Consider the following 271375-nt stretch of genomic DNA (forward strand, 5'->3'; position numbering starts at 1 on the left):
GAGCTGTCTCGATTAGAACACTCTGTTCGTGTTTATTCTGATTCGCTCTAAAGTTTAACTGCTCTAAGCAACGTCTAACAAATAGACAGCATTTTGCACGAAACACATTTTGATTGCTGGACGCATAACGTTTACAAGAATGCATTCAGCAGTATAATTAATGCGTCCATAGTGGACACAATTTATGTCATTTGTAAGCGAATTGGAGACGCAGACGGCAGATGGACAACAAGCTGAAACTGCAACTCCAAGTCGACTCGTCTGTCAATTTGATTTATCAGTTGCAACATGTGGCATGTGCATGCTAAACTATATATGTGCCACAAAACACACAGACAGCATGGCCAGGCATTGCATAACTGGGCAATAACAATATATACCGTTAATGAGCATACTAACACGTATGAGGTCGAAAGAGAGAGATGGAAAGAGAAAGAGAAAGAGAGAGATAGAGAGACGGAGAAAGAGAAGAAGCGACACAGAAGAAGAGAGCAGACAAGACCCAGAAGCACGAAGAAATGTGCATATTAAGATAAGAATGTAATTTTCAGACTCCATCTACGTCCCCAACTCCGTCTCAAACTCACCATCTCCATCTCCGTCTCCAACTGCAACGCAGCACCAAGCTCGACAGTGGCCGTCAAAAGTTGGCGGCCAAGGAATGCCAACAGTTTCAGTTTCGGGCATGTAGCACCATGTTACATGCAACATACATGGTACAACATGCACTCGACTTGCAACTGGTTCGTACACCGGGGGGAGGCAATGGATTCTAGGCTTTGTCTGAGTCGTCAGTCTGGTTATTTTGATTTTTTCTCTTTTTTTTCGCCTTAAGCTCTGAAATGGGTCAATTTAGTGACAAGCGATACAATGTCGCCTCACAGTTGCAACTACCTCTTAGATGGCACATAACAATCTTGGTTAATGATCGATTTTCTTTTAGATGGGATGGCTGCGTAGTTTTTAACAAGAGAATCTTAAATATTTAATTTTGTGCTTTCAGTAAAAGATTAGCAGTGAATCATTAACAGTGAATCACTAAAATTTGCAGAACTAACTATTGGATAAAATCACGGAAATATAGCTTTAATCTAAAAATATAATGTAAACATATTGCGAGATTCAAATGCGCATTTTTTACATGTCGTTACTCATTTTATCAAAATAATACACCCACAAAATACAAAAATAAATAAACCGGATATAGCATTGCACTTGGATCACTTGGCTGTAATCAAGTGGCATTTTCGAGGGCAATATCAGTTGGCATTGAAGTGCTCTGCTCTGATCCGGTTGCACTGGGCGTGGGTGCATACAACAATGTTGCGGCAACGTTCTATGCCATAAAGGAAAAATGGAAATTCGGGGGAAAAGTAAGAGGCGGAAACTTCAAGGCGTCAATAAATTAGAGCAAAATGGTCGAGCCCAGAAATTCAGTGTCTCACTTATCAATCGAACAATTATTGTTAGCTGAAAAGGTTTTCAAGCGACCCACTCGCAATTGGCCAACACGCAAACTGAACTAGTCACGAAACCCTGACTAGACCTGGCCCACAAATTTTGGGCCAACTTCGCAATCGCCAAAGTAGAAGAAAAAAACGCCTTTGCTTATTAACACAACCCACTTAAATGCTCGTGCCGCAATTCAATAATAAATGCAACAAAGTAACCGAAAAGAAAGGTTAGCCAAGCGAATAAATGCAAAACGATTTTTGACAAATTGAGAGTCAAAATGTTAATAATACTAATATATTAGCAACGGTACATTGCAGCAACTTTCAATCTAAACTTTCGACTTAAACGAATGCCAAACCGATCATGTAAATACGTTACTAGATGTAAAAAATAAAAAATAAAAATAAAAATATAAAAAAAAACTTTATCATTACCAGTGTTTATTAGCACTGTTCAAGGTGAAAAAGAAGAATATGTTTGGCATACTTTGCATTGATTTTGTTGGCTAGGTCAGGTTCATTTCTGTACAGTGTGACAAAGTCAACAGAACAAGTTAAGATTCCATATGAAAAATAAAATTAACTTCCATATGTATATATATATATATATACACATAAGTATTAAACTTACCAATCGTAAATCCTGCACAGCGTCGATATCTTAACTAAAATCCAAATAACTAACTTTCTTCGCACTCTGGCAAAAATGCACTTTAGCAAAAAGCGTCAATAACCAATTTTTATTTTGCTATAGGCCACCTTTTATGGAGCTTGTTGATGGGCAATTGAAATGTTGCTTATTTATAAAAATAACACACACACACAGCTAAAGTTAGCGCAATTTTTAATAGACCATAAATATTTTTTATAGATTTGCAAAGAGCTTCAAAGTCACACCAGAAAACGATATAAAAAACGTAGTGCAGAAAAACATGCCACGACGGAAAGCGCGTCAAAAACGAACGAGCCTAAAACGGCGACTGAACCTGAACCGGAGCTCAGCTTCGAACTTTGAGAGCCTCACACATACACACACACATATTTATATATATGTAAATATATATATATATATTTATACATATATACATATACGCTCTCTTGCTCTCCCGCTCTCTCTTGTGTATGTGTGGGAGTGCAAAACCAGTTTGTTTGAGTTTAACTGCCTGCCACATGTGGCAAATGTGTGTTTGCTTGTTGCGTTTGTTCGATCGGTCACTCCACCACCCCTTTCCCCTCCCCCTCCCCTACTCTATCTTCTCTCTTTCGCTTGGCTTGCGATCACTTGATCCGTCTCTGCCACTCTCTCTCTCTCTCTCTCTCGCTGCACGTTTTATGCTGCGTTGCCAGCAACTTTTAAATTAAAAGCCAACGGCTTCGTCGTCGTCGTCGTCGTTGATATTGTTTTTTATTTTTTTTTTTTTTTAATTTTTTCTCTTTTTTTGTTATTCTCTTTCTTCTGCTGCTTTGTTTGTCACATAATCAAAACAAACGCGCTTTTCGATCACGATGCGTTCTTTGTTTTTGTTATTGTTTTGACTTCTGGTTGGTTTTTCTTCTAGCTCTGCTCTCGCTCTCTCTCTCTCTCTCTCTCTCTCTCTCTCTGTCTCTCTCTCGTGTTTCTTCGTTACTCGCACATTGCACATTGTGCTTGGCTCCGCCGCAGCTCATTAACTTTTTACAGCTACCGTTTCTTCTACATACTACTTTGTATTTATGTGTGTGTGTGTCTGTAATTAATTTGATGGCACCGGAATTGTAAGAAGCCGCCAAGAAAAACCCACAAAGCAAACTCCAGCTAAAAAGTTACCGGTTAATTCCGAGGCTGTCGTAAATTGCCTCGCGTCAAATCAAATTAGTTTCAGAGTTCAATCTGTTCAAACATCCCCGAGAGCCTTCGGAGCCGAATTGAATCTTTATTAGTTATCTCTTTTGTTTTTTATTCCCCCAAGTTGACCTTTTGAAAAGCTATGCTCAACTTAATGATTTTCACAATTAGATCTGTGCACTAAGATAACAGCTAACAAATTATTGCTTTTATGTAAACATACAGTTTGTCAATGTTAAAGTTAGTGAGTCTTCTTATATTATTTTTTAATTAGTCTTAAGAACTCAACTTAAAGTAGAAAAATAAGAAGAATGAAATAAAAGTGAATAATAATAATATATGTACATTTTTTTTGCAAAGAAATGAGAAAAGTTGAATTGTTTTGCAGTGTTTGAATACTTTCTTGAAAAACAATTTGAATGTGTGTACAATAAAAGGAAATTATTTATGATGATATAACTGAAAAGATGCTAAACGTTTTAGCAGAGAGACTAGAACTATAAATAAATATAATTATAAATAGTAATAATATACAAATAAATGTTTGCTTCGCTACACAGCACTAATGCCAGGAAGTTCTTTCGAAACGTATTGCGTGCTGCTCACGTGACACGAGTTCGAGCACGAAAACAACGCCAGCACAAAGCAAATGCAGGATCCTAACTGCATCTACCCATAACACACCCAGCTCAAAAAGCAGAAAGCAGTTAAATTAAAGCACAAGCGTTGCTTGCGACCCACGTCAAAAGGGACATGGCAAACAGACAGACAGACAGACAGACGTATAAATGCAATTGAGAGGCATGGATGCCTATTGCATACATACACATACACATACACAAACACATATGTATACAAATACACACATGTTTGCATGCACGTATGTGCGTGTATATATTCAAGATGTCAGCAGCGACAGACGGCAGACGTGGCAAAGCTTTTGGCTGAGCCAGACGAGTCAGAGACGCATCTTGACAACCTGCAATCAAGCGCCAGCAGGCAGGCGAGGCAGCAGCATGTTGCATGCTACAAGCAGTCGCGTAGGCAACAAACGTCATGGCGACATTTGTGGCGAGGCTTTAACTTAAATTATGCAGCAAACATATAAGGTCTCGCCAGTGTGCCATAATGATGCCAATGCATGGTCCATAATCAAGTTGCCTCAACAATTGCAACTGCAACATGGCCATGGTCGTTGCTGTCATTGTAATTACATGTGTGTATGTATATACATATATATATATATATATGTGTGTGTGTGTATGCCCCCGAAAGCAACAGTCAAACGAACTGTCGAAAAAAAAACAATGAAAAACGGACATCAACCACAAGAAACAATTAAGCTTTGCTGCAGCAATAAGCTAAGGAGCACACACACACTCGCATTAGTTTTGATAGGTAAATTGGAACTAAAAACTACCAATTTGAGTCAACAGCTGGATTCAAATAAACCACGTGCCGAGGCACGAAGCACTTTGCACCTGTGGCTGGCCACACATAAAATTTAATTATCGATTAAGCGACAATTTAAGTGCCAAAGTTTTTGGCCAGAACCCTGCGAAGCACGAGCCAAAACTACAACCTTTGCAGCCGGCTTTTATCCAGAGGGGGAATATACAACAGCAAACAGAGTCAAAGATCAGGGGCTCTTCGTAAAGAAAAAAAAAGAAAGAAAAAAACCGGTTGCAGAGTGCTGCTCCCACAGGCAATGCATAATTTAGCTTGCATGTCGACGACGTCGGAGAAGACTTGAGAAGTTGTTCAAATAAAAAAAATACAAGCGAGCCATGGGGCTCAGCTTTTCAATTTTGTGTAAGATGGCACAGCGCTCCCATTAGACGTAATCGTGCCGCAATTGTCGTTGATTGTTGTCGTTTCTTCCCCTCCCCCTTCACAGCTGTCTCAAAATGCAGCTGATTAGATAAAATGCGTGCGAATCTTCAATTGTAGATCTCGTCAATTTATTTAGATCAACACAACTAGATATGTTTGTAGTTGCTTGACTTGCTTCACATTTGCAAACAAAATTCTCTTTCTCTACAAATTGAAAAGTGAGTTTTGAAATTTAAATCTCGCGCCAAACAATGTATATCGAACCAGAACCAGTATGGCTTCTCAAATGTTATCGAAGCACTGTGCGCACTGTGCTGTAAAGTAAGAAACGAGAGCAAGCAGCTGTTTGCTTTTTAATAAATAAACATAAATAATAATGAAACCAACCAAGGGACAAAAATCAGCCCAATGCTATCGCATTAGCAATGGCAATAAGAAACTAATGGTGACCGGCAAAGGACGACTCTCCGTCTCACACAACCCGATACACAAACGATGCATTCAAACAAAATTGTCGAAACGCGTTCAGCGAAAGAATTCGCCGCCAGAAACTATGGATGAATGCCCCGAAGATGATCTGTCCCCATTCCATGACATGGAGTTCACTGCGAACGCAGATGAGGTATGCTAACCATACACACATATATATCATATATCAATTTCAATGGTAAGCTCTCATTACAGCCGGAGCAGGATGACAGTCAGAATCGTGTTCTGAATTCATTGAAATCCAAATTGCGACCGCTTTTCCAATTGTTCTCGGAGGATTCGTGTTCACCCACAAAGCCGACAGGAACTCTCGAACCGCTCCAACCTGACAAACCACAAATTATATACAAAAATATTTGTCTATCCTCGTCGGATGAATCATCGTCACTGCATGAAGAATGCAATTTATCCTCCACGGATATCGATGTTCGTCGTAGTCGTATTAAGTCCATGGATGCCGCGGAAGTAGCATCCAATTGCCCAGGACTAAATAGATTCGAATGGTCGCCAAAATCAACCAATATATTGCTGGATTTGTGGGAAAAGAATTTGAGAGATATTCGCGGCACGAGAAAAAATTCGCAAATTCACAAAGAAATGGCGCAAGAAATGATTGATTATGGGCCAAGCCACCGGGAAATTAAACATAAAATGGACAACATGTCCAGAAAATACAGGCAAGTAAGAACAAACAGAAAAAAATGATATATATTTATTAAATATTTTGTAGGTTGGAAGCACAAAAGATTAAAAGTGGAACTGCGACGAATTGGCGATATTTCAAAAGAGTCCAGTTGCTTTTAATTGGAACACCTTCTGTTGACTTTGAAGAGATAATATTTGAAAATACGGGTTTGTATTCGTTTCGCTTGCATTCAAACACATAGAAATTCATTTTCATAATTGCCCAATGCAGATTCGACGACATTTTTCAATGCGGACACCAGTGATGAAAGCAGACAGTTCAACGAGAATAATCTGCCAAAGTTGCCACAAAGAGAACCAACGCCCATAGAAGAAGTGACACAAGCAGAAGAAGACGAGGAGGAACAGGAGGAGGAAGTATTGGAGGAACCCGGACAACATATTGAGGAAATGAAAGATCATCCGTCTCCGCACCGAGTGAAATACAAAACGCATGTGAAAACGGAGCCAAAAGTTGATCAAATGCTACAAATTGAGGAGGAAAAATTGCTGGTGGAAAAGCAAAAACTTCGGGTCATGCAACACATATCCAGAGAACTAGCATCGATTGGCAAAACGCTAGTTGAACTACTGCGAAATGCAAAGAAAAAATAAAATACCCTTCCAGTTTTCATCCAAGTCGAAAAGGGTCGATTTCTTTAATGTTGCTTAAGCCAATGACAGTGTCAAATAAATACCAATGATGCTCATTATTTCCATTTAAATTAAAAAAAAAAGTGCTTGAAATGTCCTGCGTCCTTGAGTTGGCGCCAATGCAAATTCAGGTCTGTTGGTATTTTTCGTAAATTTATTGATTTTGGGTATTTTTGCGTTACGCAAATGCGGTCACACTGCCTCGCACGCTATGGCAAATGCAGGAAAACAAATGATGTATATTTTAAATGTGCCCGAAGAGGAGGCCAAATGCACCGAATCCCAGTTGGATATATTACTGAAAATCCACGATGGCCAATATCGCCTCGTGAAGAAGAACAAACGCAGCTCCGTGTGGAATGTGTACCGTGAAATTGCACGACCCGATGGCACCAAGCTCAAGTGGAGATATTACTGCCTGGGCTGTAAGCGGGTAATGCAATCCACTGGAGGTACCACGTCCAATCTGCGCATCCACAAGTGCCATGTACGCTACCTGAAGCAGCACGGCAAGGACGATGAGTTGCCCAAATACCAACGGATAGCCAGTCGCCACACAATGCAACGAATGCCAGCAACAAATACAGCGAACAGAAGACAAACTCAAACCTACGACGAGGATAGCGATGAACCAGAGGCGGAAGCGGCAGAAGAGGAGGAAGACTATGAGGAGAGTGAGTTGAGTGGCCGAGCCGGCCAAACGGCATATGTGTCAATTCAGCAGTTGGAGCATATGGATGCATCAGCGGAAATCTCATTCAATGCAGCTCCCAATGAGCCGAGGCCACTTTTAAAGCTCTTCTCCGAGGACGAATCGTGGTCACCCGAAACAATCGAGGAGCAACAGACGCTAACTCAGCAACAGCCACATTCGCATCAGCAACAACAGTCACATCAGCAGCAGGCGGCTATTGTGGAAATCGATCCTGCGACGGAGGATAGCTCGCAGGACTTTAGCAAGGAGACAATTCACCCCAATCCCACGCACACCATGCAAATCGATGCAAGCGCCTTGTCGGAGGCGGAGAGCTATGCACGCGCGTGGGCCCACACATTTCTCAAGCTGAGCGAGGATCAGAAATTCTATGCAAAGCGTTCGATTGATGAGCTCCTCGTTTTGGGCCGTTTGGAGCGATTGAATATCTCAACAGTTACATCACTGACGACCAATTTATAGAAAGTCGCCAGCGATTGATATTAATTTTAATAATTTATATATCACATAATCAGCCCCACAATTAAAAATGTAATGTATTAAAGTTTGATCTAAGCTCGCTTTTCAACACTGAATTAGACATTAAAAAAAAACCTAACCTTAGTCGAAAAACAACTGATAAAATCCAAGTGTTTCGTTATCGTCAAAACATAGTTTCTTATCAGCATTTCTGTCAATATTTGTTTAAGAAATCTGTAATTGGAAAAAACATTCGCTAATAAATTAAAAGTAAGCAATGCTCAAAATATCAGAAAGGTTTCTTATTTGTCTGAAAAATGTAGACTGTTATATGAAATGTATATGTATAATAAACTGCATTTTTTTGTATATTTTTCAATTTTTTTATTTTTTCCAATATATTTTTTTTTTTAGTTTTTTTTTTGTTTGTAATGTTTTCTTTGTTGCATTTTGCATTTTGTATATACTTTCTTTGCTGTGAATTACAAGGTGTTCTTTTGTCATCTGCTTTTTTTCTTGTTGCTTGATGTTCGCGAACGTTTACATTTTTCTTTGCTGTGGGGCGGGGGCGGGGCCATTCTTATTATTATTATTATTATTCTCGCGCCTGTTCTTCTGTTGATTTTTTGTTTTTTGCTTGTTTTCTCTGCTCGGTTTGTGTTTATTACGGGTTAACTGTGACTTTCAGTATTTGAGAGCTTACGTATTTTAGATGCAGCTTTCGAGGGCCTATCAATGAGTGTATATTCTGTCTGTCTGACCGTATGTGTGTGTGTGTGTGTTTTTGTAGCATAAATTAAAATGCATGTTTAATGTTATGTTATTTGGATCAACATCGTCGAATACGAAACTCTTAAAATTGAAATCTGCTAAAAAAGCACAACAAAACTTTTGTGTAAAATTACAAATTCATAAATAATAATCAAGCTAATTGTATCGTATATAATATATACATATATATATAATATAATTTTTTCCATTTTGTGAGTGTCTTAGGCTTGTATTATTATATTCAAGTTTATTATTTGCATTTACTGAATTTATGGTACAATTTCAAATTTTCTGTTGCCATGCACTAAATATATATATATATATATATATATATATATATATACAAATATAAATTTAATGTGAATTTGAACAATCTCTATACTTTTAATATTCTTTTTTTTTATAGTTCATAAATTTTACATTTTCGTTTTCCTGTCGCTTTTTCCCAGACGAAAAAACCAAACAAAACAAAAAAACAACAAAAAAACACGGCGACCCCATTTACAAATTTTACATGGACGTATTTTCCATTTTCTTCTGATTGTTGTAGTTGTTGTTGATGATGATGATGTTGTTGTTGTTTTTGCTACGGCATCTGTTACTGTTGATTCTGATGCTGCTCTGCTTGTTGTAGTTACTGATGTTTAACTGTTTTGTTTAAATGATTGTTTTTCTATGCGGTGCTTTCAGTTGTTGTATTTTGCAGTTCTTGAGCGCCATTCTATGAGGGATTGAATTGGACATTTTGTCAAAAAACAAAAAAAAATTGAAATAATAATGAAAAGAAAAACAAAACGAATTAAACACAAATTAAAAATCAAATCTGTTTGCTTAAGTGGTGGTGGTGGTTAAGGGTTAGGTGTTAATGACAAATGCAATTCGTTGCACGCTGTATGTTGCATGTTCGTTAAATGTTACGTGTAACAGTTAAATTAGCGCAGGGCTTCTACATGCGTATGTATAAGAATTGTTAACAACCAAAGCCTCTCAATGTTAACTAATTATGTGTGTATGAATTTGGGTGTGTTGAGTGTGTTTTTTTTTCCTTTTGTTAGTTTGTTGTGGTTAATTATTGTGGGGAGCATACTCTTCAATGCGTTTTTTCGTTAGTTTTTGTGTTGTTTGCCGCCACCGAAAGCCAAGTTGTTATTATTGTTGTTGTTGCAGGGCTGCTAGTTGTTGTTGATGATGTATTGGTTGTTGTTTTTGTTGTTAACGGGTTGGTGATTTGTTTTTGGTTTGGCTTCTAGTTGATTACCTGCTGTGGCTGCTGCTCCATGCCACCTCCAGGTCCATTGGGCTTACGATTCTGACGACGCGGACGGAACGGCTGACGTGGCGGTCCCTGGCCGCCCTGAACTAAACAGCAGCGGGAAGAAACGAAATTATTATTAATATTTTATTATTTTTCAAGTTTTTCTATTTTTGAATCCATTTGATGATGACTTACTGTACTCGCCGCCATCACGACGCGGCGGTGGGCCGTTGCGTCGGAAGAATCGTCGCTGGGGTCCACCAACACCGCCACCGCGACGTGGCTGTCCATCGCCGCCACGCTGACCACCGTCCGAGTTGGGATCATGGACGCCGGGCTCGGCGCTTCCATCGCCACCACCCAGGACACGACGTGTCTGGCGCGGATAGTAATTGTTGTAGCGACGCTGGCCAGGACCAGCACCGGGTGGACCGCCTGGGCCGCCGCCGCCGCCACGTGGTGCACCACCGCGTGGACCGCCGGGAGGACCACCAGGGCCGCCGCCGCCGGGTCCGCGACGATAATTTTGACGTGGCTGGCGTTGTCCCGACTGCTGCATCTGCTGTCCATCGAGCTGCTGCTGTCCATCGAGCTGCTGTTGTTGCTGCTGATGCTGAGGCGCCATTTCATCAACATCATCGCCCTCCTGCTTGCGACGATTCTTCTTCATCCAGGGTCGGAAGTTGCGACGCTTATCAGCGGCGAATTGACTGCCACGCACCGGCTCACCGGACGGGCCAGTCACATTGGCCGCTTCGTTGCCCTTCTCGCCGATGACCACATCAAACTCGACCAGTTCACCATCGCCTACTGAGCGCACCGCTTTCTTGGGATTGTTGCGCGCTATGGCGCTCTGGTGCACAAAGACATCCTCTTTAGTGTCGTTGCGATTGATGAAGCCGTAGCCGCTCTTCACGTTGAACCATTTAACGGTACCGGTGACTTTAGTAGCTGCAACAATTAAATTAAAATCAAATCAAATATCAATATGTGAGGTTAGAAACGAATAACAAACATATTGTAATCGATATCGATAAATTACAATTACAAGAAACAAAATCTGGTAACACCTCAACACTCAAACCAAATAGAGCAAATGTGCAACGAGCACTTATGTTATGAAATATAACTTGTATTTACTAATGAAATATTACGAAATTTATTCAATTCAAACGTAGCTGTCTCACATGACTTAAAAGTTCTGCTGGATGCTGGTCGCTGTTGCCTAAGGAGTGTATACAAATAAAGTTATCAAAACAATGAACACACACACACATGCACACGCTTACAAGTCACTCTCTCTTTTAGGTAAATGAGAGTGCGCGCAGAGAGAGCGAGCAATAGAGAGACAGAGTTAGTGTCTAACAAATTGGGTTGCCAGCATTTTGTTCGTATATCAGCTCATATTGTGGGGGCCGCGACGGTGGGGGTTGTCTGTGCCACCGGCAAAAAAAAAGTAGAATTTTCATCGTTTTCGTTTCCTACGCCGCTTTTCTCATGCGGCAGCCGGCGAATGTGTTAATATGTATGTATGCGGCATACAAAATGGCGTCGCGCGTATATTTTAAGACACGCACACACACACACATAAGCACGCACATTTTTTCATGTACACACACACGTACATACATACGTATGTATATCGTTTGCCGTTCCTTTCTCATTGCTATTTTGGTAGCCAGCAATCGGCGCCATGTGTTTTGCATGAATGAAAATGCAAATTGATTTGACAGCTTACCAATCAGTTCCTTTGGTGGCTGCGCCAACTTGCCCTGCGCCTGAAGCACCTCATCCTCGAGTTCTTCCTGGGACAGCGATTGCTGCTGCTGCTGTTCAATGGGTAGCTGCTGCTGGTTTTCCGAGTCTGCCATCTTTTTTAGTTGCATTCGTTGTTCTTCCACTTCAACTTCCTCAAAACGCGCACACACACACCACCTACAACACACACACACACTGCTGCTGCTACCGACGAGCTTCCAAAAATAAAAGCAAGAATAAATAAAGTACGCTCTTCTCCTTCGGATCTTTTTTCTTTTGTGGTCGAAGGGCTTGTGTTTTTGGTTGCTTGGTGTTGGTAATTAGTGCGGTTTGAGTTGTGGCACTCTTTCAACTACCACTTTGATGTTATTTTTTGAGTGTGATGTTAAAACACTCACTCGCAGGGATTTTTTGGCGATTCTATTTTGTTCGCAAGCACAGGAAGTGAAACATGGCAGATATGGCAAGTGTTGTACAATTTTCAATTGATCTGACACACGGTTGCTTCGGTCATCGCAATATATTTCACATCGACCTTAATTATGGTATTTTTCATGCTGTCCCCCGCTGGTCCCATTCAACGCGCATTAATCGATATGTCGTATATATCGATACATTGAGTCAGTGCTTAATTACTGTTGCTTCATATGAGTGTTTATCTCACTAAGAAGCCCGTTTAAAATTTGATTGATTTAGAAAAACCAACCATACGAAACGTTTGCAAGATGCGACGGTGTTAGTGTGCGTGTGTGTGTGATGAACTGCAATACATTTGTGGCCGTTAACAATTATGGCCGATCACAAGTTAGAAACAACAACAAAATAGTGCTTATTAAAAAGGTGGGTGCTCTAAACAAATAAAATTTACAAATTATATTGTAACACGTGCATATTCAAATTAATTGCCTGCTACCGAGCTATAAAATAGTAGGAAAGCGCAGGTGAAAACGACGCCGTCACATCGTATGATTCTCGCGCGCATTCTGATTGGTCGAACGCCGCTTTTCATGACTGCATGCATGAGTGTATGTGTACGTGTGTGTGTATATGTGTGTGCATGCGCTCGCTTCTGCGTATACATGTGTGCGTGCGTGTTTGTTATTTTGTTTTTGTTTGCTGCTTGCCTGTTATTGCGCCGCGTTCAAATTGAAATTTCATAAACAAAACAAATGATTACAGCATAACAAATACCCTGCAATAAAAAAATACAGAAATTGGGTACAATGGCTACAGCTCCTAATAGCAAATAATAACAAGTTTTTCAAGAAAAAATATTAGAAATGTATTAATTTTTATAAATCAATTAAATTTGAGCTTTATAAATTCTCTGTATATATTCCAATAAGAATTTATATCGCTCTAATAATAATAAAATGCAGTGCATTTAATATCATCACTAATATTAATTCCTGTTTTCGCAAATAATGCTAAACTTTGCATATATTATAAAAAAAAAACAAATAATTATGTTAAAAATGAATTAAATTTTATGCTCCAATTAAATATGCGCTTTATAAACTATAAATATATATTCCAATAATAATTTATAATGCACCTAAAATTGTAAAAAGGGTATTTAATTGTTGATCAATCATTAAGATTTATTCTCATTTTAATCAGCAGAAGTCAAAAGAAGTCAATTCAACACGCCAGCTAAAAATTATAGACAATGGACATTGATCCTGCATCATTGGACATGGAATTCATCTCCAGCACAATGGGCGACACGCTGGAGATGTGGAAGGAGGAGGAGGATGCGCTCAATATAATCAAGGAGATGATACCATCGGATATGTTAAATAATTTCCTCAATGAAATGGATTTGGATCTGGATATGAATAGTTCGCCGCCACTGCTCGAATGTGCCATGGACATGCAACAGCAGCAGCAGCAACAGCAACAGCAACAATTGCAACCACAACAACAACAGCTTGTTAAAAGTGAGCATGCTTCGCCGGTGCACATCAAGGAGGAGCTGCATCAACAACAACAACAGCAGCAGCAGCCAAATCTCTTCGATTCCCCATTGTACAAACCGGATCCGCTGATTGCCTCCAATGCGACTGGTGGTGGCTTCAATGCTCAGGCATTGCCAACCACAACCATTCACCACATGGACACCAGTCAGCGGCTGCCCACCGCTTCACCAGCAGCAGCCACTCTCTATGCGCTGGCGACGAACAACAATGATTTTGTGTATCAGCTGCCAACAGCAGCTGAAACATCCTCAACGCCACCAACAGCCACAGCTCCAACTCCAAGTAATACCAAAGCGACGCCTCATTACGCTAGCAAGAAGATGCCCGCAATGATGCAGAGTTTCATACTACAGGCACCAGTTAATCCGACGGCAACCACAACGCTCATGTATACCACAAATAATGCCACCATACTGACAGCTACGCCCATGCCGGTGCTGCTCGAGACAATAACAACGGCGACGACGGCGCCGGCGGCGAGTGTGAGGGTTAGTCCGAGTCCCAAGTCAACGCCCAAGACAACGCCCGTGGAGCTGGCACCGACACCAGCTCCGATAGCTGCTGGTCCACAATCTGCACCAACAGCTGTTGCCCCGGCGGCCAAAGTGGCCATTCAGCGAGTGCAACCCAAGGTGAAGGAAGTAAAGCGTTCGGCACACAATGCCATCGAGCGTCGCTATCGCACCTCGATCAATGACAAGATCACTGAGCTCAAGAATCTCGTCGTTGGAGATGCAGCCAAGCTGAATAAGTCGGCCGTGTTGCGCAAGTCGATTGACAAGATACGCGATTTGCAGCGCCAGAACTATGAGCTCAAATCGGAGCTGCAGCGGCTGCAAAGCGAGTTTATGACACGCGACGGTTCCAAGGTTAAGGATCTACTCCAACTGGGTAGCAACGCAGTAACAATGACAACAACGAGTGTTGCGTCGTCCAAGAAGCGTCGTCATCAATCGATCCTTTGCGATACGGATGCAGCTTTAACGCCGCCACGCAGCGATGTCTCGGATCCGTCGTTGTCGCCGCTGCACTCGGATATATCGTTGCCACCGTCGCCATACGGTGGCTCCAATACCAGCTGCAGCAGTCACGGCAGCAGCAGCAAGGACGAATTGTTGGTGGTGCCCAGCTCGAGACGTGGCATGGCCACCCATTCCCGTTTGGCACTGTGCATGTTCATGTTTGCCGTGCTCGCCGTTAATCCCTTCAAGATGCTGCTCCAGCGCAGTCACTTTGGCAGCGATCTGAGCGATTTTGGTGATGCTGATACGCTAGGCGGCGAGATGAGTCGTCAACGGCGCAGCATCCTGGCCTACGATGGTAGTAACTATAAATGGCATTAATATATATAGATTGTAAATTCATTTTCATATTCCACTTCCAGATGATACGGAATACACGGGCTGGCAGCACAGCTCGGGGCTGTGGTTATTGAATTTATCACTGATGCTGGGCTGTTTGATTAAGCTGCTGGTGTACGGTGATCCCCAGTTGGATACCCAAACGGATGCCTACTATCAGCACAAGCAGCGAGCCGAATCGCATTTCGCTCAGGGTCAATCGTCGCTAGCCTACGCCGGCTATCTGAATTGTCTGCACATGTACGGCTTGAGTTTGCCCGCCTCCCGCTTGGAGTGTCATCTGCAAACGTTTTGGCAATTCCTGCGCTTTCTCTTCCATCGCCTCTGGCTGGGTCGTGTGCTCTCCCGCCGGGCCGGCGGACTCTTTTGCAGCGCCGAGACACGCAAGCGGGCCCTTGCCTCGGCCCGTGAGCTCGCCTTGCTCTACAATCGGTTGAATCAATTGCATCTGACTGGGGATCGAAGCAATGATCGCAATGGGATTATGCTCGTGCTCTGTGCCAGCAACATGGCTGAGGTAGCTCATAATTTGTTGACGCCACGCGAGACGATCTGTGTGAATGTAATGGCCGCGTTGCGCATGAAACGCAGTGCACCGAAATGGCTGCAACAGCTCTGTGCCCGCTACTATATGAGTCGAGCTCGCCAGGAATGCGGACGCACTCGAGCCGCCGAGCAGACGCAGGATCTGCGCTGGGCCTTCACTAGTTATGGGTATGGTTATTTTGCTGCGCATGTTTTCAACTATGCTGAGCAGAGTGCCGGCGAACAGGATGGTTTCTTTACACGACTACGCAATCCCTGCGATCCGGCGGCGCATGCCATTAAGGTAATTGGAGAGAGTTTAAATCTCTAGAGGAATAAAACAAATAACTCATTCTCTCATTCCCCTCTTTCTAGCAATATCGCGAGCATCTGCTTCACAAGGCGATTCAGTGTCTGGTTGGCGCCGGTTCACACAAGTCCAGTAACAATAACAAATCTGCACCCAGCCACAACAGCAACAAAAATAGCAACAGCAACAACAATAATAGCAACAGTTCTGGCAGCGAATCGGAACAATTGCAAAATCAGCACAGCGGCACAATTGTTAGCAATGTGCTGAAATATACGTCTCTGTTGCGCGATACGCTGTGGGCCGATGAGGATAAGGAGCGCGACATAAACGTGGTGTGGTGGGCAAATGTCCTGGAGATAGCCGTACATTGGCTGCTCGGCGAGGATACGCTGGCGGAGAAATTGTACGACAGCATCAAACAGCTGCCGGCTCAATTGCAGCACAGCAGCGACAACGATCATCTGCCCAAGGCATTGCACGCGGTGCTGCGCGCCAAGATGATATTGCTCATGTAGGTGGCCAATAATTGCAATCTTATATCTAATGCCTAATATAATCAACCACTTATTGCAGGAGCAATGGCAACACAACGCTGGACAAACGTCTGAAGCATTCAATTAATCGTCTGTGCGATGAGTCCAGTGGCCAGTTGCAGGAATGCCTCACTGTCAATCGCATAACCAATGCCAAGGGCATTAAACTGGTAAGCAGCTCGATGGATGGCTGATAGATTCCTCTGCACAGTTAGGGCAGACATCTCCAGGAGCTGTCACGAAGGTGCATTGTAGTCGCATTGTCTGTCCAAAAATTGCATGCGGCAATACAACTGCAGTGCAAGCTCCGTGCAGTTCACTAGCAACAACTCTTTGATCGCTGATCGATCTGATCTCTCCCTTCGCTCCTCAAAAGTCGCACTTGTCTAATTATACACTATTTGATTTAGCTGTTCCAGTTGCTCACCTGCGATTGGTTGCTGGAGACGCGCACCGCCTTGTGGGAGCTGGAGCACATGGGCATAGAGGATGATGGTTACTATCAGGTGGCCGGCGATGTGCTCGAAAAGTTCCAAACCGATTTAAATTCATTGCGCAGCATTGTCGAAAATATTCCGGTAAGCAGTTCTGCTGAAAACTAAATGAAATCATTCTCCAATTCTACATTCTATGTTAATTTGTAGAACGCACAATCGCGCATCTATTTGTATGAGGCCGTTTGTCGTTTGATGGCCGGCGCCTCGCCGTGTCCCACGCAGCAGCTGCTGGACAGGAGTCTGCGCTCGCCCAACGCCCATTCGTCAATCTTCTGCGGCAGCAAGGATCGACGCCATCAGAATTACGAGGGTGGCGAACGGGAGCGTGCGGCTGCCATGTATGTGGCATGTAAATATTTGCCGCCGGCTCTATTGAGTTCGCCCGGTGAACGGGCTGGTCTCCTGGCGGAGGCAGCCAAAACGCTGGAGAAAGTGGGCGATAAGCGTAAGCTGAAGGAATGCTATCAGCTGATGAAGTCTCTGGGCAGCGGCGGGCTTGCCACCGTCAAGGCTTGATTCAAATATAAATAAGTTAATCTAACCAGAAGAACATGTTCCCACGCTTGGAGTGCACGCATAAATTGATTAAATAGACGCGGCACGCATCCAAGGCACTTGGCACCCCCAAACAGACCGCCTACGCTTTATACCTGCTATATAATTTCTGTTTAGTTTGTAATTTATTGTAATGCACATTTAATGCATCTGGAAAATTGTTTAAACAAGTTGTTTACATACACAATGATTGTGGTTACCATACATATATTTATTTCAATAAATATTTCAAAAGTTCAAAGTCCTTAAAAAATGGCTATGCATGCAGTTAATATCTCAAATAATCGTTTGGCTAGGGATGGCTAATAAAATGTCGCTTATATCAAATTAGCTTGACTAGGGATTTTGAAATAAATGTTACTTATAAGCGGAAGTCACAAAATTGCATATAATTTGGTATCGGTAACAATATAGAAAATATTTTAAGTGTTTTTCATTTAACACGTAATTTGTCTCTATATATAGTTGAAAGACTACCTTGCTACTTAACGTTGCGTTATACTTAATTACCTTTATAAAATGCGACCGACAAAAATTCTTTAAAATGTTAATTAATGCAACCCTGGCCCAATTTGCTCCTTTGGTGGGTATATAAAGCTGCTCTTTGGCATAAAATAACACAGAGGTAATTGAGACGTTAGCCATGTTCGTGGATACAAATTACTGGTCAACAGTTTTAAGTTTTCTGGGTGAGCTTTTCAAGACAAGACACAGAGTTACATTTCTTCTAAAATACATTTATAAAAAGCACAACAATACTTTACGGACTCGCATGCCACTTGCATTTTATGGCACTCCTCGTTTGATATTCTACTAGAGACGAGCTCACCGTTGGCCGTGCTCATTCTGGACCCACTCAACTGGTCCAGTTTCGAGGCCGAGGAGAATGACGTCTATGATCTGAAGCGTGAAGAGTTTGTGGAGCGTGGCCTAGCTTACAATGATTGGATACTCCATCTGACCATTGCCATTGAGAAGGTGCATTGCGAGGTGAGTTCCAAAGAACTAATCAAAATTACATATGGCATGTCTGGTGAAGTGATCTGGCTTACACAGGCAGCATGAAGTGCCCTCGCAATCCAATTTCACATATTGTGGATTTAATTTCCGCCTTAGCTGAAAAATACATAAAAGGAATTTGGTTAAAAATTGTAAAGTTGATTTTTAGTGGATTTGAAGACACCTCTTTTTGTAGTTCGTTTTCTATTTGAAAGTCCACCGTTAGCAGCAATTTGTAGCGAACAACTCCAGTTGCTGATTGCTTTTGCACCTTCTCCTGCAAGGCACACGAAAAGTATTCCAAGTCCAGTTTCTGCCAGAGAATGCCCAATTTTATATGCTGCAGCTGTGAGCAGTTCCCAATCATAGCGAGCAGCTGCATCATACGATCCGTGGACTGTTTGCAATTCAAATGCAGACACTCGAGTTGTCTCAATTGGCTCAAACTTAACAGGGAGTCCTCGCTGCACCACATGTTGCAGACCAGCGACTTGAGTTCCTTGAACTCAACAATGTGCACCACATGCTCCCTAGCCAGCATAGTCATCTGCAATTGCTCCAAGCAATCGCGATACTGTTGGACCAGTGTTCGAAAGAGATTGTGATTCAAGCGAGTGCTCAAACGCCAAAAAATACACAGAGATTTCAGATGAGGAAAATATCCCACATCATCTAGCGCTCCATCAAAGTTATTCAGCGACAAGTGCTCCAACTGCGGGCAATGAACGGACAACGGCGGAAATTCTCGCCTGTAATCGAATCGTATCGAAAGTCGACGCAATAATTTCAGCGACTGAAGCACCTGGCCAAAATCCTTATTATTCAACTCCTTATCTAATCCATCAATGTGTAGCGCCTCCAGTTCCATAAAATGTTTCACCTGCAATACTGCAACATTTTGTACATTTTTATTTATTTTTTTTCAGTATATTTTGATGAATTTTATATTCTGTAACGGTTAAATATTTTCCAACGAACTTTAAAATAATTTAATTATTTATTTTCCGTTATTTCTGAAATAGTAACTTTAAGTTCTTACCGTCGGCAGCACTCGCATCGATGAGGCTTAGGCTTTTCAGATCTTTTCGCTGCAGCATTTTTAAAATAATCAGACCACTACCCTCCGACTCCGACGACTTTTGAACGGAGCGTGTAAACAACAAATACAAGTGTTGCAAATTCTTGCAATGTGCATTCAAGTTAGTCAAGAAAGGTTTCGTGATATTATCGTCAAAGCGTCCATGACGTATTTCGCACTCCACAACACTTACGCCAAACAGGCTCAGTAGATAATCCCAATCCGAACTGGAGCGCAGCATTCGCATATTGATTTTGGCATAATGACGACATTCCTGCCTGGCAAATACGTTACGAAATCGCCAATGTGCTCGGCACAAATTTAATTTGTCTTCGAGCGCTGTCAAATACAAGAATATCTCCACATAGCAATCGTAATTTAGATCCAATATATTTGTTTCAAACTGTTGCGATTTGCCCGCAAGGAATCCCAGTGAACAATCGAGACCAAGTTTCTGCATCGTTTTCTTTCAGTTTATCCCTGTGTTGTGTTGTGTAAACAAAATCTTAAACCAAATACCATTGAAAACTTTTACATTAGAATGGGTATTAGTCGAGCGAAAGTCAGAGGACAGTCGAAGCTGGAAGTCAAAAGTTCATGCGGTCTAAATGTATTTTGTTCGATTTCAAGTTTTCAATTCAAGTTCGGCAAATATATTTAAAATAAATAACTGAGCACTGGCTGGCCTGCGCTGCCACGTTGAGACAAAGCGATTCGTAACAAAATTATTTAAATTTACTTACAGAGTTTCATAGTATTTCAAGAGCAAATACCAAAGTTTACACGTTATTTCTACAATGCCAGCACTTATTCAATTTGGCGATCATTGGAGAACCGATTTATTTTTGTGTACACCGATGAGCTGCTAGTACAGTCTATTGGTTCATCTTATTTTGAAGGTTATCTGATTTATGGTAAGTTTTTTCTTTGTCGTTTATTTTCCACGAAATTTGATTACGCTTTGGTCCTTTAAGATCAACCAAACATTTTGTTGGTCAACGCTCAATATCTAAATGCGAGCATTTTTGAGATTAAAACCAATCGATTTGTTGGAAGGCGATATGATGGATCGGGAACAGTACCGGCAATATTTGATAGGATGCAGCTTTACGATGCCCACGTGAAGAAAGTAATATGGGATAGTGGTTTGGATATGTTTAGTAAATTGTATGATCTAAAAGGCCGTGAAATCGTTTTCGGTGTATTCAATTACAAACCATATATGCTATTAGATTATGTATGTATATAAATGGAAAAATGTATTTATATATTTTCATGTATTATTTTCCTCAGTTAAAAAAACCCGCAGCTTTCGACCGTTTTTTAAATAAATCTGAGGCGGCTGTTGATGGTACCGAAGTTCGGGTTTTACGAACATTCTGCGAACTGTACAATTGTACGGTGCAAATAGATACAAGTGGGTATTTCAAACTTAATATTAGTCAATATTAATGTTAGGCAAAAATCACACCAAAACGCAGAAAAACTCCGTACGATCAGCTGGCCATAAGCTTAGGGCTGACACTAAGCTGATTGAAGTACAATTCCGCGTTATCGAAAGTTCAAATGTATCGATAGATAACCATCTGTTGAAGCATTAAATTTCAAATATGAAACGGTGTTTAAAAAATGTTCCTTTGATTATTTTCAGTTTCTTTAAATATTAAGAACCCTTTGATTGTCTGCAGGTGAAAATTCGGATTGGGGTGATGTCTTTGCAAATGTTACAGGCGTTGGACTGATGGGGATGTTGTTGAACAGAACCGTTGAATATGGCATTGGCGGATTTTTTATGTTATATGGAGGCTATCAGAACATGGAAATGACAACTTTTCTGGGACGTTCCGGTATCACCTGTCTAGTGCCTGCACCGCAGCGAATGATTAACTGGATCCTACCACTACGTCCCTTCCAAGGCACCCTCTGGCTATGCATAATATTTTGTTTAGTTATCGAATGCATTTCGCTGGCCGTCACACGTTTCAAGGAGCGATTGTCGGATGGAATTGGTGCCCCACAGCACAATAGCTGGCAGCAGAGTCTGTACTTTGGTGTTGTTAGCACATTGAAGCTATTCGTTAACCAGAGCACCAGTTATGTGGCAACATCGTATGCTCTACGCACCATTCTGCTGGCTAGCTACATATTGGACATAATTCTGACTACCGTTTATGGCGGAGGATTGGCGGCCATATTGACGCTACCTAAACTTGAGGAGGTCGCCGATTCGCGACAGCGTCTCTACGAACATAAGCTCATCTGGACGGGAACATCTATCGCCTGGGTATTAGCATTGGATATGGACAATACGGATGTTAGTGAATGTCACCATATATCACTTATCATATTCAATTGTTCAATTTTAGTTACCTTTCAGCCCGTCTTACAAGGCCTCTTGGAGCATTATCAAATAAATGATGGTGCAGCCATTGCCAAAAAATCACGCAGTGAACAAATGGGATTTGTCTTGGAGCGATTGCAATTTGGACACTTGGCCAACGCTGATCTGATACCGGACGATGCCTTGCACAGACTTAAGCTAATGGTGGACGATATATACTACAGCTATAGTGCAGCTTACGTGCCTCGCTTATGGCCATATTTGAAAGTGCACAATGATTTCATACTGATGTGGCACTCGTCGGGCCTGGACAAGTACTGGGAGTGGAAGATTTCTGGCGAGTATATGAGTCCGCACAGACATAATCGCATTGCGTCCTCGCAAAGGCCCAATCTTTATATTGGACCCGTTCCCTTGGGGATCGATAATTTTATTGGCCTAATCATGCTGTGGTGCTTTGGTATGGGATGCAGCCTGCTGGCTTTTGTGGGCGAATTGTGGTACTTTTCGATGAAATAGTTTGGAATAGGTTTTATTGACGGGCGACGATATATACTTATTATACAACAAATATATTTAATGCACGCTTGTTACAGTCAAACACTGCTTGCTTACAAATAATAAATGAAAGCCTAAGCTTAACCTTGCAACAGGACGACTTGATCAATGACACGCGTTATCAAGGGATCCAATTCGTTGTCTGGAATTTGCTGCCACAGTTCGTGCAGCATTTGATAGGCCAGTTGCGTTGGTGTTGCGCCAGCGATTTCATGATGTGTGCGCAGCGTTAGAAAGATGACCACATCCGGAGCAATTGGACTGTACGTGTCGCAAATCGTGTGCAGAGCACGTGCCGCTTTTGGGGGTATCTATTAAAGATAAGTGAGAGATGGAGACGGAGATGGTAAGTTGGAGATATGGTCTACTCACATCGTTAAGATTGACTATGAGAAAAACGTTGCCTTCTTTAATTTTCTTTTTGTACTGTTCAATGGGATAACCGTAGTCATCGCCATGTTTCGTTTCGAAATCCTGCAGGCCCATTTCAATAGGTCGCTGGCCATCTGTGTTGAACATAAAAAAGACTATTATTTTGGGACAAATGCATCATTAACCATCACATCACTAACCAAAACATTTGGACGTCTCCAAGGCAATGTCCTGAACTAGTCCCTGTATCCGATGTTCGCTGCTCTTGTTCGAGTGCAGCAACAGGTAGACATTGGGCGACTTGGTCTTCTTATTCAGCAGCAATTCAATGTTGATCGTGAGTGTCTTCCACACATCCGACGACTGTAATGGCTCCCGTTGGCGCAGCTTCTCAAATTCACAGCGTTTCATTTGTGGCTCCTGTTTCAGCAATCGAGTGCAAGCAATTAATGGTAGTATAATCAGAATTGCATATGCAATTAATTTGATATTTAAGCCAGATTTTTGAACGTTCTCTGATTTTGCCAACTGCTGCCTAGGTTTTTCTTTTGCCTCTGACCTCTGTGGTATGGGGGCAACCGGTCGATTGTGTGTTTTTTCTGGAGTGGAGCCACTGTCAAGCCGCACCACGTCTGCTTGTGTATCTGTATTGGTCTCGTCTGTGGACGCGGATCCATCTCCCGACTCCACAAATTCATTTTCCTCATCGCTACTTGAACTGTTTTCATCCTCAGCATTTAACAGGCGTGAAGTTTTGTCAACTTTTGAATATATAGGTATAGGAGATCTAGAGGCGCTGACTTCGCTCGGCGAATGTAAGGGCCTCCTGCTAGTCATCTAAACAATATTGGATTACAATTAACACAAAAAAAAAGAAGAAATACGACAAAAATGTTTTTGCCAACAGACAATCTTATATTTTGTCAACCAATTTAACAGTGAGGGGAAATGCTTCAATATTGTCATCAATGTGGCAACACTGCACGAAATTATATCGATAGCATTTATCGTGCACCCGACAGAAGTTTCAAATGTGCTTTTTGGCGATTGCTTTATTTATTTGTATATTCCATATACTTAAACTTCGACACAAATTTAAAACGAAATTTTTGAAGCATTTACATTTATATTTAATGATTTTGTAAGGTGGGAAGTGGTTGTCTTTCCAAGACTACTTTGCTACATATTTAAGATTAAGTTCTTAACAACCGAGACCAGAGAATTTATCTAATAAATTATATACATTTGTATGTTACATATTTTGTAAGAGTAAAGTCTAATTATATTTAGTCTACGCATACAAAATTATTGGAGTATTTCACTCGGTTACCGCTGGTACCGTATTTAACGTTAAACGTCTTAATCTCCCCAGAACAAAGATCTCATCAATAGCCCTCTTCGCATAGAATTTTTGATCTTCTGTCAGTTTGCGGTATTCCAAGGACCATGTTTGTGCATATATCGCCGATTCTTCGGCCTCGCTAACATCGTGGGACACAAAAACGTCAGAGCGACGTGAATTTAAGTTCGTAATGCATGCGGTACCAACGTTGAGTGGATCACCGTTGCCTTTAGACTGCTGGACGAGAGTCGCACTGTTACCGGCAGCGTCACCACCAGCTCCTCGAAGCGCCATAAATGCAGCAACGTCCGTCGAAGTGGGCTTTTTCTCCACCTCGTCCATCATTGAGGAGGCAGACTCCGAGCATTCATCATTATCCACTTTAAGCTGCGACTCCGCCTCCATTAGAATGTCTTCCACAGACATTTCTGCTTCGTCATCCTTGAACCATTCCTTTGTGCTGTTTGCGTCTGCATATCCATTGCAATACGCCTGTTTCTTCAAATATTGCAAATGACACTTGTGTCTTCGCAAATTTGTCGTGGACTTGTGCGTGAAAGACATCAGATTTTTGCAACCCGTACAATACAAGACGTGCTCCAATATTTTGCCGTCATCTTTTTCAATCTTTCGATAAACGCGCCACACCGTGCTGCGTGTGCTTTTGACATTTGTTGCGAGCTTATAGATGCCATTTTCGATTTTATCACGAATATCTTCGTGCTTGGTGGCCATGTGTGAAGGTTTCCTTGTTTGTTATTTGGATAAATTTGTTATTGTTTCTTCCATTGGCTGACCTATGTAGAGATGGTAAATATCTATTGCATTGCACGATACACGATACTATCGATTGCTGAGATGTATGTAATTTTTGGCAGTCGGGCTTTCTATTAAGTTTGTCATTTCTTCGAAATTTATCAAATGAATTATTACTTTCCAGTAAAAAAATAACGGTATATTAGCAAAGAGTTCGACGTAAATAATTCGAGGCGGCAAGAAAACATTGGCTTTTCTAATTAACCAATCTGAATAATGTGGCAACGCTTTTGAAGGCACATTGCGCCGGCAAAATACATATGTACATGTGTTTTTTTGTTTTGTTTTCCTTTTAATTTTTATAAAATTTACTTAGCTCTTCCGATGGCTACTACTTGCTTTGATTTTCTGGGTTTCCAAGTGAGTCACATTGCATAAATAATATACACACATTAATTCAAAAGACACACGTTTTTTTTTGTTCATATTTGATAGGAGGCACTGAAGAAGATGCGAGATGTAGACGATAAAATTATATATGCGTTAAACGCACTACCAACGGAATCGTTTAAAGGCCAAGTAAATAGTGAGAGCACATGCCGTGATTTATACGCCAAGCTGCAGCAGTCGCATCTCTCACGGGTAAACTTATATTTATAATTGCTGTATTTTAACACTAACACTTTTTTTTAACTCGGCAGCAAAACAACATACGCAATTGCATAACTTTGTCGGCGACCACATTAAAGCAGCTACGCGAGCAGCGGGAAAAACAACCGGATGATGTCGATGTCGACAGTAAATTCAAGGCAGAGCAACGCAAGGTTTGCCTTTTTGTATCAAACTTTACTATATTTAAATCTAATATCTTTTAATTTGTTGTTTAGCTGAGAGTGTTGCAATCGGAGCTAAATGTAGAGGATATAATCAAGGAGCGGACTTACAAGGCATTTAATGAACGTTGCAGAGCCTATTTTCATGCCGGTCAATGAATTTAAGTAGGTTAGCTGCAGCAATAGCAACAATATTTATATATGCGATTTGTTGTTGGCATGCAATGGAGGGAAGGCAGTGCAGTGAATTGTTTAGTTGTAAGTGAAATTTTTAGTTATAAACAGACAGCGACTGCCCAGTAAATTTGTTATCAACCAGTGCGGTTTACAAGCACATGGCTTTTTTTATTTTGAAAAGAAATACATTTAACTAAATGAATCTTATATTTGTATTTGTTTTGCCCTCAATCATGGCTAGGCAGATTGTACATCTTGTGTATGTCTTTAACTGTTAATCCTTTTGCCTGCGCCAAGGCTCCGAGCACCGTTTGTGTGGCATCTTTAAGATTGTTGTACTTGTGTAAAAGTTGTAAGTGTTTTTGCTTCTGCTTTTGCAAATCAGCTTCGTTGATTATTTCCTGTGTTGTATTCTGTTGATATTTGGAATTGTTCATTGTTGGCGCTATTTTGTGTTATTACAAATGATTGATATCGTTATCGAAATTAATTTTGTTGCACAATCAGCTGTAATGCAATGAAATAAGTCTGGCAACCCTCTACGCCCAACTAAAAACGTGTGGCGTATCGTGACTAAAATTTGCATTTGTGTGTTGAACTATTAATAGACGCTTCAAATTGGCAGAAACACAGGTATAGTGATGCAAAATTTCAGCTACAACTTCGAACAAAAACCAAACTTCCTTTTTCAAAAATAGTGAAGAGCAAGCAGGAAAAAAGCGAGAGTGCAGTATTTGCTGACGCTGACCTAAGCCCATCATACACGCACACGTTCACGAGCGTGTGCTTGTATGCATGCATGTGCGTATGTGTGTATACATGTGCATACATATGTAATTACAATTAGAATGTGAAAGTGTTGTTGCTGTGCAAATAGAAAAGTACTCGTAAAATGCATAGGAAATATTAAATCTAAGCACTTAATAGGGACCAGCTCATCGTACGCATTCAAGCTCAACCTAACTGCTCAAGCTGACAACCCTGAATATACAAAAAAAAAACTGAATAGTAAAAGTAAAATGCAAAGGTTGTCGACGTGACGATACTCTGCAAAACTTAATTTAAGATAATATATATATATATATGTAGAATATACATCGATGTAGGCACTTATTTTGATGTGTTGTGCTGTGTGTAGTTTATCGAAAAGATTCGAGCACAAAAATGAATATACATTACATATTTACTAAATTGTTAAGCATATGCTTTAATTAAGCGACTCTTGCAGAACTGCTAATATCAACAGACAGACAATGTCCGCCACACACAAACAGCGCTATAAAAATGCCGCACTCGACTCCACAGAGATGCGACGCAGACGCGAGGAGGTTGGCATTCAGCTGCGTAAAACGAAACGTGAACAGCAGCTCTCCAAGCGACGCAATGTGGTGTTGGATCCAACACCGACATCCACGCCAGGCATCGCCGGAGGCATCGAGAACAGTGCCAGCAGTGGCGACAACCAACACCACGCGGGCGACATGCATATGGCTGATAGTAGTGGCCAAGGAATGGGTGTCGGTGGAATAGTGCAATCGCATGGAGTTGGCGGCATCGGTGGACAGTCGGCGGAGGTGGCTGTCGCTCAATCGATAATTAATGCGGAGATGATACAAATGTTATATAGCGACAAGGAGCGAGATCAGCTGGAGGCAACACAGAAGTTTCGCAAACTGCTGTCCCGCGATCCCAATCCGCCCATTGAAGAGGTCATACAGAAAGACATTGTGCCACAATTCGTAAAGTTCTTGCGCAACAACACAAATGCAACGCTACAATTTGAGGCAGCCTGGACGCTGACAAACATTGCGTCGGGCACATCGCATCAAACGAAAATTGTCATCGAGGCTGGTGCCGTGCCCATTTTTATTGAGCTGCTCTCCAGCCCCCATGATGATGTGCAGGAGCAGGCTGTCTGGGCGCTAGGCAATATAGCTGGCGATTCACCCACGTGTCGCGATCATTTGCTCAGCTCGTGCATTTTGATGCCGCTTTTGAAGTGAGTAGAAGAGTCTTAAAATCACCACATTTTATGATTAACTTTTGCGAACCTTTTTTGCAAATTTACCACAGCGTGCTGAGCACATCGGATCGTATCACAATGATTCGGAATGCTGTGTGGACGCTGTCCAATTTGTGCCGTGGCAAAAATCCGCCTGCCGATTTTTCAAAAATCGTACACGGTCTCCCAATACTAGCGCGACTTCTGGACTACACTGATGTGGATGTGCTCAGCGACACATGTTGGGCCATTAGCTATCTATCGGATGGACCCAACGACAAAATTCAGGCCGTTATTGATGCGGGCGTCTGCCGTCGTCTTGTTGAACTCCTTTTGTAAGTGTCCACTGATAATTGGGGATAACAATGGAATGATAACTCCCTTCATATTAACAGGCATCCGCAGCAGAATGTTAGCACTGCGGCCCTTCGCGCTGTGGGCAATATTGTCACCGGCGATGATCAGCAGACCCAAGTGATATTGAGCTATAATGCCCTGCCGTGCATCAGCCTTTTGCTGTGCTCCACGGCCGAAACGATTAAGAAGGAATCTTGCTGGACCATATCAAATATTGCGGCCGGCAATCGTGACCAAATCCAGGCAATTATCAATGCCAATATATTTCCGCAGTTGATGAGCATAATGCAAACGGCTGATTTTAAAACACGCAAAGAAGCCGCTTGGGCCATAACAAATGCCACCAGTAGTGGTTCCTCGGAGCAGATACACTATTTAGTCCAGGTGGGCTGTGTGCCGCCCATGTGCGATTTTCTCACTGTCGTCGATTCGGATATTGTTCAGGTTGCGTTGAATGCTCTCGAGAATATACTGAAAGCAGGCGAAAAGTTTCAAGTACGGCCCAATCCCTATGCAATGACCATTGAAGAGTGTGGTGGTAAGTCGAAGTTATTTTGTGTTATAGTAATTTATCATAGTAATATCATATATTACACAGGTTTAGATAAAATTGAATATCTGCAGTCGCATGAGAATCGCGACATTTATCACAAGTCATTCTACATTATCGAACAGTACTTTGGCAACGAGGAGGAGGACACGCGTGTGGCGCCCGTTGCTGGGACTCAGCAGTACGAGTTTAATCCGCAGAATATGCCCGATAGCGGATTCAATTTCTAGCATGACTACAGAAATAACACTACAAAACAAGCGGTAAAGCAACACAACCAGCGGAGCAAAACCGGAATGTGTGTATCCTATGCACGGCTAGAAAGACAGGCACTGACAACGCCGCAGTGTGCAGTCATTAGCATTTAAGTCGAGTCGAGCCAGGGAAGTGTTTCACGTTTTCTTTGTTTGTTTTTTTTTACTCTTTTGTTACATACTCCTTATCATTATCATTATTAATTGCGAAAGCGTACCGAAAATTAAATGTGTGCATAAGGTCCAGGACCACAACTTGAATAATCCGTACTTGAATCCAAATAGGTTGCAAACACACCAGCATATACATATGTACACATCATGCATGTGTATGTTAGCCAAACAGAATTGAATTGAAATAGTTGATCCATATATATTTGATTGATGATGTACACTCAATGCTTTCCTAATGACTGTAAATATTTTCATTATGCATATAAGTACATATACATATATCTCCATATTTCTGTACATACATATGTACTCTGTGCGTTTGAGAAGCCGGCTTTGGTGTTGTTATTTATACATATTTATGTATGTATACCTACATCTACATTATATAATTATAACGAATAACTTGAAAAGTTTTGATTTTGTTACACAAATTGCAAATCGTAATAGTTCGTTTAAGTTTAAATCGTAAAATTATAATTTAATTTAAATTGTCATTCAATAAAGAACAAGAATCAGACCAGAACGAATTGAAAACCAGTTCTCCTTGATACATTTTCTTTAAAATATTTAAAGTTGGTAATAATGTGATGTTATAATATGCTCGACACCCGCGATCAAATGGATGTATCCAAAGAGTTCCCGAAATAAACAACTATAGCTAACTCAAATTATACAAAGAGGTGTACAACAAATTTATAAAATAAATAAAATGTTAACAAGCACGTTTCATTAAATTGTACATTTTTTTTAATGGAAATATTGCTTTAAAATTTTTAATCTCTAAATTTAAATCGAATAATATTTGAACCAAATTCAACCTACTGTTAATTTGAAAGCACCAGCTTTCAGTGCTATCGATTCTCGATTTTTATTTATTTCGACTAAACAGTCGAAACGTTATTTGTACCAATATGAATAGTTATGTATCGATATCGATTGCACATGTACAGCATTCCTGCGGCAATACGGCTATTAGTGTATTTATACCAGGTTAATGAGTAATCAGTGGAGTTTTACTATTATTCATTCAACATGTTGCGGAGGGAAAGAAGTCAAGCATCTGCCGGTGTTAATCACAGTTATAAAATTATCAGTAGATGGATGCATAAAACTCTAACGGAATGGCAAAGTATTCTCAATCTGAATGGCGCCGAAGTTCTGATCTACGAGGAATACATTGACTCATCGACCAATATTGAGCACTTTGCGAAGTTTATTTTGCTGCTGAGCAGGCATTGCCCAAACTTGACACATGTTCGTTTATTGTTTTCTGGAGAGAAGAGCGATTATTTAGAACAAGGTTTTATCAAATCTCTTTGGCAGTTGCCACACCTAAAGTGCTTAAGTCTATTTGATACCCCCGACACTGAATGTAAGTGTTTTATCTTTAATAATTGTGAATTACTCTTGTCATTTATTTATTGTATTACATAACAACTTTTTATTAAAATCTCCTATATTACGAACACACAACAAATTCTTATCAATGTTTGTTTTATATGTGAAATCATAAAAAATATAATCATATTTCTGATATCAATTCGCAGTCTTTGCTCTGAAGGATGACTCAAATAAACTAACAACTTTAAAAATAGATACTGTCGACGAAAATGTGACAGCTAGTGATTTTTCAAATATATGTGGTTCTCTGATAAATTTGCAAAATATGGTCTGTGAATATGTCTACAGTAGAGAAATAAAAATGGTTGCTGGCTTGTCCAGTTTATCAACATTAAAATCGCTAACTTTATTCTATCCGCCGGAAAATGAATGTAAGTCTTTGAACGATGGTGAGCTGAAACGAATGATATTGATCATCAAATTGATATAAACCTTTTTCTCTTTCAGTAAAACAATTGAAGAATTGTAACCAACTTGAAGCACTTAATCTTTACAAAATTAATAGTAACCTGAGTTCGGATGATTTTCTAGATATATTTAAAGAAAAGCGCAATCTACATTCTCTTTCGATCTGCCTCATAGATAGTAAACTTAGCATTTATCTATCCGAATTAGCTACATATTGTCCAAAGCTAATTAGTCTAACGATTAACCTGCCAATCAAAGATATTGGTAGTTTCGTAAATCTGAAATATGTAGGATTAGACATGGATGGTGAACCATGCTTATCAATCTTGGAAACAAAAGAATTCTTTGAAAACTTGACGCAATTGCAGCATCTCCAGTTTCTCTCTTTGGATACGACACCAGAAAACCTAAATGAAAACGAAGCTCTGCTCAAAATTATACTTAACTGTACAAACTTAAGATACCTCCGTTTGCCATACAAAACGCAAGGATTCAATGAACTCATTCTAAATCTACCCAATTATCTAAGTAAGCGTAACTTCCAACCGAAGTCGCCATTTGTGCTGTCTGTGCAGGGCAGCGATGCACTGACCGATGTGGAAGATAAGGTAAAATCCAAATTGTACAATATCTGTGTAATTTCTTATTAATTTCTCATTTTATTTTCAAAGTTAAAGGCACATCCCCGCGGTGAATTGCTGCATTTGGATTGGAATGGCAAAATGTTTGCATCCGAACTTAAAAGCCTAAGCGAATCTTTAGGCCATTCCGATGCATATACGGACGACAGAAATATATTCAAATTTCCTGGAAAGGTGGCCGGTGATTCATTTGGTCCAGTGGATAGATGGTCATCTAACGCGAATTACAAATTGGCTCTTAAATCATGCACCAACAAATTTAATCTGGACTACGACGAGGAGCTAATAAAAAGATGCCGAGATTTCACCATTAATAATGCTGAATATGAAATATCGAACATGGAATTCGCATTCAATTTAAAATATGATTCAATAGATGAGGACAATAAATTTCCAGAGGCGGAGAGTTAATCAATTGCATTTTATTAATATAATATAATTATAAATTTTATAGATGTATTATACGACTTAAATATATATTTCTTGTAAATTTAATATCATTATTTTGGTCAAGTAAAAAGATGTTGGGGATTCACTTTGCTTTGCTTACCGGGTGGCAATAACTATAGAATTACATATATATGCAGTCGATAAATTGTGTTGGTCGACCATCTGACTGTCATCGATGCTATCGATATTATCAATATAAACAGGACTGTTTCCATAAACTCTTTTTCAAATTTTAAGCAAACTGTATTACCAAGAAATTGCAATAGAAATTATAGCAAAATCGTTTTGAAATTTCTTTTATTATATCAAATTGAATTGTGGATTGAAAATTGTAATTGAATGTGTGTAAAGACCAGTGTAAATAACTTGTTGCCCACAGCATTTTTCAATTAAATTCACTTGCGCTTTACGAAACGCACTTTGTATGGCTTGGGCGTCAGTGTGATGCCCGGTTGAAGGATCAATGATGGTGTTTCACCCTCGGGCAGTACCACGCGAAACTGCTGCATGCTGCTGTTGCTGCTGCTATGCATATTGGCGGCCACTTCGGCATATACCTGCTCTTGCACATCCTGCCGCATGGCTAGCATCATGAGCGCCAGATTGATTGTGTTACTGATCGTTTGTGAGCCCAGCAGCAATACGAGTTTAATCCGCAGAATATGCCCGATAGCGGATTCAATTTCTAGCATGACTACAGAAATAACACTACAAAACAAGCGGTATGCAAACCCAACCAGCGGAGCAAAACCGGAATGTGTGTATCCTATGCACGGCTAGAAAGACAGGCACTGACAACGCCGCAGTGTGCAGTCATTAGCATTTAAGTCGAGTCGAGCCAGGGAAGTGTTTCACGTTTTCTTTGTTTGTTTTTTTTTACTCTTTTGTTACATACTCCTTATCAATATCATTATTAATTGCGAAAGCGTACCGAAAATTAAATGTGTGAATAAGGTCCAGGACCACAACTTGAATAATCCGTACTTGAATCCAAATAGGTTGCAAACACACCAGCATATACATATGTACACATCATGCATGTGTATGTTAGCCAAACAGAATTGAATTGAAATAGTTGATCCATATATATTTGATTGATGATGTACACTCAATGCTTTCCTAATGACTGTAAATATTTTCATTATGCATATAAGTACATTTACATATATCTCCATATTTCTGTACATACATATGTACTCTGTGCGTTTGAGAAGCCGGCTTTGGTGTTGTTATTTATACATATTTATGTATGTATAGCTACATCTACATTATATAATTATAACGAATAACTTGAAAAGTTTTGATTTTGTTACACAAATTGCAAATCGTAATAGTTCGTTTAAGTTTAAATCGTAAAATTATAATTTAATTTAAATTGTCATTCAATAAAGAACAAGAATCAGACCAGAACGAATTGAAAACCAGTTCTCCTTGATACCTTTTCTTTAAAATATTTAAAGTTGGTAATAATGTGATGTTATAATATGCTCGACACCCGCGATCAAATGGATGTATCCAAAGAGTTCCCGAAATAAACAACTATAGCTAACTCAAATTATACAAAGAGGTGTACAACAAATTTATAAAATAAATAAAATGTTAACAAGCACGTTTCATTAAATTGTACATTTTTTTTAATGGAAATATTGCTTTAAAATTTTTAATCTCTAAATTTAAATCGAATAATATTTGAACCAAATTCAACCTACTGTTAATTTGAAAGCACCAGCTTTCAGTGCTATCGATTCTCGATTTTTATTTATTTCGACTAAACAGTCGAAACGTTATTGTGTACCACATGTACAGCATTCTTGCGGCAATACGGCTATTAATGTATTTATACCAGGTTAATGAGTAATCAGTAGAGTTTTACTATTATTCATTCAACATGTTGCGGAGGGGAAGAAGTCAAGCATCTGCCGGTGTTAATCACAGTTATAAAATTATCAGTAGATGGATGCATAAAACTCTAACAGAATGGCAAAGTATTCTCAATCTGAATGGCGCCGAAGTTCTGATCTACGAGGAATACATTGACTCATCGACCAATATTGAGCACTTTGCGAAGTTTATTTTGCTGCTGAGCAGGCATTGCCCAAACTTGACACATGTCCGTTTATTCTTTTCTGTAGAGAAGAGCGATTATTTAGAAGTAGGTTTTATCAAACATCTTTGGCAATTGCCACACCTAAAGTGCTTAAGTCTGATTGATACCCCCGACACTGAATGTAAGTGTTTTATCTTTAATAATTGTGAATTACTCTTGTCATTTATTTATTGTATTACATAACAACTTTTTATTAAAATCTCCTATATTACGAACACACAACAAATTCTTATCAATGTTTGTTTTATATGTGAAATCATAAAAAATATAATCATATTTCTGATATCAATTCGCAGACTTTGCTCTGAAGGATGACTCAAATAAACTAACAACTTTAAAAATAGATACTGTCGACGCAAATGTGACATATATCTGTTCAAATATATGTTGTTCTCTGATAAATTTGCAAAATTTGGTCTGTGAATATGTCTACAATAGTAAAATAAAAATTGTTGCTGGCTTGTCCAGTTTATCAACATTAAAATCGCTAACTTTATTCTATGCGCCGGAAAATGAATGTAAGTCTTAGAACGATGGTGAGCTGAAACGAATGATATTGATCATCAAATTGATATAAACCTTTTTCTCTTTCAGTAAAACAATTGAAGAATTGTAACCAACTTGAAGCGCTTAATCTTTACAAAATTAATAGTAACCTGAGTTCGGATGATTTTCTAGATATATTTAAAGAAAAGCGCAATCTACATTCTCTTTCGATCTGCTTCTGCCTCACAGATAGTAAACTTAGCACTTATCTATCCGAATTAGCTACATATTGTCCAAAGCTAATTTGTCTAACGATTAGCCTGCCAATCAAAGATATTGGTAGTTTCGTAAATCTGAAATATGTAGGATTAGACATGGATGGTGAACCATGCTTATCAATCTTGGAAACAAAAGAATTCTTTGAAAACTTGACGCAATTGCAGCATCTCCAGTTTCTCTCTTTGGATACGACACCAGAAAACCTAAATGAAAACGAAGCTCTGCTCAAAATTATACTTAACTGTACAAACTTAAGATACCTCCGTTTGCCATACAAAACGCAAGGATTCAATGAACTCATTCTAAATCTACCCAATTATCTAAGTAAGCGTAACTTCCAACCGAAGTCGCCATTTGTGCTGTCTGTGCAGGGCAGCGATGCACTGACCGATGTGGAAGATAAGGTAAAATCCAAATTGTACAATATCTGTGTAATTTCTTATTAATTTCTCATTTTATTTTCAAAGTTAAAGGCACATCCCCGCGGTGAATTGCTGCATTTGGATTGGAATGGCAAAATGTTTGCATCCGAACTTAAAAGCCTAAGCGAATCTTTAGGCCATTCCGATGCATATACGGACGACAGAAATGTGTTTAAATTTCCTGGAAAGATGGCCGGTGATTCATTAGGTCCAGTGGATAGATGGTCATCTAACGCGTATTATAAATTGTCTCTTAAATCGTGCACCAACAAATTTAATCTGGACTACGACGAGGAGCTAATAAAAAGATGCCGAGATTTCACCATCAGTAATGCTGAATATGAATTATCGAACATGAAATTCGCATTCAATTTAAAATATGATTCAATAGATGAGGACAATAAATTTCCAGAGGCGGAGAGTTAATCAATTGCATTTTATTAATATAATATAATTATAAATTTTATAGATGTATTATACGACTTAAATATATATTTCTTGTAAATTTAATATCATTATTTTGGTCAAGTAAAAAGATGTTGGGGATTCACCATTCCATATCCCACCTGCTTTGCTTACCGGGTGGCAATAACTATAGAATTACATATATATGCAGTCGATAAATTGTGTTGGTCGACCATCTGACTGTCATCGATGCTATCGATATTATCAATATAAACAGGACTGTTTCCATAAACTCTTTTTCAAATTTTAAGCAAACTGTATTACAAAGAAATTGCAATAGAAATTATAGCAAAATCGTTTTGAAATTTCTTTTATTATATCAAATTGAATTGTGGATTGAAAATTGTAATTGAATGTGTGTAAAGACCAGTGTAAATAACTTGTTGCCCACAGCATTTTTCAACTAAATTCACTTGCGCTTTACGAAACGCACTTTGTATGGCTTGGGCGTCAGTGTGATGCCCGGTTGAAGGATCAATGATGGTGTTTCACCCTCGGGCAGTACCACGCGAAAGTGCTGGACAATCCTCACGAGAAACGAGAAAATACATGCGCGAGCCAATGCATCGCCCAAGCATCGACGGCGCCCCAATCCGAAGGGCATAAGATAATCGTCCTTGGAGCATTTGCCGGACGCATCGATAAAACGCTCTGGCCGAAACTCGTGCGGCTCTGTCCAATGCTGCTTATCCATGTGCACCGAGTGCAGGCTAATGAGTATTGTGGAATTCTTCGGTATATCGTAGCCACCCAGCTTGGTCGGCCACAGAGCACGACGCGGCCCCGTTATGGGTGTGATGTGAAAGAAACGCTGCACCTCCATAATGAACGCGTCCATATAGTGGAAGTATTCGCGCCGACTGAGATGTGGAAATGCAACCGTATCCATGCTGCTGTTGCTGCTACTATGCATATTGGCGGCCACTTCGGCATGTACCTGCTCTTGCACATCCTGCCGCATGGCTAGCATCATGAGCGCCAGATTGATTGTGTTACTGGTCGTTTGTGAGCCCGCTATGAAAAAGTCGAGTATTGTCATCACCAGCTGCGTCTCGTTGAAGCTGTCGGTATCCTTGCCCCGACTGCGCATCTCCAGCAGATAGGCAAAGATCAGATCATCACTCTCGTGCTGCTCAACACCGCGCGCCTCGCACTCATCAAGACGACGCCGATGCTCCGCAATTGTCTCCATGAAGAAGCTGTGCATCTCGGCATTCAGTTGTCGTATTAGGTTGTAGCCCGTCCAATTGGGCGCCACATGACGCAGCCAGGGAAATTGTGCCAGTATTCCGCCGCATATGTCAAACAACTTCGAGCGACGATTCATCAGCTCGAGGAGGCGACGCAGTGTGCCATCCTCAGTGCTGGTGATTCTCTCACCGGCAATCAAACACCAGAGCACATTGAGCACACTTTGGGCCAGCCAGTTAACGGGTTCAACGGCCGCCGCATCCGTTTTTGTGAGTTGTTGCATCAGCTGCTCCGCCTCATGCTCGATTTGCTGCTCCATCTGGCTGCGTCCGTAGCCCACGTGGCGCATTTGTTTCATCGCAAAATTGCGATGTTCATACCATAGCTGGCCATCCGTGCACGTGATGCCCTTGCGTGTGCCCATGGTGCGCAGGCGCAGAAAGAAGTTGTCCGGCCTGCCCTCGAACACCTCCTGCAGTTGCACCTCGCGCACCAGCTCATGGCCCAGCGCCACCACTACATACTCCTGGCCCAGCTTCAGGCCCAGTAGCTGGCTGTCATATTTCTTCGCCCACTGCTTGAAGAGCAGATGCTGACCGCCAGCGTCGCGTGCTTCTCTACGGAACTGCAGAGTATTGCCTAGCCAAGGAATAAATCCAGGACCTGTCATCGAAATCGAAATAAATAAATATATCAAATATAATATAAATAATGAAATTAAGAACATATTCACAACCAAAGTTATATTCCCATCTTTAGCTATTGTATACCTAATCTTATCGTCGATAGTATTTGGCACCACCGAAAAATCAGGTAATCAGTTTATAATTAAATCGGTAACTCAAATCTCAATTTTTCGAGTCTGTTCAATACTTATCAGCCATGTGCTTTTACATTTGTGTGTGCTTAACACATGGAGACCTTTTTGTTAGCTTGATTTTGCTTTAATTAATATACAATAATTCTAATTAAACATTTTAAATATACAATAATTCTGATTATACCTTGCAAATAAGAATAATTGTATATTAATTAAATAAATGCATGATTTTAAATTTGATTTGGATAGTGCATATGTAAATCAATTAAGACAACTACGGGTTAATGTGATGGATGTCAAACCATAACTATTTTATCAATTAAATCTATTTGAAATGCTAGACATACGCCGACAACCTTGGGATAAAACGTGTTCCAGTTGGACAATGTATTCCAGCTACCCCTTTCCAATTGGATTGTTGTGGCTAAACTTATCTAGTTGAATTGAAAGTGTCTGTTTGCCATAAATAAACAAAATTGAATAAACAAGTTGATTCCAGAGATGTCCACGCCAAAAAGGCTTTGTTGTTTCTTTTCATTAGCTTTTCCACAGAGCAAAGTTGGAAAAGATTTGCTAACTTGCATTTTCTGTAAGCATTGAATGAATTTGATCAATTGAATTATTTAATGAAAGCACCGACGTCTTTGGCAAAAGTAATGTCACTTTGAAACTAAAAAAAATGAAACTCCGAAGGTCGTAAAGGCGGCTGTATTTATTTTATATATTTGCTTAACTGTCATAACAAAAGCAATACTATAATAATAATATTTCTTTCCTTATGTGTTGGATTCATTTTTGGATAGAGCTCACCTGGCGGAAAATTGCTGGGACGTCGAATTGATTTGAACAGCGAATATATTAGAAATACAATGAGAATGGTTACCAGAAAGATGAGGGAACTCATCTTGCCGATATAATTTTCAACTTATCGACAACAAATCACAACAATTACAACGCGTCCGCATGCCTTGCACACACGATGGCAACTAAAACCAAATCCAATCGGATATGCGCACTGCATGCGCAAAGAGAGAGCGGCACAAGCAAGCCACACATATACACACACACATCCATATGACATACACACACATACATATGTACTTTAACGCTCGTGTATTTTTGCCGGCTTTCGTGTGTGGATGAGGGCCCATTGAATGATTCTACTGAGAACGGCAACATTGATAAAAGCAAATGGGAGAACTAGGCACTATAATAATAATAACTATTCGTTAAATTATATTAAAAAGCGTACAAAATAAAGAGAAACTTTCACTTAAGCGTTGACCATAAAAGGATTTTCTTAAACGAGTTTATTTAATTCAAAAAATGAATTATTGATTACAGCTATCTATATATAGAGCTTCTTTGTTTAAATCTACGAACAGATGATACTTCAAAGGCGGTACGCGTTCGCAGCTCCGCCCTTCACCCTAAAGTTGAACCTGAACCTGATACTGGTTGAAGGTCGAAAGTCATTCTCCTCCACACAATACAAAAGGCTGGCGGAGAAGGTCAGTCTGTGATGAAGACTAACGAGACAATAAAACGTTACTTTTCAAAATTGAACCAGTGTGTAGATATATTAAAAATGTAATGAAGTTGTATAAGAATCGCTTTAGAAAATCAATACAAAATCGTTATTCAGAATATAAACTGCATATTTATTGTGGTTAGTTCTTGAATCATCGAAAAACAGTTGAAACCATTTAGAAAAGGGGCTACGACGACGACCTTCCTACAGGAACACCGAATTCTTGGCAATTATAAAATCAATGTCGTTTGTCCATGGATTCTTGAAGGCGCGCCATTCACTCTGCAGCTGGATGTAGCCATTGTCCTTGCAGCGAAAGCGATACACCTGAGTGGTGATATTCTCGGGCACCTGCATAACCATCTTATGGCACTCGACCAGCGCTGAAATGTCCTCTTTGTGGAAATAATCGTAGAAACTGGTGCCCAGTATTTCCTGTGGCAAGAAGCCAATCACCAATGTGGCACTGTAAATTAAAAATAATAAATTACAGATTTGTATATGCTTCATTAGTGCAACAATTGCAGAAACCAACCGCTGATCGATGAAAAGGAACTTGCCCTCGGCCGAGTGACGGGATATGAAGAGAACATGCCTAATGTGGGGATTATTGTCCAGCGAGGTGGGCGGACAGGAATTGAGCACATTAGGTGGTATCCGTCCAATGGCCACGAGGCAGGATAGATTCGTTGTTTGCTCATCACTGTCGCCATCCTGATCCTCGTCCTTGATGGGCGTCCATGATTTTAAATATCCAGTGCATTGTATAACCTGATATTTATGATCCATATTCAGCTTTGATTTGCGTTTGGTGGAGCTACGCGAACTAGACGATGTGTCCGATTCGTCCTTGATCTGATTGTTGTTTGCCGCACGCAGTTTCATGCGACAGAAGAAGGAACGTCGAGCTCCGGGACAAAGGCGACACAAGCTCTGCGGCACATCCGTCTTAACCGGCAACATGGCTATAAAACACAAATATCTCTAGCAATTAACGTGTATGCATATATAATTTATAGGATTATCACTCACTCTTGGCATCGATGAGACGCTCGCGTGGACACTGCTCCAGCGAGGACAACTGCTCCTTCACCTTGACAATATCCTTGGGATGCAGTACATCGAACCAGCTCTGGCCGAGAAGATCAGCCTGCGTGCAATTCAACACGTTCGACACGGAATTGGAGACAAATAAAATGCGTCCACGGTCACAACCCACAACGAAGAGAAACCCCTCCGACGCCTGCAATATGATCATCTTTAGCTCCTGGTCGGACAGAAAACTTGGCCTATAATCGCCCCCATTATAGGGATGCAGGCTGCCGCGTATCCCCCGCAAATGCTGCACAGCCATGCGCAGCACAGTCAGCTTGTCCAGCTTACGCTGCATCGCATAGCACATGGGTATCATTGAGGATAGCTCGTTGATGTATGTGTTCATCTTATCGCGTCGCCTTTTCTCAATCTCACTGTGATTCTGTCTATCGAGCAATATGCGAGAGAACATTTTGTTATTACACTGAATGCTCGAAAATTACATTTTCAGAAGATAGTTCAAGTAAAATGTATAATTTAAATATAACGAAGATTCAATTTGGAACAAAAAACTACTAAATTCCGAGCGAGCACTGTATTATTAAGTGCAATTTTATCCATAATCAAGATTGGAAAAGTTATCTTCGGAGAGCCGAAGATTAATTACCCTTACAGACATATGGCCATACGTATATGGGCAAAGTATTTGTATAAAAAAGTAACGTTTTTAGTTTTTAGTAAGAACTCGACTTTCCGACCAATAGTTCCTGGGGCAGCTATATGTCTACTGAAAAGAGATCTCACTTGAAAACAGACAGACGGACGAACAAACATAATAAATGGGGTCTCCTTTTTGTGTGACAAAATTATAATACCCTCTGCAAGGGTATAAAAGTTTGATATTAATATGTGATTGATTAGCCATTGGCTGCATAGATTGATGCTTACTTGCGATTCTCATCCATTGTGCGCGTCGACTTCTCATCACCGGGTATTTCGTCCTCCAGATCCTCCAGGTTTTCACTGTAAGAGGCGCAATTATTATTACCAGGAATTGACATTGGTAATCAATCAAACAATCAGTTAACAGCTTTTATTGCGCGTTAACATTAACATTGACGTTTTTTTAAGTGGTTGTCAAAAGCATCATCAAAATCAACCCCATTGAATTCCAAAAATAATCCGGCAACTGTTGCTCGCCGTTCATCTGACATCCCCCAGAAGAACACATGTAAACCAAAAAACGTTTCATAGACATGTGTGTGTGTGTGTGTAAGTCACCCATACTTAGAGAAATTTATAATTTGCAATGCACACGCAATAGAACATACCAAAACTCTTGCATGGCTCCGCTTATGCAAATTAACAATAAATTTTTGTTTAATTGACTGTGATTTTGAATACGCTTCCTGGTTGCCAGCAATTCTTTTGTTTACAAACAATTTAAGGAACCGTCGGCGAGCGAGCAGCGAACACGGCAATTGGAGAAGTATCTGCAATTTGTCAAATGCAAGCTTTCCCATGGCTTAAGCTTTTTCGCGCGTCTGGCAACTCTGCATGGGAAGCTCGATGCATTTGCAGATGCAAGTCTATCGAGCTTAAAATTTTTTTAAATGTTATATTAAAAATTCAATAAATCATTAATGAATTTTTGACATTCTAATAAAATACTGAATATCAAATGTTTATAGTTTAATTCTAAAATAAATCCAATACTTATATCAAAAGAAAAACATAACTTATTTATATATGATACATTTTATCTAAACATATTGTTATAACTTGCATATAGCGATCCCAAAGGCAACGCGTCTCTTGATCTCTGCAAGGCAAATCATTTAATTAGACACACACATATTTATAATACAAAATTAATACAATCTCACCTAGATATTTCCAAATCCAGAACGCTCTGTGTTATTGAAGAGAGAAATTTATTGACTTGCTCTCGATTCCAGCCATTCTGACGCCAAGGCTCAACCAATTTCTCGCACAGATCGACAAATAAATCTCTCAACTCACGATTCCTATGCAGATTGCAGGCAATGGTGATAAGTGCCCGCCAATACGAACGAAAATTTCCATCTAGCTCGTGAAAAGCGCGCTCCAGCAAAACAGGCTTCAAACGCAGGCAGACAAGACTGCAAAATAAAAATGAATTTGAGCAAAAAATTATAAATCGACTATGTATTTAGATGACACACTGTTTAATCTCCTTTTCCTTGTCCAATAAGCAGCGCAACTCACGCAAATCTAAAAGGAATTCCTTGTCCATTTCGGTGTCATAATACTCGGGTCCGGTGTGCTGAAGAAATTAAAAAATGTAGTGGTTTTTAAAGAACATTTTGAGATTGTAGGCTATTTACCTGATATGTATATGTCCAGTAGATCATGATGGAGTGCGAACAGGTGAGCAAATCGCTAAAGCTCAAATATTGCAATTTCTTTTTGGATGTTTCGAAGCGCAAACAAGCCAAAAACACAATGCAGGCATATCTTCTGTAAATATCGATAGACTTAAATATATAAATAGTACGTGCTTATGTATATCTAATGCTTACTTGGCCAGTTCGTTGGATATAAAGAAATGCTGCTTAATATTATTGGTCAGAGTTCCTGGCATCTCCTCAACAGTTCGAAAAATGCGTTTCACATTGTCAAATTGGCGACTGTACATAGAAATGGTAATATGATATGATATTAATATAATGCACAATTTACTTACCAACACGATTTAAGTTTGACGCAAGTCTTTTCGCCCACTTCGTCCAGATCCTTGCGATAGCGTGATGTCAACTTCTTGCCAAGTATTTCACGTGCCACAACATCATCAATTGAATAATATTTCTCAATGATTAGGTCACGCGTTTCGGGCTCCAATTGGAAACAGGATTGTTCCATCAATTTGGTAGGCGCATGCAAGTAGAGCTCAATCAGTGAATAGGTGCGATAATGGTCCAGAACATCAGATGCAATCAATTCCAGTGGCGCACCCATAGAATGGCCAAATCCCTTCTGCTTTATGTAGCACACCGCTTCGCTGGCTTTGAGAGGGAATAACAATAATAAAAAATAAAAATGAGCATTTTTCGAAATCTGTGCATAACAGACGCGAGAGATACTTACCGGAAAACCCCTCGATCCATAGTTGATAAATTTCTGGATCCACAAGTGTGTAATTGCTTATGAAAACGTCAACATCCCCCTGTAAAAAAGGCATATCCAAAATATTAATGCTTATTTGCTAAGCAGATAACACAAACACACCATGTTTGTTGTTGTTAAATGGTTGTCGATTCATTTCGAATAAGTTCGATTACACGACCCACAAATTCAATTGAGCGAACTAAGTTCGTGATTGTCGCTGCATTTAAATGATATATTTTTGGCATGCAAAAGCTTAAAATTTAGCTGAGCCGAATAACATTTCTTTGGTTAACTGTCATGCGAAATGCTTTCAACAGATCACTAAATGATTTTTTTATACTCAAAAATAATTTTTCATACAGAATTAATTTTATTTTCATATACATTAATATGAAAAAAGCATGATCCGTTTGCTAAAGTATTTTTGTGAAACGTGTCACTGAAACCAGCAAGTAGCAGCTACGAAACTATTCGATAATATATGCTTGACTGCGCATGTCTAAGAATTGGTTTCAAGTGAGAGAAATATGTGTTGGGTATGAAGTTGAAATAATGTGCCAAAATTACATTAGATATAATTTGGTTGCTTACAATTTAAAATCATGTGTTTAATAAATGTGGTTTGTAATTTGTGTAAATACAAATCATCGAATTAATATCGAATATGAGAACTATCGATGATATCGATACATCGTTGTGTTTCTTATATCGCAGCGGATATCAACTTTTAAGAAATGTAAAAATGTAAATTGCAACATATAAAAATAATTGTAAATAGCCAAAGGCAACGTACGCAATACAAATTCTATGTGAATGGTGTGCGCGCAAACCGAATGTAAGCGCTACAATAGCTGAAACCAACAAACAACAACAACAAACAAACAAGCGAACGACAACAGACGTCCGTAGCCCACAATTGCAATTGCAACAATTCGATGAACAACTTTACATTCATATTCAACAATCAGCAAATAGCAAAGGAAACCCATAGAAGTAGTTGTCGAAGAAGAGGAAGTGCATTTGCTGTGTCGCGTTGTTGTTGTGCAGAATGGAACAGGATTCCACAACGGAGCTGCATCTGAGCAGAATACGTGAAGTGAAAGATTTGGCCGCATTACCCGACGACGTGCGCGATGTTGTGAAAGAAGAGGTCATATTAGAGAATCACCATCATCATCAGGTAAATCAACACACCAATATCTCTGACCGACTGGCGTTGGCGGCAAGGGTGGTTCGTTCGTTCGCTCCTTCGTTCGTTTCGTTTCGTTTAATCGTTCGTTCGTTTTATCGTGTTCGTATGCTTTCGTTTCGTTTCGTTGGATGCCCGCGCAGCCAACGCGCAGTTGTAGAACGCGGTGCCTGCCACCTGCATTTGTGTGTGTGTGTGTGTGTGTACATATATATATGTGTGTATGTGTTTGTACGCTCCTCTCTGTAGAACAAGTGGTGTATGTGTGGGTGGTTATGTGTTAGTGTGTGTGTGTGTTGGGGGCGGGAGGGCTGAATCGGTTTAGTGTAAGAGGAGAGGGAAGAGAGGGGAGTGGGTGGCGAAGGTGGCGGCGCAACAAAAATGCGCGCGGTGCTTGCGCCCTACACAGCCCACAATGCACAGTAAGAGACTCGTGAGTCCAAAGCCAGAGCAAAAGCCCGCCACCATAACCACCACCATCGTCACCATCACCATCCACATTCACATCCACACACAGGCCAACTCCAACAAGAACGTCAGAATTTGTGTGTGGCGCAAATTGTTGTGTATACCGATTTTCATTTTTCCATGCTGTGTTGTTTACTTACACATACGAAATTTTCTTTGATTTCTTCCATGTTAAAAATTGCAAAAAAATCACGAAAATACAAATAATAATAAACGGCAACGCCAAATATCAACCTGAATATTAAACAAATAATAAATACTGGATAATTGTGATATAAAAACAAACATTCATGTGACGACCACGACGACGACGGCGCTCGATTGAAATTTCTGTGGGCTCTGTAATGTGCGCTATGGTAATGCAGTTGGATACGAAAGTTCGCATGGTCACATCCTCATCAAACGACAACAGCGGCAGCGGTGGCGGCGGCGGCAGTGGCGGTGTTGTATCAGTACCCGTTTCTCTGCCCATCGGATCAATGATAACTGGGACGGCATTTAATGTGATTACGCCGGATCAGTTACCGCACTATAAACCGATGCTGTGCGTCGACAACAATTGCTATCTGTCCAGCAGTACGGTCAGCATGGGCGGCGACCTCAAAACGATTGTCATACAACAGCAACAGCAGCAGCAACAGCAGCAGACGAGCGTCAATAGTGGCGCTGGTAATACAAATACCACCGCCACAAACACCATTGGACTGAATCACGATGGCTCTGGTAGCAATAATAGCCATGACAGCATCGGTACGCTCGAGCATGCTGCTGGCGGCGGTGGCGGTGCTGGGAACACAACCGGCTCAACGGGCTGGGCGGAAACGACATCGAATACACCGCACTTGGAGGTGTTCCAGATCCGTTGTAAAACCACCTGCGCCGAACTCTATCGCAGCAAACTGGGCTCCGGCGGCCGAGGGCGTTGTGTCAAATACAAAGACAAATGGCATACGCCCAGCGAATTTGAGCATGTGTGCGGCCGTGGCTCCAGCAAGGACTGGAAACGCTCCATCAAATATGGTGGCAAATCTCTACAGTCGCTCATCGACGAGGGCACGCTAACACCGCACGCGACCAACTGCAGTTGCACAGTCTGCTGTGACGACGAAGCAGGTGAGTCAGGTGAGAGATGCATACACAATATTAATACCCTACCCTGTCTCCATCAATGTACCCAAATCAATATTCCATGAGGCATGACAAAACGATTGATAAACATTTTAAAAGCTTAAGGCCCATAGTATTCATATATTTGTTTAGCTTCTATATAATGAGAAACAACTCTGGAACTTGGCGTAATAGGTTGCGAGTGTCTACTGTAGCCATAACAAAAGTCTGTAATGCTTTGTTCCGCTCCATTTTCAAATGGAATCCATAAGCTGAAGACATCCTCAATAGTTAGATTATATTGAAATCTGTAATTCTTATTCTTTGATCACTTTTTGCTATTTTACAAAATAAAAAAGGATGATAAAGAAATAACATTATTATACAACGCTAATGTCGTTTCAGCATCGGGCCCTGTGCGTTTATTCACGCCGTATAAGCGACGAAAGCGAAATCAAACTGATCTCGATGTGGAACCTGGGCCCAAACGCAAACGCAATACGCATAGCAACAATAATAATAACAATAATAGCAACACCAACAATAACAACAACACAAGTGGCAGCAGCATCAACAATAACAACAACGTGGACCCAACGCAAGCAACCGCCACCAGTGTGGTGGATGATAACAATATGTTTTTAACCGAAGACAACATAACGTCCAAGGATGAACCATGGGCGGCGCTCAATGACAGTTTAGATACCTCCACCGAGCTGGTTGACCAAACGCAAATGGGCAATCCGTATGAGCGCGAAACGTTTGTGGTGAACATAAACGATGCGGGCTCCATTGCCGTACTGGACGGCAGTCAATCGATGAAGAACATCGAGCATGTCTATTGCACCATGGTCAAGGCAACCAACGATTTCAAACGCCTGCTCAACGACATGAAGCAAAACTACGAGCGACGCATCGAAGTGCTGCAAAAGGAGCGCGACGCAGCGGTCAGTGCGATGCGTGTCCAGGTCCACACAGACATGGATGATCCCAATATATCGGGCTCATTACATGGCAACGAGATCATATCTGCAAAGAAAGTAAGCACTAAAATAAAATCACAGACTGAGAACAGCAACATTTTATGACTGGCTCTGGTTTTGTACCCAAAAAAAAAACATAAATTAAATTTATTTCCCCCAATTTGTATCTTTTAGTGCGCCAACTGCAATCGGGAGGCGTTGGCTGAGTGCTCGCTGTGTCGAAAGACGCCGTATTGCTCGGAGTTTTGTCAGCGTAAGGATTGGAATGCTCATCAGGTGGAGTGCGCAAGGAATCCACAACCGTCAACGCAACAGGTCATGTTATTGATCGATGATCAGTCCTAAGCAACGTAACGAATTGTACATACAAATTTTACTACTAATTAATATATGATTGTGCAAGGCCCCACACCACCTTCCCCTCCCCACATACCATCTCCCAACAAGCCCAGATCCCACTCTCCAATTATCCCTACCATGCCTTCCCATTAGATTTATGTCCTATAATAATGTAATTCTTAAACGTACGTATAACTATATAAATATGTGTATATATATTTATATATACATTTTACTATCGACCGTAGAAAACAAAAAATCCAAAAACAAACAAAAATAATCAGAAGGAAACATTTGTAGTAAGCGCAAATCAAAGCAGAAGCGTCAAAAAAAAATTGAATGTCTTCTTGGCATAGCGTAAATGAAGAAGTTTAGCTACGATTTGAGATAATGCAACAAAATCTGAAAAAAATTTAACTTGTAATTCAATTTAAATTAAATTTATAAATAGTTGCAAAGCGCATAGCAAAACTAACAAGGTCCCCAACCCGGAAGAACTCCCCCTCTCATTTTCTGCTTGACAACTTTTTGCATAAAAACAAAAGTAAAAGTAAATAATAAAAACATAAAGAAAAATAAAAGAAACAAAAAAAATATAAGAAAATTACAACCAAAATCGAGAGATAAGCAGAAATACAATACATATTCGTCTATGTATACATTTTTCATTAGACACTAAGCACATAGTTAAACTTTTAACATTTTACGATTATAATTTTATGGATCTACTGCCCGTCGTTACAAGCATCCAATAAAGATTTCAAAACAACAAAAAAAAAACAAAACAAAAAAAGAAGAAGATAAATATAAATAAAAACGAAACGATGTAAAAAAAATATAGAACAAAAAACGAAAACAAAAACGAAACACACACAATACATTTAATCGCAAGTACATTTAATTATAAACAATTACATAGTTGTGTGTTTAACTACATTTCTGTGTCGCAGTATTTTCTCCTTTTTCCACTTTCCTTTGTAAAGTTTTTTGCCGCCCTCCGTAAGCAGCTGTAACAATTTCTCGTAGTCTGTAGTCCATATGCAAACACATTCATATATACTTATGTATGTAGTATATATATATATAAATATCTTTAAACAACTAGCTATATATTCCGGTTCACACAGACACAGCGGACAAACACACATACAAATACAGTGACACACATTCAACACAGATTTAAAGGAAATTTCTATGAGAGATCAGCAGATCAGTTTGATTCAAAGTTGAGGAGTATTTGAAATCTTTGTTTTCAGATGTCTGTAACGTTTTCGGTTGTTGCTTTACAATAACAATAACAATAACAATTACAACTTAACTCCACACCCCCACAAGAACACACACACACACTCAAACACATCCACACAAAACAAGCAGAAAGAGAGAGAGAGCTGAAGTATCAATGCGATGATGAAAGAAAAGAAATGAAAAATATATACATACATTTAAATGTACAATGCTTACTTTTTGTCGTATTCTTTGTTCATTCTTTTTGTGTTCTTAGTTTAGTGTCTATGTACAACATCTAGACTTTATAAACTTGAAATATGTAAACATCTCAAGGTAAGTACTTACTTTGATCAATTCTAACAGAAACATCTATAAGTTTGTGAAGACTTAGGTCGATTGCTATATAGTTCAAGTGTAGCATACTTTTTAGATCGCCAAATGCATTTGCAGGCAGATATTTAGTTTCTTATTTTGTCTGTACATAACAAAAATATATAAAATCGCAATCAGTAGTTTCTTAAGGCGGTGATCTTAACTGCTTACTGAATTTGTCTCCGCTTTCTTATCAGTTCGTTTAAGAAAGTAATCTGATTTGAAAGATACGGCTTATAGAGGGTATTCCATTCGGATTGGTTAATCTCAGTGACCTGTAATCAATTAGAAATAATCAGTATTATCAACTCCCAATCATAGCTCCCATTTAATTTAAAATGTTTTTGGTTTTGTTTAAAGTACTTTGTTGTTAGTCCATATTATGCACATGTTTCATTTATTATTGCATTTTGCATTACATATTATCAATATGCTTATTATTATAGTCTATTACCAAAAATAATTTCTTAAAACTTGTTTACTCGTTTCATTTATTTATAGGTATGCTTTAATTACTTTAAGTTTTGCTCGGGTAGATTCTTTTCTTTTTGTTTTGTTTTTTGTTTAGCTGTAGTATATATAATTCGATTTAATTTGCTTGCGTTTTTACCAGCGATAACTTTTGTTTGCAAACACACGAAACTCGAAAAAACTGTAAGAAATAACTACAAGAATATTCATCGTAGGATCGTAGGAGAAGGGGAAGGATATATCTGTGTGTGTCGGAGAGGTGGTGGGTGGGGGTAATTGGATTGTGTACAGAGAACGAAACCGTTATTTAAATATTGTTTTTTTCATTTTTTGTTTTTGTTCTGGTTGCGGTTGTTGGTTTAGTAACTAATTTGTGTGCTTGATTATCATGGTTTTCTTTTTGTTTAATACATACAATACGTGTGTGTGTGTGAGTGTCGCGTAATTAATAAATACAAAACATACATATGTAAGTATATTAAATAACGTGCCTAAATATAAAACATTTCACAATTGTCTAAATAATAATATTCTGAATATGCATACATACATATATTACTGAAATTTATTAACAAATTTCGCTGCTGCCCAATGAAGGAAAACAAATATTACATAATTTATAAACAATTGCCAAATTGGTTATTCAAGTGCCATAATTCTAAACACAACGATTTAAAAAGGGGAAGGCGGGAATTAAACAAAGCCATACACAGTAGAGAATTAGTTAGTTTAAGCGTTTAAAACTTAATTCGATTCGCAAAACATTTGCAAATACAATGCATACATATATATTTTTAATTTTCGTTTGCTGTGTTTGTTCTGTTTTGTTTCGTTTTTGTTTGTTTGTTTTTTTTTTTTTTTTGGAATCACAAATGTTAGCTATAGTATTTAAATACACATGTAGGTAAGACATTCAAAAGGAAAATTAAGTTTTATAGCGCTTAAGAATGCTCTTGATGATGGTGTTAGAGAGACTGCGATTGCAATTGTGGTTTCTGCTGCTTTTGCTGCTGGTGGTGGTGGTGGTGTTGTGAGTGGTGGTGGTTGTGGTGGCGGTATTGGTGGCAAAGTGTGGCAACCGGCAAGATGCACAGCTTCACTCCAAATTTCGCACCTCAAAGCGCTTGTACGTGTAATTGATGAAGACCCAATCCTTCGAAATTTCACCGCCCTGCGGCACTGGCGCCGAAGCTGCACAAAACCATTCATCACAAAAAGAGAGAAAAATGAACAACTTGCAAACATAAAATGTGAATGGATGTGTTGCACTTACGTATCTCCAGCGAGACATCCGGAAATTCATCGAAATTGGACGTGTCATCAATGGAGCGCACTTCCACGGGAATTGCCGCTGGCCGCTCACGAATGTGCTCCCAGTCGACGCCGCGAAAGAAAGGCACCGACTTCAGGTCCTCGAGGCCACGCTGCGAGCCCAAGCGTCGATCTGCCTCGCAGCAGAAATTAATGATCGTCTCTTTGGCCTCCTCCGATATGGGTATTTCGGGCGGAAATATTAATGTTTCGCGCCAGTTCATCACCTTGCGATACGTATCCTGCGGATTATCCGAACAGAATGGCGGATATCCCATCAACATTTCATACATAATCACGCCAAGTGACCACCAATCGCACGCAGGTCCATAGCCGGTTTGCAGGAATACTTCGGGTGCTATGTAATCTGGCGTGCCCACTGTGCTGTAGGCGAGAGCGCGTCGATTTCGTTTCCACGATTCTGCGCGTCGTTTTGAGTCCATGGGACTGCAACAAAAACATTGTTGAACAATCACAAACTTGAATTTTGAGTTAATTGTATTAATTGATACTCACCTGGCACAAGTGCCAATAAAATCGGATGGTTTCGCCTGCGACAAATCACGATAAAAGTCTGTGCGATGCGACTTCTTTAATCCTGTGCACAGTCCAAAATCTGAAAGCTGCTCAAGTTACAAGTAATATATATTATCAGATAGTTTTATTTTAATATTTAGCTCATCATTCACCTTAAGATGCCCTCGCGCATCCAGAAGCAAGTTATCCGGTTTGATGTCCCTGTGTATGAAACCGAGCTTATGGATCGAATCAATCGCCAACGCTGTTTCACTTATATAGAATTGTGTGCACTCCTCGGATAGCGTGTCCTTTTTCATTAGAAGCGTCATCATATCACCGCCAGGCAAGAATTCCATTATCAAATATAAATTGACCTGGTCCTGTATGCAATTAAAATGCAATTGACAAGCAAATATATTAGACGACTCACAACAAATTTAAAAGTGACAATTACTCAGCTAAAGTTTTAAATTATTGCCTTTTGAGCTGGGATAACTTAAACAGTTATTAAAGCAACAAGCGTACTAAGAAGCCAAGTACAAAATTTAATTTGAAGTGCCATAATAATCTGTATTTGAGCAAACCTTTTTAAAACTAACTATAGGAAATTATATAACAACACAGAAGCTGAGTCTACATTGCGAACAATGACTATAACTTCTAATTCACATATTAACTTTCACTATTTCTTATTCTCGAAATGAGTCATACAAAATTAAGCGGAATTCAGACATTGTCAGATCTTACATAAATGTGCAATTGTAATGCCATTGCATTGTAAATTACAACAATATAATAATAAAAATGGGCCATAACTTTAGAAGGATGCACAAATACAAAAAAATAATTAAATTCTTTTGCGTTGCAGAGAAATAGTGTGAAATTCTGGACGTTTTGCATGTAACAAGGTTCTGTTGGGTATATTGACATACAAACAAACACTGCAGTGTTGTCTTCGTGTTCGTTTGTGTGTGAAAACTTTCACCAAGAATCAAAACAACAACAACGATAAGAACAACAACAACAATAAAGAGCATATGATTTGGCAAGCGCGCTTTGCGCTTGTATTGGTTTATTGATTTTCGGTCAGCGAATTGCGGATGGATGTGTGTGGGTTTTTTTTTGTATTTTTCATTTTTGCAGTCGACTCACCTGAAAACTGTAGTACATCTTGACCACCCACTGGTGATCGGCCTCGACGAGAACATCGCGCTCAGCGCGTACGTGGGCCACCTGCTCCTTTTCGAGCATGTCCGCTTTGCGCAGAACCTTCATCGCGTACACGTGTCCCGTATCCTTTTTCTGCACCAAACGCACCTCACCAAACGCACCGCGACCAATGACTTTCAATGCCTCAAAATCTTCGACGCCGAGACGCAATCGCTTGAGGCGCAAATATTCTGTCTCTTTTTGCGCATGTTGTAAGCGTTTCTCCTGGCGCTGTGTCTCCGTTAGACTTTCGTCCTTCAGTTGCGCCTCCAATTTGGCCAGGCGCTGTTTGCGTTCGCCGTATTGTGTCACCAGATTGCTGTAGTAGTTCTCCAGCGTCACCTTGGCCTTGGTCGCTTTGTCCAGTGTGTGGTCGCTGAAACGTATGGAGGAGCCATCCGTGTCCGTTGTTCTGCTGCTCATCATCTAAACGGTGTGCTTTGTGTGTGTGTGTCTGTGTATGTGTGTGTGTGTGTCGTACCGTACACTGTCCTTGCACGAATTGTACACTTGCTTAAATAACACACACACAGCTTGGAAGTATTATATTGCCGTTTTTTTCCTTTGTAATTTATTAAATTGCTACCTCTCTTTCGTGTTTCGTTATCGTCGTTCTTTCTTATTGTGCGTAGGGTTGATATGCCCACCATTTATCGAATACCCTCCAATCGAATGGCATGAGCTCATTTTCTGATAAGAATTTCATGTTGCAGAATACAGCCACTCTTGAACAATATTATCGATATGCCCGCGAAATCGATAGTTCTTAACAATCAGCTGACAATTAAATACCTTTGTTGCAAAAATTATGTGTTTGGTTAACTTAATTAAAGCGCTGTATAAACCACCATGGCGCGCACAACCAACTTTTCGGACCTCACTTTTAACTGCCTACTGTTGATATTCAAGTTACTGGACAATCTAGAGGATCAGGTTAACCTGGCCCTCTGCTGTCGGCGTTTTCGTGAAGCATTCGCCTATTTGCATCGCAAACGATTCGAGGCCATCGTTGACAGCGATATCAAGTTGCGGAACATGGACAACTGGCGTGCCTTTCTCTGGTTGTGCGGTGGCAATGTGAAGAGCTTACGTTGCTACCACGACGACGACCATCCGCTGCAGATACTTCCACTCGTGGCTAGATACTGTGTCCGCTTGGAGAGCATCACACTGCGCAATGCGACGATCTCCAAGGCGCAGCCGTATTTACTGCAGCTGCGAACACTGCGCAAGGTTTACGTGAGGAATTACAAGAGCACGAGCATAGATCTGATTAAGGCCATGAAGTTGCGCTTGCCACACATACAAAATCTAGGCCTGGAAAACTTTGAACGGCGGGAATGTGAGTGTATTATATCATGTAAACTGATTGCCTGTTTAAATAAGCATAAACATATATATATTTATTTTAATATGCAGTGCAAGAGTTGCGTCACTTTACTAACTTGGAGGAGCTGCAAATGTACGATGAAGTGACGGCCGCCGACTTCCAAGCCATAACCAAATCCCTGCGGAACTTGCGGATACTTCAACTGCGCAATGCAAACAAATTTCTGACCACACAAACGTTGAAGCAGTTAGCTTCTAATTGTCCACAGCTGACAAAGCTCTGCTTTCAGGACAGCGATGCTGAACTCACCGCCCTAGCGCTATTTCCACAACTCAATTATCTACAACTTCACTGCCCGGATAGTCAGAAGAAGCGACTCTTTAAAACAATGAGCAGACAGAGTGGAATGCCTTTGGAGTATTTAATATTGCATCGGAAGCGCTGGATCGATGAGGATCAGGCGCAGCGGATTGGTGCCATCAAGCCACTGAAGTGGCTTGTTTGCAAGCCACGAAACGATCGTTGCGTTTATCATTTGGCAAATCTCACCCAACTCGAATGCCTGTCGGTGCAATGTGCTCGCGATATTGGTGAAGCGGAGCTACTGCATCTGATCCGCAACAATGATCATCTGCGGTATCTAAACATCTGCTACTGCCTGGGTATAACAGATGCATTCATCGTGGACACAATCGCCATCCTAGCCAAGCGTCCCAATCAGCAGCCGCTGGTGCTCTATGCGGCTGCCACTGATATTAGGCACGATATCATGGAAAGAGTGAGTAGCTTTTTCTTTTACAAATATTTTTTTGATCTTATAAAAATACCATAAATTTCAGTTACCAGCTGATTTTGCATCTAAGTTGCTAGTGCTGTACTTTGAGTGCAGTCAAGGCATGAAATCCGGTGATCATTATTATAATGACGAACCGGAATTCGATCGGTAAGCAATTGGATTCGTGGAGTCACCCAAATCAATTTTACACATCATCATGCAAATTGCATATGGGAATAATAATACGTAGTCCGTAAACCAAATAATATATTGTAGATTTTTATAAATGTATGTATATTTTACATACATATTTTCACACATATTGTTATTATATTACACTTTAAGTGCTAGCTTTTTATTCTAAATCAAAGGCTTATTTTTCAAAAATAATTGAATACTTTTTATAATTGTCTTAAAATAAATATTTACTTATTAGCGTTCATTGAAGGACGCTAATTTGTAATACTTTGCATTCCAATTTTTGGTTGCTCCCAATAAACATTTTTTAATTCACAACAATAATTATATTTGAATCTAATATTTGTATTGACAATATCGTATGCATACGATAGTTATGAAATATAATATGCACATCTCTAAGTACAGCAGTGCTGTAAAATGACAAATATTTGTCTTCATCGATTATAAGATTTCGATAATTATTTTTGTTTTCGTGTTATTGTTGTGTATGACCAAAGTGAAAATTGCACAGAAATTGCAAAATAATTGTGTAAAAGCACATTTAAAAGGTCGCAACGATGCTCTCGCTGCTGCAGGAGAAGCGTCCGCTCAAGCGCACCCGCCTCGGCCCGCCGGATATTTATCCGCAAGACGCCAAGCAGCGCGAGGACGAACTGACGCCCTCAAATGTGAAACATGGCTTCATAACGACGCCGCCGCTGTCCGACGAGTTTGGCACGGCGCACAACTCGAATGTGAATGCCAGCAAGGTGAGCGCGTTCTTCAGCGGCGTGCTGGCCAAAAAGGAGGAGCTAATGACGCTACAGGATACGGTGCGCAAGAAGCAGCAAATCAATTGCAAAGATAACTTTTGGCCGGTGTCGCCGCGTCGCAAATGTACGGTGGATGCGTGGTTCAAGGATCTGGCCGGCAACAAGCCGCTGCTCAGTCTGGCCAAACGGGCGCCCTCCTTCAACAAAAAGGAGGAAATATTTATAACACTCTGCGAGAACCAAGTGAATATGCAGCGTGCCACCTGGTTCATCAAACTGAGTGCGGCATACACGCTCAGCTTTACCGAATCGAAGAATAAGAAGCGCAGCATCTATGATCCGGCCGCGGAATGGACAGGTAACATGATCAAGTTCATGAAGGAGCTGCTGCCCAAGCTGCAGGAATACTATCAGCAGTGTAAGTACATTAGTGATTATTCCGAGTAGGTATAAAACTATCTCCTTTCAATGCGCTTTCAGCTCATGAAAAGAATGGCATGCAATCCAATGGCAGCAGCAGCAGCTCATCCACCACCAGCAGCACCAGCAGTAGCAACAGCAACGGCAGCGCCAACAACAACAGCAGCAGCAGCAACAACACCAACAGCGGCAGCAATAACAACAGCAGCGTGGGCAACACGTCGACACCCAATGTTATACCTGTGCCCAGCATGTCGAGTCCGCTGCCGCCCATACACAGTCCGGCTAATGGACAGCCAGGTGCTGTGGGCAGCGGTGCAGTTGGCGGCGCTGTCGCCGGCGCTGCTGCCCCACCGGGCACAGCACTAGCCACGCTGAGCGGCTCGGCATCTGGCGGCGCAGCTGGAGCTAGCGCCGGCGCTGTTCCGCCCGGCTCGAGCATATCGGGCATTGGCAGCCAGTTTGAGGATAGTCGCAATGCGCTTAAGTATTGGAAGTACTGCCATCAGTTGAGCAAGTACATGTATGAGGAGTCGCTGCTGGATCGTCAGGAGTTTCTCAACTGGATACTGGATCTGCTGGATAAGATGCGCACGCAGGCCAGCTTCGATGAACCGCTAAAGAAGCTGGTGCTCAGCTTTGCACTGCAGTATATGCACGATTTTGTGCAATCGGAGCGGCTGTGCCGTAAAATGGCCAATCTGGTGGCCAAGAAGCTCGCCCAGCTGCTAAACTCGGCTGTCGAGCAGCAGCAGCAACAACAGCAACAGCAGGCCCTAATCAAATCACAGGCCATGGAGCTGGATGCACCTGATGAGCAGCTCCACCATCATCAGCAGCAGCACCAGCAACAACAATCTGTGGATCCCTATGAGCAGGCACTGCATGACTACATGAACTGTCCGCACCATCGAGACATTGTGCTCTACTTGAGCACCATACTGCAAGTGATTACCATTGAGTGCCCCACGGCGCTGGTGTGGAGCGGCATAGCAGCTCACAGGGCACCTTCCTCACTGGTGGGCAGTCCACTTGATCATTTGCCACTGGCGCCATCGGTGCTACCGATGGCCTCACGTTGTCCACGCACCAATCAGGAGTTGAGGAGACAACTGCGTGCCGCCGAAGCGGACATTGTGTTGCGCACACAGCACGCCGAGCAGCGCTGGTTCGCCTCCAAGTGGTTGAGTGCAGGCAAGAATCATTATACGAATGTGCTGGCCACATTGGATCACCTGGACACACACTGCTTCGAGCGCATGGATCAGTGCAATTCCATTGATACGCTCTATGCGCACATCTTTCCCCCACAATCGGCGCAGCTGTTGCGCCGCTCCGAGGATGATCAACAGCAGCAGCCACAGCGAGCTGTCTATGAGCCCAAGCAGGATGCGGATACGGTGCGGATATTGTGCGAATGGGCGGTGTCCAGTCAACGTTGGGGCGAGCATCGGGCCATTGTGGTGGCCATATTGCTGGACAAGCGTCAAATTGATGTGACCAGTACACCAGCGGATCTGTGCGGCGACAAGGAGGACAAGGATTCGCTGGCCTCCGGTGCTGGCATCATTGATGGCTTGCCCGTCTTTCAGCACGTTCTCATGCACTTTTTGGATCACGATGCGCCCGTCTTGGATGAGCACAACAGTAGCGCCCAACAACGCACCGAATTCACAAATCTCGTGCAGTTATTCAGTGCGCTCATCCGTCACGATGTCTTCTCTCACAATGCGTACATGCACACGCTGATCTCGCGTGGCGATCTGCTGCTGGAGTCGATGTTAGTGCATAAGCCGGCAGCGAAGAGTTCACCGCCGCCGCCAGCGCCACCGCCGCCCAACAGCAGCTCGACAGCTCATGCATTCGATGACGATGGCTTTGGTTCGGGCATTGGTATTGATTTCAAGCACAACGAATTCGATGACTCCAACGTGGACGATGATTTGGATAAGCTGGTACAAAACATTAAGGAGAAGGGTCAACAACACGAGGCACCCGACAGTCCCAAAATTGGCGGACCTGGCGATGGTGATGGTGGTGGCGTTGACACGCCTGCATCTGGCGTCAGCATTTCCAGGCATTATGTGTACACGAAACACTTTCCCATACCGCAGGACGATCCCAGCATGTCCAGCTATAGTAGCGAGAGCAATCAACGCTACATTCTCCTCTTTGGCGTTGGCAAGGAACGCGACGAGAAGAAGCATGCCGTAAAAAAGATGTCCAAGGAGATTGGCAAGCTCTTCACCAAGAAGTTCAGCATCGATGTCGCCGAGGGCGGCAAGGTGAAGAAGCATTCGCGCAACGAGTTCAACTTTGAGGCGACAACAGCCAAATGCCAGCACATGGCCTACTTTGATCAGCATGTGGTCACCGCCCAGTGTGCGGCCAATGTGCTCGAGCAGCTGAACGGGTTCGCCTTGGGCAGCAACAACTATTTGCCCGTGCAGGAGCACGTGGCATTTCTATTCGATCTGATGGAGCTCGCGCTTAACATTTACAGCCTGCTCGAACTGTGCGATCATCTGCTCAAGGAGCTGCCCGAAGTGGAGCATCAGCTGCAGCAGAAGAAGTCCAACATGGTGCGTGGCTATACTACCTCGTTGGCCCTGTATATTGTTAGCATATTGCGTCGCTATCACAGCTGCTTGCTGCTCTCGCCGGAGCAGACGGTGTCCGTATTCGAAGGACTCTGTCGCACCATACGCCACGTGAGCAATCCCAGCGAATGCAGTTCCGCAGAGCGTTGCATTCTCGCCTACCTCAGCGATCTGCACGAGTCGTGCATTCTGCTGCAGGGCAAGGAGCAGGCAGCCGAATACTATCAACAGCTGAACTGCATCAAGCGATTCAAGGATATCTTCAATACGCCCGAGCAGCTCAGGTGAGTTCCGAGTGATATCCCTGTATGCTATGTAATAATTAAATCTATTCTGTTTATATTTGCTTTCAGCATGGCACCGCAAGGCTATAATACACAGTTGCTGCAGGAGCTGTTCGTGGCGCCGCGACGTGGCGGCAAATTGGAGTCGCATTGGCTGCGTCAGCTGCACGAATCATCGGCAAATGTGTACAGTTTTGTGTCGAACGCTGTGATCGCCGTCTGCCGGGAAACGGACAACGAGCGGCTGAACGATGTGGCGCTGGCCTGTGCAGAGCTAACGGCCAGCTGCAATGTGCTCTCCGAGGAGTGGATTGCGGCGCTGCAGAGCCTGTGCAGCGGCAGTAAGAGTCCACGCTATCCGCATCTTGGCGGCCAGGTTGATATTGGCCAGAGCAAGACGCACAATGCGCTGGCCGTCTTTGTGTGCATTCTTGTTGCGCGTCATTGCTTCTCCCTTGCGGATTTCGTTAGTAAATTTGCGCTCCCGACGCTGGCGCGTTCAGTGAGTGGCGCCAGCGGTGGTGAGTTGAGCGTGGATGCCGAAGCAGGTGCTCGTCTCACCTGTCACCTGGTGCTGAAGCTGTTCAAGACTCTGGAAATTCCGCAGCCGGGCATGTATTCGGTTAGCACGTCTCCCAATCCGCTTCATGCGGCAGGCAGTGATTTTAGCATACGGCTCAGCTGCGATCGTCATCTGCTGGTTGGGGCACACAAGACCATACCCATTGCTGCTGTGCTGGCCGTGCTCAAGGCCATACTCATTGTGGTGGATAATGCGGCACAGAAAACGCCGCTGGTTGCCAGCGGCCTGGGCTCCTCGAGCAGCGGCAGCGCCTTTGGTAGTGGTAAGCGCAGTGGCTTCAATACACCCGTACATCCGGGCAGTACACCCAAGAGCAATGAACAGCGACCGGCGGATCTCAGCCAGATATTGGGCACAAGTGATCTGCAGCTGGGCAGCTTGGGCAGTGAACAGGAGTCGCTGCAGCAGACAACGAGCAGCAGTCTGGTTGGTAACGAGCAAATCTCACTGCTCGAATTTGCCCAGGCAGTGCTCAAGCAGATTTGCGCCCAGGAGCATGTCCTGGAGCGGTGCTTGAAGAATGCGGAGCAGCTGTGCGACATGATCATCGATGAGATGCTAACGGCCAAGCAGGCGCAGCGTGTGCTGCACATGATCTGCTATCCGGAGGCGGAGTTCAATATTATTTCCGAGCTGGATCAGCGTTCGATGATAGTGCGCATATTGGAGCATCTGGATCAGTGGACCTTGCGCATTTCCTGGCTGGATTTGCAGCTCATGTATCGCCAGTCGCTCAGCAATAATACATCGCTGAGCAACAATACGGAGCTCAATGTTTGGCTGGATACGGTGGCACGAGCGGCCATCGATGTGTTTCACATGGAGGAGGTGACGCTGCCGGGTGCACTGAAGGCCACCCATAAGCCCAAACCCTCCACATGGCTAGTGGCGCCACTCATTGCGAAACTAACTCCCGCGGTTCAGGGACGCATCTTGCGTGTAGCCGGCCAGGTGCTCGAGAGCATGAACTACTTTTCCAAGGTGCCCAAATCGGACTGCAACAGCTCTGGCAGCGGCGATGAGCGCGAGAAGAGCAACAGTTGCCACAGCAGCAATAGCTACGGTGGCAATGGCAGTCTTACGGCTCGCAACAAAAAGATGCCGCTCAACTATCAGCCCTTCCTGGGCCTCATACTCACCTGCTTGAAGGGCCAGGACGAGTACAAAGAGAATCTGCTCGTCTCACTCTACTCCCAGCTCTCGCAGTGTCTGCAATCCTTCGCTGAGGTATTTCTGCGTGTTTGGTAATCTTTTGTTTACTGCTGCTTACTAATACTTTATTCGAATTGATAGCTGGACACCATTGGTGGCATCGATGAGCCACAGGCACGTGAGGAAATTCTGGATGCGCTGCAGTTGCGCTTCTCGCTGGTGGGCGGCATGTTTGATGCGATACAAAAGAACAGTACACCCACAACGGATTGGGCTATATTGCTTGCCCAGCTGGTTTGTCAGGGTGTTGTCGATCTGAGCTGCAATCGTGAATTGTTTACGACAGTGGTGGACATGCTGGCGACGCTGGTCCATTCCACGCTCGTCTCCGATAGTCAATCGGAGCGGGATGAGCACAAGAAGCTCTATCTCAATCTGATGAAGAAACTCAAAAAGGAAATTGGCGAAAAAAATAATGCTTCGATACGCGTCATACGGCAATTGCTGCCGCTCTACAAGCAGCCGACAGAGGTGAGTTTACCATCGCAAATAAGATCACAGATCCCTTACTGATTCATTCCCTTCCCTTCCGTTCCATTCCTTTTTCTAGGTCATAGCCTGTGAGCATGCGGGCATGGATACCAAGGGCAATAAGATTTGTGACATGGACAAGAAGCAGTTGCGCATCTCGGATAAGCAGCGCATCAGCGTCTGGGACATACTCGAGGGGCACAAGAACCCGGCTCCATTCTCTTGGGTGTGGTTCGGTGCTGTCAAACTGGAACGCAAACCGCTCACCTACGAGGAGGCGCATCGCAATCTCAAATACCACACGCACAGTTTGGTCAAGCCAAGCAGTTATTACTATGAGCCATTGCCGTTGCCGCCAGAGGACATTGAGCCAGTGCCGGAGAAGATTTGTATAGTAAGTATATACAGCTAGGCGCCTCCCGCAACAAATAAAAATATTCATCTCGTGCCTTCGCAGAAGGATGAAATGATGAAGGCCGACACGCCGTCATCGGTGGATCAATCGCCCAGCGCTGTCGTTGGTACGGGACGTGGTCGGGGCAAGGGTACCACGACGCGCAAACGCAAGCCGAAGAATCCGAAAACGCCGCCCGTGGTCAACACGCAACAGCAGCAACCTCAGTTGGCGCCGCAGCCGCAGCAGCAGCCAAATGCGCAGCAGCAACAGCAAATGCAGCAACAACAGCAGCACATGCAGCAGCAAATGCAGCCAAACCAAATGGGACAAATGCCGATGAATATGCAGGTATGCAGTAATTGAATGCTTAAACCTTAATCCTTGACTACTCTTAATATCGTTCTCTCTAAAGCAGATGAACATGCAGCAGTTTGGGCCGAATGCGATGATGCAGCAGCAGAATGCACTAATGCAACAGCAGCAGCAGCAACAACAACAGCAGCAACAGGTTCAAATGCAACAAATGGCGCCCAATCAAATGCAGCAGCAGCTTAGCGTGGGCGGCAATGGGCAGCCCAATGCACAAATGAACTTTATGCAGGGACCCGGGCCGGGTGGCCCGCAAGGCATGCCAGGACAGCAGCAGCAGCAACAACAGCAGTGGCACAATGCACCCCAGCAGCAACAGCAACCGCAGCAGTATCACAATCAATATCCGCATCAGCAGAACATGCAGAGTAAGTAATCGATCGATTCCGGTCACAAATGCAAATTGAACTAAAATTTCATTATTTCAGTGAATCGAATTGAGCGACCGCCGTTGAATACCAATTCCAAGCAGGCATTGTCACAGATGCTGCGCCAACGGCAGCCAGGTTCGTTCCAGCAGCAGCAGCAACAGCCACCAGGCGGCTTCAATCCCATGCAGCAGCAACAGCAACAAGCACAACAGCAGCAACAGGGATCGCAGCAGCAGCAAATGAATGCCCAACAATTGCGGCAGCAGCAGCAAATGAATGCCCAACAAAATCCACAGGCAGCGGCCGCTTTCAATGCCATGCAACAGCAGCCCAATGTGCAGCAGCAGCAGCAAATGAATCCTAATCAACAGATGCAACAGCAGCAGCAACAGTTCATGCGTGGCAGTTTGCGCGGCATGGCGCCTAATCAGTTGGGTGGCATGAATATGGTGGGGCAGGGCATGCCACAGAATCCAATATTGCAGCAGCAGCAGATGACTCAAGGCATGGTCGGCATGGTCAATCCAAATGCAAATCAAATGATGCAGGGAGGCGGTGCTGGCGGCAATGGCGGCGTTGGCGTAGGCGTAGGTGTTGGCGTTGGCGCTGGTGGCAATAATCCGAATATGGGCATGGGCGGCATGCCCCAGCAGGGCATGATCCAGCAGCAACAGCAGGTGCAATTTCAAAATTTCCAAAATCAACAGTATCAGCAGCAGCAGCAACAGCAGGGAATGCAGCAGCAGGGCGGCGGTGGAGGCGGAGGCGGTGTGGGCGTGGGCATGGCGCCAAATCAACAGCAACAACAGCAAGCTGGTTTAATGAGCAATTTCAATCCGCAGATGCAGCAGGCGCAACGCAACAATCCCGACTTCATGGCCGCAGCAGTCGTTGCTCAACAGCAGCAGCAACAACAGCAGCAACAGCGTGGTGTTCCTGGCGGCATGATGGCCGGCAATCGGGGACAATATATGAATCAGGCACCTAATGTAACCATGACCAACATGATGGGTCCAGGACCCGGTGGCGTTGGCGTTGGCCAAGTACCACCCTATGCACGCCAACAGTCTGCGGGTGGAGGGAAACCGGGTGTAATACCCACACAGCAACAATTCCAGCAACAACAGCAACAGCTCCGTCATCAGCAGATGATGCAAATGCAGAGTATGGCCGGCGGTGGAATGGGCGGCGGACCACAAGCCGGTGGCGGTGCAGTTGCTGGCGGCGGTGGCGGCATGGTCCAGCAGCAACAGAGCATGAATCAGCAGCAGACGCCCAATCTGGTGGCGCAGCTGCAGCGACAAATGCCCAATCAGCCGAACATGATGGGACAACAGCAACAGTATCCTCATCAGCCGCCACCCTATTAGATGAACAAAACAAAAGAAAAAAATATAGTTTATATAAGGCTTCAACTTGTGTACGAATATTTATCAATGCTATTTGCAAATAAATAATAACTTTATTTTTAAATATTTGGATTGAGGCGCGCTGCGCTGCCAACTCTCTGCAACCAGCGATAACTTTGCAATCGATAATTGTGTAATTTGCTCCAGTGCGAAACAGCTGTTCGTGGATCTGTGTGAGTATTGTAAGTGTGTCATGTGTGTGAACAAATCGCTAAACTTCCGTGCAGCTTTCGATTTAATTTTAAATAGTTCTAAGTGAAATAGTGCAATAAAATCAGTTCCTAGAAAGAATACAACACATGACCATCAGTTGTCCCACATTAAAGTAACAACTCACACAATCGCAATTAACCCACGGCAAACATTTCATTCATTGATCAGCAAATTTTTACGTCAAATATTTGGCAAAAAAAATCCAAAAACAACAAAAAACACCAAACACCCTGTGTCCACATCAGTATTGTTTGCTTTCGCTTAGCGGTTGGACGTTTTTCATTGTTAACTCCCAGAGCAAGTCATGAATGAAGCACCAGAGCACAGCAAAAAGCGTCAAAAGACGGTAAGTAATTTTCGTGCGCCACAACTGTGCGACTGCTGCACTCTTATTTGTACAAATGTGTCAAGGAAATTGAAAATTCGTGACTCGGTCACGAAAACCCAAAAGAATAGAGTGCAATATGGGCTATTTGAACAGTTGTTGACTGGAAGAAAGAAGTGAAATGTGTTCTGTTTGTGCTTAAACATTTATTTTGTTCGTTAACAGCTGCTTGTTATAATTTTATAGCAAACATTTAAGTGTGTGTTGAATAAATAGTGGCTTAATATAGAGAACACGTAATACCTATAATGATGTTTGCGATTTTTTTTGTTAGCTTAACATTCTAATCTTATCTTTAATTTGCACTATTCCACTAAGCAGTTAAAATTGAAGTCTTGTGCACAATAACAAGAATGTGGCCTCAATTAACAAAATTTTGCTTTCAACAATTAACTGTACCTAATCCACGAAGCTACGATAATGCTTATCAGACATTTTAATCACAATTTTAAAAGCGTCTAAGTACTTGATACTTGAAGTACTTGATTTCAAATAATACCACCACATGGCATTAACCTATAAGCTTTTAATTACAACCATTAGCAGTACAATTTGCACAGCTTATTAAGCAGTTTAAACATAATTTTATACGTGTCTAGATACTTGGTAATTCCAAAGAATTGCACAACATAAAATCTACAGCTTTTTAAAAATGTGGAACGTTCGTAAACATGGCTGCAACAACTTGTTGAGCCTGCAAAAAAATTAAAATAAAAAAAAACGTACGATTTTATAATAAAGTGAAAAGCTGGATATCATCCGCGATTAATCAATTCATAAAAAAAAAAAACAACAAAAGCTGTTAATCCGCCTCTGAATAAAAATTATACGAATGTAAATCAAACAGCTGGAAATTTACATATATGTATGCAAATGTAGATTTATTGTTACAAAAACTGATGGGAAAATAAAACGAAATACAAAGTCTATTTGTATGTTTATTTAATATTGTTTTCAATTTATTACTACTTTTATCTTCCTGTCTGCAACCCATTTTATGACAGTCTTTTGCTCTGTTCAGCAGTTATGGCCAATAGCTGAAAGTTATGGCCTTTCTTATGCAAGACATGTAGTTATTAACTGGTTTTTTTTTCAGTGCTCATTACGGAACACACTCTCATGTTTTGTTGCAGCCGGTGCACAACTAGTTGAAATTGAAAAGAAAGTATGTTTGTTTTGCATGTTTTGGCCATTCTAACGAATTGTAAACAAGTTGAAATTCGAAGTACGAAATACTCGTGTCTCAGTCACACTTTAAACGCAATTCGAGCAATCTGCAGCGTTAGCTATTGTTTGTAAAAAAAAACATGGTCAACGGCCAGATTCAGTCACAAGTTGAATGACCGGCTTAGTATGTCTTTACCATCTATTGTTAAGGAATCATATTTGGACTCTTCAGTTGTACAAGCGTGTAATTTGTGTTTACATGTGTAAGACAAACATTTAATGTTCTTTTGTTTGTTATTTTTACCTGCTAAACAGCCAAGTTAATACATCTATTTCAACAACAATTATTGTATTGTTTTCATTTTTTAATTTCAATGCTTTGTACATCTTCACTCTTGTTTTATAGCTTCATGCAATTTGTTTTTTAATTACGCTCTTCAAGTGACTCAACAAGATGATTTACACAATCCACATAAGCAGTATACAAAAACTGAGTATTTGTTTTTATCTCAGAGCTGTGCACATGAAATTTACGTGATCTTGAAGTATTTTTCCGCAACTCATTTTTCTTTTGAGATGTGCATGTACTAATGGTGTTTTTACTATGATACCTGTTACGTATATAATAATTAACTATCAAACTAACTTGGCCTATACCCTATAGTCGAAGTTGAGCAATTCATACACTTTGAGGCATATTTATCGCTTGATTTGAGCCAAATTACTCAAATAAAAGTTGCAAAGTCGCTTTCATACTGTTTGTAATCAAATCTGGTTTTTATTATGATGTTTTCGGATAAGATTCTATAATTTTAACAAGCTTTTTTACTTATCACCATCTGAGCATCAAGTGATTACCACATCCGCGCCAGCTTGACCACTCATTCACATCGAGATTTTGGTCCCAGCTGCATTTAACGAACGAGTGTCCAACAAATATCAGTTGCAGTTTTGAGCTTCGTCGAGAAAGTTCAGCGCGTCTTGTTTATTTATTTACCACACGGTTGGTTCCGGCCACAAGGCAGACCCCTCAACAACAACAACAAAAACTCTCACTTGTTTAATTATCAGAGTCTCGTTGTTATTTAGTGTCTGGTGAGGTGTAGTGCGCTTTCTATTTGTGCGATATTTGCTTAAGACATTTTCAGAAAATGTTCACAAAACGCAGGAATTTGCTGAACAACATTTACAACAACAATAACAATAGCAATAGCAAATGCTGTTTGTTAAATCATGAAAAGTGCAGCGATTCGGTAAGTTTCGTACAACTGCAACTTATACATATAAACAATTTCAAATCGTGCCGATTTTCAATTTAAAGTGCTGACCATGGCACTGATCTTTTGAAATTCCTCTACAAGACTTTTAAACAATAAGTTTCTGGAATTCTCAGAACTACCTTGAATACATTTTCGTAGTTTGTTTAGATTCTCGAATACTAACACGTAAGTTTGTTATTTTAGTATTTCATATTATCAAAATTTGAGAAATTAGTTTTGCATTGCATTTGTATGCCCTAAGAATGGAAAGAGAAAAAAAATTTGGATAACTAAAATAATTTATATTTCTTATTTTGTTATATTAAACAAAAATACTTTATTGTGAAACTGCTACTTTAAACACTCTTATTTTTGTATGCAAAAATTCTTTCTTCTTTCTCACACAAATATTGCCATTAGTTTGCTGGCAAATACTTAAAACAAAGTGTTTCTTATTATAACCTTGAAGAGGGAGTATTCGAATTTTGTAGTGACGTGTGTACGAATTGAAGCAGACGTCGCCGATCCCATAATGCATTCCTAATTTCTTATTAAAAACAAAAAAGCATAATACAAATTGGAACTGCTGGTTAATATTTTAATTTCAGCAAATTATCTGCGATCTTTGTGGTTTATATATTCTTTCGCTTTAAAAACGTAAACAAAACAGACACAAAAAACGCACACTTTTTCATAATAACAATTACAAAGACAGATATGCCATACAATGGCTCGAAAGATAGATAGAAAACGATCTTAAAACCAGATGGAACACAGCTAAAGCCACAAGAGCGTGAAGCTTGGCTCTCTCAGCGTCTCTCTCTTTCTTTGTTTCGCTTTTAGTAATGCGGCCCGCAATATAATACGGTAAATATTATTGAAACTTTCCAGTTCGCTTTCAACGCTCGTTGCGTACGTCTATTTCGGCAAAATCAACTCGCTGCCCATTCAATTCTATCCGTGGCGTATCCAGTATTTCATTCTTACACTCCACGCGCAGCCTGCAACACATCGAAACGTGCCAAAGTGCAATTAAATAATATAATTAATTCAAAGCTAGAGAAGATAACAGAAAGACCATGCCCAACCCGCCCATTGGCTACTTTTCCCACATCAAAAGAAGGGTATGGCATCCAGTACAACTTCAAGCATGGAATTTTGCGCATGCGTATTCTCTCTAGAAACTTTAAACTCGAATAATATTTGTTTGAAGTTGAGTGTTAAGTGTATCTTGACCCAGAAACGATCTACAATTGAATGCTGATATAGAAACTAGACTGTTACTATTTACCCAGTGTGAATTATTTCAATAAACTACATTTTATTGCGCAAAAATGTTTGCCGATCTTTTGATAAGATTACTTTTGATTCTTCGGTTTGTTATTTTACTTTAATAGTTTGGCGTATAGCGTAGAGAGATCCCGATTTATTTAGCTGTGTAACAAACTAGAATATAATCTACATTTGACTAATTACAGTTGCTAAAAATAAATGTTTATTAACTTGATTATTTTAGCAAGCATGCTAACACTACAATCAAATAACATATGTCTTATGGCCTTTGTCTTATGTTTTGTTTGCCGTTTCCTCAATTTTCTCTTCTACGGTTTGCGATGATCCTATGTTTCTCTCCCTCTCTCTGTCGCTCTCTATTGAATACAATATTATGTATATGGTATCATTATCACATATTATTCCCTCTGCGCAGGGCCATTTGCGATTTTTCACACAGAGTAGAGTTGGCGTCGACACGCCGTCGTCTAAGGGGTCAACAAACTGTGCAGATGCTGCCTTAGGGTCAAAAGCGACGGACCAAAAGCACAGGCCAACCTCAGGCGGCATGAATATTAATTTATGATAATTTTGCCAGCAGCTATATATTTATACTATATATGTGCATAAATCTCGTTTCGTCTTTTACAGTGCCTCCAAGTGGCCACGAATGTGACCGAACAGAAGCATCATGTCACACGGGAGACGCGTGGCAAGAATCTGGGCCTGTGCCGCGGCTTTAGAGGCTGCACCGTCTGGCTAACAGGTAAGTAAATTCCACATGTCTTTAATTCGAGAAAGAAAAGAATTATTGGCAGAGCGAAATAAAGAAGAAAGGTAGAATGAAATTAAATCATCGACAGAAATAGATTAGAATATGAACAGGATGTACATTGAAATGAGTTGAGAAATTCTTAAGAAAAAGAGCAAATAAAACCCGAGGCTAAAAAGAAGAAATGTAATCTAAATAATGAACGTCTGTTCTTTGCTAATTAAAGTTTATTTGTTAATAATGGAATTCTTTTCTCTTGCAGGTCTCAGTGGTGCTGGCAAAACATCGATTGCATTTGAGTTGGAGGCGTATCTGGTGTCCAGAGGTATACCTGCATATGGTTTGGATGGCGACAACATACGCACTGGCCTGAATAAGAATCTCGGCTTTACGCCCGCCGATCGTGAGGAGAACATTAGGCGGGTGGGCGAGGTGGCCAAATTGTTTGCGGACAGCGGTGTCGTCTCCATCTGCAGCTTTGTGTCGCCCTTTGCCGATGACCGCGAAATGGCGCGCAAGATACACAAGGATGCTGGCTTGCAGTTCTACGAGATCTTTGTGGACACACCGCTGGATGTGTGCGAGACGCGGGATGTGAAGGGACTGTACAAGAAGGCTCGCGAGGGCGTCATCAAGGGCTTCACGGGCATTACGCAGGAGTATGAGCGTCCGCAGCATCCGGAGCTGGTGGTCAGCACCGCTGGCTGTACAGTGCGTGAGTCGACGCAAAATTTGGTGACGCTGCTGGAGCAGGAGGGCATCATTCCGCGCTCACTCCGCGATGTCGATCTGCTGCCGGAGCTGTATCCTAGCGAGGCTAGCGAGGCGCAGGCACTGCGCCAGGAGGCCGCATCGCTGCCAACGCTGTCCATCAGCACTGTGGAGCTGCAATGGGTGCAGGTGCTCTCCGAGGGTTGGGCGTATCCACTGCGCGGCTTTATGCGCGAGGATGAGTATCTGCAGACGCTGCACTTTAATACGCTGCAGAGTGGCCTGGATGTTTCCTATCGCGAGAATCACTCCGTGCCCATTGTACTGAGCGCCACAGAGGCGGACAAGCAGCGGCTGGATGGTGTTGCCGCATTAACGCTCCACCATGAGGGTCAAGCAGTGGCCATACTACGTCGTCCTGAGTTCTATTACCAGCGCAAGGAAGAGCGTCTAGCACGCCAGTTTGGCACCAGCAATCCCAATCATCCATACAGCAAAATGGTCTACGAATCCGGCGACTATCTGGTTGGGGGCGAACTGTCCGTCATAGAGCGAATTCGCTGGAAGGATGGCCTCGATCAGTATCGGCTGACGCCCAATGAGCTGCGCTGCAGATTCAAGGAGCTCAATGCGGATGCCATTTTCGCCTTTCAGCTGCGTAATCCAATCCACAATGGACATGCACTGCTGATGCAGGACACCAAGCGGCAGCTGTTGGAGCGCGGCTTTAAGCAGCCAGTGCTACTGCTGCATCCATTGGGCGGCTGGACCAAAGACGATGATGTGCCGTTACAGACACGCATGGCCCAGCACCAGGCTGTTCTCGATTCAGGCGTGCTGCGGCGCGAGGACACCGTTCTCGCCATATTCCCATCGCCGATGATGTACGCCGGACCCACAGAGGTGCAGTGGCATGCCAAGGCGCGCATGAATGCGGGCGCCAACTTTTACATTGTGGGTCGAGATCCCGCCGGCATGCCACATCCGGACAAGCAGGCATATCCCGATGGCAATCTCTACGATGCCACTCACGGTGCACGTGTGCTGAAAATGGCCCAAGGACTGGACAGCATGGAGGTGAGTCTTTGTTGATTTAGCATTGCCTGAAACATGCAAATATCATATTTACTTTTAGATCCTGCCTTTCCGGGTGGCGGCCTATGATAAAACTGCCAGCCGCATGGCCTTCTTTGATCCGCAACGCAAGGACGACTTTGAGTTCATTTCGGGCACAAAAATGCGCACGTTAGCTAAAACCGGCGTCAGTCCACCTAACGGTTTTATGGAGCCGCAGGCCTGGCAAATACTTGCCACCTACTATCAGAACCTGCCGCAGGCGTAACCCACATCAACTCGCTGACCAGACGCCATCCGCCAACGGACCGGTGTGCAATCCCGCACAATGACTAGTGCAATTCGCTAAGCTATATATAATATATATATATAAATATATATATATTTCGCCTATGTTTTGCTTATTTCCAAAACTTCAAACTTACATTTTCTTTTATTTTGCTCAAGTAATTTGTATGTTTGAGACGCATATCCTAAACCAGTCTCGAGTCACCTTATGTAAACCCATCCCTGTCCCTGTGTGTGGATGTGTATATGATTCCATTTCATTGTTTAACTCCCCTACAATTAATTTTATTTACTTTTAAGTTGTCCACTTCTATGTTTTTCACAAGCAAAATATTTGCTGAAACGAAATGAAATGCATTTGATTTTTAAATTGTATGCATTTAATAAATGTCTTTTTGAATTTTATATCCAATAACATTTGGACTTGCAAATGTCATTAGTTATCCTAACCCAAGGCTTGTTGTTGGTAAGTTGTTAGGTAAGTTAGCAATATTTAATGGCCCAGACCTTTTAAGCATTGCTTGCGCGGGGATTAACTGGAAAAGTGAATACATAGTAAATAATACGTTTTTACACATGGTTTATTTTATAAAATTGTATATGTTTAATAATTAATTTTACAAGTACATACATAATTAATTAATTAATATCAAATATGCATTTAGATTTAGTTATCAATTAATTTCACAATATGTATTTTACTGCTCTGCATTGTGTTGCTGTTGTTATTCGTATTGCATATGCGTATATCATCCATCTATCATACTTTGCTCTACTCACGCAAATTTTAATTATCTTCAAGTAGCTCATTAGATATCAACGGTTTGTTTATTGAAAACGCCCAGTGGTATGTTTGTTATGTTATAAAGCACCCGCAACTACTAATTAGAACTTGCGATAACTAAGTGAACCGATATTGACTTGTGCGTCTCGAATCTAGATTTCGTATCGAACTGAATAAAGGGGGGGCTGGCTGACAGGCCTCGTACGGGTTTCATGGTCAAATGAAATATAGATTAAATTACAAATTCATAAATGATTATACGTGAAGGGCAAACCAAATAATGTAATTGTTATACGCATGTATATAATTAAGATTCTAATTTATTGATTTGTCATTTTTTTTTGTTTTCATAAATTGTGAACAACCATAGCTGGTATTTTTCGTGCTACAGCAAATTTATAAATAATACATTACAAATGAAGAACTCTATAACGGACTGGAGCGCAGGGCGGGGCGGGCAGGGCGGGGCGGGCTGTATTGTTTGGTTTGATTTTCAGTTTACGCTACTCACAATTCTGTTGTATGTTACTTTTGTTTAAACATTAAATGAATATTGTTTATAAATATATATGTATATGCATATTTCGTACACCTTGTGGTCGTCTTGTGTCTCGAATGCAAATCCAAAATAATTGCTGTACTGTTATTATTATTATTATTATTTTGTATTATTAATTCATGAACTCGCATATTCAGGGGAGTTGTTTGCTCTCTTAGTTTGTTGGAACTTAACAGGAGTTAAGAAAACTACTACCACATACATTATCAGAATTATTATTACCACCATGCCGCATCAGTGCCACACGCACATTGCCACGTCAAAGCAGACTGCATCTGGACAGCCAACTGTCCTTTGTTCGAATCTCGGTAAGTTTCAGCTGATGACCGCCCTTGGGTGGATTATTCGCCTCCTGCATAAACAAAATAGAGTCAATTGCTTACACTTGAACAAATTAAGCATAATTTCCATCCACTTCACATACCATACGCTTTTCCGTTTTCGCTTTGATATCGCTGGCGAGCGTGAGGAAGGCCTCTTCAACATTGATGCTGGCTTTCGCGGAGGTCTCCATGAACTTAATACCATATTCGACAGCCAATTGTTCCCCGCGTTCCTTTGAAACCTGTACAATAGTTTACGATTACATACGTGCAGATCGAATCAGAGAATTTTTGAGAATATCATTACCTGTCTCTTATCGTTTAGTTCGCATTTGTTGCCCAGCAGCATTTTCTCAACATCAGCCGCGGCATTCTCTTCAATATTTCGAATCCAATTCTTAATGTTTTCAAATGATTTCTCCTGCGTTATGTCATACACCAGCATAATGCCCATGGCACCTCTGTAATATGCCGTGGTGATCGTCCGGAAACGCTCCTGACCAGCAGTGTCCCTGCGATTATTGTTTAGTTATACCTACAACATGCATATTTTTCAACTGATGACTTACCATATTTGCAATTTGATTTTCTTGTTATCCAATTCAATTGTTCTAATTTTAAAATCGATACCTGCGGATAAGAAAGACAAATAATAGAATTGAGTAAATGCCACACGTGATAAATAAATACAAATCATTTTTGGCAACAACTGGGGTCTCCAACCTGACTAGCTAGCGAGTAATCATGCGAGCGAAGAAGAGAGAGCAAAGACGACAACGGTTGAAAATACGCAATTGATTCGAAACGTTGTCGCCCGTTAAGTAAATAACCCAAATTGGAATTAGTGCAGGGAAATGTGCCAAATGTATAAATAGACAAATTGCTGAGCTCGTGACATGATGTGTGTAGGTTGTGTGTGTCTGTCTCAATGCTGCTCGCACAGCTGATAAAACCCATCTCAAACAAAAATGAGAAAGAACTTCCGCAAATGGCATACGAATTCAAAGGAATATTAATCATTAAGCCGAGTAGATTATGTCGCAGTTTTAGCATTGTGATTTTTGGCTCAATTGCTCAGCATTTATCAAGTGTTACTTCAACGAATTTTCAGCTGTCAGCCCTGTTTGAATGCATTTATTAGGCTCTTAGATTGGCCACTTTCCTTCTGCGGTTCTCTGTTGAGCTACGTCCTTGTGCACAGCCAAACAACAACAACAACAACACTAATTATGACAAATAACTTTGCAGAGAGCAAAGAAAAAGAGTATTCAAAATGAGTCACATATTTGCGTATGTGTGTGTGTGTGTATGCTGCTTCCAGCTGAGCTAAGAGACGATATTGAGAGCATGAGCATGGGCATATACGTATGTGTATGTGTATGTGTTCGATTGCTGCCCGGCGGCGTCATAATTAATTAAAAAATTTCACAGAGAAAGAGAGAGGCAGAGCGAGAAAGAGAGCGATGTTGATTACTGAGGATGACTGAATGTGGCTATGACTGATGATGTATGCACTTTGAAATGTTTGGTTCGGTGGCAGTTGTTGTTGTTGTTAGTGTTGGTGTTGTGCGTGAATGATAACGTTATATTTATAAATACATATATATTAATAATACACTCACCTATTGTAGATATAAATGTCGTGTTGAAAGCATCCTCTGAGAAACGAAACAATATGCAGGTTTTGCCAACACCAGAGTCGCCTATAAGCAACAATTTGAACAGGTAGTCGTACGTTTTGGCCATTTTGTATATATTCTGTCGTATTCGGTTGCTTCTGTATGATTAAATCACAGTTGTGCTTCCGCTTTGTGCCGGAATCTCGTTAAAGATGATGCAGTAGTACTCCTTGAACTTCTCTTTCGCCTCTCTATTTCTCCGCTTTTGGCGTTATCGTATCGTCCACGTCGATAACTGTTGGCTGGCTATACTGCTGTGTAATATGGCGGTGGTTGGTAATCAGTGGTTTTCGATTATTATTACACACTAGGCTAATGTCGGATTAATTTACTTGAACTGGCGCTACTACTGCGGGTCGGTACTCATTTGTTGGTTTGGTTTGGGTGTAGGTATGTATAAAAAATTCATAGACGTAACCACACACAGCAAACACAAACAAACACACGCAAGCACGCACAGTTTTTTTTCTTTTTTCAGCTCTGACTGACTCTGGTTTTCTTTTGTGTGTGTGTCGATTCGTTTCGAGCCCTATCGCAAAAATGGCGACGTAGTTTGAACACTTTAAGTTGCAATAGTAAATGGACGCGCGCCGTTTTGCACTTGTACTTGCTGCACTTGTAATTGTGAGGTGTTTTGTTGTTGGTTACACGTAAAAATTACGCTTAATTATTGCTTTCTAATTACGCCCGTACAATAAATGAATGGCTCTTTGCAAGTGTTGTGTAAGACTAAAGGCGAAACGATATATCGATAAGTAGTGTTAGTCAGCGCCGAGTAATAACTATTCACACAGCTGATTGTAGTAACAGAACAGCTGCTCAATTTTCTAATGACCCGATTTGACAGTATTTTTTATGTTACCAACGTGGTCACACTGACCACTCATAGTCAAATAAAAAAAAATATAAGCGAACGCGAAAGTGGCAAAGCAATGAAAGTGTGACAAGAAAACAAAGTTTATAAAAAATAAAATCAAACACAAAACTTGCTTTTGCATGTATATGACTCTGAGTCTGTGATTTAACCCTCAAGGCCCGGTAACGGCAACAAATAATATAAACAAATGTGAGAGGTGAAGTCACAAGACGACGACGCCAGCAGCACTCAAGAATTTGCCGTCGTCGACCAGGCAATTATGGGTACAAAAGAATCCAAACACGCTTGCATCAGTTATGAGGAGGCAGTCAAACGTGGTAAGTGCTAACCTTCAAATCCCACAGCAAGGCAACAAAAACGAAAATGGGTCATTCGAGTGTACAACATAAGGTTCTAGAAGAAAAACAATAATAGTATAATGCACCAACACAGGTGTAATTGCGCTTTATCGATTCTGTTGTTGTTTTCATTCTATTCCCCATGCTTTTATTGCTGGACATGGTAAATTCTTTTCATTTTCGCCTCGTTTTTTTCTTTCGGTTGTGCTTCTTGTGTGCAAATGTCGTAGGTGTTTGTGTGTGTGAATGTATGAGTATTTGCGTCGTCGTCGCGGACAGTGACGTCACAATAGAAAAACAGCAGCCGCGTTTTTTTATTCGGGGGCGGGAATATCGTTTGAGACAAAGCGAAGAAAATAGAAGACACAAGTAGTTAATGCTACTGTTTGTTGTCGTTAATCTTTCTCATCATTACAATCTAATGTGCACGCAATGACGTTGGGCTTGTAGTTTTTATTACAGTCGTATTGTTACTTTGTCTAATTTTCACTTGCTTTGCATTGGCATTCATCTCGCTGACTGTTCTTGTTGCTGTTGTTGTTGTCGCTTTATGGCCAGCCGCGAAGGCAAAGAAAACGAACGTTACTGATAAGATGCCGTTTGTATTTGTATCTGTTCCCATACTAGTCTACCCACTTGCGGGTGTCGATTGTTAACACACAAGCACACACACACGCGATGAACCGGTTGGTTTCTTATGAAAGCGTATGCAAGTCCAGTCGACACCGACCATTGTGCAACGCCATCCCCTTCTCCCCGCCTCCCTCTCCACATTTCCTCCATTCCAGCTGCACATCATAACAGACCATGCAGCAATCTGCCTCAAGAAGAAGAATGAATGCCTGCAATGAAATAACCGTTTGTCGCATGGCGTTGCTTAATAATTCTTTGCAATCGCAAAATTATTTCGCATTGCCTCTTCAAGCTCAATTTTTGATTATGAATTGGTGGCCATGTTAAACAACAACACCACACCGCACTCCTTACCGCATCTACAATTTACAAATTGGCATTTAACAATTGAATTTATTTGTCAGTTAGTTGATAACGTCTTTTTTGACGTCTAATAAGACGTTAAAGTTTAACGGATTTGTTTGTTTCTGTTTGAGGCCACAGGTTTGAACGTGTTTATAAATATGTGAAATACATTACGATTTTTAATGAAATTAAAATTAAACCTATACAAACGTATATATATATATACATTAAACAGGTGCAATTGTGATTTTTTTGTGCATATGACTCAGCAGCTCTCAAACGACAAGTTTTAACACTACTCGAATTAAGTGCGGAAAAAGTGTTTATATAGAATACTCATTCAGTGAGTCGAAACACAAAAGCAGTCCCCATTTAGAATAATCATTAAAACATGCGAATCATGTCCAATAAGAAAATCAGGAGTTTTCTCCAGACTAAAAGTAAACAACTCTTAACTTTATAGTTCTTGCAGATACAAGGTTAGTTTGAGTGGAAATGAATGCTAAACTTTGTACTTCGCTGAGATTTTTAATGATACTGAATTTTTGCAAAGATCTCTGCAGTAATGTGTATATAGACAACGTCTCAATTTGGCGGGTGTGAAACCGCAGAGCCGTAAACTGTTTTGGGTATTCCCCATGCGAGCCAAGACCTAAATAGCAAATTGTGCACATCCATTTGGGTTAAACCCAACAATTTATTTGCATACTTTATTATTTTTAATCTATATTATCTGTCCAATCAATCAACAGTTAGCGACGCCGAGCTGCGGCGCCTGAAAGATGCCTTCAAGAAGTCAGCTGGCGTGGGTCGAATCAATCTCAGTCGCAATGCATTCCAGCAGGATGTGCTGTGCGAGGGTGTGCCGCCGAAGATCACGGACATGTTGTATGTCGCCTGTGGTGGCACACAGCGCGGCATATCCTTCAAGGACCTGCTATGCGGCCTGGTGCTGATTACACGCGGCACCCAGGAGGAGAAAACCAAGTGAGTCAATACTAAATATTCAATTAATTAGACATAAAAGTGATACACTTATATTTATGTTTATCATGTTGCCCCGACAGATTTCTGTGGAACTTGTACAGCACTGATACTGGCTACATCATTAAATCGGACTATGTGCGGAATGTGAGCTTGGCGCCGTTCGAAAGCGTCTCTCTGTTTGCTCAGGGCGATCGGGTGAACTTTGAGCAGTTCCAAGACTGGATAGTCCAGCATCGCAATGCAACAGTGCTGTCCAGGTGGCTACTGGCTGATAATTGTGTCAGCCTCACCTCCGAACTGGAGACGCCCACCTTCTATCAGAGCTTGGCCGGTGTTACGCATCTTGAGGAGAAGGTCAGCAAAATATTAGCTAACAATTAACAGAAATCATAATTTATTTATACGCTTACATTGACAAACTCTTCACCAGTAGTCAGTACTTAATTTTTATGCAACAAATATATCGTTAAGCAACTTGGTTTAACTGATAATATTGAACATGAAATCATAATTTAATTCTACGATTACATTTACAATCTCATATTATCAGAAGTTGGTTTAACTTATAATATGATCGTCTATTGCAGGATATTGGCGACTTGGAGAAGGAGTTCTGGCGCTTGAAGAACACCTCACAGAACGGCCAAATCGACTTACAATTTCTGGGGCCGCTCATTAGTCCACCCATACCAAAGAATGCGCTGGCCGGTCTCTTCAATGCCTTCGACGAGAACCGTGACGGTCACATCGACTTCAAGGAGCTTTGCTGTGGCGTCAGCGCCGCCTGTCGCGGACCCGGCGTAGAACGGACGCGCTGTAAGCCTTCCTTGGAAAAAGCCTCAGCTATTGCCCAATAATAACCCCTCTTCTCATCTTGCATTGCAGTCTGCTTTAAGATCTTTGACGTGGATCGAGACGGGGTGCTGAGTCACGAGGAGACGCTACAGATGATCAATGTGCTGCTCTTTGTTGCCAAAGAGAATCGCGATGCGCAACAGTATAAGGATCTGACGAAGCAGCATGTAATCAGCGATCTGCTGGAGTTCGCACAGCGTAAGAGTCCCGACGGTGTGCCGAGCACCCTGACCCGGGACAATGTCTCACTGACGGCAGAGGATTTCATGCTGTGGAATGTGCAGTGTGGCCTGAGACTGATGCAGCCACTGTTGGACCTCATTTTCGAGCTGTGTCACATTGTGTTCGGACTGTGGCCGCAATGCAAGCACATGGAGTTTGACATTGTGCGCGGCTGGTTGCAGCGCGAGGAACGACGTCCGCATCGTGTTGGGCAGTTCTGGTATCTAATCTCGCGCGACTGGTGGCTGAACTGGATGCAGTATACCCAGCACACGGCACATACTTGCGACTACTGCAAGCGCACCGCCAGTCAGCGCAGCGCCGTCGACGAGGCGCTCGTTTGTGATGAGAGCTTCAACACGCACAGCCTGGAGCAACACGACAGCTATTCGCTGGGCTCGGTGTCCGGCAGCAGCGGCATCTCTGCCGGCCGGCATTGCGGCCAACAGCGTCCGAGCCCCATCGACAATAGCAATCTGATAACCCCAAATCCCTATCGCAATGTACGCACTCTCACCGGCGAGGGCGGTCATCTGAAGCGCGACACGCCCCTCGTCCAGAATCACGACTTTGAGCTGGTGCCCAAGTCGCTGTGGAAGGCGCTTAATCGTTGGTATGGCGACAATCTGCCGCTGCCACGTCAGGTAAGTGCTCAAGCCATACTAATTGGTATCTCTTTATGATTCAATCTTCACATTTTGCTTAACAGGTTATCCAGCCACCCAACTCGGAGGTGGAACTGGAGCTGTATCCGCTAAATCTGCGCATACTGCTGCATCAGCTGCAGACTGCCTCGACTGGCAGTGGCGCCGCCAGCACCCAAATCACCAGCTGGGGCTCAACGGTCAGCGCCGGCTACGGCGTTCTGGCATCGGGCGGTGGCTATGCGGCCATTGCGGCGAGCAGTGTTCTACAGGCGCCCAAGCGTTATCTGGCCTACACGGCTGCGTTCAGTCGGCTGGCCACGGTGCGTCAGGTGGGAGAGTTTCTGTGCGACCAGTTGCGCCTGAAACCCGAGGATATACGACTGTGGCATGTGCCGCCGTCGAGCGCAACGCTAGATAATAGTGCCATACTGTTGGAGGAGGACACCATGTGCCTTAAGGAGCTGTTGATACGCGACAACGATCAGCTGCTGCTCGAGATACGCAACAAGGATCTGACGTGGCCAGAGGAGCTCAGCTCGCTTGCCAGCACGCAAAGTGGCCAAGCGGGTGTCGCTTGTCCTGGCGATCGGCGTCGCATGACGCGCACCTCCATCATGTCGGTGCATGCGCCAGGAGCCACTGGTCTGCATAATTTGGGCAATACTTGTTTCATGAATGCGGCACTACAAGTGCTGTTCAACACACAGCCGCTGGCGCAATACTTTCACCGTCAGATGCATCGCTTCGAGTTGAATGCGGCTAATAAGCTGGGAACGCGTGGCCAGCTGGCCATGCGCTATTCGGAGCTACTCAAGGAGGTGTGGACGGCCACGACACGTTCTGTGGCGCCGCTAAAACTGCGCTTCTGCGTCAATAAACATGCCCCACAGTTTTCTGGCGGTGGCCAGCACGACTCGCAGGAGCTGCTCGAGTGGCTGCTCGACGCGCTGCACGAGGACCTCAATCGGGTAATGGAGAAGCCGTACAGCGAACTCAAGGACTCCAATGGACGGCCCGACAAGATTGTTGCCGCCGAGGCCTGGTCACAGCATCATGCACGCAATCAATCGATTATCATAGATCTGTTCTATGGCCAGCTTAAGTCAAAGGTCAGCTGCCTCTCCTGTGGACACGAATCGGTGCGTTTCGATCCATTCAGTTTGCTCAGCTTACCACTACCTGTGGAGAACTATGTGTATCTGGAGGTGCTGGGTAAGTCAACCAATGCAACTCAACTCTCATGAAATGCGCTTCATTCCTCTCAATCTTCGTAGTAATTCTACTGGACGGCAGTGTGCCAATCAAGTACGGCCTGCGTTTGAACTCTGAATGCAAGTACGCGGATCTGAAGCATAAGCTGGCCACGCTGTGTCCGCTGCAGCCGAGTCTGATGCTCGTCTGTGAGCTGTGGAATTCACAGATACGACAGGTGCTCGCCGACGAGGATAAGCTGCGAACGCAGAGCGCCAAGGAGCTGTATGTGTATCAGCTGCCTGAACAAACCAGTGCCAGGACGCGCTCAAATTCAGCGCTCAGCATGCACATCGAGCAGGGACTCAAGGACATACAGCGCAGCTCTGGTAAGTGCTTACGTTTCTCAATCGAATTCCCTATGCTAACATTGAATTGATTTTTCAGCGCTGATCACCACACAGGATTCGCTGTCATCGCTTAGCACGCTGCCGACCTCAAATCAAACTACTGCGTCGCGCGTCATCTGCAATGGCCATGTCGTCACTGATGGCCAGGAGTTGGCAATCGATGCTGACCATGAGATATCCAAATACAGCAGCAACAACAATAGCAACAGCAACCGGAACAATAACAGCTCCAGTCAAGTGCACGAGCTGCAGCCAGATGATGCCGGAAAGGTAAGCCGGTGCTTTGGAAAGAGAGAGTGCATGCCCCACAGTCTTTTTTGCTTCAAGGTATGGCTTCTAAACTATATTAACATACACGTATTTAATATGTTAGATTCATGTTGCCTCGCAAAAGGTCGCAAACAAAATGATTTTGAATTAAAATCCCATTGCCTAGGATAAACTCTCTCGCTCCAGCGACGACCCCGTTTCAAAACGAAGAATAATCAAGAATTTCGAATCCGCGCTTCAGCGTTTCAGCGTAACTGGCAAATTATTGATCTTTTTTTTTCTTCTTTTATTGACCACTCCGTCTTTTCTCGCAATGTTGCAGAATCAGAATCGAAATCTATATATTAAATACCGATATGTTAAATGAACAGTTGCCGTTTCTGTTTCTGTTTGGTTTGTGGGCTACCTTAGCTAATGTACACCCCACCCGATCTTAACTTCTAATTGTTCTTTGATTTCGTATTCGCACCTATTCAAATATATATATATATTAGTCTAAATCTCTCCCGTATCTTGTAATTTATTGTTATATTTCTATGCTCCTCTTAATACTAATACACACATTTAATTTGTTGCTGGCCTTACAAATAATAAGTATTGTACATTGTACATTTTTTGCTTTAAACAATTCTCAACATTAGACTCACCATTTAGCTCCTATCGTTACCGTTGCTATCATTGCGTAAGCAAAAATTTATAATTTAATTGTACCGTTTTTTGTACATTTTCTCTCGACTAGCCCGCTAGACAATTTCATTGTAGCTTTTCAATTGTACGCCAGGGTGATTCATTAGTCACAAAAATCAAAACAAAAAAAAACCATTATTAATAGCTTAATTGCTCTTTGCAAATAATTATTTAAAACACTCGTAAGTCACTTGCTTTTTTCAAAATGAAGATTTTTTTATACACCCTACTCAATTATAGTTTTCATTTTACATTCAAGTTTGCCGAACTTCAATATTAAATATTTTACAAGAATCGTATATGCGATTGAAATTAACTTCAATCAATTTTAGATACTTTATTCATGTTAGTTAATAGTTAATGAACTTTGCTGATATTCATAGAGCCACATTTGATTCTCATAAATATATAATAAATAAATAGTTTTTTAAAATATCAACTTTTTAGTTGAAGCTTACAGACTTATTTTGACATGGCCGTTTGTCGTTTGTCTTGAATCACCCTCTGTTGTACATATTGCAAATACTCTTCCACTCATTTACCCCCATTTAACAATATTACAAATTTTAATATGCGCTCCTAAATACTGGTATATATTTATACAGCTAATTTTGAACACGCGCAAATTGAATTATTGTACAATTTTTGTAGATGTTGAGCGTTTATCCTAGTTTATAAAAATATGTATATATACATATGCGAGTAGTAATCGTTAATTGTTTAAATTTGAAGAGCTTTAATATACACTCACCCTCTCACACACACACACACACACACTTGCACACGTACATATAAGTTACGCACAACTAATGCAAAACTTGGGTTACCTTCATTGGTACATCCGACACAGGAGTCGCTGATCCTAAGCTGCAGTCCGGAAAATAGCTTTATGCACGATCCGGTTACCCAACAGAAGCGCGTCTCATCGACCAAGCTACTCCACACGGAGAGCAACACCAGCTCGTATACGAATCACTCCGGTGAGAATTCCATGGAGAGCTCGCTGACGGAACCAATGCCGGTGGCCGAATTGGCTGCCAGTCGACATGGTAGCAACAGTGATGATGGTGCCTCCAACGAACACTCCAGTGGCATGAGCACAGCTCACACACTGGGCATCAATAGCTTTGATCGTGACGTAGATGATGATGATGACGATGCCGATGCTGATGCGGATGGCGATGAGCAGGGCGATGGCGAAGAGGAGCCGGATCAGCAAATAACCACCTCGCAGCCGGAAAGCTCGAGTGGCAATCAAACTAGCAGTGGCGTCTACTCGCGCCGCTCCTCGCAGCCCTACAAAGTGGGCAAATACCTAGTTGCAGTGCATCGCAAGATCACGCGCCACGACAGCTACTTCCTTTCGTATCACAAAACACGGCCCAGCCTGTTTGGTGTGCCCCTGCTGATACCCAACTGCGATGGCGGCACACACAAGGATTTGTACTGTGCCGTCTGGCTGCAAGTCAGCCGAGTGCTGAGTCCCCTGCCAGCCACCACCGAACAGGCAAATCATGCTGCCGACTGGTAAGTAATCACTTACTTAATATCCTCCAAATCTCTTTAAATTTGTTCTTTCGTGTAGTGATGACAGTCTGGGCTATGATTTTCCCTTCACGCTGCGCGCCGTCAAAGCGGACGGACTCACCTGCGCCATTTGTCCGTGGTCGAGTTTCTGTCGCGGCTGTGAAATACGCTGCAATAATGACTATGTGCTTCAGGGCGCCCTGCCGCCCATCAACTCAGTGGCTGGCAGTAAGTAATTCTCCCGTCAGTTGGCACAAGAGATGGCTAATAGCATATTTTTATTCGTAGGTAACACAACCACGCCCTTTACGAATGTGAAATGCCCATCGCTACCAAATCTGGAGGCCAAACGATCACCAGAGTATACCACATCGCTATCCTATACCCCGACAACAAAATATTTTGAAGACTTTACCATTGCCATCGATTGGGACCCAACCGCATTACATTTGCGTTATCAAAGCACTTTGGAGCGAGTAAGTGAACAACAACAACAACAAAAATATCGTGAATTCGCAGAATGAGATAAGAGTTTTTCTTTTATGTTCAGCTCTGGGTTGATCACGAGACGATTGCCATATGTCGGCGGGAGCAGGTGGAGCCCGTTGATCTGAATCATTGCCTGCGCGCCTTTACCTCCGAGGAGAAGTTGGAGCAGTGGTATCACTGCAGCCACTGCAAGGGCAAGAAGCCAGCTACGAAAAAGCTTCAAATATGGAAATTGCCACCGATTTTGGTAAATGTCTCATTATATTTAGCTAAGACATCTAATTAATTACTCTATCTCTACTCTGTAGATTGTCCATTTGAAGCGTTTCAATTGCGTCAACGGTAAATGGGTGAAATCACAGAAAGTGGTGCACTTCCCCTTCGACGACTTTGATCCCACACCCTATTTGGCCTCAGTGCCACAAGAGACGATACTGCGGCACAAGGAGCTGCTAGAGATGAAGAGGGATTTCATCAGCGCCAGCAACGAAGTTGTCAGCGAATTAGATGAGGTCGATGCCAGCGACAAAACAACAGCAGAAGCGGCACCACCGCCAAAAGCCGTGGATAGCGAAAAGGTACCCCCAGCAAAGGAGTCACCGCTGGTCGCTAGCAGCATGCTGCGTCAAACTAAATCGAGCAATGCAGCCAGACGACAGCGCCTCATCTCCACAAGCCTCACAAAAACACCCATTGTGGATGGGGAGTTCGAAGACTATCATCAGCATAAGCTCAAAGCGGGTGTTGACGAGTTTGATCCCAGATACAAGCTATATGCCGTGGTGGTAAGTTTTACAGATATTGAATACCTGAGCCTTTTAATGAGATCTCTCCCCCACTCTTCCACTTAGTCCCACTCCGGCATGTTGAATGGCGGTCATTACATTTCCTATGCAGCAAACACAACTGGTTCCTGGTATTGTTACAACGATAGCTCCTGTCGCGAGATATCACAAAAGCCAAACATTGATCCGAGCGCTGCCTATTTGCTATTCTACGAGCGTCAGGGTCTCGACTATGAGCCCTACTTGCCCAACATCGAGGGACGTGCGCTGCCAAATGCCACCCAACAGCTGGATGTGGACGAAACGGAGGGGGAGCTAAAGAAATTGTGCACCATATCGTAATATTGTACTTGGGTTGTTGCATACTGCAGCAGCTATGCGTGCTAAAAGCTATGATGGCTTCTTGAATCGCTTGAGCGTGTTTATTTATATATATTTAAATATATATAAATATATATTTATAAGTATGTGTGTATCTGGGCGTGCGTGCACGCGCGTATTTATGTTTATGTTGTTATTTACTATTTTAAGCTGATTTGCTGTTCTAGTTAATTAAGACTTAAGTTGCCCACAATATCTAGCTTTAGAGCGCAAACAACTTGCTTGCTTATTTTGTTGTGAGCGCAGTCACACATTGGCGTTGCAAATGTGATTTTGTTTAATGTACCATATTCCATACCACATGTACCATACAATGCTATACATACATTATTACCATTTTGTATCTATAAGTGTAATTTCAACATTAGCTCGCAAGTAATTTGTTTTGTCAGTTTATTATTAGATTATTTAATGGCATCGGATTTTTGGTGTTGATTGTGAGAAGCTTGTTTGTTACATTTGATTCTTATTATTATTATTATTTTTTTTATTAGCGCATCTTTTTTGTTGTACTTTGTCATATGTATTAGGCCGCCAGAGCCCGCTTGTAATTGTAATTATAATTATACGTACATGTGTATATGCATATACACGATATGCAATTCCATTTACTATTTGTAACTATTGTAAATAACGAGTCCGAGATCGTGCTGGAGAGATCCAAATGATGGTGGTCAGCAATTACTCGTCAAATGTTGTCGAAAAACTTGATATTAAATAGCAATATTTTTAGCAAGATGCTACCAATTTAATACCAGAATGAATTCGCACTCACTATTACGCCCACAGCATATATATATTTATAGTAAAGTACATATAGTATATATATATATATATATATATATATATATGATGAGTGCATTTGCTCTTATATTGGTTCTGAAATTAATGTTGCGCTTATCATATGACTTCAAGATGACTAATGACAATGTATTTGATATTTACAAATTAAATATAAATATATATATACATACGAGTATATACACATACAAACTTAACTAATTTATACTTAATATACATATATAATAATACAGAGAAAACAGAGAATCAAATAAATAAAAAATCTGTCGCTTACATGAAATAAAATTGTTTTCTTCTTTTCTAGTCAAATTTCGTTTTTGTAGTCATATTTCAGCAAAATTCTTATGGATCTCAAAGGCACACGCCTTTTTCAACTTGACGGAGGCAAATCTATCGATTTGCATTCAAGAACTTTCAAAAAACATGTTCACAGAAAACCCTTAAGCATCATAAAATTGGCCGTACTTTAGCAATCTGAAAAACTCTCCGGATAGCTTTTGACCCGAATGGGAAAATACATGGAAAAGTCCTCCAAACTAGCAAGATAAAAGTACTTTTTTGTATTTAAATAAATTGCATTTCAGCCTTATCCGAGCTATGAATCAAACGACTTATATTAAAAAGGACTATCAGGTGGTCATTCAAATCGTTCTAGTATTTTCTGAGCTATCTTGTGTTTTTGGTCCGTTACCATTCGATCTGCGACTACAATTTTTTCGGTGTTTTGTTCATAGATGATCCCATAACCTTGAATGCCAATTGATAGAGTTGGTCGCTGTGATCCTAACGCATCATGTTCTTGAAACTATCTACAAAAATTTGGCTGAAATGGAGCTATTTTGCTGAAGATCAATTGTCCTAACCTTTTAATCACACTAAAAGTATGCTTAAGGATTTTTGATTTTCTGGTCAGATTTCTTGATTTTCGATCAGCCTAAAAGTATTCAGTCCAATTTAAAAAGTCATATTTGCCAAACGAGTTCCTTTTGACATCCGTAAGGATCAGCGGTTGCTTACCTTTATCAGCTATAAGTGGAATAGTGGAATAAATAAAATGCAAGCCTTGGTTTTTGCAATGGAATTCAATTTATATTGTATTTGTAATCTATATTTAATAAAATTACATAGTAAGTTTTATTAAGCAATTATGTAATTTAAGTGGTATTATTAATTGGCCCGTAGGCCAGCCAAAATGTTCTATTTATAGAATGCGGCAAATATTGAATTTGTGAACGGTTATTAATTTCATTGCAAATGATTATGATAAATATTATATGCGTGTTTTGGGTATTATGCGTTTTTATATGTTGTTTACGTAGTTTAAATTCTTAGCTCAAGAGTAATTAATTTCCATGGAATTTGAATGCGATTGAGGCGCTCAGGAGCCGCCGGTGTTGTTGGCCAGCTGCCCGGGCACCGAGAACTGTGGCCGAAAGTTGGCAAAGTTGCCGGCGGGTCCGCCAGTGAATGCCGGCAATGAGGTGCCTTGAAACCCGGCCGGGAATTGAGGCATCAATTGAGCTGCAATCAAACCAAAATGACAATGTTTAAATGAAATATATATACTATATAAATCGAGTATAACCAACCTGCATTAGAAGCATTGCCAGCGGTGGCCGCCAGACGCGACAGTATGGAACGCTCGGACATTTGCAAGCGTTGCGCCACCGGCGGAATACGGGCCAAAGTGGCCGGCAGACGGGAGACATCGCTCTTCATGTCGGACAGCAGCTCCTCGAGCTGGTTGAGAACCTTGTGCAGGACAGCATTGGCCGGCTTATTGCCAGCCAACGATTCCTTGCTCAGATGCTGATGCGATTCGGCCAGGCATTCGACCTCGGCGAAGCGTGCATTTAACGACATGGCCGGATGACTGGGATCCTGGGCGAGATTCAAGAATGCCGCACGTCGCAGCTGCTCCTCAATGACCAGCGCCTGTTCGAGCAGCTTGAAGCGTCGGGCCAGAAACTTGTTCTTAATTTCCAAAAAGTTACCCTTGCCCACGTCCATTTTGAACGGCTCATTGATGATCGCAAAACGGATATCGTTCTGAATGTCCTGCCAACGGCCGTAGCCGTGTGTAACAATGCCAGCCAGCAGCCAGTAGTCGTGACGTCTATGCCAGATCTCATATTCGCGGCCAGGCACCGCTGCCTTCTCCTCGTTCAGCCACAAGGTGTGCAGCTCCGTAAATCCGCCATCGGCAATGTTAAACATAAATTTGCGCTTCAGTACCTCCAGGCTGTCCTCGACCAATTTGCCAGCAGTGCCGCCGGATACGGCTGCAGCGTTCTTCTGATCCTTGGCCGCATTAGCGCTGGCATTGGGCTTCTCCAGTTCGCCATCCTCCTTGACAATCATCACATCGTCGTCATCATCATCGATGATGTTTGTTGTTGCTGGTGTTGTTGTTGTGGTGCTTGGATTGATTGTTGGTTTCTCCTCGCTGCTGCTTGTCTTCTCCTTCTCCTTTTCCTTCTCTTTCTCTTTCTCCTTTTCCTTATCGTCGCTCGGCTCGCTCTTGGGAGGCGACTCCTCCTTGGGCTCCTCTTTTGGCTCCACTTTAGCTACCTCACTCTTGACAATCGCCTCGCTGACCTTTGCCTTTGCCTCACCATCACCACCGGCAGCAGAGTCTTCGGCCTTGTCCACCGCGCCATCGGTTGGCTTCTTGTCGGCATCCTCAGCATCGGGCTCGGATTTGGGCTCCAGCTTCTCGGACGTTGCTTTGTCTAGCGCAGCTTTGTTGTCCTCGCTCTTCTCGGATGCTGGCGCCGGACTTGGAGCTGCACTCGTCGCTGGCGTCGCACTGTTGCTGGTAGTGGCGCTCTCTGCTGGCGGTTTGCCGCCCGCAGCCGTTGCTGATGCCGCCGCTGCGGCGTCTAGTGGAACTCCCGGCTCCTGTTTGCCGACAGCAGCACGGACTGGCTCGCACGGTTTGAGTATTAGCTCGGGCATGCTGTAATAGCCATTGATGTGCTCAAACTCCTGCACCTTCTTGCGGATAAGGGACATCACACCGATGCGCGTGAGCACATGCTGTCGGGACAAACCCTCACGGGGCACTCCATCGGCAAAGGTCTCGGCATTGTCGGCACCCGGCTCGCACAGATGCCGCATGAACAGGGAGACGTACGCCTTGAAATTGCGCTCCGATTTGCCGCGCAGATCCCGCACCAGCCACTGTGAATTGAAGGCATCCTGGGGTGGCATGCCATAGCGCATGATCGCATTGAGGAAGCTCTTCCGTTGGCGGGCATTGAAGCCCAGCACCTCAATGTTGCCCCCAACACGAGCAAGGAGTGGTGGCAGGGGACGATCGTCGCGTCGCTCCAAGCGGCGCTTGGCCTTGCGTTCGCCGTTCTGCTCATCGAAGTCATCGTCGCCGCCATCCTCATCGCTGCCGCCGGAGTATTCGGAATTGTATTCGCTGCCATTGTCCTGCCAGTTGGAGTCGTCGCGTGATGTGTCTGCCGCCACGACGCCACCATCTGTGTAATTCACCTGCTTGCGCACACGTTTGCCCTTGCCGAGGGAACGACCCACATCCTCCTGGTGCTGCTCGTAGTGGTGACGCAGCAGTTTGACCCAATATGCTGGATCTGAGTTCTCGGCATCTTGCTTGATAATCTCGGTCTCCTCCTCTTCCTCCTCCTCCTTGGTGGCATAGGAGGCCACCTTGAACGAGGATAGATACTCATTGGCCCACGATTCCTTCTCCTCGATGCCGCGATTGGTGCGATCCAACAACTCTGCAACGGCCTTGTCATCATAGTGAATGGCCTCCTCTTTGTCATCCTCCTTGAAGAGATCCTCAGTGCCGAAGCGCAGAATGTCGTCCAATTCCTGTTTTGTGAAATTGGCACCTTTACCACCCATGCCGGGACGCACCACCAAATGGGTCAACATCATTTTGCGCTTGGCCACCTGCGTCACACGCTCCTCAACCGAGTTGCGTGTGACAAAGCGATAGATCATCACCTTGTTCGCCTGTCCAATACGATGGGCACGCGAGAACGCCTGTATATCATTGTGGGGATTCCAATCCGAGTCATAGATAATGACCGTATCGGCTGTGGCCAGATTGATGCCCAAGCCACCAGCTCGAGTACTGAGCAAGAAGACAAACTGTTGAGCGCCGGGCGCATTGAATCTATCGATTGCCTCCTGGCGCAATGTGCCCGTGATGCTGCCATCGATTCGCTCGTACTTGTACTGCTCACCCTCGAGGAAGTCCTCGAGTATGTCCAGCATTTTCGTCATCTGCGAAAATATGAGCACGCGATGATTCTGTGACTTCAGCTGCTTCAGCATCTTTGAGAGCAACACCAGTTTGCCGGCTGCCTTGGTTAGCGAGAGCAGCTCATAGATGCCACCCGCCGAGGTGGGTGCCTCCTCGGATGCCGAGGGGAATAGATAGGGATGGTTGCAGCACTTCTTCAGATCCATCATGATGTTGATCAGGGAACAGGAACCGCCGCCGCTCTTCGAATTGAGCGCCTCATAGTTTTTGGTCAATATGAACTTGTAGAACTTCTTCTGCATGGCCGACAACTCGACACGAACGATGAACTCCGACTTGGATGGCATATTCTTGAGCACATCCGTTTTCAGGCGACGCAGCATGTGGGGGCCGAGCATCTCGTGCAGACGCTTCACCTGCTCCTCCTTCGAAACATCGGCGAATTCGCCCTGGAACGCCTGCAGATCGTTGAACTTATCGCGACTCAAAAAGTTGAGCAAATGGAACAATTCCTCCAGATTGTTCTGCAAGGGTGTGCCAGTGAGCAGCAGCTTGTAGGCAATCGCATAGCTGTTCAGGATGCGGAAGAACTTGCTCTGGTTGCTCTTCAAGCGATGTGCCTCATCCACGACCAGCACCGCCCAATCAATGCTGCCCAGACACGGTGCATCCATGGAGATCAGCTCGTAGCTGGTGAGCAGCACATTGAACTTGTATTGAGTTGTTCGCAAGCGGGAGACTTTGGTGCCTCTGATGGCGCCCTCCTCGAAGGTTAGCTCGTTCTCGCGGATCACCGCTCGGGAGTCCTTGTCGCCAATGTAGGTAATGCAATAGAAATCGGGTGCCCACAGCTCAAACTCACGCTCCCAGTTGACCAGCGTGGAGAGAGGCACAGCCACGAGGAACGGACCACGGCAATGGCCCTCCTTGTACAGCGAGTAGAGAAAGGTGACCGTCTGAATCGTCTTGCCCAGACCCATCTCATCAGCCAGTATGGTATCGATGCCCTGGCCCCAGCTGTAGCGCAACCAGTTGATGCCCTCAATCTGATAGGGATGTAACTGCATGCCCGTATCGTCGAGGAATGTCGGCTGACCCTCGTATTTCTTCTTCAGATCCGTGGTGGGTTTCTCCGGCGGCGGTGTATAATGCTTGACGGGACGATCCTCATCGTCCAGTTCAAGTTTATGCTTCGTTTTGCGTCCCTTCTTGTTCTTCTTGCTGGTGGCGGCACGCGTCTGCTCCGAGGTGCAAACAGCACGCAGATCCTGATAGTAATCGATGGCCTGACGCAGACCGGGTATATCATCGCCCTCCTCCTCCCAGGTGGACTTGTCATAGGGCAGCTCGCGCCACTTCACCAGATACATGGTGCTGCCATCGCGTGCCGTCCGATGATTGATCACACGCTGCACGATCAGCCATTCGGGCTTGACGCCATTCTTGTAGAAGCGCTCCTCGAGAGCGGCCTCATCGTCATCATCGTTGCCCTTCATGCCCACCTTGTCCTTGTGGCGCTGAATGCGCTTGAAACGGGTATCGGCCTCGTCCAGGGACTCCTCGAATTTCGGTGGCTCCTCCATATCGTATTTGCGCTGAAAGGAGCGTATCATCAGCGGATGATGCACATCCAGCTGCACCTCGGAGACCCAATCGCAGTGCCAGTAGGACATGTTGTGCCACTTGATGAAATACTCGCGCACCCGATTGCCCATCTTGGCGCTCTTCGAGGTGGATGCTTCGCTGCTGTCGCGACGCTGCACCGCCCAACGCCAGGTGATGATCTTCTCGGCCTTGCCGACCAGAGGTGGGCAACTGCAGCGTGGACAGCGCCAGTCGCCATCGGGTATGGTGTCCAGCGGTGGATTCAGACAGAACGTATGGTATGCCGATGGGCAGGAGTCGCAGCAGAGCAGCTCACCCCCATCCTTGCACACACGGCAAAACTCCTGATGCTCGTCATCATCCTCCTCCTCGGCGGCGCCGCCATCGGCCTCGCAGTGGGGGCACGACCATTTACCCTCTGGCGGCTCGTCCAGTTCCGGCTCCAGGCAGACCAAATGATAGGCACGTGGACACGTGTCGCAGAGGATGATTTCGCCGCCCTGTTGGCACACCTCGCAGTAGTCCTGATGCTCGTGTTCGCCATCCTCGCCCTCTGGGAAGTTCTTTGTTTTCTTCATTTTGTTCTTCTTCTTGAACTTGTTGCCAATCTTGGTTTTGGCCTTCTTGCGCACCACTGGCGTACCGTCCTCTTGGACGCCGGCTGCGGCGGCTGTCGTCTCTGCTGGTTGTTTCTCCTTCTCTTTCTCCTTTTCCTTCTCATCGGCGCTGTCATCGGACTTCTGCAGCATGCGCTCAAACTCCAGATCAGAGTCACGCTCGGAGGCGCCACTGGCATCTGGTTCTTCGTCGGAGCTGTCGCGCTTCCGCTTGCCAAACTTGATCTTTAAGGTTGGCACCTTGGCGGCTCCTTGACGACGTCCCTTTTTGTTGCTGCTGCGTCCGCTGCGTTTGCGTCGCGGCTTCTTCTCCTCCTCCTCTTCCTCCTCGTCCTCCTCCTCCTCGTAGATATCGTCGGGCTTCTCGTTGCGCGACGAGCGCGATGAACGCGGCTCATCCGTCTCGGGCGCTGCTGCCGCTGGCTGTGCCTGTCCGCCGCCCTGCTGCTGCTGCTCCTGCTGTATGTGCGGATTGCTCTCACAGAACTCACGCCATTTGGCCGCCACCAGCATCATCAGCTTGGTTGCGGCAATTTTCGGATTCTCCTTTTGTAATATGGGTCGCACATGCTGCATGAATGCCTTGTACGTGGTCAGGCTCTGCAGATCCTCCTCACTGTACTCAATCTCCACATCGCATACGCTAAACGCCGAGCACACATCATCCACTGATGGCATTCCTATAATATAAATATAAATATGGGCTGCAAAGGAGTCAAAGTCAAAGCCGGCAACTTACCCGACGATGAAGATTCCTTCTCCTTCTGGGCCTGCTTCTCCTCTTTGCGCTTGCGTCCACGTTTCGATGAAGTGCTGGGATACTCAACTTCCTCGTCGTGCTGCACAAAGTCGCTGTCCTCCTCGCTCTCGTTCCTCTTGCGTTTCTTCTTTTTGCGTCCCTTCTCCTCGCCCTTCTTCGTCTTACGCTTCTTGCCCTTCTTCTTCTTGCGATTATCCTCTGGATCGTAGTCATCGTCCTCATCGTTCGGCAACGCCTTATGTGAATTATAGAAAGATGATCATTATATATGCTAAAACTGGGACCAAAAATGTAAATCAATCTACTCACATTGGGCTTCAATGGGGCATCAGAATCGTTAGATAGCTCCGCCACCTGAGCATTGTCCTCGACCGCTTCCTCCTCTTCTACAAGTCAGTGAAGTGAAATTAAATTAATAATCGTTTAATTGATTCTATCGCACTCATGCAAGTTCCTCATTTTTTTTTACCGTGGTTCATATTCAAGCGCAGGTCCAAAAACAAATATTTCACATACAACAAATAAATCTTATCAGAAGGAGATAAAACCGACATCTCAGTTATCTCCATCACCAACCCCATCCCTTAGCGAAAGTCCCACAAGGACAGGAAAGAATGTAAGAAAAATGATTGATTTTTTTTTCGATTCAATATTTTATTTGACTCTATTTTTCTTTGCTTTTTTTGTTAAGTTTTTTTTTCTGTTTTCTTTTTTTTGTTGTTTTGTTTGTCGCCTTATGAATTACTAGTATATAACAATATCTCATTTTTTTTAAGATTTTTAATTCTGCTGGTTTTGTCAGCGATTTTGCTCTTAAACTTAATAATAATAATAATTTTTTAATAATAATAATAATTTTCTCATGTCTCTTGATCTGGTTTACTCCTTTTTTCCTTGCGGCTTACATAATCATATTTCTTCCTTTTTTTTTTGTTTGTTTTGTTTTGCTTTGTTTTCATGTTGTTGTTTATCATTAATAAGTTTCTTTTTTGAAATTGCAGTAGATTAGTTTATGTGTGTATGTCGTGTGTGTTTGTGTGTGAGTTTTTGCTTTGTATGTGTGGTGTGTGTGGGGGGCGTGGGTGGCATTTATGCATATAAAACTAGTAAGTTGCCCATCATGTCTCCTTCTTGTTATACTTATCAAATGTCATTGTTGTATATAGGTATATATAGATTTTTTTTCATTTTGTTGTTTTGTATATAAATTGTATATATCATTTTGTTGTTGGTAATTGCTATAAACGCTTGATTTTTTGCAACTTGATCTCATTGTTTCGTTTGATTTTCCCTTTTTTGTTTCCATTCGTTTGTTTTTTGTTTTGTTTTGCTCCTACTACTTAAATATGGTATATAAAAAATATTGCAACGAAATAGCTACATAACAAAAAAATTTGTTTTCTTTGTTGATTCCATTCATACAATTCTTATTTGTTTTGTTCTTTGACACTAGAGTGTGTTTCAGCAAACTATTTTTTTTTTTATAATTTCTCAAGCAAAATATTTGACTTGATATATATTTAATATTTGTTGTCTCCCCTTACATATACACATATAAATTTTAAGGAAGCGTCTGTAACGTGCTTTGAGTTGTCGTTGTTTTTAAAAACTAGAAACAGCTTTTCGGGGGCCGCATAGCTCTGATACAACCGCACAGTTCATGTCTATAACTCATTTTTTGCATAGTATTAATTTTTATTTTTCTCTTTCTTTTTTGATTTTTGAGCAAAAATTTGTCTAACGAGGCAAACGAAATAATAAATATTCAATTTTTCTCTTTGCAAATGGTATTTTAGTCGTTGTTGGCAAATAAGGAAAACAAACGAAAAATAAAAAACAAATTGAAACACAAAAATTATCTTTTCCATATAACAAAAAATTAACTAATAGAAAAGTATATGCTAAAATTTCAAATTTTTCTAAACAAGTCGCTATTATGATTAAAAAAAAAGAAAAACAACAAAATTAACAAGCCGTTTTAAATGATCAGTCTATTGTTAAAGAGGCACGCCCGCATGCAACACCACAAGAAGAGGAAGGAGAATATAAAAATGTGTGCTGTTAATGTAAGTGTGTCTGTGTGTGTAATAGTAATGTATGTGGTAGTTGTAGTTGTAGTTATTGTAGTAGTAGTAGTAATGTATTTTGGCCAGCTGCACAGGCACAAAAGCTAACGCAGCAACACACAAAACAAATTGCTTTCGGCCCACTGTGCGCGCTTAAAATCATATGTGATTAATTCTGTGTTATTCTTGTCCATATGTATCAGAGTGCATCAGATGGTGCATGATTTGGGGGAGGCGGGGCGGGGAGAGGAGTAGTTGATGCTTATAATCATGTATGTACATAAAACAAGAACCAAATGCGAATGCGATTGCGATTGTGTGTGTGTGTTTGTGTTATGTAACAAATTGAGGATTGCAAATAATAAAGAAACAGAACATTTTAAAATGGAAAAAGGGAGTTTTCTAAAAACATATATATAGATATATATATATATATATAAGTATGTACACATATGTTTTAAAGTTGGCTTCATAATCATAATTATTACTACACTCAAAATGTAAAAAAAAAAAACAAACGAAAAAAAACCAAAATAAAACTTGTTACATTCTTTGCACGCATTTGTCGCAAGTTAAATTTTGTTTTTTGTTTTTTTTTTTGTAGTGTATTGTTGTTGATATTGTTATTAACAAAATATATGCGTGTTTTTACTTTTGCTTTTTACGCCACTTTTTGCAACGTTTTTTTTTTTAAATTTTCTTCTTGTTTTTTTTTTTTGATTTGTGTTTAACTTGTTTGTTAACATAACTTCAACATTTTTTTGTTTGTTTTATTTTTATAAAGTATTCTATTTCTCTCTTCTTAGTACAAATTTCTCCAGAACGCGTTGTTGGTGTTGCTTGTTGCTGTTGTTGCTGTATTTTTTTGTTGTTTACTCTAAAGTTTCGTAATATATATATTTATATATATATATATATATTTCTATATATAGTTATGTATAATAGTTTCTTTTTTTGCCTTTTTACATTGTTTGCAACTGCATTGCATTGGTGCATAGCTGCTTGGTGTTTGTGTCGACGTTGTTGCTGTTGTTGTTGTTGTCGTGTTATCAAGAAGTAGCTCTTTGTAGTTGTTGCCGATTGATTCATTCATTGTGTTGTTGTGTTTCAGTGTTTCAGTAGCGTTCGTCATCGTCAGTATTGGGGTTGGAATCATCGCAACCCTCTTCATCATCATCATCGTCATCATCATTGGAATCTGAGCTGCCCGAACTATCATCCGAGTCGCTCTCGTGGCTGCCATGATTGTTGTTGTTGTTGTTATCATTATTATTATTGATGTTGTAATGGTGGCGCTGTTGTTGCTGCTCTTGCTGCTGTATCGTTTCAACAGAATGATGTTGCTCTTGCTGAATATGCTGCTGATGATGTTGCTGATGCTGCAAGTTGTTGTTGCTGTTGTTTTCCGTAAAACGCGCTGCTGCTGCCGCTGATGTTGCTGTTGTCTCTGGTATTGCTGATGATGTTGCTGATGTTGCACTCATCAAAGTCTTGTCATAGTCCACCACCAGCTGCTTAATGTGCGCCAACTTCGCATGCAAATAATCGAATCGCAACTTATCCTCATGGATTCTCCGATCGCTATTGATGCGCTGATATTCGCTGACAATTTGACGCTTGATCTCATCGTAATCACCGCCACCTTTTCTGGCGTCCTCCAAACGCTTGGAGAGATCCTGGAAACGTTTGCTGACCCCCTCAACGCTGGTGACCAGCTTGCTGTACTCATCGTAATCGCTCTCGAATTCAGTCTTGTACCGTCTGCGCACCTCCAGCGTGCGAATCGGCGCATAATTGCTGAAGTCATACCGTGGTGCAGCATTCACATCCGCATCCGCTGTTGCAGCTGCATATGCATGTGCCGCCGCTGCCAGTTGCTGTGTGGGCGATGGATGTATGGCGGCATTTGTATTAACCGATTGATTATTATTGCTGATTGCTGCTGCTGATGATGATGATGACGATGATGTTGTCGCCGATATTGTTGTTGTTATTGCAGAATCACGATCGCGACGCCTTTGCTGCTGCTGTTGCTGCTGATGATGTTGTTTTGTTTGCTGCTGATGCTGTTGCTGCTGCTGGTGTGGCGCTGGCAACTGTTGATGCTGCTGATAGACGCTGCTGCTGCTGCTGCTGTTGTTCTTGCTGTTGCTGCTGCGCTGACGTTGACCATTGCTATTGCTATTGCTACTGCTGCTGTTGTTGCTGCTGCTACTCGTACGCTTTTTACTGTTGGACGCGGCATGCGTATTGTTGTTGTATGAATTGTACTCGTCGTGCGCATTATTGTTGCTGCTCAGACTGCTGCGTTGATGTTGTTGCTGCTGCTGCTGGTGTTGCGTCGCTGCTGCCGGCGCCGATTGGCGAACAAAGCTTGCTGCCAATTTTGGTGGCGTCGTTGAGGATTTGCGACTTTGCGTGGCAGATTGGCGACTACTGTTGCTGTTGCGCTCCTGTTGCACCGTCGTCGTCGACGTTGTTGTCGTCTCAAAGACACTGCAGCTGCTCGAATTGCTGCCGGTGGAGTTGCGCTTATCGGTGCCGCTGCTCTGCTTCGATGAGGAACTGCTGCCACGTCGACTGCTACTGCTGCTGCTGCTGCGGTGTTGGTGGTCTGCAGTTGATGCTGCAGCTGCTGCTGTCATGCTCCTAAATTCATCCATGTTGTCCAACACACTGTAGGTCAAATCGTTGCTGATCTGCTCATCCAGCTGCGGCGGCTGTCGCTGCGGCGGCGTATAAGCAGTAGTCCGACTCCGAAACGAGGACGAAACGTTGCTGTTGTTGTTGCCGGATGATGATGATGTACTATTATATTGTGGTCCTCCTCCTCCGCTTCCTCCACCACCTCCGCCGCCGCCGCTGCTGCTGATGCTGCCACCCGTCTCCCTGTTGTAATGACTGATGCGCTGCTTTTTGGGATGCACGGAACTAAACATCTCGTCGTACTCGATGCTGCTACGCTTGAGACTGCCACTGCCACCGCCAATGCCGCCGTGATTGGACAACGATTGCTGTCCCCCGCCTCCACCCATCATCATGCTGGGTGGCAATTGCAGCAACGGAGGCGGACTACCCGTATGGGTTGAGGTTGGACTTTGGCCTGATGTGGAGCTGCCCGCATCGGAGCTCATCGGCGGCGTCAGATTCTGTGGTTTGCGACGTTTCAGCTGCTGCAGCTCCTGTTCGCTAAAGAATGGCCAGTTCTCATCGACATCGTTCCACATCTGATGCCGCAAATTATACGTATTGTGAGACATGGTGCTAATCTCAGTGAGTGTTTTGCTCATCAAATTGCGGTCGCGATCCCGGATGCCCTCGTTCTTCAGGCGCGAATACAGCTCGGGTTTCTTGAACGGTTTCAATGCCAGCAAATGGACCAAACGCTCACGCAGACTACGCCGCGATACATCCGACATTTTATTGGCATGTCCAACACCACCAACACTGCCACCACCACCACCGTTGCCGTTTCCTCCGCTTCCTCCTCCCATGGATTTGGCATTGCTGCTGTTGCGCGAGTAACTGTTACCGCCGCTATTGCCGTTGAGCATTTTATTGCGACCATTGCTGTTGCTGAACGAAGATCCAGTTGCTGCGGTTGCATGTGTACTGCTGCTCATGCTGTTGTCTCGGGGCGAGCTGCCGCTTAGCGCACCACAGCCTTGTGAGATGCCGCTGGCAAATGTGTTGGCCAACGTTGCGATTGCGCTGTTGCGCTGACCGTGACCATGATTATTATTATTGTTGCCATTGACTGTGCCGCTGGCACCCAATGTATTGGGATTGGGATTGGGTGAGCGTGAGGCGTATCCTGCTCCTGCTCCTACTCCTATTGCAGCTGCTGCTGTTGCGGCTGCTGCTGCAGCTGATGATGACGTCAGACCATTAAATGGTGATGAAACTAACTTACGACTATTGTTACTGTTAAAACTATTGCTGCTGTTACTACTGCTGTTGTTGCTATTGTTGCTGTTGCTGATGCTGTTGCTGTTGTTCCCACTGTGATGTGATGATGATGCCGAGGCTGGCTTCTTCACCTTACGCCCAATATCCGATTGATTTGGCTTGATCTCGCGTATACACTTGCTCTTCTCCGTCTCCTCGGCTCTGGCCATTTTGGTGCGTGTCGTATCGTACACATCATCATTGGCATGGACGCGCAATCGGAGCGCCAATGCACCGAGAACATCCAGTCCCTGCTCCTGCTGCTGTATGCACTCCAATGTGCCCTCCAGATCGTCAATGGTGAAGCCAAATTTACGTCCGCTCTCCATGCTGTTGTTGCCATTATTAACAGAATTATTGCTATCGCCGGCGCTGCTGGGCAGCGGGAAGTGTATGATGCCAGTGTTGCCATTGCATTGGATTTTGGGACACTGGCCGGGCGCCAAACGTTTGGCATTCTCATTTCTTTGATACTCCTCGATGGCACGGTACGCAGAGTCGGTGAGCTTGAGGAATATGTACTCCTTGTTATCATCGGTATAACGGTGGCTTTGTGACATACCATAATTGCCGGACGAGAACGAGACATTGGGCAGGCATTTTGTTGATGCAATCGAATTGCTCATAACGTGTCCGCACCCCCCCTCTCAAAATTGAATGTTGATTATGCTGCTGATGTTGCTGCCGCTGCTACTGACTGATGATGATGATGATGCTCTGGTTGCTGGATGATCACAAATGATATACGTTGCTTGGTTATTCTCAATAACTTTTAAAAATGTTTCGATTGTTGTTGGCTGCGTTGTCCTTTTCCTTGTGACGTTGCTTGGCGGATGGCAATAATTTTGGCCAGTGTTGGACAACAATAACTTAAACACTGTTTTTGTTTTTCGAGTGTTTCCTTTTTTTTTTTGTTTTGTTGCGGAAGTGGCAATGGAAGTGTATGTAACTGTAACTGGAAGTTGTTGTTTGCTGCTGGCACTGATCCTGATCCTGATCCTCCTCTCTCCTGTGACGTAGTAGAAACAGCCTGGGGCCCAAAATGGCAACTGATTTTTGATTGTTTGTTTGTTGTTTGCTAGTTTCTGTAATTTGGTTTTTCTTTAGTATGTTGTAATCGTGAATAAAATTTACGTTGTTGCTAAGACGTGAACAGAGGCAGGCATAGCAACTGCATTGCTGCTTTTACACAGAAACCACACCACACCACACACACACTCTCTCACACAGTCACACACACACATACAGATGTACTACATGTAGTACATATGTATGCATATATTTTATATATATTTCTCTTGAGAGTTTTTGAGCTGAGCTGCAAACTTGCTGCTACTGTTGTTGCTGATGCTGCTGTTGCCGTTGCCGTTGACGTTGCGTTTATTTTATTTTTCTTCAATTTTTTGGATTTGAAATGCAAGCGCACAGAAGACAAATACACACTCAACTCTTAACAAAAATTGTTGTTGTTGCTGTTTGAGAATTTCACTTCCGTATACAACACATACGTCTCATTTCTCTCTGTGTGTCTTTCTCTCTTTTTATCTCAGGTTTTCGTGTCTCGACTTTCAAAAAAAAAGTCTGGTTCATATTTGCACTCCACGTTGCTGCTGCTTGCTGCTGGCTGCTTCTGCTGATCTCTTTGTGTGCTACTCGCAAATAACACAATTTCTTTTGTTAAATAATATGGTATGTATATTTTAATTGGGTTAAGGTAGGCATGTATGCATTGCTCTCTTCTTGTTGTTATTGTTGTTGCTGATACTATTGTTGTAGTTGCTGTTGTTGCTGCTTGGACATGTTTGTGAGTGAGGCGTGCGAATGGCTGTTGTAACTTTTGCTTGCTTGAGTTTAGTTGAGTTGAGTTGAAAGTGTGACTACTCCTTCTTCTGCGCCAGGTGCTCAAAGTTACTTGTCAATGTGTGTGAGAGTAGCTGCTGCTGCTCAAAAGTCAGGCGGCGACGGCCATAAGCAAAATCAAAGACAGCACAGAGCGAGCAGCAATCAATGCTGTTCGCACACACACACACACATGCACACACACGCACACTAATATGGACACACGTCGCTTGACTGCTTTTGGTAGTGTGTGCGCGCTCGCTCGTTGGTTTTCTTCGCTCTACTCTCTCGCACTCGTCGATCGTAATGTGCTAAGGCGAGACAACTGCTGTTTTGATTGGCTTCACCACTTTTATTGTTGTTGTTGTTGCTGCTTGATCTTTTTTCTTTTCGCTTTTTGCTAAAAATCATCTGTGTTTGTACGTTGATTTTTTTTTATATACATATATATATATATTTTCTTCTCTTGGTTATTATATTTTTTGTGTGTCCACTTCTATATTAGTTGCATATATATATATATATATTATATATATATATATTTATGTATGGGTTGGTTTTTGTGCATGTGTTTGAATATCTTTTTCTTGACACACGCACACACGTTCGGAATTGTAACAGGCACAGAGTTCAAGCATTCGAAATATTGTTAATTTAATGCCCCTTTTTAACCACTTATTTTGCTGTTTTTTTTTTTTTTTTTTTGCTGTCGTGTGCGTGATTGTGCACATGTACATGCACACACATACGTAGGGGTGTGTGTGTATTTTGGGTTTTTACGCCAACACTTTTACTCAAGACATTGCTGCGTTATTTTCACTAGAGCAGAGAATTCGCAAATTGAATGTATTATTTATGATTTTTACGCGTACAAAATTGCATTTTATTTCCTTTATTTCCACATGAATTTTGCTCGGCTCGTGTCTGTCTGGGTGTGTGTATGTCTGTGTGTCCACACCAAGGTATCTTAATCAACGTACAAAAGGTATCTGCTAAATGAAATCGAAACGAGTTGCTTTCAAGTGGTTGCCGTCGTTCCGTTTGCTGCTGCTGCTGCTTTGCTGCTGTGCACTCGTTTATTATTACACCGCTCACCACCACCGCCCCGTGGACAATGCTAAGACACACGGAGTGAAGTCGACGTCGACGTCGACGTCAACGAGTATTGAGAGTAGATCAGCAGCAGCAGCAGTCGTTGTCGTATCTCTTACAAACACATACACACATGTGTGTTCAGTTTGGTGCTCTTTCGCTTTTCCTCTCGCACGTTCGATTGCTTCGTCGTCTTGAAACGAAAATCAGCAACCAAAAAAACAACAATAACGTCGTCTCGATGTTTCGTTTGAAATACGTACGTGCCTTGTATCACTCACTTGCTTCTACTACTGCTGCTGTTCATGTTCATATGTAGTAGTAGTAGTAGTGTAGTTATTATGGAAGTGAAGCGTAGAGCGCAAAAATGAAAACAAGTTTGCAATTTATAATGTGCGCACTTGGCACTCTGCCGCTCTGCTGCTCACTCACTCGCTCACTCAGAGTCCGTTATTCGAATTGGTAGCTCGCCTGGCTCTTCTCTCTTGCTCTGTGCATTCTGTTGTACTCTTAAGAGAGCATTCGTTCGTTACGTTTTTTGCTTCTTTCAAAAGCAATAGCAGTATTTGCTTATCTTTGAAAAATGTAGTTGTGTTTGTGTAGGTATGTGTCTATCTCAAAAAAAAAAAGCTTCTGCCCCGTTGCACGTCTTAGCAAAATACGAAAAAGAAAAAAAACAAAACTATAGCTTACTTGGTTATTGTTGTTGTTGCTGTTGTTGAATGCATACGTGTGTAATTATCGCACCACGGTTGGAAAAGCTACGCGTCACAACAATAAAATGAAAACAAAATTTTTGTACACATAATTGAAATATAAAGAGTAAGAACAAAACGCAGCACCTACTCAAGTTCTACTTACAATGCGTATGTGGTTTTGTATGGGTTGACATTTAGTTTTCAATTTGTAGTCTGACAGCCGCGCTTTATTTTTTCTTGTTCTTCTTTCAGTGAATTTTTATTGTGTTAATGTTGAAACAGCTGTTTTCGGCTGCCACCTGCCCGCTGCGCTGCTGTGTGCGTGTGTGTGTCACCTCGTCTCACACAGCCTTAGTTGTGGTTGATGATTTTGTTGCTGCTGCTGCTGCCACACTTCTCTGTTTCTCGTCGGCACCTTTCACAGCCCCGCAAACACAAACAGGAAAGAGGAGACACAATCAGCTGTGCTCGTCGCTGCTGTGTACAGCCGAACAGTGTTGTAAACTGTCCGTATATCGGCTTATCGGGCAATCGATACCAACAACTACGATTGATTTTGATGGATAAATTGGAAATCTTTTCAAATTGGACGTTTTTGTTGTTACTGATGGTTTTTCTATAAAAATAGTAGTAACCAATTAAAGTGAAAATCACTTTTATAGCTAATGAAATGTTGTTTGCGTACTTAATTGTTGTTGTAGTTGTTTAGCTTGATATTTAATTGATGAGTGTTGATTTGATAGTTGTTGCTTGTTCCTTTTGTTGTTGTGCTCCTCCTCTTGACTTCTGTGCTTTGTTAAATTTGTGTTATTTTATTTGCACTCACACTTTGAAAGAAATTAAGTTAGTATGCACTGGCTTTTTTTGCAGTGATTTTCCGCTTCCCTCTCTCGCAAACGACCGTTGCCGCTTCCGAGTGGTTACGTTTGTATGTATGTATACATTTTTTATCACTTGCGTTTGCCGATCATACGTTCTCGTTACGCGGTTCACAGCTGTTTTGTGTTTACGTCGCAGCCATTCGTTACGCGTATATTCTCTTAAGAGACTCTCTTTCCGCTAAGAGCGCGTCAAGAGTAAGTGTAAAAAGAGAACCCGACACGACCCGACGATGAACACACGAATGTCATTTTTTTCTCTGCGCGTTGTTTTTGTTGCTATTAATTTTTGTTCACTTTTGACATTTTTGCATACGAAAATTTTCCGCTTTCAGGTATATTTACCGTAGGCAGCAGAGATCTTTGCCGATGCGCTGCGCTTGCTTGTGTATGATTGAATGTAGATGTATGTGTGCATGTATGTATGAATGTTTGCATGTATAGCCGTGTTAGTATTTTAGTCGTGTGCTCGTTCGTTCGCGTCTCGTCGTGTCGTGTCGTGCCCGCTAGGTTGGCCCGTGTGGTGGGCTTATCTCCGTTTGTTTTTGCGCTAGGAATTTGAGCTAAACAACAATATATGTATATATATTTATTCATATATAAATTTATATATATGTATATATACGAATGTGTGTATGGGGGAAATGGGTTTTTACATTTGAAGAATTTACGATTATGGTCGGGAGTCGCCTCTGCAAATAGCAAAGAGCACGCACACCTGATGCTCTCTCTCTCTCTCCCTCTCTCTCTTGCGGATTTCTTGCAAACAGCAGGAAGCAAATGTCTGTCGGGCAGGTCGACCCGCCGCAGCTGTCAAAGTCATAAAATTGTAAGAAAACAACTATGTTTGTCTCTGTTTCGCATATCCGTAAACGCATACACTGCATAAGTATGTGTGTTTGTATCCGTGTGTGTGTGTTGAACAGGATGAGATTATATTTGGCCAATCCGCAAAAATTTTTAAAGCTCGTAAAAAAAAAACAGGCCCACTCAAATAAACAGTTGTGAGCCAAGGTAACAAAACTCTGAAGTTCATATTTAAAAAAAAAACCAAAAACAAAAACAAGACAATAAAAATAATAATGTTGCCCCTGGTTTGTGTGCTTATTATGAGTTCCAATAGCAACAAATTTGCAGTCAGCGTTAAACAAATTAGTTGAGAAAAAAATAAGCGACTCAAAACCTAAAAAGAAACAACAATTATAACACAACAATATCAAGTTTGAAGCGGCGGCAGCCATTTGTTAAAAAAAACGTTCGGAGGAACGACGCTTAAATAGCATTGAGAGCCCTGCTGAACGAAACGAAAGGCCAATGCACTGCGCCTGTACATGTGTGTGTGCATGTGTATTTGCATGTGTGTATGGACTTTACGCAGCCAACAACAGCTGGCCGCAGGCTTCATCGCAACAACAAAACAGGAGCAGCAACAACCACCGAAAAGAAGTAGACACACACATATATGGAGAAAACCTATGGAAAAACGTGTGAGCGTATGAAACAGCAATGGAATGCTCGAGAAAAAAGGGCACTAACAAAAATCTCACACGCTACAAAAAAAAAGAAATATAATAAAATACATATGTAAGTGCTCACACACACACACACACACACACACACAAGTGTTGGAGTTGCAGCTGACAGCTGTGCAGACAATTTTTGCTTTGTGCTACGCTTCTTTTTACTAAAAAAAAAAACTACAGAAACAAGAACAAATCCATTGATAACAATGTCAAAGCAGAAAGTGCCCTCTCTCACTTGTGAGAGAGAGACTAACGCTATGCAGGGCAATCTGTGCACCGGCAGCGTTGCCACCTTCGCAAAATCGATCGAAATTTCGTTGAATCGATAAATAGGCAATGCAACAATAAAACAAAACAACAACAGCAAAACAAATCGCATTAAAACTCATTAGCGGGTGTGTGTGTGTGTGCAAACAAAACAAATCGCTTGCAGCAACACACATATTTAAGCATATATAATAGTGGGTTTGCGTGTACTTATATTATATATAAGTACGTGCACAGCATTCCACATGTACACTTTTAAAAATGACGGCGAACAGATGTTCAAAAAAATTGATGTAGGGCTCGGGCTCGCAAGCCACAAGTCGAGTAAATAAATGCGACAAAATTTATTGTTTTTGTAGACGATAAGAGGGCGGCAATGGAGAATGCAAGTTGACGTTGCCGTCAGCCACTCGACATTAGTACATATTTTGTTACAATGTGTGTGTGTAATGAATAATCAATTGTCGCAGCAACAATAAAAGCGGCAGACGCAACGCTCGGCTTTCTGCCCTCTCCCGCTCTCTATCTCTATCTATCACTCTCACTCCAACTGAGTGTAATAATTGCCCACACGGGAATCCCAAAGTGCCATCATTGCACACGTTGTGTGTTTGTTGCATACACGCTGCATTATTTTCAATACCAACAACGGACAAACAGCATGAGCAGCGATAGCTGTGGGCAGCATATCAGATATATACAAACATCGTTGTCTATATATTATGGCAATATTTCAAATTTCGTATATTCAACACTTTTGCTATTTATAGCACAAAAACAAAACGGCAATATCATTATTATGAAATGTGACTCACACACGACACAAGCAGGCAGCAGGCATCAAAACAGTGTTGAGAACATGCTCAATTTATTTATTTTCTTATTGAGAAAGGCGTTCAACAGTGTCATCTTCAAGTATGCAACCCTGCTCGTATGTGTGTGTCTTTTTGTATGTGTGTGTGTGTGTATGTGTAGCGATAAATCCCTTAATAGTAAATATATATTGCAACGATAGCATTTCAGAATATGCATGGACTGGCAAGAATGCCCGGCTAACAGGTACTTTTAAACAACAATTAACACTTGTTGAGTAACACTTTTGTATATATAACAAATTTTCTAATATTCGATTTTGCGAAAATAACTTGATTTCATTATTACAAATCTTGGTCACATTAATTATACCCCTTTTAAATCAATTATACAAAGGGGTCCAAAGTATGATTAGAGCGATAAACATTTGTTGCAGCACAGCAATGCGATATTTTATACCAAGTTCCAAGTTCACATTAAAATGGCTTTGACAATTATTTATTATGTCTAAGCGACGTATGTTCGTGAAATTAGCAATGAATCATTTATCACAAGAGTATCATTCACTATGCTTGTATTTCCCCCAATAAAAATATTCAAGTTTTGAGAAAAGTCACTAGAATCGATATGGAACGTTCGAATTATTGATTGCTTAATGAGACAGCAAGACAGTTTCAGTGAAAAGTGATTCTCTTACTACTTAAATGAATAATAAGTGACCTTTAAATATAAATAATTAAAGTTCAAGACGTTTAATGCTCGCATAAATGACGATTATAAATCATCAGCAGTTTTTAAAAACTGATTAACTGGGAGATTCTGAATAAAAATACCCATTTACAAGTACATTTTAACCAGTTTTTTTGCCTGGGCTTTATATATTAAATTTCTATAAGCTAGCATTTATTACTCGAGTAATTTGTTAAAGCGTTAGCAAAAAATCGCTCAAGGCCAAAGCGTGTAAAGAGTAATGTTAAAAATCAAGCACAGTTCTTGTCGGGGCTTTTTTTTTATTTATTTTTCTTTGGATTTATCGAGAAAAAATCAAGCACAAAGCAAAGGCGTACAATGAACTGTGGCCCGAGTGGACTCGCAATTTTTGCCCTCTCAGCAAAAAACAGCAATAACAACAACGACAACGCGTCACCTGGAAGATCTGGCTGAGCAAGTAAGCTAACACAACAACAACAATGACAACAACAACAAATACCTCGTTCCCGAACAACAGCACACAACGTTCAATGACCGTTTTAAACAACAAAACGCGATGGTCAATTGCATAATTTTTTTTTATTTGCCTTAAAAGTTGAACGGAAATGCGTTTTTTGTAGCTTCTCTATATCTATTTATCTCTTTCAGTTCGAACGAACATTGACCGTGAATGGGTAGAAACCAAATGTGGTTTTCATTTATTTAGATTAGATTAGAAATGGGGGTTTCTGTGTTTGCTTATTTATGCGGTGGTGTGGACGGACGGACAATCTTATCTTTTCATTAGAAAACATCAAATAAATTAACTACCCAATCAAATCGCCGACAAACTAAGACCTGCAAACTTTAAATAACAGAATAACGACGAAAAACAGCACAACTAAAAGTTAAAAGTTAGTTTTTATACATTTTTAATTATTGATTGGCAATCTTCTCCAGGTTTTTTTTAAATTAAAAACATACTACAAAGGTGGAGATTCAGAAACCAGTCTTAAAATGTGTGGCTGTTTAGAACCACTTAAGGGCAAGACAAATTTCAGTCAATTAAATTCTTAGCTCAAGCAAAATACATATTTTATGTAAAACACATTTGAAGCGTTAGCTATTTTAGAATCATTTAATGGTGCTTTCGGTGGTATATTTTCGATTAATTTTAAAGCAATCTTACTATTAATAGCTTTGTCTAGCTTGGTACTTCTTTGGTCTCTAGTCTAAATTTGAAACGTAATGCAAGTTGAGAAAAATCTTAACAAATTAAATACGAAATAAACACGCTATATTAAATTTTTAAAAATAATTATGTTTTTAATACTTTTGCGTCAATGGAGACAAATTACGTTGATAACTGGTTCGTGATTATGGACTTGTTGACTTGTTTATTTCTTAATTAAAGTTCATAAAAACAAAACAAAACATATTAAAACAAAAAACAACAATAGTATTTCTCTGTGTTTCGCGTTTCGTGATGTTGGCGATGATCAATCGATCGACCCGCGCCGATATCTTCTTGTACACATACAAACAAACAAACAAACATAAATCTCATACATGTGAATGCTAATCAGCAGCAGCAACACCCAAAAATTAAAACCCGATTCAAGAAAATACGCATATATATATATATATATGTGTGTGTGTGTATGTGTGTGTGTGCGTGTGGTTAGAAGGCTTAAATCGTACCGAAGTCAAAGCTGTGAGAAGTGAGCGGCGACAGAGCTTTAAGCTTTGCAAGCTTTAAAATAAAAAACTTGTCTTCCCAGATTCAGTTTGAATTATTTCTTCTTATTAGAGCAACAGCGAAAGACGAAACGAGACTAAAACTGAGGCAGACTGAGACAGAGACTGAGGCAGAGGCAGAGCGACAGCGACTGAGACAACAATATTGGCAATTTCCAACTGGACTAAAAACGGACACCAAGCAACAAACACAAAACACCCGTTAAAACTGAGCAGCGGAGACCGGAGACTGGTATTCCCCCAATAGCGTTAACTTTTTTTTATTTCATTTTTTGTTAATTTCAAGTTATTGCTGTCCGTATTTAATTTAAAATACATACATACATATATTTATTTTCATTTTGTATTCGGTATAATACAAATTATAAATATATGTTTGAAAATGACTGATTGACTGAAGGTCAGCAAAATTGAACGTACAATCAACTTATTAATACTTGTTTTTCTTAACAACATTAATAATAAGAATGCACTTTGCAAAACGTATGCGTATATAATAATTAAGCGTTTAAAACGTTTTCCGTGTCTCATTTGAATATTGCCTGTAATTAAAACTTTTACCATTTTTTATATTAATATTTTTTGTTAACCCATTTCGCGATTGTTCGTTGAACTTCCACTCTGCACTTGTCTAATAATGGGGATAGATATTTTGATTTTTTTTTTTGCTCTGTGCTCTGTTGTGTGTCATGTGTTTTTCCAACTCTGTTGGTATTTGTGCTTGTTTATCTGTTTACCTCAGCTTAAAAACTAGAAAGTCAAAGCCAGTCTCTTTTGTTTCCGGTGATTTTGCTACGTCTATATTTAAATGGCAAATTTTTAGAATATTTGCGAATATTGGTCGAATACTTTTAAATGGCAAGTTTGACTTGTGAATAATAGTTATTGTGAAATGTTTTGAATAAACTAAGCCTAAAACAAAGCAACACAAATTTATTCACAGTGTCTTGTAAAATAATATGTAAATGCAAACCATCAATAGGCACACACCACTCCGATAGATGCAGTTCTGCTTCTTATTTAGTTGTGAGTTGTTGGTCGCACCACAACCACTATCAACAAATAATGCACTCAGCTTGGGCTTATTTTTGTCGATTGCACAGAAGAAAAGCAAAAACAAAGACGTCCACAACCCAACCCACAACGTACAACAACCTATAACACAACAGAGGCCAACCACCAATAAGAAACCTCGGTATGCAAGTCAAAAAAAAAAGAAAAAACAGAAAAAAGATACGAAAATTATATAAACATATTATAGGCAGCCGTAAGTATGACTAAACCAACCGCAGCAAAGCAGTAAAGGCAACAACAACAGCAACAACGATATGTAACAAGTCGGGTGGCTCTACAAAAACGAGGGCTGAGAAAAACACGAAAAAATAGCAGTAGCAGCAAGCAGCGATAACAACAATAAAAACAACAATGTCGTTGACGACAGCTCAGCTCTTGTATCCAGTTGTTTTTGGTTGGTTATTTTTATGTTGGTTTTATTTTCTGTTTTCTCGACTACGAAACTATGCCAAAGTTAACGACGGATTGCACTAATAAAAAAAAACACACACTCGCACACATACACCCATAAATCTTTCGGACTCAAAGTGCGACAATTATGCACTTGGTTGTCAACGCGCTGCGCACTTACTACAGTAGTTTACAACACTGTCTTAGTGAACCAATTAATTGCACTTCCATGTAAATTATTTGCTATCGAGATCGATAGCATTTTTATCGCAAGCAAATTTAAAAAAATTATATGTACACAGATACAGATACAGACAATAATGCACAGTATAATTGAATTTGGCACACCCTTCCTTTTCAGATAAAACTATTTTTGGTATCAACTGGAGCAAAAATTATGCTGTTTTCGTCTATAACAATTGTATTATTTTTATATATACACACACACACACATACGCAATCAGATAACAATTACAAAACTATTGAACCAATTAAGCAAAGGTCTATGTATAAAAAATATATCAACTACTAACAAATGCTTTCCAGCAACAAATACCAAACCCCCCGCACAAGTATTCGGGCAATGTTCAACTCTGTGTATGCATGTGTGTGTAAGAGGGAGAGCAACGCTTTTGATATGTATATGTATGTACGTTTGTGCATATGTAGGTGGTGAGAGCGTGCAAAACCACAATGGCGACCAAAACTGTCAAACAGACAGGCCTACGGTAAAGAGGCAGTAGCAGCAGCATACAAACACACATATAAATATATACATACATATGTATGAGCATATTGAAGTTTTTGGCATTTTCGTTATTTTTATCAGACTCGTGCACTCTCAATGAGCAAATATTCCCATATGCAAATATTAATGACCTTCACTTTCACCTCTTTTTTTTTGTTGTGTGTAGAGGGCTGGGGCCAAAGCAAAGCACACTGAGAGAATCAACGTATTCGTTGCAACAATAAAACATCATGTAAATGCAACAATTTTTGCACATATTTAATTATTAAATAAATTTCACATGCATGTTTTAAAAAAAAAGTATATATCTATCTATCTGTCATAATGCGCACTAGAGCCAGTTGAGGGCACCCCTCTATAAACATATGCAACATACATACAAGCACATGTGTATATATAAATGTGTGGCAAATCAACTGAGACTCATGTATTTAAATATACACATACAAATGCCGAGAAGCGATACGGCCTTCTCCTTCTCCGCTCGTGATCGGATCGAGCAACACACAATTACAGTAAATAGGTGAAAAAGACAACAGCGCGCATTTGCACAAATATATATACATATATATATATAAAGCAGCCACCAGCGCACACACACACATACATACACAAGTATACAAGGTATTACGGTAATCAATGTCAAACGCTGCCGATTTCATTCGCATGCACAACAAACACAACAATATCCGACAGACTGTCTCATTGTATTTTTTGTGTACTTGTGCTCAACAACAACAACACAAAAGCAATTTAAGAGCACACACATACAACCACACAAACACACCGTCAGCACAGATTCGCGTTAAATACCAAAATGAACAGTGTCTCCAACGTTGCGAGAGAGCCGCTCTTTGAACTAGGGTAAGAACGGACGAGCTGGACAGACACAGAATATTTGACGAGAAATATGGCAAAGCAAGCGTCGTTTTGAAGAAAAGAAAAACAAAAAACAATCTCAATTTAATATTTGCTAGTGTCAGCATAAACTGTTGGATTATCCGTATTGACAACTGGTTTTTTTTTGTTTTTAGATTTAAGAGCAAATACATTTTTTAAATGCCAACTGTAAGCATACAAATACGTGGACCACCACTTGTTGTTGTTGTTGGCTGCTTCTTGTTTTGGCATAATTAAATGCAATATGTGCGAGCGTGATAGCATCAGCATGCACGACTATCGGCTACTTACTCTTCTCTCGCGCATTCCCAAAAGCAAGGCAAGATCGACAAATACACACGCACACCTCGCACACACACACACACACACACATAAATATATATATATATATATACAAATACACACACAGAGGCATAGACACAATACTTTCACTTCTTGTATTGAATTTTATTTTGGTTGGGGGGCGCCACGCTCATGTTTTTGTTGTAGTCTTTATATTTTGTTTTTTTTTTTTCAACAGATTTATGCAAGTTGTCTGCGTTTATATGTATGTATGTGCATACACATACATGTTTATATATATATGTGTGTGTCGTTATGTTAGGGCCCTCAGCAACAGTGAGCGAAAATACAAATTATAGAAAACCAGAGTGTCCACACATACAAACAAACAAATACGACACAAAGGTGGGCAAGAAAAAAGTGCATATATGTGTGTGTGTAATGTGATCGAGATGTGCATTTGTAATTGGGTTATTGCAAATGAAAAAATGTCACTAGCTACTCAATATTCTTGCAGTCCAATATACAGTGTCTCGCAGCTCAACTGGAACAGCGCCTAGCAAAAAAGTTAATTGCCTGCCATAAACAAATTATTCAATATTTTTCAAAAATTCCAAAGACCGATGGTAGGTACATATATTTACTACCTAAATGACTATATGACCCCCATAAACTGGGGTTTTCCCATCGGCTAGGCCGGGTTATGTAAAAAAGTACCTTAATTTATGGTCACATATTATGTGGAACAAGGGCGTTATGGACACCTGGGTGCCATAAAACCCGGATTTTTTACGTCAGGTTGATTATTTTCGGTATAAATAGACCTATCCTTCGTAGTCAGTATATTTATATCCTGCATCTCGGGTTCCACCAGCCAACAAGGACTATTGACAAACGGACTACCATTGGGCAACGTAATCTCATCCTGGAACACTTCAAGATTGGATTTTCACATCGCCAAATAGCTAAAATGGTAAATCTGAGTACCACCACTGTATTCAACATCATTCGACTCTTCGTCGACGAAAATCGGATAGAGGACAAGGGCAGAAATGCACCAAACAAGATTTTCACCGAACAGGAGGAGCGGACGATCATCAGGAAAATAATGGAAAATCACAAGCTATCGGCTCCAAAACTGACTCAACAGGTGTAGGACGAAATGGGGCAAAAGTGCAGTATGGAAATTGTGCGCCGGGTTCTGCACAACCATGACTTTAATGCCCGAGTACCACGGAAGAAGCCCTTTATAAGCGCAAAAAATAAAGGGACTAGGATGTCATTCGTCAAAACCCACTTGGACAAGGATTTGGAGTTCTGGAACACAGTCATATTTGCAGATGAGTCCAAATTCAACATTTTTTGCTCGGACGGACGGAATTATATGTGGCGACAGTCCAATACTGAGCTGAGTCCCAAAATCCTAAAGGCAACAGTCAAGCACGACGGAGGAAGTGTCATGGTATGGGCATGTATCTCGGCAGCCGGCGTCGGGAATTTGGTGTTTTTTGAAACAACAATGGACAAGAGTGTGTATTTCAATATATTAAAGGAAAATTTACTCCAAAGTGCCAAGAAGCTAGGAATCCGACGTACTTTCCGGTTCTACCACGACAACGACCAGGACAAAAGCCAAGCATAAGTCCGGATTAGTACACTCCTGGCATATCTGGAACTGCCCCCACACGATAATTCCACAGGCCCAGTCTCCAGATTTAAATGTTATTTAAAATTTGTGGGCTCTGCTGGAAAATAACATCAGGAATCACAGATCCGATCTCAAAAATGCTCTGCTGGATGAGTGGAGCAAAGTCAGTCCAGAAACCACCCGGAAGCTGGTATCTTCCATGAATAATAGGTTAAGGGAGGTTATTAAGGCTAAGGGGTATCATACTAAGTATTAAGATCCTTATTTAAGTTTTTATACGCCTAATAAGTTAATTTTCTAAGACTGTTCCAAAAAAACTTTGACATGTATTTTGGATAAGTTTTAAGTTTTGACTAATTTTAGTTAATTATTTAATATTTTAATAAAAACTGAAGCTTCCTTTTCAAACGTGATATAACATAAAACAAATTGGCATTTAAACATTTTGCGTTTATTGTTTTGTTTAAACCTTATAGCACTTTAAATATTTTGCTAGGCGCTGTTCCAGTTTAACTGCGAGACACTGTATGTAAATAGTAATCAAAACTTGACGTTTGACCTTAAGCCGTAAACATGTTGATGTTTTTAATTGTGTGCGAATGTAGCAAAATTAATATTCGATTTAGTCTGTTTAGTTAATAAGCCAGTTAATTCGCTATTAGCGTTGTGCGCTTATTATTTACGCAAGCACAAAGAGTAGAGAGAACAAATAACAGCTACATGCGTCAGTCAGTCAAAGTACTTGGCACCTGGCATATGGAGTTTCATTTAACGGTCTCTGCTTTCCCTCTTTCTCCCTCCATAGTATATACATATGTATTCTACACAATATCAAAAGAGTGGAGGAGTGCAGTCTATAGTGGGGGTATGCTCCCACTTGACGCTCTCTTTCTCGCTCAATTTTGATGACGTCGTGACGTTTTGTCTCCGGTGTCACTCTCTCTTTCTGTCTTATGCTGCTGCTGCTTTGCGGCAATTTATGAAATGCCAAATGTTTGCGAGGTGGAGAAACAGAAAAAAAATCTGCACACATTTTATTTTTGTAGTATTAATGAATGAATATTATTAACAAAAAATGTATACAAATTAATGCTGGCGAAAGAGCTTTTCAAATGTATTTGTGAATTTTTGTGTGCTTCTGGCTTCTTTTCGCTTGAATTGGGTCGCTTTTGCACGCTATCATCCTCCCCTTACCATACTCAGATGACAAACAGCTGTTGGAATGTTTAGTTGCGAAATGCGAATGACGACAAATGCGAAGAGGGAGGGAAATACAACACTGGCTGACGTGAAACCAAATTCAATTGTTTTTTTTTTATATTTAATTATAATTTGCACATATATATGGACTATCGATAGGCACGCCTTATCGATAGCAAATTGAACCGCAACAACAAGTAGATGAAGAAGGTGATGTGCGCGCACATCACATGTTAAATTTAGATTTGGAAAATCTGCTGCCCACGTACGATTATTTCTAGGATAACTTTTACACACAGACACCGCCCCCGTTTAAATGCAACAGTGTCGACATATCGAAAGAAAATTCTGAAAGCAGCAGCTAAAGAAGAGCGTTCCTTGATTGTTTTTTTCTGTTAGAGATGAGCCGGCATTGTTATTTCTCTTGCTCTTGACAACATTCCAACAATTTCTGTTCTCTTCTCTTTTCTCTCTCTCTCTCTCGCACCCTTCTCTGTTGCTTACTTTTGTGAGTAGGTGTTGTTGTTGTTGTTTTCGAAGTTGAAGCGTTTTTGGTTTGCACACAAAAGTTGATATTGCTGCCGATTAATACACATTGTGTTTTTTGTTGTTGTTGTTGGAAGTAAAATTATTTATAAATTAATTGAAATCGCGACAACAAAAGCGACGGCGGCCGATTTGCGACGACAACGACGACGGCGGTGAGGCGATATCGAGAGCGGTTTGGCTGGCTGACGACGTTTTTGGTGGTTGAGCAAGAGCGAGACGGGGCGACGGCGAGGACGAGAGCTGCTGGAGCGGGCGGCGCGCGTGCATAATACGCACATACATATACAAGTACACACACAAACAAGCTTCCTCCTCACTCAGCGTATAAGCGAGTGAACTTACACAGGCAGACGTAAATATGTATATGTATATATATATTGTATGTATGTATTTGGGTACACTTGTATAAAATATTTATTGAACGGCGGCGGACTGCATAATGTAAGTGGTGGCACAATTGTGGCTGTGTCACACTTAAACATATAGATTAAACGGCGATCCGCCCGAGACGAACACACACAGACACACACATAAAAGTGGAGAAATCAATCAACTGCGTATAACGCGGCGGCAACAACGGGATGCGGGGGAAGCGGAAACCAGAATATCAATTTGACAATATGTGTTTTCATCAATATTGCACACATATTTATTCGTTTATTTTTGCATATGCTCTGCATACATGTACACATTATGTACATGTATGTGTATATTTGTATATATGTATTTTATTATTTTTCTCTTTTTTTCTTACACAATATATGTATTTTTTTGTTAATTGCAATAGTTTTCACACACACACACTTTTTATTTTACACTTAATTGAGCTCTTGTTGCTGGTTTAAATATAATGCACGTATTCCCCTTAAGTTAATTTTCTATAAATTACAAATGTAAGTTTTAACAAAAAATTTTCTTAGTCAAAGTCAGAAATCACGTCATGGCTGCCACGTCCAAGCAACAATGAATCGTAAAATTTCCAAAAGCAGCCCACTTCACGCGGCGTTATCGGTTGCGATTGCGAGTGCGTTTGAGAGCTCTGAGAGTGAGCAGCGAGTGCTGTTGGACATCGCGCAAGTGCAGTGTGTACACACGCTTTTTGGCTAAAAATTCGGTGTTCATACGAATTTGTATGCAATAGAACAAGCACACTATATATAGCATGTGGAAAACACCACTAATATTTTTGCAAACGAATGCAAACACTTGCGTTCGTTGTTGGTATTTTTTAGGGCCATATTTAATATAAAAGCGGGTGATTTTCTTAGCAATCCCTCTTTAATATATTAGTTACATTTCTGGGTAATAGACAATTTGAGTTGAGCTGGATAACGTCTCACAATAAACGTACCCAATATATTACAATGTCAAAAGTATACACAAACAAAAATTGTAAGCCTTGAATAATTCAGAAATGAGTCATTTGCGTGTTGGCTGAAGGAAAAAAGTCAAACACTAAGAATAACCTTGTGTTCCCCCAAGCAAACAAGCTAACTCATCTCTCTCTACATATACATAATTTCAAATGTATTAGCATTATTTTACTATGCATATATTTATTTGTGTCAAATCAACATTGATTTCCTTCGATTTATGTGATAATAATAAATATAATTGAGTTTCTTTCGCGCCTTCATTTTCGAAACAGAAAGAAAGATCAAAACAAGCGTGTAAAACATATGTTTTGTGTTGCGCGAGAAGCATACTTATCGTGCGAGCGAGACGGCCGTATATTAAACCGGAGTTGCATTTGCGAAACACAGCATATAAAATGCAATAATAAATTTGTGTAGAATGACAGAGTGGCGAAAAATGTTAAAACATTGCGCGTCACTCATAAAATTGCACAAAAATTGGTAACAAAATGCAGCCACTTAAACACTAAGTGTTGTTAATGTAACTTAACTTATGACTAGAAGAATAAGAAATGAAAACAAAAATAAAACCCATCGCTCGCAAAGAGCGCACAGCGCGCCAGCGGCAACGAGACGTCGTCGGCAGCCGCTGACGCCTGCTGCTCGCTCGCTTGAATATGACCACGGTTCGGTATTCGTATTGTGCCGAAAAATTTTCAGCGCATTTAAATGTGGTTAAAAACATTTCACTCACCTTGGATATTATCGTCATTCTCTTCCTCGGATGCCATGCTTGCGGTTAAATGCAATTTTTCAACGTTTTATGCACAATAAAAGCGCCTAATTTTCACAACAAATAATTAAGCACACACAGACACGACGAGAAAAAAAATAGACAAAACGCTTCTGTATAGAGGTGGGAAATTATCGATTACTATATCGAGCATATCGATAGCTTTATTCAAAGTGACGAGCAAAATTTAAGAGTTTTAATTCGCATAACGCGAAATACAATCCAGGTCATAATTAATAAACCAAAAATTATGTTTCCTAATCAAGTTTCGTTTGCGCAGCACACATATTTATGGACAATTTGACGCATAAATATCGTTAAAAATCTTGTTATTTTAATTGATAACTTATCATAAATTCTTGAATTTACGTGAAGAGCACTTAATCATAAATATGAACTTAAAAACTATCGTGTGATAATAGTTGTCAAATATGGCCGTGCAGACAACTTAAATCATATTCATTAGTTTTTTTTAACTTTTATTATTTTAATTAAACAGCAAATTCGTTCGCTTAATTGTAAAACTTAGTTCGGTTATTCGATTATAGTTTAATTACAATTAAAACAATAATTTGTAAATAGCCTGCTACTGTTCAATTTTAAATGGCTTTACCAGTGCTGTTAAATCATTTAAAGACAATGCAATACTTGCACATGTTTTTGCACTCAAGAGTTTTTTCAACTCCAAATCCAGCTCGAATGAACTAGCTCAGGGCTGGGCAAAGCAGCGCCAACTGTCAGACTCAGTGGGCAGAAGAAGAAAACAACCCCGTCTTTATTGCCAAAGAAATTTTTCTCGCAAACGTTTTTGCAAATACAATTCAAGAATAGCTATAACAAAAATACAAAAAGAAAAAAGCATTGCGGATTTAGCGGAATGTGCAAAAGTTTTTGGTAAATAACATAACAAGTCTTTAGCCAGATCAATTTAATTGCGAATATTATGTCGTCCATTATAACGCGGAAGGATGCCGAAAGCGCCGAAAATGCCGACGAACACAAAACGAAATCAGCTTCAGCATCGGCAAACAAACGCAGCGCTGTCTCCAACGATGTCGGCCTCGATGTGGCTGCTGCTGCTGCCACTGCACCCAAGAAGTCGCGTTTCGATGTCAAGCAATCGAATGGCGCTAGCATACCCTTACCCAGCACCCTGCCCGACGTTTCCACCTCCTCCTCCGCCTCGATAAGCTCGACACAAATCAAGCTGATGATGGCGCATGCGCAGCGCGAGATTGAGGAGCGCAAACGGGCGTTGAGCAATCTGCGCGACAAGGATCCAGAGCTGGCATCACTGCCCCAGATCGGTATGTCCGTCGCACGGGCAACGCAGGCGCTGGCGAAGAAGCCAACGCCCGAGGATTCGGATAAGGCGAAGAAGATTGCCGAATTGCAGGCGCAGATACGCGCCAAGCTAACGGGCAATTTGGCCAATCTTATACAGCAGCAGCCAACGGCGGTTGCAGCTGCTGCTGCCGCTGCCGCCCAGCAACAGCAGGAGCGACCCAAACCGTTGATCCTGGACGATGAGGGACGCACCGTGGATAAGAGTGGACGTGCCATCAATATACCCACAGTGACGCCCACGCTCAAGGCGAACATACGCGCCAAGAAGCGCGAGGTGTTCCAGCGACAGACGACGGGCAACGAGGCGGGCGGCAGCCATAGTCACAGTCACAGTGGTGCTGGTGCTGGCGCTGCGCAGGATGATGCGGCACAGTATTTCGATGAGCGCATCGCTCTGAAGCCGACGGTGCGCAATAAGCGCATGTTGCGCTTCCACGAGCCCGGCAAATTCCAGCAGCTGGCCGAGCGGATGCGCATGAAGTCGCAGCTGGAGCGGCTGCAGAATGAGATTTCGCAGATCGCCAGGAAGACAGGCATCTCGTCCGCGACGAAACTGGCACTGATTGCGCCCAAACAGGACATGCCCGACGATGTGCCAGCAATGGAGTGGTGGGATTCGGTCATACTCAGCCAGGATCTGCAGACGGTGGATGAGGCGAGCGGCAAGATTAGCATACGTCAAACGGCCATCAGTAATCTCATCGAGCATCCCACACAAATGAAGCCGCCAAGTGAGTAGACCATCAGCAACTATCTATTCTCAATTAATGATAATGATTCCCTTTCCAGATGAGCCACTGAAGCCCGTCTATTTGCCCGTCTTCTTGACCAAAAAGGAGCGCAAAAAGTTGCGTCGCCAGAATCGCCGAGAGGCCTGGAAGGAGGAGCAGGAGAAGATACGCTTGGGTCTCGCGGCGCCGCCCGAGCCCAAGTTGCGCATCTCGAATCTGATGCGTGTGCTGGGCACGGATGCCGTGCAGGATCCGACCAAGATCGAGGCGCATGTACGCGAACAGATGGCCAAGCGGCAGAAGGCGCACGAGGATGCCAATAATGCGCGCAAATTGACCAGCGAACAGAAGAGCGAGAAGAAGCAACGCAAACTGAAGGAGGACACCAGCTGCGGTGTCCATGTGAGCGTCTATCGCATCCGTGACCTGCAGGACAATCAGAGCAAAAAGTACAAAGTGGAGACGAATGCGAAGCAATTGCAGATGACGGGCAGCGTGGCGCTCTTTCGTGATTGCTGTGTTGTCGTCGTCGAGGGTGGCCCGAAGCAGCAGAAGAAATATCGCCGCCTGATGCTGCATCGCATCAAGTGGGAGGAGGACGTGGTCAAGGGCAACGATGGTCAGGATGTGGCCAATACTTGTGTCCTCGTCTGGGAGGGCACCAGTCAGCGTCGCCATTTTGGCGAAATCAAATTCAAAATCTTTCCCATGGAGAAAATGGCACGCGAATTCTTTCAGAAACATCAGGTGGAGCACTACTGGGATCTGGCCTATTCGGGCGCCGTGCTCGAAGCATCCGCGGATCAGCAGTAGCAAGGCATACGCAGGAATTCCCAGTCAATTCCCAGCATTTTAGATCACGAAATTTTGTTGAAAAAAACTTTAGATATTTAAGCCTAAAATTACAAACAATTCAGTTTTATGTACAAAAAAGTGGGTGTTCCTCAATCCTGGAGGGGATTCTGTTGCTCCTCCTAAAATTCAAATTAGAAGCATTCAGTTTTAGGTACAACTTTTATTTTTTCGTATAGGGATCCTCTTTGATATTGGACTGGATGAACTCGTTGAGGCCCTGCTGTTGCAGTCTCTCAATAATCGTCGCCAGTCGCTCATCCTCCAACCGCTCCTCGTCCCGCTCACGCATATCCAGCACATGCTGCTCCTTGACCCGTTCCGTAAGCACACGTTTGATGAGCTCACGCAGCGATTTGTTAATCTGGAGCGTGTAGTCGAGCAGTCTCACATAGGTCTCGGGCTTGAGGTAGCCACACTGCTGGCACTGCGCCAGCTGCTCAAAGCTGTCCATGCTGGCATTGATGAGCAGGCCATACTCCTGAATTGTGGCAGCCTTTTCATCTTTTTTGCTGCTGCTGCTGCTGCCCAGTAGCGCATTCCCGCCTCGATGCTGCCAAAGTAGTTCCTCCACCTTGGCACTGGGATTGAGAAACACTTGGTCGCGATAGATGCATGCCGTGGAGGCGGCTATCAAATCATACGTGGAGATGCCGCATTCAACCAGTGCGACGCCACAGCAATTGATCGCAGTGCTCAGCAGGCAGCCATCGTCATCCAAGATGAGCACTCGGATGTCCAGTTGAAAGTTGAGGAACTCGTTGCGACAGACGAGCGGCTCCAGTGCCTTGGTGAGCATGCTGCCCAAGTGTTTCTCCCGCTCTGGTAGCGATGCCAACTCCCCACTGGCAAAGGCCGCAAAATTCACATAGCAATTGAGGACGCCCATGTTGACGCGACCCGCACTGGAGCGGACCAGTTCGCGTGGTGGTGCCACAATGGCCATCATCTTCGTATTGCCATACTCCATGTATGCAGATCCGCGCACCGTGGTCAGCACCCCGGCGCGTATAACTATGAATAAAAGAACTCAGTTCAAGAGATTTAAAAACAAGCTGAATACTCACAAGTGGAACGTGGAGCGACAACCAACTCTGTGGGCTTTTCAATGCTCTCGAAGAACTGCTCGCAGTCCTTGGGCGTGGCGTACAGTTGCTCGGCAATTGTGGCGCCATCGAGTAAAGTGTTTTTCGTTTGTGTTATGCGGAGCATTCTTTTTGTTTAAATTGCCGCAAAATAAATGCAAAACGACAATCAAAACATGTGTTTAAATATGCGGACAGTGTTGGGAAGCACAGAGTGCTGCAAAAGTTTGCGATTCGGCATATACGGCACACACATAATAAATATCGATTAGGCAAGTCGATGTGACTCACATCACTAAATTCAATTGGTTGGCAACTCGTGCGTTTGACAGCTCAAAAAGCGCTTTGTAATTCTGCTGAGTAGTAAAGAAAAGCAAAAGGGAATAGACGTATAGAAAAGCGAACGACGAATTATTAAAATAAAAAAGAAATTTTTTATATATATATATTTGTAAACGTTGAAGAAAGCACTGCGGCATGACTGGTGAAACGAAGCAGGAGAAAAAGCAGCCGCTGCTCGGCGATGCCAAAGACGCAAAGGGCAAGCAAGCGTCGCAAGGCGAGGGGCAGGAAGCGGGCAAAACGGGCAAAGCTGGCAAAAAGGATGAAAAAGAACAGCAACCGGAGCTGTCCGACGAGGATCAGCAGTTACAGGAGGAGCTGGAGATGCTGGTGCAGCGCCTCACGGAGAACGACAAGCAGCTGTATCAGCCAGCGCTAGAGATGATGGCCAAACTGATCCGAGCGTCGACCACATCGATGACATCGGTGCCCAAACCACTGAAATTCATGCGTCCCCACTACGAGACCATGAAAACTGTGTACAAGCACATGCCCGACGAGCGGTCGCGCCAACTGTGCGCCGACATCATCTCGGTGCTCTCAATGACCATGGGCAGTGGCAAGGATTGTCTCGCCTATCGTTTCCTCTGCGATCGCACCCAAACTATCGGTGACTGGGGCCACGAGTATGTGCGCCATCTTTCGGGTGAAATATCCGCACACTATCACGACACCACTGGCGACTTTCGGACGCAGCTCATCGAGCTAGTCAAGCAGATAATTCCCTATAATATGGAGCATAATGCGGAGGCGGATGCCTGCGACCTGCTCATCGAGATCGATCATTTGCATCTGCTGGCCGACTATGTCGATGAGTCGGCATATCCACGCGTCTGCCTCTATCTGCAGTCCTGCTATCCATACGTACCCGAACCGGATAATACCATCATCCTGGAGACGGCACTGCAGTTGGCACGCAAATTCCAACAGCATACTCAGGCCATGCGGCTGGCATTGATGCTTAACGATATGGGCAAGATTGGTGAAATATTCAAGGAGCCCAAGGAGCCGGCAATGCAGAAGCAATTGGCTTTCATGCTCGCCCGCCAGCAGGTCTGCATCGAGCTGGATGAGTCTGTGTCCGACTATGATGACCTCATGGAGATCATGTCCAATGCGAATTTGAATAAGCATTTCTTGAATCTGGCCCGTGAGCTGGACATCATGGAGCCAAAGACGCCCGAAGATATTTACAAGTCCCATTTGGATAATTCACGTTCCCGTTTCGCCTCCATTCAGGTGGATTCGGCCAAACAGAATTTGGCCGCCAGCTTTGTCAATGGTTTTGTCAATGCTGGCTTTGGTGTCGACAAACTGCTCTCGGAGGATGGCAACAAGTGGCTGTATAAGAACAAGGAGCATGGCATGCTATCGGCCACTGCCTCATTGGGTCTCATTCTCCTTTGGGATGTCGATGGTGGTCTGACAATGATTGATAAATATTTGTATTCCACCGATGACAACATCAAGTCGGGCGCTTTGCTCGCCTGCGGCATCGTCAATTGTGGCATCCGCAACGAGGTGGATCCGGCACATGCCCTGCTCTCCGATTATATTGATAATCAGAATAGTTGCATGCGCATTGGCGCCATATTGGGCCTGGGCATTGCCTATGCCGGCTCCAATCGAGCCATTGTCATCGATACCCTGAAAACGATATTTGCCAGCAATGGCAAAACGGCTGCCAATGTTGAGATTTTGGGCGTAACGGCTCTATCGCTGGGTCTGATAAGTGTTGGCTCGTGTAACGCAGAAATTACGGAGATCTTGCTGCAAACAATTATGGGTCTGACCAAGTCGGATCTGAAGGATACCTATACCCGTTTCCTTTGGCTGGGCCTGGGTCTGCTCTATTTGGGCAGGCAGAAGTCAACGGAGGCTGTGATGATGACACTCGAGGTGCTGGAGGAGCCGTATCGCAGCATGGCCACCACTATGGTCGATATATGTGCCTATGCCGGCACTGGTAATGTCCTCAAAATTCAACAGCTGCTCCACATTTGTTCCGATCACTATGAGACCGTCCCAGCCGATGAGGAGAAGGAGAAGGGCAAGAAGGACAAGGGCAAGGAGAAGGTAATTATCACATAAGATTCTTGACTGGCTTATTTTCGAACTCGCTTTTAATTGCAGGAGAAGGACAAGGAGAAGGAGAAAGAGAAGGAGAAGGAGAAGGAAAAGGAGCGCGAGAAAGATCTGTCGGCCACACAATCGATCGCTGTCCTGGGCATTGCTCTGATTGCCATGGGCGAGGACATTGGTGCCGAGATGGCATATCGCTCGTTTGGCAATCTGTTGCGCTACTGCGAGCCGGCTATCCGGCGTGCGGTGCCATTGGCCCTCGGCCTGATATCCGCCTCCAATCCCAAGCTGAACATACTGGACACGCTGAGTAAATTCTCGCACGACAGCGATGCCGAGGTGGCACACAATGCCATCTTTGCCATGGGCCTGGTCGGTGCGGGCACCAACAATGCGCGTCTCGCCTCGATGCTGCGCCAGCTGGCCCAATATCACTCGAAGGATCCGAGCAATTTGTTCATGGTGCGCATCGCCCAGAGTTTGACGCATCTGGGCAAGGGCACCCTCTCGCTCAGTCCGTATCATAGTGATCGACAGCTGATGAATCCGATGGCTGTTGCTGGTCTGATGGCCACATTGGTCTCACTGCTGGACGTGAAGAATCTAATCCTGAATCGTTCCCATTATCTGCTGTACACTCTGGTGCCAGCCATGCAGGCACGCATGCTGATCACCTTCGATGAGGAGCTCAATCAGCTGCAGGTGCCCGTTCGCGTTGGCATCGCCATCGATGTGGTTGGCCAAGCTGGAAAACCGAAGACCATCACTGGCTTCCAGACCCATACCACGCCCGTTCTGCTGGCAATTGGTGAACGCGCCGAGCTGGCCACAGATGAGTACATCTCGCTAACGCCCGTCATGGAGGGATTTGTCATACTGAAGAAGAATCCCAATTTTGTCAAGTAGTTTAACTCTTTTCTTGTCGCAAGTTCTATTCTTTAAGGCAATATTTAGAAATGTCGCCCATTAAACCTAAACCTCCCCCAACATCGGCAATTAATGCAAATGTCATACATAAATAAATTCAAAGCTAAATATATATCTATAATTTACTTACACCACAACACACACAATGATTCTATTATCCAGGTATAAATTTGACTTTAGCCAGACAGTTATCGACCATGGATAGAAAATCAAAAATACGAAAAGAAAGCATCTACAATCATTTGATCATATTTTTAAAGTTCTTAAATATTTTTGTTTGCCTTATCTAATATCCGGTTAAATGCATTCGTTCAGCTTCGCATTTTAACTAAACCACAAAAAAAAAAATATATATATATCTATATATGAAAAGTAGAATACTATATTTTTATTAAAAAGGTATTTGATTGAAGAACAAACAAAATGTGTAAAAAATGTTATATTTTCTATATGCAACAGAAGATAAAGCTAGATAAATAAGAAAAACATTATTCAGGACACAAAATGGTTGGGCAGCAGATACACAAAATTAAACCATATGTTACAATTTCCACTTTTCAGTATATGTACTATATATAATATATATATATATATTGAATGCATAGTATTTATATATATATTGTATTATTTATTAATGCAATTTGTTTGACAGTTTGTCACTTGTGATTTCGAAACATTGCAATCAGAATCATTAAAAAACAGAATCATCACATGATAAACTTAACAGAGTCGCAGAGAAATACAATTCAAGTTAATTAACTTCAGTTATAGTTAGTTGTTAGCTGTTGTTGTTGTCCAGTTGTTGTCAGTTACTGTTGTTGTTGGGCTCAAGCACTTGATGTTGTGGCCGATGCTGCTACCGGTGGCGTTTGTTGTGATTGCAACTGTTGCTGTTCCTGCTGTTGTGGCTGTGTGAAGACGTGCGCCATTTGCGGTGGCAACGGTGTCGGCTGCGTGGGAAATAGTCCACCCATTGATGGCTGCACCTGTGGATACGTAGGCACTGTCTGGGCAGCGGCACCGGCAGCCGGATACGAAAGTGTCGCCGGTGCAGACATATAAATTTGATGATGTTGCTGATGTTGTTGCAGGTGCTGCTGCTGCTGCAATTGTTGTTGTTGCGGCAGTGCGGCCATGGAGAACATGGGCACAGCTGGCGCTGGCATTGTGGCCGTTGTCGCCTGTGGAAACGGTAATTGAGCAGCTGGTATGCCGCCAACGTTGCCATCGAAAACGCCGGGTATATAAATGTTAGCTGGCGGTGGAACGGGCTGAACCGGTGCAGTTGCCGATGCAGGTGCAGGTTCAGCTGGAACAACAGCTGGAACTGCAGCAGGTGGTAGCGCAATCAGCTCTGCGGCTGCGACTGGCGGCTGATTCAGCGTAGCTTGCGTCTCGAGAGCAGCGCTTAATGCATCTGTGCCATCATCGGGATTGAAGTAGGTCTTGAAGACGCTCTGCGTCGGCGGCTCGGCATTCGTGGACCCAAATGTATTTGCTAGCGGCGGTATATAAGGCAATGTGGGTGCAACAACAGCTGCATTCGCTGCCGCCGTCTGACCGACGGGCAACGACGTTGCAACGGCATTATTTGATGTTGCCACGGATGTTGATGTTGACGAGGATGTTGCCGTTGCTGGTGGCGCCGTCGCTGGTGCCTGCTGCTGTACGGGTATGCGATGCAAATAGCCATAGCCAATGCCACAGCCGAGCGCACCCTCGCCGCCCCAGGCGGTGTTTGGCTTAATGGTCACCTCGCGGCACGCATCATCATCCAAGTTATACACATACATCTTGAGCGGCTGCTGTTCGTGGGTCTCGATCAGTGTGAAGAGATCATCGTTCTCATGCCGTATGGCATCGGCGCCAATCACATAGTCGCTGTAAGCACGCAAGCCAGCCAGTTCAGCGGGCGAATTGGGATGCACCTCCAGGATGTGCCAGACGCTCTCGTTGGCCCCCTCAAACGAACAGAAACGTATGCTGACGCCGAGCAGTCCTTGGCCGCCCCAGCTGGTGCTGGGCGTCAATGTCAGCTCGCGCACCGTTTGTGTTTTGCTCGAGTAGACGGTGATGCGGACGGGCTTGTCAACATTCTGACGCAGCAGTTCCTTCAGCATATCATTGTCCTGATCGAGACGAGTGCCAGCTATGGCCACAATGAAGTCAAAGAATGCCTCGAGGCCGGCCTTCTGTCCCGGTGAGTTGTCTTGCACTTTGAGTACGTGGTAGCCTATATTAATGTTGTCAAATGAAAAAAAAATATTGCATGTTTATTTAACAATTGCTACGTTTACGTGTGTGTGTGCGTGTATGCATTTGATTGGTGCTCGGGCTTCTCTTCTTCTGCATTAATTGTTACACAGTTTACGTATGTATATTTACCTTCGGTGCCACCACCGGGCACATGAACACTGTGATTTGAGCCCATTGTTCTTTAAATGTTAAGCAACAAATATGAAGTTGTGACTTTTTTAATGGGCTGACAGTACAGCTTTAATTTGTTTAATTATGATGCGCCACTAAAATGAGTTCTGTTCTTCGTGGCAATTTTTTGGTACGGTTTTCAGTGTTTTAAACGCTCTCGTTCAATGCATCTCGCTCTCACACTAACAAACCAGGGATGCTAAACTGCAATGCGATGCTATCGATATTTAATTATTCTTTAAATACTGTCATCGCGTATAACAGTTGTTAACATTATTAACAGTTATTAAATACTGGAGTGTTGGTCTTTTGAAAATTGTTTTTATTTATACTCAATAATTTGTTATGCTTACAATTGATCTCATCTCGAACAGATAGAGACTTTCCCATTTGAAAATTTTCATAAGATAATAAAAGATTCGCCTACAATATACACAATCTTAGTCATTAGGTCGGTATTCTCTTTCTTTGTTTGTCAAAGAGAGAAATGCGCTCTGACAATTGAAATAAAAATGCAATTGATAATGCTGAAGGAGGCACTAATCGCTGAAAACATCTGCGATAATATACTTTTATTGTAAATCAACCAACATTTACAGTACGTATATATAGTATATATATAGTATGTAGTAGTCGATTTCTACTTTTTTACGTTCTTGAAATACGAGAACAATTGGAAGAATCCCACAATACACACGATAGAGTTAGTTATATAACCAATGTATTGAAATGACGACTCCATTCTGGAATTATTGTTGCATTTTTTAAGTTGAATTTATCCTTGATATGTGCAGAAGAACTGTATCAAAGACTGGCGTTTCCTTCTCTGTGAAGAATTGAAGAAATTGTGCCTTATATATACGAGAAATGACTGTCTGTTGAATTGATAACAAGCAAATAAATTATGGGAATTCACCGATTTATTTTAGCAATAGGCCAGCAGTAATGCCAATGATAAAAGATAAGCAATTAAAATATATCGATTCGTGTACATTGTAGCTAGTACTCTAATTGTTGATAATAATAATTTAATAAGTCAAATATAAAATGTATTCACAATTCAAACAATTTGTTAACATGGAGTCGCTGGACGCCTAAATTCGATAACAATTAATGTCCGTCACTCCGAAGACGAATCACTTTCGCGTCCGGAATCCTTCTTCTTGGTAAAATATTGAAATGTCTTGAATGCCGCGAAAGCGAACAAAACAGTGCCTCCGACTGCACACATAAATGGCAGCATGTCCGATGATGGCTGTGCATAATCCTCTTGCTCGGTGCCGTTTTTGAGCCCTTCTTCGCCATATTTGTCGTAGACTTCGCGCTTTTCTTTGTTTGAGAGCACCTCGAATGCAGCGGCAACCTCCTGGAAACGCTCGGCTGCCTGTGGATGATCATTTTTATCGGGATGGTACTTGAGCGCCATTCGCTTATAGCCTTTTTTGATTTCATGATCATTTGCCGTCCTTTTGATACCCAGAATATTATAATAGTCTTTGCCCATTGTGAAATTCAATTGGACTCTAAATCGGATGCGTTGTATTTTGTTTGTTCTTTAAAGCCCCTTAGGTATTTCTTCCTAAGACGCCGCTTATTGCATGAATGTTCTGCACTTGAATATTGGAAATCCAAGTCTTGTTTGTTGCACAGTTTGATTTGCAGAGAGCTTAAGTATAGCTTACAAGTTTTGTCAAAATAACTATCGATATTGCAAATGTATTATTCACAGCTGCTCGACGGCGCATTTTCCAACACATAACTGTGTGACCTTGTCACTTCGAATAATATTCTATCGATGTTACATATAATAAATTAATAATAATAAAATGATAATATAATAAACTTTTAGATATATATGATGTATATTTGAATATTTTGCAAAAAATATTAGTTTTTTGTCTACCAGAATATCAAAATTGTTGCCGATAGTTTTGCAGGAATTATCGATAGCTTTGCATGAATTATCGCATTTCTCGTCCATTTGGTCCAAGTCACCACCGCGTATAGTTTGTGTTTTGGTGAGTGAAATAATTAAAATCGTCAAAAATATGTACCATCCTTACAGTAATTCCACAAAATACATGAAAATTCAAGCATTGCAATTGTGGTGTTCAGTTTAACAATGATATTTTTGTATATTTTGCAGTTCTTAAATTCGTACGAGTCCCTAATACAACTACAAAATGGTTAGGGAGAACAAAGCAGCATGGAAGGCTCAATACTTCGTCAAAGTTGTGGTATGTAATTATTATTGTTCACTTGAAGGAATTCAGTAATAAAATGAATGTATTTTAGGAATTATTCGATGAGTTCCCAAAGTGCTTCATTGTGGGCGCTGACAATGTCGGCTCCAAGCAGATGCAGAACATCCGTACCAGTCTGCGTGGTCTCGCTGTCGTTCTGATGGGCAAGAACACGATGATGCGCAAGGCCATCCGTGGTCATTTGGAAAACAATCCACAGCTGGAGAAGCTGTTGCCGCACATCAAGGGCAACGTGGGCTTTGTGTTCACCAAGGGCGATTTGGCCGAGGTGCGCGATAAACTACTGGAGTCGAAGGTGCGCGCTCCTGCCCGTCCCGGCGCTATTGCACCGCTGCATGTCATCATTCCGGCGCAGAACACTGGCCTGGGTCCCGAGAAGACCAGTTTCTTCCAGGCTCTGTCCATCCCGACCAAGATTTCCAAGGGTACAATTGAAATCATCAACGATGTGCCCATCTTGAAGCCCGGCGACAAAGTCGGCGCTTCCGAGGCGACTCTGCTCAACATGTTGAACATTTCGCCTTTCTCGTACGGTCTGCTCGTCAGCCAGGTTTACGATTCGGGCTCGATCTTCTCGCCCGAGATCTTGGACATCAAGCCCGAGGATTTGCGCGCCAAGTTCCAACAGGGCGTTGCCAATTTGGCTGCCGTCTGTTTGTCTGTTGGTTATCCAACGATCGCTTCGGCCCCGCACAGCGTTGCCAATGGCTTCAAGAATCTGTTGGCCATCGCTGCCACCACAGACGTGGACTTCAAGGAGGCAACCACCATCAAGGAGTACATCAAGGATCCCAGCAAGTTTGCTGCTGCTGCTGCCTCTTCGGCCCCAGCTGCTGGCGGCGGCGGCGCTGCCGAGAAGAAGGAGGAAGCCAAGAAGGCCGAGTCCGAATCCGAGGAAGAGGATGATGACATGGGCTTTGGCCTCTTCGATTAAGCGCCACAATCTAATCTGCAATGTGCGCTACGTGTTCAATGTTTACATCGACACACAGTTCAGCTGGCTGTGCAAATTATTGTCGCGGTTTGACAAACCCAATGACAAGTTGCATTGCCAATGAGCATTCAATAACACCAATAAACCTGTAAACTTGACATAAATTTATGTGCGTGTTTCAATATGACAAGGCATGTTTGAATGTGATTCAATTCTGTACATGATTTAATTTATTTTCTTCGAGGAGACATCCCATATGCCATGCAGTTTATATTCATCTGCCTGTTTTTAAGATATATATTTTTGTTACAGGCAGAAAGCATGTCGGGCGGAGCATCCCACTCCTTTCATAGCTGTTTTTGGAAGAAGGTCAAATTCAAGTTCTCTTTTGTAGTTGAAACATCTGCCAAGTAAAAATATAAGTCAATAAGATTCTAAGACGTAAACAAAAACTTATCTAAAACTATAGCAACGTAAATATATTGTACATCTGATATTCAAACCACATAATTATATATATATATATATATTTCTTTTGCAATACAATACTGCACATTGAACATAATCTGAAGTTTTGTCACCCAACAGGTGCTTTATTGTTGCTGGTGATTGAGTGTTTAACTTTGATTTCAAAATTTTTTTGATTTCGTCAATCAAGCAGTATACTTTTGTTTAAAAACAAGTTAGTTTGCTAGTGGCAAACATCAAAGGTATGTTGTTTGTTGGCTGTATTTTATATGTTTAATAGAATCAGCTGCTATGAAAATAGTGTGTAACTTTATTAGAGTAACCACAGTTTCTATGCACACATTTTTAGTTTGATAAACTGCAGTTTTTGCATTGGAAAAAACATGGTTAGAAAATTGTTTAGTCTGGGAGAGAAGATAGATTATTGGAGCTTTTTTCATTTCATTATTATAGCTGTACGCAATCTTTTCGTTTAAACCTTAAACCATAAAACATAAATATGCAATTTAAGAAAGTCGTTAAAAAATATCGCCCACAAAGTTTGCTGCAATGTGTTTTCATTGGGAGTATTCGGTGTTGCACGATTCTGATGATTTCAAGTTGCATTCCTTGTTGCATATTGCCATCTTTAAGTTTTTTATTCGCCGCCAGACATTTTATTGCCCTCTTCAAATGGCCAAAAGACTGCGTGTGCAACACCACGTAGCGCTTCCAGGAGACGGCTGCTGCATTGTCTGCCACCCCATATATTTACAAAGTAATTACTTGTGATAAAATGAATTTCACAAGATGAGAAAAGTTTAAAGTTTTCACTGCTGCTGCTGCCGCTGCTGCTGTCTCTCCAGCCGCTGTGTGGCAACGCCTTTTGCGATTTCGTTGCAGCTAACGTCGACGACGCTCATAAAAATTCAATTTGTCTTGACAAAATACGCAAGAAATTAAGAATGTGCCAAAAGAAACTTTATTTCGCTTTTATTTATTTTTTGTACTCACTTTTCTTCCATTTGTCTGAGGCGAAAATGAGCTACGCGGCTGGCGCGTGAAAATGAAAATGCGACGCCTCCTTCCCACAAAATGCCCTGGGCCAAGTTAAACACTGCATAACTAGCCGGAGCACAGACTAAGAGCCCTGTTAGTATATGTACATATACACATACATATATATATATATAAATATATATGTACATATATTTGAATTACAGCACACAGCCACAGCTGAGCGCGTGACTTAGTTCTCGCGATAGTAAAAGGATATTTTTGGCTAGATGGATACAAATTATTAGTTATATTTTATTTATAATATATTCATAAAATTATGTTAACCATAAATGTGCGAAAACTGTAAATTATACGTTTTAAAAAAAATTAATGTATTTGCAACGTTAATTGGAATTACAACTGAACCTGAATAATAAATAAAATTGATTAAAATTACCAAGGTTTAAGAAAGCTTTTGTTGAAGTACATCAATTTCAATTGGATTCAATTTGAATTATTTTAAATTCTATAAAATTAATCATAATGAAGTAGTATTAGATTTATTTTAACTACAAACAGCAGTTGCTTATGGAAACGTCATTTGTAATGGGAGTCCAGTTTCCGAAGCGACAGTAATTAATGCTTACGCTTATAGCCTAGATGGAGAAGCTTCTCAAAATACGCGAAATTGCTCACATACAATTATTGTTTCCATCTCTAGCACGAGTTCCCCATTGGGTTTGTCATAAATTAATAAAGGCATTGCATAATTTCAGATGCCGCTGGCGGCAAGTATACAAAAATTAACATAAATTGTGGGGTGACTCGGGACAATGGCAGCCCACCACCCCCAACGCCTGCACGCGCCCAATATCAGCACAGTCACTGACATTCGAAATCAAAATGCGATTGGCAAAATGATTTGCTTCAATTTTTGTGATGCGCATAACAAATGAAGTTTGGACATTTGGACAATTGATTGGGACACCACGAAACGGACGAACAAACAGCATTCAGATTTCAGAGTCAGAGAGCACAGACCCATAGACACAATATTCGATACACACACACACACACACACACACACACATACTACCACTGGCACACAATGCTTGTCATGCACAACAAAATGTGGAACAGTCGTCAGATTTGAGTTTTGGACTCCCAGTTGCCACTCCACGCAACTGTCGACTCGGTTTGGCTATCAATACGCATAGATAGATAGATTTGTATGCATATTTTTGCTTTGGCATTTCGTTTGTGTGCTAAACATGTGAATGCCATCGATATAACGATGATGCTGCTGTCATACATGTTATCCCCTCTCTCCACCAACTGCCGCCCATCGACGTCATCTTTTGTACAATTTGCGCTCAGCTGAGATTTGGTTTTGCCCAGAAGTGGGGCAAACAAACATATGGCCAGTGAACGGCCAGTTCCTAACGATTTAACCGACTCCAATTTGCAGTTAAAATAGCAATTGGATCATTATACTTATTTAAATATAGATAAAATACGAAACGATTTATTATTGGGTCTATTTTTAAAAATCAGTAAAATGCCTCCTTCATCAATAGACTTGGCATAACTAAGAAAACTTTAAGTGTAGGCATATTATAATGGCTTTAAATAGATGGATAGCTTATTGCTATATCCTTTACTTAAATAAATAACCAATACAGGAGATTTGAATATGAATTTTGACCAAAAACAGTGTTTCCAAGTTTAAATACAGTATTCATCCAGAGACCAAAAGAGACTTAAAAGCTTTGCTTAAATAAATAAATTTAGTACTGGCGAAGTTATGGAACTGAAAAATTGTGAAAAATTTGTTGGGTATTCAGAATATAAGAATATGAATTCTAAAAACTTAAGGCTTAAATATGTATGTATCCTAAGTGATCGTCAACGAACATTTAAAATGTGTGTTGAGTATTGTGTATTGAGCATTATAATAAAACAATTCACAGGAACTCGATAATATCGTGTAGTCGACAGAGAGATTTAGTTCCAAAGTGCACAACCCACAATTCTAATCCCGTTTCTTATAATAGGCACGTGAAAATAAATTGACAGCAATTGCCTTTTTTTTAAGGTGAAGCGCGAGGGCGAAAATTGCCGTTACACGAAAGGGGTGTGTGTGTATTTGTGTATGTGTGTGTTTGCGTGAGTGTCAGAGAATATGCGTGTGGATGTGGGGGTGTGTCTGAGCAGGGGCTTGTGATTTATGTGGGCTCTCCTGTTCACGTTTGGCTGCAGTTGTCAACTCAAAACATATGCATAGATAAATTATACGCGTTAAGCGCCCACAAGCCCCCAAAATGTTGACAACAATAACAACAACAACAACAACAGCAATAACAACTACAACCACAACAGTGTTCGGGAGAGCAAATATTTTGATATGACGAAACTAAATTGGGCGTGGCAAACAAGGTAAGCATCAGATTCTCCTTCCTGAAAACGAAATTGCTTACCATATTTTTGTTTTATTCTTTTGTTTTATTTTTATTTATTTTTTTTTCTCGAAATTCAAATATATTGGATGCCAGTCAGTTAGAAAATAAATTTTCAGTTATCATCGAATGGTGCAGCAGCTGCTAGCGAAATATCTATTTCCCGACGCCAAGCTCCTCTGGTCCCCCATACACCATATCATCCGACTCTGGCCAACAGCTAGCTTCAGTTTTTATCAATTGTTACTCACACTCTCTCACTCACTCTCTCTCTCTCTCCGTGTCTGTCTATTTTTCCTAGCATTGAATTGAAGTTGAGCTTTTGTTTTGCATTTCACCAGCTGTATTTTTGCCGTTGCTCCTTTTGGCTGGAGCCGCTCAGTGGAAAGGAAAAAAAAAGGAGAAGGAATTACCGGGTAAACCAGATTCAAATGCTGCCCTGAAGTTAATCAAAGTTTTAGTCGAGTTTCGTATGCAAATGCACATTTTCTGAAGCGCCATTCAAAATTAATTTATAAAACCCAGAAACAAAGAGTTGGCAGCTTAGACAATTATTTCTACTTGCGAATTACAAACTGATTTATAAAACATATTCTAGCAGCTGTTGGTAAAATAGACTCGGTCACAAAAAGTAAATATAAATGTAATAATATTGAATATAGCACATAAAAAAATGTTTATAAGGCATTCCTAATAATATAGAATATGTATCGGATTCAAAATTAACATAAAACATATGTATTATTTTATTTCCATAGTTTGTTAAATGAAATCTTTTCTTTACAGTTTTATTTTTGACTTTTATTCATTATTTTTATATTTTATTTATTATATATTGTTATACCTTATATTTAAAATAATGTTGAGTAAGAAGAATTGTTATCTAAAACAAAAATAAAATCAAATACCAAATCGCTTTTTAATCTAGTCGCAATTTTTAAAGCGGGATTTGAATTGTATGGCAGTGTTAACTGAAATAGAACCTTATTATCTGGCTGCGCTCAGTTTCATCCATAATTCAATTGAAAGCGTGCGTCAAGGATTTGCAACTGGGTAAAGTGTGTTCGCTAATCGCATTAAAATCGCATCGCTTTAATTAGAGACGAGAGTGTCTGCCATATTTCGTTGGCTCGCAACGTGAGCGAGTGTTACGGCAACAATAAACGAAAACATTTACGGCGTGCGATGATTGCAAGGCAAACGAGCAATTAAAAAGCCGTGCGCCAGCTGCCGAGTAGCGTGCAACGTGGATGAGAGCATAACACCCAGGAGCGACCTCGGCCCAAGGTTGCGACATGGTAGGGCTTAACCCACCACGTACGAGGCATAACCTTTTCGTCCTTCGTCCCCATAACCCCCCCGCCCCCCACCGAACGGGAAGCGAGAGCGCTTTTGGCAGCTGGATACTTGAGGCATTTTTACGAGTACATACAGCTTTCTTTCGCAGCAAGAGAATTTACGTTGGGTATTTGAAATATGCACGTAATATTGCAAAATTTTAAGCGTATATCTTTGCATAATTAACTGAGAAAATACTTAGCACACACACGCATGCAGACATACGCATACAGATACAGAGACAGAGACAGAGACACAGCAGCATTGAGTCGAGGTCCTTGCCTCGCAGACATTTTTACCGCAGCAGCAGCAAATAGCATGCAGCACAAAAAGTAAAATGTGAGGCGAGTAAAACTTTGCAATGATACTCGTTCTCTTGTGAACCCCCTCTCTTGTAGCCCACACCATCTGAACTAAGCGCCACCGTAGCCAACAAACCGCCCACTTTCAGGTTGTGTGGAATTTTTAATCTGCTACAGCGGCAACCGAACAACCACCGCAGGAGAGCAACCACCTTTCAGCTACACCATCCGATCCAACCGGCGTTTCTAGCCATGCAAGGCTTTGCATCTTTACGCTTTGCTTAAAATATTTTAATTTTTATTGGCTGAAGTTTGCCAAGTGTCGCCGGTGCCGGTGCGGTTCCAGTTAGGCTGCCATTTGATAAAGCTCTTGAAAATGTATTTATTTTGCTGCCAAGGTCTGTGGCCATGAAACTCAGCAGCGCAGCTCTGGCAATCAGCTAAAGCTTGTGATAAGCGCATTTGCGGCATATCTAAAGGGAGCAATTTATCTGAAAATAAGTGGAGAACGACAGAGAGCTTAACGACTTTATCTCTATCTCTATATCCAAACTAACAGTTGCATACCACTTCTTGCATGGGGCTTGAGAACTGAACTTGATGACAAAATAACAATATGTAATAGATTAAGGAACTTCTTATTTATTATTATTTTTTTATTTATCAAAGAATACAACTCAAAATACAATTTTATTTATTTTCTAGCAATTATCGACTATTTTTCATATTTACTTTTATCCTTTTTTACAGAAATCATAATTATTACAACACTCTAATTTACCATCTTAAATTAAGGTACACATCAAGTACATCCAACTATTTAACAATGACATTTATTAATGCTAAACGGAAGCTAAGCTCAGGCAAGCCACCGAATTTGGGCTAATATGCATTTCTTGAAAATGCCAAGGTAAATTCACGGGCTAACCAACCAGTGACAACCCCAGTTGACCACAGACGGCAGTGGCAATGGAGGAAGGATGAGTGGGGCAAATTGCATAGTAATAAAACCCCCTGCGAACTGCGGACTGCAGGTCGGGTTAAGCTCAGCTAACTCGCACTAATAGCCATAATCATAAGCCATAATGACTACTGCTACATACAGACTATAGCTCATATTGCGCACAGGGCTGGAATGAGAGACGGCACCACTGTGCGTATGCGTTATATGCAGCTGGAGGGAAACTTTGTGAATGACACCGAAACCAAGACTGTCTCTGTAACGTATGTATGTATGTATGTGGAAGTGTGTTAGTGTTTGCAGTGTCATTTGCATAAAAGTAAAGTTCGCCCACTCGACGGCAGCGGAAAATTTGAATGCAACCTGCAAAACTTTTGCCAAATTTAAATTATAAATAAGCTAGCAGGCTGACTGCCTCGACTTTGGTTTTTTTGAGGGGGATGGGAGGGGAGTGACTCTAAACAAAACCTCATATGCATCGAAACGTAACGGCAGAAAGGATTTTAAGTGAAGTTGACGTTGACTACACGACCGCATACCACGAAACTCCTCTCGCCCCCCCTCTCCTCGACAACATACTCTGTGTCGCTCTCTGGAGACCACTTACATTGCAGCGGCAAAGTTTCGGCTTCGGTTCCCATGTCTCTCCTTCAGGGAGAAGGTGTGAGATCTCCAAAAAACTAACATCGAGAAAATAAGCACAAAGTGCAAACTATACGCGCATATTCCAATTCCGCCTCAACAGACAAAGTGCAAAGCGTTGTGTGCGTGTATGTCTTTTGGTGGTTGCTTCACCACCTAAACACCAGATACCACCATCACCAGCATCACCACCACCATCAGCTTCAGCATGAGCATGAGCACAACCCGAATGCAGCGTCAAAGAGCACGCGTCTGCTGGGCACCGCAGTGCAAGTTTAAATGTCATGTAAAATGTTTCCACTTACACAAATTAATGTGTAGAATTTAGTTTTGTCGCAGCACCAACACCAAATAATATAACCAAATAGAAATGGAACTAAAGATGAACATGAAAGTAACCCAACTTGCACCAGTGGTCACTGGTCATAACTATTTCAACACCACAAGCATAAATAAGCAAATAGTCCCTTGAATGGATTGGAATTGCATCATATTTAAATAATTAACTAATTAATATTAATTAACCCTCTTAAAACAATTTAAATTTAAATCAATTAAAAATTAAAAGTACTTTTATAAACCAACTACACTTAAAGCACTTGCTTTTAACTAAACTTTTGCTGATTTTAAATATGTTTTTTTTTTTAAATTTTAATAATCGAAAAGCATTTAGATTTGGCAGATTCATTATAATAATAATGATTTAATTCATGCTAAAAAGCTCTTTTTAGATACTATTTATGTGAATGTAATTTTACATCAATTTTGAGTGTTAAATGTGAAAAACTTTACCGTACTTAAATAAAGGACAAATTCTCAGAAGAGATATTTTATGTATCTCTTTTAAATGTAGTGTATCGAAATATATATCCTTTAATATACAGCAATCGGAAAGGAATTGAAACTCTCATCACTTGCAAAACCGTGTGCTCAATTTCATCACTTTACGCAGAAGTTTGAACGTCGAACTCCTACCTAATATTTCACCCACCCTATTCCCCCATAGGCATTTACTTAAATATTTTGGCTCAATGAAACAAGCGCTTCGAAGTTGGTTTTTGGGGAAAGGGTTAAGGGTAAGAGGATGAAAACTATATGTGATATGCTTCAGAGACTTTTAGCTTCATTGCTTGATTTGTTTAAATGTCTTTGCTGTGTTTGGTTTATGGTTGTGTCATTGGCCATTGGCTTTTTTTTTTTTTTGGATTTTGGCTTGGGAGTGGGATGGTGGAATGGTTGTCTCTGGGGGTTAAAGAGATTGCGGGTTGTGGAGCTTAGTGCTTAACTTGTCTAAAAATCTTGTTTGTCTGCTTGTGCATGTGTTAAATGAAAAGTTTTTGACATTGCTGGCTGCATTCGTTGATGGCCCCACAGATACAAAAGTTGTTTGCCCAAGCTAAACCAACTAAAAGCAACCCCTAAACACATTTCAATGTGTGTGTGTGTATGTGTGTAAATGTCAGCATATGCATATAATAATAAAAGCAAATATGGCCAAAAGTCACTAACTCAGCACATTTTGGTGCTCTTTGGCACAGCGTTTTAGATACATTTGTAGCTAACCAGATATATATCTGGCGCATACATAACATACATATAAATAAATACAGCATAGCTCAAATTAATTAATTTCTTTGCTAAGTAATAACATGATTAACATGTTGTTGTTGATACTATGAGGTCCTATGGTTCATGGTCCTTTGCTTTGCTTATACTTGACATGAATTCAAGCAATTAACCCTTAAAATGAAATTCATGTATAAGTTGGCACGCTGAGCTGAAAGTATTTGCAAGTTTGATGAACTGTTTGCTTTCACTCTGCTTGTTGATTTACTTAAAGGGTATAGCAGATTTGTTACTTCGTTTGGGCATTGCGAGGTTAACAAAGTTAACTTATATTCAGTAATAAATAATATAATCATTTAATGAAAAGATTCGATGTTTGTTAATCTGAAATCTGTCCAGCATTATTTAATATCTGTTGCCTTTTATTCATTATTTCATTAATGAGTTTTGCAAGTTTCATATTATATATAAAAATAAATCTGAGTAAGCTTAGTGAAGTAATCTTTAGTAAGTTATTAGAGAGTTAACAAATTCATGGATCGTAAGGATAAGTCTGTTAATTAAAATATATATGTAAGTGGTAGAAGGACTTGTGATATCAAAATTAACTTCCTGTTTTTCATTTGTTTGTTTGTTTACTTACAGAAATCCGTGCGCGATTCGCTTCATATTTTTCACAAGCAAATTACAAGCGCAGCAAAAACAAGAGCAGCTAAGCCCAGGCTAAGGAGTAGTTGCAGTTTTTGGGGGTTGAGTTGTGAAATGCTTACGAAACTTGTAACAAATACAAGAGTCAATGGCGCTGCAAAAGAAGTTTTTGCCTGGCAGCGCACACGGTAAATCTTGCAAGCTAAAACTTTCGACTTGCTTAAATAAACTGAACGCACAGACACACACATACATACACTCACACACACACACACACAAGTACACGTAGACAGATCGAGGAGCACATTCGCATATAAAGACAGACAGTTAGACAGGCAGACAGACACATGCTGAGCTACAGATACTCAAATGCGATGCTATAAGCTGCTTTTCTCACACGCACACACACACACACACACGCACACGCACACAAACACACACACTCATACATGATGACTCCATGGGTTCATCGCCAGTAACTCCGGCTCTAAAAATTGCCCACAATGTTTCCGATTGTCCTTCCTCGCAATTCGCATTTTCAGCAATTTGATTACGAAGCACAGTGTGACGGAATACCTTCAAAATTTGCTTGAAATTTCATATCAATAAAGAATTCAGAACCCTTTTTTTATGTAGTTTTATATTAGTCTATTTTTGAGTGAGAATTAATGATAAACACTCTTAAACTGTTAAACTCATTGAAAAAATATTGAAATACTATCTCAAAATATATTGAAGGGCTTTCAATTATCGCTTTCATTTCGCATTTATCTTAAGTTAAAACATTTGTTTCTAGAAACTATTCTTTACATCATAGCCATATCTATGATTTTATAATTATACAAAACACCAAACCAAAAAACAGTTATAATAATATTATGCATTAGAATATAATCTTTTACTACGATGAGAATAGGTTTTATTTAAAATCTTTCTTATTTTCTTGATGTTGACTAATAAATAGTTAAAATTTGAACCCAAAGTAAGCGGTCTGGTATCACAGTAAACTTATTTAGTTGCTAGTTTGCGTTTGCCATGTTTGTTGCGCATTGCAATCGACCTTGGCAACAACAACAAACGAAAGCAACTAGCCCAAATCAAACCCAAAAGGCTAAAAGAGCTCGAGAGCTTCAGCTGCATGCTCAGCATTTTCCGTTGCTGTTTCTCGTCTGAGTTTGAGTCGAGTGTTGAGTTCGAGTTCGAGTTGCTTCCGCACTTTGAGAATATTTGTCTGCTGAATTAATTGGAATTAGTCGCGACATGCTTATCCCAAAAGTCTAAAATAAACAATAAAATGGATACCTATTCAAACAGGGCGCGCAAATAGAAGCCAACAGCGGAAGTAAAACCAAGAGAAAGAGTTGAGTTGAGACAGCTAGAGAAGGGAGTGGGTGAGGGATTGGGAGTGGGGAGGCAGCCAAAGTCAGCACGTCATGCAAAAAGGACAAGGCAGTCGACGTTTTGGGGGGAAAAACAATGGAAAGTTTTAAAGAATTTTGGTTTAAGTTTTCAGCGGGTAGTGCGCCCTTTGCGATTTCCTGTAAAATGTATTTTAAACGAGTAACGGAAATTGCATTATTTCAATTACAAATTCGTTAGTCGGCGACTCGTCGTCTCAGCTGAGATTCGAGCAGACAGCAAACGCCTCAGGCAATTAGTCGTGTCAAAGCTTTCATTATTGTTTTGTCATATTTGCTTTGTGGGTGTGCGCTCTCTCTCTGTGTGTGTGTGCGGGTCTCTGTGTGTGTGTGCGGGTGTGTGTGTGTGCGCTTGGGATGTGTGTCAGACACACTCTAAAGTCTTAATTGATGTATAAATATGTACTCGTCTACTGCTTGCATATGCAAGCATATATGTATATATTTGTATATATATATACATATAGTGTTGTGTGTGTGTTTATATAAGAAAACAGAATAGATTTTATATTTAATTAGTGCAAACTGTTCAAAACTTGGCCTGACACGATGTCGCCAATTGTTGTGGCAACAAAGCCAAACAAATGAAGTGGAAGTGGAACTTTTGCCTCAACAACTCAAGCCACCAACAGCAACTACAACACAGCAACAACAACAGTAGTGGCAACAACAGCTGCGAGCACCGGAGGGAGATGTGGCAACAACGCCTCAAGGCAACCTGATAGTTCATTCAAGGGAATGAAATTGAATCGAGTTCCAACTCTATACAATAACTATATGACAAGTAGAGATGGGCGTCTATTTGTATATTAATTAAATAATACTCAAACATTAAATATTTATTTATTTATATTTTTCTAGCAGTTGCCCTCGTATTGCAGTGCAATATTTAACGTATAAAATATACTTCGTTCAAATTTACAGTCTCGCTGGAATATTTGAGTTCGTGTCACGAGTGAAAATCTTACACGAGCCCATCTCCAATAACAAGCGAGATTTATTGTATTCAAGAGTCCCTCTGAGTAGTTTGCAGAAGTGCAAAAAGTTTGACAGCTGAATTCTGGAATGCCCAACGGCAACACTAAAAGAAGTCTTCGATTGTCCAATGGAAATTTCAATGAAATTTATGCCATAAGGCGGAAATACTCTTAACTGATTTCAAATGAAATTGTCATGTATAAAATACACTTAAAACATTTTTGAAATGGCGGCATATGTGTGAATTTATCGAAAATCAATGCGATTTAAGTTTACAAATGAAAAGCATAGAATTTTCAGTTTTACATTTTATTAAATAATAATTGTTTTAATTTCTTTAAATTTCTTTAACGACTTTCTTAGTCGAGAGCTAATGTGTATCCTGAATGTGAGTAAATTGATTTGGAAATTAATTATATAATAATTCATTAATATTCTTCTGTTTCTAAATGTTGCCAGTAAGAAATAATGCAGCCAATGATCCCACCATAATTACAGTGAATGTGGCAATAATTAATTTGTTCACCCATCGACCAATAAGTAAGCATTAATATAACACTTCAAAAAATCCTACACATCATCTTAATGAATTTCCATAAATTCTGGGGCAATAATTAAACGATAACATTTTTTTATGTCAAACTTCATTAAATGCTACCCCTCTGAGTATACCTAATTACCGCAACTTCCTGCAATCGTGGATACTTTTCCCATAGCTTTGAGTCAACATATTTATTATATATGTATATGTATTGTGTATTCACATTTACATTGACACATCAATTGGCATGTAGCCTATACAAAATTGAATGTAGTCGAAGAAATAGTTTCCACTTAATACTAATTAGAGCGTACGCTGATGATGGTCGCACATTGGCACTGCAATCAGGTCAGGGGTTCGGCCGATGAAGGGGGCCTGAAAAGCCGCTGTGGGCGGTATAAGGGGAAGGGGAAGGGGAAGGGGAGGGGCTTGGAATCGTTAATTCGTGCAAGTAAGTCAGTGCATTTAGTGGGTTTTATGGCATAGGCTTGCACCATTAGACATCATTTCAGGCCAGTCAGCAGCAGACTGGGAGCATCCATTATATTCTCCTACCAATACATGCATAAGTCACTACATCACTGTTCACGTGAATGTGTGTGTGTGTGTGTGTGTGTAAATGGCACTTGACTTGTTCGACATAAACATGAAAATGATGATGTCACATTTGCACAATTGTGCGTAAAGCAGAAACAACAACGAGAACAACAACAGCAACAACAACAGCAGCTGCATCAACATTTAAGTCAAATTGCAGCAGTGGCAGTATTGTGACCAATGACGATATACCCTATACGAAATCAGAGTAACAAAAAAGCATACAATTATTTAAAATATGTATATGGTGTGTAACTTGTAATTTATTTGAACAATTTTATCTACAGCATTTTTTAAAGTTCAAATATTATATTTTTTAGCCACAAAATAATTTCTGGCTCAAAAAAAATATGACTCGAAAAATATAGCCCAATTTGTTTGCATGCCTAGAGTAAAGCCGACAGTAATTGTTATTGTTGTGCTTGCTTTGGAAAATGAATTTTCCTGCACCAATACCCGTACTCCACCCCCTCACACAGCCCACAAACCATTGCAGCAATGCAGCAATGCACTTAATGTGCGTAGTAGATCGTGCAAGCGTGAATCTGGCGATATGGCGATTAAAAATCGCAATGCCAACGGGAATAAAAAGGAAAGGAAAACCAAAAACAACTGACTATGACAATGACACAATGCATGGAATGCATCTGATTCGTATGGGGATTTTTTTTTTTTTTTTTTTTTTGTACATGGTGTTTTATTTTGTTTTTGGCATCGACGCGAGCCGTGCGATAAAACAAAAGCCGATTTTCAGTTGAAAAGTTTAATTGAACAATGATAATGTTGGCAGCAAAATCAACAACAGCAACTGCGACACTGAGAACAAAATGTCAGGCCTTAAAACGAACAAAAGCAATTTAATTGGTATACTAAATTGCGAGAATTGACACTTGGCTGAGTGAAAATTGTTTACAAATGTTGATTGAGATTATTATTGAATGGGCAGACAAATGAAATAACTGTCAAGTAGGATTATGTGCATAGTTTTAAGTACGATATGAAATAAGTAGCGAACCAAACTAGTTATCAAGCCCACATATATATATATATATATATATTTGTAAGCCTTTATTTATGAGGAACTTTTCTAAATTAATTAATTTACCAATTTGTAGCAATTTCGTGCGTAACAAAAATTTCGAACCTTTCCGCTCGATTACACTTTTTTGTATTTTTTTTTTAGTGTCCAGCCAATTATAGAAGCTTTCTTCCAACGCAACATAAAACTGCAGCTGTTCATTTTATTCGACATCATAAAAACTAATATTAAAATTGCAGCCATGCCACAGTTTCACAATCTTTGGGGCTACAAAAAACACTCAAAAAAAGAAAAAAATACCGGCCACTGCTGACGGCCATTAAACAATTTATGTTTGTGCCAGCACTTAAGTCTACCAATTGCTGCCAAATTCGACAAAACTCACGCAACAATGCAACAGCAGCGTGAGACAGAGAGAGAGAGAGAGAGGGAGATAGAAATAGCATGCGACACCCACACAGAAAAAGAGATACGCTTACATTTATTGTTTTTACGAGACTCAACCTAGCAGGGCTAATTGAAAAATACTTTGTTGTGCAATATTATTGCACAAGAACACACAAGAACCGCTTGCCGCTTCCCGCTTCCCGAATCGCTTCCCCAATCACCTTCTCCGAGCAGAATTGATCCGGAGTGCGCCCAATTGGCACACTTTTCGGGGGAGCCAATTTCAAATTCACTTTCCATACAAATTGGCAGCGCGTCGATGGCGCTAATGAAAATTAACATAAAATGCTGCTGACAGCAGCCAATCGAGCGCACAGGAGCCAAAACTACTACCATACCAACACTACTTGGTGCGGCGCCCGAAATTGCAGTCAGTGAAGATGCAACTGATTTTAATGCGATTCAACAGCTCGGCACGCGATACCAAGGCAGAAAACGTTTTGTTAGTATCCCCAAACTGGCCCTGGCCACAACTTCGGCTCGCTGACTACATTTTTGGCCAATGCCTCCCGGGCCAACAACTGAGCCGCATGACACCGAACGGCGCTGCATTTTGATGATGCCTGGTGTTCTTTCTACCCTCTGTCCTCTTCCTGAAGACACACACACACACACTTATATCCTTTGGTGTCTGTTGGTCGTGCCATGGCAGCGCCATTGTTAAGTTTAAGCAAGGTAATCTCTGTGCTTCCATCGCCTATCGTGACAAACTGACATAAATGCCCGGCGGCAGGCACAGAGAGGGATTCTCTGTCTGAAGGCACAATGACACTAGTCGAATGCAGCACTGAAACCATTTCATTTAAATTGTAGTCAACTTTTAACAGTGTTGTTAAAACAATTATTGAGCGTATAATTATATAATTCACTTTGTTTTTCGAACATTTATTAACTAAGCTTCTTTTATCAGACTTGTATTCGGTTCTTTCTTAATTTAATGTTTCGAAATTAACAGAATTCGTATCTTTTTAATAATTATAGTTTTTAAGCATATTCATTGACTTAAAGCTTGTGTTCCACTAACAGTTATTGTTCGATGCATAAAGCGTTTTTTATGCAAACGTGAAACTTCAGATCTGGGCGGCGTTTAAACTATTTAATTTAGCAAGTTTATTTATGACCCAAAAAAAAGCGCGCGTCTGGCTTGCTTGAATCTCCAACTTCGATAGTGAAAACTATCGATATTTACTAAAATTACAATGTAATGCTTACATAAGTGAATAAGATTTAACAGAGTTATGTAAAGTAGCGATAAATTGACAAATTAACAGCTGATCATTCAATATCAGTTGTCTTCAAATTAGTTTGACCAAACAGTTATTATTATAATTTTGTTGCAACTTTTGACTAGTGTCATTCGGGCCATTGAAGTCTTTTTGTTTTTTGTTTTTTTTTTGTTGGCGTGAGAGGGCCACTATTTGTCGTCGCATCGGCTGACATTCTGTGCCATGCGGTTGCCCTACTAACTATTATTATAGTAGTTCAACATTTTCGTTGCTCTTGGTGTTTCTGGTTTTTGGTCGTAGTGCACTTGGCAAAACGCCGCCATTTTAGCAGCCATTGCCTCGTTGCAATTGACGGAAGTTCATTGGTTAGCAAATGGCAGTTTTTGTACGCTCATTAGCATTATTTGTCAGTCTGCGGTTGGTTTTTGGGTAAAGTGATTCAAGTGGATGCACCGCGCTGATATAACCTCTTCTGTATGCGTTTGTGTGTTGGGGCTTCTCTTTCGTATTTGCCAGTATGTTTAACAATGTTTACCCCGACCTGCCTGGATATGTTTGTGATGTGCACGAGCTAAAGTTGCTGATTGCGGTTTAGGGCAAACTTGTCTATGCTTTAAGTTTCGAGTACAGCACTTAAATGCAGTTACGGATATCACATCTGTCCCCGACATATACTAATATATATTAATATATTATATAATTATATTTACACTATTTTGCAATATTATTGTGTATTTATTTCATTATCCGAAATTAAATGCTAAATCAAACAACATTTTAATTATACTTGGCTTTTTAAAGTGTCACAAATTAAGTTGATAACTTTGCTGTAAGAAAATCCGTGAAGTAACTTGTCAAGTTTCTTGACATTTACAGGCAACAGCAAAAATTCTTGCAACACCTGATACGGCGACTACTACACCACATTGCAGAGGGTGGGTGGGCTCTCGGGATGCCAGATGCTCAGTTTGGCGAGCTAAGCTATTCAAATGGCTGCTCGTTAGAGCTCAAGTGATTCAACAGAATGCTTAACATGCCTAATGTCATTTGGCACAGCGCTCAAATTAATAGCCGTCACTTTTCACCTGACCAACCCCTCAAAACTGTGACCCCACAAACACACACAGAGACCCTCCATACAATTCAAGGCTCGAGCACTTCAAGTTTTTATACGCATTTGCCCCGGACAAGATGAAAACGTAACATTCCAGGCGATTGTTGTTGGCTAATCCGTGACATACAAAAAAACCAAAAAAAAAAAAGAAAAAAATAGAGAAGAATATTTAACTCAAGTGGCGCGCGTTTATATCAGTGGCCCGACTCGCATTCATATAATAAATGGGGCAGGCGGAGCTTTTCGCTCTCAGTTCTCAGCTCTCTGATTTTTATGCGTTTTCCTCAAGCTATACGGCATTGTGCTGCTGCTACTTGGCAATAAAATGCGATTGCGAATACGAATGCGAAATGTAAGCAAGTCGTTGTTGTTGGTGTTGTTGGTGGTGGTGATCTGATCCACACATACATATAGTACATATAGAGAGGAGTCTGGCAAGTGGGTAGGCAACAAAAGCGCTGCCCATTATGACTAATGGTTGACATTTAACTTAATCTGCTTAAGATGATTATTGAAAATGAGTGCCACTTATGCCAAATGTTGCGTCATAAATATTCATGCACTCGCCCCAGTACCGACCGACCTACCGAGAGAGAGGGAGTGAGAGGGAGGGAGACCAAGCGAGTGAGTGGCCCCCACAAAACAACAATAAAAATCTCTGGCAAGAACCTTCGCATAGGGGAACGAAGAGCAGCAGCAGCAGCAGCCGAAGCAGCCGCCTCTGCTAATAGAAAGTCTTTTGGCGGCCAGGCAAAGGCATAAAAACTTGCCAACATGATTTATATATAAATGTATATGGTATTTATGTACGCTGTGCATAAGCACATACATCCATTCGTAATGCATATGCCTGGATATTTTTATGTTCTCACCAAAACTCATTTCGAGTGCGGTGTAAGCTAGCCTTTATGTCTGTTAGTCTGTGTGTGTGTTAGTCTCTGTGTGTGTTGGTGTGTGTGTGTGTATATGTGAAATTTGATTTATCGGAATTTGACATATATTTTACAATTTAGCGGCTATAATTCATTATGTCGGTTTTGGCGCTGCTCTTGCCTCGAGTGGGGTATTAACATAAACGTAGACATTTTGTCATCTGACAGAGAAGCTTATGTGTGAAAGTTTGTTGTCCAAAGTTGGCTAGATATATGTGAAGATCGATGCACTGAAGACGAAAATAATAAAACATGGTTTGACAAACAAATTTTTCAACGAATCTTATTATAAAATTGTGCTAAAATAAAATAGAACTGATATAAAATAAAATAATAAATAAACACAGTCTTAGATCGATTCTTTGGTGAGTAATTGATTTACTTTATACATTCAATAAAATTATTAATATACATTTTCTTTAGATGAGAAAATAGCGAAAGAACATTCCATGTGGAAAGCGAATAAAATTGTGTATTTTCCTTATGTTAGCATAATTTTCTTCCATATGAAAATGTGATTAAAATTAATAAATGCGTTTATAACTCACAATTTCGGTTGACTGAATTTTTAATTATTAACAAAATTAAACCTTTATAGAAAATGGTGTGATTTTTACCTGTTTTTTTGCCGCATAACTGTAATTAAAGCATAATGTTAATTGAAAATTCAAACTTTTGGCCTAAATGGCGATTTCTATCAAAACTGTTGCACAATCTTTGGTTGCATGCGACCATTTGGCATGCGGCATGCCAAACCGTGACATCCTTCTGCTAAGTGCAGCAATCTGACCCCGCCAGCTGTTTGTTGCTGGAAAGTTGGCCAACAAGTGATAGAGACAGAGAGAGAGAGAGAGGGGAAAGAGAATGGGCATGGTCTGCGGTTATGTTAATGAGCTTGCACACAATTAGCAGCTGCTGCCGTCATTGTCAGGCACTGGGCTGCCCTGGCCAGCAATCGCTCGAGCTTTGGTCTTGGTTCAGGGCTGAGTTCTGGGTTTATGTGGTGCTACATACATACATACATGTATATCCATGTAGTGCCATTTGCGCTTGTCACTTCAATTATGGTAAATATTTAACGCATGGTAACTGAGCAACAGTAACAGCAACAGCAGCAGCAGCAGCCATGGGGGGTGTGGCTGCGTAATAGTAATCAACGCAAAAATCAGTTGTGCGTTCTAATAAATAAATAAATAAATAAATAATCCAGGCGGTTGCTTTTAATTGCAAAACGCAAAATTAAATTGAAAATTAAATGTGGGCTGAAGTTTTTATCGCAATACACTGTTGCTAAATAAATTGCATTTGCAATTTTGCAATTGGTTGCGATTGATTGCGTTTGGTTGTCTGAAAACTGAAAACGGAAAACTGAACAGAAGTCAGCATCTAAGCCAGGCTGAGGCATCATTTGAGTTATCGAACTGAAAAAATGTCCTTTTAAATGACAGTATTGCAAATTAAATGGCTGCGACAGTTACCAACTGGGTACCAGCAATCACCCATCCAACAACAATCACTCGCAGACTAAGCAATGAATTTCACTTACAAGAAGACACAAGGAGCATAATTCAATTCCAGATGAAATGCATGCAATTTCTTTTGGGCCCCATAGACTCGGAGCAAAGCGAATATAAGTAAAACATAATTGAATTCAAATTTGTGCAATCGTAAGTAACTAAGATACAATTATGTACGTGGCTCGCCCTCCCCCTCTTCCCCTCCTCATCTTTCTCTCTCTCTCTCTCTCTCTCTTACTCTCGGTTACTTTCTCTCTATGCATATCTTGTATGTATGACTGACTGTCAAGTCTTGTCACGGCTACATTTTGACACACAATTGAAAGGCACGCACACACAAACACACACACACACACAGACACAGACACAGAACACCCTCCCCCGTAACGCACTTACAGGTCCCAGACCCCAGACAGAACTAAAGCCAAAGCCAAAACCAGAGACCGGGGCAGACAATGAAACGTAATCACACTAATGGCACCAAGAGCAATGAAGCGCACGTAATTGGTAAAGAGCTCGACAGTGTAGTGTATATCTGTGTGTGTGTAGTGTGTGTGCAGTGTGTAGTGTGCTTTGCAATGCGGTGCGCTATTTTACTGTGTAGTGCAATGAAGTGAAATGTAAAACAGTGAATTGCTATGAATCCTCATCGAAATACAACCCTGTGCATTTAACTCATTGTTGAACTTTTTTGCTACTCCAATTACGCACTTAGTCGTTAAATACAGTTTAAATTCAGCTTGTTTCTGGCATAAATTATTATTTAGATGGGTGAATTAGAAAACTAATTGCTATATATTTTATATTTATATGCGTTATTTGGTTTTAGCTATGAATTGCTAACTTCAAATTAAGAAAAATTGAAATACATTTGCATCCATTTAAAATATATTTTATATATAATTTATTTTATAATATGTCATTTAATTTATTTTACTCCATTGATATTGCCAGCAGTGCCATTTTATCATCTTCTACAATTTTATATAGAAAAAAGTAATATTTTGGTTTAACTGATTTTATTTTCGACTATTAAATTGAACTATTATCTCATGTTGTAAATTATAAAACTGTTGTATAATTAAATTTTTCTGCCTCCAACTATTTGAGTGTAAGCAATTTGCAGTCAGAGCTGTTTGATTAATTATCTGGTCTGGACACTGTCAATTTGGCAGTGTTAACTGGTACTTTATGTTCACCGTGACATATCACAAATATAAAGTGATTTGTGCACACATCCCTAATAGCTGGGTGCTCAGTGCTCGGTGCTGGGTGCTGGGTGCTCTGTGCGCTGCTGTATTTGGTTAGCTTTGTGGTGGATGGGTTGGTTCTTCGGTCTTCGTTGCATTTTATAGCATAGTTTTTGGGGCGTAAGCAAAAGTCGTTGACGCAATCGTTACAGTTACCTTGTATATAACATGTGATGTGAAGAAAACTGACGGCGCTATAGCAATGCAATTACACGTTACCGTTGTGCTCTCTCCACATTTGACTGTCGGCACGTGTGTCTGTCTGTCTGTCTGTCTCTGTGTGTGTGTGTGTGTGTGTGACTGTCTCTGTGTGCTTGCTTTATTAATGAGTTGCTGGGTGGCGCGTCAACTGAGAGTTGTAAGAGACACGATTACGGCTGCTGGCAAAGTTGCAAGTTCTGGCAACATTATATTGAAAAATGATGAAAGTTTTTGAGTTGTAATGCGAAAATGAGCGACTGTCAGCTGAATAGATGGATAGACACCAAGCCATACACACATGCCACACATGCATACACACATACATGCGGGCGTTCAGTGATGTGAGTAATCAGAAGTTGAAGTAGTGCAAGATTATTACAAGGTAGGTTTGTGTGCTCTCGCAAATTAAAAATCAATAACCCATTTGCGCAATGCCGTCAAGCAAACACAACAAAGTCACAAAAGTTGTCACAACCAATCATAATGATGATGACGTTGCGAAAATCTTAAGGTGTAGACTTTTATAATTTGCGCAAGTATCCAGTGCGGAATGAGGTGGAGGTGGAACGGGAGTTGGAGGTGGAGGTGGAGGTGGAAGTGGACGGGGCAACAAAGAGCACGAGGCCAACATTGTTTGACATGGCATTAATAACATCAAGAGTGGGGCTTAAAGTCAACATTTAAACAGAATGATATCGTCAAGTTGTTTGCTTAAGTGGCCTTACATTGGCTCACTCTGAAAGACTTATTGAATACGTTTATGTTTTATAAGTCATAAATGTAACTATAACAAAATTTAATACTTGATTTGTTTTTACGGTAAGTAATAATAAGCAGTTTAGATGTTTGAAATATGTTTGAATATCGCAGCAACAATTAATACTTAAGTATCGCTATATCGATTAGTATCGAAGATCTGGTCACACATGAATAAAAAGTTGCTCTCAATTCTTCAACAAGTAAAGACGCACTCGCGCTTAATAAAGATAATCCATAATAAGAATCTGCGTTTAAATCTTCATTCTTCCACGCCATTTCCAACAAGATGAAAACAAATAATAAGCGCTGGACATAAACTAAAGTAAATCTACTTGTTTAAGTCAAGTGTGCTCGAAATATTCATAAAAAGAAATTCTATCTAATGAAATCAGATCAAATTTCTTTGGGCCATCATTTTGTCAAAACTGATCCAGCAGCAAGATCGTTTTGAAAACGTGATTTCATGTCGGAATATAAGTAAGAATTCTAATCTGAAAATCAGCATAGATTGAAGCTTCCCAATGCTATTGCTTTGTCAAAACGCATTTTCAAAAGCATAGACCATTTGATCATAGTTTGGCCTTTAGATCAGTCGTAAATTTAATTTCAGACAAATTATATATAATTAAAATTAACTATTCGAAATGCTAAAATGAGTTCGATATTTAGTTAAAGCATATACACCGTTGTAACATCTTTAACCCGATAATTAAACTCAGATTTTTTCCGTCTAATATGATTTTAACTCTGATCTCTTCAGTTTTAAAAACCTTTATACCGAAAACAATATTTGTCATACACAACTATCGAGAGAGTTCTCGTTATCTATTTTCATTGGATATTTAAACTTTCCATTTGTTTTCGCTTGTAGCAGATTGTCCTTCTGCAAAAAAGCCATTTGCATATCCAATAGTTTGTCACATCGTTTCGCAAGGAAAACATGTTTTTTCTTTGCTCCTGTGCTGTATACCTGTGGTAACCACAAAGGAGAGCACTAACGCATATCCTAGCTAAGCCTTTTATCAAGTGCTGCTCAATATGCAACTCTGTTGGTTGTGAGGCTGCTGCTTCGGATGCTGCTGCTGCTGCTACTGCTGCTGCAGAGCTCACCTGCAGGCGGCAACTTCCTTTTGCTCCTTGCGGTTTCGTTATCACAACTCTCGGCGTCTGGCCTGGCAGCTACGCATCAATTCATTGCCTAATCTATTTGCAGCTATGCTCTTCTGCTGCCTGGTGTCTGACAGCTCCCTTCCTTTCCCTTCTCTTCTCTGTCCAGTTTCCTTTTGGTTTTTACCCACCTTGCTGGGAGTGTAATTTAAAACCCTTAGACGCTGACAGCGGAGCGTCTGTGCGTGCTGGGGCTTATCTGGAGCTTTTTGGTCCCAGTTGGCCACGTCTTCGACTGCAATTCGAATGCATTTGTTTCAGCGTGGGTGTAATAGACAAAGAAAGGCAGGGTGATGGGGGGAGGGGCGGGTGTCGGGAGAAGGCAGGTTACACGCATAGACATCAATCAGCTGGTAGCAGCGGGAGAGATTTTGCCTGTTTGGCTATGCAAACCACAATGCTGACCGCCTGACCCAACAAATTACTCAATTTCATTGTGCTTGCCATCCATGGCCCTGGTCAGCTAGGGAATATGCGAAGCAGAGGCGAACCAGAAGCGCCAGGAGGCAGTCATCAACAATCAACTTGATGACGAGCACAATAAAAATGAAAACTGAAACCACCGCGCGCTGCCATCGCCGCCTCCTCTGCATCCTAGCCTTTAGGCACTTGAGGCTGAAGCCATTCCTATCTATTTGCCTGTCTGTCTCTCTCACTCTCTCTCTCTCTCTCTCTGTCTAACACTCAGTTGCTCTCTATCTCGGTTGCTCTTAAGATATTTGCTAACTTTTATTAATGTCGAAACGTACGGCAACGATTTACAACGACAATAAAACGCGCGTCCTGCTATCATATCGCACAATGTCGCTCATAGTCATAGTCATGCCACTTGGCTCGCTATCTAAGCCAAGCCAAGACGAGCCAAGGCAAACCGGGCGAAACGGGTCCAACTCAAACCAACCCAAACCGACCCAAACCGACTGAAAGCAAACCAAACCAAGCCAAGGAGAGGCAAACCAAGGCATCCTCGCAATGCCTCATCCTGACAATGCCATAGAAGGTGCAGATTTCGATTTATTTGCACTGCACGCAGCACTAACGGAGAAGTCCTTTCAATAAATGACGCCTCTTTAAAATGATAGACTTACGATTACCCTGTAACTGTTGCAAAACTGAAATTGAAACTGCAAAGAAAATCAAAGGCTTCTTAGCCCAGCTAGCAATATAGCAGAGGACATTTCAAATATTCAATTAGAAATATAAATCTATAATTAAATGTTGGAAAACAATTTTGGATGCTTAAAAATAACATCTAGATACAAGTATGCAAAAGCGTTATTTTGATTTTGCTGTTAAAAATAGAATTATATCCCTAAAACTTCTAGTATTGTAAACAGATGTTATTGGAATGACAGGGTTATAGTAGTTAACTCTAGAAGCTTAAGCATTCCTACAACAATTGAATGACATATGCATATTCTATCAGCGAATAGTACCCAATTCAAATTGAACCTTGAAGGGTATCTGAATATAAGAAATATAAAAAAATGACTCGGCTCTGTCGCTTTTCTGTGGCAGACACAATGCATGGAATGTGAAAATCTTAAAGACTTTTGAATTGCTTGCCATAAATGCGCATTTATTTCTATGCTCAAGTTACTATTGGAGTCCAGTGGAGTGGAGTGGAACACAATGCACAGAAGGGGATCTGATCCGACTACAGCAGTGCTGAGCAGAAACAGCAGTTGGCAGCAGAGTTGATTTTTTTTTTTGTTTGGTTTTTTTTGGGGTGTGGTATGAGCAGCCTGCCTCACTTTGTCTCATTTTTGTGCTTCGCTGACAAATGCAGCCGTGCATATGCTCCCAATGCAACCAGTTTGCCACCCACACACATGCATTGAGTTATATCTTCTCTTGGTGGCGGCGACTGTTGTTAGTGCTGCTGCTGCTGCTGCTGCTGCTGTTCTGGCAGTCAACGCATATTGGTAGCTAAGTTATCGCATTTGCGACAAACAGTGCCAATGGTAGGGAATGGAGTGGAGTTGCAGTTGCAGTTACAGAGTCGCACAGTCGTAGAGTTGTCGTTTTGCAGCCATCTCTTACACTTGCTTGCATATTTTTGCCATTTGAATTTGTATGAATCAACATCCATTAATCTGAGCTGTGCGCTGTGCTCTGGCACGACTGCAGCTTTGCATCTTCGTCGCCTCGTTTTGCATGCTCGGTTTCATTTTAGAACTGTGCACCGTTTTTAGATGGTTGTCGCTCCTCTTCAGCAGTAGTAGTACCAGCAGCCAGAAATATGAAAATCTTCGAGTTTTAGTATTTCATACGTCCACAACTGGCGCTCAGAAAAAGCTCATGCAGTCAGCTGCCAGTTGCCATCGTCGCGAGGCAGCCTCGTTGCATTATTTGCATTTTACGAGTTGCCTTTCGTTAAAGTTTGGAAGCCTGCCACGTTCTGCAATGTGGAACAGGCGTTGATAGAGGGATGGGGTGGGGATGGGGACGGGAGTGCTTAGAACAAGAAACAACGCGACACCCTGGGAAACACCCATGTGGCCCGGAGGCCAAAGTGATGAAAGTGTTCTACGAAGCTATCCAACTGAAGGCTCCAGCTATAGGCGACTGTTTAAGCAGCTATTAAATGACTGATAAAAAGTAAAAACTGCAAAGTAGGCGAATGTGGTAAGTAAGTTTTAATAGCTAAAGGATGCAAGTAATCAATTAGTTAGTCACCATAGAGCAAGCTAGCCCAGCTTTCCTCAATTTATATTATGAATAGAATTGATTGATCATAGTAATAATCAAAAAAATGGGTCTCTATTAAATCAATGTTAAGCTTCAATGCTACACACTAAACTAAGCAACTTGTCTGCACTTGTCTGAATAGCAAACTAAATGTTGAATGATAAATTGATTGTTAAATTGAAAGATAAATTCAATGATAAAATGACAAATCATCCATAAACAGTTGCTGTGCCAAAGTCAACTAAAGCTGAACTTTTGATGAGTTGCCAAAAAATAGATGACATTCATCAAATATACTCCACACATGCCGCATGCCACATGCCACATGCCGTAGTTTAGTGCTTAGGTGTAGTGTACGTCTCTGTTGTTGTTGCTGATGCTGCTGCTGCTGCACTTGGTGCATTGCCTTAGATCTGCCTTCGGGGCACTGTCGCCAGCCATTGCCAGCCAGCCAGCCATCGCTGCTTTGGCATCGCAGCCTGCCGTTGTCAACATCGACGGAAGTGCATGTGTTTTTCCGTTGGAATAACTCCATTGTGTGTTTCAGGGCATTCAGGCGGCATTTTGAGGGCGGCATCATCAAGAACCTGTGCCCGCTGCCGCCGTTCTCTCTTCCGCTGCCTTGTCGATACGTATACGTAACGTAAGCAAATGCGGCGCCCTAGCTTTACGTAATGATGCTGCTCCAGCTTTGATACTGATGCCACACTGTTCCCCCACCCTCCGGCAGTAACTGCTTGACAGGCAAATTCTTGCACATATGTGGCACATGGCAGCATGGCAGCATGCGGAGCAAGCTGCAACGTCAATTTTCTCTTAGACATTTTTTAGCAGCGATTTGTGTGGGTCGCGTCTTTAAGCGTTGACAAAGCTGCAGCCGGCCATGTTGATAGGCAGGCAGGCAGGCCGACAGGCGGGCTTGGCAGATCCTTTAAGGCTCTCTCTCTCTTGCGCCTGCTGACAAACTGTTGCCACTTGTTTATGCCACATGCTGCTGCCTTGCGATGAATTATTGTTGGACCTGGCCCACAGCAACAACACAACAAAAAAAAGAAAAAAAGCTAAAAACAATTGGATACATAAATCATTTGCGGAAGTTGCAAGTTTAGCGCACGACATAAATACAATAACTAACGAGAGAGAAAAATATAATTGTAAATAGCCAAGGCTGGCAGCTGAATCGCCCAGGCCTCTGGCCACAATTGTTGTTTTGGGCCCATGGCTCCATCGCTCCACCTCTCCACCACTTCCCATCCAAATCTCAAGTGTCAAGCGGTCGGTGGTCAAAAGCAGACAGAGAGAGAGAGAGAGGAGAGAGAGGAGAGGAGGGTGTCAAAGCTTTTGCACACGGAGACATTCACATACCAACATAAATTGCTGAAAAGTGTGAAGAGAACATAATTGTAACATTCCTTGTTGGCCTAAAGCAATGCACACGGCCTGTGTCCCATTGTGGTGAGAGATGGGAGAGGGCGTGGCAGGGCAGGGCAGGGCAGGCAGAGGCAAACCATGGCCAGGATGTTAGTAGGCAACCATTTTACCATTGTTGTTCTTCTTATTGCAGCTGTTGTTGTTGCTGTTGTTGTCGGTCTGCCAGTCCTGCCAGGCAGCCTGCCTTTTTCAAGCATTCAATTATGTATGTCTGGGACCTGAGCCTGACATGCACATAAACACACACAGGCACACACATACAACCTATACTACCCATAACCAGGCACACACAAAAACATGGCAAAAGTTTTGTAATGCCCGCCAAAAAGGGCATGCAAGGTGTTTGAGTGTTAGTGTGCCGGCATGACAACTGCATTTAGGGTATTGCCAGTTGGTCATGCTGCTTGCGCCACATTTGAGGGATATATAATAGATGAATTGGTGACATCTATAATGGCAAGCCTGTTGCTTACTCAAAACGAATAACGGACAAGTTAAACCATAATTATGCCCAACTATTCCTTGTGCAACATTTGCGTTCGGTTTTTCTGGTTGTTCTTTAAAAATTGTGTTATTTTGCTTGCCATTTAATTGCTCATTAATTCGTATAAATTATTAACTTTTCAGCGTATTAAAAGTTTCGGTTTGTAAAATGTAAGCTGGCTTTTCTAGATTATGCCGTTTGTTTAGTGTTGTTGTCGTTGCGCGCCATAATGTAAATGTAGCACAAACCTTTTTATAACGCTGCCACAAACACACAAACAGAGATAGAGAGAGAGAGAGAGAGAGAGAGAGAGAGAGAGCGAGAGAGAGATATGCACACATGTCAGGAGTTATGTCTGCGCTTTCGCTTTTTTTCCCAGGCACCCCGCAACGTTTCGGCCCACATACATATAAAAAAAAAAATAAAAAAGTAAAATAAGAACGCAGCAAACGTGGTGAAAAACTGGACCAAAAACTTGAAAGTCGAATGGCGAAGTTGCAAGTTGGCTGCCCTTTTTGCTTGGCCTGGCCAAAACTGAAAATATGCGTTATTTTGGCAGCTTGTTTTGTGGTGCAAAAGTTTACTATTTAATGCCCGCCTGTTTTCGAGCAGCACTTCAACTGTGAAATCAGTAAAGGCACGCAAACAACTCACATGGCAAAAATATATATTTTTCCCATATGGCAGGTCAAAGTTTATGTTACCATAAAAATAAAAGAAATGTCGACACGCAAGAATGAAATCCAGCAAATATATATATCTATGTACATATGTAAAATACTATAATGATTACGATATTGCAATAACCAAAAAAATTGGGCCACCAAATGTGCCATAAAACACCTCCCAGCTTTGTCTATTTATATGCCCCCAAAATAGTTGCACAAATGACTAAGTGGCATCACTTTGTGACACATTTGAGTTTTGCGGCCAGGCGTTGGCCTTAAGTGCTTGATTTATGGATATTTCAATTGCTCCATGCATAAATATTGTATCTGACAAATGGTATTAGGCATTAGACTGCTCGACAAGCTTTGCGGAAGATGTCAAGATGCTTTATGGGGCTTATTAAGAGACAACAGTTTATCGATGCGAGGGTCAGCCTATCAGTAGGCAAATGTGCATCTGTTTCTGTTTCCGTGTCTGTCTGGTGGTGTGAATAGACGAATGTGTGTGAAAGAAGGTTTAGTAGACCAAATAAGGGAAAGCAACTGAGTAAAATGAATGAAATATACCCTTTAAGATGTAATTGCTAGAACACATTCAGTGGCATATTGTGTTTGTTTGGTTCTGGTTGTGGGAGCTATGCCAATCCTAAGTGATATATTAATTTAAAATATTATTGCTAAAAAATGTTTTGCTAATCTAAGCTTACTTTTTATGTAGATTCGATGTAGAACTGACTTTTCGTTAAATGATTCTTCCTGACTCGGCTTAATATCTTAACTTGCTTTGCATTGCATAAGGAATGGCCAACCCATATCAAAATTGAGGCTTTCAACTTCTGCGTTAGCACTTCGGAGCTAAACTTTTGATATAAATAACTCTGTCCACAGACTGTAGTGGTCCAAGAAGTCTAAGTGCAATATGGCAACAAAGTTGGACAAAGATATGTATTTGCCTTGTGACAAAGGCAGGCAAAAAGTAGCCTTTGAAGCACTCGAAGACAACTGTAACGGAAACCGGAATTCCCAGCGCAAGATGTCAACCCTGCTATAAAAAACGCAAAATCTGAACGAAACTAAGAATTGAAAAACCCTCATCAGACAAAAACTCCGCCCATAGTACAGGCCAAAAAAAACCGGGCGGCATTTCTTCTAATAACTGCGCAAAAAACGACAACGAATGCGAGACAGTGGCAATTTCGCTTACAAAATTGCCAAACCAAAAATGACTTTGAATTCCAATTGCGCCGAGCAGCGGCGAGCAAAGCGTTTGCTCGTCAGTTCAATTCAGTTTGGTTCACTTTGGTATGGTTTGGGGTCAGGCGTCAGCCTCAGCCTCAGCCGCAGCAGCAGCAGCAGCATCAGTTTGTAGCTTCAGCTTCAAACGCAACCGCAAAACATGCACAGACGTGCACGGGCGCGTAGTCGTCCGGCCGGGCTTGGCCACGCCCCCACAACGAAGTACCATAAATCATAGACAAAAAAAAAAAAACCGAAATGAAAAAGAATAAAGTGGGCGCAAAACAAAAAAAAAAAATAAAAAAAATGCCAATATCAGCAATGCAAATTTTCAGACGCTATGCTGAGGGATATTCGAGGCAAGTAATATGGAAGGAGGGTTCGTCCCTAATGTCCTGATGACGCAGCTCCCCCCTCAAGGCAGGACAGCGAAATGCGGCTATTGAAATCTATGCTGCGCCCAGCAGCTAAACTATCAACGACGAGTCAATAGACTCCGCATGATGCTTCCGGCTAACAGTGGACACAAATCCTTAGCAAAGTGCATGGAAATTCCAACACAAAAAACCATAGATAATTTGCAAGAATGTCTCTCAAGTAGAAATAAGTCAATTTACTTTGTTGATTTGCAAGACAAAATACATTTTGAGGGATACATCATTAATAAGGCCTGTAGAAAGCATAGAATCCATAGTCTATTCAGATTTTGAACTACATCAGATTTTGTAGGTAAGCAAAAGAGTAAAGAGTTATCCAATTTATATAGAAAAGTAGATGGAAATATATACTTATTAGAACTCGTAATTTAAAACAAAATTTAAATAGTTATCTATAAAAAAATATAGCTCTTCTTGATTAAACGAATCGGATAAAATCAAGATACATAGAATTTAGGATTTTTAAGCTCGGCAATGGCACAGTTTTAAGTAAATATTCTATTTAAATTATTTATACTTATTAGATAGATATATATCAAAAAAATCCTTAGGAATAAAGCTAAATTATGCATAAGTAAACTTAAATAATATTTCCTTTTTTTTTTTTACTTTATTAACATATAAAAATATAAATATATTCGCTTTTGAGGTTTCAGCTGTTTAAGGAAATCTGATGCCATTGTCAATATTTGTTGTGAATGTTTCGCTCCACTGTTTTCTATGAAATAGCTGAACCCATTTGAAGGGTTTTATGCAAACATCTTTTGCATTGATGAAAATGCAAAAGAGTTTTTATGGAAAGTAATTAAAAAATGCTGCAGTTGATGCTTAACTAGTTTTTAACAAGTTTTTAATTAAAAATAAATATGCATTTGTGTGTAAAAATGATGAGTGCCGGCCACGCCCCCACACCCCCAAACGCACGGTGTACCCGCCACGCACGTGACTGGCATGCCACGTGGCACGGGGTATGCGGCCGGGTACTGCTGCGGAACGTTCCTGTTAACTTGCACCACAACGTTCCCATTGTCATCATGACCGAACGCGTCATCGTTTTCGCGTTCGTCCTCGTCATCATCTCTATCTCGTTGTTGTTGTTGCTGTTGCTGTTGCCGTTGTTGTTGCTGTTGCTGTTTGCGCTACTCATTACATGGCGTGTAGACAAGGCAAACACAATTGAATTAGCATGGCGAGCGTTAAAAATCACGCATACGCCACGCCCGAGGGGGCGCCCATTGGATACCGTTCCCCATAGATGACGCTCGCCTCGGCTCCTGGTGGTGCTCCTGGGCGTCGTCTATTGTCCTACAATTGCCCTCAACGACATAAAGCGAGGCAACTTGAAAACAAAACTGTCTTCAACAGACCGAAGCTTGCACATACTTCTTGGCCAAAACAAATAATAATTCGAATAATCATCATGATGTAATAATACAACAATAAACGCCTTCGGCTGATAAGTTCGCCAAGTAATCGAGTCCTTGAGGCAATTAAACAACGACCATTCAAGTTTGAAGTACTTGTAATTGAAGGACATACATATTATGGCTAATAATGGTTTGATACCCAATAGAAATACATGAAATTCCACAAATTGAAAACTTAATTAATGTTTGGAGTTTCTGTTCAATATTTCTGTGATAAGTTTTTGCTCGATAGTCGTAAGTAATCTTAATTTTTTTTAAATAACTCTCAAGTAATTATAAAGCTTAATATTACAAAATATTTGTTGAGTGTTTTTTAAAAAGACCGAAATATTTTAGAGCAAAATCGAATTTAGCAAATCTATAAATTAAAAAGAGAAGACAATTTAATCATTAATACATAAATAAATATATAAATGTGTACATATAGAAATGTGTACATATATAAATGTGTATGTATGAGACCACCTGAATGATAATGTCAATATACCCAACGGCAACAATCAGTATGAGAATTGTAGGCACCTAAACGAGGTCTCCCTGTACCCAATGCCCAAAGCCTGAATATCTGTGTATTTGCTTTCACTAACGAATGCAGGCAGCTCTAGGTCTTTGGGGGTCTTGGGCTCTTTTGGGCCTCGGGAACTGGGGTCTCTAAACGTCGCACGGCTCACAGATGAATTCAAGCGCAAAATTATGTAGCCACAGTTACGCACACACACACACACACACACACACACACACATAGACATATTTAGACTAAGATACAGCTGTGTGTTTCTCTATGTTTGTGGGACAATCAAGCAATGAAATTTCATGCGTTTGCACATGCGTTTGCCCCCTTCCACCCCTTTTCAGCCCCCTACCAGCCCCGCTCTCACCTTTCACTGTTGCAAGGACCCCGTGGCGTCTGTTGGCCGCTTCATAAACAAGTAACACATTTTCACTTCCTTTGAACCTGTTAGGAATTTTAAAATTTTCGTAGATTATCCGCTTTTAGCCGACGCCCGCCGGTCACGCCCCCATCCCCTCCGCACCCCCTCTTGTCCATTCTCCACCCCTCTTACACTCAGAAAAAAAAAAACACACACACACACACACACACACATACATACACGCGTCAATGCCGCACAATGCACAAAAGGCACGTACCAAAAACGGAGGCGGAGGGCATGGCTATGTGGAGATCTACTCTTCGTCGCACTCATTTTGGGTTCACATTCAGGATCCCTGGACCCTTCAGTGTGCGTTGTGTCCGTTGTGTGCAAAAATATAACTTGACTGACATTTAAATTAACACAATCACAGTTATTGGAATGAAGCATTGGATAGCAGCCAAGGGGATTGGATCTGGACCAGGCCCACGACCCGAAAGCCACTGCACAAATAAGCAATGAAAATGTTTTTTACTGCTACCAAAAAGCTACAATCAAATTAAATCGGAGCCAAGTAGAATACATGACCCAAAAAGGAGGCAAAAAAACAACAACAACAAATAGAAACAGAAAAATCAAAAGAGTCATATTCACAAACAAAAAATTATAATGAAAAACTTGATGAACGATTCGTTTTTTGTATGCGGGCGTACTGACTATGGGGCATTACGATCACAAAGTGTAAAAAATACACTACGAACTGAGTTGCACCGACATAGTTTAGCTTAATTACAATATACGATTCGAGTTCCCTTTAATAAACTAGATAATGGAGCAGAGCTACACTGCAATTTTGTTTTACAACTGTGAAGTTTTTTAGACTATAAACGAAAGACACTTGAATAAATGTTATTTCTCTAAATCACTTTTTATTATAGTTTTTTTTTATTAATACCATTTTTTTGTTATAAGTCTGCCAACTCTATATGTAGATTCCAGCTATAACTGTCATCTTCACTGACCCTTATTGATTGATATTTATGGCAGAGCATTTAACTAACGCCCAGTTGAAAAGTTTGCTTTCGACTTTGCTGCACTTTTTCCTTTGGCTTTTTGTGCGACATTTTTGGCCCATACATTTGACTCTGGCCTAGTCTATGCCACTATGTCTATATGTGTATATGTCTGGTAGTATCAGCAGAAGGGGCGTACTAATATGAGTCTCCTCACTTACTTTCTCTCTCTCTCTCTCTCTCACTCTCTCTCTTCTCTGTCTCTGTCTCTGGCTGTCTCTCCTTCCCTGTCTGTGTTTGTGCATGTGGGTTAGCCGTGTATCTATGCGACTTACGCGCGGGGGAGTTTTTTAATCAAAATGTAACAAGCCAAAAGCAAACAGGCGCCGCCTCGCCTCCGCCATTGTACACACTTCTTGCATTGCCAGGACAGGGCTGCGAGGAGGAGCAGGAGGAGTCACTGCCACGGCCCGGATTAGTAGTGCAAAAGAAACCAGGAAACAACAACAATAATAACAGCAACAACGAAAAAGGCCCACAGTCGATGGCCGACAAAAGCTATAGAAAGATAGTTGCTGCCATCGCTCTTCAGGTTATTTTTTATGCGCTTTTGTAGTGCCCCAGCACTCTTTGTTCAGTACAAAAAAAAATAAGAAGAAGAAAAGGGAAAAAGGTAGCTGAATCATCTAAAATGCCATGGCCGGCAGCCAAAGCAACTCAATAAGCAAACCATATGAACTGAGAATAACACTAGGAAAAAAAAAACGGGAAGTCCTACTAATTTGTTGGTCAGTACACTAAAGTTGATTAAATATGGAGCTATCGATTGCATATACTTTTAAGTCGTGGTTTCGAATGCGAATTCAAAAGGTTCGCTCGCCCAAAGCGTTCGAGCGTGAAATTGTACGGCCAACAGTCGAAGGAAATGAGTACGGCCCGTGGACAATGTGACCATGGCTAATTTGTAAGTAAGTGTACAAAACAAAAAGTGGGCCAAGGCTCTTTTGCTGGTGAATGTCGAAGCTACTAAGCACAGTTAAGCACTTGAATGCGCCACTTGACGCAGCCAGTTGTCCTTTGTGGCATTGGCCAGAAATTAATTAACCAGCAGCTGAGGCGCAGTTTGAGCTCCGCTTGTGCAGCCAGCAGTGGCAGCAACAGCAGCAGTGGCAGCAACAGCGGCAGCAGCAACAGCCATACAATAAAACAATAATAGGAGCCGGCCACCATCAACGCATTACAAGCCACTCAATGAGCTGCCACCGACGGCGCCTAAAGTGCCAAACACACACAACGCACTGCCTTCTGCCTTCTGGCTTCTGCCCAGTGCCTCAGATGATGACCACAAGACTACAATGACGATGATGAGCAAGCATGATGATGATGATGATGATGAAGCTCGAATTGAAGCTGTAATTTGCTGTGTACGATGAGTGTTTATACTCAGAACCAACATTCATACTTAGGCTAACACTCATAGTCATACACACACACACACACACACACACACACTCACACAACTCACACAGTAGCTTCGGTCTGTTAAGGCGTTCTCGATTGGGTCTTTTGTTCTGTGGCATTGCCCCGTTTGACTAAACAGGCGATACCTAACAATGGACTCCTTCTGTGGCAGTCCCAAAATGTTGTAGTATTTCTATGGACGCATTTGGCCGTGTGGCTAAGATTTTTCTGCTGGTCATTATGATGGCCTGCACGGACAGCACTTTAGAGGGAAAGGTTCCATTCCGTTTGCTAGGTAAGAGCGGGTTGTTTTAGCAGTTTTTCCTTCGCTGTCGTCTTCTCCAATTTTTGTGAATGGCCCATAAGTGGGCTATGATGATATTATCGCTTGGGATTAGCAGGAAAGGGGAAACATTACGTAAAGGTGTAACAAGTCAGTTTAAGAAAGCATAAATTTAATGATCGAAGGTCAGTATTTGGGTATTTACCTGGAACAGGTGAATGAACACAACAAAGCATTGTGTAGGCCAAACAAAGAGTTCAAAGACCATTGAAATTAAATAATTGAAGCAGAATTTGTTGAACAATAAAGTTGATCCCCGTCAGTGATAAGTAATAGGTAAGCAACATTGAGTTGTCTGCAGATAAAGAATAGTAATGTGAATAGAGACATTTTGAATAAATGCAATGATATATGGTCTTATATCTAGGGAAAGGAAATGGGCTTGTCATCTATAGAAAAAGTTATAGAATTAAAAAAGAGAATCAATTAGAGTCGCTAAATGTACAAAATATAACGCATCAATAATCATAAACTTGGCTTAAATTATAATATATAATGTAAGATGCTAAGATAAACACTGATATTAATAATGACTAAGATATTGAATAAAGTTTGTAGAAGTTTAATCTAATTACTTCGAGTTGTGACTAACAATTCCAATTAATTAAGTGCATTTGTTTGTTTTGTATTTTACTGATTAACTGAACAATGACTTAATCATATTTATTCATAGACTTCGGCTGCTTTGCATATTGATACTTTTCGGACTACCCACGAATGAAGTTTGATTGTAATCAAATGCCTTTATGGCTAACGATGTGTCTAGGCTCGTATAACGTCTTTGTTCTTGTTCCTGTTCTTGTTCTTGTGGTGTATTGCTCCTGTGCGTGCCTCTTTAGTGTGTGTGAGTGTAAGTGTGTATTAAAAACAAAAGACCCATAAAGATTATGTCAAAAACAAACTATTCAATTAAGTAACTAAACTAAGTGACATTTGCACACAGTGGAAACAAGTGGAAAAGAGAAATAGACTGTATATCCGACAGCCACATACCAGATCTTTATATACATACAAATATAGAGGACATACTTGCCACTTGCCACTTGCTATTTGCCACATACCAACTGTTGTGCTGGCCGAAACAAACGGAGGCAACTTTTGGCCTTTGTCAAGGAACACAACAACAATTATAGTTGCCTCTTTTTTTGTTGCATTGTCGTATTTGCATAGAGTTGAGTTTTTCATCTTTTTATCCTGCTTCCCCAATTTTTTTTCTGCTTTAGTAAGCTGCAATGACAAAGATTGGGATGAGTTTGGGATTTCCATGGCTGTGTCAGTTGCTCAAGTTAACAAAATATTATTAATACAGTTGAAGGGCTTTGCCTGTGCCTGTGTGTGTGCCTGTGTGTGTGTTTGTGTGTGTGTGGGTGTGTGTGTGTGTACTCCAGTCCAGTCTATGCTTATTGGCATTATTAGCAAAGGCTTAGGGTCCTTGCGCGTGTCAGCGCCTTTGGCATATAGATGGGCGTCTCTCTCTCTCTGCCTGGTCAATGGGGTTCCTGCTGCCACGTGTCATAAAATAAACAATAATCCTGCAACGGCTGGCATTCCACTTTAGTGCACAATGCTCGTAAATTGTATCTAATAATATGGGCCGTGTGTGTTCTATTCTGCTGCGTTCTGTACTATTTACAATGCTCAGGCAGCAAATAGAACAAACAATCAATCAATAGACAATATTTTCTCGTACCGTTGCGTTCAACCGGATTCCGATTGCCTTAAAACAAAAGCGCCCATTGCAAAAGCAAAAAAAGATGGAATAAAATAAAACAGGAATCAAGACGATTGAGAGAGGGAGAGCCAAACAAAAAAAAAAAAACAAAAAAACAACAAAAAAAACAAAAAATGAATAAGAAGATAAATATTTATACCCGGAGCGCAGTGCAAGCGACGCTCGACTTGTTCTTTCAGCTTCGCTGAGCGTGTAGAGCGAGAGTACAGAGCATTTGTAGATAATAAAAAACAAGTAGGTAAATACAATATAAATGCTGGTAGCAGCTAGCTACAGCTACAGCTACAGCTAGCTTTCCTTGCCTCTGCCACTATGTATCTTGTAGATACAATTCGGTTGCAGCCAGCACTTTTATTACAATCGACTTTTCTACAATTTGTGAACCATTGTCTTCTAGAACACTGACTCTCTGTCTCTCTCTCTCTCTCTCTGTTCATGCTCCTCAAACTCAGTGTGTAGCTAACGGGCAAAGTGTTTGAATTTAGTAGCAAGCGGAAAAGCAAAGAAAAACGAAATGAACTACGACCCCGGCTAATGCCTGCTTGCCTGCCTGTCTGCTTGCTTGCCTGCTTGCCAGCCGGTTCAAGTCCAGCCGCCAAGCAGCAGCTACCGGGTTTGCCTTCAGGTCCTTCAGCATTTTTATTTACCAGCAGCGGCAAAGCAAAGCGCTTAGAACCACCTTAAAACAACGTGGAAAAAGTATAAGCATTATTTCGGTTGATTCCGCAATATGTACTATGAGCTCTTATGCCCAGCGGCTATAATAGCTACGTGACGTCATTTAAAAATATGTAAAAAATATATTTTTATATGGATATTATTCGTTGATTTTGTATAACTGCCAGAGAGACTATGATGCTTTTAAAAAAACTTAATCATTTTCTTCTGAATAATATTTAACTGTTGATATTTCATAACTGAATATTGTCTAATGAAAATGGTGTCTTTTGCACGCTTAAAACTATGCCACATTTTTCAAAATGTATTGGATAGTGAAATTTAGAGTAAGACACAAATTGATAAGTAAACTAAACTAAACTCAGATTAAGAAAAATATTAAAATAAGCTACTTATAAAAATAATAGCTCGGTGTACGACTCGTAACAGTATTTCAATTTCCTCAGGGTATTTCAATTTCGTGAAATTAAATGTAACGTTTTGTCTTGGGTCGTCTTAATGTTATTTTTATTTCTATATGTTGTTATTTTGTAGTTTCAAGGAGCTTTAAGTGCAGATGCCAGCTCAACATTGCGTAGACAGGGATGGGATACAGAGTGAGAAAGAGATAGCCAGATAGTCAGAGCTGGTCCAGTTGGGCATTTGGACTGCTAAATTGTGGGCAATTATTTTTACGACAACTAGTTAAGGGTGCGACGATGTGTGGGCCACTTGCAGTTGTTGTCTCGTCTCTAATTGGGGGCTCCTGCTTAGCAAAACACCACAAATTTATAACGTTCATCTGTGTGTGTGTGTGTGTGTGTGTGTGTTGATGGTCCGATATGAAGTTGGAAGTTTCTTTTTGAAGCGATGACAAAGAACGCATTAAAGCGAGTTTATTTGATACTGATGCGTATGTAAGTGTTCTATGTTTGTACATGTGGGCTGCCTAAGCTGTAACTTGCTTAAAAACTTGCCAAAGATAATGAGTTTTTAAGACAGAAGTAACACCCCGTCCAATACTACTCTCCCCTATTGTTTTTGTGTGCGGGCTGCCCCAAAGTTGCCCTGGCCAAAGATTAACTGAATGCAACATAATATATATATATATATATAACTCAAACTGTTGAGCAGTTGAACTGTTTTCTTGTTTTATGACTTGACTGTTGACTGTTGCCTGGCTCCCCGATAATGATAACAGCGCGTTTTGTTACAAGACACACACAAACACACACAGATATATATACAATGGGCTGCTCTAAAAGCAGTTGCACCCGAGGGCTTTCATTGTGATACCACAAATGCCAGCACTTGGGATGCAAAGAGTCAAGAATCTGTTTGAGACACATTTTAGGGTCGGCTGATAGCTGAAGAAGCGACTCGAGTGTATTGCCAAGATAACTTTGTGTGAATGCTGCTGCAATAAGTCGAAACATTTCTGTATAATAATACGCTCGAACTCGTACTCCTCACGAAATTTGCTGAAATGCTGAAATACTGAAAGTGCTGCAAACAGATTAAAAGATTTCCATGAAGAAGTTGGATTATTTTCTACAGGTGAACGAGTCGAGCAGAAGCCCAACTAAAAGTTTAATTAAAGTTTGCTAGTTGTGGCTTAGACTTGCTTTCAAGTCTTACATTTATGTTTAGAGATGCAACAATAATATTTAGACTGTTAGCCAAATATAGCCTTGCTTTCGAAGTCAACATTTTAAAAAATTAATTAATTTATAATATCGATAATAAATTAATTTGTGTGGCCTATTTTTAAATATAGATTTCAAATTGCTAATATAATATAAGCTGGTAATAATATTAAACGATTTAAACTAAAACCAAACTAAAGCTTATAAAGCCACAATCACATAAATTTACATTTCTAATTATCCCATGCCACACAGCAGCACTTTGTTTTTATCGCTTTTTTTTATTGGTCTGCTAAAAATCTGTTCAGCTTCACACGTCGAAACCGTGGCACCAATTTTTGGTTTTTTTTTGGTATGCTTACTAATTGAATTGCTGTGTGACTTTGCTGCTGACATTTTTTGATTTTAATTAAATTTATGGCACTTAATTGTCTATGTATTTTTTTCGGTTTCTGTTGTTATATATTGTTCAACGCCGCGAGTTAAAGCTCGTTACTGTCATGGCCAGGACTACAACTATTCGGGAATTACTCTTCCTGGGGTCCAGAATCTACTCTGCCCTAAGGTAATATGAAATTATTACACAAAATGCCTGCATGGCCATGCTAACTTACTAACTAACTGGTTTTTCAACATTAAGTCCACTTTTTTTTTTTTTGCTATCCATTTTGTATCAAATTTGTATAACTAGAAATGTTTTTTTTGCTTTGTTTTTCATGTGTGACCACAAGCTGCAATGTTTTAATTGAAACTAAATGCTGCCCCTGTGTAATGTTAAAAAACAAACAAGCAGAGCTCCACATGAACAACAACAACAATAACAACAGCAGTGACAAAACAATAACAAAAACAATAACAAAAACAACCACAACACTAACTGCAACAACTACATTGGCAATTATAACTGCATCGCATAACATTCGCATCCAGTGTTGAAATGAACAATACAAGTGGAAATGCTGCACTTGATTGCTACCCTGTGACTAGAACTTAACTACTCAAAAAGCACACAAATGTGTTCTTAAAAAAAAAGAAGTAGTAAGAAGATAATCAAATCAAGGCTTTTCATAATAATATAATAATAATTAATATATATTTTTGCTTGTCTTTTTCTACGGCATATCTTAAATAATTCCAAGTTTTGCATAAGTTTGTTCCATTCCCATACAACACTATATAATATCTTTTGTGTGTATAGGGTAAAAAAATGCACGGAAATCCGCTTTGCGCCCAATCCACGTGCTTTTAATACCGAACGCATGACCATCATCGGCTGGCGGGGTTATCTGTAACTGGTTCTAGGCATAAACAATTGCTGAGCGATGGGTGGTGGTGAGTTGTGTGTAGTCAGTCAGTGGGTGGGTTTTTGTTATTGTTTGTCTGGCTTTTTAAGCATAGACTTTGGATCTGCAACGAGAGTCACATTGAGCTGCAATACAATGGAGATTAAGAGTCGGATTTTGTATCTGTTTTTTTTTTTGTTTTTGTTGTTCATTCAGAATTGAAAAGTTCAACAATAATAAAATAAAATACTAAATAAATACAATGAAATGCAAGTAAAAAGTTCACATTTATTTATTCAAAGCGAATATTAAAATGGTAGAGGCTGAAGCTTAAATACTCTATAAGGGCTCGATTAATGGATACATTTCTAATTTGTAGAAGGTATTACAAAATTAAAATATTACCGGAAATTTTTCGATACTGATAGAAACACCAAGAATTCAAGTGTTGAAAAATCTTTAATAATTTCCTGTTTGTCTCATTTGAATATGTTTATGCAGATTGTCAGATTGGCAAATTGAATAAGTATCGTTGATATTTTGTATACAAATGAAATATTTTCATGTATATTAATTAATCAAATTCAACGTACTCAACTTAATTAAATTGTTTGTTTGTGAAATCTGTGCAGCAAATCCTGATAAAGCTTCATTTTTAAAGAATATATTTATATATTTTTTTCATGTTCGTGCGTAAATTATTAAGGAGCTTAACAATTTGTACGTGTTTAAAGCAATAAACAAATTTAATTGTGTGATTGTGCATCCTTTTTTTTTCCAAATCCAATTGAATTTTATTCAGATATACTTTTTACATTTTTTTATTGTTAGATTTTGGATATGAAAGAATGTTTAAAGGCCAAAAGCTTAAGCCTTATGCGGTCAACAAAAGCCGGCCGCAATGGGAAAAATAAATATGGGCTCAGTGCCAGTGCCAGTGCACTATGGGCAAAAATCCATCTGACAAACAGGACATTTTTGATTCATTTTGAATAATATGAGTAATATGTCTTAAATATGTTCAAATAATTTCCTTTATATAGCTTGAAATGTTTTCCAATAACAAAAATATTTGATTTTCCATAAAAAGAATATGCAGATGAGAAAAGTGGTTAAATTTATGAATTTCAAGTATTTATTACTTGTTTTTAAAGTGCAACACTGCTTCAATTCGAATTTATGAACTCTTCTCCATAAAGGGTGATCTTAACCCACAGTGCAGGGAAAGAATATATACACACATAATAGGCAGAACCAAAATGCCGCTGTCCCTTGGGTCCAGCACGAAAAAAAATGCATTAAATAAAATTTGTCATATAAATCTTGCAATATATATATATATATATATATGCTGGCCAGGCCAGCACGTAAAATGTAATTTACAAACCAAAAGCTGTTGGATTCATTTCTCGTTACTTAAATGTTCTCCTTTTTTTTTGTGTGTGGGTTTATTTGCTGTTACTCAAGAGGCGACAGAGAGAGAGAGAGTTGTCGAATAACTCATTAAGAACGCTTGTCGCAGGTGCTAATTCGTTAAAATGGAAATCAGAATTTTCCAATTAAACTGGATAATAAATTGGCCAACGAAGCAAGCAGGCAGCACAGGAAACGCTTTTTTCCTTTTAGATGTGGATGGGGGTGGCTGGATCTGACCAGCAGCTGCCAGAAAGGAAATAAATTATAAATACGCCGGAAGTTCCAAGTCAGCATGAAAGGGCGAAAACACACACGTATATATATATATATATATATATATATATATATATATGTTATATGTAGAGAAGCAACCCCTCTCTTGAGCCAGGTTTGCAATTCTGTTAGCTGGCTAATTTGTAAAAAGCTGTTGACCAACACACACAGCACACAGCTGAGACCAACAGTAAGAAGATAAACTATGCGTCGTATATAAGCAGATACTTTATCTGCTGCCCAAACGATGTTGTTGTCTCTCTCTCTCACACACACACACACACACACATGGGGGGTCATGGGTGAACTGTGTGTGGGCGAGCAATTAGATAAAACAAACGCAACGCTGACAAAGGCAATGCAATTTTGCGTGCCACACACAGCAACAGCAACAGCAACAGCAACAGGAACAGCAAAAGTTGCGCAGCAATGGTAAAGTATCTATGAAATGAAGTTGAGATGCTTGTGCTGCAAACAGCTGCAGCCGCAACTTCAAGTATGCGTGGTTGGAGCTCAGCTGCTCAGTTTCGACTCTAACTCCGATTCGGCCACCCTCCCCTCTTGCACCAGCTTAACAATTCAATTTAAGCATCGTGTGCAATTTGCGCAACGCAAGGAAAACAGGGATGTGGATGGAAAATGGGGGGCATGGAGTGTTGCATGCAACGGCGCTTGTGCGCTTGTGCGTTTCACTCTGTGTTAATTCATATAACAGGCAACTCTTGCCTTTGCGTTTGCCCACAGCACTATGCTTTTTGCCCCATCCAACATCTTATACTATATGGCATACATTTTTGGGGGTTTACACAAACACACACCCACACACACACACACACTCATACAGTTACACTTGCACATATGTGCGAAAGTTTTCGCTACACTTAAAACTGTGAACTGTGAAAAGGGCAAGCGGCTGCTGTGAGGCCCAAAGCGTTATCACAAAGTGTTGCCTGTTTTTTCAAGTGTGATGCGAAGCTTAAGCAAGCGTGTGCTCTAAATTTGTTAACGGACTTATATTGTTGGTGCAGGATGCAAATTTTTCGAAAGAGTGATCAATTCTTTTTGCAATTACCGTAATTACTTTTGGCTTTTTCGTAATTATTTTAATTACTATCTGCTGATGTTGCAATGCATTCTAATTTAAAATGCATTAAAAAATCAATCATAAAATATCCCACACAAAATTACCCATAGCTTTGTCCGAAATTAACTGATTTTCTAAAAAATAACATTTTGTGCATAAATATATAAATACAAATAAATGGAAATAATAGACATAATTTAAAAAAAATGCATTTTGTTATGGCTTAAAGATGATTTTTTCATAGCATTGTCAATTCATTTATTCAAATGAATTCTCGAATTTTTCAGTTTTTCTTATTAGAGTTTAATAATTGATGATATAAATTGACTAACGACAGATTTGCAACCGTAAATTAATAATATTATTTTTTAAACGGTATTTTTATTGCAAGTGAAATCAAACAGAGATAAAATTAAATATTGTCAGTCTCAAATATCGTTCGATTTATATGTGGTTTCTATCATTGTCTGGTGCAAAATTGTTTATTTTTTCACTCGTTAGTATTAAAAATGTTCTGAAGCTGATGATGTATTCGATATTGTGCCAATATTTAATTTGTATAACATTTCTCAACAATGAAAGTTGTATTTGGACTGACAGGACTAGCCAACTTAACTCTCTCTCTCTCTCTCACTTTCTTTCTAACTTTCTTTCAGTCTCCGTCTCTGTCTCTATCTATGCAACTGTCTGGTTTTTGGCGCTTAACACTAAACCGTTTGTCTGTTTGTTTCCTGGGAATCCCGCACACAACACACAAGAGTTATTTGGCTTTCCAATGGTTTAATTAAAACATTGTTACTTCATTGTGAAAATGCGCAAAGTGTAATTATATAAAATTTGCACAGCCACAGAGACAGGGACAGGGACAGGGACAGGGACACAAGGACTTGTGTACATGGACATGGGAAAGAGATAAAGACACGTTGATGCCACAGTGCTAACAAACAAATAGGACGCCACACAAAGTGCTCCACATATGTTGTGCTGGATGTGGAGGACGGCAACTGGGGGAACAGGCCGAAGCCGAAGCAGAAGCCAAAGCTGATGCTGCTTTGTGCTACACATTTGTGTGGAGCGTAAATCGCTTGGCTTCAAAAGTTGACACGCATATAAGTATGTAAGTACATGCATATATACACATATCTACACGTTATAATAGGCAGCAATAAAATTAGACCCAAGTGCCAAGGCCCAAAAATGTATGCTACAATATTTGCACGCCACGCACACCAGAACTTTCTAAGCCCCCCTCCACGCAACGGGGTGTCTCTGTGTGTGTGAGGAGTGAAGTATGTTTGAGAGTGTAAGAGAGAGAGAGAGAGAAGTTCTCCTGGAACGTCAGTTTAATTTCTTAATTGAGGTGCCTGCTTTAAAGATGCATGGTTAGCCATCCCGGCAGCATTACGAGAAATGTCGGCTAGTCAAGTCAAGAAAGGCTTGAAATAAATTAACTTTTTTGTTTGCTGTTGACTTTATGTAAATCATGCAAACATACATAAAAAACCGAAAACCAAATGTCGCTGGCAGACAGAGCGTCGTCGTCGTCGTCATCGTCGTCATCCCATTTATATTTATTTAATGATGTGACCCAAATTTATGTCTGTATGTGAGTGTTTAATTAGACGGTTCGCCTCACAGGCGACAGTTGGTGGTCTTTACGACTCAGTGGTTCACTCTCTCCCTCTCTCTCTCTGTGTTTCTCTCTGCCTATCTCTCTCTGCCCCGCAGGAGACCTTAAATGTTAGTGCTGGTCTCAAGGTCACATGATATGCGCATATAAATTACCGCTCCCATTTTCTATGCTTTGGGTGGCTTTTTTTGGTATAGCGCTTATCTTGGAGGCGGCGGCCTGTGCCAAAAATTTACGTACTGTTAAGTAAAGGATTTGTGGTTAATGACGGTCGCATTTGGCTGGGGTTGTGGCTTATTGGACGCTTTCCAATGCCATTTCAAGCTACATATGTTGTGCTCTGTGTTTCTTATACATCTCTCTCTCTCTCTCTCTCTCTCTGTGTGTGTGTGAAAATTTGGGGCTGGTTTCGGGGTGTTAGGCAGTGTCTTGTTTGCGATGCGGGTAATAAATTTGACTTGTAATCAAATTTAAATTAAAGTGATGGGACTGGACCGACTGAAATGTGGAGACATGCTACAATTCTGGTTTTCTTAGGCCAAAGTGGCGTTGTTGATTGTTGTATCATTCCAAATTAATGCTGAAAATGGGTTTCATTATAATATTCTTAAGGAAGAGATACCCTGAGTAATGTTCCGAAAAGCATAAAAAGGCACTCAAGTGTGCCTATTTTGCAGCAATGCCACTAAAAATAATATAAAATTTAATTTTGCTGCTCGTACATATCAAACTTGGTATTTCTAGCCCCTCAAAAACAAGTTAGACTGATTTTCTGATAGTCGTTTGTACAATATGGAAATTCGTTTTGGTAAACAAAGTCTGTATTTCGTTTGCGATCGTAAAGAAATTGATACAGGTGAACAACACTAGTCAAGGATGTATTATATATCAATCAGATGACTAAATTCTAACAATTGTGTCTTATTTCTATCGGAACTCGGAAGGCGGTTGATAAGCAAGCAAGAATGGGGGCAGAAAGGCCCCTAACAGGACCAGAGCCGTATTGTGGCATAGGGAGACAGGAACTTAGAAACGAGGAGAGACAGAGACGGCAACAGAGCTGGTTAGAAGCAGTAGGACTCCGAAAAGCCAAATGTCTCCTAGGTGGTTATAATCTTGGACGATTTAAACAAGTTATAGCCATGGGAAAGAACAGCCTTAGGATACCTACCGGTCTATTGGCAGGATACTCTAGACTAAGAAGTCACCTAACTGAAAGAGAGGAGGAATCCTCGATGCACATTCTAGCAGAATGTGTCGTCTTCACTAGAAGAAGACGCAGCATCCTAGGGATGCATGTTTTCATATGCAGAGACATAGAAGATCTCAACCCAACAAAGATCCTCACATTCGTGCGGGAGTTGGGGCTGATGGAAGAGCTATAGGCTTAGAAGGGGCACAATAGATCAAATAGGTCGCGGTGCAGCTTCCCCCTCAATAATAATAATTCTATCGGAACTCGATATGTATCGATACTCGGGAAACGGGCGAAGTTATCGATAAAATTAAATAAACTTGATCGTTCTATTTGAGAACTTATGTACCAAATTTGAAGTCACTAGGTCTTATCGTCACTGAGAGGTACAAATAGAAGGACAGACGTATATGACTAAATTTACTCTTCTCTTAATGCTGATCAAGCATACATATGATATGCTTCTGATATGCTTCCTTCTGCTTGTTCCACACATTAGCACAACTTCAGTACATCTTAGTATATCCAATTTTGATTGGGTTCAGAGTATACATAACCAAGGGGTACGCATCTATAATATAAATCAAGAGTTTCATATTGGATATTTGTTCCATATAAGTTGCATAAGCTATATTTGCATGTTTATTGCAGCTGAGAAACCCCCTGCGATTAATACCATCAAGATTATCGTTTGCAAGACAAATTATATTTTTGATTTGTTATCAGAGAAAACACTCAAGAAAATCAAAACAAAATGTAACTGTAAAAGATTAGCAAGACAGTTACACATGAAAAACAAAAAAAAAAAGGAAAAAAACAAAACAATAATGGAATCTTAACATAAGTGGACGTGCTCACAGATCGAAAGCACTGGGATGATGTCAAGGAGAGAAACGCCTGCGAGAGTGTGACAAATCAGCCAAGGACCTCAGCTGGCATGCAAAGCAATTGCATGGGATGTGATTCTTTTTTTTTTTTTTCTTCCTTTTTGGACTTGCCCTTTTTGGTTGAGGGAACGCCCTTCAGCTAAGCCCTGGCTTAGATGTGTTAGATATGTTCAACAGCTGCGCTATTTTTTAAGCATAACAGCCATGACAGCTTTCAATTTCCATGCAGCAGCAGCCTCCCTCGTGGTGCAAAATTTCAATTTGCCAACTGGAACAGGCAGACGTCCGGCCACGCCCACGCCCACTACCACCCGGCGCCCATCGCAACCCAACAGCTTAGTGGGCCAGCAATATTCTAATCCAATCGCAACATTTATCAGCAGAAACCGATCAACATTGAAAAACTTGTGTGACTTATGCATCAAAGTCAAGAGATGAGCCAACTGAGATAGTCTTCCCCTGGGCAATTACATTCCCTTCACCCACACACACACACACAGACACAGGAAAACAGTGCCATGAATTTTGATGAAATTTGTTTTATGCAAATGGCGCATTAAATCAAATTCGAAAACAAGCCAACAATTTGATGCTGCATTGGGTAAAGTTGACAAAAGTCAAAAACCCGTGCAAAAACGAATATCATAAAACAAAATAATATAAAATAAAACATAAGCGAAAAACCCAACTTCGGCAAACCGAAAACAAAATACCCTTGAAGATCGAGGTCAACTTTATTAATTTTTATTATTAATTATGAATATAGGAAATCGATCGACTTTTTCTATGCAATCTAAAGTATATTTTATGTATTTATTTCACAGAATAACTATTTTATTTTAAATTAAAATGAAAATTAAAGTTACAAATTAAATTATAGAAAATTAAAAATAGATAATAAAATTTAAATATCTTTTTAATTGTTTAGTTAGTAGGAATACGATCTGACATATAAATATATACAGACTGCATTATACAAATGAATACATTCCAAGTTTCTTCAAGAAAACTACAAAACTGAGAAACTCAACAGACCCTGAAGGCTATATAGTTTCAACGTTTGTTACTGATCAATAATATATGTGTATACTTTATAAGGAAAAACAATAATACCCTGCACTTCTAAGAGTGTACAAATATATGTAACCGATTTTACAGTAATGGTCCTCACATAAAAAATACGCACAACAAAAATATAATTTTTCACTTGCGTAACCAATCGATTGGCATGTCCATGCCCTATCCCAGGCTCAGTTTCCGATATGCACCCATACACACACACACACACACACACACACAGTCTAATGCCAAACGTCGCTCGATCCATCCTGCGAGTGTGTGCGAGTGTGTGTGAGTGTGTGTCAAAGATGAGGCCACGCTGATAAAATCCAATCACTATGAATTTACGCTCCTTTACAGGAAATGAAGCGGAAGAAATGTGCAAAATGTATTGGCACTCCCCCTCAACAGAAACCCCAATACCCCCACCCCCTCCCGCCTTCCCCCTGCTCAACACTTACCGCTTACCGCTCGTCCCTTTTCATCAGCCACACTTAGTGTCTGCTGTTGGGGTTGTTGTCTGTCTGTTTATCTGCCCGTCTCTGCTACCCAACTGCCAAGTTATTGCGAGTGCAATTCATAAAACAAATTGATATTGCCTGCTATTACACACGTCAAATGCCAACGCCAACCCCCCCACCCCGCACCTCCCGCCAACAGTGTACAACCGCAAAATGCCACGCCTACAACGACCGAATTAAATTAAATATTAACTCCCATTTGCATGCGATTCTTATTTCATTTTATCGAATAGCAATTTACCGTTGACATGTTCTACTTTGATTAGCTTTCGCCCATTGACTAATTTGTGTCACCCAGCATGTCAACGCCCAGGTGGAGGCACCACAGGGGCGGAGAGCAAAATCACAGAAATCAAATCAAATCAAATCGCTGACGCTTTAATTATATGCAACAAGCAAATGGAGGCTGATGTTGGCCCCGGCTGCCTCTGTTACCAGATCCGGGCCATGTAGTTATAAAATAATTTCTTTCGAAATTAATAAATTGATGCATGCGCCTGCCTGGACAGGAAACGGACGCCTCTGCCAGCAGCAGCTACCAATTTGGGCTGGTGGCTCTCGTTCCCGGGGTCAGGCGTTGCGGACACGTCCTTCACTTGCATATCATAAATGTGGCACAGCAGCACTTGACAACAACACCAGCAACAGCAACAACAACGACAACAACAACAACAATTGCAGCAGCAGTTGCAGTGGCGTAGTCAGAGTTTGCTTGATTTTTGTTATGCAAAATATAAAATGCATTTCAACCAAGATAAGCTGGTATTTGTAGGCTTGGAACTGAGAATATTCAAGTGACGACTCAGTAATATATCAATATATTGATCGAAAATATATCTCTATCGAAAAATGTATAATAAATAAAAAATGCTCGATTTTTGTTTATACAAATTCAAAAGCTCAAATTACACTTAAGCTGACACAAACTGGTATCCTTAGAACTGAGAATATTAATCTTTTGAGTTACAAATAACTGAGGAAGGTATTTAAAACCAAACACTCTAAAATCTTTCCTTGCAATATTCAAAATATGCCCACAATTTATTTAACGATAAATTCGCAGCTTACTCTATATATATATATTTATATTTGTTGGAAATAACTGTATTTGCCTATGTACACCGCAGCATGTCTTGCATTCCCGTTTTGTAGTCTTAATCTGTTGTTGCCTGCGCGCAACGGTAATTGTAAATTCCTTATGATCAAGACCTTCTTCGATGCTATGTTTAAGCTATTTTCATGAAGAGTTAGTCGCTTTTGGTCGCTTGAATCGCGTAGTATAAGTCGCATGAAGCGGACATATATTCTGTATTAAATACAAAGCTCTGAATAAATAGAAACCCCAAGTTATAATAATATTTAATAAATATAATTTAATATTAATATTATTGATAACCAGCGAATGTATAAGTTTAATTTATAAGCATTTATATGGCTCTCTTATAACTTATCTATGCAATTTTAATGCATGGCTGGATATAAATGTAAATCAAAATAAATATTAATAAATAAAATTATTATTAATATTATCAAAAACTTATACGTTTACTTAAATAATATGGTTCAATAATAAATGGTTAAATAATATGATTCTATTTGCGCCACACGCAACGTTGAACTGGCTGCTTTGCTTATCTATAATAACAGTAATAATTGCAATAGATTTTAAATATATAGTTGAAAATTGAGTTTATTATTTATTGAAAATAATACGCATGAATATGGACTAATTCAGCGTAAAGTGGCAATCTCTGTTTTAGTTGCATTGAGAGTGTGGTTACTAATAATGATTAGCCAACAATTTGCCCACATTACAACAAGAGATTCTCAGCGTTTCCAAATTGTAGGGCAAAAACATTACTAAACGTGAATCGAATTAATTTGGAGCAATTGTAACGGTTAAGTGACTCAGTGCTTTGGCCTACAATTCAACTGTCATTCATTAACAATCGATTAGTCAAACACTTTCCGCTTTCCGATGCTACCATTAATTATCGCTGTATACCAAGCAACCCCCTTGTCCATCAATGATCTCGGCGAGCAACGCCACTGACTGATTTGAGGCACTGTATGCTGCTCTGCACATTTTGTCGCAGAGTGTCGCCTTTTTGTATATATTTCCCATTGCATTGCACATCTGAATTATGGGCGAGACGCCCCTCGTCACCCCATATGCACACACATATATATACATGTATATATATATACCCGGAGATCGGGCAGACAGCGAGATATGCAAGAGGCAGACTCACATTCACACTCGCATTCATACATTCGGACTCACACTCACTACTTGAGTTCTGGCTGTGAGCTGGGTCTCTAATAACACACTGCCAACCCCTAATTTACCCTTATTTCTTAACCAATTTCGACCATTACGACGGGTGTGCAATAAAAATTAAAATCCATGCCTCCTCTCTCATCTCATCTATCTCAGTCACTCTCTCTCGCACACACTTTAGCCACAACATAACTCGTTCACTGACTGCAGCTTTGTGTCGTGTCTGCCATAATAAACGCTGTCCTCTGACGATGAGCATTCACTGTAAAAAAAAAACCAAGAATGCTGAGGGGATTGCAAATGTGCAGGCGCACAGGACTTGGATTTGTGCGCGTGTCGTGACACGAGTTGAAGAAGGACAACTTTTTTCACTGCGTGTCGAAATGCTGACAGAGACAAATAATAATGCTGTAGTGGAGCGTGTTCAATCGTGCATAGTTATGCTAAATTTGAAAATATCATTTATTAAACTTTATTATTTATCAAACTCAACTCTAAACGTGCCTAATATTGACCATTTATTCATGCTAACAATTTTGACTAGATTAACTCAAGTTTCAGCATGAATACCTTCTATTTCACCAACTGTTTAAAATAAAATTATATTTAAAATATTTGTTAATTGTTTGGTGACCTAATTTCTTAATTTAAATATGTTTATCGCTGTTTCTCCCCTAATTATAATAATTAAAATAAGCACATAAAATCAAATGAAATAAATTATAATGCACGCATAGTTTTTGATTGGGAATATTGATTTTTTCTGTATAATTCTCTTTAGTGTTTATTGCATTTTATTAAGTTTACCTTACCGAACCAACTTTTCTTATTAATTTATCTTGAGCAAAAGTCGTTGCATGCATTTGAAATTATCCCCTTCTCGTAAGAAAATGATCTGAATAGTTAATACTCAAAAAGTTCTTTCTTCCTGGTGATCAACAAATTTAAATAAATTACTATTTAAAACTCAAATTGGCTTGAAGTAAACAACACTAAAATGAGGTTATTTATTGTTGGGATTTTGGCTTACTTTTGTCAATTAGGAGTGAAGAGACTTTTTTAAAATATTCCAAAACAATATCCGCATTTATTTGTTGCTTTAAAAGCTCACTCCAGTTAATTTGTGAATTTGACAGCTGCTGTATAATGTGCAAAATCAGTGGCAGTTCAATTAAATTCAAAAATCAAATTTAATTTCACGCGCTCATCTCTACAACGCATTTGTGGCTCGAGAAGGAGAGGATGGTGGAGAGGAGGACGGGTGCTGTGTAGCTTTGGCAACATTTGGCAGCAGCTGGTCAGTTGGTCGGGGAGACGTGGCGCATGATTGGCCACACAAACACGCAACTACTGTCAATTATTTGACTGTCATTGACGCACTGGCTGACTGACAAAGTGACGCTACTCCGACCTGCCCCGTTCCGAGCCGAGCCGCACCCTACCCCAAAAAACATTCTCAGTTATGGGCAATTCTCTTGACATTCGCATGTGTCCAGGCGCAATGTCTATCTAGCTGTCTGTCCGACTGTCTGGCTCACTGTCTTCCTGTCTATGTGTGCGTGTGTGTGTGTGTGTCTTGTTGCTGTCCTGGCAGTTTGTTGCTTGCTTGACTGGCCATCAAGTCGCTAACCGATGTCGTCGTCCTCATCCACATTCCACATTCTGTGTCCTGCACAGGTATGTATGTATGTATGTATGTATGTATGTGTGATGTATGTATGATGTATGTGTGTATTTATGTGTGTGCAAGGGGTCATCACTGACGCAACTGCGACAAATTTAAATGCGGTTTCGGTCACGACGCGGCGTCTCCTTGCTGCTTTTGTTGGTCGCGTTTGCCGCCACGTTGCAGCAATCATCATTAAAACTTATTCAATGGCTTTGGTCGTCATCGTACCACAACCCCCCACTTCTCACCCATTGATGGTAATTTTGCTTGGCTTTGGTTTGCTTTGCCCTTGTGCAAACGGAACATAATTATTTAAATAAATGAAATTAAATTTGTATACGTCAAACATGTGTCGCAAACAATGCCAGCTTAAATTGTGTCGCCAGGCTACCAAACGGACTCCACTGTCAAGTCAATAAAAATTGTAAAAAGCCCCTCCATCCCCGCTTCAGTCAGATTTCCCACTGTGCCACAATGGTTGTGCGGCCGAAACTGAGCAGCGACAACAAAAGTGACCCAAATATTTTGCAAGGACAATGCACTTGCACAATGAACGCACACACAGACAAACAGACAGACAGATAGACAGACAGACAGAGAGAGAGAGGGACAGAGAGACAGACAGACGTATAAGAAGACCATAACAAAAAAGTGCAGAAACCGAAAAAGAACACAAAAGTCGTGACAAGCACAGAGTGCAGAGGCAAGTGAAGTCCAAGTGGGGGGCATAGATAAGGAACAGAATGGGGCATGATAATGGCCAAGTGAATAAACAAAATTAATTGCATAAATTTATATGAATTAATGGAAATGCATCATCCAAATGACTCGAAATGAATTTAAAGCACAAAAGTTATTGAAGTATTCCATTTTCTTTTGCAAGTGACGCAAATACGATTAATAAAAAAACTTCTGCACCCGAATTATTGCTGTGAAATGCAAACTGTGAGCTGCAATATTAAATAAGGGAGTATAAATATGAGAAGCATAAAGTGATGTATCTTTAAGTAGATAAGTAATTGTTGTTCCGTTGTTAATCCGCAATATATTTTTATTTATTTTCTTCACTTCAGTAATGAAAAATATAAGCAAGTCTTAGCAATTATATAATTTTCAGATCAACATAAAGAGAAGATTCGATTTAGCAAAATATTTCATTGAGACAAACACTAAAAGAACTAGAAAATATAAGTTAAAGGATCAAACGCAGATCAAATATAATTCATTTTCATTGCAACAAAGGACATAATTGTGAGAATATTGTCTTCCAATTGATATTAAATGTATTCCGACATATAATTGATGACTTTAACAATTTCATTACGATCGAATGAGAAACACTGAAATTGTTAACCAAAAAGTATTTTCATATTAATAAAATTAATATCAGCAAGGGAATCTCCTAGTTAATTCTAATTTATTGTATATGATAAAATCTATAAGCATAATTATTACCTTTAACTTCTCTAGCTTAAGCATATATTCATATTACTTTTAGCATAGAATATAAATACGTGTAAATTTCACTATTTAGTCATAAATCAAAGTTGTTTTGGTTAGTTACTTGGAAACCTACATCATTGTTAATAAATAATCTAAAGAGAGACGCGCAAACATCCCGCATCTATATAAATCAAGCTGGTGATTGTATTACACTTCGCATTCAAATGAAGATGTCAATTAAGTCATCATCGCAGATAAGATGACAGATCGTTAGTGATGAATGCCATTAGCCTGGGTTCATTTACCTTTTATTTTGCCTCTTATGAGGGTAGTATTTACATTGGCAGTTTCTTCCGCCAAAGAACACGCCCCTATCTCATCTTCTTCACACCGAGCTCACTCATTGAGCGAGTTCCTATAGCTGCTATAGGTACGCAAAATAAAATTAACGCCCTACCTGCCTGGAAGAGACGCACCAATCAGAAGCCAGCTACAAAAGGTGCCAAGAAGTGACTTCAACTGCGGAATATATTTAGAATTGTTGATGGCTGAAGATCAGCAGAGAAGTAGAACCTGTTGCAATGTCTACTTAATTACAGTGTATTCGACATGTTGTGTAGAAATGTAGAGAATTTCATGGAAAGCAAGGAACATGTTTTGCTGGTCACAGGAATTCATATGCGAAATGCTTGTAATTATTAAGGTACCAATGAGAACGAAGATGGATTCAGTTTAAATTTGCATAATAACAACATATTTTACTTTGTGGTTTTTAGAGCGGTCAAGAATTTGAGTAATGTTTAATAATTTAAAAATAATTTAGAGTTATAACTATCAGATAATGCATACAAAGTAGGTTTGGTGAAGGCAATTTAATTAACATGATTAACAAAGTTTGCATTTCTTATCCGATGTGATCAATAATATATCAGAGTTTTTTATATGTCAATATCAATATTCAACATCCAAAATTAAAAGTATAACATAAACTTATTTTGAGTTGAGAATATAAATTAAAAATTTAACAAATTCTAAACTACCTTTTGATATTTCTACTTTCCCAAAAGTTCTTTATCCTCTTGTCGACTTTTTAGCCTTATAGACGGAATGAAATTTGTATTTCTTTTGTCACCGACCAGTAAGAATTAGTTCATGCTGTGGGCAGTGTCCGAGTTTGAGCTCTTTCGAATTGCAATCTATCAATTTGTTGTCTGCTGATTGATTGACAAGCCATTTTAAATTGATGTTGCCTGTGTGCAGGTTGTCATCAAAATCAACTGAACTGATGCAGCCAATTAAAGCCAACGAGACTTGTTTGCATATTTAAGTCGGTCCAATGGATCAGCGCTAAAAAAGAATTCGTGTCAGCTAATTAAAAATGCACAAACCATATAAAATGTACAATAAACTAATAGCAAAATGAATACGATAAATCCATAATTAATTATATATATATTTAATTGCTATAATTATTTGGTAATCGAAAAAAACTAGAAAAAAAACATAATATTGAAAATGGTTCTCAAAAAGTTTATAGATAAATAATGTGAAATGAAATCAAAATAAGATGAAATGCATGCACGTAAATAAATAAACAGAGAGAGTGAGAGAGAGAGAGAGAGAGTGTGAGTGAGAGAGGGAGGGTGAGCATAAATAATAAATAATGTTAAACATACACAATTTAGTTAATATAAAACCTAATTACCAAACGGCAAACCAGCAACAACAACAAGAACAACATCAATAACATGAACATTAATAGCGTGGCCAAAAGCGACGAGGTAAAGAGGATGGAGCCAAAAGCAAAGACCATTTAAAAAGCCATTGAACAAGCCGAATGGCAAAAGAGCCGACCAAACAGAGCAGAGACTGTAAAGTAAAGTGACGAGAGTGTGTGTAGGGGGAGGGGGAGGGGGCAAGTGGTGAGCGACCGTCCGACGATGCCATGAATGAATGAATGTCATGAAGTCAACTAGGACAAAGCATATAACACTCATTTATTAATGTACAATTTGAACAACAACAACAACAAAAACAACACGAAGACCCCCCACTAGCAGCATCAGAGCAGCATAGCAGCAGAGACCGGCTACAGCGCAAGCAGCAAGAGTATGCGGAGAATGAGAAGCTGCTTCCAGCGCTACCACGAGCACATGTTAAATTTTACATCGTAAGAACTCGCTCTCTCTCGTTGGCATGCATTTGACATGTAACGCTCTCGCTAAGCAGTGCTCGCAATTGCTCACGTTCTCAATTCGAGGGCGACTCACACGACGCACACACTTACAGAGTAATAATAATGACATTGAAAACACTGTCAACAGTATTGGGGCCAATTTTATGTTGTGTGTGTTGTGATAGCGGGTGACTGTTAACAGCAGCAGATGCTGTTGAGAGATGAACGGGTAGTAAGTGAGAGAGAAAGAGAGAGAGAGAGAAAGCGAGTGCAACTGGTTAACTACGGCAGCTGAGTGTGACATAATGTTAGAGAGATGACCGGTTCTTAACAGCCCACTGTTGTTATTTCAAGTGCCGCATCCCTGTATTCAATTGGAACTGGTTTTCGATTTGGATGCAGTTCTCGCCTCACTGGCTGCTGGGCTGCTTGTGGTTAACGATGGAATGCTGCCTGCACATTACAGTGGCTTCCTTTCACACACACACTCGCACACATGTATGCATATGTGTTTTTCAGATTGATGTCGACTTTCGCATCATTTTACTCAAGCACTGTGAAGGATTCTTAATGCATTTTATGTTGCTCGGGTATCAAATACCAGTTTTTAATTGATCTCAAATACGCAGGATTCCATTACCCTACATATATCAAATGATATGTTAGCTAGTGGAGGTATTTAAATGAAGCTTAAATATATTTTCCAATATAAATGTTGATTGAATATTTAATGGTTAAGGAAAATAAATTCTTAAAGTTTATATTTTAATATTTAATATAAGTGAATTGATTGACGGATGATATGCATGTATTCTTATCAATAGAAGGAAAGGGATATTTCTTAAAAATTATTACTTTTGTTTCGTAATATAATTAAAATGACGTCCTGAAGTTCATTTCGACTTAATAAATCATATAAATCACATACAGGGTATTTGCCAGTCGAGCACTCGCAACTGTTAAAAAAGTAATTTGACACCAAATAACGTAAATAATTTCTTGTTAGTCATCTTGAAATTTGCAACATTATCGATGGAAATCTGATAAAAATAGAATTATATGCTCATAAATATAAAATCATACTTTAAATGCATTTTGTATTTCAAACACATAGGTTTATCTGGTTTATTTATCAATATTAAGAAAAAAAGGGTTAGGAATAGTTGATGCTCTTGGCAACTTTTTTTTGGTAATTTAGCAATTCACTTAACATTTCTGTTGCAGAGCATGTGTTGAGAGTCCCACTGCTACAAGAGGCCCATCAATTTGAATGTTAATGGCTCGTTCGGGCTGGCAATGTAAGAGCGACTGCGATGGCTGCTGTTAATGCTAGACAAATGGCTCGTTTTACGTTCAACGCTGCTATGAATGTGAAATGTTAATGAGTCGTTGCTAGGGGGCCTTAACAGACTGCTAAAAGCAAACGCTGCAGTTTATGGGCCTCTGGCCTCTGTACTCCCTCTCTCTCTCTCTATATATATATATACATATATAAATATGCTTGTTTCTCCCTCTGTTTGCCTATGGGCCTTAAAAGCGCTTATTTTTGCAGCTCAATGTTATGTTTATTTTTGTGGTTCTGCCAGAAAGAGTTGTTTGTTTTGTCAGCATAAAGGTTAATGCTGCATTTACGACTATTCGCATTTAACATTTAACACACTTAACATCAGCTGCTAGCAATAGTTAAAATCTCTCTCACAATATTTCCGTCCAAATTTTAATATAAATAAATGGCTAATTAGCCATGCTGGGAACGAGTCGAGTAGAGTCGCTGACACCACAAGTAAACAAATAAAAATGCTACTCTAGCTTGGCATTTTGTCGGTGCTTAATGTATGTACACACATTCATTTGCATTATTCTACCGGAAAATGTATTTACTTTGTCATAATTAGCAAACGTGCTCAGCATTTGAACTGCTCTCGGCTGATGGACTTACAGCGCAATGTTATGCGCTAACAGCTTCAGCTGTTTACATTTCTTGAAATTTGCCGAAAATGCACCTGCTACGCTGCTGTTGTTGGAATATATCATAAACAATGTTATCCACTTATTTAACAGTTCGCGTTCTGCTTAAGCCGACACATTGGTTGCTCTCTGCTTTGTAGTTCTCTCTGTATTTTGATTGCCACTGTAAGTGCTTAAGTAAAAGGAAATTGAATTATGTAAACGATAAGCGCTGCTTAACAGCGACATACTCTCTCTCTCTCTCTCTCTCTCTGTCATTCCTCTCTTAGGCTCAGCTGTGACGCTTGCGCTGAGTACAAAACAAACCCCCCTTCCCCCTCCAGCACTATTGCCGCTCGCCGGCTGCACAGTGTGTGCGTTGTAAACAAAAGTTGATTTTTTCCTAGGCACTGCTCTCTGTTTGTTGCGCCCGCTCTCTCGCTCTCGGTCTCTCTCTCTATTCGTTCTGCCAGTGAGGTGACCCAACCAGGTGCTGCTCTGCTGAAAGCGAATTCAGTTACTTCCGAAGTTTCAAAGCGAGCGGTAGACGCGGCGGACGGCGATTAATAAAACAGAAGCAAATTCGTCGAGCTAAGCAAAATCAGCAAAAAATAACGAAAAAAAGCAAAACTTCTCTTCAGCTCAGATTGACATAAAGCAATTGCTAAACAGTACTAATTTGCAATTGGCACACAATGTAAACACAGAGCAAATGTAATGGTTAAATAAATAATTGCGGTTTCATATGCAAATCCGTAGGTCAACAAAGCAAAGCGCGCGACTTCGAAAATCAATTCGGAATTAAATCAAAACATACACACCCAAAACACTGCCCCAAAAATCACGTTACAATCTTAACGGCGACGAGCAACTCGGACATTAACCGTTACGCTTACGCGGCTCTCGCCTATATTTGTGGGTGGGTAAGTGAGTTTGTGTGCGTCTCTGTGTGTGTTTGTATTTGTTTCAGTGCGCGCAATTCGCTGTTCCGTTTATCAGGCTTTGTGTGTGTGTGAGTGTGTATGTGTGTGCGTGTTATGACAGAGAGTTGACAATAGGCAAATCATATGCCGCCCACGTAATGTGTGACGAAATTTAAATTCGCCATCTATGTAAATACAATTGCACAAATCGTATACGTGAGTCTGTGTGCTGTGCTGTTTGTATTGGCGCTAGTTGGGCATATTCATTTGGATTACCATAAACATAAACAAAGGATTAGAAAGAAACAACAAGAGCAGTAGCAGCAGCAGCAGCAATAGCAGCGGAAGCAGAGAGTAAGAAGCAGCGCAAGCGGAAGAAGAACAACTCAAACCACAAAAACATTTTTGGGATTACAGAAGCCGCAGTTAAGAAAAATAAGCAAAAACAAATCAACAAAAACAACAACAAAATAATAACAGATATATTCCCAAGATTGCAGTCTGGTGCTTTCTCACAGGTGAGTTTTGGTTTAGTTATTGCAGAACTACCCTGCCCGCCACTAAAATGATGTATTACCCATGTTGCACTTGCGGTTTGCTTTGTTTGTGTGCGTGTGCCTGTGTGTGTGCCTGTGTGTGTGTGTGGCATGTTAAGTGCAATCCATTATGCAGATAAATATATGTACAGCATGAGCACATACAACAAGCATTTCTCTGCATGTGTGTGTGTGTGTGCATCTTATTTGCCACAAAGCATATCTGAATCCGGCAGATGTGTGGATGCTACAGCGACGTCTATAAATAAGAACTTAAATAAAAATAAATAAATAACTCATTCATAATCTAAATGGAATGCTCTCAATCAGTTTTGACACTTTTGAAAAATGCACTAAAAAACATAGCAAATAGGAAATGAATATTAAATGATGTTTTCCCTCATGTTCATTCGAGTTGTTTATGCAGCAAATTCTTTAATAAATAATCGAGGTATTCTCGATTTTTATTTTTAGAATAATATTTATTTCTTTTATTAAATGTTCGTATAAATGAACATTAATGGGACAACAATTTCTGGACAATATCGATTTATATGAATTAAGAGACCACTCGAATAACGAATGTATGTGTACAAAGTAAAAATGCAGTGAACTGCATTAAAAATAACCCAAAAAAGAATTTCAAATTCATCGATGGAATAACCATTCACAAAATAAATAACATCTAAATGGAAAATTTCCGCAGGTGCAACAATAGATGCAAAAGTTTTGTGCTACGTTAAAAGTTGCATATTTTCAATGTACAACAAAACGGGAAACTTTTGTTAAGAGAATGCATAAAGCATAAAGCGAATAAAAGATGAGCGCACGTAAAAACTAATTGAACAATTTTTGGCATCATTTTTGGCTAACCTAATTTTTTTGTGCCGGGAACAAAAGTGAATGCCACAAGTTTTCTGCCAGCCAAAACGAAAGTTTTTCACAACGCAACGAGTAAAAGCGGAAAAGCCATCTACGATATTTGCATGAATTATTATTAAAAGGGAAATTACAAAAAGTCGAGCCGAATTGTTTTAAATGATTTTTTTTTTTTGTGTTTTACTATTCTCAAATCGAAATTTGACAAGTTTTGGAAACCAATTTTTTTTGATTTGTAATTTGTACAACTTTGTAATTGGAATTTGGGATTTATTTCGATTTCTGTTTGTTGATTTAGAATACTTTTAACAGTGAAAACCATGATTGATATTAAAAATTCTATTTCGTGAATACCAAATACATTTTCCCCAAAAATATCTCATATTTTCGACACTCTGCCAACTGTTCATTTGTTCAGAGATTTTCTGATGTTTGCTTCCAATTTTCAGTCTTTTACAAAATAGATTGAACTACTTATACGCACCGAGCACATATGAAATAATCCTCTTATCCTCTTCATGTTTTAATCAGTTCATTGTCACGATGATTGATGTAGGTCGTCAAATAACACACACACATATACACACACACACACACACGCACACCCAGAAATACATGTGGGCACTGTCAAAATATACAAGTCTAGACACACGGGCCCCATGAACATTAATATTGATTTGAGTTCGGGTACTGAAAAACTCTTTGCCCGCCCTCTTCAATGCATCAATTGTTCAATATGTTGCAGAACTCGAATCTGCAACTCGCTGCAATTTCGAATGCGTTCAGGCAACTTTTTTAATTATTCATACACCGAAAAAAAAATCGGAGTTTCTTCAGGCCAGTTTTAAATACATTTGTATTGCCTGTTATAACACAATATTTTTAACACTTGGCTGATTTTTAGATTTCGGTTGTACTTTTGTACTACATTTTCTTTCGGTGTACATACCCCTATTATTATTATTAATATTTCGTTTTGGAGGCATGCGCAAATATTGAAATATCGGTCTGTATTGGGATTGGATGTGCTGCTTCTGTTTCGTACCGCTTGTCATAAATATTTTAGCGACTACGGCCGAAGCGGTTTCCATACACATACACACACATCCAACACCCACACACACACACAAGAGCAGCAGAATCTTTTACTAAAAAGAAAAAGATTCAAAAATAACAGTGTCCATAAAATTGGCGGAAACCGAGAGATAGAGAGAGAGTGAAGGAGGCCCACCTCCAAATCCTTTTTTATTAGCTCTGTCTAACCAAAGCGATAAAAAGCAAGTAGGCAATTGGTCGAGAATGGGCTCGACTGAAAGATACTCCTTATGACTTAAAATATGTAAATAATAAGTATTGAATAGTCGAGATGAAATCATTGATTGACCCATGAAATTTAAGACAAAATAGACTTGTTCATGGATTATTCAATATGAAAACGCATTTTGTTTAAAAGAATCTGTGTTTCTTATCGATCGTTAACTAGTTTCGCTATATTATATATCAATTGTAAGGCTAAACATTTCTGACTTCTAATTTATATTACTTTGATTGCAATATCTTTACAATTCTGTCCTGGTTTGCTATCGAAAAATTTAGATTTTGATCGATATTCGCGCAACGACGGCAGTTATCGATAAAGTGATAAGAACTCGAATTATGTTAGTTAAACAACAAATTTCAGGTCTCTAGCTCTCATAATCACTGATGTATGTGATTTACATATAGACAGACAGTCAGTCAAAGCTATGATACCCCATTTGAGATGCGTTTTAGACGGGGTATTATTAACAACAGGACTGGACTGTAAATAAAAACGTATTTCGTACAAAATATTTACTCAAAAACCAAAGACCAACAGGACAGTAGTAGAAAAGCAGTTTAAATATGAAAAAGGGTATATAAGATGTAAAAAATTGGGCGCTACTTGAAATGATAATATTTTGTGTAAGCCAGCAATACATTTGCAGTAACATCAATTGAGCCTAGGCATGCATTGAAATAAATAATTTAAACACACAATATAAGTTTTAAGCTATGCATTGTAGACTCTGAGCAAAATTGGCACACCTGTACAGGGTATTGAGCGAACAAAATCAAATAAAAATATATATAAAACAGCAGCCATTTTATTTTTCGGCAACAATTTTTGTCGCCATCGTTGTCTTTTGTGGCTGGCGCTGTGGGTGTAGGTGTATGTTGGTGTATTGGTGTGTGTGTGTGTTTGCCTGTGTCTATGTGAGTTGCAGTAAATAAATATACGCGTATCTGATGGGGATTTATGGCGACGCGGCGCGTTGGGCCACGAATATGCACTAGTTGTTGTTGTTCCTATTGTTGTTGTTGTTGTCGCTGCTGTTGTCACAGTTTTTCTTCTTCTTCTTCGTTTTTTTTTATCTTGTGCGGAGGACCTAGGACTTAAATAAATGATAGATTGAAATTTATTTGGCCAACTCCAGCTTTCCACTCTCCACTCTCCCCTCTCAGCAATTGCGCGTATTTTGGCCATTTTCAACCTAAAAATTTACTTTGATTTGTTTTACTCCTATGCGAGAAACAGAGAGAGTGAGAGAGACAGAGAGTGAGAGAATACTATTACGAGATTTGTGCAATTGTTAGTTAACAAAAAAAATATATTTACATACATGTGTATGGCAGTTATATATACTACCCACTGAATTTATGAAATATGCTCAACAAAGTTTTTGTAGTGAAAATGATTGCATTGATATTTGTTGCTGTATGAAAATTGAATTGGAAGTTGCATTTCACTCAAATACTGTCAAATGTTAACTGCAACTAATCGTTTACAATTGAATTTAATATTTTCCTTTGAGATTGGAGATTTATATGATTTGTTTTGCACTCACATGCAGTTAATTAAATCGTTTTGACGTTTATGAGCTATTCAACTTTATTGCATTGAATATGATGTTAATGATTATGAATCTCGATATGACATGCTTATTTAAATTTCGTTTTATGTTGGGTATTTTTCAATTTGATGCAGATTTCTCCACAAATTGCTCAAATATTAAATGCTCAACAAACATTTTGTAAAGGCATTTGGTCAGCGATTTAATTTATAAACATTACAATGTTAATGTTATTGGCGAATGGTAATTGCCAGCTTTATTTGCATATTTATAAGCACACTCTCGATAACACTCGATTTAAAAAAATTTGATAATTAATTTTTGTGCTTTGCTTTAAACCAATGCCGGCGGCTTTTTACCTATGTATGTATATGCAAACCCAAAAATACAAAATGCTGTAAATTGCAATAGCGAAAATTCAAACAAAACAAAATAGAGCATTGGCTAGACAGAGAAAGAGAGAGAGACGGTGAAAATTAAAACAGTAAAAATTAAAACAGAATATCGTTTTGTTTTCTAATAACGAAATTGGCCAACGGCTTTTCAAAAACTCTTTGCAATTTATATGAGCCAATTGGGCGACCTAGCAAAACGGCCACTTAAATATATTTAAAATTGTTTGAATGCAGATTGGAAATTGATTTTTTGCTGTTTTTGTTTCGTTTTGTTCGGTTTTGAAATTTGCACAAAACCAGAAACCAAACAAGCCAAAAGGTAAAATATATGTTTATTGCAATGAAAAATGTAAATCGGCTAGAGCACAACATTGTTAGCATTGAATGGAAAGTGAAATAGAATTTTATTCGTGTATTCAAACGAAAACACCAAACGAAATTGCAATTCAAAATATTGGCATTACATTACCAAAAATAATATATATTTTGTTATCCATGCCAAACTGTGGCAATCAAAAATAACTTCATTATATTTGCGGAAGAGGTAAATGGAATTAGCTAAAGGTAGATTTTAAACAAATTTCAATTATTAACTTCGGCAAGCCGTAAATTCTTCTTCTGGACTATTTTGATCAACGGCTCATTCTGTTTAGAAGTTGTTTGAGTGCCCAAAAAATCTAGAAACTCTTTGCGTTATATATTTGTTTTTTCATTGCTATTTATATTTATTTTTTTTTTTAATTTTATACTACACTCAAAAATAGTGTCAATATGTAGCTAGTTAGTTGATCTTCTAAGCTGGAAATTGGCCAAATTGCAAGCATAGAGAAACATTATAATTAAATATTCTTTCTATTCCAGATTCCAGTTAAATTCTTAAATTAAATGTAAATTAATTTGATGATAACTTTATGTCAGATTGTTGACTTGACTTAATGTCTGAGTGTAGCACAATCTTTTAATATGCCAAATGGCTGGCACACCCAAAAGGACAACCGAATGTCAAATATGCGAAATAAGACCAAATATTTAAATAAAGTAGCAGACATATCTATTGCTGCAATAAATATGCGAGGCAAGCCCAAAAGCCCGAAAAGCACAAAACGACCCAAAGTTATTTGTGTGACCAGCTTTTAATTTTTTGGTTGCACCACTCAAATGTTAATTTCATTTGCCGTGCGCCTTTTGTCTGCAATTTCTGCAATTTGGTACGCGTGCGTTGTGGAAAAAAAATATTATATTCGTATTTAATTTCAATTTCAAAGGATTTCCCATGTACTTATTCAAGGACTTTATCTTAAGCATAAATTACGGGCCAACGGGTGCGGGTCTCGTCTGGTTCGAGCGAACACCAAAACCAACATCTTTCTCTTTTCACCTACTTTCTAGCCAGGCACAAAGGTTGTCTCCTTTTGCTGTCTCTGTGTGTGTTTGCCAAACTGTGGCTGCCAGGTTATCTTTCACAGTTTTCTTCTCTGTACTGTGGGATTGTGTGTCCCACTCGACGTCCTGGTCTCCGCCTGTTTGTCTGCGTGTGCATTTGGTTTTCATTTACATATGAAGCTCCTTAATAATCCTTTTGTGCAGCAGTCAGCCAAGCTGCCAGGCTGCCAGGCAGGCAGGCAGGCACGTGCATACATTTCGTTTTCCGCTCAGTGCGTGTAAGGAAATGTTTAAATATATGCAAATCCAGTTAAGTGTAATCATTTAGCGCAAAAGGAAAAAAATGCCTTGCTATATGGCCGAACAAAAGTAAAGCTCGTCTTCTTTCTCTCTTTCACGCCATATTCAGTGAGGAGCTCAGTATCTTCTTGCCTCTTTCTCTGCCAATTGCGCAAATTAGAATTTCAATGCAATACTAATACGGAGGCGTGGCCAACACAAAAAAAAACAACAATAGCAAGTCAAATATGAATGCGAAAAGAATTACTTATGAATACAGCTTTGCAAATATAAATATATAATGTATGCGCATACAACATGAGTTGTCTTTTATTTTTATATATTCAAATATTTGAATGTCATTAAAAAGCGCTGCCTACATTTTGGGGCTTGTGCCATAGAAAATCCCGCATTATAAAATGTCAGTGGGTGAAGAATGCGATTTGATGATAAGCTGCTGGCAGTATAAACAAAATTGAGTAATATATTTATGCACTTTATCATAATATTTATATATTTATTTAAAATACACTAAAGAGTGAAGAAGAAGATCTGAAGTGGGAAAATCTTTGAACCCGTTAAGTTAGCAAGGGAATGTAGCAGGAGATCTATGTTTCCAGTACGGAAAAAACTAAAGACGATCTATCAGAAAACAGGAATCTATGCAGCCATTTATTCACTCAGGTCTAAATAAAATTTGATTCCGAGCTGACTCGATTGTCACATTTTGTGAATATCAAATGAAGGAATATCTGCGAAACATTATAATTAATAGTGCATATAGGGATGAATTTAATTATTTATATTTTTGCTTATTGCTTATAAATATTTATAAATATCTTCAATTGAATTTGCTTATAGCAGCTGCTATTCCGTTGTATGAAACTGATTAATAGACATCGCTAGAATACTTCGCATTACTTTAATGCGACTTAATCCTCTATTTACATAATATGGCATTCGCATGCCGCCTTTATGCGCGCATATGCTGTTTGGCAATCAATTAAAATGTGTGTGCGTGTGTGCTTGAACACCCCTAAGATGCGTGTATGAAATGGCAAAAAGCAGTGCTCGTAAAAATGTACACTCAGACAGTATGAAGAGAGATGTCTATATATATATATATATATATAAATGAAAAAAAAAAAACATTGACACACATACAAACATATTTATGCAACCAGACATCGCATTACCAAGTGTAAATAATAATAAAAATTGCAGAGAGAAAAATCCATTAACGCTTTGTGGCATTGCATTTAAGCCGCCTCATCCTCATCCTCATCCTCATCCTGGCGTTGGCGTTGTCGTTCTGCGCTGGGGCTAACGAGCAAAGTTAGTTTAAATTCAAGCATGGCAGCAGTGACGAAAAAAAAAATGAAGCAAAATTAACGCAAGACGGCTGCAGGCGAAAGAGTGCTCGAATTGCAGTTACCCTATATATACCCCTGATTACAATTACTTCAAATTTGCACTTAGCTCAAGCTAAACGGGAATCTAAAAATCTAATTTTTATTTATACTTTATAAAGTAGTTGCTGCCGTCTGCTTTGCCCCACCTTATTATGCCGCTTTATGGCTATAGGGTATAATTATGTGGAAAAAATATATAAAATGTTATATATAATGAATGCAAATGCTTTTGCGTTCATAATTTCATCATCATGCTCTGGTCGCCGCCAGCTTTGGCTGTGCAAATCATCATCATCATTGTGATGATGATGCCCATCTTTGCGGCTATGCTGCAGACTACTGCTGCGGTTTGGTTTGCAGAACGTTTCATGTGTCTGCAACGGATATGAAGGCATCACAAACAGGCCGAGCTGAGCGAAAGAGAGCCGAGACCGGAGACCGAGGAGCAGGACGTTTGCCTATTTTCAAAAACACACGGCATAGGGATAACAACCTCTTAACCTAGTTTGGCTGCGCGCACCGGCGGCGGCAACGGCATCAACAACTGTGAATCGACTGCAGGCACTCGGACAGACAGTCAGGCAGGAAGGCAGTAGGGCAGGCACGGAGGCAGTCCTGCTGCTGCTGTTGCTGTTGCTGCTGTTGCTGATCCTGGCTGGTATTTTAAATTGAACTGTGCGCATTTAAGCGTAAACTGACAGCTTGGAAAATCGAAAGCAAAATAAATTGTCTAGTGAACTTGGTGGTCTATGCGATGGCACAACAGCTGAGCTGATTGTAGCCTTTGGGCTTACTGTCAGACAAGAAAAGCAGTCAGCCTCATACTCAGCCCTATGCTCATCCTCAGCACTATGCTCAGGCTCGGTCCGGAAGTGGCTCTCAGCCTGTGCATCGCCATAGCTATTAATTGAAATTCGTTGTGCTTCTTCAGCTGCTGCTGCGCTTAAAGTTTTCAAAAGCTGGCCGGGCCCAAACTGGACCCATCCTGTGAGTGTCACACGCAGCCTGGGCCTTAAAGAACATTAGAAACAGGCGGCGAAACTTGTCAACTCACGCTCTGTCTATCTATCTCTCTCTCGCACTTGCCCATGCCGCTACACAGCAAGAAAAATTCACAGCATAAATTAGGTTGTACAAACTTTAAATCGTACTTGAACTTTTAAGTTAGATGTAACTATTAAAGTCGTATTTTAAATTTTAATTTTGGCTGTAAAATCCTAATAATTAGTTTTTCTTCAAATTCTCCCTATTCTCTCTTTAAATTGTACAAATCTTATTTTAAGTATCAAAATGTTATTATGTTCAGTAGCAATTTCTAAAACATCAAGAGCAATTCTGGTCGAATTATATTTCTAAGAACGAAGTTTAGTTTAGCATATTTTTTGTTACAGTGTAGCGCACACGGTTTGCCTTCTCAACTTATGGCACTCAACTATTAAGCTAGGAATCCCTACCCCTTGTTCAAACTGTCCATTTGCATATATATCATCTTGTATATCCTTTTGTCGGTGTGTGAATAGCAATAGGGGTCACATAAAAAAATATCCTTTCCCTCACATTTGCATATCTATGGCCGAGCCACGCTCACATTAAAACTAAGATAACTGGTTTTTGGCCTGGTTTGGCTTGTTAGCACAACTCCTGTGGCCTTGGTGTGTTGCAATTGTGTGTTTTTCGTGTTGTTGCAACCACTTACCTGGCCATGTGCATATATTTTGTATTTGGGCTACTGACATATCTGAAAATAGGTTTCTAATGACGAAGCGCCTCTGTTTGATTAAATAAGTCATGCAAAAGGGTTTCGGTTTCGATAAGGGGTAAAAGGTTAATGGTTGCGATAATAAAACGAATCCTGTGATAGTTGCATTTACAGAACCTCTGTGCTGGTTTTGCCTTTAGTCATTCGATTGCAGCTGCTGGAAAATAAACTAGATTCTCATTCGATTTAATCTATTTTCTTAAATTTACTTTGCTCAATTTTTAATTGCTTGAAACTTTTCTTAATTAAGAGCTTAAGTTTTCGCTTTAAACTGTATTTTGCAACCACATCCCCTTTGACACATCACATCCTTAACATTTCATGCCTTGCATTCATTTTTGACTTTCTTAAACGAAATCCCTTATTTATTCAAAAAGATCCTTTGTATCATTTCATTTTACTGTCTATTTTTGAGTAGTGCCTTAACTCATACTTGAAATGGCTACTGGCCATAACACCAATGAAATCGAAAAGTTGCCACCGAAGCAGTTCACCTGCTGTTTTCCCCCTCCCCCACTCCTGCCTCTTCGGCTACCCATCTTCTGCAACTTGTGTAGTTAACTCAGAAGCGCTACTTGTGAAGGGGTTTTTACGGATAGTTTTCGAAACTTTTCGCACAGCGGGCGTCCTTCGACCGGGTCGGATTGTCTTCATACTGGCGAGAAAACTTTTTCACTATACCATTCACCATATAAATATATGTATGTATAAATTTGTGCGTATATATCTACTACTTTTGCTACTTAAAGTTTGCTTTTTGTCTTTGCATATCTATCTGGCTGAAGCAAAAAAAAAAAAAAGGTAACAAGAAAAACCAGCAAAGCATAGATAGGGTGGGGAAAAGTTGACGGACTTGGGGCTTTTGCTATCCAAATTGTGCGCAAATTAATTGAACGCAAAGAACGCAGCAGGCAAACACAGCCAGGTAGCCACTTCGCCTCCGTTTTTGCCTCTACCTGATCCTGATCCTGTTCCGTTCTGTGTTTGCTGACCAAACGCTTTCCATGTTCAACGTAAAACGCTTACCAGCCAGTAGGTTGTTGTGGGTGGCGTAAGAAAAACGCAAAAGTTTTCTTTTTTCTTTGTTTTTTTTTTTTGCGTTGCCACTCATTTTTTACACGCTGCTTTTGTGGCAGTCCTTGGGCTTCTCGACTGCCTGCCTGCCTGCCGTCTTGCTAGCCGTCTGCCTGCTAATCCAGGACAATAAGTGTTTGTCGTTGGGATTTAGACAATTATTCACGTTAAGTTGACGTCTGAGACGGGGGCCAGAGCCGCCAGGCAACTGACAGTCGCCAGCAAGCTTCGTCGTCGTCGTTTTGTTATATTTGAGACTTTGGCTCGACGAACGTTTCAATTTGTCCCGGTTTTCGGTCTCTCAATCCCATTCGCATTCCCATTCCCCTTCCCATACCAATTCCCAGTACCAGTGAACGTCTCAGTCTCCGTCTTCGTCAAGACCCAATCCCAGCCTCTTTGTTAGTGGCACATTTTGTATTATAAGCGCATTAGGTTTTAAGGTGTCAGCAGTGGCACTCGCGTTGATATGTCATCTGGAAGTAATTTTTATTTATTCGCTCGCTAAGTCGTCTGGCAATTTTATGATGACATTTCGTTTCCAAGGATTTTTTTTTTCGCAACATTGCCATATAAATTTTAATATATATATGAAAGCCCCATCCACTTGAAAGCGCTTTATTTGATTTCGTCGCCACAATAAAACAGGGCGAACCGAATTGAACCAAACCAAACCAAACTGAACCCAAGTGAACCGGGTGTGCAACATTTTACGCACTGACAAGTGTTCTCGCTCTCTCTCCCACTCTATCTCTCTCTCTCTCTCTCTCTCTCTGCGTGACACCCTCCCCACCTCCCCGCCCCAAAGCTCCAATCATCCAATTCCTCTGTTTCACATGTGCCGCCCAGTCTCTGGTCACGTACCAGACATAAAAGTATTTACAAATAATATTTCCATATGGTAAGACGTGACAAAGACTCAAATTAGCGTTGCCGTTTATCTCGCTGGGTCCAGCGGGCAGCGCTTTCCCGAAAGTCCCCTCCAAATAAAAGAACCTGCAGGTTGCTCCATAAACTTCCGGTCATAAACAAGAAACGGGGAAAATACTCTGGCCGCAAAGTCGCATACTCGTAAATATATATATATATATATTTGTACATAATATCGTCCCAAAAAAAAAAAAATAATAAGAAAATGTTTGTACATAATTTTAATGTTTTTTGATTGAACCTTTCGCAAAAACTTTTCGCCCCATCAATAAAAATTAAATGGCCAAAAACCGGAGAATTTCTGCGGGCGAAAGGCACTCATTCTCCGCTGGGACATCAATTTAATTTCATGTTTGATTTTTTTATGGTTTCCCTTTGCAGTTTTGTTGCTGTTAATAGTTGATTGCTGTTGCGGTCGCTTTGTCAGGTTTTTGGCATTGAAATTGCCGGTTTGGCGGTTGGCGGTTTTAATGACTGCATTTGCCGCTAAACTTTTCAAGTTTAATGACTCAAATTTGATGTGCATTTAGTTTCCATGGGCGTTGCCAGCCCTGTTTTCGTCTGCTTCTTAATGCTTCTTGCAATTTACTTGCCACACAAAAAACAAAGCAAACATGTTTTTTAGTTTCTTTTCGAAAAGAATGTGCCAAGAAATGTTTGCATGGAATGTGCATTAAAACTTCTACAGCAAGTGCTTTTTGTGGGAGTTTGTTTCAGAAAACTTCTGGCTATGATTGATGCATTTTTATTGTGGAGCAATATTGAAAATAAATTATGAAAACGCACATATGAATTATGCATGCTGTTAATATAAATTGTTTGCTTTTATGCAAAAAAAAAAGCTGTTGGAGGCAACTTGAGTGATTCGACATATTCTTGCCTTGACTTTTTCTAACTTTTTTGGGTCTTTATTTGCATGGGAACATTTCTATCCACAGCCATTTTATGTTTATCGCATTTCGGCAAACTGAACACGCACATTTATCATACACACAACGAGTTATCTGACAAACGCCTCTGGTGATTTGATTTTGAATTGAACACATACCGGTACATTGCCACAAACCCAATCAATTTCCAAACTCCCCTTTACCCGTACTTTAATTGTATGCGCAAACTGCTTTGGCTTTATAAGTCGTCTGCCTTACATGTGTCCTCCTCCCCCATGCCGCGTGCCCCCTTAGTCAATGCTCAAATAGAATTTACCCTTTCTGCATGTGTGTGTTGGGCGCCTTAGCTTACCTGTCGTTTTGTAATGCAAATCTTTTGCTTTCATCTGCTTGTTATATATCGCAAGCTATTAACCAAAAAGGCAGCACAAAATACACCAACTCCCAGCGTTGTACACATAATGTGTGTTTGTATGTTTGCATTTGCATTTGAATCATTCGTTTGTGCGAAATCAGATTAAATCGCATAATCGAATCTTATGCTATATATAAACGATGACAAAGACTGATGCAGGCAGCCACCCAGCCAATCACTCCTCCTACAACGGCAACGGCAACGGTAACAACAACAACAAAAACCAACCAGTCAAAAAAAAAATCAAACAAAAAAATGAAGAAATTATGTATTATATAAAAATCAATAGCGACGTACTGAAAATCCTATGCACACAAGCCCAAGCACGTACAAAACGTTCTTTAAAAAAGAGAAAAAAAAAAAAACAGAAATCATGGACAAAAAACCGTTGAAAAACCACAGCCAGCCACAACAGCAGCACCAAAGTTATCCAGACACATGCGGCAAATACTTTTCAAAGTGAAATCTCATGCAAGGAAAAAAGAACAGGAAAAAGAAAATATACATACATGGGGAAACAGAGTCAGTAAAGGGTTGTAAGACCAGTTGGATCTCTGGCTTAGTTTTTTCTGCTGCAGCTGATCAGAAAAATAACGTCCTACAATGACACTAGCTGAAACTGTAGCATTCTGGCATTGGATTCATCGTGCGGGAAAAATAATAAAAAGAGTTAAGCTTTTATAGTTTATATTTTACGCTTAAGCCAGCCTAAATTGTTTTTTGATGATACAATAAATAAATCATATAAATAATATTCTTAAGCATTCCTAATTAAAACATGTAATTTGCTAGCTTGTTCTTAATAAATATTTTTGTATACTTTAATATATTTTGAAACCCGGAGGAATTCGCCTTCTGTGAAAAATTCACAGCTGTGGAGTTTCAACTGATTTCATTCTATATACTTGTATTATTTTATTGCCTGTAAGATTACATTGCTGTAACCTGTACTAAACTAATTATATACTAACAACAATATAAACAAAGATTCAAGATTAATCCAAAAATCCATTGAGCAGCCAGTGTCGTCATAGCTTAACCGGTGGCTTTTTAGCCGTTTGTTGTTGTTGAAAATTCAAATTAACCCAATCATAAAAGCCAAGATGAGACAAAGTCGATGCCTTTTTGACAGCACTCCCATTTTCGGTACCCTTTGCTTCCCTTGCCATGCTTGTAGCATACTTTGTTTGCTCACACTTTGTACCACATTTTTAACTTCAAATTAAGTTTTGTGTGCACGTAGCAAACACAACAACGACAACAACAGCGACGAAAACAACAACAACAACAACAATAACTAAAACATCTCAAACTGAACCTTTTTTGCCTTTGATTTTTCTAGTTTTTCTTTTCTTTTTTTTTTTTGTTGTTTTTTTTTTGCTTTTGTTGCCTCGCTTGCACTTTTGGCAAATGCCGCAGACTCAAGTGGCCACAGCAGCGCTCCTCAACTGAGCTTCAAGCTACTTGAGGCTGTGAAAATAGTTCGTTAGCCTTTCAAAAACTAAATTGTATTTTTACCCAAAAAAGGGCAGGCACGGCACGGCACGGTGTGGGTGATTGGTTTGAGTCGAGCGCCAAACCAAATTATTGGCATTTATTTCTCGTTTTGAAATTGAGTTTTCTGTTTCCCGTCCAGTGCCCCCGCCCCCCGCTCCTGTTCATGACGACAACTGAAGCATCTAATGCGCTTTGGCTGCCAATCGGATGGTGTTGGGGTATGGGGTGGTGCTGGTGGGACCAAGAGAAACATTGGGGGTATGCTACCCATTTCATGCTTCTAATGCCGCCTAATTAGCAGCTTGAATGCGCTAAGACTACAAAGCAGCTGTTTAACACACACACACACAGCAGCAGCAGCAGAAGGGCGAGTCAGGCAGTGGAAAACTCTCGGGAGTGGAAAACTTTCGGCAAATTGAAAATGCGCAAAATGACTTTGACCAAAAATCCCAAATGCCAATTGGCAAGTCACAATAGCAGAGCAGAAAACTGCTGACTAAGCAGCAGCCTCTGATGGAATACCCTCGTAAAGGTATCAATACAGGGATTGCTTGTATGTCTGTGTGTGTGTGTGTGTTTATGTGTGTCTGTGTGTGAAAATCACACAAACTGTTTACCTAGATCATTTTCGCAGCAGTTGTGTGTTGTGTGTGAGGGATAAATTAAGTTGCCGAAGGATTAATCAATTGGGTACCCTATATCAAAACACATGCCTCAATGAACTGCATCCAATTTGCGCATGTGATCAATGATGATGATGATGATCGACAATAATACATAAATACATCTGCAAATGTGTGTGTGTGTGTGTGTATGTTTTATATGTTTGTGATTGTTCTTTTTACTGGGCTTATTGAAACGGAAACGCTGCAGATGTTTCAAATAGTTGCAAGCATTTAGCGGCCATGCTTGAGAAATTAACGAAATGCGAAAGAGTAATAATGTATATAGAGATTTTCCATGGATCTGCTTAAGGGCTGAAAAATTGCAGTGTAATGTGGCGATGACAGATTCGTTGCGCCTCTAAACAAAAGTGCGCCATATTCTATTAGTTGATTGCTCAACTCATTTGGGAATGAGTTAGAAGCTAGCAGGGCAATCCGTTGGGGAATCGAAAGCCATCATGATGACTTACTATGCAGAGCAGAGCATTTCAGCACATTGTGATTTATAGTTTTGCACTTGCCATTTATTTTGAGCACAGTTGATGATATTTTGCTCGCTTCCTCACTCAAAGGCTTCTCAATCATAGGCTCGACTGAGACACCATCGACCTTCAGCGCCCAAAGATTTCTCATTTGTAATTTGTGCAATCTTAAGGAACGTTTATGATACTCACCTCGTTAAGCCGCATCTTAAGCCATTAAACTCAACCCCAACGTTTTTCCTTTCGCTGCGCTAATCAATGTCTTGGGTTGCTCCTTTTGTGGGCCGACCTTAAAGAACACTTTTAATTGCTTAAACTTATTAAGCAGCTGCCACTGCAACAAACCTGCAACTAAGCTGTGCAGCCAACAACTACTTTGTATTTGCCTCATATCCTTCAAAACATAAATTGCTAAAAAAAAAGAAGACGTTGCTAAACTTTTCTGTTGCTGTTGTTGTAGTTGCATAGACAAAGAGTCGAAGTCTAAAGCTGTGTTGTTAGCCCCTGCCTCAGACAGAGCTAAGGTCAGCAACTTTTATTTCTTGGCCAACACTTGCGCGCAACGCTTTTTGTTGCAAATGGCCAAGGAGGCAAGGAAGGTTCGCTGCTGCTTGAGCTTCAGCTATAGCTGAAGTGGCTCCAAGCAACGTCATCGTTGTTGTTGCTGTCTGACAGCGTTTGCTTATCTTTTTTATTGTTCTTGGCCAACATCGAAGCAAAGTCTGGAGCTTGGCTGCATTTTGGCATTTTGCAACGTTTTTGAAGTTTAATGCCAGAGTCGTGCCTCATATTTCGATGGAACAATAGACGACGACGACGACGACGACGACGGAGGCTGCACAAAAACCTCAGGCGTGCCAAAGGGGGCGGAGGTGTGTATTTTTGTTTTGCCTTTGCTTTTTTTTATTTTTTTATTTTTTTGGTTTTTTTTTCGGTGGTTGGTTGTTGCCTTTGCCCCGGCTTGAGTAATCCGCCTCAGTTTAGCACTTGAGCAGCGTCCTCAGCTCAGCTCTGGCCGGGGCGCACGGATTTGTATATCGTTGTATTGTTCCTGCTGTTGCTGCTGCTGCTGCTGCTGCTGCTGATGTTGCCCCCCATTTCAACACGCGGCGATGCGGCTGCAGATTGAGCAAAAGTTGCTGTTGGTGTTGCCAGTTACCAGTTACCAGTTACCAGTCGTTGTTGTTGTTATTGCCGCTGGGAAGTGTGAACATTTTGGGCAACACTCTCAGGTGGTTGCGAGGAGAGCTTGCTCAAAAGGTGTTGGTAATGATGATTTTGAATTATTCATGATTCACGACGATTGAAATTATTTGCGCGCCCCGTACGCTCGTTGGTTCCTTGGTTGGTTGGTTTGTTGGTTGGTTGGTTGGTTGGTTGGTTGGTACCTTGTTCGTTTGTTGTTATTGCCTGTCTGTTAAAGTTTTGCGCGTGTTTGCCGCGTCGTGGCACTTATAAGGCCTGCCACAACAATGCTCCGCATTATGCGAGAATCGAGCATCAAGCCATCGAGCCATCGAGCATCGCCTTGTGTCTTACCTTACCTTTTCTGCTTTATGTTAAATCATTCAAATTGAAAAACTACAATAACAGCTGAGGGCCACAACGGCAACGACAACGACGACGACGACGACGATGGCGATGACGATGTGCCAATGTTTGCCCAATGTCTGCTGCTCTTTGCGGATGGTTTGGGGGGAAATTGGAATGTTCTCATGGGAGGGGAGTCTGCAACAGTGCGACTTATCGTTAGGGCGCAAGTGTCATTTGAAATATGCTGATGTGCTGATTGTGTGTGTGTGTGCGACGTCCGTGTGTACATTGCTGTGCTGCGGGTTTTCCATGAATTGGATTGCCACTTTTGTTTTTGGGAATGCTCTTTGTTTCGTTGGTGTAGTATTATAAATTTGAGTTGGGTTCGATAGTTGGTCACCCTTTGTTCTGTCCTTGGGTCACCACTGAAAGATGCATCTATCTAATTATATGCCAACTGAGTTTGTCACACCTTTTAGCTAATCCGCAGGCAACCAGCTTACCTTTGGGTTTTTAAACTGACATAGAAAAGTCAAACTATTTAATGTAGCAAAATTCTAAAGAACACTGGATTTTTTAATTTAATAATTCCTGTAGCATTTTCAAATGATTGCTTTAGAATTGCCTTGAGCACATCTTCAGCTCGCACATAGAAGTTTTGAAATAATTTATATGCATTTGGCACCTTTTGAAGTTAAGCTTGATGGTGAATGCTTAACACCTCTAGAAACAAGACAATTCAAACTCTGAATATATTTATTATATTGCTTTGTTATTCGACATTGCTTAATCTGATAACCTCTAAGTGCATAGTGTGCTTACTGCACACACTCATGTGTTATCTTGTGTGTGCAATCAATGCAATATACTACATACTTATAAGTCCAATTATCTTATTTATAAACCACTTGCTGTCGACACTGTTGTTTCTCACAACATCCCACAATAAGCAGCCAAAAGCACTGCCCTAGTAATTTCAGCTGTATTCTGTGCAACAATCACATCACAAAAGATCTGCCTCGACAGTATGAGAGTAGAGTTCACTTGTGTGCACTTCCCACAAATTATCACAAATTAGTCGTAGTTCGAGATCTTACATATGAACACGGACAGCAGGGCTAACATGGAATTGAGCACATGTTTCAATCAAATTAAATTCGAACTCTGGCCACACTCACACGAATACATGCACAAACATTACATACACATACATACATACATTCATATATTTGATGGCACATAATTTTTGCGCTGTAGTGCAATGTGCATGCCGATGTGAATGATGATAGCACAAGATACGAGGGAGAGCGAGGTGGGTAATATAAGCAAGCCTGATGCCTTCCTCATAACCAACACGTACGAACAATTCACAGTCATCCCAGAGGCTCGCTCGATAGAGGTGCTAATGCTGATCAACCGAAACTGATACCAAAACATTCGCAGTCAGAAATAATGCAAAGAAGCCACAGCAACAACAACCAGAGTAACAGCAGTAACAATGCTCCACGGCACTGGCACTTTTGCTATAGTTTTGAGCTACACAAAAATTAAGTCAGAGTCAGAGTCGAGACGAGTCGAGTCGAGGAGTTGGGGTCGGGTCCAGCCAGATGAAGCCCAAGAAGCCGAAACAATGCAGCCGACGACCGGTCGCAACGCCCGCTGGACGTGTATCTGATGCGGCTTCAACTTCATACCAAGTCCCAGTCTCAGTCCCAGTCCCAGTCCCAGTCCCAGTCTCAGTCAGAGTCGCAATCCCAGTTCGTAACACAAATCATCTTCCAGCGCTCACGAAATTGTTGCGCAAACTAAAAAGCCAACAGAAAAGAAAAAAAAAAAAACAAAATCTACAAAAATCAGAGTAAAGAGCCAAAGCGTGAGGCTGGCAAAACAAAAGGAGGCGTTGGTGTTGGTGTTGGCTGATTGTTGTTGCCTCTTGTTGTTGTTGTTGTTGTTGTTGTTATTATTGCCGCTTGCTGCTGCTATTACCTGTATGGCACCAGTAAGCTGGCTTAACTTTGGCCGAGCGAGTGGCCAGCAGTATGTGTGAACTGGTAAAACGTGACACATTTATATCACTTCGTTTGAATCACAAAATAATAATAAATATAATAGCAAGCCGCAGTTGCCGTTGCCGTTGCCGTTGCTGTTGCCGCCGTCGTCATCTGCAATTCTCCCAGGCTTTAGACTCTACCGTGCCCATGTGCACAAAATAAAAATATACATATATACAAGGGTATATATTCACAAAAAGATATGTATAGAGACTGCTGCATAAAAGTTTTGACCTGGGCAAAAATCGACAATTCGCCCAGCAGCGAAACTACTAAAAAATTTAAAATTCTACTGGAATGTGTTGATATTCCATGCAATACCCTGTAGCCATCAGCTAGATTTTTCTATGTATTTTTGCATATCACAGATCGTTTTTTCTCTTTCTTTTTCTTTTCATTTTAATATTTATTTTTTTTTGGTTATTCGAGCAGTAAAGGTAGTCTTTGAAGAGTTAGCCCCGCAAGGCCTTGAATGGGGTCGTAGAAAAGTGCAACAAGTTTAAATTGCAAATTGCCGATTATTTTTGTGCCAAGGGAGTGGCTCAGTTTTATTTATTAAAAACGAAATGGACAACTAAAATTGATATTTTTCCAATGAAATACCATAATTTGAATTTAAGGAGACTATTTTCAAATAAACCCTAGCTTAAATATTCAGTTGCTGGCAAATTGAATAAACTTCAGCATTTCTGTCTTTGTTTTTATGGAACTAGGAAGCTTTATTTTAAAATGGTAGGGCATTATAAAATTGGCTCAGACACTTGACTGGCTAGTTGGTGAGAGGGGTTTTTCATTTGTGGGTTGTAGCTGCCAGCTTCGGCTGCTGTCCCATTTGACAATAAACGAAATATTGCACCCCTGGGCATGGGACCTGACAACAGCAGCAGCAGCAGCAGCTCCAGCAACAGCAACAGCATCAGCAAAAGCGGCAGCATCGTCAGCGTACCAGCGTCCTGACCAGAGTTGTCAACGTGCAGCGAGCGACAGCCAGAGACGAACGTCGGATGTATTTGTGGCGTATAATGTTACATCTGCTTAGCGGAAAGATAAATCAACGAAGCCGCTGCAACAACAGCAACAACATCAGCAGCAGCAGCGCCAAACGTCGCACTCAAGTTGACAATGATAAATAGTGAAAAAGCGCCAGGCAAGCGAGCAACTCCGATAAAGTGAAAAGAGAGAGAGAGTGCGAGAGAGACAGAGACAGAGACACAGAGAGAGAGAGAAGAGAGAAAGGGGATGTGGCAAGATGAGGTGATGGTGTTGCAGATGAAGCCCAGACGGACTAGACACAGCTGGGTATCATGGGAGCAGCAGAGCAGCACTGTGTGGCAAGTGGTGAAAGTTTTTCGCTCGTTTCGGGCGTTGATTGAAGTAAAACATTTCGATTAAAGTTTATGAAATGGCAACTTTTGGTTGTTGCTGCTGTACTTGCTGTGCTTGAGTGCAAATAACAATGAGATCCTTGACGACGTTGTCGACCATAAACTAGCTATGTTGAAATTATTATTTTGCATATATATATATATATATATATATATGTCGCCAACAACAACACAAACTTTGAACCTAACGAGCTATGAGCACAGCAATAGCAACAGCAGCAGCAACAGAAGCAGCAGCAGTTGATTAAAAGTTTGCACAACTTAAAAAAAAAAGAGGGAGACGGCTTAGACACCATATCGACCAGGAAACAGCAAAGAAGTTGTCGTTCTTGATGCTTCAGCTGCGCTTGCACTTTGGCCAGAAGGCATCAGTTGTTCGGCAGTTGATCAGGTGCCGTTGACAGTTCGTTCTTTTTTTATTTTTTGGGGGGCTGTCTTGAGTGGGCGGTGAGCATCCCGACCGCAAAGACCGAAAAACTTTGCTGCACACAGAATATAACGCAAAAATAAGTGAAGCTCAAGTCGTTGAAATAGTGTTGCTGGTGGTTGTTGTGGGTGCAACGTAACTAAATACTCTTTGAAATACAAAATTTAAATATATACGTATATAAATAAAGTGCCAAAACAAAGTCCCAAAGAAGTGAGCAACAAAATAAAAGTGTGTCCAAAGTCGAGTTTAGCTTGAGCACAGGCGAAGATAGAAACAGCTGCAGGATTATGCAGCAGAATGGGTGCTGGGGTGAAGGATGAGCGCAACACTAAAATAAATAAATAAAAAAAATGCTACAAAATGGGATTAAAGGTAAAGTAACAAGCGCAGCGACGACCTCCCAGCATAAAAGAGTAGGTAGCCGGAGAGTAGACAAGAATTGAAGGCAATACATACATATATATATACATATTTATATATATATATATATGTGTAAAGGTGCCAAAGGTTGTGCACTAGGAAACCAAAACGGAGGCTGCTGCTGCAATTCAGTCTGAAGGGCGACAGGAGTCGCTAGTGCCTCGGGTTAGGGTGAGCATCAGCTAGACCTAGGTAGACCAAAAGCAGTCCAGACTGAGTAAGGGTAGCGGTTGGGGTTTGGCAGGACTGCTCAACTTGAATGCAAATAGCAAACGCTCGGCTCGCAACTGAAGTGAAAAAGGGGTGACAGTTTCTACAGCTACAGAGGTTCTGGGGCGGAGTTTGGGGTTAGCGAAGCGAAACAATCAGCGAACTGGACATGATGGGCAAGTTTGTTGTAACGATGTTAGCTTCGGAGAATATGGCCCAGTAGTACTTCACCCTATGTAATTAGACCATCTTTTGCCCGGGGGGTAGTTATGGTTAAGCAATTAGCCAAGTCAACTCTAAAAGGGTAACCGAAAGAATTGTCCCGTAATGCTTTTGGTGAGATCATCAAAAACTGTTGCAATACATTAACGAGTTGCTTTCAAAAATATCTCAAGGGTTAGGTATACATCGAAGTAACGTATATATCTATGTATTTACTGCCAGCTGACACTGTTGGGTAGTTCCTATTGCGGACATAGTCAAGAGCCTTGAAGCAGCACTCTCAGCAGGATCCCGGTTAGAGTTGGTAGACCGCCCATTGCTGCCGCTGTTACTGTTGCCGCTTTTGCTTCTGCTGCTGCAGTTGGTAGTTGGCAGTTGTCAGTTAGCTGTTGGCTGTTGGCAGTTGGAGTGCGGGAGCTTTAGTTGCAACTAAGCAGGCGATGCTTGTGTACATTGGGGTGCCATAAAGCAAAGTATAGACCAATATAAAATGCAAACAGGGTAGCACACACTATGCACATAAACAAAACGGAGGCATGACCCGTACACTGATGCACATGATGTCTAGAAAGAGAGAGAGAGAGAGAGAGAGCGACAGAGTTGCCACCAGACAGAAATAGGTGCCGGTGCTCTATAGAACCTACCTACCTATATACATTTGTATACATAGACTATACTTATTCACATATTTTGGTATGTATATAAGTATATGTATATGTATACATTTATATATTTTTATTTACACTATTCGTTAGGGTCGAGTTTTTGTGAGTGCGTGTGTGTGTGTGTAGTTGACATGATAGCATGGAAAGAAAGCCGTTGACAAGAACGGCGAAGCATTGAAAATTTTTGAACTAGTTTAAGTGGCCCATCATGAAGTCCCAAGTTTCTCGTTTTCACCAGGATTGTTTTACTTTATAAAGCACACACAACTACGCACACACACACACACATACACACACATACACACTCACACACACACACACACATAAATACACACATACGCATGTATATTTGTATACAGAAGCAAACTATCGCTGCATGGTTATGCAAAGTAATTTAGTTGGGTGGTGTGGGTAAGGCAGGGCTGAGCACAGCACATAACGAGGTGGGAGCAGCCGGCAAGGACAATACATAAAGCATGCCCAGTGCGAAAGAGACACAGATGGAGATAGACATAGAGAAAGAAAGAGAGAGAGGGGGGGGGGGGGGGCGCTCTCTGTGGAGGCTGCTGCTGCACAGTTTACTTTTTGTCTGGCTAAAGGAAGTAGCGGGACATGGTCTTAGGGTTTAGGGGCTGGGTGTTTCGCTACATTGCCAAGGGTTTAGTGTTGGGGTAGAGTGCATGAAGTAAGGTGCTGCTGCTGCTGCTGCTGCTGCTGCTGTTGGTGCTGGACTGTGTAAACAGCGTGGAAGCATTGAGCTTGCAGCTCGTAGCGCGCTGCTTTATTTTTTATTGCCTCACACAAATTGGCAGTGTGCGTGCCACGACGAGCACCGCATGACCCTCTTTTCATCAGCAGCTGCACACAACAAAATGCAACGCACTATGAGGAATATATACCAGCCGTGCCCCCGTTCCCAGACTACTCCACTAGCGCGCCCCCAACATTCAAAGCGCAGATAATTTCACTTGAAGTATGGTAAAATAAAAATTTTTAGCTGCGTTAAAGTTTTCCGCTCCCGTCGAGTAATTTGTTGCGGGAGCAGCAAGCTGCCAGTTTTGCCAGTAGTCCTTGCCCTTTTTTTATTTTTATTTTTATTTTTATTTTTGGGGTTAGCTCAACTTTCAGCAGTTGAAAAGCAGCTCATTTCCTTTCGGCTAATGATGTGGGTCAATTATGGCAACAGCAGCAGCAGCAGCAGCAGCAGCATTTTCCCAGTATTCAGTTTTCGGTTCAGTTTTTGGCTCTATTCAGATTTTGTCTACTGGAATTAATGGTATTAGTTTTGTGCATTTAGTTTTTGATTAGGGCGGGGACTTGGCTTCGAATGTCTTTCTTTTTCTTTTTTTTTTGGTAAATTTGTTGGCTATTTGCAATTGACTGCTTTGCATTTTGATAGTGCTCGTAGTTTTGCAGTAGATTATTTTTTTCTCTCTCGAAATCAATGTGCTGCAGATAGTTTTTGGTTCGCCTCCCTGCCATTACAGCAGGGTTTATGATAATAATGACAAGTTTCGAGTACGTATTTCAATGTTGATTCGATTGTGCGAGTTATGCAAAACTAAGTTGCCTTCAAAGTTGGCCAAAGTATGCTTTTGTTTCATAATTGCAGTAGTTGCTCGTTTGATAATACGGAGGAGCAACTACTGTTATTGTTGAAGTAGTCAGGAAATACATTAAGCTATATATGACTTTGAAATTACTTGAAGCCCATTAGGGAACTGATTTAAGTGAATTGTTGCTTGGGCTCTAGAGGAAATTTAGGTCAATTTCCAGCAATAACATTAATGTCTACTTAGTCTCAGATGATGAGGCCTGGAATGCTGAGCAACAGATGCTCTTTGAATATTTTGCTTAACAGGAAATACTTCGAAACTTTTGATGCATATTCTTACATATATTTTAATAATTACTAAACATATATGCAAGTATTTTTATTTTAATTTAATTTTTGATTTTTTGAATAACAACTAAATAGTTAATTTCAAAGATATTAAATATTTACAGATATTTACTGTTATTTTTGTAACTCTCACTGTGCTGCTGTGAGTAACTCTCGAATTCCATTGTTTCTTTTCATTTTTCCCTCCCACACATAATATTTTCAAGTCTTTTTTATTGCCAAACATTGCATTTCGCTTAGGAAGCAACTTTAAATAGCTGCCAGTGCCGGATCCACTTGTTATCCTACATTACCTTTAACAAATATCTTGGCTAACCGAGCCAAGCACCACATGCACGTATCCTTGCTGTCTTTTCTGGTAGCCAAGCTGCAACTGTGCATCGCCCCCATCTCTTGGTCTAAATATCTCTCTCTCTCTCTCTCTCTCTCTCTCTCTGGCAGACTTCAGTTCAATATTGAAGCTTTATACGTGCATAAAAATCAAATCTGTGTATTTGTTGTTTGTAATTCGTTGTCGTTTTTTTTACTCGATATGTCAACGACATTTTTTCCTTACATTATTATTATTTTTTATTTATTTTTGTGGTTGTATTTTATTTGGCAGAGGTGCGCGCCCTTTTGTTGCGACAGCCTGCCCTTTTTTTGGCTTCAGTTCAGAACGGAGACCGCTTTTAGTGGATCCACCCTAAGACCCTTTGCCCCTCGGCCCGTTTCAATGCTGTTATATTAATGCAGCTTCAATTGTGCGCTGATTGGCAATCGAGAATGTGACTTGCATGCGATACGAACAAAACCCCCAATATTTCCATCCATCCATCCGGCCACAGAAAACAAACGAGGTTCGGGTATTTGAATAGTGCTGGCGTTTGCGCCACTTATTAAATTAAAAACATATATATATATTTATATATATATATATACATATAGGGTTTACGAATAAATATCGTTGAAGCTTTTTTGCTATTTAACGTGCATGCTTCTGCAATTTGATTGTGACCGAGCAGGCGTATGAAAATCAATTTCACGCTGAAACGCACCAAAAACTTTAATAATATTTGCGTCCGAGACAGACGGACAGACAATCCCACCGGATAGGAAGATGGCAGGAAAGAGGGTCCAGCTGCAACCACAATGCAAGAGCGAGTAAAACGGAGTGTGGAGGGAGCCGTGGCAGAGTTGCGTGCTGCATTCATCGATTTATGGGACATTGGTTCTCAAAGCGAAATTAAAATTCAATAAATGACACTCCAATGGCTGTCAGGCAACCTACGCAGGCGCGTTGAATGATTTTAATGGCTCTGAAGTGTTTCCAATAGGTTTGTAATGTAGTTTTTCTGGTGCTAGATGGCACCCAGGGGAGCGATGTAGGGTATATTTCAAAGAAGTTGTTAAATTTGACTATAAAATCGAGATTGGTTCTAAAAAATCACTCTTAACTGCGAGATATAGAATTAGTCTGTTAAATTACTCCATATAATAGATTTGTCTAAAGACTCAATAATGGGAATACGTTTTCGGCAGTCTCTTTAGAAATCTGAATAAAGTTTGGCTTACAAATATAGTTTGACTAGAAAAATACTTTCTGATTGTTAAGATTTAAAAGAAAAAATACAGAAATATAGTTTCAAGTAAATAGTTGTTAATATTCTTAAAACTTTTTTATAAATTATGTGATAAAAAGTTGAGAAATAGTGTTCAGTTTGTGCGAAACTAGTTGTAGAGTATAACAGCTTCCATAATACTCAAATCTCCTTTTATTACCTACTTGACAAGCAGCAGGAATTTATCACCTGGCCAACACACAGAGGAGTGTCTGTGACTCTCAGCAAGTCGATGAAGAGGAAGTTGAAGCAGAAGAAGCCGCGCGCGTCAGACACTTGGCATAGTTTGTGGCCCAGACTCGACCAGGCTCGGGCTCAGATCCAGGTCCAGGACAAGAGCCAGGTCTTTGGCAATGAGCTTTAGTGCTTGGGCTTGGGATTGGGCTTGGGCGCTGTCTGTGTGTCGGGAACCTACACGTAGCACTAACTTTTGCTTCGAACATAAAGTGCGCGCAAAGAATTTACCGCATAAATTTTCGCAAGTAGCAAAAGGCAAGGTAATTGTAAAGGCAAAGGTAAAGGTAAAGGTAGAGGCAGAAGTTGTAGTTGTAGTAGTAGTAGTGGCTCTGGCCAGGTCTAAAGCGGTAAAGAGGTTGGCAAAAACTTGGCACAAAACTCACAAGACACTCATAACTTTTTATGCCGGTTCGCTGCACACCCCAAAAGCGCAGACGACGTTGAGGACGAGTGCATGTTGACCAGGTCCCTGGTGGTTATGGGGGACCACCCCACGATTGCAGCTGCCTGCTTGCTGCAGTTGCAACTACTGCATCACTTGGCCAAATCCCAGGGCCGTGCAGAAAGTTGGTTTTTGGGTTTTCGACGCGTCTGGAGCCCATTTTTTTTTTGTATACTTTTTGGTTTCTTGCTACTCATGTGTTTACAAAGTAATTACACTGCCTGAAATTAAATTCATAAGAGGACTCGAGCTTCGCGGCGTTTAAAAAACGCTTATCTTTTTTTTTTTTTCTTGTTTTGGCATAGTTTCTGTTTGCCACTGAAGTTAATGTACGCTAAAAGGTTTTTAGCAGGCGTTGCCCAACAGTTGGCAGCAGCTATGGCCCTCATTCAATGCCAAGTGGCAGGGGGGTAGGATGCCATGCAGATTAGTGAAAATTAAGGTGGGGGCATTTAAACGCAGCTCAGTCAGGCAGACAACAACAGCAACAATAACAACAAAAACTTGGGTGGCAAGTTGTGAACAAGAGGTCTTAGTCGATGCAACGATGCAAAGTTAAATTGAAACCCGAGAAGGCCAAGGGTAAAGGAGGAGGGCTTTAGAACATTGTGCATTTGGAGATTATGTGGTATCAATAATGAGTTTATCGAAACGTGAGACGGCTTATCATCGCTATGTAACTTGATAACGTATAAGATTTTGACCCAAGGTAAACAGCACAAGTTTCTTGGAAATTCTATATTCAATTGACTTAAACTCAACTGGTTTGCTGATCGGTTGAGCTGGTCAGTAAAGTTAAAGTTGAAGTCGTTGTGCAACTAAATCCCAAAAAGATTCTACAATAAGAAACTGGGGAAACTCCATAGGTATATGTAATTTATGGCTTTTGAAAGAAACCGAAACTGAAATGAAAACATACCAAAAATTAATAAGAATGTGAGTAAGAAAACTACGTCTGCTTTATACAATAGAAATGTGTGAATTGAAAGGCAGCTGCACAGATGCACAAACAGTTTTCAGGGTAGAAATTCTATAGAAAACTGGAAACAATATGTAAGGGAAAGAATAACTGTACATATGACGCATAAAAGGAGTGCTGGGTATGAGAAAAACAAAATCGACACAATTTTTGCCTCCTTTTTTGTCGGCCTACGAATTTGAGTTGGCTTCGGATTTTATAAGCTTTAAAATGTCTATAAACTTAAAGAGCGAGTGCAGAGATTTCCATGTGTATACAATGAAGATACATTCGTTGAACGCCTGGCAATCTGAGCTAACCACCCGCTTGGCATTTTACAGCTTTGAAAGCCGCACGGGGACGCTGATGTTGAGGCAGAGGCTGAGGCTGAGGCTGACGCACGTGCTGCCTGCCCGGACTTACTTTGCTACAAATGTGTCTAGGATATGGCTGAACGTATTAATTTTGAATATGTGGAAAATCTCGCGCACGACAACGCCCAGGAAATGGAAGTCGGCAAAATCCAACAATGAAAATGAAGATGCCTCCATATATATACCATACAACATAGCCAAGTGCGTCAAAACGCCGACAGACAACGACGGACGACGGACGACGGAAGACGGACGACGAGTTTTCCCATTGAGTGCGGTCCCGTCCCTGCCACTGCCACTGCCTCTGCCCTGCCAGCCTGTGAGACTGAGCTCTGCCTGTGCCTGGCATACAGGCATACAGGCGACGGCTGCTGTAGGCCTTTTATTGCTATTGTCAAACTATTATGTGTGTCTGAGAGGAGAGCACTGTGCGTGTGTGTGTGTGTGTGTGTGTGTGTCTGTGTCTTTCTGTGTGTAGCTGTATGTGTTTGTGTGTGTGTGTGTGTGAGTGCCTGTGAGTCGATGTCTACTGCTTGAGTTGCTTTTTATGAAACATCAAAATGTCAGTCAATGTCATTAAATGACTTTTATATTACACCTAATACGATGACAAGGCCTCTGCCTGGATGACTGCCTGACTGGCTGCCTCGCCTTGGCTTGCGTATCTTTTTGAGTGTATCTTAAAGATTCTAAAATTAGACAATTGTATTGTTGTTGTTACTGTTGCTGTTGTTATGGTGCACGACCCAGTCTGGCATGCATATGCGAATTGCGGTAAGCAAACTGTAAAAATCTCAATGGAGTGTCTTGGAGGCAATGGCTCGCCGCGTTGACAGCCAAACAATTTGTTGAAATAAGTTTGAAATTGAATGAAATTGTCAAAAAGCATTTGGCACATTTTGTCTGTGCCTGCGATGCGAAAGGAAAAGTTTTTTTCTACAGACCCCAGACCCTCTGCCACATATATACACTTAAGACATATTTGTCGTGTCGTGTTGGATTTTGCATTTGTCTGGCATTTTTTTTGCTGTTTTTTTCTTTTTTGGCAGACTGAACGAAGAAAAAAAAAAGGAGAAGGAAATGTGCTCATGTGCTTTAATAATGCCAAGTAGCATTGCTCTGTCGATCTGCTATGAGAACCATAAAATATTTAATAATAAAATATTTACTATGCATTTTTAGACCAGTCAACATCGTCATGGGTCGCATCATAAATTAGTTTGTTTTTCTTCGTAGTGTTGGCCAAAATGTTGACTTGGAGCCAACTTGAAGCTATAGCTGTTGGCTATTGGGGGCGAGAGCTTGATTTATGCCAGAAACTTGATATCACGTTCGCTCAAGCGTTTTTCTCTCTCTCTAACTTATCATCTTGTAGGTTTGTGTGTGCTTTATTTTTATGTAAAGCGCATAAAGAAAAGTTTTTTAGAGTTTCGCCGCCATAAACTGATTTTTATTTATGACCCTAGGACTGTGTCGGATATCGAAATCGAGTCGTCATCTCATGATGAAATGAGAGCACTTTCCAGAAAATAATGGGTCTCTTCCCCCCTTTGGATCTTGTAGTAGCCAAATGCATCACGCCTTTTAATTATTACAGCTCTTTAGTTAATAGTTTTGGCAACGCAGCTGGGTAAGATTTGTGTGGCGTTTTTTTCGATTTTTATTTTTTTTTTATATTTCTTCGGGGCCATTTACTTATGAGGGCTTAGTGGTTGGGGGCGGTTTCTACATAAGTTTTGATATATGGGCGCTGTGCGCGGATGAGACTCATGGGAGCAAGACGAGTCGAGACGGTAGTGGATATCACCATATGAATAGCTGTAAAACGCATTAAGACCTGACATTTATGTTGATCTATTTAGGCAAACAAACTATTGAGTATAGCTTGTAGTGACTGCAGGGCCCTAATAAAGTCACTTCCCGCAGTTTCTTTCACAATCTACTTTCGGCATTCATATGCATATGCCTTTGTTGAGGTTTTAAAGGGATCTTCTTTGAGTTTGCTATGGGCCCGACTTAAGCTGGATGAAGTTATTCAAGCAGAATTAAAAGATAGCAGTGACTGAGTGTTAAAAAAACAGACGATATTTCAAAGGCTTGAATGAGTTTTTCTTTACGTAAGCAATCGCTTTATATATCTTATGTAAAATAATTGTTAAAGCGACACTTTCTAATTGTGACAAGCTGACAGCAATTTCCTGACGTATGCCTATTAAAAATCTCAAATGCTTTAAGGAGACTGATTTTATAGTCGTCATACACAAGATAGTTATTTGTTGGAAGCAAATCTATATCTGAGTAAGCACATTTGTTCTCAGCATCCAACTCTATTGTAAGTTAATTTCATTTTATGAAAGCGCTTTTTTATGTTCCCCATTTTTATTTGAGCTCTTTGGCAAACTTCTTTAACAGCCTGCGAAGAGTTTTTAAAATTTAAATTCTTTGGGGTAGCAAGTTTAAGTCATAAAATGCTAGCTAAAAGATCTTTTGCCTCTTTGGCTCCGGCTACTTCGCTTTTAGCCAGTCAGCAGCCCTGCCATACATTTTCTTTCAAGCCAACTCCTTTTTGCCACAACCATTTTTTATGGCTCTTGCTTTTTTTTTTTGCTACTTTTTCTTTCATTTTGCTTGATTTCTTTTAATGAAAAATTTGTTACAGCGTTTTATATAACAAAATGCTGACTGGTTGGCTGGCTGGCTGGCTTGCTGGCTGGCTGACTGGCAAGCAACAATAACAACAACATTGTAAAACAAAGCAGCAACGGCTGCAGTTGCAACCGTTCTCCATACCTTACCTTACCCCATCACATTCCCCTTGCCCAACCCAGTTATGCTCTTAGCATCTCCTGGTGCCGACTTTCATTTGCTTTGCTTTGGCTCGACTGATTATTTTTAACTGGCAAACAGCTAATTAAGTATGGAGTAGCATTTGTTGTTTTTGCTGCTGTTTCTGCTGCTGCTGCTGCCTTTGCTGCTGTTCATTTTGTTTAAAAACGGGCGCTTTTGTTAAACGCCCGCCTGCCAAGGCACCAGGCACTAGGCAGCAGGCAGCAAAGGTACAGACGGGCGCAAGTGGAAGAAGTGCGTCACTAAGAATGGACGGCTGCCCCAACAAAGTTGCAATAAATGACGTAAAATGTAATGCGGGTTCTGCTTCATCGTTGCGTTGTCGTTTGCTGGCAACTCAGCTTGTCGTAGTTATGTCGTTTATAATAAAAACTCAGCGCGACTTTAATGGCTGCGGCTGCTGCTGTTGGTGCCGCTACTGATGCTTCTGCTGCTGCTGCCTCGGCGTCTTTTCAAATTTCAAATGAGTGCCACAGCGAAGCAGGCAGCAAACAACTGCAGCACCAGCAACAATAAACAACAAGTGCACAGACAGAAAGTGAGCGCGACATTCAAATACCCTACATGTCTAACCAAATATCATCGGTTTCTTAGAGTCTATATTAAATTTATTCGAGTAGTTAGAATATGTATATTTGAACATGATTTTAGATGATTGTTTTTATAAATCCAGCATAAGTAGTTTGAAACTGCCTACACCTCCCACATGAACATTATAATAATTTTGTGCATAGGGTATTATAAAATAGAGCCAAACTAGAGGAGCAGAGAACGCCAAGCAGTCTGATTTTGCAGTGGAAGCTGGCAAATGCCTTCTTCATCCTCCACATCAACTTTTCTTTGGCTATGCCTTTGTGTGGTTTTTCGCTGCTGCTACAGATGCCTGCATGTAAGTGGCCTGAAACTGGATGCAATGGATGCAGGCAGTAATGTGTAGGACGACTCCCAGTAATATTTGTACTGGCGCTCCGGCTGCACTTGCTCGTTTTGTTGTTGTTGTTGTTGTTGTTGTGTGTGTACGGGCTGGCATATAACTACATTTAGCATTATATCGACATCTGTTCGGCGAAAAGTCATCAAAAGTACTAAAAAGCAAAACAAAGTTGTCCCATGAGCATCCAACAGCAAACTTTTGCCAACCAACTGCTCCTGGTTGCAATTGAATGGGAATGGAGATGCTACTACCAGATGGGAATGGGTCGGATGCAAGTGCTGTGCTTTTGCTCTCTTCACAGCAAATACAAAGTAAACGGCTTTGTTCAGCTGAGGGTTTGGGGATTTGTAGATGATTTTTAAGTTAATATTGATGTTAATTTATTTGAATTAAGCATGAAGACAAATAGAGCACGAAAGCAAGCAGTAAACTCATTTAATTTTTAAAGTGACAAATAAAGTGAATTAAATTAAATCGTACTCTTAATGAATTTGTTCAAGTCTTCATTATGTGCACCTGATGTTGGAAACTGTCAATGCAGTCATAAGATACAAAATAAATTTCTATTTCTGCTGACATTTTATGGAACTTTAAGATAGTTTTTCTTTTGCTGCTGCATTTGCAGTCACACGCACGCTTAACGTTTCTATTTTTATATGCAACAACACTCACAAATTGTATCATATTATTTTTCACTCTCGCATTTGCCGTCGGCTGCTTCACGTCAATTTCTATTTCACTTTGGTTGTGTTGGGTCTACGTAATGAGCAAGGAAATTGTGTGCAGTACTCATGGCATTAAAAAAAAAATTGTAACTGCCTGTAACGTCTGTAACTGTGAAACTTTGGCTTGCTCGCTGGCTTGTTGACATTTCTGACTGTTTTTCCTTTCTTTTCCATTCGCTGTTGCTTATTGTCTCTGGCAGCACACTCGCTTGCAATTGCAATCCCGTCTGATACCCGTGTAATGAGACCCGGCACAGAGACAACAGACAACAGACAACATTTTGAACTGCAGCCATTGTGATTTTACTCTCAGAGCGGATTGAAACAAATTTCCGTGAACCTACATAGATAAATAGATATAGTATGCACTACATATGCATAACTACAACTATACATATACATATACATATACATAAAATCATGCAACACAATGGCAATAATGTTGATGATTATGACAATATTTGCACTCAGAGTGCAAACAGACAGACGGATGGCGGAAGTTGACTTTATGCATTTGTAAAATGTTGACACACTATTCAAAAATTATTGCAACAGCTTTTTGCCATCATCGTTGTCATTGTCGGTATCGTTATTGTTTTAGTTGTTGTTGCTGTTGCTGTTGGTTTAAGCGTCGCTAGCTTTGACAACTCAGCGAAGCAAATAGATATGACTCTCAAACGGATCAACAACTCGTCACATGTAAATAACAAATACACTTTTTGCCAATGCTTATAACATTTTTTCTACATTTATTTAATTGCAGGTATGTTAACAGACCGGGAATACAGTCATTAATTTAATTAACACCAATTTAAATGAAAAATGCAATCGAATGCAATAAAACGTATGTATGTAGTGTGTAAAAATAAGTCTCTATTGATTACCTCCAGTAAAGTGAGAGGATTTCAACTAATTGATTATAATAATAATATTAAAAAATATATCTGCTGAAGTGTCTAAATTAATGGATACTTTTAAGTAAATAGGGGAAAAAATATAAAGTAATTGAAAAGGCGGTAGAACCAATCATGAATGTAAAGCACAAACCAAGGCACATTCTAAATAAAATATAATATATATTTAAATATCACTTAAATATCACAAACTAAGTAAAAATCTAACGATTTTCCAATCCATTACCTCCATATTTTCTCACACATTTCTTCAAAATGTTTCCTTAAATAGCTCTTTGCATATGCAGCAGAAATCTTTAGAGTTGTTCCACACATCTTGGCCTACACACAAATTATGACAGATATTTGCTTTCAGAGTTTAAAAGCCGTTTATCTGTGCTAACAGATCTATTTAGGCCTTTTGCTACCTGTTTGACCTATTCTCTAATTGTTTTTCCTTTTTTTCTCTCGTGTCTCGTTTCCTTCATGAATATTCCATTGTGGTATCTATCAGATGACTCAGCTAGTTAAACGTTCTGATGAAATGCACGGTGGGTTCATAATGTCTATCAATATGCATTCTCATGGCTAATCCACCGCCAGCCAACCAACCAGTCAGTCGGTTAGTTTATTTCCTCGCCAAGAGATAACAGCGAAACTTGGCTAATGGCTAGTCTTTAACCTTTTAATGTAGCACTCTTTGCTTATCACGGTAGAACTTTATAGAACTTTATGCTCGACGGGCCATTAAGCCGCCTATACCGACCTATGACGCTCTCCGTGTGTGGTTTATGAAGACACTGAGTCAAAGTCGAACCCAACAACTTTCATTGCTATGCGACTCCAATTTGTGGCTATAAAACGGCACAGCGGCAAGAAACAATAACAGCAACAACAACAACAAAAACAAAAACAACAACCAACAACCAACAACTGTCTACAAGTCCAGACACTCAGAAATTGTTTAATAGACAACGCCTTTTAGGTTTTATAGGCATTTTTCATGCACCGTTCTGTAGGATCCAGAGAAAACGGCCTTGTTATACTCCGCATATAAAACATATGAGGTACATCAGTATAATTTATATTGCTGTTGTAAAAATATAGCGCAGACTGTTAAGCAATTCTTGGCGCCCGCAGGATGAGCTTCAAATGTGTGACTAATATGTTTCTTAACTGGTTTCAATTTATTATCCTAAGAGTATAGGGTATGTCTCAGTCTTTCTTTTGATATGTCATTATTATTGTTTGTTTTCATTTTGGTTGGCATATTATGCGCCAATTTTTATGCACATCAGGCAAAGGGGCACCGAACTTGGAGCCCAACCGAAATTGTCAAATAAAACTAAAGGCTCTAAAATAGCTTTTAAAGTCATAAAATTACATGACTTTTAAGTCGTAAAAATTAACGACGGTGCGTGTGGCAAAAACCACTGAGGAGGAAGTATGGAAAAACAAAAAAAAAAAAAAAAAAAAAAGAAGCCAAAACAAACACCGCAGCACTAGCGACATTTGTTTTCATTGTTCTGTTTGTTTTTACTCGTGCCCTTTTTAATAGAATTTCGCTTAATTTGAGTAGACATCAGAACAAAAAAGGGCAAATGAAAAAGTTTTTCCAACTCTTTTAATTAAATGGTTATTGGAGGTCGGCAGCCATTGAACGAACAAACCCTATCGGGCAATGTCAATAGAAATACTCCAGCCCCTCTCCCATCATCAACCAACAGCCAGAATGCGTAATACGGTGGGGGAGGAGAACTGGTTGGACAGTAGCGTAAAGCGTAAAGCGTATTAATGATGAATATTTATGTGCAGCCCAAAGCGGAAGCGGTGTGAAACCGGACAACACGATGCGAGAGCGAGAGCGAAAGCGAGAGATGAGAAATGCGGCATAAATTAGACTGAAGTGTTGTTTGGGGTGGCTCAACTTCAACTTCCAAATTGGCAGACTGGCAGCCAACTGATAGTGACAGGCAACACCACTATGCGTGGGGGAGAGTGTGCTAAAGTTAACGGCTAATTATGCAATAGTGCGTAAGGCTCTAAGTGCTTTAGGGTTGCTTTACACACAATAAGATGATAAAATGCAACATGTTCATACATGTGTATGTTTATGTGGAAGGTGGAAGGTGCCACAAAAGTCAATTTTTATATTGAGTATGCGGAGGCATATAGAGATCTAATGATAAGACTAAAAGCGTTTCCATGTGGCTGGCTAGTTAGACGTAGATACGATCAGCACTTATGTGGGTACATATTTAAGTGCTTCTCCTGTGTTTAATCTCATATTCCATAATGCTCATTAAATTATAGATTTCAATAAATAAAATATATTTGAAGTGCATAAGAGGGCCAGAACTGAAATTAAAAATAAAAAAATGTTTCATATTTCTGTTACATTCAAGTCACATTTAAATCAATTTACTAAAAAGGTAAATAAATGTTTTAGTTTGTGCTGTTTGAATGTTTAGATTTACAGTTTCTTCTTTAGAAATTAATATTGCAAACAGATTGTGACCAGCAGCGTGTTATAGTAATTAAAAGTTTTTCTTTTCAAGCCTGATAAAAAGTTAGACGAAGACTGAAATGGCGAACAAACTTACTAAACTCATAAATAGACTAAATGCAGTTAGTAGTTAGTTGTAGTGTTTTAAGAACTTATTTTAAGTTTACTAACTTCACAGCTAGTTTGGATTTTTCGAAAGAAGATACTAGACATCTATCACTGTGAGTAGAACAAATATGTATGCAAATATATTACTTAGTTTCTGGTTGTGTCCATAGCCACATAACTTGAAGGCTGTCATAGTCAAGTGTTCGTGTGGCGCTTAAAGTTTCTGCTGCACTTATCATAGATCATTTTCTTGGCATTTGCCTTGACGTAGCTCAAACCTCGGCTCTGCTCAGGGTGGCAGGAAACCTGCGTAAATTCCGTTTGTCACACGTGGCACGTCAAATAAATGGCCGCACGCACAACGCAGCTGCCATTCGTGCCACACACGCACTTCTTCACTTGTCATCCTCTACGAGGCGACGCGACTGCCCCAATACAATAATCCTGCAACTCAACGGAACTCCACCAGCAATCTGGAAGAAAAAACGCCAAAGGCAGTGGAACCAGCGGCTCCCAAACTCCCCATCCGCGGCCCCTCAACTCAAAAAAGCAGCTGCTGCTGTCGCTCCTGTGCCCCTGTGTGTGTGAGTGAGTGAGGGAGAGTGTGTCGCCAAGTTCTTCTTCTAACCATCAACGGTGAATGAGAAAAATTCAAGTAAATTGATTTTCCTTATGCTTGGCCCTACTGGCTGTCAGTTTGAAAACGCTTCGTTCATCGACGACCTCTGCAGCGTATTGTGTTTGTGTCCTCAATGCTCAGCCACATGCCCCGCCGCCAGACCGCCAGACCCCGAAGACCTTGTCCCTATCCAGCGTTACTACCATTTTTTTTCTTTCTTTTTTTTTTGCCCATTGACTGCCCTGCCTTTCATGCAATTTTGCTTTTGGCGCGTAATCGACTTCATGCTTTTGCTTTTAATGGTATTTTTCCTGTGGTTCAAACTAATATCCATAATGCATAAATATGGAAAGCCTGGCCCTGCAACCTATCGAACTTTATCCCACCCCAAAAAACCCCATCAAGAACCCAAGCGTTCTCGTAGCTGCCTTGGCATTTTTTCGCTTGCTCGTGATATTTTTTCTTCAAGCCGTTGGACGTCGTCATCGTCGTTGCCTTTCTCTATATAAAAATATATATAAAACGTCAATTCTTTTATTTTTTTGTATCATCTTGAGCTTTTCATACAATTTATGCGAAAAAATCTATACTACGTCTGCAATTTATTGCATTTGCCTTAGAGGAGACCATTGAAAAATGCTTAAAGCAAAAAAATGTGCTGATTTTAATGTTTTGTCAAAGTTACGAGCTGTTGCTGTTGTTGTTGTTGTTGCTATTGTTATTGCTGTTGATTTGTTAATAAACAATTTTATGCCCCCATCGGGCTCAGCAGAAAACTCACACGAGAAGCAAATTTTATGACCGAGCCGCTTATTGTTTTTATATCCTTGATTGATAGGGTAACAAAGGGCATATTAACAACAACAAAAACTGGCAGCGAGAAAACGGCGTCTAGGGGTTTATAATGCATAAATATCGTAGAACTGCAAAGTTGGCAAATTATTTAATAAATGCTTAATGCAGAAGTAATTGTATTGATGGCAAGCAAAAGAAATACTTAAAGCTATCAAATCGTGAGGGCTTTTAGATAGATTAAACCAATCGTCGGATTATTCTTCTCACTGCTGCTGGTATTAAAAACTATTTTTGATTTACTTTCTTTGGTATTTGTTTATTCCAAATTCGCTTATCAATTTTCTTTGATTTATTTGGCTTACAGAACATTCCGTTGTCGCATAGTCGGATTTGTCAATCTTTTATTTATTTCTTTTAGTATTTTTATTTGTATTATCTCAGCATCTTTTTGTTTTTTTTTTTTTTTGGTGTGTAGGCTCCCAACCGACCATGATGGCAACAGCTGTCACAATTTGCTTTTTTGTTGCTGTTTGCTGTTGACTGTTTTGTTGTTGATGTTGTTGGTTGTTGGTAGGACATGTGCCACCTTGAGACGACATCAGTTGGCCTGTGAAGCTGAAACTTCAGTGGCAGCCATATATCTTGCCACGCTCGCTTGTTGGCTGGCAAATATCCCAGCCATTTCTTATACTAGTCACAGTTCTATAATTTCTCGATTTATTTTGCTGCCAGGCTGCCAGCGTGTTTCGACTGTCCCGCTGTCCACACTGCCTGCCTGCCACAGACAATCCAAACATTATTCAAAGTCAAACTTCATTCACACTCACAGAGACAGGGACAGACACACACACACACACACACACACACACACACACACACACACACACACACACACACACATGCCGGTAAATTTTTAACCACATTATTTATTTACTGTTCGCTTTGCTCCACGTGCTTTACCGCCGCATATCCTCTCACTCTATGTGGATGCTTGGGTTGTATCTGTATCTATGCTAATATGTTGCACACTTCTGTTGTTGTTGTTTTGGTCTTTGCGTTTAAATCAGCCACAATTTATCAGCGACCAAAACAAAAGGCGCCTGCTGCCATTGTCGCCAAGTTGGCTGCCAAAAACCGAAGCCGCAACCAAATCCAAACGAAAACCAGCCTGTCAACTGGGCCTCGAATTTTTTTTTATTATTTACCAGTGAGATAGCGAAAGCCAGGGGGAGGCAAATGGCGAGATTGTCGCATTTTCTAACTGCAAATAATAATTTAGCTATGGCAAAATTATATTTCATGCTCTGAATATTGTGAAAATGAAAACAATAATAAAAGTGCCAAAAAAAAACACATACTGTCAAAAACAAGAAAAGTAACAAGAAAGATGTTAGCACCGAAGACTCGATACCCTTGCCGACATAAGTAATTATATATGTTATCCAGTAAAATCCATTTTTTATTAGTACATTTAGATTTTGATCAGAGCTTGGTCAATAAATCTTTGCAGGATAGTTGACACTACAAAAATAAGCATAAAGAAGCAGGTATCCGGTTCCGTGGTTTAATCTGTTACATATTTACTAACAAATTTTGAATGGCTTAAGTGATTAGCAATAAACAAGCGAGTAAAACAATCTTTTACTACCGAAATTAGGTTAACATTTTCCACAGATCATTAGTCATATGCACCTTTGGCAATGTAAACTACCATAATTTTTACTGATAAAGTTTCTTTACAAAGCTGTTATTGTAATAATCCTGTTAGATTTATCAAGAACAATATTTGAGGGCTTGATCCACTTAAAAATGAGGTCAAGAGTGATTAACAATAAGCTAGATCTGGTAACAAAATATGTCTGTGAAAACATATCGAATCACGATGGAGAATTAATCTGTCTCAGAAGCAAATAAATAACTACAAGAGATGTGTAGATTATTGGTTAAGATTGTAAACTGTATCAGAGAAGTTGAGACTCGTGTCAATCTGGCTGGCAATGCTAATCCACAAAACTAACTATTTATTGGGGATACTCAATTTGTACTCTTTCGTATTTGAGCATGCATGCAGTGTATGCGGCTTATTGGCTCGTCCTTGTTGTTGTTTTGGCATATTTTATGCATGTTTATCATTTATATGCTTTTTTTGTTCAACTAAGCGGCAAAGAGTGTGGTTTTTTACACACACAGACGCAGACGAAAATAGAGAAATGAAGCCAATAAATTAAATAAATTGTAAAATATGACTTGAAGAGTTGTGTGGGTGACTTTTTTTTTGGGGGCTGACAAAGCTTTTATTAAATTAAATATTTCACTGCAATAAAGATTATCAGCTGGCAGAGGCAATGATAAAGCAAATAGCCACACAGACAGACAGAAAAAGTCTCAGACAGGCAGCCAATCAAATAGACAATGTGACTCGGTGACTCTCAAACTGTATGCATGAGACGCTTTGCTTTTTAAGGGGAATGGAAGGAAGATGACAGAGGGTGAGTAGGTGGAAGGTGTGGGGGTGTATGCATAGTCGCATACATGAGCGTTAACATTGTAAGCAGACCATATAAATGTAAATGAACTGCTCTGCCTGAGTTGAACTCAACTGTTCACAGCCTGATGCCGTTTCCGTTTCATAGTCCTTGCTACACAGCATTTCCTGCACACAAACACACTCACACTCGCAGGCATATGCACAGTTAGGCAGCCATTTTTTGGTGATGCTACTTGCATGTATATCAGGCTCAGCATCAGTCCCTGGCCTCTCGTCCGCCCCCCTCAATTTTGGGCTAGCCTGCTTTGCATGTGTCTCTTCTCCCGTTTTTATTTGCTCAAACAATATTCGACATAGTAATTTTATGCTTCGACTGCGGAACACATAAAATTATCTTTTGAATAAATAAAGATAAGAGCCAGAGCACAAAATGTTTCCCTAGAACACACATACACATTTTAATGTTTTATTCAAAAGGAAACAGCGTCAGAGTCATAGACAGAGATGCAAATTAAAATATCATTCAATGTTGGCAATTTAATATATTATTTTTGATAAATGAATACGCCACATATGCACACACACACACACACACACACACAGACACAGGCAGTTATATTGTACATCTGACATACATTGAAAGTCTTATACTTTCCACAACATAATTGAATGGCACCCACAAAAACACACACACACACACACTCATCCACACACAGAGTCAACTACAAAATGGATATTTTGCCTTACGCATCGTCAAATCTAAGAATTTTGAATAAACTTGTATTCAACGAAGTTTTGTCAATTTAACTGGGTGCTTTTTGTTTTGTTTTGTACTTGGCTTTGTGTTGTGTTGATTTTATGGTTTTTATTTTGCTTTATTATACACAACAATATTTTCACTTTTCAACCAGACACACTTGTGCCTAAGCCAATGATTAGCCAATATAAAATTTTTGCTTTTAGCCAAAGTTATTTCTTATGTTTGCTCTAAGTAATTTCTGAATGGCAAAATTTATAAATCTGCTTCAAATGAAAACTTTCAACCAAATTATAGCCAAAGTACTTTAAATACATTAAGCTCTTCAATTTAATTGGAATTTTGCCATTGAAAGGGTCACTATATTGAATTACTTGACGAGATGAGCTTTATAGCAGTCATAACTTGGATTTTAATTTGAAGTGATATCCAAATTATGGCCCAGCGGAAATTTTGCTATCTAATTTACTAATGAACAAATTCATTGGACCGAATTAATCAATTAATGATCATAACTCGTCAAATAGAGAAACAAAAAAAAAAAACCCAACCACATAAAATAAATTTCATTTCAAGGCTAAAAACCAATAGCTTCTAAATATTCCTTCCGACTGACAAGTTAGCAAATATCCATTTGAAACTGCAGCTGAAATTGATTTTTTGAATACCCTTAAAAACGAAAAAATGGCCTAATGAAGTTGAGAAAAAATAAGTGACTGGGAGAAGGAAGTATGTATGCACTCAGAGACTATAAGGGCTAGATACTTCAATCATTGTGTCGATACAATTCACCGTTTCCCGAATATCGATAAGAATCGATTTCCTATAGCAATCAACACTGTATAGATTTTAATTGATATATATCAGACATAGCCCAACATATTATTGATTCCGTATAATCATTTTATTAAGGGCGGATAAGTTATATTGAAAAGAATTTATGTATTTAACCCTTGAGTTTAGGGTATCTTCAAGTCGAGCTCTCTAGATTAGAGCATTCTGACTTGTTTAGAGCTGAAATTCTATAGAAGCATAATATAAACATGTGGTTTGCTTTAGCACAAAAAGTCTTTCACTCTGCATTTTTAATAGAATGTAACTTGTGCAAATATTAGTTTTTCTCAGTTTCGTAAGCTGTGCTGTTTTATAATTAATTTCTACTGCCAATTGCAGATTCGGTTTTTCGAATTCACTTTACCACTCGAGGGTCAATATATCCACATTTGCTAGTTCGAATATTCGCTTGATTGGCCACGATCCGTTGCATGTTGATTGGCAAATAGTCGATGCGCTCATTGCCAGTTTCAAGGCTATGCTGAAACACGCCAACTGGTCATACATTTTGTTTGTGTGCAGCGCTCTTTTTATTGATTCAAAATGTGCAAACATTTTCGCAACAATTTCGTTTTTAGAAGCACTTTCGTTTAAAGTATCGTACACGGGACACATGAGTGTATGGGGAGGTGTGTCGGCGATACCAATTCACAGATGGGATTTTTAGCTGGCTTTTAAGTTTGTTTCTTGCATGGACATCACGTATTCAATCAATTGCAACGATGTCGACGATGACGAGAGAGACACACACAGAGAGAGAGAGAGAGAAAGACAAAGAGCATTTTGAGAATTGCGCTTATTTCGAGTTGACCCATTTCGCAATTGGCTCAAAAAATGCCTGCATTGCGAAAACTCGTCACCAACTCCACTTCCAGCTTTGTTGTCGTTTCAAGCCTCTTTGCCAGTGTAAAATTAAGATACGAGGCAGGTCACAAAAGTGCAAGCTGATTGCAGCACTGGATTAGATAGCAACACAGCAAATCACATACCTACACACATACACACACACACACACACATTGTTTAACAGCCACAGGCTGCACACAATGCCGCACGGGTGTTGACATTTATGTCCAATGCAGATTTTTGCCAGCCCAACAACAGCAACAGCAAGCACAATAAAAATGTCCAGAACTCAAACAGGATACGTTGGCCAACACACATAAACAGAACAGGCGGCTGGCAGCGTTAAACAGGCAACTGTCCTGCCTTAGCCACAATGTAAGCGTTTCATGTTGTTACCAAAAGTTGTTATAATTTTTAGCTCACAGCTTTGGTCGTCGTAAGCAACTTGTTTTTGGCCCCGACCGAAAAAAAATCATTGCATACTGCGGGACGCCTTTGAGCTGTGCACAAAATTTATTGAGCAAAGTTGCTGAGCTGATGTATCGTAGGGGCTGGCCATGTGGGCGGTATAAAAGGGGGCGGACAGTTGGCATACTTTATCATCAGTGACGACGACAACAACGACGACGACGACGACGATGACGACGAGGACGTCGACGCTAAAGGATGGCAAAGCTCAGGATGCAGGATCAAACCACAAAATCCAAAGCGTACAAATAAAAACATGTAGCAGTTTCCAAAGCATACAAATTGTGTTTGACTGTGAGATACCCCGTGCAATTCATATATTATTTCAATGATCTATATAAATGCATTGGCATTTTAGAAAAGATTTAAGAACTTATTTCAATTATTAAATGTTAAATCAGATCTTCGGTTTTATAAGTTGATATTGCCTGAGAGTATCTTAATTTTTTTTGCTCTTACTAAAATTTTGCATAGCTTTAGTATACCCAGTTCTTAGGCACTTTTGTGTATGGGGTGTATAAAGCGAAGCTGCATATGCAGAGCCAGTCTGCGTTTGCTGCTATAGCTCTGCCTCTATGTCTCGCTCTGCACCTTTCTCTCTCTCCCTCTCTCTCTCTCTCTCTCTCTCTCTGCACTGTGAGCCTTTTCACATGTGCATTACTGCTTGGGGGAGGTCGCATTAAACGGAAGTTGCCGCTTCGCTATGCGTTTGTGTGGCTTGTTATTGTTGTTGTTGTTGTTTGTGTTGCTGCTGCTGCTGCTGCTGGTGCTACGGTTGTTGTTGGCATTGTTGTGTTTAAAAAGTTTTATGCTCGTCACGAGAGAAATTTATTGCTCTCCGGTGTTCAAAGCTTTTATCCTTTTTTATCATTTTGGTTTACTTTTTTTTTGTATTATTTTGATTGTTGTTGCTGTATGTATTTCGGACTGGGCACAACCGACAACGGTTGTGAAAAAGCGGATGTGATTTATTTGGTAATGCTAATGATGTTTTTGCTCGTCCTCCCAACCATCAGTTTATTTGAGCTTTGGCTGTAGCAATTTTTATCGCATGTGTAGACAAAAAGTAAAAAATAAAAAAGAACAAGAAGTAAAACCTGCCGAAACTTTTTGGCAGTGAGCAACTGAAACCGTCATGAAAATGCTTACGCAAACGGTTTTTACTGTATGTGGGTGTGTTTGTGTGTATATGTGTGTGTGTGTGTGTGTGTGTGTGTGTGTGGCGAAAAACCTGCACAAGGAAATGTAAACAGTTTGCCATTTATCTTGCGTAGCCAATAAATCGCATTGTTGTATGCCGCACTCCGAAAGGACATTTAAGATACTCTCGGTAGTCGTAGTTAATTTTTTAAATGAGCGAAAATTCGATAAAAAAAAAATAAAATACCTTTTGCTTCTTCATATAGGTTTTATTTATGTGGCATGTGTGCGCGGTATACCATAGCGTGTCACTTTCCTTTGATATTGACAGCCTCGCCTCCGTACAACCTTCCCCGCACATTGCCCCCTCAGCTTAAAGCTTTAATTGTGCAGCTTAAGGTTTTGCTTTATTACAAAGACTTAGCCGAATTGAGCTTTATTAATTGTTGCCCGAGCTGATTTCGCAAAGCTTGCAATGGAAACAATGGAGTCGTCGCCTTTTGAAGAGGGTGTCGTCTTCCTGGCAATCAGAGCTTCTTGTACTTGTGACCCAAACTGTGCATGGAAGGTTACCGGCAAGGTCAAGCAAAAGGAAATGTGCTTTACTTCGCATAGATAAATAAAACTCTACAAAAATGTTGCCAAGCTCAACCCATAAGAGGTTAAGTCACGATGACAAGAGATCAGTTAAGTTGTGCATTTCATTTATTTATATATAAATATATATATTTAAAATGCTTAATGGACTTAGGACAGAAGTGATTTGAGATGTGCTGACAACACAGATGAGACAATAATATCAAGCTTAACGCAAGGGGAATTATTAATTTTCTTAGCTGAGGGTCAGTAAAAAGACCCATAAAATAAAATCTATTTAATAATCAAGTAAAAGGTATTCTTCCCACATTTAAAAGCTATAATCATTGTTGGAATGTCTTAATATTGCCTGCTGTTTCCCGCAACAATAAAAAATATTAGTCAAATGTGGGCGCCTTATTAAAAAAAATCACATAAAAATTGTTCGAATTGTCGAAATTGTCGAAAATCATAAAATTAAAGTTTATTACATTTTTAATGGCTACATAAAACGACATTTCCACATTTGCTACGCACAGTTCATACATATGAACGAAAAACCCATCAGCCTACAACTAGAAAACAGTCAACTAAAATATTTCGATGTGACATTAATTACAATTTTATGCAACACACGTGTCTACGTCCGTCCCAGTTTAATACTTGCAGTCATTGTCCACTTTATCCACCCACTTGCCCCTCTACCTGCCGCTCTACGTTTTAGTTTTGGTTGGCAGCTATGTCAACCGTTAGGCCGTCAACTGACATGGCCAACAACGGGCAACGGTATCGATGTGTTCACCGTGGAAACGGCTCGCGTTCGGTCAATTCGATTATTTTCATTTTTCACCTTTCGTTTAAACTTTCACATGTCGTGGTTGTAGTTACTGTTGCACTTGTTGTTGTCGTGCTGCTTGTTGTTGCTGTAAATTCCATGTAAATTAATTAAACTTGCTTGGCGTACAAAAAACAAATTGGCAGCACTAGCGGCGTCGGCGGTGGCGGCACGGCACGTCAGCATGGGCTAGGACCCGGTCGGCGCAACCAACTGGCATACATGGCAAATTATATATTGCATGTCAAAGGGCAACAGACAACGACGGCTATCGGTGGGCAGGGGTTCGAGGTTTGGGGGTAGTGCCACTTAATATTTTTTATATGCCACAAATCGACCGCACGATCAGAGGCCGCCGTTGGCCATATAGCCAGTCAGGTAGAACAGGACACGGGACGCAGGCCGCAGGACGCAGCACACAGGTGCACGACAACAACAATTAACGAAATTTATTCAATTTGCACCGCTGCGGCACTGAGTAAAAACTCATACACATCGAAATACACACATAACAAAAACGTTCATGGCAGTCTTTTTAAAATATATATAATAAATATCATACGGCTTATAAAGCGTTCACTTTGCTGCTCTGAAATTTTACTGTCGCAATAAATTGTTTCATTAAATATATTACGGATACATGATGTCTTTCAAATTGCTCCACTTCTTCATTGGTTCTGTGCTTATGCTCAGCTGCAAGTGCATTTAATTTTTGTAATTAATTAATATGCTTTTCCATCAGCCCGTATCCGATTGGATATGTCTGGCTGACTGACTGTCTGTTTGTGTTTAAGTTTGCAATTTCATACAATGTTCTACAAATGTACGTGAATGGTTTCTCGCATGCTCCTTTTTTGTCAAATGTGCACCATTTATCAATGGGTAACGCCCAGCGACCATGGCAAGCGCACCCATTTTGGGGCAAACGTTTGAAATTCAAAACAGGAATTGGCCGGTTTTCGGATTGCAGAATTGATGTAAAGCTATTTCAACGTTTATTGTGGGCTCTGCTCGGATTCGAGAATAATATGAACCGATTATTTGCATTTCTGTTTAACTGGCTTAAAGCAGAATAGATGGTTAGATCTTTTATTTTTGCTGCCGTTTAAGTTTTATAAATTTGATAATTTATGGCGAGTCGATTGGGAAAATGGAAAAGGTATCTAAGGGAAGAATAATAAGAAATATTAAAGTGAATTTTCGATATCCTTTTAATACATGGCTGAAGCTAATTTTATTAATTCAAGGAGTAGTAGTAATAATAAAACAATTTCGAAATGAAACTCCAGTTAAAGAATGTGCATAATTATTGTTTCAATGCTTACATCTCGTTAGCCTTCAACAAGTGACTTAGCCCCACCTCCACGATGCCGCATTCTAAATGCTGTTATGTCAGATGCAAAGCCAACTTTAGCACCCCAGCAAAGCCATACTTTTCAGCTACATTTCCGTCATCTAAGCCTGACACAACAAGCGGCAAGCTCACACACAAAAGGCCAACCCCATCAAGAGGATGACATTGAAGAAATCGCTTTTGCAAAGTGGCAACAACAACTGTAGGACTGTGGGTAATATGTGCTAGCATTAGGGTTGTGGTGTCATCTATAAATATTTGTCTGTGTGTGTGTGTGTGTATATATATATATATATCTCTTGTGGCATGTACAATTAAAACCGTAGCCAAAGTTTGTAATAATACATAATGTTTACGCTTGAATGGAAGCTTTGTGCCCCTGACTCAATGGAGGGAAAGAGCAGGAACATAATAGGAATGGAATACAACTGACAACTGTGCATCGTCATTCAGTTTTGTTCTGATGCTCCTCCTGCTTATGGAATATTAATAATTTATTTGTTTTGTCATTCTGCATTGTAAATAATGAGAGAGATTTTCAATAATCTTCTTTGTTAATATTGAAATTAATTTGTTTACTGTTATGCTACTTAATTAAACAAAACGCACACACACGCACACCACACACGCACATTACACACGCACACAACCACAGCGGTGCGCAGAGCAGAGCAGAGCAGAGCTCTCATCGCCCCACCGGCTTACCACAGCCCATAAATAACTGAGGGCGTATGTGGGGGTGTGGGACTGCTCCAAGGTAGTGTGGCCCTGGGTCCAGGCCCAGTTCAATCTATATGTAAATAGTTTGTATTTACATGGCTGCATTTTAAAGCCTCGACAGGATTTTGTCCTGTTCAATTATGCAATAAATTTATCACTGATTCCAATGCAACGCAGTCGACAGTTGAATGCACTTCGCCTTTGCCTCCGCCCTGCGGTTTCACCTTGCCTCTCCATCTCCATCTCTCACTCTCACACCCTATCTGCTGGTCAAGGCTCTCATAAGTGTCTCTTTTGATTTTGGCACAGACTATTTGCTTTGTTTGTGGCTGCTGAGTAGACATCTTGAGATTCCATGTATGCATAATAGACCTTTTAGTGTTATGAAATATTTATTAGCCTATAGGCTTGGCACTTGTCGGCTAATGTATCTTTAAGATGTAGCTATTAATTACAGCGCTGCGTGACGAATTTTAAATTAACATAAAACACAGCATACAAAAAAAAAATATAAAAATATACACACACGCATAACAACAAATTTAATTGCAACGCATTTGTTGATTTTCACAACACAACAAATTGAGTGAGAAACATAAAATTTTGTCGCCCTCCTTCTGCTGCTGCTGCTGCATAACGACATAAACATGTTTTGTATCCCAACCCACAATACAATTTAACATAAGAAGTCAGTTTCCACGTATGCATACATATAGTATAGTATAAATATATATATATACATATATCTATCTGTTCATCTATATAAGTGAGTGTCTCACACCATGGGCCGACTAAATGCTGTTGCCTGCCTGGGGAAAGCGGCGGAGACGATGAAAAAAATTAGAACAACTTAGCGACAAGGGAATTACAGAAAACCAACTCAACACGCCGCTGTCATCATTTATTTTGTCAGAGTCTAAAAACAATTCCAACTTATGGCTACAAACAAGAGACCTCTGATGGGCACTGGCAGCTTGGTATGTAGCTCATAGATACAAATGAGATAAAAACTACAAATCTAACATAGCATATCGAAAAATTGATGCTCTTCTCGCTGAAGCTGAAATTGTGAGTGAATTATGTATAAAAAGAATTCGAGACGGAAATCTTTTGGGAATTCCAATTAGAACAATCATCATCAGAATAATTGAAATTGAAAAGATACAATATGGGATACAATAAAGATACTTTTCAACATAAGTAATGTTATCCTTGGTGGAGTGCTTCAATTTTGGCCATATCAGTATTTCACTTGCAACTCTTAAACTCATTTCTTTATTTGGTCATCTTCATTACAAAGTTAGCGTGCTATTATAGTGTATCGTAAAGTTGAACTAAAGCTCAGCAATGTCTTTGCTAGTCATGGGTTATTCTTTCCTGCTGTCTCTTAATGATGTGTTGCTCTGACTGCTGCTGCTAAGATTTTGGACATCCCATAGAGAATTATCGTCGCATAAGATGCCCTGGTGCCCCCGACCACCGTCTTAGCACCTACACACCTACACACTCATACACGCACTCACGCATACACAAACACACAAGTCATTAAGTGTTAATTTAATGGCCAAGAGATCTTTGTCACAGATAACAAATGCATGCATTTTTATACAGAGACACACACACAACGGCTGAGAGGCAACATGAGTTCTTTTGGGCCTCTAGTATCAGAGCCCTGGCATCTCTTACAAGTTTGTGGAAAACATTTTGTGCGCAGCAGGTGATATATGTGTTGTCTGCTTATGGAAACAACAAGCAACAAACCAACAAAACCAGCAAACAACACATAACGCCTCCTCCTTTCGGCCCGGCCCGGCTGACTGGCTAGCTGGCTGGCTGGCTGGCTGGCTGCCTGGTCATATGATATTTGTGTTGTCGGGTTGCTCGGTTTGTTAACGCTGACAGACAATTAAGTGTTTGCTTTATGTTTATTGGAATGGATTTGCCACAGCGCGCTCCGCGTTCTTCTTAACAAATTGATTGATGGCAGACACCATCGAATTAGACAGAGACGGCGACAGCGCAGTTAAGCTGAAAGCAGACCGATAACTTGTGAATAAGGTCTTGAATTACCAACTGGGCAACTGGGCAACTGGGCAACTAGGCAACTGGTAGCCCACCTGGCCATCAACAGCAAGATTTTCGAGGGCTACCTTTCGCTGGTTAATAAAAGTGGCAAGTAGCAAGTAGTCCATATACCAGTAGGCTAACGGCCCTACTTAAATGTATAGCCTAGAAAATGATGACGATGTAACGGAAACTTTTTAATTAAAATTCGAAAAATTAATTAAATATTTTTGTGACGCCTGCGCTGACGACGATGACGATGACGACTTCAAGATTAAATTTCCAACCTACCTACGAAATGCAAACCCAGCGAGAGAGACACATGCACAGCGCCAGAGAAAGAGAGAGAGAGAGAGAGGGAGAGAAAGAGAGACAGAGACAGAGGCAGGGAGAAAGAGAGTGTCGAAAAGTTTTACCAAAAAATTTAACAAGACCAACAGCAACAACATCGACAACAACAATAAATGAAGAACAACAACAATAACAACAACTATTTGTGCAAAATGAGAAAATTCGCTTGCTGTAGGCAAACAACAAAAACAGCAATTGCACGAGCAACAAAAACAAAACTGTGTGAAAACGCTGTGGAAGTTGTAAGGAAAGAAGCAGACGAAACACCAGTTGTAGGATAGGATAAAGAACTCGACGCCAGCAATAGATACAAAAACAAAAGAAAGTTTTATGTCCGCCCGAAAAAAGTGAACGGAGTCTACAAATGCCAAAATGAGAAAGGAGCCAACACAAGCGAAAGATGAGCAAGAAAAACAACACAAAAAAAAAACAGAAAAACAGAAAAACAGAAAAAAAGAAACAAACTTAATGATGCACAACTGATAAGCCAGAAAGATGACACACAACTGCGGCAGAGTGAAGAATACAATGAAGAACCTACTTCAACTATTAACCAGTTACATGACGAGTACTAGGTAAAAGTCGGCTGCGACTGGGCCAACTGACTATGTAAGTTCACAAAAAAAAATGAGGTTATCTGATGGCAGACAATCAACTATTTCGATAAGGCCAATAAAGGTGACACAGACGATTGTCAAAGAGCTATCATACATAAAACATAAATACCTTTACCTCAATAGTAAATGTTAAATTCCAACTACAATTCTTTGTTCGGTACAAATAATGTAGTCATATTAGGGCCATTAGAACCAGCTGATGTCAAGCCCTTGTTAATTTCATCATGATCTTTTATCATTATCGTATACATCAAGGAAAAAGAAGGGTGAAACTACAGCCTTGAACCAAAGTTCGCTAGTTAATGCGACCAATCAATCATTCACTACAAAATGCTACAAAAAGGCAAACCGGATGAGGGTCAGAAAAGCAAAAACAACTACAAATGGCAAAAGTTACAAGGGCAAAATAAAAAGTAGCCACATATGTGTTGTTCCGATAATGAATTATTTTGTAATGATTTTTTCTATTTTGTATCTCTGAACATTTAAAGAGAGTGCTGAACCATGTAAGATAAACTGAATTAAAATACTGTTTGCTTAAAACTCCCAAATGATTTAATCTTATAAGAGGTAGATTGGCTTACATTACTCGATCACTGTTTCGCTGATACTCTTCAGACATTCATTTCAATTGGAGAGATGTTTGTTTGGAGGAAGCCAATTATACTTAAGTAAATAACAATTTTGCTCGATTTCCATCTCGCTTCGTTCAGTCTCCTCGTTCCCATGCTTTGGCGAAAATGTTAAAAACTTAAACAACGCTGACATATTTCCCCAGATGCCTTCAAACTTTTCGGCCCAACTTGTGCAGCTCCAAAAAGTCTTTTCACCGGCTATACGAAAAATGTGATGTCAACGCAAAAAAAGGAGAGAAATGAAAAAAAAAAAAACAAAAAAACAAAAGAAATGAAAAAGAAGGCATTTCGTGTTTAATGAAAAATGTCAAATAAAAGTGCCCGAAACAGAAACAGCAAATTGCAAAGCTTTGTGCGATAGTTTTGCAACGAGCAGCACTCGGTAAGTCCTTAAACAGGTAGAGAGAGAGAGAGAGAGAGAAGCAGCATCATCAGGATCTGGTACAGAAACAGTCGTATGATTGACTCAACGGAGTAGGGGCTAAACAGGAAGAATAGCATGCCAATAAAAACGGCAAGCAAGGCAGCTCGACGTTGAGGCGGCACTTAAGCAAAGATGGGCAACTCTTTGGCACACTAATTACTATTTATTTCAAACGAAAATTGCTAACGAGCAAAATATATTACCATACTACCTATCTACATACATACCTACCTGCCTGCCGACAACGATGAGCATTATAATCAAAATGGTAAAGGGAGCACACACTACAACGACTACTATTCTTACGACTACTTAAGGGGATGTGTACTTCATCCCCCTTCCTCAACCGTATCGTTAGAAAAATTATTATTTTTTATGATTATTTAAATTATGCGCCGTTGGCCAAACCAGAAGTCTGAGCATCATCACCAGCAGCAACGGACACCGGACAACGGGCCACAGGCAGCCGCTGATGCAGCTGCTGGAATGTCGGTGCAATTTACAAAAAGGTAGCTGGCACTTTACAGCTCTTGGAGCATTTGGTGGAGCAGCAGCAGAGCCTTCTCAAATAGTTTTCATCAGGTTGAGAGCCGTTTGGTTCGTTTGCCTGCAGCTTTTAGTGCAATTGGCTGGCAGCTTGTTTAATGATCATTAAAGATGAAGACGACACACGAGCACAGCGCAGTTTTGATTCAAAGCGCTCTTGACCGGGCCTTAATAAATGAGCACAGGTTGCCAGTCAGAAGTACGCCAGCTAGCTAGCCAGCCAGCCAGCCAGCCAGCCAGTCACTCAGTCAGACTTGTTTTTATGGCTAACTCTTTGGCTCTTTTAGCTTGCGGCCAAGTGCCTTGGACTCAGTCTAATTAGTCAATTTTTTTTTATACTCAATTAAATCTGTGTAGTAGCTTCAGTTGCAGGCACTCGAGTAAGCAAATGATGTGCAGTAATTAGTGGCGGCCTTCATATATATACACAAGTATGCACATATACACAAATACATACAAAAGTGCACATAACTCAGACCGAGGCCGAGGACGAGCTCCAGCTCCAGCTCCAGCCTCGGCTTCAGTTCCAGCTTCCACTTAAACTCCAACTTTAGCTACGTCCAACGTCGATAAATAATAATTTTCTTGCTGCTTGAGCAATTTTTTTATTTCTTTGTGGCATTGCCACAGGATGACAGGTGCAGTGACAACCGCACAACTACACACACACACACACACACACAGAGGCAGAGCAGTGCACATGAAAGTTTATGAAAAAGACCCAGTGGGACCTGCTCATGAGCTCAATCCTGCCCAATGTACTTCGCACAGATGGAATTAACCGACTGGCACCTTCAATTTAGCTGCAATAATTCACTTTATGTATGATATGTGTTTTGTGAAAGAATAAATAAATTTAAGCTTATCAATACAATCGATTTGTTAGTTGTGCAGCCCACGTTCCAACTGGGTGGGTAAACGTGTGTGCAACAGAGAGATACAGCTACAGATTCACAGGCAACTTACAAACATGTCATACACGCTGCCTGTACATTTATAATAAAGCGGCATGCCGCACCGATCCCCGACTTGCTCGTCGCTAAAACGCATTACATGCTGCATGAGATGAAGCATCTTCAAGTGGGCAAAGCCGAAGCGACGGCGATCCGATGATGCTGTTGCCGTTGCTCTCTGTAGTCCGGTAGCTCTCTCGCACTTGGTCGGTTGCCGCCTGTAGCTGCTAAATGAAAACATATATTGCGGTTGCAGATTGCATGGGACCGCGTTTCTTGAGTTAGTGCCGACAGCAAGAAAATTGCCAGATGCACAGTGGGTAAACCTTAACTAAGGCTCTTCTTGCATGTGTGCCTGACATTCAGATACATCGTGAAGCTATTAAAGATCTTAGTTCAACTAAGTGCTCAATAAAAATTTGTGAAAATATTTAAATAAATTTTATGTTGTCTGCTATTCGCCATTTCGTCTGCAGGGTACAGGGTACATGAAAAATGAAAGTTCGTTAAGAAATGGGAATGGCTAATTACCAGTTGGGATTGGTATTGCAAATATTAGGCTTGAATACATTATATTTACGAGGTTGAGGCATTTGGCCTATGAAAATGTGAAAGGCATCTAAATTGTACATGGGAATTTGCTTAGTAAAGAGATAGGGAGAGAGAGTGGAGGTGAAGGTGGCATTGAAAGCAATTAGCTAGAAATGGAGGTATTAAGAATAGCGATTAGTTTAATGATGAATAAAAGTAGGTGGCCAAATGAAGATAAAGCAAAGTTTCATTCATGGTTAATCATTTATCATTTTATTGATTGAGTTGCTAACCTATTGGGCGCAACTCTTTTTATCCCACATTGACTTTGCCACACTGTTCGACAACAAAACATCCTCATCAATGTCGTTGTCGTTGTCTTTGGCATTGCCCGCAGTCAATGCCAGAGACATTCAGAGTCAGAACCAGTCAGAGCCAGTCAGGTCCACTTGTCCACTTGTCCAGCCAATGCACCGGCAGCTCTTTCATTGCCGACATTTCCTACAAATCGTGCCATGATGAAAGCCATGGACAAAGTCTTTGACTTGTATTCAGCATTTTGTTATTACTTGCGCCGCAGCTTCTGTTCTTTTTTCCTCTTTTTTTTTCTTATTTATTTACTTTTTTTTTGTTGGATTTTTTCTTGTGCCGGTTGGAACGCTTTTATGCCCATTGAGTGCATCTTTTTGCTTGCTCCATCATTGTCCATGGACGGACAACTTCGTTTTGTGTAAAAGCGACTAATGTGTGTCTACGGAAGCCATTTCGTGCCTTTTAGCTGTGAGTCAGTGCAGAGTCAGGCGACCCGGCCAATCCAACCAGTTTCCAGGCTTGAATTTTCCTGGGGCAAGAGTAAGAAAAACGAAACAACAGCATCAACCACAAAAAAAAAAGAGTGTAGTTAATTCTCCAAGTAATAATATTATACTCGTACTTATGAATGTCGTCTGAGTAACAGCAATAACAAAAACAGCATGCTGTGCAGACCCAGCGCTCGATTATGGCCAGAAGAACCTGACGGACCAGCTCCTCCAGCTAAATTGGCTTGAATTTTACGGCTGCTGTTGCTGCCGCAGTGGTTGTTGTTGTTGTGTTTTGCTTCTTCTTATTGTCAGCAACAGCAGCAGCACAAGAACGACAATCGACGATTGGCCTCGGCCTCGGCTACGGTCTGTATTTAAGCGACATCATTCATCTGCCCGCCCATCAACAGCAGCAAAAGCAAAAGCAACAGCAACAGAAACATCAGCAGCGCCGGCTGCACAATGCCAATGACGACAGGCGCCTGACGATGACGACGTTCTGGATGGGATACGGATGGCGATGATGATGATAATGATGACGACAGCAATAATAATAACAAACAACAACAGCAACAACAATGAGCAGTCACAGTCAGGCTGCAAGGCAGCCCTGTGGCCCATCAGACAGCTCTGTAGTACAAAGTACAAGTCCGCATAATTATAATCAACGTCATTTAACGTTGCCGGCCGTCACTCAGCGCCATCTACAACATTTACAACAGCCGCAGCAACAACAGCAACAACAACAACAACGAAAACAACAACAACAGCAACTTAAGCAGCAGCAGCAGCAGCAACAACTTGTAAACCCAGAGTGCCCCATCAAGCTTATTGTTGTGTATCTTTTGGATACATTTTTGATAACAGCGGGCATAATAACTTTGTCATTAGGTTAGGAATGCATTAATGGAAGTACTGGCATATAACAGATTGTAGGAGTAAGCACTAAACGGTTGAATTTAACTGTAACAAAATGACTCTATCTAGGTGAATGAAGAACTTTGGTAATGGCAACGCTTTTGCTCGGTGCTTAACTGAACCAATTTTGAAAGTCTCTATATAGACCCTAAGATTTCAACTTATTTGAGGTGTATAAGTTCGTTAGATACATGTTATTCGATTTATAAGATTATGCAGATATATAAAATAGATTTCAGTCCGAATAATTATCGAAACAGGTTTCTCTACAATTGCGATAATTGATTAACTGATCCATTAATGTCTGCTTTGGCTTACTGTCTCATTCTCACCATCTGCACAAAGTTGTTATCGTAATTTCAAGAGTATTTCAATTTCTTGGAATATCCAATCAAAAATACTATTTATATACCATAAAATCCAATCCCATTTACTCTGCATTTGGCTTTGATCCGTTTTTTTCCTTCAGCTTTTGAGTGTTGAGTCAATTTCTGTCTTCTATTTGGGGTGTATCCTCCGCCGTGCACTAATTCCCTTAAGGGCATCAAATTTTCGACTTGTCGGTAGATTAGCTTTTCGCTTTACTGTCTTAGCTCGTTTTTCTCATTTCATTTCTCTGTGTGCGCTTACGTTTGTTGACCTTTGTCAACTTCAAATTCAACACGCGACTAAGCGCTTAAAATTGGTGCAAATACAGTCCGTCGCAGATCCCCCAAAGTGCTCTGTGTATCTAAGGCCGGAAGTGCGCTATTTATAACAAATTGCCGCGTGTTTGACATTTAACTGAACGACCATGCTGGGCTCCACACTAAATATATAAATGGACTGGAGCCCGAAGGGGGGAGAACTTAGGAACTGGAGGCGTTGTCAGTCCATCGCCCTCCTTTGGCCTGTAATCTAATGTAACCGCACGCCAGATATGCGCCCGTATCCAGACCCGTAATCGGCTCCCGGCTCCCAAGACCCAGTTCCCGGTTAGAAGTTTCGACTAGCATGGTCTGTGGGTTAGCCACGGCCATTTAATACAATAAATCGCATTGATATCTGGGCTGGGTTGCCACCCCTCCGTTTGGGCCCTCGAGTCGAGTTCAGTTGGGCGACCTTCTTCATTAAAATTATGACAAGCTGTAATTATCTTCGATTTGCTTTGACCAACGCACTAATTGCGTGCGAGACAAGGGCATAATGATACTAGAGTCGAGCGACGGGTAAGACTCAAAACTCAATGTACATTTCAAGTGTCGCTCAAGTGAAACCAAGGAACTGGTTTGGCTTTTATTTTTATTAGTCAGCTCCGCAAAAGATTTGACTGAGTTAGTCATTCACTTTACAAGCAGAGTGAGTCAATTGCTTTGTGGGAACTGCGCTTATGAGTAACGTCAATGGATTGCTGAGCGGAAGATCTTAGATATATATTCATAAATTGATGGCGTCTTTGATAGTAGTTGAAATGTATAGCCATGAGTAACAAGCCGCAAGATAGCATTTGATTTCCATATAAGTTAGGCATGATTTATTTATCTGATGTGCTACAACTACCACAACATAATTTTCTGTTTTGACTTTATTATGGTTAAATGTAATATCTTGTTTATATACATGATGGTAAAAGATTTGTTGCTCATACAAATTTTAATAGCGATTTTCTTTTTTGTAATTTTGCTCACATGCTCTCTTTCAATTTCCTTTGCTTGTCGCTTGTGGCTTAACCATTAGGTTTCCCCTTGAATTACACCCAGAGCTTGCTGTGCTCTGCCAGTCATCTTGAGGAACTTCTTGGGAAACTGCGTGACCAGGCTAATTAAAGCTTCAGAATATGTTGACGAACTGCCAGCCCTGTTGTTGTACATAACGTTCAAAAAAGTTGTATTTCAAGTTACCTGAGACGTCAACTATGTTGTACAATCTTATAGATACCGGTTCATAATTTATGTAATTATATGCATTTAAACATTGCAGCACGAAAGCTATAGGAGTGAGCAGCTCGGTGCATCTCTTATGCTATTATATCTCGACAACAAATTATAGCAATTATATAATTTTTCTTTCCTTCACTTGTCGTCTATTTACAGAGGGTCGTCCACATCCGCCAGACGCTAACAGAAGCAAAAGCAGCAGCAGCAGCAGCTGCGTTACTTTGTGACAAGCGCAACTAATGAGCAGACAAGTAACGGCAGCAACGAATCGGAAACAGGAAGCAGCAGTAGCTAAAGCTTTGAATGAAAGTAAAACTGCGTGGCCATTATTATCATTACTAAATAATCGAAACTGTGATAGCACCAAAGAAAAACAGAAAAAGTTGCAGCAGCATCAACCAGCCACCAGCGACCAGCTACAGATACAAAAGCTAAGCAGTTGCTGCCGTGCGTAATTACGTTTCAGTGATTTTCAAACTAATAAATGTCGTACGCGCAATCGCCGGCAACAAGAACAACAATAATAACAACCACTATTTGCTAAAGCCAAGCAGCTAACAAAACTCCGCACAAAATGGCGCACAAAATGAGGCAGACAGCAACAGCAACAGCAAAATCAGCAGCAGCAGCAGCAGCAGCAACAGCAACAGCAGCAACAGCAAAAACAACAAAACAGACGACAGCAACCCAAAGCTGCACAAGAGCAACACGAGTTGGCACGCATTCAAGTTCAAGGCGGTCATCGTTAATCACATGTTTTATATCCTGCCACACGTTCAGCTCAATGTTGTTGTTGCTCGTACTGGTGGCCACGGCCCAGGCAGCCAGCAAGTTGACCAGTCGCAGTAACAGCAGCAGCAATAACAGCAACAGCACCAACAACACAATAGCAACAACAGCCGGAGCGCAGGCGACGCCCGTTTGGGATCATGCCATCGATTTGAATGAGGATTTTCGCATACTATGGCAAATCATTAATCAGGATATAACATTTGAAATACAAGCACGTACATTAGGTTATGTCGGCTTTGGATTCTCGCCCGATGGGAATCTCGCTGGCGCAGATATGGCCATCGGTTGGGTAGACAAGGGTCAAACATATTTTCAGGTGAGTGATAACACACACACAAACAAAAAAAAAAAAAATAGAAGAGATAAAGAAAAGGAAAAACTTACTTAAAGAGCCTTGCAGTAGACCCCTCAAATACTCAAATACTTTCCACACCCAGTCTATGGTCAACCATTTTTCACTTTGTCGGGTTACATTTTCATTTTCCAATGCGTGCGGCCGGAAATTAAGGCAGCCAGCCAAATGAAAAGTTGTCGCCCTAATCTCATGCAATTTATTTTCAAGTCCTCCAAGCAAACATTTTGATAAATAATATTTAAAAATAAATATATGCACAGGCGAAAAACAAAAGCACACAAAAAAAAAAAAAAAAAACAACCGAAGAACGACAAAAAATTGTTAGCTAAACAAGAAAAGCATTTTACCACTCAAGTTGGTTAGTAATTAATTTGTTGGGTGGCAGAAAGGCGCAGAAAAATAAAAACAAAAAAAAAGTGGAGGCAAGTTCCTCAGAGAAAGGCGCGCAAAATATGTGCCAAGTTCTGGCTCCGTTGTAGGTCCTTTGAGGCGGCGAAGCATATGAATAATGACAGGCTCATTTGTAAGAACTTGACGGGTTTTTATTTGAATGTGCTCGCGTTTACCAGTACCCTGCCCTATGCGTGTGTTCTACGCAAATGAAAGTAGGTGATCCACAGAACCCAGCAATACATTAACAATACACTTATTAAACGGAATGATTAGGTAATCTTTTAAGAAGATATATAGCTTAAAAGATCCTGATTAATACTCAGCGTGTTAAAATTGCCCTAAGACAGACAATTTATCAATAATAATTGCTTAATTCTTTTACTCTCATTGACAATTAGTTCAACATGATTTCCGAAAACGTAAAACTGAAGCATTCAATTAGAATGAAATCAATTAATAATAAACAGTTGTAGTTGACAAAGTCGATAATCCTTGAAAGTTAGTCTAAGGTGTGTCATTTCCTGTGAATAGACACTTAATTATTTAAGCAAATGCCGGGTTCCCATTAATAATTACAGCGTTTGTCTTTATTCATAACTACCATATAATTTTGTTAAATAATTAATTAACGATTGTAATGCACGACTATTAGCTCATTTTGGGCGACCTTTACAATTGAAATCCGTTCCTGAGTCCAGCGATTGTGGCGTGTGGAGTTCTAGGCAACCCATAGGTGTATGGTCATTGTCGTAAATGGTGGTCTTATGTACTGTATTCTTTATTCTTTGCATTTGGGGAACGCCTTCGGCTGTATAACATCAACGTCACTAGGCATTGCTATTGTTCCTGCACCACCTCTCGCTCCAGCGGTGCTCGGCAAGAGTAATAGGAGTCGTCACTGCAAAGTGTCTAATGAAATGCGAGTATTGCGTGTTGTGGTTGCGTAGCTCTCTTCTGGGTTGGTGTTTATGTGTGTGTGTGTGTGGGTGAGTGGGTGAGTGAGTGTGTCTTTGTTATTGCTGCCACCTAGCAGGATATGCGTGTGGCGGCGCTCCAATGTGGGTGGTAAGCGGCGGGTGGGCAGCCAATTGTGGCGCTGACACAAACAGAAAGTTTCAGGCAGACGCTTTTATATATTTTGTTGCTTTTTTTTGCTTTTTTTTGTATGTGTGTGATTTAATGATTTTCGAGGTAACAACGTCAACTACACACACACACACAATGTTATTGTTGTTGAATGTTAAATACCAGATACATTAATATGTGTGAATGCCTGTCTGTCTGTCTGTCTGTCTGTGTGCTTGTCTGCATGCCCTCCATCCGCCCACTCACTGCGTCTGTCTGTCAGTCAGTCTCTGAGTTTTGTGTGACGGTGTTAATTTCACATCTTGACGTGTCGTTGGTAATTGCGAGTCGCTTCAAATTGTACACACACACACACACACACACACACACACACACACGCACACTCACTAACTATATACGCACACCCACACATGAACAATAGCAACATATAACGAGTCGTGACTGTCTGTCTGTCTGTCTGTCTGCCAGTCGGACTGCCTTTTTGGACTGCCTCCCCTCGTATAGTATGCAATACTATACAATACCATACCTGCCACAATTTAACTATCACCTTTGTTGCTTTTGTGTGTGAGCTTGCTGATTTGTCAAAATGCTACGCTCGTTGACCACACAAGGTGTCAAAGGTTAATTAGAGCTAAAATAGATATGCCTATTAATATAATAATCAAGTGTTGAAGTGTAAGAAAAAGCTCGAAATCAAAGTCATATCAACTGTTTGCCACGAGACACGCAGCCACTGCTCTGTTACGGCTTTTATATATAAATATATATTTAAGTAAATATATATATATACATATATAATGTATATATATAAGTGAGTGCGTGTGCTGACAATTATCTAATGCGTAATTACATGCAATTGTTGAATTATGGAATCAACATTGAATATTTATTGCCCTAGCAGTTCAATTTTCATTTGCCGAGCTCGTTTTCGCGTTAATTGGCCAATTTCGCAAAAGCAATTTAAAATATCGCCTACCAAAGAGACATACACCCAAAAAAAAAACATACAGCTAACTAGCTTGAATGGGTTGAAAATGTTCGCCTAAGAAATACCCCGCACTTTTGCTGAAAATACAAAAAATAAAATAAAATAAATAAATGCGGGAATTTATAATATAACAAAATAGGAATATTGTTAGCAGCATCATTGAAGATTTTTGTCACAAACATCTCCACAATTTTATCACATCCATTGGTATACCACCAATAATTTCTATTGGCAAGCAGTGCTGACATTTCTGTCATTTTCTATTTTCATTTTAATTTATCATTTCCAAGTGAACCATGCACACACAATATATGTATGTACATATATATATATATTCTGGCGAGAATATTGTGTTTAAATTTGAATGGGCTTTTAAAGAGTCGGAGCCTAAAGTGGTTTAAACTTCTGGCCGAGTTGCGCTGTCTGCCCAAGGGTAAATTATATGAGAAGCATCCACAGCAGCCGTATCCATAGTATACCACCCGAAAAAGTGGGCATTGGCATAGTTCCCATCAAACAATGTGTGGTGTGGTAATTATGCGTTGTGAACATTTTCTGGCATTTCATCATATTTTCGCATGCCATGACATGGTTTGAATATTTGAAAAAACATCAATTTAATGAAGTTGGCATTTTGTGCGGAATTCCTGATATTTTGGAATTTGTGCAATATAGGCATTGAACGCTATTTATTTATTAAATTAAAATGCTTTCACTTAACGCTAAAGAATAGTTCAAAGCAAAGAAATTGAATTAAAATTTGTGTTGAATTAAATAATTATACATATAATATACTAAAATGTATTTAGATTACAATTTATTCGCCTAAAACGTTTAAGAAAGTTAGTTAAGTAATAGTACCCACAATCCGCTTGCATACCACTATTTCTCACGAGTTTCTCAGCTGCTTTTAACTTTTGCCAGGCAGCGACCTAAGTTTCGAGTGTGTAACTTAATATATCAGAGCTTAACCATTCTAGACATTCCATGGGCGCCACTTTCACCCACAGCTTAAAACAAGCAGCTGCTAAATGGCCGCCAAGCGCCCGTTTTAAAGGCTGACATAATAGTCGAGAGCCTCAAGCAGCGATTTTGGCCGGAGGGTAAAGGGGGAATGATGCCTATTAGTCGTCCATTATTTGTAGATACTTTTGCGATAAGCAGCCGACGCGGCAACCGACAAAAGCGCCACACCTAAAAGAGGAGCCCAAAAAACCGACACAACAACAACAACAACAACTACACACATATATTTTAAAAATACAAATTCGTGTAATTTATTTTCAAGTTTTTTATTAGAGCGGAGAGGGTGAGGCAGGAGGGCGGTAACGGCGGAGGCTGGCGCTTATCAAAATTTTAATTAATACGCATCTGAGAAACTTTACGAAAATGGTTTTTAACGCTCTGTGGACCCAAAGCAACGCTGCGACGTTAATTAGTGCCATCCAAGTGGCGACTTTGTTGCACTCTCGTTTCACTACAACAAAAGTACAACAAGCGTCCCTCCCCCACCCCACCCCACCCCGCAGCAAACTCTTAAAAAAAAAACATAAAAAAAAGACAAGCCACAACAAGCCATTAGCTAGAGAATCAGGCGATTAGTATCTTAAAAGTACTTAAAAGGTCATTACACTACACACAGCGCAGCTAAAAAACTTAGCCAACGACTAATTATTTAATTTCAAGTTTTAAGTATGCTCTGGCAGAGGCCAGCCAACCAACAAGAGCTGTCAGTCATTTTTGCCTCGCAGCAAATGCCGCACCCGCCTCACTCCCTCCCTCCCCTTCCCCCTTCTCTACACACACACACTAAAAAAGCTTTGGCCCCTTGGGCTGTAAGCTAACCCATTAGGCACTGAGAGATAACAGATCCATTATAGAAGAATTACGAGTACGCAACATCAACCAATGCCATCTCCATCGCCATCGCCATCGCCTTCGCCATCGCCTTCGCCTTCGTCAGCACCATCTCCATCGTCGTCATCTTTCGCTAATGACCATCGATGTCGATGTCTGCGTCGCGTTCCAGCGCAGTACATCACTCAACCTCAACTGAATGACTGGCTGACTGCCTTGCCCTAGGTTGGATTGGGTTGGGTTGCTTTGCTTTCGAGTGGGTTAACTTTTGGTTGGGTTGGGCTGCGTATCAACTCACTAACCATATCACCGACCACCTGTCTATCACATTTTCAAGTGTTTGCGCAGCGCAAAATAAAGCAACAGCATAAAACAAAAGCATCAAAGAGCGCACCGATGCGCAAATGCTCATGGTTTATTATAGTTTCCTCAATAGCCGAATGTGCCTTGGAAAAAAATCCACTTGGGATTGTTTCCAAGTTTCCCAACGCCATAACTTTGTCAAACTGACCCGATTTTCTAAAGCAAGGTCATTTGCCCCTAGATTGGTCTCTAGATCAATCCTACATTGAAAGTTTCAAACATAATTTTCCGTAAAAATGGCATGGATCAAAATTTCCCATCGCTATATCTTTGCCAAAACTAATTTGATTTTGAAAAGCAAATGCTTTTTGATTATAGATTGGCCGCTAGATCAATCCTACATTCAAAGTTGAAAATGTTTTTTTCAACTCGTAATTAATTAAAAAATTCTCGCCATGTGGGCATGGTCAGAGTCAAATCATTAAAAAAGGTGATATTTGGCAAATTCAAATTGATATTATAATTTCCACACAAAGCTGATGGATTTGTTTCACGTATTGATTTTAGTATTGGAAGTTCTATATTCACATTTGTGAAAGAAAGAAAAATCATTAGGCCTATTGTCCAATTAAATATGCTCCTGCTGAGCTCTCAACAACCACAAATGAAAGACAACAAAATATAGAAAAAGCATTTGGTAAAACATTTTGAACTTTTGCATGGCCGTGGCAAGATGTTGTTCTTGTTGCTTTGAGTGGCTGTGTATCTAGCAGATACATTAACATTAGCCAGTTGTTCTATCTGGACGCACTGCGTTGTTAATTATAAGTGAATGATTAATTATGCCAACGCCAAAGCATCGACAACATCTTTGGGGTCAACTGGTGAGCATTGCGGCTTGTATCTTAGGGTTTGGGTTTGGGTTCGCATTCGGGACTCTTGATTGGCATATGAGTAATGAGCTTTTTGTTTCTGAGTGCTCAGTTTTTGGTACTCGACGTACATTTGTGTGAAATTGGGTTTTTTTTTATTATTCGTTCGGTGTGTGTTTGTTTTTTTTTACATTACATACACAATACACAACAACTGCTGCCCACACACACTTCACACACAACACAAAACAACAGCTTGCATGTCATCACTTGAGACGAGTTCTTTTTTATTATAGTTGTTCGGTGGATTCTATTTTATTTTTATTTTGGTTTCTTTTTTTCGCTTTTTTTTCTTACTTTCTACGTTACTTTCTCACAGCTGTTGGCTGAAGAATGCGAATAGCGTGCTGAGCGCTTAGAATTCAATTAGTTTTTATAGACATTATCCAATTTGCTGTTGCTTTTGTTGTTATTGCTGCTGCTGCTGCTGCTGTTGGGTGCGTGTTTTACACACACACACACACACACACACACACACACGCACAAGTACACAAGCATAAATGTATCTGTATCTGTAACTGTCTATTAAGCGACGAAACGATTCGCGTGCTGAGCATTGAGCTCGCTCTCAATGGCCATCCATTTTTCTATTGTTCCCCAAGCACTATTTGTAGTTGTAGACACGCACACACAAACATATAACACACACACACACACACACACACACCGCCTACGCACACACTTAATAAATCATAAATACATTCGGGCAAATTATATAGATGAGTTCCCATTCCCATTCCCACTTCCAAATCCCTCCCACAAATTTCAGTGACTACGCATTGAGTGCCCAGCGAATAAATAATAGTTAAATTTTTCGTTCATTTCCTATAGAATGCCTAAACATTTTGTTATTAAATTTTATGCTGTTTATTTGTTGACTTGAGCTTTTGCCTAGACCCCGAGGTCTTTTATTACATAAATTGTTCCGAATTGGTAGGAGAATGAGAGCAAGGCAGCATACGCAGAGCGAGAGCAAATTGCCTCAATTGTGTTTACGCATCTTTGGGGCTGTTATGAAGTCGAGGGCTTAGTTTAAGATCATATTATACTTATGAATGCGTATATGCGTTGAACTAGGCACTTATATATTATACATACGCACTACAATACAAGTACAATGTAAAATGTTGATACGCTAGCAAAAAAAAAAAAAGAAAAAAGAAAAAATAGAAAAAGAAATGACGCAAGACTAACAAATTGTTTAACGTGCTTGAAAATACAATGGACATCGGATTAGGCAACTGGGGAGGTGTAAGCAATTGACAGCTTACTTTGGCATCTTGATAGAACAATAACAAACATTTAATAGACAAAGCCGAGTCATAAAAAGTCATTTAATAGATAATTGATGGATATGCAATTAAGGAGAAAATAATATATGTAACAAACTTGGTTTTGAGTTTAAACTCTTATAGTACAAAATATAACCAGTTACAACTTCCAAAATCAAATCGAGAAGTATCTGAAATATATATTGATTTACAATAGTCTTATTTTATATAATAATGCTAATTCACTAAGTGGCGATAAAGGCTTAATTAACACAATAATTATTGCCAAACAAGTACATAAACGTAGCCATGATTTCAATTTACAACGTATTCAATTCCCAGCCCATTAATCAAGAAATTGCTTTATGTTCAATTTAGCTGCAGCTTTCGATTCCATTCTGCACAATCTTCAGCAAGCAAGTATAAGAAATATTGACACATTTAATGCGAAAAGCATTACTTATGCATACCCAACTAACTGTTGTAGCAATGCAGCTTTTAGTTATCAATTTAGTTAACTGTACTGGCCAAATCAATTGGCAATGTCGTCAGTGCTGATCAATTAACTGCTAAATCAATTTGTAATTTATGCATAAGCTTTATAATCAATAGGCTTAAGCGTCCTCACTTAACCATGGCTTAGGCTCAAACTTTCATTTGCCAACGATGCATTAAAGCCAAAGACAAAACAATTACCCAGTCGGGGCCTAGAAGGAGTTGCCAACCAGCCAGCCAGCCAGCCAGCCAGCTTGCTAGAATGTTTGGCTGTTTGGCTGTCTGGCCATCTGCCTGCCTGCCTGCCTGTCTTGGTTAAATCCGTTAGGCCATAAAAGCTATAAATGCTCAATTACAGGAAGTAAATATGCACACTTGATGCACAATCTTGCGTAGATGATGGTTTTGGATGCTGCAACGTTGACTTTTAAAATTATCGCAGTTAGTTTGGACGACGAGAACGTCAAGCCAAAGTTTAATAACTTGTCTTCATGCCTGAAGTTGACTCTTTGTGTGTGTGTGTGTTTGAGAGAAATTTAATTTCATTACATTCATGTGACATAAACCGTTGGCATCGTGTCTATGGGCCTGGCATTTTGATAATCTATTACACATGGCCATGGCCATAACGCAAAGCCTCAACCTCAACCTCAGGCCGCAAAACAGCCGCCACAGCCGCCACAGCGGCCACAGTCTCCAGTTGCTGCTGATGGCACATGCAATCCGAAAAGGAGGACACAGCACGCCACGACGGGGAAATGGGGAAGGGAAGTGAGGGGAGGGGAAGGGGTACTGTGGCTATTAGTGCGTTGTCTTGCCAAGTCTCTCCAAGTTGTCTTGAGAGTCTGCGGTACAATGCCAAGTGCGCATATTTACTTTAGCAGCAGCATCAGCAGCAGCAGAGGCAGCAGCAGCAGCAGAGGCAGCAGCAGCAGCAGAGGCAGCAGCAGCATCTTCCCGTTCAGCCAAAGACAACGATGATAATTGCAAAAAGTACCGTTTGCCGTATGCGAACGATTTTCTTGGTTCCACAGCCGCCTGCCGCCTGCCGCCTGCCGCCTGCCGCTTCTGTCAATACTTTCTTTTCAAGTGAAGCCAAGTTGCATGCATGCATGCCTCGCATTGCGTTTGCGAAATATTTTTTTGCGCCGCTCGAACAATTTATGAGCGTTGAAAAGGCTTAGAAGCAAAACAGTTGAAGCTGGCAAACAGCAAAGAGGGTGGCTGTCGAAGGATGGGCTGGGGGCATGAGGGGAGTGGGGCACTGCACTGCCTGTTGATTATATTGATAATGTCGTATGGCAGACTCACAAAGAGCAAGTGAACCGGTTTCTCGCATTGTGCAGCATCTTCAGGTCTCCCAGTCTCAAGTTCCACACTCAGAATTACGCTAGTCATATTAACGTGTACCATTTGTTGTTGTTGCTGCTGTTGTTGTCGTTTGTTCGTTGTACCTGTTGTCATCGTCTCTCTGGTGTGCTGCGTACGACATCAACCAGGAGAAAAAAAACAAAAACAACAACAACAACAACAAAGTGCAACACAAGCAGCGTCCCGAATATGGTCAACGCTCTTTTAGCCATGTTTACACGTTAAGTGTGTTTGTATGTTAGTTGTTTTGCTTTGTATTTTTTTATTTCTTGCTGCGCATTTCTTCCCAGGCTTTTGTTGTTGTTGTTGTCACATTGTTGTTGCTGCTGTTTCTGGGTGCCATGCTAATCACATTTTGATTATAAGACAAGAAAAAACAAGTGATATCTAAAAAAAACCGACAAGACCCAAATACTCTTGCCAGCTGTCCACGTACAAAATGATTGCGTTGCCTGACAGAAAAAATAAACACACAAAACATAACAGAATCCATTATGAATATCAACGACCTTTCTGCTGAATCTTAAGCGAATTTCAGAGATTATTTCAGCTATATTTATCTATGTACATATTTATAAACAGATGAGTGAAAACCCCAAAAAAATGCTACACTTTAGTGGAACACTTTAAGGCCTATATGCTGCTCATAAAATGTTCAAGAGTGAACTCAAGATGCAATGCTCTTGTTGGAAGCGTCGGCAAGTGTTATCAAGTTATCATAATACCCTCAACACAATCGAGAGCACCACAACTTTGTGGCAACTGCAGCATCTGCATCTGATACCAGTCTGTGACACTAACGGTGCTCTGCTCCGGCAACAAACAAGCAACAACAACGCCAGCATAGCAAAAATAAAAAAGAATCTGATATCTCTTGAAGCTGCGTGAAAGCATATTTATGTATAGATTTTGAAAGGCCTGTGCGCAACGCAAAACACCACAACATACAAAAATAAACCAAGCAACTTTAATGACAAACAAAAAAGAAAAAAAAAGAGAAAAAAAAGAGAAAAATGAAGAAAATTGGCGAACGTTGTTGGAGGCTGTTGCAACGACAATTGCTTCCCGCGTCGCACTTAAAGTGCGTGTTGCAACAGTGCAATTAGAATTCCCATTAAGCGAGTATACACATACACTGTTATATACATGCGGCAATTTTAATATTCATCATTAATTAAGCGCTAAACAGCCGCCCGCTGTGCACATTTATGCCTCGAGCGGATTTCGCTGATGTGTGTGTGTGTGTCGAGAAAACAGCATGACATCATTTCGAGAAATTGGAAAGGGTAGCCACAGTCATCTAGTCATCGAGTCATCGAGTCATGGACCGACCATGTGTAGCTGTCGCTTATACATGTATGTATATTAAAAACTGCATGGAATTGATTTGAAAATAGCTGCGGCAGTCGGCTGGCGTCAAAAGAAAAATAAAAATATTCTTTTAATGCCAATGATGATGATGCTGTTGATGATGATGCTGTTGATGATGATGATGATGTTGATGATGATGGTGATGGCATGGGATCCCCTGCCGTCTGGCCTGTGTGTTAATTAAAAGCCACTGGACGTTAGAGTTGGAGTGCAACAACCTTGGCATTTCCTGGGTACTTAGTCAGCCCGCCAGGCCTCTTGATTAATATATGTATGAATATACATAAATGCGTATATATATATATATATATATATATATATATATATGTATAGATATAGATAGTTGACTGTGAGTACATCGAGCACTTGTGTATTTTATGTAGCTATATATATATATTTTTATGATGCGTAGGCCGCTGCACGCGTCAATATGCGAGTAGATGCGAGTTCGTCCCACTCCCAGTTCCAATTCTAAATCCTCAATCTCCCAGTAGCTGACTGCCTGCCTGTCCGGGCATTAATGGCCGCTGACTAATGATGAAATGCGCGGCATTTGCCGCATTTCGCCATGGACTGGGTCTGATGCTGGTCTGGCCTGGACTGTGCTTGCGCTGCGCTGGGCTGGGCTGGGCTGGACTTTGCCGTCATTTCATTTATGTAGAAAAGGATTAAGGCCATAAACCAAACGGTTGACGTTGGAGCTTAGCATGAAAAATGATTGCCGCTCAACAGTCGACAGTCGACAGTCGGCAGTCGGCAGTCGGCGGCATTCAGCAGTTGGAGTTTTAGGTAGGTGTTAAAGTGTTCGTGGCTTCTGTGGCTCTCCGCGCATTTAAAAAATGTGACAGAGCTCTGTTGTGAACTCGGTTACCCAGTACCCTATGCCCAATGCCCAATGCCCAATGCTCAATGCCCGACACCCGGTACCCAGGTCAGCTGCCTCCTAAGCTGAGCATCGAGCGTCGAGACTCGAGACTCGAGACAAGTGCAGTTTGTTGGGCATTAACTTTGCTTAGGAGTTTCTTCACATCGACGGGTGCGGCATTTATATTTTTTTTTATTTTTGTAAAGCCTCTCAGCTATGTGCATTTAATGGCATATAGCTCACACCTTCCACACATACTTGATTAAGGCCAAATGCGCTAAAGGTCATTAGCACAAGTAGCTTAAATACCACTGCAGATGATTTGTACCACAGTGCATAAAATATTACTCATTTCTTGTGAGATATGATAAGTAGGAATTAGCAAATTAAAAGGCCACATAAATCATGTTCACTCGAATGCGGCAAATTAAAATGGAAACATTCCGGATGAGTAAGAAGTATATAAACAAATCTCTGTTTGGCTTAAATAAACAAGAAATAATATTTATGGCATTGGAAAATTGCATTTTCACTTCATATTTACAATTTCTTAAGTAAATACATAATCTTTAAACTCTGTAAATTATAAAAACATTTATTTAACTTGAATTTCTATTAAGTCCTCACATTTATATATCATTTTCAATTTAACTGACCCAAATCTTGACCTTCGGGGGATTTGCTTCAATGAATTTTCTTTTTGCAACGTTTTTACTTCTGCTTTGGAATTTCAATAAATCGCTTTGTCTCTTTTTATTTATTTATACAATACATAAATATATGTGGGCATTGCATGCAATTTGAAAACGCAGAAATCATTTCTAAAAACTTCTTGCTAATACATTGTTCAACAAATTGTAAAACTTTGCAAAGTATTACTTTTTTTTTTTTTTTTTTTTGTTGCTCGGGGCACTTAAAGGCAGACGAGTTCACAAAGCTTGACCACAAAGAGAACCCAAGCACAATGGCACCCAAAGGCGCACTTATATCGCTTCATGTTCACAAATCAAACTTTTAGGCGAGCGAGCGAGCAACAACAGCAACAACAGCAACAACCATAATATGTGGGGTATATCTAATATTTGGTACTTGCTGTTTGTATTTTATTAAAAAACCGTAACTAATGATGCCTAAATTCGCAATAAAAATGACGCAGGCCAGTGAAGAAGAGGAACAAAAATGGTGAAAAACAACCACAACGCACAATATGGTCCATTAGTGTGCTTTTTGTTGTGCTATTAGAAGGAACTAGGTACCCTGTCCGTTATTCCCTCCCCGCTATCTGCGACTAACCGAACGACCGCAATTTGAAACAATTTTAATAAAAAAATATATGAAGAACAAATAGCTGTCTACGCAATGTAGAACCATTAATACCCTTTATGACAATGTTTTTTGTTACAAATCCAAAATTATACATTCAAAATTTTGTATATAAAGCTATGTCAGCAATATATTTGGCTAAACTTCATAATCATGTCGATTTAAATGTGTTACATATTTTATTACAATATTCGAATAATCTCTGTTAGTGTATAAGGAAGCCAGTAAGGCAAATATTGTGGAAAATGGTTGCTAACCAAATGCTTGAGAGCTTGCTAGAAAGCGTTGCGGTAGCTTATTGTGACAAATTTAAAGTAATTTCATTTTTATTTTACCAACAACGGGCAGAACTTTATATTGTTCTTGCACTTGAGTTCCCAAAACAGCAAACCAAAAAGGAAAGAAAGCACACAGATCGAGGGGAGAGAGAGAGAGAGAGAGGGAGAGGGAAACCGGAGGGGGCCAGCGAGAGCGGGAGAATTTTTTGGAATCCAGTCAAAGTCAAAGTCAAAGCAGCTTTGTCATTTGCTACTTTTTGTAAGCTTAAAAAGTTTGTTTCCGTCTCATTAAAGGCGAAAAGTTAGCTGCTTGCTGCCTGACGAATTCCCAGCGTATTTATTTACACCTTTTTTGTGGATGGAAGGGGGCGGGGCATGTTGGAGGTTGTAAAGTATGTTCAACTCCCTCATTCAGACCCAAAAATGCCGCCCACAAAACTCAATTTGCAAGCCTTTTTGTTTTGCATGTGCTAAAGGTAAAAAGCCGCAGCTTGCGAAAAAGAACGCAATCCTAAAGCCACATGGCTCAAGGCGCGTCAAAGCCAAACGGAAAATACACCAATCAGTGTAAAAAAACACAAACATATACACAGATCCCAATCAACAATGACACTGAGTGAGAGCGTGCCACAGACAGAGCGAGAGCGAGAGAGATAGAGAGAGAGAGTAGCACAAAGGGCAAAGGCAAAGAAATAATCAGTAGAGTAAAATCTGTGGCGCACCCACACATAAACAATGCAGTGTCTGCTATACAATATATATCTCTCTCGTCGGTTCGATGGACTACAAATATTATTGTTTTCAGTGTAGCAGACAGACCCATCCGTTCCAGTCCCTCCCCAACAGTCCTCAGTCCTCAGTTCCAGCCCAGCAACAGTTACTACTACTATACCTACGCGAAAAGGTGCTGTGAGCACAAACAATTGTGCTGAGCTTGGTAGCTCCTTGAAAACCTATTGAAGCTATAAATCCTTTGTGTTTTCAATTTTTATTTTATTGCTCTCCACAGGCGCGTATGCTTTTGGTATGGGCAATGGACAGGACTAGTGTGGGTGTTTGGGGTGTGCGGATGGAGATGGTGATGGGCAAGTGCTGCCCGCATCAAGGTGAGCTGGGGGCGCTATATCGTCCAAATGTTTCGGTGGCAGCGTGACTCAGCTGGAAATAACAGCCAAAAAGCAGGCAAACCAAACCAAACCGAAACAAACCGAACCAAACCAATCCGAACCGAACTCATTGGACTTTCCTACTGGGGTACATTGGACACCCGATTGCACAAAAGTAAAATTTAAAAAGATACAACACAAAACACTTGAGTGGCGCGTTTCGTTTCGTTTCGTTCCGTTTTGGGAGTATTGGATTGGTATTGGATTGCTGTTGCTGTTGTTGTTGATGTTTTTTTTTTTTGCTTTCTCCCCTCTTGTTGGCTTTATGTTTGGGGGTGCGCCATGTGCGCTACAATTTGAGGCAATTGAGTTAATCTAGCAATGAGTTGTTTGGCAGGTAAAGCAATTGTTTTGGATACGTGCGAGAGTATCTATTTCTCTCTCTCTCTCTCTCACTTGTTTTTTTTTTTGGGAGTTTGGGGAGGTAATGTGCAGTTAGGGGTTGGCACTCATTCAGCCGGTTGTCCATGTCTCAAGAGTGTTTTGCTGCAAATTATGCAGATGGCCGAGATAATACTTTGGGGCACTTTGGACTAGACTGAAATTGTTTATATGCATAGCCTTTGCTTTGTCTAGCTTTTGGCTTGAGTCAACAAAAATCATCGTGTTTTATGCGGGTCACATTAAACTGTCTCGTTAAGGTTCGTTGCTCGCTCAACTCATTTATAAAGCTCGTTCAATTTTCTATTTTAATTAAAGACAATTACTCCAGAATTGTATCACTAGAAACTGATTTTATTCGCTGATATATATATATACTCTCTGTATTTATCGTCGAGAAGTACAAAATTTCTCTTGAAAAGATCCCAGTAATCGTTGCCGATCTTCGTTTTGATCTGATCAACAATGCCAAACTGCTTATTTATACTTAAGCTGCATTCAATACTCGCTCATTTTCAATTGCTTTTCGCCTCTCAATTCCCCATTTTCCAATTATAATTCATGTGCTTACTCAACTGCAGAGCATACCAAAAGCGTCTTTAATTGGCAAACAGCTTTCATTCGCAGCCATTTTTCGTTGCTCTCATTGCTGTTGTTGCTGTTCCTTGATTGTTGCTACTTTTTTTTGCCATCTGCTGTGGGTGTGTGAGTGTGTGTGTGTTTTATGGGCGTACGAATGTGTGTGTGTGTTTTCTTTTTTACATTTGTTGCTTTTGCAATTTCAACGTAAAAATAAATGACTTCTTAGCCTTTTCGAAAGTTTATTTTAACCTCAACGAGAGACCCTGCCCGAAAATAAAATAGAATGGGCGAGAGTGGAAGCACCCACTCCCGTTCCCCTCCCACCTAACCACCTCCCGCTCCCTGCCCCATAGAGCCCAAAGTGCACGAGCAATAATCGAATTTGAGTGAATTAAGATTGGGGAATTGATGCGAACAATAGACCAAATGGAATGAGTATACATATGTGTGTGTGTGTGTGTGTGTGTGGCTGGAAAATTATACTCAAAGCAAACATACTGTTAACAAATATGGCGTGCATGTGTGTGTGTGTGTGTGTATGTGCATGTGTGTGCTTGAGTGTGCTTATGTGTGCTTATGTGTTCGCCGCTCCAGCTCCTTTATTCTTTTTTATTTGTTTACCGATAACACTTGGCACTAAAAGGGCGACTGCCTGCCAGGGATGTCCTGGCAGTAATCAGGCGCTCAACAAATAGCAACAAGCCACTCATTCGACGCGGTCTCTCTCTCTCTTTCTCCCTCTCTCTCTCTCTCTCTCTCTCTCTCTCTCTGCGTCTGTCTCTCTCTTTTCTTCGTCCTCTTGGTCTTCGTTACTGTTTGTGTTTGTATTTTCTTCAAATAAAATTGACACACACAAGTGTTAGCCGCTTTAGCTGACAGTATTTGCAAAAAAAAAAAACTTTCGAGGACTGCTGGCAACATTTGTGAGACGCTGATGCTGACTTTAGGCGCTTGGTTAATTTTGCTTGCTTTCGAGCTTTTGATTTTGATTTGACGGCTTAGTTAAATTAAATTGTAGACGAGATAAACAAACCGCCTTCCCAAACAACAAAAAACACAACCGACAATATCAAATTGCCTTTTTACCTACATCAAAAACGTCTTATGTAGCAATCTAGTTATATTCTCAATCGTCGGCACAAACACTCAAACACAACTACGCACCCACTTACACACTCACACACACACACACACACACACACGAGTACACACACAGACGAACACACTTACACATCCCTGTTAAAGTTCAAAAGCGTTTGGGGCGACAATTGGAGTTTTAACATACAAATGTAATTAAAACGTTTTTCGTAGACGCCGCAGGGCACAACAGCAACACAAAACTGAATGTGTGTCTGTGTGTAAAACGGAATTGTCCAACGACAAAAAAAGGGGGGAAGACTCGCAGAACAGACACATACAACGAGAGGGAGAGAGAGAGAGAGAGAGCAACAAGGCCGTCTCCAAATTGTTGCCGGCGGATGCAATAAGTTGCGATAAGGTGTTCATTCCCTGGGGCATATTTTTCGTTGGGGATGTTGGTCGGTTGGAGTCGAACCTTTCTGCAGCAGGAACTTGTCCAAAATCAGGGAAAGAAATGAAATGAACGTGCTGGCAGAGAGCCGCCAGCACTCGAGGGTTGTATGTCAAGGCGAAACAATGGCAAATGTCGTTGTTAACCTTTTTTGCACCAAGTTCAAAAACATCTTTAAGCCCCCCAGCCCCTCTCAGCCGACCCCTCTGTACTATGACGCAAAACAATGATATTTACATTTTTTATCTGCCTACGTACGTAAAGTATATGTATATGTGTATATATATATGCTTTTTTTTTTTTGCTCCTTTTTGCTTTCACGGGCAGCAGGCAGGAGGCAGCAGACAGCAGGCAGGCTGCGTAAATTTGCCTTGAAATTGGAGCACAGTTAGGAAGGAGAGAGGGGCGGCGCACGTTTGGGCATTTATAAAAATGAAATAAAAAGGGCCAACTCATATCAAAGCGATCATGGATTTATAGCCTTAATAATAGAAAGTGGCCGTGGGTGGGGCAAACGGATGGAGGCAGCAACGGCATGCGGAAATTGCCAACAACAAGAAAAAAAAAAAAAGACGAAATGAAACGAGTTTCTCTGTGCACAAAGCCCAAAGCCAGACAAGTAATTAGGCAAAGGATTTGTGTCTTGCTTTGAAATAAACATTTTTTTTTATGTGCGATTCCACTCGCAAAAGTATGCTATAAAAAGACGTGAGCTCGTGCGTAATTTGCGTATGTGTGTGTGTGTGTGTGTGTGCAACAGGCGACAAGCATTACAGTGCTAAACTTTATTGGACATTCTTTTTATTGAATGAAGAATGCTATAAAATTTTAGATTACGTTATATTATGTAGAACATATTTCATTCCAATTAAAATAAAAAACAGCCATTTCTTAAATATTCAAAAATTCCTTTTTTATTTATATATGTTAAGTAAGTACCCAAGTGCTGACTTCAAATTGTGCGCATTTCTTTTGTCGCCTGCACAAGCTGAGAGCACATCATATAACTGACATTCCCATATGTCCTTATATCCTTGTTGTTGCCTTCGCCTTTGCGCCTGAGGAGAACTCAACTGAACTGGTATCGCTCGAATTTGACAGTTTATCAAATTGCCAGAACAAAAGACAAGAAAAAAAAAGGAGAATGGAGCAGCTGCTAGGCGACCAAAAATGCGGCTGATGCGCTTATACAAACATGTATCGGAAATTTGACAGGGTTGCCGCCCACACAGGCAAGCAGCAGCAGCAGCAGCAGCAGCAGTAGCAGCAACAAGATGAGCTGCGAGCAACCTCGAACAGCTCATTAAAATAATTTTGCACAAACATTAATGCCAAACACTTTTAAAATACCGACGTTGATGCTGCGTCTGCACTGCTGCATCTGACATTCAGTGGTTGAGTGGTAGTTGTGGAAGTTAGCGGTTGGAGGGATGTGGCAGACAGATAACGCTGCGGCAAAAGTGTCAAAAACGCTTAATAAACGTCAATGTCAGCATTGCCAGAACAGAAAATTTAACAAAACATTTTTCGGCGTGGTTTGTCAATCTCTCATTCCGGGATGTCAGCTGTTTTGGCTTTGGCCAAAAACAAAAACCAAAACCAAAAGCATAGAAAAAAAATAGAATCAAAGCAATTGAATTGCGCACTCAGTCAAACAGATTCAGAACCCAGCCTGACGATCTGTCTGTCTGCTCGTCTGTGCGTCTGTCTATCTGTCAGTGAGTAACCCAAGCACAGACCCAATCCCTTACCCAATTCCAATCCCAATCCCAATCCCAGTTTCAACTCCAAACCGAATTGCGTATTCCAAACCTTCAGTTTCTGCACACTTTCATTTCATTCGGAGCGCCGTTCATTCGCTTGACAAATGGAGTGTCATAAATGCAGCCCTTAAGGGCGCACAGCCCTCAGCACTCAGCACCCCCTCATCCTTTGGCCCAGCCGGCGCTCACTTTGCCTATCGCATTTTGCCTTTATGCTAAACGACACGTAGCCAGTCAAACATACACATCCACATCCACACCCACATACACTCACTCGCTCATACACCCCACCAATCGGAGGATGAGTTCGACTGTCGCTAAAAATGCACAGGGGGATTTAAAATTTATTTGAATTTGCTTTTAGTTTCGGGTCTCTCAGCTGTATGTTTGCGTTACATTCAACAGATTTCAATGGCAGCCGTTACACATCGCATTTAAAAAGTGCTCTCAATATACACATATACAAGCAGTAGCAGACACATTCAAAATGAAAGCGACACCCGCAGCCAAACTCAAACCCAAACCCAAACCCAAACCCAGTCCCAAATCCAACGTCAACATCAGAAATGAGAAATCAGCATCAGTGGCAACCAACACAAAAACTGACAGCCAGTCAGCTTAACAATATGACAAATACAATTTTTCGTCTTTTTATAATTTCATTTTACTATGAAAACGCATTATTATGTAATGCGCTGGGCTGCGCTCCGCGACGCTCTGGGGGGGCGTTCTCCCTAAAGTGGGGCGTGGCCGGCAGCAGTAGCAGCAGTAGGAGCAACAGCAGCACTTGGGCGTCACTCGCTGGACAATTGAAAGTGATATAAAATAGTGGCTCATTTTTTTTGTCATCATATCTTTTATTTTATTTCAATTTTTTTTTCTTTCATTTTTTTTTTTGTGGTATTTGTCAACAGCATCAAGGGTGGATGGGGTTTTTGGGTGGTTGCGTTGATAAGTAGAGCAGGGTGAAATGACGCCTCAACGCTCCAGAGTTAATTTTTGAGTGACGTGCAAAGTTTGTTAATTGAATTTGCCTGCCTTTTGATATGCGCGTATGTGTGTGTGTGTGTGTGTGTGTGTGTGGCAGTCAGTTTTGATGATGCACGAGTTACAGTGGGGACCAGCTAAGTGGGTTGCTTACATGACATTAATTGAGTGAACGACCAACGTAGAGCAACGAGAAAAGAGACAGGGTGAGAAAGCCAAATTGCTCAAAGGGTTCACTCGAGCAGCCCAAAAATGTATTTAATGCAAATGGACCAGACCTTAGGTCTCCCAGGGGTAAATAGCTGAGATTGCGGTCTAAGCACCACTGGGATACAGCAATACAGACATATAAATAACAGTCCTGCATTTTAATAAAACTGCGATAAGGATTGCTTTATATATTCCACTTGGATTTATATTTATTTAATTTTGACTAAACGAAATGAGCAAACAAATTAAATAGGATATTTTAATTAGAAATGTTTCTCGCTTTAATCAATAAATTACTCTTCTTAATTTATCAATGGTACACGGCCAGGTAACACTGTTAATTTCCATTAATCCGGAAGCCAAATTTTTTGTTGCAACCAACTACTTTGATTGTTTGCGCTACACTGCACCCACTCTACAATAAATATATATATTTAAGAGAAGAGAAAAAATACTCGCATGAATATGATTGTGTATATGTAAATTAATATTGCAAATATTAATATACATATTCGCAATCATTTTAATAGACCACTTTTTGTGCCTGACTTGTTAAAAGCTTTATGCACCAATGCATTCTGCAAAGAGATAAGTACAAAGGCCATATTTTGTTGATTCATTTATGAAATTTCAATTTGATTCAGCATCGTTGTCATATTATACTGAACAGCTTCAATTAAATTTCACGTGCATTAAATATCAGCAACAATCAGCATGTGTATAAGAGCCAATGTTCAAGTTTGAAATTAATGGGCTCTAACAAAAACTTGTACTTATTGTACTTCAATCAATCAAAGCAACTGTGTGCATTTTGTGTCTGAGATTAATACCTCAGGTAAAATGCCAAAAATCTTCAACTAATATCCAAAACAAACATGTGCGAATACATCACCCATACTTAATAAAACATATTGTATTTATGTTTACTTGTGTACAAGGAGTTCAGTTAATATAATGGTACAATATATATTAGTTGTGCATTCAGCAAACTGACGTATAATGCATTGCCTTGCACAATTTGTTGCTGTTTGCATTCATAAAATATTAACTAGCAATTTACAGCGCCTGCTATTTTATATGTACCAATAGAGTATATAGCATAGGGGCTGGCAAACAAAACTTGGAACAAACTCGAAGATGAGGCATATAAACAGACAGGACAAACAGATAGACAGACATGCAGGCAGTCAGTCAAGTTAACAAATATACTGCCTTAAAAGTGGCTCAAACGATTTAATTTAGGCAGACTGCAGGCAGCAGCTGAGTCGAGGCAATTCTGAAAGGCACTTTAACTATATTAATTGATATAGTCGCTTGCAGCGATAATTTGCACAAACTCAAGTCGAAGGCCTGCCAAACCCAATAACATCATCGCAGACATTGCACTTGCAGCGAGATTTCGATTTGTGTTTTAGGTTTGGGTCCTTAACTTTGGGCTTTATTCGAACTCGGACGGGGGTGTTTGTCTTGATGACTTTGCCCGATGGCGGCGCTCTCTTGGCGCACCGCTCTGGCAACATGGCGTGTACGTAATTAAATGTACATGAGGCATCAAATGCGGCTGCCTTCGATTCCTAAGCCAAACAGACACACACCGAGTATCTGAGTAGCGCACAGCACACAGCGCCTTTAACATGCATCAAATGCTGCATGGGATGCCAGAGCAGACGAACAGGCGAGCGCACAGACAGAGAGACAGACAGACAGACACACAGGCAGAAAGATAGCCCAGAGCAGAGAGAAACAATTTGCAATGCTACCAAGTTGCTGCGGAGAAGTTGCACAAGATTTTGGCACTGCCAAATGTCAATATATGGCCGAAACAAATGGCTGGAGTCAATGGGGGAGTGAGTAAGTGAGAGAGGGTCGTTGGTACGAAAGTGGTCAAATGGGGATTGTAATCAGGAACTTGCGAATAAAAGACTTAAGAAATTTAAAGCAACATCAACCGGGCCAATAGGCACCAAATTAGCAAACGTTAGCAACAAAGCAAAGCAACTGGAAATTTAAACCTATTAAAAAAAAAATAAAAATAAAAATGGATTCTTAGCAGTTTATAACAAATGGTTTTTTGCTCAGAAAAATTCTATTGATATTTTCATGAAAACTTGTTAGCCTTATGGTTTTCTTTTTCCATCTAATATATTGTCTGCCTACGCTCACCTGCTCGCATCCAGGCACTTTTTGGCTGTGGCCAAGACCCCAAGAGCTCACTACATATAAATCAAAGCTGTCGGACAGCTTTGCGAGAGCCTTTCTCAAAACTTCAGCTGCTGCTGCTGCTGCTGCTGCTGCTTCTGTGTCTGCTGCAGTTGAGCTTCACACACATGACAATAACTTGCCAGCCAACCCACTGCAATCTATAACATATATGCCCCATATTTATATATATACATTTATATATCCATAGTGTATATGGATAGATAGATAGATGGCTAGCATTTTGATATTTGTGTGCTATGAGCAACCAACCCTTTTGCTGTATGCATTTGTTTATAATGCAAAATCTGAACATGTAACAAGACTGGGCACTCATGTATGCATGTGTATGAGTGTGTTTGTGTCTGTGTCTGTGAGAGAGTGTTTGTCTGTGGATGTTTGGCTAGGGGATGGGCCAATGGGTTACGTTGTGGGGGGGCAATAAGTTTAATGTGTGCTGCGAGCATATTTTAAGACTCCCCCTCTTACACGCTCTTACTTGAATCGCTTGAGCTTTTCGCTGCTAGCCAGCTGTCAGTTGTTGTTGATGGTTGACTGCCTGCCAGCCTGCCAGCTTGCCAGCTTACATTAGCAGCATCCAAGTCATAGGCCTGTGCCTTGATTCGCTTGCACTCACTCTCGATATACTCGAGTACTTCATGAGTACACTGAACGTTGAACACTGAACTGTCCCAGCTGACGTTGAATTATCATAAATTGCTAAAGTTTGTTTTTGGCGTAACAAAACTTGGGACTGCCACTTTATGCTGCTGATGATGGGCGGCTTATTTACAATATATATATATGTATATATATATATATATATATATATATTTATATACATATATATATTATATGTGTGTGTGTGTCAAAAGTTTTCATCATGCGAAAATCAGCACAATTAGGAGCATGTTATGATGCCAAAAGGGTTCAGGGCACAGTATTTTGGGAGTGGGTGGCGGGGTGGGGATTTACATAAGTTTGTTTTGGCCTTGCTCGCAACGTCAATGTTGCATAATCCTATTAAATTCTCGTTGCGGCTGCTTATTTCACACAGCAGCGAAAAGGTGCTTAATTTGGCGTTGCTTTTATTGATTTCTCCCCAACACACACACACACACACTCACTGTCACTCTACAGTTTACACTCTTTTTTCTACTACTGAGCCGCCCCTGCTACTTCACATATTAGGGGCGGCAGCTAAAGGGCATTAAAGTCTTGACAAGGCCATTAAATGCTTAAGAGGCAGCGACGTTAATGACAACATCGAGCACAGAAGGGCACAACCAGGGCAAAGAAGTGAAATGAAAAAAAAGGAAAAAAAAAAACGACGACGTCATCGCTGCTCAAGCAGAAGCTCGAAGAGCGCACAAGGATTACAATTTACGAGTCCTGCCAGCCATGAAGGTGTGATAAAATTTCAGCAATTAAAAAAACGTGTGCGTTGACAACGACGACCACGTAACTGAACAGAACTCCCAGCAGGACCAAATACCCAAAACCTCTCCACCCTCCCCTTTTACAATAAAATGCTCCTGCTGCCCACGCACTGCAAAGTCTTGGCATGCAACTTCAAATGAATGAAAAGTTAGCAGCGAGTTGCCAAAAAGTTAATCGAAGTTTTCATACTCTAACAGTAACTTTTCATACACACACACAAAAAAAAAAAAAAAGAATCTATTACGATTTAGTAATTTGATTTATTTCTAGTAAATTTGGGTTGGCCTTTTAAAGCGCATTATTATTATCTAAAGACCACTTTACGTGAATATTCTCATTCAGTTTTCAACTATACGAAACTAACCTTATCCGTTGAAGTTTAGCTGTGTCGCCAACTTAATGACAATGTGTGGTTACCCGCACTGGGAAGGAGTTGTAAAGACAGAATTGGCGGCGTTTAAGTTGCACGCATAAAAAGTTGTGAGCAGTTAAAACGTCGTTGGCATTTGAAACATTTTTCAAGCACTGTAGAGCAGCAATAGCAGCAGCAGCAGCAGCTGAGAATATTGCAAATTTATGCGACTTCCTTTTGCATAATTACCCCACAATGTGTAACCTGCAGGCAAAACCCACTTCCTTTCCCTTCAACCGACGATTATGCCACGCCCACGCACACGCAGATTTTGATAACGTCGCTTGGGTGCTTGCAACATTGCAGCGCGTATTTTTAATTTCCGTCACCGCTCGCAGTGCTTACAATTCTCGCGGCATACACGACGTATACGCGACTTTTGGCTGCTGCTGCGATAAGCGAGAAACATGTCAAGGTAGGCGAATTTGCGTGTGTGTGTGTGTGTACGTGTGTGTGTGTAGAGGTAGATAATGTAAAATTAAAAGGGAAACTGTGCAAAACAGCAACGGGCACATGAATGGGGACATGGACGTAATCGGGATCGGGAACGGGAACGGGAGCGGAACTGTGCGTTACAGATCTTGAATTATGCGTTTGCAGATTGCAGAAAACAGTCTGGCAGA

General features: G+C 40.7%; 31 protein-coding genes across 46 annotated transcripts; 16 read left to right on the top strand and 15 right to left on the bottom strand.

Annotated features, from left to right (window-relative positions):
* Positions 1 to 5479: 5479 nt before the first annotated feature.
* LOC6558362 lies at positions 5480 to 6998 on the top strand. 2 transcript variants are annotated; one of them, XM_032737021.2, is made up of 4 exons: positions 5480 to 5734; positions 5785 to 6278; positions 6332 to 6453; positions 6518 to 6998. In XM_032737021.2, exons 1-4 carry the CDS (start codon positions 5489 to 5491, stop codon positions 6898 to 6900), a joined length of 1245 nt encoding a protein of 414 aa, XP_032592912.1. In that variant the 5' UTR covers positions 5480 to 5488; the 3' UTR covers positions 6901 to 6998. The 2 variants fall into 2 exon arrangements, with proteins under 2 accessions (XP_032592912.1, XP_001985178.1); XM_001985142.3 differs by having other exon boundaries at positions 5481 to 5734; positions 5797 to 6278.
* Positions 6999 to 7135: 137 nt separating this feature from the next.
* Positions 7136 to 8482, top strand: LOC6558370. Its single transcript, XM_001985141.3, has one exon. The coding sequence runs from the start codon at positions 7151 to 7153 to the stop codon at positions 8114 to 8116; it is 966 nt and encodes a 321-aa protein (XP_001985177.2). The 5' UTR covers positions 7136 to 7150; the 3' UTR covers positions 8117 to 8482.
* Positions 8483 to 9244: 762 nt separating this feature from the next.
* LOC6558373 (Y-box-binding protein 1) lies at positions 9245 to 12384 on the bottom strand. Its single transcript, XM_001985140.3, has 4 exons — positions 11878 to 12384; positions 10335 to 11090; positions 10143 to 10243; positions 9245 to 9605 (listed from the first exon to the last, which is right to left on the bottom strand). The coding sequence occupies exons 1-4, from the start codon at positions 12023 to 12025 to the stop codon at positions 9558 to 9560; spliced, it is 1053 nt and encodes a 350-aa protein (XP_001985176.2). The 5' UTR covers positions 12026 to 12384; the 3' UTR covers positions 9245 to 9557.
* Positions 12385 to 12486: 102 nt separating this feature from the next.
* Positions 12487 to 18195, top strand: LOC6558393 (sterol regulatory element-binding protein 1). Of its 2 annotated transcripts, none has more exons than XM_032743274.2 (7): positions 12487 to 12737; positions 13521 to 15196; positions 15261 to 16066; positions 16138 to 16586; positions 16649 to 16778; positions 17019 to 17186; positions 17253 to 18195. In XM_032743274.2, the coding sequence occupies exons 2-7, from the start codon at positions 13567 to 13569 to the stop codon at positions 17619 to 17621; spliced, it is 3552 nt and encodes a 1183-aa protein (XP_032599165.1). In that variant the 5' UTR covers positions 12487 to 12737; positions 13521 to 13566; the 3' UTR covers positions 17622 to 18195. The 2 variants fall into 2 exon arrangements, with proteins under 2 accessions (XP_032599165.1, XP_032599166.1); XM_032743275.2 differs by having other exon boundaries at positions 12521 to 12737; positions 13518 to 15196; positions 17253 to 17923.
* A 9-nt stretch (positions 18196 to 18204) lies between these two features.
* On the top strand, positions 18205 to 22603 carry LOC6558411. The gene is made up of 8 exons (XM_001985136.3): positions 18205 to 18243; positions 18286 to 18349; positions 18409 to 18650; positions 20483 to 20651; positions 20712 to 20974; positions 21031 to 21154; positions 21426 to 22051; positions 22115 to 22603. Exons 1-8 carry the CDS (start codon positions 18205 to 18207, stop codon positions 22595 to 22597), a joined length of 2010 nt encoding a protein of 669 aa, XP_001985172.3. The 3' UTR covers positions 22598 to 22603.
* On the bottom strand, positions 18382 to 20967 carry LOC6558405. The gene is made up of 4 exons (XM_032743280.2): positions 20955 to 20967; positions 19699 to 20217; positions 18844 to 19547; positions 18382 to 18776 (listed from the first exon to the last, which is right to left on the bottom strand). The coding sequence occupies exons 2-4, from the start codon at positions 20195 to 20197 to the stop codon at positions 18666 to 18668; spliced, it is 1314 nt and encodes a 437-aa protein (XP_032599171.1). The 5' UTR covers positions 20198 to 20217; positions 20955 to 20967; the 3' UTR covers positions 18382 to 18665.
* Positions 22595 to 23961, bottom strand: LOC6558417. Its single transcript, XM_001985135.2, has 3 exons — positions 23209 to 23961; positions 23009 to 23142; positions 22595 to 22947 (listed from the first exon to the last, which is right to left on the bottom strand). Exons 1-3 carry the CDS (start codon positions 23843 to 23845, stop codon positions 22717 to 22719), a joined length of 1002 nt encoding a protein of 333 aa, XP_001985171.1. The 5' UTR covers positions 23846 to 23961; the 3' UTR covers positions 22595 to 22716.
* A 168-nt stretch (positions 23962 to 24129) lies between these two features.
* LOC6558419 lies at positions 24130 to 25288 on the bottom strand. The gene has a single exon (XM_001985134.3). It carries the CDS (start codon positions 25083 to 25085, stop codon positions 24327 to 24329), a length of 759 nt encoding a protein of 252 aa, XP_001985170.1. The 5' UTR covers positions 25086 to 25288; the 3' UTR covers positions 24130 to 24326.
* Positions 25289 to 25350: 62 nt separating this feature from the next.
* LOC6558423 (protein MIX23) lies at positions 25351 to 26323 on the top strand. Its single transcript, XM_001985133.3, has 5 exons — positions 25351 to 25428; positions 25483 to 25526; positions 25602 to 25748; positions 25808 to 25930; positions 25994 to 26323. The coding sequence occupies exons 2-5, from the start codon at positions 25491 to 25493 to the stop codon at positions 26096 to 26098; spliced, it is 411 nt and encodes a 136-aa protein (XP_001985169.1). The 5' UTR covers positions 25351 to 25428; positions 25483 to 25490; the 3' UTR covers positions 26099 to 26323.
* LOC6558432 (DNA repair protein SWI5 homolog) lies at positions 26311 to 26652 on the bottom strand. Its single transcript, XM_001985132.2, has one exon. The coding sequence runs from the start codon at positions 26551 to 26553 to the stop codon at positions 26344 to 26346; it is 210 nt and encodes a 69-aa protein (XP_001985168.1). The 5' UTR covers positions 26554 to 26652; the 3' UTR covers positions 26311 to 26343.
* Positions 26653 to 26689: 37 nt separating this feature from the next.
* On the top strand, positions 26690 to 33072 carry LOC6558439 (importin subunit alpha-7). Of its 2 annotated transcripts, XM_032743277.2 has the most exons (6): positions 26690 to 26749; positions 27345 to 28115; positions 28190 to 28453; positions 28514 to 29013; positions 29074 to 29213; positions 33001 to 33072. In XM_032743277.2, exons 2-6 carry the CDS (start codon positions 27370 to 27372, stop codon positions 33040 to 33042), a joined length of 1692 nt encoding a protein of 563 aa, XP_032599168.1. In that variant the 5' UTR covers positions 26690 to 26749; positions 27345 to 27369; the 3' UTR covers positions 33043 to 33072. The 2 variants fall into 2 exon arrangements, with proteins under 2 accessions (XP_032599168.1, XP_032599167.1); XM_032743276.1 differs by lacking the exons at positions 26690 to 26749; positions 33001 to 33072 and having other exon boundaries at positions 27333 to 28115; positions 29074 to 29540.
* Positions 30430 to 32400, top strand: LOC6558445. The gene is made up of 4 exons (XM_043215704.1): positions 30430 to 30825; positions 31001 to 31225; positions 31302 to 31870; positions 31934 to 32400. Exons 1-4 carry the CDS (start codon positions 30486 to 30488, stop codon positions 32312 to 32314), a joined length of 1515 nt encoding a protein of 504 aa, XP_043071639.1. The 5' UTR covers positions 30430 to 30485; the 3' UTR covers positions 32315 to 32400.
* LOC6558459 (probable cytochrome P450 305a1) lies at positions 32417 to 39344 on the bottom strand. 2 transcript variants are annotated; one of them, XM_032743278.1, is made up of 3 exons: positions 38934 to 39344; positions 36618 to 37966; positions 32417 to 32844 (listed from the first exon to the last, which is right to left on the bottom strand). In XM_032743278.1, the coding sequence occupies exons 1-3, from the start codon at positions 39025 to 39027 to the stop codon at positions 32749 to 32751; spliced, it is 1539 nt and encodes a 512-aa protein (XP_032599169.1). In that variant the 5' UTR covers positions 39028 to 39344; the 3' UTR covers positions 32417 to 32748. The 2 variants fall into 2 exon arrangements, with proteins under 2 accessions (XP_032599169.1, XP_001985164.1); XM_001985128.2 differs by lacking the exon at positions 32417 to 32844 and having other exon boundaries at positions 36064 to 37966.
* Positions 34147 to 36157, top strand: LOC116806515. Its single transcript, XM_032743279.2, has 4 exons — positions 34147 to 34581; positions 34757 to 34978; positions 35055 to 35629; positions 35693 to 36157. The coding sequence occupies exons 1-4, from the start codon at positions 34242 to 34244 to the stop codon at positions 36071 to 36073; spliced, it is 1518 nt and encodes a 505-aa protein (XP_032599170.2). The 5' UTR covers positions 34147 to 34241; the 3' UTR covers positions 36074 to 36157.
* Positions 39345 to 39760: 416 nt separating the features above from the next.
* Positions 39761 to 42192, bottom strand: LOC6558467 (protein cycle). Of its 2 annotated transcripts, XM_032738728.2 has the most exons (6): positions 42021 to 42159; positions 41638 to 41712; positions 41565 to 41567; positions 40687 to 41135; positions 40190 to 40619; positions 39761 to 40120 (listed from the first exon to the last, which is right to left on the bottom strand). In XM_032738728.2, exons 1-6 carry the CDS (start codon positions 42032 to 42034, stop codon positions 39859 to 39861), a joined length of 1233 nt encoding a protein of 410 aa, XP_032594619.1. In that variant the 5' UTR covers positions 42035 to 42159; the 3' UTR covers positions 39761 to 39858. The 2 variants fall into 2 exon arrangements, with proteins under 2 accessions (XP_032594619.1, XP_001985163.1); XM_001985127.3 differs by lacking the exon at positions 41565 to 41567 and having other exon boundaries at positions 42021 to 42192.
* A 174-nt stretch (positions 42193 to 42366) lies between these two features.
* Positions 42367 to 44012, bottom strand: LOC6558486 (acidic fibroblast growth factor intracellular-binding protein). Of its 2 annotated transcripts, none has more exons than XM_032738734.2 (8): positions 43957 to 44012; positions 43816 to 43894; positions 43415 to 43733; positions 43251 to 43358; positions 43056 to 43185; positions 42894 to 42994; positions 42576 to 42830; positions 42367 to 42511 (listed from the first exon to the last, which is right to left on the bottom strand). In XM_032738734.2, exons 1-8 carry the CDS (start codon positions 43957 to 43959, stop codon positions 42433 to 42435), a joined length of 1074 nt encoding a protein of 357 aa, XP_032594625.2. In that variant the 5' UTR covers positions 43960 to 44012; the 3' UTR covers positions 42367 to 42432. The 2 variants fall into 2 exon arrangements, with proteins under 2 accessions (XP_032594625.2, XP_001985162.3); XM_001985126.3 differs by having other exon boundaries at positions 43056 to 43188; positions 43957 to 44011.
* Positions 44013 to 44529: 517 nt separating this feature from the next.
* LOC6558488 (deformed epidermal autoregulatory factor 1) lies at positions 44530 to 48714 on the top strand. 2 transcript variants are annotated; one of them, XM_032742215.2, is made up of 4 exons: positions 44530 to 45016; positions 45859 to 46615; positions 47006 to 47640; positions 47758 to 48713. In XM_032742215.2, exons 1-4 carry the CDS (start codon positions 44885 to 44887, stop codon positions 47926 to 47928), a joined length of 1695 nt encoding a protein of 564 aa, XP_032598106.1. In that variant the 5' UTR covers positions 44530 to 44884; the 3' UTR covers positions 47929 to 48713. The 2 variants fall into 2 exon arrangements, with proteins under 2 accessions (XP_032598106.1, XP_001985161.1); XM_001985125.3 differs by having other exon boundaries at positions 44592 to 45016; positions 45859 to 46606; positions 47758 to 48714.
* Positions 48715 to 49887: 1173 nt separating this feature from the next.
* Positions 49888 to 53703, bottom strand: LOC6558504 (serine/threonine-protein kinase tricornered). Its single transcript, XM_001985124.3, has 5 exons — positions 52978 to 53703; positions 51996 to 52205; positions 51823 to 51929; positions 51269 to 51753; positions 49888 to 51186 (listed from the first exon to the last, which is right to left on the bottom strand). The coding sequence occupies exons 1-5, from the start codon at positions 53458 to 53460 to the stop codon at positions 51092 to 51094; spliced, it is 1380 nt and encodes a 459-aa protein (XP_001985160.2). The 5' UTR covers positions 53461 to 53703; the 3' UTR covers positions 49888 to 51091.
* Positions 53704 to 53766: 63 nt separating this feature from the next.
* On the top strand, positions 53767 to 55614 carry LOC6558509. The gene is made up of 3 exons (XM_001985123.2): positions 53767 to 54376; positions 54454 to 55142; positions 55204 to 55614. Exons 1-3 carry the CDS (start codon positions 53884 to 53886, stop codon positions 55309 to 55311), a joined length of 1290 nt encoding a protein of 429 aa, XP_001985159.1. The 5' UTR covers positions 53767 to 53883; the 3' UTR covers positions 55312 to 55614.
* Positions 55615 to 55848: 234 nt separating this feature from the next.
* On the top strand, positions 55849 to 64272 carry LOC6558514 (mediator of RNA polymerase II transcription subunit 12). 2 transcript variants are annotated; one of them, XM_001985122.2, is made up of 8 exons: positions 55849 to 56510; positions 56573 to 59396; positions 59466 to 61206; positions 61273 to 61662; positions 61742 to 62056; positions 62120 to 62407; positions 62475 to 62796; positions 62857 to 64272. In XM_001985122.2, exons 1-8 carry the CDS (start codon positions 55898 to 55900, stop codon positions 64167 to 64169), a joined length of 7806 nt encoding a protein of 2601 aa, XP_001985158.1. In that variant the 5' UTR covers positions 55849 to 55897; the 3' UTR covers positions 64170 to 64272. The 2 variants fall into 2 exon arrangements, with proteins under 2 accessions (XP_001985158.1, XP_032591332.1); XM_032735441.1 differs by lacking the exons at positions 55849 to 56510; positions 56573 to 59396; positions 59466 to 61206; positions 61273 to 61662; positions 61742 to 62056 and having other exon boundaries at positions 62322 to 62407; positions 62472 to 62796.
* Positions 64273 to 64490: 218 nt separating this feature from the next.
* On the top strand, positions 64491 to 71700 carry LOC6558524 (bifunctional 3'-phosphoadenosine 5'-phosphosulfate synthase). 3 transcript variants are annotated; one of them, XM_001985121.3, is made up of 4 exons: positions 64491 to 64767; positions 69156 to 69270; positions 69539 to 71064; positions 71123 to 71700. In XM_001985121.3, the coding sequence occupies exons 1-4, from the start codon at positions 64726 to 64728 to the stop codon at positions 71327 to 71329; spliced, it is 1890 nt and encodes a 629-aa protein (XP_001985157.1). In that variant the 5' UTR covers positions 64491 to 64725; the 3' UTR covers positions 71330 to 71700. The 3 variants fall into 3 exon arrangements, with proteins under 3 accessions (XP_001985157.1, XP_032596243.1, XP_032596253.1); XM_032740352.1 differs by lacking the exon at positions 64491 to 64767 and adding an exon at positions 67013 to 67226; XM_032740362.2 differs by lacking the exon at positions 64491 to 64767 and adding an exon at positions 68161 to 68356.
* A 209-nt stretch (positions 71701 to 71909) lies between these two features.
* LOC6558530 (ras-related protein Rab-8A) lies at positions 71910 to 75452 on the bottom strand. Of its 3 annotated transcripts, none has more exons than XM_032743121.1 (6): positions 75027 to 75385; positions 74638 to 74945; positions 73585 to 73645; positions 73323 to 73527; positions 73117 to 73257; positions 71910 to 73044 (listed from the first exon to the last, which is right to left on the bottom strand). In XM_032743121.1, exons 2-6 carry the CDS (start codon positions 74759 to 74761, stop codon positions 72952 to 72954), a joined length of 624 nt encoding a protein of 207 aa, XP_032599012.1. In that variant the 5' UTR covers positions 74762 to 74945; positions 75027 to 75385; the 3' UTR covers positions 71910 to 72951. The 3 variants fall into 3 exon arrangements, with proteins under 3 accessions (XP_032599012.1, XP_001985156.1, XP_032599011.1); XM_032743120.1 differs by having other exon boundaries at positions 71924 to 73044; positions 74638 to 74948; positions 75027 to 75420; XM_001985120.2 differs by having other exon boundaries at positions 71915 to 73044; positions 74638 to 75452.
* Positions 75453 to 75635: 183 nt separating this feature from the next.
* Positions 75636 to 85423, top strand: LOC6558548 (ubiquitin carboxyl-terminal hydrolase 32). Of its 2 annotated transcripts, none has more exons than XM_032743118.1 (14): positions 75636 to 75888; positions 77640 to 77874; positions 77955 to 78228; positions 78462 to 78690; positions 78760 to 79595; positions 79661 to 80810; positions 80873 to 81178; positions 81237 to 81526; positions 83007 to 83683; positions 83742 to 83911; positions 83972 to 84159; positions 84234 to 84419; positions 84481 to 84957; positions 85024 to 85423. In XM_032743118.1, the coding sequence occupies exons 1-14, from the start codon at positions 75831 to 75833 to the stop codon at positions 85297 to 85299; spliced, it is 5352 nt and encodes a 1783-aa protein (XP_032599009.1). In that variant the 5' UTR covers positions 75636 to 75830; the 3' UTR covers positions 85300 to 85423. The 2 variants fall into 2 exon arrangements, with proteins under 2 accessions (XP_032599009.1, XP_001985155.1); XM_001985119.2 differs by having other exon boundaries at positions 81237 to 81469.
* Positions 85424 to 87218: 1795 nt separating this feature from the next.
* On the bottom strand, positions 87219 to 118000 carry LOC6558551 (chromodomain-helicase-DNA-binding protein Mi-2 homolog). Its single transcript, XM_032743191.2, has 5 exons — positions 117837 to 118000; positions 93674 to 93750; positions 93344 to 93599; positions 87729 to 93284; positions 87219 to 87660 (listed from the first exon to the last, which is right to left on the bottom strand). The coding sequence occupies exons 1-5, from the start codon at positions 117871 to 117873 to the stop codon at positions 87518 to 87520; spliced, it is 6069 nt and encodes a 2022-aa protein (XP_032599082.1). The 5' UTR covers positions 117874 to 118000; the 3' UTR covers positions 87219 to 87517.
* On the bottom strand, positions 96351 to 116737 carry LOC6558554 (RNA polymerase II elongation factor Ell). 2 transcript variants are annotated; one of them, XM_043215702.1, is made up of 5 exons: positions 116070 to 116737; positions 103693 to 103834; positions 103171 to 103623; positions 103003 to 103070; positions 96351 to 100463 (listed from the first exon to the last, which is right to left on the bottom strand). In XM_043215702.1, exon 5 carries the CDS (start codon positions 100002 to 100004, stop codon positions 96546 to 96548), a length of 3459 nt encoding a protein of 1152 aa, XP_043071637.1. In that variant the 5' UTR covers positions 100005 to 100463; positions 103003 to 103070; positions 103171 to 103623; positions 103693 to 103834; positions 116070 to 116737; the 3' UTR covers positions 96351 to 96545. The 2 variants fall into 2 exon arrangements, with proteins under 2 accessions (XP_043071637.1, XP_032599090.1); XM_032743199.2 differs by having other exon boundaries at positions 116482 to 116717.
* A 601-nt stretch (positions 118001 to 118601) lies between the features above and the next one.
* LOC6558561 (U4/U6 small nuclear ribonucleoprotein Prp3) lies at positions 118602 to 120881 on the top strand. Of its 2 annotated transcripts, XM_032743114.1 has the most exons (3): positions 118620 to 118769; positions 118843 to 119953; positions 120012 to 120881. In XM_032743114.1, the coding sequence occupies exons 2-3, from the start codon at positions 119086 to 119088 to the stop codon at positions 120764 to 120766; spliced, it is 1623 nt and encodes a 540-aa protein (XP_032599005.1). In that variant the 5' UTR covers positions 118620 to 118769; positions 118843 to 119085; the 3' UTR covers positions 120767 to 120881. The 2 variants fall into 2 exon arrangements, with proteins under 2 accessions (XP_001985152.1, XP_032599005.1); XM_001985116.2 differs by having other exon boundaries at positions 118602 to 119953.
* A 67-nt stretch (positions 120882 to 120948) lies between these two features.
* LOC6558564 (exosome complex component MTR3) lies at positions 120949 to 122059 on the bottom strand. The gene is made up of 2 exons (XM_001985115.3): positions 121873 to 122059; positions 120949 to 121819 (listed from the first exon to the last, which is right to left on the bottom strand). Exons 1-2 carry the CDS (start codon positions 122015 to 122017, stop codon positions 120969 to 120971), a joined length of 996 nt encoding a protein of 331 aa, XP_001985151.1. The 5' UTR covers positions 122018 to 122059; the 3' UTR covers positions 120949 to 120968.
* Positions 122060 to 122073: 14 nt separating this feature from the next.
* Positions 122074 to 125353, top strand: LOC6558569 (26S proteasome non-ATPase regulatory subunit 2). Its single transcript, XM_001985114.2, has 2 exons — positions 122074 to 124308; positions 124366 to 125353. Exons 1-2 carry the CDS (start codon positions 122368 to 122370, stop codon positions 125218 to 125220), a joined length of 2796 nt encoding a protein of 931 aa, XP_001985150.1. The 5' UTR covers positions 122074 to 122367; the 3' UTR covers positions 125221 to 125353.
* Positions 125354 to 125848: 495 nt separating this feature from the next.
* LOC6558577 (Golgi reassembly-stacking protein 2) lies at positions 125849 to 127796 on the bottom strand. The gene is made up of 2 exons (XM_032740580.1): positions 127627 to 127796; positions 125849 to 127474 (listed from the first exon to the last, which is right to left on the bottom strand). The coding sequence occupies exons 1-2, from the start codon at positions 127670 to 127672 to the stop codon at positions 126069 to 126071; spliced, it is 1452 nt and encodes a 483-aa protein (XP_032596471.1). The 5' UTR covers positions 127673 to 127796; the 3' UTR covers positions 125849 to 126068.
* A 770-nt stretch (positions 127797 to 128566) lies between these two features.
* LOC6558595 (dnaJ homolog subfamily B member 4) lies at positions 128567 to 129375 on the bottom strand. The gene has a single exon (XM_001985112.3). It carries the CDS (start codon positions 129170 to 129172, stop codon positions 128789 to 128791), a length of 384 nt encoding a protein of 127 aa, XP_001985148.1. The 5' UTR covers positions 129173 to 129375; the 3' UTR covers positions 128567 to 128788.
* Positions 129376 to 129600: 225 nt separating this feature from the next.
* LOC6558598 (60S acidic ribosomal protein P0) lies at positions 129601 to 131030 on the top strand. Its single transcript, XM_001985111.2, has 3 exons — positions 129601 to 129686; positions 129815 to 129905; positions 129964 to 131030. The coding sequence occupies exons 2-3, from the start codon at positions 129852 to 129854 to the stop codon at positions 130864 to 130866; spliced, it is 957 nt and encodes a 318-aa protein (XP_001985147.1). The 5' UTR covers positions 129601 to 129686; positions 129815 to 129851; the 3' UTR covers positions 130867 to 131030.
* Positions 131031 to 271375: the final 140345 nt, after the last annotated feature.

The sequence above is a fragment of the Drosophila grimshawi genome, unplaced genomic scaffold (assembly GCF_018153295.1).
Source record: "Drosophila grimshawi isolate 15287-2541.00 unplaced genomic scaffold, ASM1815329v1 contig_44, whole genome shotgun sequence".
NCBI lineage: Eukaryota > Metazoa > Arthropoda > Insecta > Diptera > Drosophilidae > Drosophila > Drosophila grimshawi.

What these genes read in the sequence shown, in the direction of transcription:
- LOC6558370 (XM_001985141.3), top strand. Translation starts at nt 7,151, where the DNA reads ATGGCAAATGCAGGAAAACAAATGATGTATATTTTAAATGTGCCCGAA.
- LOC6558445 (XM_043215704.1), top strand. Translation starts at nt 30,486, where the DNA reads ATGTTGCGGAGGGAAAGAAGTCAAGCATCTGCCGGTGTTAATCACAGT. An exon ending in TGATACCCCCGACACTGAAT is followed by an intron (nt 30,826 to 31,000) that starts GTAAGTGTTTTA and finishes ATCAATTCGCAG; the next exon opens with TCTTTGCTCTGAAGGATGAC. An exon ending in TGACCGATGTGGAAGATAAG is followed by an intron (nt 31,871 to 31,933) that starts GTAAAATCCAAA and finishes TTATTTTCAAAG; the next exon opens with TTAAAGGCACATCCCCGCGG.
- LOC6558509 (XM_001985123.2), top strand. Translation starts at nt 53,884, where the DNA reads ATGGCGCGCACAACCAACTTTTCGGACCTCACTTTTAACTGCCTACTG. An exon ending in AAACTTTGAACGGCGGGAAT is followed by an intron (nt 54,377 to 54,453) that starts GTGAGTGTATTA and finishes TTTAATATGCAG; the next exon opens with TGCAAGAGTTGCGTCACTTT. An exon ending in GGCACGATATCATGGAAAGA is followed by an intron (nt 55,143 to 55,203) that starts GTGAGTAGCTTT and finishes CATAAATTTCAG; the next exon opens with TTACCAGCTGATTTTGCATC.
- LOC6558432 (XM_001985132.2), bottom strand. Translation starts at nt 26,553, where the DNA reads ATGAACAATTCCAAATATCAACAGAATACAACACAGGAAATAATCAAC.
- LOC6558373 (XM_001985140.3), bottom strand. Translation starts at nt 12,025, where the DNA reads ATGCAACTAAAAAAGATGGCAGACTCGGAAAACCAGCAGCAGCTACCC. An exon ending in GCCACCAAAGGAACTGATTG is followed by an intron (nt 11,091 to 11,877) that starts GTAAGCTGTCAA and finishes TAATTGTTGCAG; the next exon opens with CTACTAAAGTCACCGGTACC. An exon ending in TCGTGATGGCGGCGAGTACA is followed by an intron (nt 10,244 to 10,334) that starts GTAAGTCATCAT and finishes GCTGCTGTTTAG; the next exon opens with TTCAGGGCGGCCAGGGACCG.
- LOC6558486 (XM_001985126.3), bottom strand. An exon ending in ACTGGACATATACATATCAG is followed by an intron (nt 42,995 to 43,055) that starts GTAAATAGCCTA and finishes TAATTTCTTCAG; the next exon opens with CACACCGGACCCGAGTATTA. An exon ending in CTGGATTTGGAAATATCTAG is followed by an intron (nt 42,512 to 42,575) that starts GTGAGATTGTAT and finishes TTTGCCTTGCAG; the next exon opens with AGATCAAGAGACGCGTTGCC.
- LOC6558504 (XM_001985124.3), bottom strand. Translation starts at nt 53,460, where the DNA reads ATGATGAGCAGCAGAACAACGGACACGGATGGCTCCTCCATACGTTTC. An exon ending in ATGCGCGAGGGCATCTTAAG is followed by an intron (nt 51,930 to 51,995) that starts GTGAATGATGAG and finishes TAACTTGAGCAG; the next exon opens with CTTTCAGATTTTGGACTGTG. An exon ending in TTTATTGGCACTTGTGCCAG is followed by an intron (nt 51,754 to 51,822) that starts GTGAGTATCAAT and finishes TTTTTGTTGCAG; the next exon opens with TCCCATGGACTCAAAACGAC.
- LOC6558595 (XM_001985112.3), bottom strand. Translation starts at nt 129,172, where the DNA reads ATGGGCAAAGACTATTATAATATTCTGGGTATCAAAAGGACGGCAAAT.
- LOC6558439 (XM_032743277.2), top strand. Translation starts at nt 27,370, where the DNA reads ATGTCCGCCACACACAAACAGCGCTATAAAAATGCCGCACTCGACTCC. An exon ending in ATTTTGATGCCGCTTTTGAA is followed by an intron (nt 28,116 to 28,189) that starts GTGAGTAGAAGA and finishes AATTTACCACAG; the next exon opens with CGTGCTGAGCACATCGGATC. An exon ending in CGTCTTGTTGAACTCCTTTT is followed by an intron (nt 28,454 to 28,513) that starts GTAAGTGTCCAC and finishes TCATATTAACAG; the next exon opens with GCATCCGCAGCAGAATGTTA.
- LOC6558577 (XM_032740580.1), bottom strand. Translation starts at nt 127,672, where the DNA reads ATGGGCTCAAATCACAGTGTTCATGTGCCCGGTGGTGGCACCGAAG. An exon ending in GCCCGGTGGTGGCACCGAAG is followed by an intron (nt 127,475 to 127,626) that starts GTAAATATACAT and finishes ACATTAATATAG; the next exon opens with GCTACCACGTACTCAAAGTG.
- LOC6558411 (XM_001985136.3), top strand. Translation starts at nt 18,205, where the DNA reads ATGTTAATTAATGCAACCCTGGCCCAATTTGCTCCTTTG. An exon ending in TGGCCCAATTTGCTCCTTTG is followed by an intron (nt 18,244 to 18,285) that starts GTGGGTATATAA and finishes AATAACACAGAG; the next exon opens with GTAATTGAGACGTTAGCCAT. An exon ending in AACAGTTTTAAGTTTTCTGG is followed by an intron (nt 18,350 to 18,408) that starts GTGAGCTTTTCA and finishes ATTTATAAAAAG; the next exon opens with CACAACAATACTTTACGGAC.
- LOC6558417 (XM_001985135.2), bottom strand. Translation starts at nt 23,845, where the DNA reads ATGACTAGCAGGAGGCCCTTACATTCGCCGAGCGAAGTCAGCGCCTCT. An exon ending in GGAGACGTCCAAATGTTTTG is followed by an intron (nt 23,143 to 23,208) that starts GTTAGTGATGTG and finishes TGTTCAACACAG; the next exon opens with ATGGCCAGCGACCTATTGAA. An exon ending in TCATAGTCAATCTTAACGAT is followed by an intron (nt 22,948 to 23,008) that starts GTGAGTAGACCA and finishes TATCTTTAATAG; the next exon opens with ATACCCCCAAAAGCGGCACG.
- LOC6558561 (XM_001985116.2), top strand. Translation starts at nt 118,819, where the DNA reads ATGTCGTCCATTATAACGCGGAAGGATGCCGAAAGCGCCGAAAATGCC. An exon ending in CACACAAATGAAGCCGCCAA is followed by an intron (nt 119,954 to 120,011) that starts GTGAGTAGACCA and finishes TTCCCTTTCCAG; the next exon opens with ATGAGCCACTGAAGCCCGTC.
- LOC6558514 (XM_001985122.2), top strand. Translation starts at nt 55,898, where the DNA reads ATGCTCTCGCTGCTGCAGGAGAAGCGTCCGCTCAAGCGCACCCGCCTC. An exon ending in GCAGGAATACTATCAGCAGT is followed by an intron (nt 56,511 to 56,572) that starts GTAAGTACATTA and finishes ATGCGCTTTCAG; the next exon opens with CTCATGAAAAGAATGGCATG. An exon ending in TGCCGGAGAAGATTTGTATA is followed by an intron (nt 62,057 to 62,119) that starts GTAAGTATATAC and finishes GTGCCTTCGCAG; the next exon opens with AAGGATGAAATGATGAAGGC.
- LOC6558405 (XM_032743280.2), bottom strand. Translation starts at nt 20,197, where the DNA reads ATGCAGAAACTTGGTCTCGATTGTTCACTGGGATTCCTTGCGGGCAAA. An exon ending in CGATGCGAGTGCTGCCGACG is followed by an intron (nt 19,548 to 19,698) that starts GTAAGAACTTAA and finishes AAAATGTTGCAG; the next exon opens with TATTGCAGGTGAAACATTTT. An exon ending in AAAACGAACTACAAAAAGAG is followed by an intron (nt 18,777 to 18,843) that starts GTGTCTTCAAAT and finishes TGTATTTTTCAG; the next exon opens with CTAAGGCGGAAATTAAATCC.
- LOC6558459 (XM_032743278.1), bottom strand. Translation starts at nt 39,027, where the DNA reads ATGAGTTCCCTCATCTTTCTGGTAACCATTCTCATTGTATTTCTAATA. An exon ending in TCCCAGCAATTTTCCGCCAG is followed by an intron (nt 37,967 to 38,933) that starts GTGAGCTCTATC and finishes TTTCGATGACAG; the next exon opens with GTCCTGGATTTATTCCTTGG. An exon ending in TTGTCCAGCACTTTCGCGTG is followed by an intron (nt 32,845 to 36,617) that starts GTACTGCCCGAG and finishes CAGTTTCGCGTG; the next exon opens with GTACTGCCCGAGGGTGAAAC.
- LOC6558598 (XM_001985111.2), top strand. Translation starts at nt 129,852, where the DNA reads ATGGTTAGGGAGAACAAAGCAGCATGGAAGGCTCAATACTTCGTCAAA. An exon ending in AATACTTCGTCAAAGTTGTG is followed by an intron (nt 129,906 to 129,963) that starts GTATGTAATTAT and finishes AATGTATTTTAG; the next exon opens with GAATTATTCGATGAGTTCCC.
- LOC6558488 (XM_032742215.2), top strand. Translation starts at nt 44,885, where the DNA reads ATGGAACAGGATTCCACAACGGAGCTGCATCTGAGCAGAATACGTGAA. An exon ending in CGACGAAGCAGGTGAGTCAG is followed by an intron (nt 46,616 to 47,005) that starts GTGAGAGATGCA and finishes ATGTCGTTTCAG; the next exon opens with CATCGGGCCCTGTGCGTTTA. An exon ending in AGATCATATCTGCAAAGAAA is followed by an intron (nt 47,641 to 47,757) that starts GTAAGCACTAAA and finishes TGTATCTTTTAG; the next exon opens with TGCGCCAACTGCAATCGGGA.
- LOC6558423 (XM_001985133.3), top strand. Translation starts at nt 25,491, where the DNA reads ATGGCTACTACTTGCTTTGATTTTCTGGGTTTCCAA. An exon ending in TTGATTTTCTGGGTTTCCAA is followed by an intron (nt 25,527 to 25,601) that starts GTGAGTCACATT and finishes CATATTTGATAG; the next exon opens with GAGGCACTGAAGAAGATGCG. An exon ending in AGCAGTCGCATCTCTCACGG is followed by an intron (nt 25,749 to 25,807) that starts GTAAACTTATAT and finishes TTAACTCGGCAG; the next exon opens with CAAAACAACATACGCAATTG.
- LOC6558551 (XM_032743191.2), bottom strand. Translation starts at nt 117,873, where the DNA reads ATGGCATCCGAGGAAGAGAATGACGATAATATCCAAG. An exon ending in GAATGACGATAATATCCAAG is followed by an intron (nt 93,751 to 117,836) that starts GTGAGTGAAATG and finishes ACTGACTTGTAG; the next exon opens with AAGAGGAGGAAGCGGTCGAG. An exon ending in TGGCAATGCTTCTAATGCAG is followed by an intron (nt 87,661 to 87,728) that starts GTTGGTTATACT and finishes GTTTGATTGCAG; the next exon opens with CTCAATTGATGCCTCAATTC.
- LOC6558524 (XM_032740352.1), top strand. Translation starts at nt 67,125, where the DNA reads ATGTTCACAAAACGCAGGAATTTGCTGAACAACATTTACAACAACAAT. An exon ending in CTGCACCGTCTGGCTAACAG is followed by an intron (nt 69,271 to 69,538) that starts GTAAGTAAATTC and finishes TTTCTCTTGCAG; the next exon opens with GTCTCAGTGGTGCTGGCAAA. An exon ending in AAGGACTGGACAGCATGGAG is followed by an intron (nt 71,065 to 71,122) that starts GTGAGTCTTTGT and finishes ATTTACTTTTAG; the next exon opens with ATCCTGCCTTTCCGGGTGGC.
- LOC6558393 (XM_032743274.2), top strand. Translation starts at nt 13,567, where the DNA reads ATGGACATTGATCCTGCATCATTGGACATGGAATTCATCTCCAGCACA. An exon ending in CGGCGGCGCATGCCATTAAG is followed by an intron (nt 16,067 to 16,137) that starts GTAATTGGAGAG and finishes CCCTCTTTCTAG; the next exon opens with CAATATCGCGAGCATCTGCT. An exon ending in GCCAAGATGATATTGCTCAT is followed by an intron (nt 16,587 to 16,648) that starts GTAGGTGGCCAA and finishes CACTTATTGCAG; the next exon opens with GAGCAATGGCAACACAACGC.
- LOC6558554 (XM_043215702.1), bottom strand. Translation starts at nt 100,004, where the DNA reads ATGAGCAATTCGATTGCATCAACAAAATGCCTGCCCAATGTCTCGTTC.
- LOC6558569 (XM_001985114.2), top strand. Translation starts at nt 122,368, where the DNA reads ATGACTGGTGAAACGAAGCAGGAGAAAAAGCAGCCGCTGCTCGGCGAT. An exon ending in AGGACAAGGGCAAGGAGAAG is followed by an intron (nt 124,309 to 124,365) that starts GTAATTATCACA and finishes TTTTAATTGCAG; the next exon opens with GAGAAGGACAAGGAGAAGGA.
- LOC6558467 (XM_032738728.2), bottom strand. An exon ending in GCGTCTCATCGATGCCAAGA is followed by an intron (nt 40,620 to 40,686) that starts GTGAGTGATAAT and finishes TGTGTTTTATAG; the next exon opens with CCATGTTGCCGGTTAAGACG. An exon ending in TTCCTTTTCATCGATCAGCG is followed by an intron (nt 40,121 to 40,189) that starts GTTGGTTTCTGC and finishes TTTAATTTACAG; the next exon opens with TGCCACATTGGTGATTGGCT.
- LOC6558564 (XM_001985115.3), bottom strand. Translation starts at nt 122,017, where the DNA reads ATGCTCCGCATAACACAAACGAAAAACACTTTACTCGATGGCGCCACA. An exon ending in TGTCGCTCCACGTTCCACTT is followed by an intron (nt 121,820 to 121,872) that starts GTGAGTATTCAG and finishes TTTTATTCATAG; the next exon opens with TTATACGCGCCGGGGTGCTG.
- LOC6558362 (XM_032737021.2), top strand. Translation starts at nt 5,489, where the DNA reads ATGAAACCAACCAAGGGACAAAAATCAGCCCAATGCTATCGCATTAGC. An exon ending in TCACTGCGAACGCAGATGAG is followed by an intron (nt 5,735 to 5,784) that starts GTATGCTAACCA and finishes TTCAATGGTAAG; the next exon opens with CTCTCATTACAGCCGGAGCA. An exon ending in GATAATATTTGAAAATACGG is followed by an intron (nt 6,454 to 6,517) that starts GTTTGTATTCGT and finishes TGCCCAATGCAG; the next exon opens with ATTCGACGACATTTTTCAAT.
- LOC6558419 (XM_001985134.3), bottom strand. Translation starts at nt 25,085, where the DNA reads ATGGCCACCAAGCACGAAGATATTCGTGATAAAATCGAAAATGGCATC.
- LOC6558530 (XM_032743121.1), bottom strand. Translation starts at nt 74,761, where the DNA reads ATGGCCAAAACGTACGACTACCTGTTCAAATTGTTGCTTATAGGCGAC. An exon ending in AAAATCAAATTGCAAATATG is followed by an intron (nt 73,528 to 73,584) that starts GTAAGTCATCAG and finishes CAATAATCGCAG; the next exon opens with GGACACTGCTGGTCAGGAGC. An exon ending in CGAAAACGGAAAAGCGTATG is followed by an intron (nt 73,045 to 73,116) that starts GTATGTGAAGTG and finishes TTGTTTATGCAG; the next exon opens with GAGGCGAATAATCCACCCAA.
- LOC116806515 (XM_032743279.2), top strand. Translation starts at nt 34,242, where the DNA reads ATGTTGCGGAGGGGAAGAAGTCAAGCATCTGCCGGTGTTAATCACAGT. An exon ending in TGATACCCCCGACACTGAAT is followed by an intron (nt 34,582 to 34,756) that starts GTAAGTGTTTTA and finishes ATCAATTCGCAG; the next exon opens with ACTTTGCTCTGAAGGATGAC. An exon ending in CTATGCGCCGGAAAATGAAT is followed by an intron (nt 34,979 to 35,054) that starts GTAAGTCTTAGA and finishes TTTCTCTTTCAG; the next exon opens with TAAAACAATTGAAGAATTGT.
- LOC6558548 (XM_032743118.1), top strand. Translation starts at nt 75,831, where the DNA reads ATGGGTACAAAAGAATCCAAACACGCTTGCATCAGTTATGAGGAGGCA. An exon ending in ACAGTCTTTTTTGCTTCAAG is followed by an intron (nt 81,527 to 83,006) that starts GTATGGCTTCTA and finishes CATCCGACACAG; the next exon opens with GAGTCGCTGATCCTAAGCTG. An exon ending in ATCAAAGCACTTTGGAGCGA is followed by an intron (nt 84,160 to 84,233) that starts GTAAGTGAACAA and finishes TTTTATGTTCAG; the next exon opens with CTCTGGGTTGATCACGAGAC.